Here is a 269,539-nt window from a genome sequence, read left to right as displayed (position 1 = left end):
CACGGGCAGACACCGAGGCGCGCGCGCCCGGGCGTTGGGTCCTGGCTGTCGCTGCTGCGTAATGTATATCGGGAAATGGTAGGCAGGCGCTCAATAAACGTTTGCAGAACAAATGAAAAAAAATGACCTTTCATATTGGTTGTAAGGGTCTATCCCAGTCACCAGGGAGAAAGCGATCACCCCTAAGGCTCTGTATCCAGCCAAGCCCGCGCCCACCTTCCAGCAACTACCCGGACACTCAAAGCAAAATTCATGGTGCTGGAGGCCCTAGCGCAACTAGCAGTGCTGAGCCTGGACTGCATTGCATTTGCAGCTCCCTCGGAGGATTCTAAGAACGCAGCGCTATTCCTATATCCAAGTTCAGCAAAGTAATGGCTCCATTGCTGTTGAAACCATGTGTCCTCCCTCCTCCTCCCCCCACCCCCAGGTGATGGCTGGGCTGTGCCCGGCATTGAGACCTGGGAAGTGCCCCCGGCTCCCGCGTTTTCTGCTCACCTAAATACTGGAAGCATCTCCTTAGCTTATGCTGCTTTATCACAGTCATTTTAACAGCGTTTCAGAAAAACACGTGTGATTTAACATGTAAAAATTAGAGTAGGACCTTCCCCCAAGGTCTTTACGTGAAGAATACGAGAAGAATACGAGATAAGGCTTGTTACAGAAACGTAAACATTTACGAAATGATATTATGATTGCTGTATTAAATTCTAAAGAAATTCTATTTCAGCTGATTTTGTAATAATAACTGACAAGTTTCCATGTTCCACAAGGTGTTTTTATACACATTTTCTTTGATATTCACGGAGGTTAGTAGGTGTATTGAATGATAGAACAGACATATCCACTTCAAATATTGGGTACATTTGTTTAATTTCTCTAAACCTCAGCTTCGTAGTCTCTGAGATGAAGATAAGGGCAGTTGTGCGGATTAAATAAAATAATGCTCATGTAAGTGCTTAGTTCAAACATTAGCTGGGTGATGTTAAATGAACTGCTCACTCTGCATAGATGGTAGGAGCAGAACAGATAAAATTTATGTTCAGAGTTGGGACCTTTGTGGTTGTGTTCCCTCTGAACCTATTTATTTCAATCCTGTCTATATTTTGTGTTCATATAGTGGGGATAACATATCATAGTGTTATGTTATCAAGCAATAAAACTGTTATTGCATTTAGCAGTGTATGGACATGACTAGCACTTAGTTATGGTTCACTGCCTGCTGCTGCTCCCCCTTCTCCCATACCGCATAATTGCATAGGTTTATATACTCTTTCTGCATATCTTTATTATCTGCCTATTATGTAAACAGCCTTATTGCATATAGCTAGGTGAAGTCTCCCCTGGATTTGATGAATCTGATTAAATTAAAACAGTTCAGAAGAGTTCTCAAGCACTAGAATGCATTTCTCAAGTGACAGGTTCCTGACATCTTGGTTTTGCATCTATTAACCTCCTTCTCATGTGTTTTATGCTCATGAAACATAAGGTCTTCCTGGACAAGTCTTGCTTCAGGAGGATCATGGGGATGAGTCTAAATTAAAGGGGCGACTCCACAGGAAGGAGGAGAGAGGGGTGAGGAACCACAAAGAAAGGGCTTGACCCCCGACCTGGCACCTTGCCGGGTCACCAGCATTAACCCAGCACTGTGCAGCATCCTTTAGCCATAAATAAATATTGTCTGACAGATAAGTGACAGCCTACAAGTTAATACCACAGAGAGGTATAAGGGAAACATTAAAAACATCTGCATAACCCTAACTGGTTTGGCTCAGTGGATAGAGCATTGGCCTGCGAACTGAAGGGTCCCGGGTTCGATTCCGGTCAAGGGCATGTACCTTGGTTGCGGGCACATCCCCAGTAGGGGGTGTGCAGGAGGCAGCTGATCGATGTTTCTCCCTCATCGATGTTTCTAACTATCTCTCTCCCTCCCTCTCTGTAAAAAATCAATAAAATATATTTAAAAAAAAACATCTGCATAACTGGATAAAAATAGTACCTACCTCATAGGGTTAACTCCATACATAGTTCTGAGTATTCATTTTGTCCCAGGCATATAGGTACTGTGGGTACAGCAGTGAATAAACATATAAATAAACCTGGGAGGCAGACAAGAAGCAAATAAATAATTTAAATGTATATTATGTCAAGTGATAAGTGCAATGGAGAAAAATATAGCAGGGGAAGGAAATAGGAAGACTGGAAATATGGGTGCGCAATTTGAAACAGAGCCATTTGAGAAGGTAGCATTTAAACAAAGACCTAAAGGAGGCTATGGGGCCAGTCAGGGGAAGATCGTGATGAGAGAAGCCCTCTAGGGGGAAAAGAACAGCAAACACAAAGGTCCTGTAGCAGAAGCATCCCTTTGTGTTGAAGAAACAGCAAAGACGCGTAGAAGCAAGGCATATCAAGAAGACACCTCCCCAGTGCCACTCAGCATCAACATAGATGGGACATGACAGTGTAACAGTTTTTGTTTTCTACTGCGATGCTATGTTTTTTGAAAATGAAATGCCCAACACACTCTAACAATGATTTTCCAGGGGTCCTCAAACTTTTTAAACAGTGGGCCAGTTCACTGTCCCTCAGACCGTTGGAGGGCTGGACTATAGTTTAAAAAAAAAAACTATGAACAAATTCCTATGTGCACTGCGGGCCCGGGACGAGGGGTACAGGGAGTAATGTTCTCCTGGGAGGGCCAGGATTCCAGTAGACCCCTGAGAGGAGTCCTTGTCAACCTTGGCTCTGCATAGTAATCACCCCGGGAGCTTTAAAGATGCTGGCCCTGGAGTCCCACCCTCAGAGATCCTGATTAATTGCTTTGGGGTGTGGCCCAAGTTATCAGCAGATATAACAGCTAGCTCCCCAGGTGATTTTATAGCAAGAAGGTGAAGGGATCTTTCTGGGACATTTGAGGTGTTGAGAGATATACATAAAATGATACCTTTAAGGTTAAAAATGGAACTCCCATTTGACCCAGTGATCCCACTTCTAGGACTATATCCCAAGAAACCAGAAACACCAATCAGAAAGGATATATGCACCCCTATGTTCATAGCAGTACAATTTACAATAGCTAAGATTTGGAAACAGCCTAAGTGCCCATCAGCAGATGCGTGGATTAAAAAATTGTGGTACATCTACACAATGGAATACTATGCTGCTATAAAAAAGAAGGAACTTTTACCATTTGCAACAGCATGGATGGAACTGGAGAGCATTATGCTAAGTGAAATAAGCCAGTTGGAGAAAGATAAATATCACATGATCTTACTCATATGTGGGATATAATGATCAACATAATTTGATGAACAAGAATAGATCCAGAGACAAATGGTAGGGGGGGCGCGTTAGAGAGCAACCAAAGGACTTGTATGCATGCATATTAGCATAACCAATGGACACAGACACTGGGGTAGTGGGGGCTTGCCCGGGGTGGGAATGGCTGGGTAGGAGGGTAAATTGGGGGAAAAGGAGACATGTAAAACTTTAGACAATAAAAATAAATAAATTTAAAAAATGATACCTTTAAGATATTAACACAATTTTGATGTATAGTCAGAGATTGTCTTCCTTCTTCAGACTCCAATGCTTAAATACTGGCCTAAGAAGGTGACATTTTTCTGCAGGATGGGATCTTGGGTGACATTTGTTCTATAGGATGGGATCAACATTAAATGGATAAGGACAGCTCAGCAGAATTCTTTATTGCATCAGATGATATCTTTACAGAAATCCTCCATCTTTCCATGGTCATTCCAAAGTTCTGTCTAGAAATTAGTCCTTCCTTATCTTCGTTCATGCTTTAAAAATGAGTCTATAGATGAGGGCAAAGTAAGTACAAGATTCATTCTCTCCTCATAATTAGTTTGAGAATCAAGTAGATTTGTCTGCATAACTAGCCAGCAAATTGGACCTATATTTCAGTTTTTTGGGGGGGATGAATAAGCAAAGCATGAACTTCAGCCAGTTAATTTATTAGGGGCTACTATATTTAAACTGTCGAATAATAAAAGTAACAGATAACCCTAAGTATTACAAGACTATCTTTATGATTAGGGAACAAGCTAATATATTTTCCTAAACTTCTCTTATCTGTTATTAATAGAAGTTATAGTCTCAATCTCCAGCTAAAAGAGAAACAATTCAACAAGAGTTCCAAGAAATTCATAGACTCATAGATCTTTTCAGAGCTAATATTTAAACCACTTAAGTAACTAGAAAAAGAAATGATCAGACAAATTATGTCATCAGCTTCTCATTATATGTCTTCAATATCATAATAAAACTGTTTATATTTCTAAACAGATCTTTTTGGAAAATTCTATATTGGCATACCTCAGCTATTGCACTTTGCTTTATTGTACTTCATAGATGTTGCTTTTTTTTCCTTTACAAATTGAAGGCAAGACCATTTACCCTATGACCCACTTTATTGCTACACTTTCTTTTTTGTGGTGGTCTAGAACTGAACCCACAATATCTCCAAGGTATGCCCATAATATATTTATTTTGAAAAAGTTATTTATAAAATTTTATTGTTTGCAAAATAGTGTTTAGAATAATTTAAATGAATACTCAAAGGGGAAATGTGCAAGTAAAAAATAAATTCTTTTAAAAAGTAGAGCAGTTAGGTATGCTCACATTTCTTATCCAAGGGAGCTATACATTTCAAATTTCCCATCCCAGGAAGGTATATATTGACAAATATGTTAGTCTGACCTCTGCAGAGGATACTAAAAGCCAGCACTAGAGCAGTGTTCCACACACACAAAAAAAATAAATAAAAAATAAATAAAAGGGTAACTATATTTGAAGTTTCCAACTATTTTTCAATAAACCTTTAATTTTGGAATAATTTTAGATTTATGGAAAAGTTGCAAAAATAGTGCACAGTGCTCCTGTGTACCCCTCCACCCGGTTTCCCCATGGTTAACATCTTGCATTACTGTGGTACATTTATCTACACTAAAAAACTGACATTGTGCATTACTATGAACTAAACTGCAGACTGTTTTTGGATTTCATCAGCTTTTCCATTACTGTTCTCTGCTCCAGGATCCAATGCAGGGTCCCACACTGCATTTAGTTGTCATGTCTCCCAGTCTCTTCTGGTCTGTGACAGCTTCTCAGCCTTCCCTTGGGTTCCATGACCTTGGCAATCGTGAGGCATATTGGCCTGGTATCCTGAAGAATATTTTTCCAACCTGGGTTTGTCTGATGTTTTTCTCATGATTACACTGGGGCTATGGGATTTTGGAAAGACGACCACAGAGAAGAAGTGCCTTTCTCGTCATATCATCTAACTATTTTAAAGTCATTAAATTTAAACTAGATAAACTCTAAAATCCTTTCCAGTTCTAAAGTGCAATGATCATATCTTTTATAGAGCCTGCTACTTTTCAAAGTGAAGATATATATTCCAGTTTTATAAATTTTGGTCTATAATTTCAGGCAGGAAAGACTGCATAACCAACACATCAGCTGCAGAAGATTCACTTTATACTTTTGTCACAAGCCATGTGCTCTGTATGGATCTCTAGCATTTATAGATTTATGACAGATTTGACCAGTCCACTAACTATCCCTATCATTAGCTAAACTTACCCATTGGAGGTAAAGATATCAGTAGGACAACCATATTTTTAAATAAAAGAAAACAAATAAAAAAACAAAATTTAGCCAAAACCGGTTTGGCTCAGTGGATAGAGCGTCAGCCTGCAGACTGAAAGGTCCCAGGTTCGATTCTGGTCAAGGGCATGTAACTTGGTTGCGGGCACATCCCCAGTAGGAGGTGTGCAGGAGGCAGCTGATCGATGTTTCTCTCTCATCGATGTTTCTGACTATCTATCACTCTTCCTTCCTCTCTGTAAAAAATCAATAAAATATATTTAAAAAAAAAATTTAAAAAGTAGGAGTGTATTCAATTATGGGGATAGCAAGAATAAGAAAGACACTTCTAGTTCTAGGCATCCATGATTCCTTGTGTGTGAGAACAGGAAGAAAATTTGAAGAAAGATGAATAAAGAGAAGAGAAGAGAAAGAAGAGGAAACTGCTGGTGAGCAGGCCAACCATTTTATTAAAGTGATTTGCTTTATTTTCTTTTATGATTCCTTAATATTATATTTATAGAGCAATTGGGACTTACCAGATTTGGAAATTAACATTAAAATGAGTTCATAGTGAATATAGTACTAAACACACCCAATGTTGACACTAAAAAACAACATTACATTTGCTTTGCATTTGTATGATGCTTATACATTCATTATTCTATTTGATCTTTGCAGTAGCCCTGTACATTTCCATTTGAGAAGGGAAGGAATAGAGGGCTAGGTAAATTGTTATAGGATTTGAAATACAGAAGCCCCTTTTTTATGGGCCTACACCCTCATTTGACAGATGAGAAGACAGATACCTTGAGATGTTAAAACTAGCACTCATAGTTAGTTGGTGGTAGAGCATGGTAATACTCTTTGCTCTTTGGAGTAGACAGCAAGTGCCTGCACAGTACTTTTCATGAATCAGGAATTGTTCTAAGCACTTCAGCTACATTAACTCATTTATCCTCACAACACCCTATGAGGTAGGTCTCCCCATTTACAAGTGAGGAAACTGGAGCACATAGACATTAAACAATTTCCCCAATGTCATACTGCTAGCAAATGGCAGGCTAAAGATTTGAACCCAGATTGTCTTGCTCCCATGTCTATTAACCACCACACCAACTGCCCTAACTCAAATGATGACTTCCTTGCCTCTTAATTTCATTTTCTTTTATGAATAGAACACTTTAGATTGTTGTTATTGTCTCAAGGACTCATAAGAGCCTCACACTGGTAGGTCGTAAAATCAACATGGAGGAGATTTTCCCAAGCTGAGGTGAAATAATATTGCTCTGGGGACAGTTTGTGCAGTTTCCTTACGCGGGTCCCTTCCACTTCTGCCTTCACAGGACATAGAAAAGGGGATCCTGCTTCAATCCAGTCACTCACTCCACAGTAAATACTGAGCCTCTACTATGCATAACAGATTGAGAATATAGTCATGAGCAAGACAGACACAATCCTGCTCTCAAGGAGATTATAATTTAGTATGGTGGGAGGTGGGGAATTTGGGATGATAGAGGTAAATTTTTCTCACAACCTCAGAGCAAAGGGATCAGTTGTTTAAAACAAAAGACATAGGAGATCATAACTATGAGTAGAGTCATCCCCAATAACTAATAAGCACACAATTAAATATTAGGTAGGGTCCTGGTAATGTTTTAGAAGAAAAGCAGTTGTACAGTAATAATGGCTAATATAATTCATGAAGGTTTACTAGTATAAGATCCACTTCATGTCCAACAGCAACATGACTTGTAATATTCCATTTTTAAAAACAGTTTCCAAGGTGTGTTTCATATTTTTTCAAAGGGAAAGGACTTTAGCATATCTGTATTTGACAGAAAGAAAATTACAAAATGTTTGAAATTAAATGAGGAGATACATTCTTTTCTAGCCCCAAACAATTCTATATCCCCCAAGTTTCAATGATAGAAGATACATAAATCCAAACAGAAATGGCGGCAGCCACGGAGCTGGAAAGAGCAGGAGGCTAGGGTTGCCCCCGGCGATGGAGGAAGCCAAGCTTCTGCAGCCCTGACCAGCCCAGGCCTCTGCTTAAGGCTACAAAGTTTCAATTATAGAAGATACATAAATCCCAACAGAAATGGCTGCTGCCTCGGAGCAAGCAGAAGGCTTGGCTCCGCTCCAGGCTACTAAGTTTCAATCGTAGAAGATAAATAAACCCCAGATACCAGGGCCTCCGCTTGGGGTCGCCAGGGGGCGTGGCTGGCCTGCAAACCACCACAGGCCCCTCGCCCAGGCCACCCCACGCCCCAAGGGAACCCCCACCCTGATCCAGGACACCCTTCAGGGCAAACCAGCTGGCCCCCACCTGTGCACCAGGCCTCTATCCTATCTAATAAAAGAGTAATATGCAGATTGACCATCACTCCAACACACAAGATGGCTGCCCCCATGTGGTCAAAGATCCTGCCCCCATGTGGACACAAAATGGCCACCACAAGATGGCCAGCAAGGGAAGGCAGTTGGGAGGGACCAGGCCTGCAAGGGAGGGCAGTTGTGGGTGATCAAGCCAGCAGGGGAGGGTAGTTGGGAGGGATCAGGCCTGCAGGGGAGAGCAGTTGGGGGGGACCAGGCCTGCAGGGGAGGGCAGTTAGGGGTGACCAGGCCTGCAGGGGAGGGCAGTTAGGGGTGACCAGGCCTGCAGGGGAGGGCAGTTGGGGGGGACCAGGCCTGCAGGGGAGGGCAGTTAGGGGTGACCAGGCCTGCAGGGGAGGGCAGTTAGGGGTGACCAGGCCTGCAGGGGAGGGCAGTTAGGCATCAATAAGGCTGGCAGGGGAGTGGTTAGGCATCAATCAGGCTGGCAGGCAGAAGCTGTTAGGGGCAATCAGGAAGGCAGGCAGGCGAGCGGTTAGGGGCAATCAGGAAGGCAGGCAGGCGAGCGGTTGGGAGCCAGCAGTCCTAGATTGTGATAGGGATGTCCGACTGCCCGTTTAGGCCCGATCCTACCGGGATCGGGCCTAAACGGGCAGTCGGACATCCCTCGAGGGGTCCCAGATTGGAGAGGGTGCAGGCTGGGCTGAGGGACAACCCCGCTCCCTGTGCATGAATTTTGTGCACTGGGCCTCTAGTATCTGATAACTGTCTTTAAAAATCTTCACATGGAATGCTAATTTTATATTGAACTTTAAATCCAGGTAATAGGCATGTATTCCTACTATTTAGGAAGCATTATTTATGGTTCTGCTATAACTTTAAGAGTAGGCAATTAGACAGCAAATAGAAGCAATTATTTAGTCTTCTAGTCAGCATTTTAAAAATTTATGCTGACTCATAAATTCCTTGATATGGTCACATCAAGCCAACTCTTCCTTAATTTGCATGTAAGTCAGAGGAAGGAATTATGACTCTGAAATCATAGCAGGAAATCTTGATTTTAGCTTTGGTGACCCCGCAGGGCATCCATTGATGGCTGGGTTGTCATTTGTTCATTTTTGCCTTTGCTATTATTTTCTCCCCACACAAATTGTTTGTCAAATGTTTCTGGAAGCAGCATGGTTGTTTTCACTTGAAATAACTCACTGTTGGATGCCTACAGTTCTTTTGCTGTCAAATTTAGTAACTTGGTCAGATCTGCTATAGCTCCAGTCACAAGTAAATCAGCGCTTCACGTGAAATTTCTTCATTTTTATTGTCAAGGTGTTAAGTGCAATCCACACTCATAACGTGATTTAGTCCTCTGCCAAGTGGAAAGGACAATAATCAAGGGCATCCAAAATCATTATAATCACCATAACAGCCAGATTGAACTAGAATTCAAATTATTTCTGGAATCCTTTATGCATCCCAAGTCCTTCTTTCTTTCACGCTTGCTAGTCTTAGACTAATAAAGTTGCCTTTAGTTGAGGCAGTCATGATTTTTTTATATAGTGCCATGAAATGAACATTCTCATACATATTTTACGTGGGTCCCCTACATGTACAAAGCACTGTCAGGTTGGGAGAGTCAATATTTCAAAAATGGAGAAACCAAGATTTGGAAGCTAAATGATTTATCCAGGATGATGCAGATAACACGTGGCCCTTCAGTTGCTCCAGACTTTATATTTCCTTCAAGGAACCAAATAAAATAAGGTTAGAAAATAGATGTGATATGCTTAACAATTCACAAAAGGATCTCATCACTGGTAGTTCATTTGTTTCTGTTTTTAAAAAACCTGTGATCTTTTATATTTTACTAGAGGCTTGATGCATGAATTTGTGTACCAGTGGGGTCCTTCAGCCTAGTCTGCGGGATCGGGCCAAAACCGGCTCTCTGACATCCCCCAAGGGGTCCCAGATTGCGAGAGGGCTTAGGCCAGGCCAAAGGACTCCACTGGTACGGGATGCGGGAAGTTGGCCAGCTGGGGAGGGACTGCAGGTGGGCTCCAGGGTGTGTCTGACCCATCTCGCTCAGTCCCAATTGGCCAGACCCCAGCAGCAAGCTAACCTACTGGCCGGAGGGTCTGCCCCCTGGTGGTCAGTGTACATCATAGTGACTGGTCGACCGGTTGACTGTCTGCCCCCTGGTGGTCAGTGCACGTCATAGCAAGTGGTTGAGCAGCCTTAGCATATCATTAGCATATTATGCTTTGATTGGTTGAATGGCCCACCAGATGACCAGACACTTAGCATATTAGGCTTTTATTATATAGGATTTAATGTTGGTAGTTCCTTAGGGTTTTCTCCAATCCTTTAACCAATTACATTTGATAAAGATGCCCTTTGGCCCAAAATCACATTTTTCTTTCAGATAATGAAAATAGTATGAGATATGTTATTTCCTTTATCCATAGAACGACCTGCTAGAACTATGAAAGACCTAACAATCAAAATTTTTTTCTCTTAGGTACTGGTATATTCCAACAATATGTACTATTCTACGGAGCAATAGTTTAGGAATGAATATGATTTGAACTTATTCGTGGTCAGAGGGTATCTGAAATTGAGAACCAGGCAGATCCATCTACTTTGACCCTAACCAGCCCTAAAGTAAATTGTTTAAAGAAATTGGGTCCCAATGATTATAGGGAGGAAATTTTTGAAGTATGTCCATATTCAAGTGGAGATAAAAAAAAGCCCAGCCAAAAGAATCATGGACTGATTGACATGATAACTGTGAATTGAACAAAAATTATTATTACTTTTTAGGCAATTAGGTGTAATTTATTTAAAACACTAATACTTCATATATAATTTTTAGCAGGTACTTTATAAAAGTCAAATATATCTAATTCAAATAAAACAGCAGATGTGCACCAATATCATATCTATCACAGACTTCTTTTTAATTCTTGCTTTAAAAAATATAATTTTCCATTCCCAGTAGTAAAACACGGCTTTTTAAAACTTTTTATTATTTTTTATGTATTTTATTAAATGTATTGGGAAATATGGCTTTAAAATAGGTTTTGTTGAGCAAAAAATATTTTTAAAAAAGATCAAGACTCAAACTCAGGAGGAACAAGGCAGTGGAAGGAATCATAATGTGAAATTCTTTAAAGAAAAATTTATTAAGTTTAAATAATTGTGCTTATGTTACACATAATTTAAAAAAACCACACCTTATGCTTAATAAAAAAGAAATAGTATGAGCTCAGCAAGTTTGTCAGCCTAGGTTTGTAGCTCAATTCTGTTACCATTTGTGTGACCAAAAGGCATGACCAAAAAATACTCTCCCAACCACCTCTTCCAATTGCGGTGAGGTTTTAAATGATAATTAAATCAGTATGTGCATAGTGCCTGGCACAATGAAGGTAATCCACAAATGTAAATTCATTTCCTTTGATATGATCATATTCTGTCTTCTGTGAGCATTTGAGTTACATATTTACAGTGCACTGCAATGATGGCCAAGGAAATAACAGGTACAAACAAGGTTAAGATGAATTCAATGCACGTCCTCTAAATATAATATTGATCTGGTACAACATCTGTATCAGCACGATGAATTTAGATTAAAGCATACAGAATCTCCTACTGGGGTAAAAAGAAATCTCTTAGTCATTTCTGCATATAATTAGCTTAAACCTTACATTTAGAAAATTGTGAAAAATACAGAGATTCTTTCAATTCATTGCTACAGGCTCACTCCAAAAGGATATGTGAACTTAAGTATAACTCGTTAGTCTTCATTCACTCACTTATTAATTAAACATTTATTGAGTTCTTATTATTCCTGGAGTCTGGTTAGTTTCCAGGTAGAGAAGCAACCAAAAGTTACAATGGGCATTCTTGCATTGGAAAGTGTCTCCAGGTGATGTGGAGGGAGGCTTCAAAGAAACCTGGGATCTATGTAATTTCAAATAGACCTGCAAATGCTTAGCTATTTCATGACAGGTGTCAGGAAGGAGGAAATGGCCTCTTTAGTTCAGTGTCCTGTGCAATTTCTCCAGACTTCAGGGCTTACATATCTATGGTACCCCTGGGAAAATGACATGCCCCCCCCCCCTTTTTAATAAAAATATTGCTTCATTACATCCATATTACATTTATGTGTTTTAAAAAGTCCTAACGAGCCGAAACCGGTTTGGCTCAGTGGATAGAGCGTCGGCCTGCGGACTGAAGGGTCCCGGGTTTGATTCCGGTCAGGGGCATGTACCTTGGTTGCGGGCACATCCCCAGTGGGAGGTGTGCAGGAGGCAGCTGATCGATGTTTCTCTCTCATCGATGTTTCTAGCTCTCTATCCCTCTCCCTTCCTCTCTGTAAAATATCAATAAAATATATTAAAAAAAAAAAAAAGTCCTAACGAGCCCAGGCTGGGTGGCTCAGTAGGTTGGAGCATTGTCTCTTAGGCCAAAAGGTTGTGGGTTTGATTTCTGGTCAGGGTATGTATGGGAGGCAACCAATCTCTCTCTCTTTCTCTCTCTCTCTCTCTCTCTCTCTCTCTCTCTCTCTCTCTCTCTATCTCTATCTCTCTCTCTCTATCTCTCTCCCTCTCTTCCTCCCTCCCTCTCTTTCTCTTTAAAATCCATAAAAATATATCCTCAGGTAAGGATTAAAAAAAAGGTATCATGTGTGTGTATATATATGTATATATGAATATACATATACATACATTTATTAGAGTATTTCAAGAACCATTATCTTCTTGGTACTGACTTGGTGCTAGTATCATAACCATATCGCAGGCAGAGTGAAAGACGGGAGAAGGGGTGGGGGACTCATGAAATTATTTTCCTAGACATGTAAGATCTGCAGTCCCCAGCAAACAGTCTTGAATAATCCAATTGTTTTAGGCGGCAGGAAAGGCACTGGGTGTCTGACCGGTGGGGTCAGACCAAAACTGGGTTCAACCACCTCAGTTCTTGAGTTCTGGCTGGGAAAGGATCCAGAGCTAAGACTCCAGGAAATCACAGAGGTGGAAAGCAAAGGAAGGGCCCTAGGAGCTTGGGAGTGAGGAAGGTAATGGTAACGCGCCTGGGGGTCGGGGGAAGAGCGTGGGAAGGGGAAGGGAAATAGAAAGAGAAAAGGAAAGGTGCAGGCATGCTCCAGGGAGGGAGAGCACACTGGGTCCACCGTCCTAAGGATTTTAAAGGTGGAGATTTTAGGGGAGGTCCCAGGGGAAGATCTCCATTCAGCAGTTTTCCATGTGTGTCCTTTCAGGGTCTAGGTCTGCACTAGGGCAGGGGTCATTATCCAATGCAGCTGGTCTTTGCTGGGCCTGGAGCTGAAATACAACTGCGGCCTAGATATTATCTCTAGGGAGGCAGGGTCAGGGGGTCCAAACTGCATGACAAGCGATATGCTCAGGGAGGAAAGGTCACTTCATCCCACCCCACAATTGTCCTTTGCTAGGCACCTGGGGCTTTCCACCCTGGTCACCTTCTGGACCTGGCCCATCATCCTTGCTCCGCTCATGTCTATCTAACTGCCTACCACAAAAGGACCCCCAGAGAGTTATTTAAAATGGGGTAGGGGAATAATCAGGGCTCCAGTAGAAAGCCACTGTCCCCCATACCCCACTCCCAGTCCCTAAGATACTACCCACAAACATTCAAGTTTGAGGAAAACACCACTATCTTCTATTCTGCTGCCAGATAACTTTACAACATCCTGACCTACCCCTCCCCACCAACCACCACTTGGAAGGAAAAAAAAAAGAAAGAAAGAAAACACGCAGGGGTTAAAGGTACTTGCTTCCACTCCAGAAATGTGAAACATAGCCAGAAGGGATGGGAGAAGGCTAGGAACTTTCCTTCATGCACATGTGTTAATACTAGTCAGGAATACATTTAGATTAAAGCGCTGTGTGCTGACTGGAAAGGAGAGCGTTCGTCCAAGGAGTATGAAAAGGCAATTAGACTTTGGTGAAATCCTAACAGTCCAGGGTTTTGTAGAGGATAAGTAGCACTCTGAGGGCCTAGGGCTTTTCCTTCAGAGCTGAGTCTCCGCTTCCCACGCTGCAGCTCCCCAGCCACGCTCCACAGGTCCTTACTCTGTGGAAACTGCTGCACCCACTCCCTTCCACCTGTGTAGCAGCCATGGGCCCACGGATAATCCCACATGAGCTCAGAGACAGGGGGGCAGGATGGGGAGGTGCTTGAGAAGTGTGTGCTGAGAAGGTACTTGCTTCCACTCCAGAAATGTGGAGTGGAACGCTGGTGGTGAAGGCTGTTCTTTGCAGAGTTACTCGGATACTGAAGCGGGTTGCCAGGATGAAATACAGGGCAGCCCTGTGGATTTGAATTTCCAAAAACAACGCATACATTTGTATGTAAAGCGTGCATTCGCATACTAGAAATCATTAATTATTTATCTGAAATGCAAATTTAATTGAGCATCCTGCATTTTTATTTGCTGAACTTGGTCACTAATTCTGAGTAAGGTGATGATGTCCAACAAAATAAAATGTTATTTCAATGTAAGCATTTAAGCACTGTTGTAAGTCCAATTCTTATTGTCATTTTCTTATTTTGGAGGTCTGTATTTTATAGCACTCCCAATTCATATTATTTAGGGATCTGTAACAGCAATGATAGTTTTTATTTGCTGGGATGGAGATGATGACTTTATAAATGAACTGAGGTCATTTATGTGACTGTAATTAAGTTTAAGTAACGTACTTGAAATACACATTCTCTATACTTAAGAATAATTCTAATTGGTAGCAGGTCCTTTTCCTTTTCAGGTTAGTCTGCTAACCGTTGAGAGAGACTGTGACTACATTCGATTTGGAAAAAGACCGAGTCAGAGGTACGATGATACATTTCAGTGTGTCGTCTGTTGAGAAGATGGTGATTGAAGTATCTGTCACAGCATCAGCCAGGAGCCAGTCCCTTGCTTTTTCATAAAGGCCATAATCCCAATGATAACTATTTCTTCTTATAACAAAGATGACAGTAAAATCAAAGGGGAAATATTCAAAGTAGGATGAAAGGAATTGACATTAGAAAAGACTACGTGGTGACTAGAGAAAAACTGGAGATGGTTTAAAAAGTTTTCCATCACGAGGCACACTATAATCACTCGCTTTGACTCATAAAGTTTTCTTTTCTATTGTACTAACCCTGTGTTTCCCGGATATCTGCTGAAAACCAGCAGAAAGAGAAAGGTTTCCAAATGCAGAAAGGTTAGCATGACTGCATGCAGCAACCAGTTACTTAATAAGGCTCAAAAGCAAGGTCAGAGGCAAAGCAAACTTGCCTTCTCCCAAATGCTCGATGACTCTTCTGATAATTTACCAAGGAAGTTAGTGCCTACGGGCAAGTACAGAGCAAAACCAGCCGGGACAGAAACACCTCAGTCAGTGCAGTGGCAAAGACATACGACCAGACGTTTTGAATTTTGGACACGACTCAGCCAGCAACTAGCTGTGACTTGGGATGAGTTCTTCCGTCGATACCTTTACAGAATGAAGAAGTTGAACAAGACCAAGCTTGTAAGCGCCCCGTCTGATGAAACTCCAAGGAAGCTTAATTCAATTATGTTTTCCCCTAAACCAGGGGTGGGGAACCTATTTTCTGCCAAGAGCCATTTGGATGTTTTTATTTTTTTATTTTTTTTTTATTGATTTTTACAGAGAGGAAGGGAGAGGGATAGAGAGCTAGAAACATCGATGAGAAAGAAACATCGATCAGCTGCCTCCTGCACATCTCCCACTGGGGATGTGCCCACAACCAAGGTACATGCCCTTGACCGGAATCGAACCCAGGACCCTTCAGTCCGCAGGCTGACGCTCTATCCACCGAGCCAAACCGGTTTCGGCGCCATTTGGATGTTTATAACATCGTTTGCGGCCATGCAAAATTATCAACTTAAAAATTAGCTGCTATATTTGGTCAAACATTTAATTAACTCACCCTGAATGCTTTGGTAGGACCAGACCAAATGATTTCTTGGGCCTATATGGCCTGAGGGCCGGATGTTCCCCACCCCTACCCTAACCCTTACTTCCTTTGCCCATCTTTCCCCCATAGCTACCTGGCAAAGCCCCAACCCTCAATCAACCCACCTGTTCTAATCTGTAAGTCATCCCCCCGCCCCTCAGGCACTTGAGAAGCACAGAGAAAGTGGCACAACTGAGAAGGTTCTTGCCACCCCAGACCCAGAGCCAGCAGCCATCACCGGCACTGAACAAAGGCCCTCCCTCAGTTTAGAGAAAATAGGAAACTCTCCCCAAAGCCTGCCTTCTGTCTGCTCTACAGACTCACTGCCATCGCACCCATTGCTTTCTTCTTCCTGTCTCAGTGGCAGCAGGATCTCGTCCTAGATAATGTTCCACTGATGATCTTTCTCTGGGAGATACCTTTCTTCCATTTTACCGGAGGATTTTCTCAGCATAAAATGTTTATATAATCTATTAAAAACAAAACCCGCCCTTGTCTGTCCAGATTGTTGTTTCCATTCTTAAGAATTAAGCTCTTCAAGCAGGTGGTCTGTAATTATCGAGGTCACTTTCTTATTCCAATCCCTTCTTTCACTCACTTCTCCCTGACTCCTGCTCCTGCCACCCCAGTGAACAACCCCCCAACGTTATCACCTTCCTCATTGCTAAAGCCAGAGGTCACCTTCCAGCCTTCAGGCCTGAGAGTATTTGCACTGAATGTCCTTTCCCTTGCCCCACTCTTATTCCCTCCCTCCCTTTCTTTCCCCCTCTTCCTGTCCCTCTCTCTCTTCCTCTGATTCTCTCCCCCAGTCCCTTCTCTCCACTCTTCCTTCTTTTTTTAAAAAAATTTTTTTTATTGATTTCAGAGAGGATAGGAGAGAGAGAGAGAGAGAGAGAGAGAGAGAGAGAGAGAGAGAGAGAGAAACATCAATAATGAGAGAGAAGCATTGATTGGCTGCCTCCGGAAGGCCCCCCTATTGGGGATCGAGCCTGCAACCCAGGTATGTGCCCTGACCAGGAATTAAACTGTGACCTTCTGGTTCATAGGTCGATGCTCAGCCACTGAGCCATACTGGCTGGGCTCCACTCTTCCTTCTTAATCTATCCCTTGGGTGTGGCTAATCCTAAGGTAGTATCTCAGGCTCTTCTTTCTCACTTGGATTCACTTACTAATTTACTAACGTGTTTAATTTCCAAAACTGAACTAGTGATCCTGCCCTGTAAACCCTCTACGTCCCTTTCAATTTGGGGGACCAGCAGTCACCTAATCACCAATATCAAAAACCTTAGCCCTATCCTTAAATTCATAATCTCTCTCACCTTAATTATAATTGGTCACTGAATCATATCAAGTCCATCTCTGCAGTGGGAGACAGTATTCATTATCAGGCAGGTCTGGTCTTGCTGTCACCGCCAGCCACCTCTGCGACACCACATTGCAAGTCCTTTGAGGTTCCAGAGCACCACTGACGGAAACACACAGCTCTTCTTTCAAAAGCCATCCCTTACATGCCTCCCTGATCTCGTCTTCAGCCATTCTCTTCCTGTACTCTGTAATTTAGTCAAAACAGATGCCTGTGGTTTCTAAAACGCGTCACGCGGGTACTGTTCCAGGGCCTTTGCATATGCTGTTCTGCTGCAATGCGCTCACTACTCCTCTGCTGCATGTCGGCGGACTTATTTCTACACTTGCTTCAAGGCTCAGTTTGGGTGTCTTCACCAGAAGTCTTTCTTGGTACCCCAGTTTAGGTTGGTCTAGTTCAGTATCTGGAATATAGCAAAAATTTAAAATGTTTTTGAAAGTTTATTGATTTGCTAAGATCAATTTCTCTTTTAACAATTAAATTGACCCTACCTCAAAAAACTGAAAATGGAACTCCCATTTGACCCAGTAATCCCACTCCTGGGAATATATCCTAAGAAACCAGAAACACCAATCAGAAAGGATATATGCACCCCTATGTTCATAGCAGCACAATTTACCATAGCTAAGATTTGGAAACAGCCTAAGTGCCCATCAGCAGATGACTGGATCAGAAAACTATGGTACATCTACACAATGGAATACTATGCTGCCATAAAAAAGAAGGTATTACTACCATTTGTAGGCACCTGGATGGAATTAGAGAACATTATGCTAAGTGAAATAAGCCAGTCAATGAAAGAAAAATACCACATGATCTCACTCATTTGGGGATAATGAAAAACATTATAAACTGATGAACAAAAAGATAGATACAGAGGCAGTAAAGCATCAAACAGACTGTCAAATTACAGCAGTAAGTTTAGGGAGAGGTGGGGGAAATAAGAGATCAACTGAAGGACTTATATGCATGTATATAAGAGTAACCAATGGATGCAAAACATTGGGGGGTGAGGCATGTATGGGAGTGGGGTGGGGGGGGGCAATGGTAAGATATGTACACATATAATACCTTAATAAAAAAAAATAAAAAAAAACACAATTAAATTGACCCTAATTTGAAATTCCTGATTCTTTCCACATATGGAAAAAGGTATGGAATAGATATACAAGGCTATTAATTCTGGGTCCCCAGAAATTCCACTTCTGGATATTTATCCAAATAAAATAAAAACACTAATTCAAAAAGACATATGCACCCCTATGTTCATTGTTTATAATAGCTAAGATACGGAAACAACCTAGCTGCCCATCAATAGATGAATGGATAAACAAGATGTGGTCCATATATACAATGGAATATTACTCAGCAATAAAAAAGAAAGAAATCTTGTTATTTGTGACAACCTGGATGGACCTAGAGGGTGTTATGCTACATGAAATGTCACACAGAAAAAGACAAGTGCCATATGGTTTCACTTACATGTGGAATATAAAAGAGACAAACAAGCAAAACAAAAATAGAAACAGAGACCAAAGGGATGGTTTCCAAAGCGAGAGGGCTGGTGAAAGAGGTGAGGAAGGATACCGTCAGGAGTATTGTGATAAGTTTGCATAGTGACAGATGAGCACTAGAATTAGGGGGGTGATCACATTGTAAGGTATACAAATACAGAATCACTATGTTGTACACCTGAAACTATTATAACCAATATAATATTGTGTATCAATTATACTTAAATAAAAAAAAATACAGGTCCCCCAGGGCAGGTGGGTGGGAAAAATGGGGGACAGAACTTACCAGAGTTTTCTTGTTTTTGCATTGTTTCACTGCCTGTAGAGGCACGTGTATTTTTGTATTTTTTGGAGTGAATTTACCAGGAAGATTAAAACTAAGTCATCAATTTAGTAAATTAGAAACTAAGATTCCAGGAATGGGGAAATTGCATAAAGCAGAGTGAGGATGAGAATAGAGTAGACAACATTTTCTCTTCTGCTCTTGCTTTCTCATTAGGAGAAGCACTACTTTAGCTGGTTGCCCCTTATGAGGTGCAGAGACAGATGGCCTGGCTCTTTCTAACTGCTTTTGTTCCTCAGGACGAGTTCTTAAGTAAAGTTTGAAGACAGGGCATAGCATCTTGGGAAGTAGAATGCTCAGCAGGATTCAATTTCTTTCTGTGACTTCAGTATTAAAATTGGTGGAGAAGGGGAAAGTGGGAAGTCAATTTTGCCTGGCCACACCCACCTGCCAGAGACTTCTGTTGAGTGGTGGAGGAAAGGCACCACCATTCTGAACAAAACAAGTGTCATTCTGAATGATGTGGTTCACAGATCTGTGGATCAGGAGCAGTCACATGATCCTTTACAATGAAGACTTTCCATTAGCTATTTCTCATAAGCACTTCATCTAATAAATGCGAATTAACATTGACACTACAGTGTCAAGTTCACCTGTGGGACTTTTCCTCACTTATTGAGAAAAGCCTTAACTTTTTCTCAGGTATGAAACAAATAGCAGTAAAAAAGGTAAATTGTTGTATCATTTATTTAATACTGAAGTACTCATTTTTTGCATTCCTTCTTGACTATGAATTTTATATTAGCAATTCAGAAAACAGCTATCAAAATCAAATTAAGGCATCATTTTGAACGGTTCCTATTTCCTAAGAATTTTAAAAAAAGAAATGCTACCAGAAATATTGGCTTTTGGTTTCTCAAATTAGAGTGAAGCTCTTTTTTAAGTGGGTAGGTAATACTGGCATGAACCCAATTAAGTTTGGGCTTCGGTTTAACTGTGATGATAAAAAATAGATTCTATATGTATTGTATATTGGTACAAAATAGCCAGAAGAAGAAGGACAACAACAAAAACAAGAGCACTAATAAAATGTGGCAGATGGAGGAGAGACTTAGAGGTCGTGAAAAATGAGCCATCCCTTTATTACCTAGCTGTCAGTCATCTGGGTGCATTTATTTAACCTCTCACCTCATATTGGCATTTAGGTTGTCCCCAACGCTTTTTTCTTTTAAACAATGGGGCAAAAAAAAAAATCATACATATGTAATTTTGAATATATGCAACCATATCTGTAGAGTTACCAAAAGTGAATGTTTTTACTTTTTAGTTTGATATAATAGTGTTTTCTATATTAACAAAGTATATACTTAACTATTATTTTTTTAAAAAAGTAAGATGAGAAGAAGCAGAAAATCATTCATCACACAGATGGCAAGCACTGTTTTACTCTATTTCTTTCTAATTTTTTTTTCCTTCTGTGGGCTTTGGAGTCGATAGTCCAAACTTTTGTTCTACTGATAATTAGCTGTGTGACCTTAGGCAAATTATTTATTATCTCTGAGCCTTAGTTTCTTCACCTGTAAGATATGGAGCATCTACTTATATTTGTTATTAGTGGACTAGAACATAGTAAAGTATAGATAGTAATCTCTTTTATAAACTCAGGCTTATTAAATATAATTTGCATTCTATAAAATTCACAATTTTTGGTACTGTGTTTTATAACTTTTGATAAACATATAAACAATGGAAACACTAATGTAACTAAGATATAGGGAAATTCTGGCACTAGGCAATAACTAATATAATTTTTATCTCCAGGAATTTTTCTAATACGGACTTTTTATATAAACAGCACTGTACAATTTGTGCTCTTTTGTGATACCTGTTTCATTTAGCATAATGTTTTCAAGGTTCATCCATGTTGTAACATGTAGCAGCACTTCCGTCTTCTTTATTGCTTAATAAAAAACTTCATCGTATAAATACACCATATTTTATCTGTCCATCAGTTGATGGACATTTGGATTGTTTCCACATTTTGGCTATTATGAATAATGCTTCTATGACCATTCATGTACAAGTTTCTGTGGGGATATATGAGTATAGCTAGGAGTAAAATTGCTGGGCCATATGGTAATTCTATGTTTATCATTTTAAGATACTGCCAAACTGTTTTCTAAGGCTGCTGAAACCATTTACATTCCCACCAGCAATATATTCTTTGTCCTCAGCAAACACCTCCGCTGCTTTTGGCTTTTTGCCTGATTGGGTGAACCAAGCCTTCATTCTGGAAGGGTCTATGCCATTAGTAGTCCTGATTGTGTTGGGTTGATGTATGCAGAGAGGCATCTATGCCAGTAAGAACATAATGCTGCCCTTTCCATGATGGAAATGGTCCAGTGTAATCAACCTGCCATCAGGTAGCTGGCTGATCACCCCTCGGAATGGTGCCACATGGGGGGCTCAGACTTGGTTTCTGCTGCTGGCCGACAGGGTACTCAGCAGTGGCTGGAGCCAAGTTGGCATTGGGAATGGAAGTCCATGTTGCTGACCCTGGGTCTACACTTTATACCTGCTGCATGGCCACTTTGTGAGTGAGCCCATCAGTGGGTAACAGGAGTGTCTGGGGAAAGAAACTGATGGTATCCACAGAATGTGTCTTCCTAGCTACTTGACTTTGAAAATCCTCTACTACTGAAGTCACCCTTTGGTAAACATTCACATGGGAAGCAAATATCTTCACATTTTTCACTCATTCAGAGAGGCCTATCTCCATACATCTCTCTTAAATCTCCTTGTCACCAATTTTTCTATCATGATTTTTCCATCTCTGATCATTCAGCCCAACAATTGGCCACAGTCCATGAATACGTAATATTCAGTACAGAATATACAGTTGTATATCTGGTCATGTCTCCTTTTAAGCAAAATGAACAACCTGGTACACCGTTCAAAGTTCTGCCTATGGGAGGATTTCTCTTCACCATTGTTCTTTAGGGATGTCCTAAAAGGGGGTTGCAGTATGCAGCTGTCCTCTTTTTGGTGGTTTCTGCATAGTGTATAGAACCATCTATAAACCAGGCTCAAGTTTGCTCTTTCTCTGTCAACTAATTGTAGGGAGCTCCTCATGTGGCCATAGGTACAGGCTGGGAGGAAGAAAGTAGTATAACAGGAGTAGAGACCATTTAGGCCACTGCTTCAGGTAACTTACTTCTGCCTTAGGGCCTACACGAAACCAATCTTGTATCTACCACTTCTGCTTGATGATAGAGTGCTGCTGTTCACACTCAGCTTCATGGCTGGGTGGGTCAGACAACACCCAGTTCATGATGGGTAGCACAGGTTGCACAATAACTGGGTGGTCCATGGTTAAACTCTTAAGCCTTTACTAAGGCCCAGCAGCAAGCCAAAAGGTGTTTCTCAAAATGACAGTAGTTATCTGCAGAAGATGCCAGGACTTTGCTACAAAATCCGAAGAGTCTCCACTGAGACTCATTTATTGGGGACTGCTGGAGGCTCTAAACAGCATCTCTATCTGCCAGGGTCACTACAAACACCGTTGGATCTGCTGGATCACATGGACCAAGTGGCAGAGCAGCTTGCACAGCAGCCTGGACCTGTTGCAGTGCCTTCTCTTGTTTTGGGTCTCACTCAAAACTAGCACTTTCAAGCTACTTGGTAAATGAACCAGAGTATCACACTTAAATGAGGACTATGTTGCCTTCAAAATCCAAAGAAGCCCACTAGGCATTGTGCCTCCTTTTTGTTGTAGGAGGAGCCAGATGCAACAACTTCTCCTTGACCTTAGGAGGGATATCTTGACATGCCACACATCACTGGACCCTTAGAAATTTCACTGAGGTAGAAGGCTCCTGACTTTTTGTTAGATTTACTTCCCAACCTCTAACAAACAACTGTATTATCAATAAGTCAAGAGTAGGTGGCTACTTATTGATCACTAAGTCCAACAGTATAATGTCATCAAAGTAATAAAGCAGTGCCATATCTTTTAAAGGAGAAGGCAATCAAGACCCCTGCAAAGTAAATTATGACCTAGGACTGGAGAACTGATTTACCCCTGAGGTAAGATAGTTAAGGTGTGTATCTGGCCTTGCCAGCTGAAAGCAAGTTTCTTTGATGGTATTTATGAAAGGTATGGAGAAAAAAACATTTGTCAGATAAATAGCTGAATACCAGGTTCTAGGGAATGCATTAATTTACTCAAACAATGAAACCACAACTGGTATAGCAGCTGTAATTGGAATCACCACCTGGTTAAGGTTATAATAATCCATTGTTCTTCTCCCAGATCCATCTGTTTCTTGCATAAGGCAGATAATAAATCCAATGGGGATGTGGTGGAATTATCATCCCTGCATCCTTCAAGTCCTTGATGGTGGCACTAGACTCTGCAATCTTTCCAGGAATTTTGCTTTGGGTTTACTATTTTCCTAGGTAGAGGCAGTTCTACAGGCTTCCATTTTGCTTTTTCCCCCATAATAGCCCATATTTCACAGTTCAAGGAACCAATATGGGGATTATGCAAGTTGCTGAGAATATCTACTGCAATTTTGCATTCTGGAACTAGGGAAATTACCACAGGATGGTGCACTTGGTGTGGCTCACATTTTATTTATCCACTCACTTGTTAAGGTGGCTATTGTCAACAGTGCAGCAATGAACATAGCTTATATCTCTTCAAGATAGTGAGTTTATTTCCTTCCGATATATAATCAGAAGCCACTGTCACATGTGACCTACAGAGAAGGGCACTTACAGAGCTCTTCAAAGATGCTGGGGCTCCTCTCACAAATTTACTTCTCACAGAATAAAGGTGTGTCTTCTGGGCCCTTCCTGGTAGGAGGGCAGGTACCAAACGATAAATCCACTTTCGCATTCCAACCTTTCTAAGCCTTTGGATTTTTTCCAAGTTAGTTCTGGAATTTCAACTTCATTTAGAGCAGACCAATTTTCAATTCTTGTTTCAGTAAACCAACCAGAGTCCTTTGTAAACCCCCCAAGCTGCAACATTAAATACAGGATTTCTGCTTGGTGGATCATATTAATAAATTTGGCCTGATCCAATGTTTCTGCCTCAATTATCCCACACTCTTAGCATTCATTACCACACATATTCCCCGGTTTTCTGTCTGTGTAAATTAGAAAAATCATGGAGTTCTTTTAGAGTGTAGTGCACCTCCTCATGGGTCATACTCTGCACCTCACCTTTTGGGGTCTGTTGGGACTTGTCTCTAGTTACAGGTCTAGAATTTGTAGTTCATAATCCCTTCAACTTTTTCACCCAGCCCCCAACCTCCCTTCCACCTGGAAACCATCAGTTTGTTCTCTGTATTTATGAGTTCGTTTCTGTTTTGATGGTACATTTATTTTGCTTTTTAGATTCTACACATATAAGTAAAGTCATATGGTATTTGTCTTTCTGTGTCTGACTTATTTCATTTAGCATATTATCTTCTAGGTCCATTCATGTTGTTGAAATGGTGAGATTTTATTTATTTATTTTTTATGGCTGAGAAATATTCCATTGTATATATGTACCACCTCTTTTTTGTCCACTTGTTTAGCAATGAACACATAGGTTGTTTCTATACTATACCTTGGCTATTATATATGAAATGTCCTTTTTTGTCTCTTGTTATAGCCTTTGTTTTAAAGTCTATTTTGTCTGGTATAAATAATGCTATTCCAGCTATTTTTTTTCCATTTCCATTTGCATGAAATATTTTTCCCCATTCTTATATTTTCAGTTTGTATGTGTTTTTTTATTTGAAGTGGGTCTTTTTTTCTTTTTTAAAAAATATATTTTATTGATTTTTTTACAGAGAGGAAGGGAGAAGTATAGAGCGTTAGAAACATCGATCAGCTGCCTCCTGCCCCCCCCCCCCCTTACTGGGGATGTGCCCGCAACCAAGGTACATGCCCTTGACCGGAATCGAACCCGGGACCCTTCAGTCCACAGGCCGACGCTCTATCCACTGAGTCAAACCGGTTAGGGCAGGGTGTTGTTTTCTTATCCATTAAACAAACTTATGTCTTTTGATTGAAGCATTTAATCCATTTACATTTAGAGTAATTTATTATTGTTATTTTTAATCATCACCTGAGGATACGTTTTTATTGATTTTTTTTTTTTTTTTTTAGAGAGAGAGGTGAACAGAGAGGGAGAGAGAGAGAAACATTGTAAAAGAAAAACATTGATCGGTTACCTATTGTACATGCTTCTGGGAAATAGCGAAAGCTGAAAGTAACAAAAACTGCTGTAGCACTAATGAGGCCAATTTAAGTAAAACTAAAATACAAGAATTATTTCAAAGTCACTTATATTTAACTCTTGTTCCATTTAATTATATTTTTCTGCTTTCTCTTACATCTGCTTTAGAAAAATTCTCAATTGGTACAATCTTATTTTTTTTATTGGTCACTACTTTAAGTAAATCATATTTTTAGTTGGTCTGGGTTGCTTTAAAACTTCCCCTATTACTTATTTTTATAGTTTAGTTTTGACATCTGAAAGCACAAAAGAAAAGAAATCTACACAAACATCCTCCTTTTGATGGTTAAATTCATGTTGACTAAATTGGTTCCAATACAAGTCACTAAAGACAGTTCTTAATAGACCAGCTTGTAGTAATTGTTCTTGCTAAAAAGTAATTTCCACTTAATTTGTATAGTACTGAATTTTTAAATGTGTTTTGAGGAATAATTTGTCAGAGTCTAATTTGATCATTTCTATAGAACAATTATTTTGAAGACAGTAACTTGCCTTATAAAATGATTGAAGTTATCACTTCTCTGTGGATTTCTTAAAATTGCACTTTTTTGAATGAACCAGGAACATCTTTATGTACATGGTTCACAAACTCCATATTTTTGTGCTTTTCTTTTCTGAGGGCAGATGAGGCTTGGGAAGAAGAGGGCAGGAAAACCACAAGCAAGCACCACTGAGGGTCAGGGGCCAGTTACCTGAGACCAGGCTTTTTCTCACCTAGTAGCCAAACTGGAGGGTCACTGGCCCACTGTGTCTAGCAACTGGGTTTTCCCCACTGCTGTGTGTGAGAACTAGAGATGTGGGGGTAGGGTCAAACTCTGATGATGCAAACAGGTGGCAATCAGCTTATTTACCTGGCCAAACTCCCCCCTTGTGTGGTGTAGGGCTCAGAGTGAGCTGTTATTTACCTGCCTGCAAGTTCACCTTCTCATTCCCTGGTTTCCTACATTCCGGTCTGATTCTGGCAAAGTCATGCTTCAAAGTCAAAGTTGTTATTTACTGAATTGCTTAGTAGCTCCCAAATGACTTTTGTTAGTCATACTCCTTTCCTGAGCAGTAACAATAAACTTTGACATAAAAGATGTTACTTCCTAAAGCCATGTGCTAGTCAGGAGCCCAAGAGCCCCTTTACCATGGCCATAGGACACAAAAGGCCTTGGGGACTGTGACACGTACAAAGACCAAGACCAGGGCCATCGGCAGATGTGGCCAAATCATCTCTCGAAGAAATATTGCTCCAGGACCTTGGAGTTTTCAAGTTTACTTTGGAGAATTCTCATTCAAGCTCTCAGAACTAATGACATGTGAGATTTGAGAAAACAAAGATAATGTAATGGAGATTTGCAAATCTATCTAAAGTAAGTTAAGCAAGTGTTTTATTACCTCAGAAAAAGGAATGACCATGTTCTTGGGAAATCTAATTTGTTCAATAAAAAATCATCTCAGAAAAATGACAGCTCATGCTCCACTGTCACAAGACTAGTTGTGCAATATTTCTGTATTGAATTATTTATTCAGTAACATTGACTATTACCAGGGGGTTATATCTAAAGGAAAATATTAAATTATACAACATTTTATCTATAGTACATATGCCAAGCTCCAAAGGAAATTATATTAAAGCAAAACAAAGAGTGTCTTTCTGGACCTTTGAAAATAGCAGACTGCTTCCTATATTCAGGTTAGCATCCCCAGATATCTTTGAGCTTAATATCAGACAGAATTCCACAGCTACTTCATTCCAAGACTTCTGTAGTTTTAAGCTGGAAAAACAATTGGTACTTTCCAATGACAGGTGTAAATGAAAAATGTCATATCATGTTAAAGTTTCCAGTTAAGTGGAAACTATACTCAGCTTGACCTCTGGCTTCCACCCAAAGAATAAGAACATTATTGATAGATAAAGGATCTAGCACAGAGAACAAAAATGATTTAGTAGAGCCCAAACCTATTTAAGAAATACTGTTGAATAGTCATTTTTATGTAGTCTAAGTATAAGGTAAAAAAGGCCTAGAAATGTATTTTTATGTCTTTGTCTTTCTTCCTTCCTCTCTTTCTTTCAATATTTTTATTTATTTCAGAGAGGAAGGGAGAGGGGGAGAGAGAGAGAGAAATAGAAACATCAATGATGAGAGATAATCTTTGATCGGCTGCCTCCTGCACACCTCCACTGGGGATCAAGCCCACAACCCAGGCATGTGCCCTGACAGGGAATCAAACTGTTGTCTTCTGGTTCATAGGTTGACACTCAACCACTGAGCCACGCCAGCTGAGCTGTCCTCATTTCTTTCAAAAGCATAAAAGAAAAACATGACTTGAAGTGGGGGTTGGTGAAAGGATACAGTCTGTAAAATATGACATGATTACATTAGAAACCACTTCATATTAAGGGCCTTTCCAACTATACGCTTTCTTTATGGCATAACATGTTAGGAGACATGGAAGAGAAAAAGGGAGAGGGTGAATTAACCTACTGAAGAGAAATCCTTTAAAAATTATGGGCAAATTGGTTGCATCTCTATACACTAAAATGAACAATCCCAAAAAGAAAAGTAAGAAAAACCCCAATAATTTTGATGCTATTTGCAATAGCATAAAAAAATAATAAAATACTTAGGAATAAACTTAACTAAGGAGGCAGAAGACTTTACTTGACCTAATATTTTAGCTATAAATCAAGAAACTGATGCCCTTATAGTGTGTGTAGCCCAACATCACATAGCTAGTGGCAGAGCCAGGACAAGTATTACTGAGAACAGAACCTGCTACACGCTACACACAGACAAATGCTTTTCCTGCAGTGTCTCCCTGATCCCTCACCTCAGACCTCCTTCTGTAACAAAAGGAATCTTAAGGTCCAGAGAGGTGAAGTGATTTTCCCAAGTAAAGTGAATTGTTTGTTAAATGGCAGACCCCAGGTCAGAGCTGGGTCTGGCTTCAAAGCCTTAGGTCCCTGCATTAATATAACATTCCACAGGTTTTAAAACTCTCCCACACTGCCTTACAACAATTTATAGAATATCAAATTAAAACCGTATCATTCCCTGTAATATGAATTAAAACTCATAGAATGAAATTAGAATTAAAAAAATTAATTGTGCCTTTAGGCCTCACATCCTTTTAGCCTCAACAGAAAGTACTATTCATAAATCATGTGAGTGATACAGGAATATTCATGTATTCATATAAATATTGAAATTAAGTTACTATTTCTATTGTCACTGCAATCATCACAGATATGGATAAGATTTATTTCTCTTTCAAATTTTAGGGGAAAAAAGTTAATAAAAATTATTATTGCACATTGATATGCAGAGTAGTTCTGATACTATTTATTCCCTTGAATATTTCCAAACAAATTTATTTCAAATACATATTGATGACCTTAGAATTCATAAATATGTACAATTTATATAGATCAAGAAGAACTCTAAATTTTTCCACCAAATATTGCCATCCAAGGGTGGGGTCATCTCTTGAAGTTTAAAGAAGCAAACTGAGGACAAATTAAAGCAATTCTACTTTACACAAGAACAGCAAATTTATGGATTCATTGTCTCAGGAAGTAAAAGTAGTTGACACTAAAATTTACATGCTGTCACCACATTCTGGGACTATTTATCCTGTGGTCCACCATCAGAAACAGGGCTGGATGTTTACCAAGGTCTTGTGAAAGCTATTGGGGAGCTAGAGAGAAATTTGACACTGAAATATCTGATTTAGTAAATCTTAGTAAATCCAGATTATGCATCTTTAGTTGGTGGCTTCCTCCAGACCTTCTTACGTCTATTAACTGAGCCCACCTTAGTTTCTACCAAACATGGCTCACTTCAAAGACATCTACACAATGGAATCTAAAGCCAACGGAAGAAAACCTCAAATAAATAAATAAATAAATAAATAGTTCCTTTTCTGATTTCCCTGAGGTCTACTACTTTTCTGAACTTCAGTTTCTGAAGAGTAACCTCTTTCCTGTCCTTGATTCTAGGAAAGAATCATACTTTCCAGGGCGAATTAAGACTTTCCCAAATGGCTAAGATTTTCTTCCAGGAGGCACCCATAGGCATTCATTATATTCTACAGGGATACAATGCAAAAATCCCACATTTACATAAAAAACCACACAGCAACTATGCCTGCGGTGGAGGAAGTGACTGCAATGAGGGTCAGATTTTCACAACTTTTAATTGTTCAACAGAATCAAGAACTGAGGAAAGTCAATATGGCTCTTCTAAGGCAGCCCTTAAGAGTTTCAGGTCATACAATTTGTCCCTAAATGTGTATTTTCTCTCATGGAAAATGTAAATAGTAGATATATTATTTGACTACAAAACACATAATAGAAAACAACTTCTTTAAGTTGTACCACATAAAGTGCAACCAGTTCTCTTATCTGAGTTATTAAGAAGGATTTTCCTAATCTACCATTCATCTAATGACTTTATGCTATCTCTTCTCAACAAAGTTTTTAAATTTTTTAAAGTTTTCTTTTATTTTTATTTATTATTATTATTTTTAAGTCTTTTTTAAAAAAATAGCTTCTGGGTTTCCAGCCTTGAATGTCTTCCTTGCTGCTGGATAGTATAGATCAAGTTTCATAGAATTTCTAGTGATATTTTAATTATTTATTAATTACTAGAGGCCCGTTGCATGATATGTGTGCAAGAATAGGCCTTCCTTCCCCTGGCTTCACTCCCAGCCACGCAGCAGCCCACAAGTCCCCACTCCCTGGCTGCCTGGGAGCCGGCACCTCCTCGCTCCCCGGCCGCCCGGAGCTGGCAAGTCCTCGCTTCTGTCTGAAGCTACCACTACAGTAGCTCCCTCCACCGTCCCCTTTCCCCTCATGGCAGGCTTCACTCCACGCCTGCATATGCAAATTAACCTCCATCTTTGTTGGATTAATTTGCATACTCACTCTGATTGGCTGTGGGCATAGCAGAGTAATGGTTAATTTGCATGTTTCTCTTTTATTAGGTAAGATAGCTAAGTCTCCACCCTGTCGATGTGTCTCTCTCACACCAATGTTTCTCTCTCTGTCTCTCCCCCTCTCTTCCTCTCTCTCTAAAAAGTCAATGGGAAAAATATACTCAGGTGAGGATTAACGAAAAATAAAATAAAATAACTGAGGACCCAAAGAGAGGTGTTTTATTTATTTTTATATTTTTATTTTTTTTTGTTGTTTCAGGTATTACATATGTCTCCTTTTATCCCCATGGACAACTCCCCAGCCACTCCCATCCACCAGGACAAGCCCTGAATTACCCCCCACTCCTCCACCCTCCCCTGCCTTCCTTCTGAGGTTTGATGGTCTGTTCAGTGTTTCTCTGTCTCTGGATCTTTTTTTGTTCATCAGTTTATGTTGTTTATTAAATTCCCAGGACCCTTCAATCCGCAGGCTGACACTCTATCCACTGAGCCAAACCGGCTAGGGCAATGAGCTCATTTTTAACAATGTTGTGCATAGGCATTACTGTTGTTCAACAGTACAGGGTTCTTCTCTATTTCCAGTGCACATAGGAGCACAGCTCCTAGCTCTCTTGCAGACAGGCAGGGTCATGTGACTAGAAAGTTGGTGATCATTCTGTTTTTTTTTAAAAAGCAACACTATCCCATTTCAATAAAGTTATTGTATAATATTTTAAGCATTCACCTCCATAGTTTAAATAAGATGTATATGGCAAATTTCCAAGTGTTGATATATATAATTTTATCCAAAAATTGTATCTATTTCTTGTCTTTGAATTACTAATCAACCTTATCCATTATGGCCCAAATAAACATGATAAAAATGAAATATGAATAATATTAAGCAATTGTGTAATGTATGATTTTTCATATTTTGATATCTTTGTTAACTTTTGGGGATTGTAATAGCCATCAACTCATATTTGCATGTGAGTGAATAGAATGATGTTAATGTGGAACATGTAAATATCTAAATATTGGCTTTTATGATAATTCTAGTATTGAAGCTTCAGCGCTACACAGTCTTTGGTGAAGAATGACCAAATATACTGCTGTCATTTCCTTTTGGATGTACTCTATATATCTTTATGGGTTTCTCTTTAGGCATTAGAAAGAACATGAACATAAAATGTTACATAATGGTTTTCACAATGAGATTTTGTATTTTTAAATCACATTTCTTTCAAAGAATCAAATCTAATATTAAATGTTTACTAAACAATTTTTATAATCATTCTCTGAAGCAGAGAAGCTAGTCAACTTCTCATTTAGTAGAGTGAAAACTGGAGTTCATTAAACAATCTATAAGTATTTCACATTTATAATACGTACTTATTAATGTGCTAGGTATATTGAATACATGATCCCAATCTGCAGAAAACTTAGATCTAGCTGAGTTGTAGATGAAAAACATAGAATTAAATAATAGAGACAAGTTACATTTTAAGTCATTTGGCTTTGATTAGAATCCAGACAAGGAAGAAATCAATTTGGACTATTTGAAATTATTAAATAAGCTTTGCAGACAAGCAATCCTGAGTTCTACAAATGTTTATTAAGTGTAGCAGGACATGGGAATTTAGAGGTAGACAGGATACCATTTTTGACCACTAAAACCTTAGAGTCTGGTAGGAAAGAAAGACACAAAACAATACCTTCGATATAATGTATGTTCAACAGCAGAGGACTGCAAAGGGGCACTTTGCCTGGAGTGTTTGCCATGGACAGCTGGTCATGATGCCTGGGTTGAGCCTAAAGAATGAGTAAAAGTAAGGTTAATTGCATGTAAATGGCTAATTATTTTGTATCTACAATCTGGTAATAGATTTATTTTGTATATTGCAAAGAAAAAAGAAAGAATGAGTGAAAGTTAACCCATTAAAAAAAAATGGGACTGAGGCTCCAGGCAAAGGGAGCAGCATGAATAAAGTCACAAAGATATGAGATTATAATTAGTATGTAGAGAACAATAAATTATTTCTTACAGAATAAATGCAGGCAAACTGTGGGGCTAGGTTTAAATCTTAATGCACAGATAGTTGGTCATGGGCAATGGGTCAATGAAGAGCTGGGGTCAATCTAGAGGTGAATCTGAGTCCGAGTTGGCGAACCAAACCTCCGGAGGCCGGGGGACTCTTAATGTCCTAATCGTACACACTGTGCTCACATGCACACAACGTTCTATTTCTTTCAGGATCTGGGTTGAGAAAAGCCCAGACTAAAGGATTTGTTGGTATGAGCAGGGAGGACCACACAGAGGAGGACCTAGGAGCAATTTCTTTAGGTGGGACATGTGCAAATGCAGGGAGGGCAGATAGAACTGCCTAAGTCTAGATTTCCCCAGGGATGAGGGCATAGCGGTGCCTCTATCAGAGCCTAATGCTGTCATTTGCATTTGAGAATAAGCAGATGAAATTGAGGTTATGACACAAGAAAATCACTGGATTTCAATAATGTTGAGGCTCAAGAATTCTGGTTTGGGATACATATACATTAAAGTCTAGAACTAAAACACACGTCTATGTACCTACTCTTGGCTCAGTCTCTGGGGGCTGCAGAGCAGAACTTCCGCGCTGATGCATTTTGGCACAAATGGGCCAAAGGGTGTGTTGTGAAATGTTCATTCTCCTAGTCCAGTGGTCGGCAAACTGTGGCTTGCGAGCCACATGCGGCTTGCGAGCCGCGATTTGCCGCTCTGTTGACTAATGATTTTGCCGACCACTGACCTAGACTCTCGATTCCAATATTACAGGCTGTTGTTGTTCCTTGTGATTAAGCCCCTATCTATTGCTTCAGCAATGAATTATTGCAAAGGCCTCCTAATTGTCCTCTCTATTTCAGTCCTTGTCCCTTTTGTACACAAAGTCTGGAATGGTTATTTTTATGTGTCAACTTGTGATGCCCAGTTAGCTGTTAAAACATTATTTCTGGGTGTGTTTTGGGGCCTGTTCTGGGAAGAGATTAGCATTTGATTCACTAAACTGAATAAGGAGCATTTGATTCAGTAAACTGAGTAAGGAGATCTGCCCTAACCAATGTGGGTGGACATCAACCAATCCACTGGTGACCTGATTGGAACAAAAGGCACATTATCTCCCTTCTTGAGCTGGGGCATCTATCTTCTGCCCTTAGACCTTGGAGCTCCTGGTTCCCAGGTCTTTAGACTCTGGAACTTATACCATCAGCCCTCCCAAGTTCTCAGACCGTTGGACTTTGACTTACAGCATTGGTTCTCAGGTCTTTGGACTCAGAAGGACTGCATCACCGATTTTCTTGAGTTTCCATCTTACAGATGGCAGATTGTGTGACTTCTTGGCCTCCATAGCTGCATGAGCCAATTCCTATAATAAATCTCCTGTTAGTTAGATCTCTATATATTCCATTATTTCTGTATCCATGGAGAACCCTGACAAATACGTAGTGTATTCTCAATATAGCAGAGAATGTCATCTTTTAAAATAAATGTTTTATCCTCCTCTGCTATCAACCCTGTATTGGCTTCCCATCTCACTTAGAAAGTCTTCACAGAGGTCTGTAGAGTTCTCCACCATCTGATCTCTATTATCTCTCTGGTTTCATACCATACTATTGCCTGCCATAGTAATTCTGCTCCATTTACAACAGCTGTCATCATTGTTACTTTAACTAGTTGGACACACTCTTGTCTAGGGCTTTGCATATGCTTCTTACTTGTGCCTGGAATGCTCTCCCATAGAGCCACTTGGCTCATTCCCTCATCTTTTCTAGGTCTTTGTCAAATATCACATTCTTGGTGAGGTCTTCCCTGACCACTGTATTCAAAACTGGCCATCACTGCTACTGCTAAATATCCCCCATTTTCCACTTTCATTTTCTCCATATGACTTATCACCACATAAGCATACTAAATATTTCATTTATTTATTTTTTTCATTGTTTGCCTCACCTGACTAGGTTGTAATCTCCATAAGGGCAGAGATTTTTCATTGTTGTTGTTGTTCACTGCTGAATCATGCTAGTAACTAGACTAGAACTTGACAATAATAAAATAAAATGTTAATAACTTTTTTTTATAAATGAATAAGTAATAAGTTTTGGCATGAATGATATAAAAATATTTATTGCTATTGATCTGTTCCCTAAGAGTATTATAAAAAAATTGTTCTTTAAAATATCTCATTAAAATATTCTAAAATAAATGTTCAGGACTTAAAAACCAATTAACATTATCATAAGAATTTAAAAAATGCCCTTTTCAATAAGGGAGCTGTTGTGGTATTTAAAACCAATTAACTTAAAAACCAATTGGACTTAAAAACCAATTAACATTATCATAAGAATTTAAAAAATGCATTTGTCAATAAGGGAGCTGTTGTGGTATTTAAATATATCAACTGCCTCATAAATTTTGAATTATTTAAAATCAATAGTTTATAAAGTTTTATTACCTATTGTTTAAGGAAAGTTTCTTAACAATGGAGACTTAGAATTTGAAAAAAATCATCATTACATATTTTTTTGCTCAGGGATAACATGGAAACATTTTAAGAATTATAAACAGATATTTAAGAAATACATTAATAGAAAGACTATGTAAAGTTTATCATTAACATTAAAGTATTTTATTTAAACATATTTAAAATTCAGAATTATTTCCCCTAATATACACTTTATATTTTATAATTACATAAAGAAAAAGTAAACTTTTAACAAAACTCCACAGATCTCACCAAATCCTTCCATTTTACCTGTTTGCTATGCAAAATTATTATATTTTATGTGTGCTATTAGGTAAATAAGGTTGGGAAGCACAAATAAAGAGGGCCTACCATCAGAAATTTCCCAAAGTGTGAACACAGGCTTGAGGGGTGGTGACTCAATGTGTCTGCACACTCCAGGGGTGGGGAACCGTTTTTCTGCCAAGGGCCATTTGGATATTTATCACATCATTCACAGGCCATATAAAATTATCAACTTAAAAATTAGCCTGCTATATTTGGTCAAACATTTAATTAACTCACCCCTAATGCCTTGGCAGGGCTAGATCAAATGATTTCTCCGGCCTTATATGGACTATGGGCCAGACGTTCCCCACCCCTGACTAGGCTAGGGGGTGAGCAGGGAGGTCTCCGGGGGTGAAGTTGATAAGATGGGTAGGTTCTGACTGTGAATGGCCTTGAATGCCACAATGAAGAGTTTGGGTTTTATTTTATGGGGATAGAGCAAATTTTAGCAGATGCTGTTCATAAAATATTAGACCACATCTACAGCATTTCAAAGGCCAAATGATATATCAACTTATTTATAGTGGTCATTATTTACATAGAGTATGACCTTCTCCTCTTTCATCTCACCTTTTCAGGCACAATTTCAAAGCCACTCCCTGCCCCATCAATGTGATAGAGATGGTTGTCTTAGAATTTTTCCAGTGGGCCTTGATCACAACCTGTTTAATTTGGAGGGCCAGAAATACAGAAAGCCAGAACTACTTTTTCTTTTTGATAACTGTGCAAAGATTCTATTTGCGGGGGAAAGATGCTCATGTAAGTTCTGCTGTGATTATCAAATTTTCTAGGATTTTGTTTCTGACATGGTTCAAATGACCACTTTATAGATTCACCCACTTTATAGATGTAAGAAAGACATAGATAATTTGCCCAAATGTCACAAAGCTAATGAATGGCTATACAGGTCAAATGATTTTGCAGGAACAAATGGTACTCAAAAGGGGATGATTTGCCCTAAGGGGTTTGGCTCAGTGGATAGAGCATCGACCTGCAGACTGAAGGGCCCTGGGTTCGATTCCGGTCAAGGGCACATGCCGGGGTTGTGGGCTTGATCCCCAGTGCGGGGCTTGCAGGAGGCAGCTGATCAATGGTACTCTCATCATTGATGTTTCTATCTCTCTCTCTCTCTCCCTTCCTCTCTAAAATCAATAAAAAATATATTTAAAAAAAAGGGGGGAATGATTTAAGACATTTAATGAAAGACAAGGTTAAGGGAAACCAACAAGGATGGAGAAGCTCCCTGAAAAGCCACCTTAGAGAGTGGTGGTGGGCATCTGGAGATGTTGGAGCTGTAAGTAAAGGGTTGAGTTGAGCAAAATAGCAAAAGTGTGCATGTGTGTACACACTGTAGTAGTAGGGCTAAAAGTTGAGCATGGCCTTATAAATGGTGTTAGCATTTTTCTTTTTCATATCTAAAAGGGCTGAAGTCAGGTGTTTATTCCTTTTAATATATAGTGTCAGTCAAAAACCTCTGAAAGAGTCATTCTGGGCATAAGTAGGAGCACTTCATGGACCATTGCAATGAAATGACGTTCTTAAATCACATGCATTTTTAAAAAATATATTTTCTAAAATGTATTTTTATTGATTTTAGAGGGGAAGGGAGAGGGAGAGATAGAAACATCAATGATGAGAGAGAATCATTGATCGGCTGCCTCCTGTATGCACCCCCACTGGGGATCGAGCCTGCAACCCAGGCATGTACCCTGACCATGAATCAAACCGTGACCTCCTGGTTCATAGCTCGATGCTCAACCATTGAGCCACACCAACTGGGCTTAAATCACATGCATTTATTGTCAACCCTTAATTAATGGCAATCCAACAGACTGACACACAACTAGACTTCTGTTTCCTTTTCATTTCCTGCTTTCTGCCAGCTCATGCTTAGGAGGAAAGGGGAATGAACAAGCAAATATGTCATAACAGGGTTTTAAAAAGCCTTCTGTTCCCAGAGAAGCAAGTCCTTAGTAAGTTTGTGGACTTTGCCAGTCAAGCCTGACTTTTTTCTCAATCCTGTCTTCATGCCTGTTTGTTGCCTACCCTTTGTGCTGTTCTGACCTGCAGTGTTTGTGTGCGACTGTCATTTGGCCCTGGGCTCTTTGCAGACTCTGTGGTTCCTGCCAGGTAACTCCAGGTGCAGACCCAGGCTGTGCTGAATGGTCCCTCCAGTTCCCGGTTGCTCCTGGATCCCAATGTGCCCAACTTCCTCCACCCACTCCCACTCCTGATACCGAGAGGTGGAAAACTGCCTTTCCCAGAAATGCCTAGAAGAAACCTGAGAAATGATTCATACAGAGGGAAGCCAGGCTGCCCTACCCTGAATATCCGAGGATGTCTTCAACCTTAAGGATAATTTCAATTTTAAAACCTGAGAGCATCCTAATCAGTATGGCAATACCCAAAGCCGGTCAGATTTCCCCAGATGCTCCTGACGATCTAGTACACTGCCAGCTTTCAATATGAGTGGCGAGGTCACGCTTCATGCTTAAAATGGATCATCTCTTTCTTTTTGTAGGAAACCCCTCTTCACCTTAAACCCAAGTTTTTAAAATTTCAAAGTACCTAATGCTTGCACATGAAGTACATTTTATATTACATTTCATGTTCCCAAGAACCACTCCACTTTATCTCATGGGCTCTCAAGACGTGGGGAGATAACAGTATTGCCTCGGGCTTGTACAGCATTAGAAACATTCTGTACACGACTTTCAAAATATTGTCTCCATCAATCTCTGCAATAAGTTGTATGTGAATGAGTTAATTTCCTTTTATAGAAGATGATCCACAGGTCAAGAATCTCACCAGTTCTTCTCAATCCTAAATTGCTGGTCTTTCCACCAGGCCAACAGTTCTTCTGACCAGCAGTGACAGAAGCACCTAAGAACTTGATGGAAGTGCTAACCTTGGGTCTCGCCCCAGACCTGCGGAATCAGAAACCCTGAGTGCGAGGCCCAGGGTTTCAACAAGCTCTCCATGTATTCTGATGCATTTCACGAGGCCAGGGACTGTTCACACTGGCTGTATATTGGACCGATCTGTAAAATTTTTAAAAAATAGTAATGCCTGTCCCCCAGGCCCAGACCAATTAGTTCAGAATCTCTGAAGGCTCAGACTTCAGTATCTTTAAAAAAAACCCCCAGCCCAGCCAGTGTGGCTTACTGGTTGAGCATTGACCCATGAACCAATTCGATTCCTGGTGAGGGCACATGCCTGGGTTGCAGGCTTTATCCCCAGTAGGGGGTGTGGTGGAGGCAGCCTATCAATGATGTTTCTCATGGATGCTTCTATCTCTCTATCCCTCTCCCTTCCTCTCTCTCCAAAATCAATAAAACCGTATTTAAAAAACAACAACAAAAAAAGATCCGCAGGTAATTCTAATAGTGCCTAGGCTTAAAAGACTGACTGCTCCGGAAGATGAAGAACCTGTATAGCCTGTGAATTCCTTCTGGTTTAGTCTTCAATAGGCATTCCCCCAAAAGGTAACTTATATGAACCTGATTAAGCACTCAAATGTTCTATGGAATCTTGGCATGCTATTTATTAATCGACTTTCTAGATGTATCCATATAAAATGTGTCCATGCAAATCTAAAACCCTTATAAGAAAATCATTATAGCTAAGCCCAAAATATGTGCATGACATACCTTACCCAGAAAGCAATGCAACAATCATAGGAGCTTGCACATGAGCTGCATTACTGCTAGGCATTGTGCTAGCTAGCTGCTTCATAGTCAATAGTCCTTGACAACATTAGCTCTAGAAAAGCATGGACCACATACATAAGAGTGATCATACTTATGCATTACTTTTTTGAAAGTGAAAGTTGACCCTTGAGCAGAAAACGATCCTAGCTATCTATGGACACTCGCATCACTTGAATCATACCATGAAAATGATTTTGCAGCTTCTGAACACTTCCCCCAAGCTGGGGCGGGGGGTAGGGGGGGGTAATTTTTCTCAAACAGGGACAATTAGCTGTTCCTGAGATTAAACCAGTTTGAGCTCTCATAAACAGAACAAGTGATGCACAGCGTTGAGGAGAGAAGGAAGGGGGGATATTAGGTCCCTACATTAAGCTGCCATTTCATATTTTACAAAGAATTTTCTACTATGATCCTATTTTGTCATATGCTTTCTTATAGAAGCAAAGGATTTTCACCAGCACCACCTGCAGCAGCTGGCTATCGTTATTTTTCTTTTATTTATTTTTTTAACTATGAATAAACGGAGGCCCCAAGTGTCTAAGTTACTGGCATAAGGTGACTAAACTTGTAAGTGGCATGGCCCAGGATGGCTGAGTTCATAATTTATGTTTGTATTTAATTAATTTATTTTTAGGCTATGCTTGCTTTAAAAAACAGGGCTAGTGACACAGTGACAGCTTCATGCAGAGGGAGGTAAGAGTTAAGCAATCCCAGAGAAGCACTGCCTTTCAGTTCTACAGTGGTAACACTAACACTTTACAGCCCACTAACTACCCCCCTGACCAAGCAATGCACTGCCTGAGCTGCTGATGCACATCCAAGGCACCGCTTACTCATCTGGAAGGTCTAGCATCAGGGCTCCTACAAATAACTTCACTGTCTGTAACGACACTCATCGATCACCATTCTAATTGGAATGTGACTAAGCAAGTCAGTCTTTAACAAGGCGTTTGTAATAATGGTGGTTATAATAATGGCTTTGAAAAGTCAGTTTTTCAAATTTATTCTCATTTACATTCCTCTTACTCTCCATTATTCTCAGTTGCCAGATAAAATTACTGGTATTATTCCCTATTGTTTTTAAAATATAATAATGGCGATAAACATGGAAAGAAACATTTTAAGACAGAACAGCACCAAGAAGAAAGAAGTCATATGCTCTTCTGTCAGAGAGAACATCACTGCTCCCACGTGGGTACACATCCTCCCAGGCATTTCCCCTGCCGATGAGCATTTCTCTAGTTTGTATCATAGTGGACATTTTCTCCAATTTTGCACCTGACATTTCAGGATTTCCTCCATTTTAACTTTCAGTGGTTGCATAGTATTCTATCTTACATACGTACCATAAATGACTTAAAAATTTCCCACTTTGCTGAATAATTACTGTTTAAACTTTTTGGTTTTCATGAGTAACATGGAGCAAAACATCCTTGTATATGAATTCCTTTTTAGGGAACAATTCCCATAAGTGGATTTGTTGAGTCAAAAGGATTATAGAAAAATTAAGAATATGTCTTTATCAATCTACTTACCTATTTATAAATTACCAATTTACACTCCCATCAGAAGTGTGTTTGAGTGGCTTCTACTTTGTATCCTCACCAAAGCTTTCAATTCAAATATTTTTGCCAATGATTGTTGGTAGCTCATGCTGCCTTAAATGTGCATTTCTTCATCATCGCTTGTCTTCAGGGACTGGATTTCATATTGAGAATGAGTAAGCCTGAAACTCAGCCAAAAAATATTCTGGTGCCTCCGCATTGCACATTATCTTAGCTGATAAGCTTTTTCTTAAGCTTGCAATACAAGAACCTGGCCAATCTCTAAATATTACATTTATCTGAAAGAATCACGCGAGGTGTGTGCGCATGTGTGTGTCTACATGTGTTGGTAACCACACTCAATGGGGTCCTTACTGCCTTCTGTCAGCTGTCCTAGGAATTGAACAGCTCTGATAAGAAACTGTCAAAATGAAATGTCATTTCTGAGAACACAATGGCCTGCCCCAAAAATATACTTTTAATAAAATGAAATAATCCAATTTTACTTAGTGAGTAAAATGCCTATTAAAACACAAGGCCACCTCTATGGCAATTGAAGGCCGACACTTCTTATATGGTAGCGAGAGAGGTAAAAAGGCATTTAAAAGGGAATACATAGCCTTTGTTTATAAGCAATTTTGGATCCATGTTCTAGACTCCATGTTGTTTTTTTTTTTTTAAATATATTTTATTGATATTTCACAGAGAGGAAGGGAGAGGGATAGAGAGCCAGAAACATCGATGAGAGAGAAACATCTATCAGCTGCCTCCTGCACACCTCCCACTGGGGATGTGCCCGCAACCAAGGTACATGCCCTTGACCGGAATCGAACCCGGGACCCTTCAGTCCGCAGGCCGACGCTCTATCCACTGAGCCAAACCGGTTTCGGCTCCATGTTGTTTTTTAAAAAAATATATTTTTATTGATTTCAGAGAGGAAGGGAGAGGGAGAGAGAGGTAGAAACATCAATGATGAGAATCATTAAATCGGCTGCCTCCTGAACGTCCCACACTGGGGATCGAGCCTGCAACCCGGGCCTGTGCCCTGACTGGGAATCAAACCATGATCTCCTGGTTCATAGGACGAGGCTCAAACCCCTGAGCCGTGCCAGCCAGGCCCCATGTTGATTTTTAAAAAATAACTAGGGTTGATGTTGACTTAAATTGTGTAGTAAATGTGCTAGAAAGTTGACATAATGAAGGAAATCGATTATAGCAGTTTTTAAAGAAAAATGGGCTGAGCAGTCCTCAAGGTGCACAGTCTCACGGTACCCAAGAAGGCTGTGACATTTCAAAGAAATAGAGAGTAGGTGCGGGGGAGGGAGGGGGAAGGCGCGGGGGAGAAGATTGTTCCAGGCAAGTGAAACTGTATGAAATTCCCACATTCTGTGTTGTCCTCATTTCTCTCTCTGGGTGATGGGTGTCTCAGCGTCACTGCGATTCTGCCCATTCATCCCAATTACAGAAGGAGCAGGATGTGACCACCTGGGCTGAGCTTAGTGCCTTCGAGCAGGCAGTCTTTACTGGGAGGAAGGCTAGATTTTTTTAAGGCTTGACAACACCACAGCTAATGATTTTCAGATCCCTATTAGTAGGAACTGCAGGTTACCAATAGGCCGGACCATATGCCTTTAGATTTGCAATTTGCTTTTCTGCTCATTGAGAGAAGCCTAAATTCTTGTTTTCTTATGGCCCTGGGCCTGAATCTCAGAGCAAATCAAGAAGCATTTCTTTACTATGAGGAAAATAGCTAAGAGAAGTGGAATTCTTTGGTTTCTTAAAGTGTAACATCCAGGCTCTTTTTTTTCACACTGGCCACAATGTTACATTTTTCTGTATCAGTAATGGCTAAAAAATGTTCAGTAGTAATGGCTAAAAAATGTTCTGAGATTACCTGAGTTTAGCAATAAGCATAAGCCAGTTTTATTTGAGTGGAATTCATCTTTAAAATTGTTGAATTAGGGAATGTTAGATAGGGCTGGACTACCCTCCAAATGTAACATTTAAATTTGTTGATGCTGTGAGCAGAACCCATGACTTGCTTCAATCAGCGGACAATGGCAAAGGTGGTAGGAAGCTGCTCCCCCGATTATGTTGTCAGAGACTGTCTGGCTGGGAGATCCCTCCTGTCTCCCTCTGTTGTTGGCTTTCAAGAAGCAAGCTGTCCAGGGTCTTATGACCATGAGAAAACGTATTCTGCGAACTGCTGGAAAAAGGCGTGGAAGCAAGATCTTCCCAGTTGCAACCCCACCTCAGCCTTGCAGAGGACCCAGAGAAACCACACCGCCACGTGACCTGCAGAAACCTAGATAATAAGTGTGTGTTGCTTTAAGCTGCTACTTTTGTAGTAATTTGTTACACAGGAATAGAAAGCAGCTGCAGGTTTTGATTAGATGTGGGGCTCTGCTGTCACAAATGCACAAACACGTGGGAGAGGCTTTCACAGCAGTGAGTGGAGGCTGGGAAATTTTGAAGAGCAATGACAGAGAAGGAAAGCTGAAAATGTATAACTTCCTTGATAATGTGTAAGTTTATAAAAATGAACACGTACAGCTGAGGACAGAAAAATATGAACACACTGGTTTTGTTTTAAAATAGTAAACACGGTACAACCTGAAGGACACAAACTAAGCAGACTGGGTGCAGGGTCCTTGGGATACCATTTCAAATCAATAAAGTGTTAATTTTTCTCAACACATTTTTGATTGGCTTCAAACACAATGGAAAGGATGTTTTGGTTCCTAAAATGAATACTCAGTGTTGACAGTAAGGACAAGCTGATAACACCTTCAGAGATAAATGATAAGAATTAGGTAACTTCAATAGGACGAAGTATGTGATCAAATCTAACAATTTCATGGAAAAGAAAATTTTAAGTTTAGAGTTAAAAAAATCAGAGAGTTAGGTAAAGCATGACATGGTAGGAAATGCCAGCAAGTACTAGGTTGGCAGTTGGTAACCAAAAGTCTTATTTTTAGTCCCTGACATGCGAGGAGTTTGATGCAGATGAGCTGCGGGAACACACTGCATGGGCCTCCGTGGAATGCACGTGGGTAACCTGTTCAGCCATGGAGCTGACATGAGCAAGAGGTGACTCTCCGGTAGGTTAAAGGCAGTCAGAAACCTGGTTATGTAACAGAGCTTCTTTTCTTATGAAAAAGTCAAAACTTGGAAATTGAGATTCTGTACTTTTTAAAAAGGCCTCCGTAGGCCACCATTTATATATGGTGCACGACATTCGTGCATGGGGTGGGGAGAGGGGTCCCTCAGCCTGGTCTGTGACCTGTCACAATCCAGGAGCCCCGTGATCGATCACCCCAAAAGGTAGGCCCTGACCACCAGGCTACCCGCTGTAGTGCTGCCAGACAGGTAGCCTGGGCCTCCCTCTTTGGGGGTGATAGATCAAGCCCCACAGAGGGAGGCCCCGCCCACCCACCACAGGCTGCAGGTCAGTGGCCTGGGCCTCCCTCTGCAGGGCGATCATGGAGCGATGGCTGGGCCCCCTACCAACCGCATTGCACCAGCCTTGGCTGGCCTGGCGCCAGTGCGTGTCATAGCGTGGTTGTTCGGAAGGTCATTCTGCTGTTCAGTTGGTTTGCATATTATGCTTTTATTATTATAGATTTTGTTCCCCATCTCCTATACCTGAAATAGTCCACACACTATGTCATCATATGTACACTTTTTATCATACAAAGACAGGCTAGCTGTACAATGCAGATGAGTAAGGCCTCTGATGTGCAAAAGTTATGTCTGGGCCAACCACATACAATACTGAAAGTACACAGAGAATGCATTTACCGTTTTTATTTCGCTATGCAGAAACATACATTCACCATGGGCTGAATGATGCAGTAGACAGTGTAATGGAGAATATATCTTTTTGAAGTCTATTTATAACTAAACAGTAAATAGCTTAATTACAGTGGAAATTCTGTACAGTTTAAGGCTTGGCTCTGAACTAGGTTGTAAATATGGACCAGATTTGGAAATAAAACAGTTTTTTAAATAAAAGAAGGAAAATCAATTAAAAAATATAAGAAAGAAGAAATGAAGATAGGAAAAAACAAAATAAAACACCCCAACAGTGAAATTTCAGAATATTGTGAACAAAAATACTTATTTTCCCCCCAAATAATGACAATTTACATATTTAGGATCTGATAGGGAACTCTGGAAATCTTTCAAGATTGAACGCAGACCAAAGTGGACGACAAGGAAGAAATCACATTAATATGCTAAAATCAGTACTACCTTATAATGAATTAAATTACACAAAGCAGGACTGGAAGCATTAAATATTTCCAGAGGATCAGAGAGTCATCACTGTTCATGGGTTAAGAGTAATAAAACCAGGTGAAACAAGTACAAGATTCAAGTGTTGACTAGTGGACTCGGTTGTTGGCACATCTAATCTGGGATAACCCTGACACAACGGACCTAGACAGCTTCTAGCATTTTAGGGTAATCTTCATTTATCTGTAAACAAAAGATCTGTCACCTAAGAAACTGCAATTTTGTTTAGACTTTAATGATAATAAACTATAAAAGGCATGGATTGGTTATGTGTTACATGAGATCACGGTTTATATTGTTGGTTATGAACGTGCAGGTATAGCTGAAAACTTAGACACTTTGTGAAAATTAAAAATGCTGCTCTTTTGTAATTTTATCGTTGCTTCATGCAATATCAGTTTAGTGCTGCTGATTCGGATTGCTTTATTATGGGAAGATTTCTCTGCCAGTGTCTTTAATTAACGGTCAAGGTTTGTTCTTCTGGATTGAAAGTTTCCACGGGCAGATACAAGTCAGTGGGGTGAGAAGAAAGAACTCCATATAGGCTCTGGTTTTCCTAATGGTTTGCATGACTGGATTCCTGTGCAGGCTAAGTTATTCCTGTAGAAAAGAGAGTTGGTCAGTTATGTATTTGAAAACACCCGAGATCAAGGTCAGAAGAAAAGTATCTTGCAGGTTATTCAATGCTCTTTTTCTTAAAAAAAGTATTTTTTATTGATCTTTAGAGAGAGAGGAAGAAAGACAGATAGAAATATTGATGAGAGAGAAACATCATTGATTGGCTGCCTCCTGCATGCCCCACACTGGGGATTGAGCCCGAAACACGGGCATGTGCCCTGATCATGAATTGAACAGGTGATCTCTTGGTTCCTGGGTTGATGTTCAACCACTGAGCCCCACCAGCCGGCTATTCAATGCTCTTTTTGACAAGATGCTGTAAAATACCAGTGTAAGTCACTGATACGCTTTGTCTTGAATAACTACAGCAATCACCCAAGTGGCTGAAGCTCTGTGGAGAATCTTTTTTTGCTTTCTATCTTCCAAATTACTATCTTTCAAGTTACTTAATAACTTGAATCTGAGTGGTTTTTATGTTTTTCTTTAAGAGAGGCCTCTTGTCAATCTATGTTTCTTAAACCAAAGTCAGAGAACTAACTTCTTTCATGTACACATGTAAAACATTTAAGAGATTTTTATCACATAGCCAAGTGTGCAAGTAGCTCATCAGTTGCATTCAGCATTCAAAGCCCCCTAGGGTGCTGAGAGCCCCACAAATGCTTGCATGGCAGGTTAGTATGCATGACAAGTCTGCGCACACACAGAGGATGCTGTCTGCTTGCGATGCCGGCCCAACAGCAGCTGGAAAGGCATGCATTTCCTGGAGGAAAGCAGGACCACAGGACTGAATTTTCCTCCTGCTGAGATGCGATGCTACACCAGGGGGGAAAATGAACCCAAAGAATACAGGAAATATAAGGCATCCAAAATGAAAGTCAGTGCTCAGGTTTCCAATGAAAAAAACAAAAAACAAAGAACAAAAACAAAAACAAAAACCCACCAAAGCAAACAAAAGCATACACAGGCTATCACCAAACACAGTTGAAGAAAAAGCTTACAATGGGATAATGCTGCCATCAAAAGGACTAAGGAGTATATTTTATTTCCCTAGTATTTGCAACACACATATTGCACCTTTCAGAACAAAACTACCTTAGTTCTGAGCAGGTCATATGGCAAGTAAAATCAAATTTGGCCTTGCAGATTGGCTAACGAAATGAGTATAGGACAAGGACTAAAAGCAAACGCTAGCAAGATCTCGCAAGCAAGGACTCTGCTTTTCCTTTATCCTCTAGCTGGCAGTGTCTGCAAAGTCCTCTGGATGGAACCTCCAAATCTGAAACAAGCACCTGCCAAGCAATTTTCCACCTTTTTGGTAACCAGCCAGCCCTGCAAATGCCAGTGAGAGAAAACAGGAAAGGGCGGAGTCAGGTGAAGGATGAGGGGAAAGTGCCTCATGCCACATGCCAGCCGAGGCCAAACCAAGTGAATCAGTGTCACCTCTTACCTGGGGTCAATCCTCTCCATCTTCCGGTGTGATCTCTGTCTCTTTATGGACCACTACTTTGGTCACTGACATGTCAGGGTGCTGCTCTTTGGCCTCTTTAATTGCCTGAGCCAGCGCCTATCCCCAGGAAATCACAGAAGGGCAAAGACAAAAAGGAGGTGGAACATGCATGATCAGTAGCAAGGTGGAGACTCATGAGCTAGATCTATATACACAATTTACAAATGAGGTACAATGATTGCAAAAGGAATCAGACATTGTATATGGAAAAGTTAATTCAGAAAACTGTTTAGATTACATGCTGGACTGGAAGAATAGCACTGGGAAGAACAGGGCCAACAAGTGTTTTTCTGCCCTTCTGACAGGGTATTGAACATCTCACACACACTACCTGGTCATGGTCGATGTCCGCATCGCCCGTGATGACTATTCGCTTCTCAATTCTTGTCTCTGAAATGCCTCCTTTCACAGTCTGGAAGGAAGAGACAAGTGTTATGAATTTTCCCACTTGGAGGAATAATCATTGTTCAATGGAGGAAATGGCAGAAGATGCTGACCCAGTTTTAAGTAACATCATTCTTTTTTTCCCCTAATTTTTCAATTACAGTTGACACAGGATGCTATGTCAGTTTCAGGTGCACAACATAGTGATTAGACATTTATATAGTTTATGAAGTTATGACCCCAGTATGTCTAGTACCCATGCATAGTTATTACAATATCATTCGTTAAGAATTGAAACAGAATTCTATGGCAGTTATTTTAAATTCTTAATTTCAGAAACAAGGGTGGACTGGAACCCTTTGGACTTGGCTGGCCAGTGTTTCTGGAGCACCTATCATGTGCCAAGCATTAGTGTCAGGTAAGCAAAGGTTATCAGACTGTGTGTTCCTGAACAGAACTAGCTCAGGAGGACAAATATACCATAAATATAGTAGTTGAGAAAGCTCCAATGCAGCTATCCTGGCATACTGAGAGTCACATAACTATCTGCATATGCGGCCAAACTCAGAAAACGTTCCTAGGGAAGGTCTTACTTTGGTGATGTGGGTGGTGGTCGTGGAACAGGTGGTTTCAGATGTGATCGTCTGTGCACTCATTAGCACACCGGGCTCCAAATCAGCACTAGGATCAACCTAAGCAAGCAAAGAGTAAGATATCACACTCAAATCTTTACATTACCTCTCCAGATGTTTGCGGTTAGTTTAGAGTATTATGGTGCTTAGTTGTCTCCCATAATCACTGTGCACCTCAATCAGCATCTGGCAGCTGCCACTATGGGTAAAGACTGACCCAGATGTGGCCAGAGTTAACCATCTACACTAATAAAAGGGAAAGATGCAAATTGACCGTACCTTAATGACGCCCATCAGCCAATCAGGAGTATGCAAATTAACCCAACAAAGATGACGGGTTAATTTGCATACACAGGCGCCGAGCAGCCGGGGGAAGGACGCTTGAGTCATTGCCCTGGCAACAACGCAGGCTTTCTGCACCGCCCCAGCTGCTCCGGGCCTCTGGGCAGTATGGGAAGGTGGAAAGGTGGCTCTGGGCTGGAGCAAAGGCGGTGCAGGCAGCCAGGGGAAGGAAGGCCCATTCTTGCACAAATCTTCGTGCATTGGGCCTCTAGTCATTAATAAAGCTGGGACTTCAGAAATGAGAGCAGTGGCTGCTTGGGTTAATATTTTCCTTATTGATGGCTATGGAAATAGATGTCTGGGCCTTTTTCTACCTTTTGAGATGTAGGAAGACTTGTTTAAGGTGCCTGCTACCCCACAATCAGTACTAAAACAACAAGTATTGCATCACTCTTGACAGAGACAGTCTGGCTGCTGGGTCCTCTGAGTCTCACAAATTGAAAATCATGCAGTTATACTATATAAACACACTCAGCCATGAAAGGGATAGAACAGAGTGCCAGGGCTCCGGTCTTCACAGACTCTTACCTCTGAGGATTCATATGTTATGGTTTTGGTTTCTGTGTGAACGACGGGCAGTTCCTTGGTAGAAATTTCAAGCTTTGCTCCTCCTGGTGACACACTGCCAAAACTGATGGTTTCTGTCTTCACAGTGGATGACTGCACCAATGGGAAGTAGAGGAGTGGCTATTAGTTTGTACAAACACAGTTTTGGTTTTTTCCTTCCCCACTTGGTGGATGTATACGAGCACAGGTTAGTGTGAAATAAATGTTTTCATATTCCATGAGGTTAGGGAAGTTGGGAAGTGAGGCACACCACAGACACATGTCCAACAGTCTCCCAGAATTCCACAGCATCTTTATGTGGAATGTTCCAGGTAAAGGAAAACATTTTGAAGGACATAAACTATTTTTCATCCCCCTTCCTTGATCTCATAAACTAATCTTAATAAAAAAATCATAAATTAGCCTTTTAAAACATATGAACTTCTTAGAAAGGAACAAGTAATAAGACATAACTCCCCTGCTCCCAATACTTTAAGAATTACAAGGAAACAGGAAAAAGAATCAAGTTCTGGTATTTGGCACCTGGGCAAGCATGGATTGTGGTCCTTCAGGATTACATTGATCAGAAATCAATTTATCAAATTTTCTAATATCCTGGCTGGACATGCACTTCCCAGGTTTATTGCCAATTATAATAATTGCAGTGAGAGCAGAAACCACTTCCTGGAACTATATATTATTAAGAATCGTTATATATGTTTGCATGAGACCCATAATTGCCATGCACGACAGAAATAAGAGGAGAAACAAAATGCACTTGAAAAAGATAGAAAATTAAACTTAGCTCCATCTTTATGCTTAACTAAATTTCAAGGACTCAAATCAGTTTACTTTAGTGCTAAAAGTAAATTAACTACTAGTTACCTCAAAATGAGGTTTTTGTTCCAAAGTTTCAGAAACGTGGATTGTTACACTCTGCTCCTCCTCTGGCTCGCGGGAAGCAGTGGCCATTTCTTCCTGTTCCAGGACAGCTTTATCGGCCACCTCCCCTTTCTCCTCTTTAGCCCCCTCCGTCAGAGCAGAGCCCTCCTTCCCTTTAACGCTAGAAGCACCAGCAGATGCTGCCTGTGCTGCAGCATCCGCGTCATCTCCAGCCGCGTAAGAAGCATCCCCGCTTGCATGCACATTCATCACACGTCTTTCCTCCACCACCACCGTTTCCTGAACAACCTTCTCCGTGCTAAGTGGCTGGGGGGGCTGGGTTGTTTCGGTCTCTGTTTCGCTGGACTCCGCCTTGGTTTCTGTTTTCTGTATGGGGAAAGACTGTGTCAGTACGACTTTCCATAAACCAAAGGTCAAAAAACCCACAAAAGACGCCACTCACCAGGATGCCTAAAGCCAGTGTAAAGTGCTTATAACCATAAACACTTTAGGAAATATAAATTAGCTTCATCCCTCCCACCGGAATCTTTGATGCCTGCCCTCTGCCATGTCATACACATTAGAATCTGTGCTGCTACTTTGGGATATCCGCAAAAGAAACAAAATGCAGTGCAAAACACAATTTAAAGAATAAACCACCACCATCACCACCAAAAACCAAACAAAATAAAAAAGCTTTGTAGCACATTCACATTGGTTTGGGTTGCTTTCTTAGACCTAATAGGTGACATAAAATGGTTTAAAAATTGAATGCCATTAAAATTTCTCATCACCATTGCCTTTTGAGTATCTGAAGTATGTTCTTGTAATGGAAATAAATGCATATGACAGGCATGCCATGCCCCTTGGGTGCCACACACACACACACACTCACACACACAGAGAGCAAACAGGCATAAAGAAAGCAAGCAAGGCAAACAGGCAGAGTCGGAAGCCAAGGATGGAAGCAAAAGGCCACCTGAACCCAGCTCTGAGAAGAGGAGGTAACCCCTCCTATGAATTCTGTCGGTTTTCTCGCGGACTCTAATAAACTGAAGATCTCAGAGCCATCCATGAGCTTTTCACCAGAAGACTGCTTAGTCTGAGTGAACAAAGAAACGGAGAGTCAAGCACAGAGACAAGTACCTATGCAGGCACACAGCGCATTCACAGCTGGTTAGACAAAACTGGAGGCGGAGGAGGGAGGAAGGACTGCACCAGAGACTTTGGGAACGGAAAAGAATGGGAACTAAAACAGCCAATCGAGGTGACCACGAGCTCTTGTTGGGTAAAGCAGAGAGTTATTAGGATCAGGGAGGCGCTGGTTTAAGCGGATCATTTTTTCCCTTCATTGCCAGCCACAGCAGCACTATCGCATCTCGGGAACGGGGAGCTGGAAATAAAACGAAAGGTGTTTTAATGCTCGCTGGACTGCGGTATCGACTGAACCATGAACAAAAGTAAAAAGCTTGGGTTGGCTGCTCTGAACGTAAAGCCAAGCAGCAAGATAAACGGAAAGGCTCAGGGTGGAAGGGCACTGCCTCACAAAGGTCATGCTGGCATCGGGGACGGCGGCCGAGCGAAAGGCACTGGTTACCACGACTCGGGAGGCAGCCGACTCGGTAAGGTAATGGGCAGTGGTGACGCTGAAGGCCGGCTCCTGGGAGTACCTCCACTCGGACAGGCTCTTCCTTCGGGGCCCAAAGAGCCCCACTTTCAAGGCCTCCCCCTCCGCGGCGTGCTCAGCGTGGCTCCACCGCACGCTGTCCAGGCCCCCGTGCAGAGCCGCGCCCCCGCCCAGCGCCGGGGCCTTGCTGCCGTCCTCCGCCTCCGGGCTCTGCCGCCGGGACTCGGCTTCCTGGATGGGAGCCAGGGACTCGGACAGCCTCCGCTTCGGGGTGTGGCCCTCGGGTCCCCGCTTGGATTTCTCATCAGCAACGGCTTCCAGGACCTCGTACTCTGTCATGACGGGGATGACCTTCCTTGGCTCCATTTTCTGAAACACTTCAAGACCCGAGGGCTGCACGCCCTTCTCTCCCTCCTTAGCCTTCTCCGTCATAGTCACGATTTTCCCGGATACGGTATCATAGGACTTTCCCAGGGCGTAGATCTTCTGTTTGCTTTCTTCTCTCACTTGTATTTCTTGGGCCAAGTCATCGAAGCTCTGCATTTCAATGGCACTAGAGCGTAACATGTCGGCGGGGATGTCACCAGTTCTACTGCTCATGGTCACCACCTTGTAAGTCACCATCTTTTTCGAATCACCATCAACTACCTCAGTGGGTATTTTGTCTACAAAAACCCAATCCTCTGTGCCCTATATTTGAAATATAAAAGCTAAATTAGAAACGCTGATGGCATCTCATTTCTGAAACAAGAATCCTTTAAGAAAATCGGGACAAGAGCTACACTCAGGTGACTGCACAGGCTGGTGCCATCTGATAATTACCGCTGCCATCTCTTCTCATCTGAAATGTGTAAGCTCTAACCTTCAATTCAGATTACAGTCTGCACGTGGAACTGCAGTGTCAGATTTCTTTAAGCAGAAACATACTTTGGTGGTAAACTTTGCAAGAGATATACCTGATCGTATGTTAAACATCTATTTTATCCTATATTTTAACATTAAATAATATAATCTTGAAGTGGTTGTTCAAGTTATTTAGCTTTACTTGTGTTGACACAAGAAGCCAGTTTTCCACATGAAACCTAACAGTGTATTCATATCTGTTCTCAAAACGAACTTGCCAGCATTCCACAAGTTTCTGGGAATATACTTGCATGTCTGTAAGTTATACTTCCTTATTTAGAAGGTCAAATCCATTATACCACTCATTATCCAATAACTATTGCTGTGCCTGTGTTCAAGGCATTAGAAGGAACTATTTCCCACTGTTGGGACATTGTTGGAGCCTCTTAAAAACAGGCCACAGTCGCCTGTACAGTGTTCCAATCTTATTTACAACTGATGTTCATCGTCTCAGTGTTCCCTTTGCCACTTTCCTACTGTCAGTGCCAGTAAGGCAGATAAATGAAAGTTAAGAAATGTTTGCATTTGGGAAGCCTCACAGGATGGGACCAGGCAGTTGACTAGTCTAAAATGTTCCAGAAGGTAGAGAAATCAAGGAGCAGATAAGCACCTTGGTTTACATTTTAAATTGGAATGTTTTCTACCTGCATATTTATCACTGCCTGCAAACTTGAATCTAGAAGTATGTGTGCCTTAGGAAAAAAAGAAGTACAGATTCATCAAGTTGTTGGTGCTAGATTAAATGAAATGAAGTGAAAAATAACCTCTAGGGTCGATGGGACAGTTTTCTGGAAAATGATTTGCTGAGAGGTAACCGCAGAGTCTCCTTCCCGCATTCTCTTTACCACACTCGGCTAGTGGGAAAACCAATAGAAATTCAGAACTTTCAAAGCCATTCAAAGCCATCCAGATTAGTATCACACTAAGGGTAAAACAAATAGTGAAGAGTTCCAATAATTAGAAATGCCCACACACAGACATAACCACCTAGGACCAAAAGCCATAAAGAAATGATGGCTAACTGGTAACTACTAGTACAAGGGTGAGAAAATTCCTTTTCCCCTCCCCAGAAGCGAAGCAAAAATGATACATACCTACCTTAGTTTTCAGCAAGGTGAATTTTAAGAAAGAAAACAAAACTAAAGACATTTTAATAACACTGCAGTCTCAAGAGCAATACCCTTTTGGAAAATTCTTTTATGCTTGTTTTTTACCTGAGACTCAAGGAATGAAGAGCTTCCCTGCCGCAAAAATATAACCTTTTCAGAAATCTCTCTTTCTTCTTTGGTCTGTTTGAATAAAGGGGGTTGGGTTGGAGAAGAGGAAGCAGACAGTTCCCAAAAAGGCAAGTTAGGAGAGAGTTCTTTTATTGTGCTATAATTTAACAGTCATTCTTTTATTTATTTTTTTTCTGAAAAAGCAAATCATTGTCTATTAATTTGAAAAATGGTCTGAAACCATCTCAGAGTTGAATAGTTATTTCCAAAAAGTAAGAGATGATTTTCCGAAATTCTCATGTTTGTATGACTCAAACACTCTTATTTGTACAAACACAGAACATGCAAGAGCAATAAAAAGAGTGCCCAGCCTCAAACAGTGTCTCTATGCCAGTCACCAGCACACCGTCAGTGAGTGGGTATTAAAAGAAAATGTTAAGACTTAAAAACATTAAGGTGAGAGTAAAGCCTCGCTTCTATTTCTAATACTTGATTGTATTCCCATGTAAGTGCTGCTACATAAAGAGTCAAGAAACACACATGGTCACTGCATTAGCTATTGATTCGAATAAACCCGGTTATATCTAGATCGACTTGTCTATTGTTCCACAAATAAACATAAAATATACTCAAGGTAGTAGCTTTATTTGAACTTTCATAACATGGTGAAGACTTCTAAAGAGTCAATTTGAAAATATTTTGGTGAACAATTAAGTATTTCAAATCATGCTTATCTTTATCATACCAAATTAAGAAACATTCAAGTAAATAAGTCATGTTAGAACTAGTTTTTTCCTTTTATCTTCTTGTTATTCCTTTCTCTAGTATTAAATAGGAATAATTTAAGTGGCTATTCATTGACTACTGACCCTATCTGTGCAACTCCATACAACAGTGACAGAAAGGAAGTTGAATTTAAAAATAACCAAGTTCAAAGTTTCTAGAAGAATGGAGCTTTCAAAATAAATTCTATTGTTGTAAACAATATAATTTTATGAGAGCTATTTAGTGAGGAACAAGTAAGACATTTTTGAAGGAAAAATAAAATCCCTGTCCTGCCCCACTTTGGAGAAAGGTATTGGAAGAGACAAAACATACCATGTGCAATCATTAAATGTGGATTTTTGTTTGGTTTACTTTCAATCATAGCCTCTTTTTCAAACAGGAATAAGAAACGGGAAAGAAAGGTCAAAATTATAGGTACTTTTCAGAATACCACTGCTAGGCCTCTAATTATAATCACTGAATTAAATATTATTTCCTAAAATGAAAGCTTAAAAAACAAAATCAGCAGGAAAACAGTGGTAGTCAGCATATCCTGTTATCTGACATCAATTAATTTCCAAAAGGTCTGTGTTTATAACTGAAAATGTCCACACTGTCTGCACTCAGAACTGGGTATGTCCAGTTGCAGAAAAGGGTAACAAAAGGGGATAGATATTAAAATTAAGCCCTATATAAGGCCAACCCCAATCCAGTTAGTTCAGCTAACAGAGAAGAGGTACTGACAAAGAAAAGTTGATAATGAGGACACTTACTAGTATAACAGTTTAGAACAGAATTAGACGTATCCATTTTGTTTAGTGACCTAAAAGTTCATCTCTGAAACGACTGGGAAACAAGGCCCGATGCTGGCATGCAAAATTCAGAGGTGCACTGGCTCTTGGGGGAATCAAGAGTTTCTACAGAGCTGTGACCCTCACTTCTGCCTGGGCCACGGGTTTTCAAACTGAGCTATGCATTAGAATTATGTGGCCAGCTTTTAAATAATAGTTGATGTGTGGGGTGCACATCAGTATTTAAAAATTTCCCATAGATAATTATAATATGTACCAAGGCCTGGATGGAAAAATCAAAGAAGTCGGATTCAGAAGATGGAGATAATTCTTCTTAATCATAAATAGATGATCCCTGGTGAATGGGTTTTTGTCCAATTTGAGGTCCATCTAAGACCTGAATAGCAAAAGGAGAGCTGGACCAGAAAGCAGACAAATGCACAAATAGAATCGATTCCAATTATTCATGGTAGTTACGTTCTATAAAGTCGCTATGAAAATGAACTGGTGAATGCTGAAACACTGCCCAATGGGGACATACAGGATTAGGCTCCTGTGAGCCTCTGGTCACTATCAATACATAACCCGTTTTATATGTATTTCTGTTTAAAGACCCTTATATTTAACATATATTGTTGATCCACATCAACATGGAACTCAGAGTCAACAACACTCTTATTCCTAAATGAGGCTCATCTAACACATGTAGCTTTCCATAAGGCACACTGCTGAATATAGACAGCACTTCAGTCCTATGCCTGGGGGCCATTTTAAACAGTAAAATCACCAGCAAAAACACAAAAAAGCAATAATGTGGCACTAAACAGGCCATGAAAAGGACACTTGTTTACAGTGTGAGAGCTGAACCAAGAAAGCAGAACCCTGCCTTTCAGCCTCAGCTGGGAACGTACACATTGAGCCACTCAAGGTTTTCACCACTCAGCCTGTCTGCCAATGACCATGGAACCACTGTTAATACTGACATTGGGGTTACAATAAATTTTAGTGAGGAAGCAAATGTGCAAATATGGAGTCTGTGAATGAGGAGGATTCACTGTACTAAGCCCACATACCTGTAAGCCCAGCCACATTAAGAAAGAGAATATTGGCACTGTGTAAGTGCGAATGGGGACTGCATGTTGGGTGGAATTTGGAAACTTTTAATATTCAAGTATCCATAAGGGAACATGCGTCTAATATGGACGAGGCCAAGGTGTATCATAGAAGACTGTCATGGAAAATATGTGTGAACAGAAGACATACCTGGAATTCTTCACATACCACACATCTACCCTTCCTATGTTCCATGAACCCTGTATGTGTTTCCAAACTTAATGAGGACTGATATTATCTGCTCTTTTGGGGCCTAATAACGCAAATATTTTAAACTTGAAACCAATGGCAATAAAATTCTCATTTTATAGTAAACATATGTAATATGCTTAGAGTATCATCACCATTACTAGCTTATTACTTGTATTTCTAACTCTGAATTTTCTTCTAATCATAAATTGGTAGCATCTTATAGAAATATATTTACTGCTCTGGCAAGGTAGCTCAGTTGTTGGAGTGTTGTCCCATACACCAAAAAGATTGTGGGTTCAATTTCCAGTCAGGGCACATACCTGGTCAGGGCACGTATGGGAGGCAACCGATCGATGTTTCTTTCTTTTTTCCTTCCTCTCTTAAAAAAAAAAATCAATGAAAACATCCTCAAAAAAAAAATAATTAGGTGACACACACACCATAGATAAAGAAAAAAGATGGTCACATTAAAAACCAGTCCTAATCAGATTCTTTTTTTTATATATATATATTTTTATTGATTTTTCACAGAGAGGAAGGGAGAGGGATAGAGAGTTAGAAACATCGATGAGAGAGAGACATCGATACATCGATCAGCTGCCTCCTGCACACTCCCCACTGGGGATGTGCCCGCAACCAAGGTACATGCCCTTGACCAGAATCGAACCTGGGACCCTCCAGTCCGCAGGCCGACGCTCTATCCACTGAGCCAAACCAGTCAGGGCCTAATCAGATTCTTTCCACAACATTTTATTACCAAGATTACAAAAAAAATCCAACTAAGCTTGGGGGTCATTGAATCAGAGTTTCTTCAACCTCTCACACAAACAGTATTTGGCCATTGTTTAAAATTAATTAAGTTATTTCATTTTAGGACTTCTTTCTAAACTGGTCAATTACTGTTTACTTAGATTTAAACAGGGACTCATGAGTCCTAGCCAGTTGGCTCAGCAGATAGAGCGTTAGCCTGCAGACCTAAGGGTTCGATTCCAGTCAAGGGCACATGCCTGGGTTGTGGGCTTGATCCCCAGTAGGAGGCGTGCAGGAGGCAGCCGATCAATGATTCCCTCATCATTGATGTTTCTATCTCTCTCTCCCTCCTGAAATCAATAATAAAAAAATATATATATTTAAAAAATAAAAAGGGATACATGAAATAATAGGATGACATAAAACTAGTAATTTACTTAGAAAAATACCTCCCTTCTAAAATGAAAATCTTTTGGGTATGTGTCTGTAAATGAATATGCTTTGCATGTAGCTCGCTGAGAGGAGGAAAGTTATCTTTTGCACTTTTCACAAACCATAACAAAAGCCAGGGCCCTAATTTGGACACTGTTAAGAATTTAGAGCATACTAACTTTTGGGATTGTTCTTACGGCCCTCAAATGGAATGTAAACTTGGATGCCATAAAGGGGCCTGGACAGCGTTAGAAGGGAGCCCCTAGGCTACTCTGCCCAGCCCCAAGGTCAAGGGAAATACGCAGAGCGCTGACCCACCCTGAAAGGACCCCTCTTCCTCTGGACTTGAAGCTCCTTAGGCTGCTCTTTGATAACCAGGGTTAATCAGCCTTGTTTTTAAGTCCTTTTTCAGGTCAAGCCAAGTCTTTCTATCATGTTCTTTTTGTGGTGGTGCTGGACCCTGGGGTAGAGCCTCTGCTTAACAGCTTAGGAGACCCTAAAAGCAGACCAGCCCATCGTCTTCTCCAGTCTAAATAACCAAACTGCTTCACTCCTCTGCAGAGGCCATGTTTCTATCCTTTAATCATAAAAAAGAAATCCTTTCTTGGGCTCACTGCAGCTTGTCTGTGCTATCACAGGGAAAGTTCACTATGTTCAAAGTATCACCTTTTCAAGTTATTAATGATTTTTGGTTCATCAATGTCATTCTCTCAGAATAAGAAGGTTTAGTAAGTGAAACACATTTTTTACTAGTCTGATGGCCTAGCTCTGTAAAGTCCCTTGTTTATTAGCACCAACCTTTAACTTCTCTACGCGTCCACCTAAGCTTCATTTGAAGTGGCTACCACCTACCATGTCCCTTACTTACAGCCTGTAAAGAGGCATGGGCTTTTTGGTTTCAGTTTTGGCGGCTACTTATTTTTTTTTTTTGTAACTTAATGCAGTGTCTGCCATCCTCAGAGCCAAAATGATCTTCCTCATTCCCAACAGAGATAGTAGATATACAGCAAGTCAAATCTGACCCATTACAATGAAATTTTATGCAATCATAATTAACAAGCGATATTCTTACTAATGCAGGGTCTACAACGTTTAAATCAATTGGAATGAGACATTTCGTCTCTTGACACTCAAGTAATCTGATGGAAATTGGTGTTTCATGGTAAAGGAATACTTTGGTAATAGTACTTGCCATTTATTCTGCATAAAAGGGCCCTTTTCAAAGTAATTCAAATAGAGATATGCCTCATCAGTGTTTAGCTGGATTTGGAATTGTCATGCAGATAGTATAGTGATTGTGGTCACTTTTGATAAATAGCTCTTAAAGGAAGTTTTAAAAATGACCAAAATGAGTGTAATTACTTTTTTTTTTTCACTGCGAAGACCTAAGCATTGACTACTGTTAAAGAAATTTTCTCCCATAAAGGCCTAAGTTTTAATTTTCTTCTGTTCTGTTTCAGCTTCATGGACAAATATCTCACAATAATGGAGTCTTGATAAGAAATTAATCAATACAATGCGAGAAAGGTGCAGTTTTAAAAAGCCACTTCTTTTGAAAGACAGATAAAGCAGGATGATGTCTAATAGTTGACAGATTAGCTATTGGCGGGTCCCACAATGGGAGCACCAGTTCACTCTCACCAGCTGTCTCCGCCCTGCACTCTGGCTGTAATTTATACAGAGCTTTCCTATATGGAAAGGTCTCACTTAAAAACAGATTCTGGCCTTACTTTCCTCATTAAAAATAAAATAAAAACTGGTTATACATCAGTTAATATAGCAGCCATATGTATAAAAATCAGTTATTAATAAAAATAAAATACTGCTCATACCTGTAAAAGGCTGGTACAGTATTCCCAGAATAAAGTATGTCCTGAAATTCTATCAACTTCAGGTCACCATTTAGTCAAACATTAGACAACCTCCATAAGCCTTATCTTGCAATTAATGAGAAGCATTCATGAGTTTTCAGGGCATTTCTTAATGCAGCAGAAGCAGCATATTCAGAAAGAGTGTCAGTTCTTTGACAGTACCTAATTTTCTCCCAGCTGTGAAATCTAGGTTTAACGGAATAGGAGGACATGCATTATAATTCCCCGTGGCTCCTTGTTTACTCTTAAGCACCATCTGATGTGACCGACTTGCTCCTTAGCCACCTCATCATTTTTTCAGCTTTTCTTTGGAGTACTGAATATGGCAGCTAGGGTTACACACAGACCAGTGGTGAGATTCTCTACTCAGAAGCTTGCCAAATCCTTTCCCCAGGTGCAGACCCTGTAGAGAAGTGAGTCTAGTAAACAGAAGACAATTGCAACCAATAGCCTGAATACCGACCTCTTCAGGTACAAGTGGTTCTATCATGGGTGCATCCTCCTGCCTGGCGGCTAGTCGCACTGGGGAGGTAGAAAGCCTCTTTTCCCATTCATTCATGATGGCAGTGTCTGTGGAGGTTTCTAAAAAGGTTCTTTTCAGCTCACTAATATTGGTCTGATGTTTCATCAGGTCATCTTGAGTTTTATCTAGCTCCTATATTCAGAACATAAAGAATCCAACAGTCAACATTTTACATTTATTTTCCTTTTTCTTCTCTCTCTCTCTTTTTTTTTTTTTTTAAAAAAGTAATGTCAATTTCATTAGTAGTCAAAACAAAAGTTTTGATCACAGCTCATGACACTATCACAAACACTCTGGTGAAAATGTGATATTGCCAAGGAAAAGAGAGGGAAAAATAATCTAGTTCACACAAGCATAAAAATTAAGAGTTTAAAATGGTAAATTTTAAAGCATATAATTCACATGTAACCAGAGAGAATTAAAATAAATACACACACAGGAAAAGAGAGGGGAAGGAAATCAGAGAAAGGTGAGAAGTCATCCCCACGTATTCACAGGTGAGGGCACACAGTGCATGCATCATGGTATGAGCCCACAGGCATACCACGGAAGAAATCAACACACACGAACATGCACTGGTATATACTCATACCAACCTCTAACATAAGATTACTATGTTTGACATACACATTTTCACCCTTTATTCGCTTAATCAGACTATTCTGAAAAAAGTGGAGAAGAAAGGGCAAGGTAAGGGACATGGCAGTCACTGGAACAAATGTCACCCTCCACACTGCATCAACTACATGGCAACCGGCTACGGAGCATGCGGGAAGACTGGAACACCGCCGATGGACAATGGCTTACACACACTGGGTTTTGCTATTGTTTTGTTTTTCATTTTCTACCTGTGCCTTGAGCTCTGCATCTTCCTCCTGGTCCGACTGCCAGCATCAGGAAAGAGCGGGAAACAAAGTCTTACCATGCAAGTGACTCTGAGGCCGAAGAACCACGGTCTATATAAACTTGCTAAAAGGAGGCACTAGTTTGCTCTTGCTTACGAATACTATTTCTTCTTTGCAAACCACAACATTCCCACACACAAATGACAAAGCTTAAAAGGAAAAGAGGAGTAAAAGGTTCCTTGCTCAGTGGGTTTTTGCCACTTTAACCTGCAGACTTCTAAGTGTAATGAGTGCACACCTGTGCTTGGGAGGTGACAGCAAGGGCTCGGCGGGCTGTCCTTAATGGACATTAGAAATAGTTCATGAAGTGTAGGGAGCCCCATTAAAATTAAAATTCATAAGAATGGCTATGATTTCCCAATAATAAGAGCTCCTTGCAGTGTATGAATCCTCATAATAATTCTAAGAGGTTAGCTATTATTATCCCCAATTTGTAGGCCAGAGAACTGAGGCTCAAAAAGTTTAACACAGAGGTTCTCACATTTAAAAACTTCTTGAACTCATGTACTTAAAAAACCAATTTGGGAGGGAAGAAGAAAGATATTGGACAAATAAGAAAATTTTTATAAAAATCAACTACCATCAACAGTTACCTTTAAAATCAACAATTACCTTTAAAGACACAATTTTTGAGTTTTTATAGTAAAAAATATATAAAAATTTACCTAAATGCAAGTCTGTTATCCTTCCTCCCTCACCCCTCCTCATTCCAAGGACGTGTCTAATCCTTGCACTGGTATCTGAGTACAAAAAACTAGGTAAGTAGGCCAAGCCACAGTCACCCAGGGCCTGTGCTACAGAGGAGCACAGAGTAAAACTACACGCGAGAAGTCAATGCCTGAGCAAGCGGCCATAAGCAAGTCAGTCTATCTGGGTCCAGGTTTCCTTATCTGCCAAAGGGGTCAAGACTGCCTACACAGCATGCCCCACCCTGCACTATTTTTATGCTGGTTCCTGAGAGTAGGAAAAGTGTTAGAGCGTGCACAGGTAACTCTAACACAGTGTGAGTGATGTGCTAATTCTGAAGTACGTGGTAGGCTCACAGCTCTTCACTTATTTTTAAGCCTCACAAGCTACCTGTTACATGTATTGATTTTTGTGCTTCAGATGTTATACAACAAAATGTTAACTGCTATATAAAAAAGTATTATTAAAATATTGTTCACTTGTAGCACTTAAGATTACAGTGAAATTTATTAAATATATTAATGTGCAGCTATATGTAACTACTAATTCTTATAAAATAACATGTACTTGGTTATATTTTGCCATAGAAAATTATTAACTTTTAATAAATTTACATGATTGCTTAAAAGGATATGAAAAATACTTTTACAATATTATTTTTAACTTAAAAAATTTTTTATTTCCAAGCTTTGAATTGAACCCTGGCATTTCCCAGAAGTAAGATACTTAAAAAAACTCCACTTGGAAATGTTTTTCTGAAGATATTTTCAATAAAATGATTTATAGATTCCACTTACAATATTTAGTTCTTCCTAAATACCCAACTAGGTATTATAATACTGAATGCTGTAAAAAGACAAACTAAAGTAAAAATTATTGCAAAATAAAAAATAAATTCTGCTAGCACTTTAGGAAACGAACATCTTTACTCCTATTACTATAGATACATACTGGTTTTACAGAAATTTTAGTTACTAGGAGAGAAGATTTGAAAAACAACATAAGCCACACACATACACACACACACATATTTAATGTACCCTAAAAATTTAATAAAGGACACATAATAGCATAGTATTGCTTCTATCATTGTTCTATCTGACCACATTTTTTTCAATAAAGTATGAACAGTTATTTGTTAAATTTCTCTTCCTAGACAATTCATTTATTTTGAGTGACCTGTGCTACATCCAGTCTACAAAAACGAGTTAAAAGAAGTATTATTATTTTAACAAGTATACTTGGCCATTTGGAACTTAAGTATATATCTGTATCCATCAACAAGCTAATTAAATTAAATGTGATGCTCCTCCCCACTCCTCATAGCTATGACAGATAAACAGCCTCTCATTTGGGATAGGGGAATATATGAAAAATAAGCATTATCAGTGTAGCCAAATGATTCTCAAAATGTGGTCCTAACTAAAATGGACAGAATCAACAACTTCTGGGGACTCCTTAGAAATGCAAATTCTCCATCTGGGCCCCAGACCTTCTGAATGAGAAACATGAAATGGGATTCTACAGAGTTTGGAACCACTAGTCTAGGCCATATAAAATATTTAACTCCTATTGCTATGGTTAGAATTCCTCTCCACTCTAAAAGCTAATACGCCAAGTTCCTAAATGCAGAGCCAGCACCTCGGTGATTATACCAACCTCAGTGGCAGTGGTTTCCCCATCAGCCGCGGTGTCCGTGCGCTCGCTGTCCGTCTATTGACCACAGAAGTGATCGGGTTCCAGGAGGAAGGCAGGAATAGAAAACAAACCCGTCTGGTTAAATGGGGCATGGCACAGGCCAAACCGTCCACTTTCTTTCTCTGTGATCTGAATCGTACTACCTTCCCACGAGAACGCATGGTCAAGCAAAAGCAAAAGAAAGGCCAGAGCCAGGTTTCACCAGCAGAGCCACTCAGAGGAAGACCAGAGGCACACAGCCTGCGGGCACCGCAGACACTACAGTAGCCAAGCTGACCTGTCTGGTTTTATGTCTTGGGAAAACCAATTTGTCATTCTTCCCCCCGCTTTAACTAAAACCCAAGAAAGATCTCCTAAAAATACTTAATGCAAAATACTTAATGCAAATTTGATGTTTATGTAGTTTTTTTTTTTTTAATTCTAGTAATATTTCAGACATTTGAAAGGTAAATTAAAATGGAAATTTAAATAAAAAGCTACTATAACAGTCACTGGACTTTCAGCCCCTCATTTATACCGTTTTGATAATTTACATCCATTTGTGACCACCAGGCCATCTGCATTACTTAGTAATTATAAAAAGCACATGTCAGTGACTCACAGGCACATGTTTTATATATGAAAAAATGTAACTTAATTTTCAATTAGCTTTGCTAACTAGATATTTTTAAAGACTATATCTTGTGTTTATTTTGCCTCACCCTCCAATATAAAGAGGGATATGTACTGAAACATCTTGTTCCAAAAATTCCCATTCAAATGAAGCAAATAATAATAATAATAATAATGATGATGATGATGTCTCTCTCACATCCATGTTTCTCTCTCTCTGCCCCTCCCTCCCTTCCTTCCACTCACTCTAAAGCAGGGTGGGGAACCTTTTTGCTGCCATGGGTCATCTGGATATTTATAACATCATTCACTGAATACAATTCACTTAATATAAATTTATGTTGCTATGAAAAAAGCTCCTAGATTTATTGAACTTCAAGTCCTGCCTGCAGTTGCCTTGGCAGGGCCACACCAAATGATTTCTTGAGCCCTTATGCAGCCCATGGGCTGGATGGTCCCCACCCCTGCTCTAAAGAAATCAATGGAAAGAATATGCTCAGGTGAGAATTAACAACAAAATAATAATAAATTCTAAAAATAACAGCGAGAAAAATCTACTTGGAAACAAATAAAACAAAGCACAGCATTGTCAAGGCCCAGGTTTTTAGGGGAGAATTACACTAGAAATTTCAGAACTGGTTTTTAATCTGTTTCAGAGGTTTATGATTTAAAACAAAAACTAGTTTCTCTGGTGGGAAGTATAGCCATTGAAACAGAAACATCTAAATGCCCTAATATTAACGGTCTTTTCTCCCATAAATACCAGCTAAGCATTATTAAATTCCTTCAAGCAAAGATGTGTGATTAATATTTTGAAAACAAAAATCAAAAATCAAAGCTCTATGGTTGTGACTCTGCCCCTTAAGATACTCCCAAGAGTGTCAGGAAGGGACGAGTGGGAGAGTTGTTTATGCTCACATAACTCTGGCTGGGTTGATTTCTTGGCACTAACCCCAACTTTCATTTTGTATATTCCTAAGAGAAAAGGAGTTGGAATTTGTGCAATGATACACCCGAGGTCGCCATTCTGGCCACTTGCTACCATGGTTAAGTGGAAAATAATTTTAGGTAGGTTGGTAAAGAAAGTGTGTTGAGCCGAAACCGGTTTGGCTCAGTGGACAGAGCGTCGGCCTGCGGACTGGAGGATCCCAGGTTCGATTCCGGTCAAGGGCATGTACCTTGGTTGCGGGCACATCCCCAGTGGGAGGTGTGCAGGAGGCAGCTGATCGATGTTTCTCTCTCGTCGATGTTTCTAGCTCTCTCTCCCTCTCCCTTCCTCTCTGTAAAAAATCAATAAAATATTAAAAAAAAAAAAGAAAGTGTGTTGATACCTTTTCATGACCTGACTATCTTGGCAACATGTGGGGTGGGGTGGCTGTTAATTTTCTTGGGTGATCATTGCTAAGATATTGCCATGCTTCACCCACTGAACAATCTAGGGAAAGGTCAGTCTGAATTAGGGAGAGAGAGACAGGGTATGAAATAATTCAAAATCTTAAAACTTTGAAGAACAAATAAGAATGACTTGTGCTCAGTGCGCTAACTAATTGTGTCAAAGATTTTTAAAATTCTTGAAAGTATTTCTCCTCCCACATATTATTTCCCTATGGCTTTAAAATTTATATCAGGGACTCTGCAAGCATCTTGGCTTTGGGTTACAGTCGTGGTGAAGTGTGAGGGGTCTGACGTCAGACTGACATGAGCTAAAATTCTCGCTAGTCAAATATGGGACACATTGGGCACATTTTATGTTTTAATCCGAATTTCCTTCTAGTAAAATGATGAAAATAACCCTAATCAGAACAATAAATGGATACTCAGTGCTTTATATGTCTGACATACACAGAACCCATGGTTGGCAAACCGTGGCTCGCGAGCCACATGCGGCTCTTTGGCCCCTTGAGTGTGGCTCTTCCACAAAATACCACGGCCTGGGCGAGTCTATTTTGAAGAAGTGGCATTAGAAGAAGTTTAAGCTTAAAAAATTTGGCTCTCAAAAGAAATTTCAATCGTTGTACTGTTGATATTTGGCTCTGCTGACTAATGAGTTTGCCGACCACTGCACAGAACTAAGAAAACCTATAATAATTGTAACATATTGATGTTAATATAATTATTACTATTAATTTAAAATGTTAAAATCAAGTGATCAATTTTTTCCCCCAGATTTGATTTTTATCTTTTTGCTTTTTGCATTATCAAAAAATTCCTCAGAAATTCGTATGTAACTACATTTTATGGTATGGTGAGCTAAATTCATCTTATGTTTCTTGACAGACAATTTGATATACCGCCCCTTCTTATTTGACCATTCTGAAAGGACAAAAGAAAGATATTATTGGCCAACAGCTTTATGTTTGAAATGATTAAAGCATTTCTACATTGGATTTCACTCTGGAGAAAGGCTGGAACTAATTAAGCCAGCACCACAGGTGAGAAATGAAAGCAGCGATGATAAAATATTTAAAAAGAATTATGACCATTAGTGATTTTGCAAAATGGAAGTCACAGAGCTGAACTGTATGCTACGAAGTCACCCAGCGTAGCTGCCAAAGTGCTTGAGGCCTGGAGAATGAGACAGGCCATGTAAACAAATGGCTATTTTTTTTAACTGAATGACCTACATATGAGTTCTCTAGCTCGGCTGGAACTAGAGAGCACAGCTCTGAACACTTGGTGTTAAGAGACGACACTGAGCAGATGGCCAAATACGAAGTGTCAGGAGAGCTGCCACGGCTGACCGAGGCTGCAGTGGGGGGTCGGGGGAATGCAGCGGCCAGGGCCGGTTCATGGTCTGATAGGTTTTCAATAACAAGGAGAGTCACGTACTGGGGAGCTCCAGTCCCGTGGTCACTAGCTTGCAACGAGTACTGCTGTGATTTGTTTTGTCGATGTAATGCAGACATGCCCAAGTTTGACATGAGTTCTCATGCATTGATGACAAGATGTATACCCTGGATTAGGCACAAGATCTGTGTGGTTTGCTACACGTAAGTTCAGTTATTTAGAATTCAGAAAGCATAAAATGGCAATCTTTTTGCTTTATGCTAGCCTGATGACTAACTCCATGTCCAGGTTGGAAGCAAGCTATATAGTCTTTGTAGATAAAATTATTGTCTTGACTGTTGTAGGTTCTAGTCTTATATTATTTGATAATATTGCCACTGTGAGAAAGGGTGCTATTAAAGCCTAAGATTTAAATTAGTTTTCTCTGAAAGAATTTTTCAAGTATGAAAATAGTTACATATATCTAACCTAAGTCATATATGACCCAGGATCCTTGAAAAGGGCTCTTAGGCAATATCAAATTGAAAAGCTTAAACTTTTATTTCAAACATCTGTGAAACCATTCCCACTTTTTCCCCTTCTGCTGCAAAGAAATGGTCATAATACCACTAAATATAGATACTTATACACCCTGGCGATACTATATACTCACAGGTGCAGCTCCCGTGATTTCTAGCTGAGCAAAAACTGAAAAGACTTTCTTTTCTTATTGTAATGTGGCTTTGACTTTGTAATTTTTTTAAATGCTAGGAGTCCTGGGCTTGTCTCCTGCCACAAAACCCTTCTTTTGTGGGAACAGAAGAGCTGGCGGGGCCCAGGGGAGCTGTGGGCAGGAGGGCAGGTGACAGCCAGGTACCTCTGCTGGCAGCTTCTATTCCTTTTCCCTGTTCTCTATGTGAAGCCTGTAGAAAGGGGAACTGCTGGGCTGTTCCTACAGCTATGGGGAAAGGAGAGCAATTAAGAGGGAAGACTGCTGGCTACGACGTCAGCTCACCCAATGGCTTGGATGAGGGACATGAAACAGGCGGCAAGGCTTCGTGGATGGAGGCTGAAGGCTCATGTCCTTTCCCCACTGAACAACTGCCTGGCTGGAAGCCACAGAGGCCCATCCAACGTCCCTGGCCTTTCCAGACTGTCTGACTGCGTGTGGGGTTTTTGGCTCATGTTGGATTTTAAAGAAATCATCCAGTGTATATGTTGGCATTGCTAGTGCTGATGAAATTTCAGCCCATTTTTACCATGTACAGAAGCCTCAAGTGAGTCTCTTCCTGACTGTGCTTGAAAACTTCTGGCCCTGCCAATGACTGATGTTATGTGGACATTTTAAACAGCTCAAAACTCCCTTCTGACCCCAAACACCCACAGAGCGTGGCTCACCTGTGTGAGTAACAATGACAGCCTCGCAATGACTACAGAAGACAGCAGAGGGGGCATTTCAGAACCCCCAGGATGTGAGGCATTTACAGTTTTGTAAAGCTGCCCAGATGAGGACGACACATCCCCTATGGTGGTGTTCTCTCCCACCTCACCTTGAGTAGCATTTATCTAGACCAGTGATTTTTCAACCGGTGTGCTGCAAGAATTTTTAAAACATGCAATACCTGACTATTTAGTCAGGGCTACTGACCCCTTTTCCCTTAGATCAGTGGTCGGCAAACCGCGGCTCATGAGCCACATGCAGCTCTTTGGCCCCTTGAGTGTGGCTCTTCCACAAAATACCACGGCCTGGGCGAGTCTATTTTGAAGAAGTGGCGTTAGAAGAAGTTTAAGTTTAAAAAATTTGGCTCTCAAAAGAAACTTCAATCATTGTACAGTTGATATTTGGCTCTGTTGACTAATGAGTTTGCCGACCACTGCCTTAGATGGTCAGACTGGCAAAAAATGTATTTTTAGTGTGCTGCAGAATTTTATTAATTATTTTATATGTGCCACGAGATGAAAAAGGTTGAAAATCACTGATCTAGATTATATCACTGCTATGTATCATGATACCAGGATACAGAAAGTCCTCACTCACGTTGTTGATAGGGTCTGTGACTTTAAGCGAAGTAATGTATAATGAAACCAATTTTACCACAGGCTAATGCAGTGGTTGGCAAACTGCGGCTCGCGAGCCACATGCGGCTCTTTGGCCCCTTGAGTGTGGCTCTTCCACAAAATACCACGGCCTGGGCGAGTCTATTTTGAAGAAGTGGCGTTAGAAGAAGTTTAAGTTTAAAAAATTTGGCTCTCAAAAGAAATTTCAATCATTGTACTCTTGATATTTGGCTCTGTTGACTAATGAGTTTGCTGAACACTGGGCTAATGGATGTAAACAAGAGTTAAATTCCTATGGCATCTCATCAATGTAATAATGAAAAGATGTTGAATGAAGCAATGTTATTTGAGAGGTGGCTGTACATTTTAGTAACACTCCATAAATTTTTTTAGTCAAAAGTTATGTATTTATCTTGTGTGTAACTTACTTTATTAAACGGTAACTGAACAAAACCTTTAACTTAACCCTGATTGGTACACAGCCACAGGGTTATTTAGAATTGACTCTGGCTGAGTCCTTCCCCACCTGTGTAACTCAGTGGGTAGCAGCATGATTCTGGGCTGGGCTCGGACTGCTACATCCACATGGTGTTGTGCCTAACCCTGGGGCCGGATTGCTTCCCCCAACACACAAAAATCGCTTCACAGATTGGCACAGACAGTAAATGAGGCTCTGAAAGTAGGACCACTATCGCAGCAGCCATCTAACACTGTTCTGGACCAAAGCCCCGACCACGACAGGGAAGTGTGTTCTATGCCGAGGTACACACCTCTTCCTCTGAACTGTCACTCGGGTCATTGTCTAGTGAGGCACTCAAGGAGGCCGCCTTGGGCTCCAGGTAGCAGAGGCACAGAGCCAGAGGGAAGGAGAGAGTGAGGGCATATGGCACTGAGAAGGAGGCTGAGAGCAGGAAGAAAAAGATGAAGAGGAAACAGGGCACGAGGGAGGGTGAGCGAATCGGGAGGTAATGCTGCAAGCTCTGGGGGAGGAGGTTGGTTTCGGACAGGTTGGGAAAAGAGAGGTACCCATCGTCATCTAGAAGAGAAGGGAATGACTCCGGGAGCTGCAAGGAGAAGGAGAACAGGGTGGCCCCTTTGCCAGTTTGCTGTTTGTAGCTAAAAGCCACATCTTGGTCCGCTAGGTACCCTTTGCCGTCAGAGTCCACGGAGGGCTCTCCGTGCGCAGGCACAGTGTCTTTAGAAGGTCTGCAACCCGGAGGTTGGCGGTCATTCTCCTTCCACCTCCTACGGAGCTCTGTGGGAGATGCAGGGCGACAGTGGGCTGATGGGGGGGACAGGGAACATGAGTCAGTGCCAAGCCCAGGTGACTGATGTGAAAGAGACAGAGAGAGACAGAAAGCAGCAAACAGAGGTGCAAAAGGACAAAAAGAAAACTGCAATTAGTTAATTTTCTTATGGGTATCAATATAAAATTGTAAAACAAGAATTTCAGCACTAGCTTGTTCGTGAATTTTAAAGTACTCAAGCTGCATGCCAACACTGCCACCAATGGCTACCGCTCTCCCACCCGCCCATCAAATCCAGGGCGGGCTTTTTAAAAAAGTCAGAACGAAGGTATCTGTGGGCAATCTCAAAGTCGACATGTTTCACACGATCAAATATTTCTGTTTAGATCAACAACTCTAGAAAGTTTAAGGGTTTTACAAGCAAATATTACTCTGATAACTTAAAAGCAAGACTTTCAATAACATCTCCTGACCATCAGCTAACAGATCTGTTACTGTGGTTCAGTTGAATTAGAAAGAAAAATGGATCAAAATTTTGATTATGTCAAAAGAAATCTCTAGCATTACCTTTCTTTGGTTAGTCAATTATATCCCAAACCGGTGGGTTTCCACATAAAAAAATTTCTGGCCCCACTTTTCTGTGCCAAGCAGTTCCAATCAGGGATTTCAGTAATTAGCCTTTTAGGAAATCTGACTCTCCACAAATAATTGAGGTTCCTTGGAAAATTCTTATTTTGGCTCCTTGATCTATGATGTAAATGGAACTTAAACTCCAAGTGGTTTCAATAAGCTAACAAGCAAAAACAACATGTTTTCTGGTACTATGGCTTATAAGTATTTACTTTGTATTATTTGTGGCCCATGTATAATAGAAAGATACAATTTCCCAGCCTTCTGGAGTTTTTTAGTAGATAAGTGGTAGGTTTAACTCGCCTGGTTTGAGCTCTTACAAGAATGACAGAGGCAGACATTGCCACAAATGTGCTCCGCAGTGAGCTCAGGCTCTGCGGCACGGGGAGGCCCCTCCCTTCCCTCCGGCCCTGGCAGTAGGAGGACCACAGCCAGGCTGCTCTGCTGGGGGCAGAGGGCTGCTGAGCAAGGCAGGCAGAGGAAAGCAAGGCCCCCAAAGGACCTGGGCACAGCGCTGAAGCTGCCACAGCCCAGGAGTTCAAGTCGAGGTCACACGGAGCCTGAAGATAATTAGACTTCTGTGTGTGTGTGTGTGTGTGTGTGTGTGTGTGTGTGTGTGTTGCCTAGTGACCTGATAGCATGGACATTACCCAACCTGTTTTGTGGTGGCTCTCTATTCCTAACTTGATAACTACAGAGACAAAGAGTAAGAAAAGGCACAAATAAAATTATATCATGGATACATTAGAATTTAGAAGTGCCTTTTTTAATATTAGACAAGTGTGTCTTTTCCTAACAAGACACTGCACAGATCTCACTCAACTGAGAATGATGCATTAGTTATAAGAGGACTTGCACATGCAGACAATTGTTCCTGCCGTGGCAGAAGGCCCCCCAGTCTCCTGAGGCGCTTAGAGCTGGAAAACAGGCCGCCTCTCAAAGGAAAGGGGACTAGTTGTTTAGTAACTATTTTAGTACTATATTTTCATTTTCTTTACAAAGTGAGTACCCTCTACATTACTTTTTGAAACTGGAGAGTAATAAAATTAAGAGGCAATCATTCATGTTGCTTATAAACGTGGCTTTTAAAAGACAGTTGCGCACTGTGGACAACGAGGGCAGACATCCGCCTGCATCAGCACTGGGTCTCGGCCACAGCCCTTCGAAAGCACTTCGGGTCAGGGCGCTGGCTTCTCAGAGACTCCGACTCTGAGAGCCCTGTTTCCCTCTGTCATTTTTATTTCCCACAGCGTGAATGGCACGAAGCGATGCCTGCTTCATGTTGCATTTCATGTAAACAAATTGCTGATATTTAAAATCAAAGTGAGATCGCCTGGATCTATTTTTTTTTGGATCAAACTAAGTCATTTACTTTTCTGTGCCACTTAATCCTATTTACACATCCACGAGAAGCATATGTTACCTGGGTGATTTCAACAAAGCATGCAACACATTTGCTGCGCAGGTATATTATCTTCTTTTAATGTCCTATTTAAAACCTGCCTCAACTTAACCGAAAAGTCTAAAAACAAAACTCAGAACAAAGTACATCTGAACAGCACAAGTGATCCTAACGTTTTTGCTATCATTTCCTATCCTGTTTTTATTTTTTCTGTTTGGCAAATAATTTTATCCTACAGAAAGGATGGACTGGGTCTTTGAATTTCCTAACACAACTACAACGACGCTAAGTTTTTATCAGTATACCCTCTTAACTGTCACTGTTACATTCTTGGCAAAAGAAGTTTTTTCTATAGAGTCCCAGATGGTGAGTCCCTGCAAATAAATCTGTATTTAAAGAGCCCATGTGCAAAAGAAGATTTCTGAATGAAACTCACACAGGTTTTAACACAGCTGTGAGTTATACAGCATTTTCATTCTGCTCTCTCGTTTCACTCTGTTCTGAGCCCATCGCAGGAGCCACTCCTTCCCGTTACCGAGATTATGTATAAACCTCCCAAAGTTCTCTGACTTTTAGGGAGTAACTCTGCTACATACAAAACCCATGAGCAGAAGTAGATGGTCTATATGGCTTTTGACTTTTATTTTTCTAAAAAGTTGCTGTATAGTGCTGGATCACCAAAAACAAAGATAATATTAAAAAAATAAATTGAATTTGGGTGAAATGAAGTTACAAAATTTAATGAGAAAAAAAAAAAACACACCTTGGAGAAGTTGCTGCCAAATTTACTTTCCAACTTCCCTTGCAACCTTCTGCCTTACTATCACTTTTTAAAACATGCCCACTCGTTACTCTAATGATTAGATTATGATCATAAGGCTAAGAGAGGAAACACTGTATAAACACACAAGCTATGGTCACTCAATTACTTGCAGTAAGAAGAATGGCAATGTCATTCCACTGCATATCTAGAAAAATATGCACTCCTTGGGTAGGAGAGTGGGGCCAGAAACAAACAGCTTTAGTGATAGCTCTGACATATGAGCCCAAAAAGAAAAGTGTAATTCACCACTAAATGTATTTTTTTTAAATACAGACAGGACAGCTATTGAAAGTCTTATGTAGCACATCAGTTGTGAGAATAAAAATGCTCAAAAAGTTGAAAAGGAATCTTCCAGAGGAAAAATGTCGACAGAGGAAATCATTTAAATTTGATAATAAGAATGTGACTAAGGCTGAAATATGAATTCGCCTAAGTCTTAACCCATTCCTGGTTTATATTCTCAGTATTACTTGGCAGTTCTCTGAAGTCTGAGCAAGCTCTAGGAGGCAGCCTGGGAGAAGTACCTTTCCCTCGGGCCGTGCGGCCGCGGCAGCAGTGGCTTCCTCGGCCTTTTTCCGTCTGTCCTCTTCCTCATCACGCTCCTCCTCGGCCTTTTTCTCCGGAGTCACAGTGGTGATCAAGTTGGTCTGAGAGATGCCCTTTGTTGTGGTGTACTGGCCAGTACCAACCTCTGCAGCAGACACAGAATCCTTCATGTATATTTCATGGTTTTCATTCACTGATGCTAAAAGCAAATACAATGGAAGAAATAAAGTCTGAAATAGTTAAGTCAGAAGACAGATGAATAGCACCAATTGTCCCATCACGAACAATATACCCCTATAAAAGTCCAGCTTTATCTTCAAAAGACAAGTCAGCACAGCAGGTACCTTCTTCTAAGCGCTAGCACAGACTCAACTTTCCATATCCTCTACACGAGTGTTTCAAAATGATTTCAGGGCTCATCTCTTGAAGCCACTAGAATGGTCTCATTCATTCTCAGGCTCCAGGGTGAGCATGTGTGTCGGGGTGGATGTGAGTGTAAGGCTGGGAGGCTGAGCTGCCACCGAGCTCGTTACCCCAGACACTTGGCAAGTTCCACAGCTAATAATATTTCCAGTAGACAACTGATCTAGTACACTTGACTTTGAACATATTTTTGGAAGTGGCACTCACCAAGGAGCACTGAAATTAAAAGAAAAGATACCTATTATTATTAATAATGGCTGAAAAGTTTCCTAGAGTATAAAAGCCACAAGGGTAATAATAAAAATGAACCAACTTGGCAGAAATTATAAAGTTCCAATGGCAACTCCATAACTGAAGCGCAGAAACGTTTTAATTTCTACTGCACTTTAAAAAGATATGCACACATATTTACCATGATATGCGTACATTCATTCATCTCTAGTATTTGGGGAAAACGACACAAACATTGTTAATGAAATTCATGCAAAGGCAAAGCATGCAGACATAAAAGATATAAGATACAGCCTTTCATCCCAGCTGAAATGTCTTAGTGAAAGAGATGCTTACAACAATTAAATTTTTATAATTTGATAGTCATTATTTTAGGTTTTAGATACCATATTTCAGAAACTTATAAATGCTGTTTTTCAATACACAGTAGCTAATCACAGGCAAAATATAATCTGGTTTCATATTTATATAAAAGTAAGAAAACATTATGAAATCCTCTTAATAGTAAATCATTTCACTACAATACGTTCACTAAGATATTTTATATCTTGTTGTCCTGATGAAAAAGCTCATATGATATAGTTCCCTAATGGGCCAGTTAGGCTCCATAGAAGATGCAATTTTGCAAAAAGCAGTTTTTATGCCCACGTGCAGCCCTGGCCCCCAGCTCAGCAGCCCAGTAAACCCACTAGAATTGACAGAACCCCAAAGAGCGAGAGACAACACATACTAACATCACTTTTGGGCAGAGAGGAAGAGACAGCATGATATTAGTACATTTATTGCACAACTGTCTTCTGTCTTCTTAGTAATCATCGTCATACAAAAGGTCATGAGGCAAACAACATTCATAACACATGTGTTCCCTTGGGTACACATCACTGAACAAAGTGGATGGTATTCGGGGGGAAAGGGGTGATTCTACAAAAGCTCCTCTAACACTGACTTATAAAATATAGAGTTTACAGAGATTCTCTAAAGGAGAAAGAAGAGTAAGTGAGACAATGTCGAAGAACAGCTTCAATGTTAACATGGATATATGAGTGTCTTAATCCAACTTGAAACAGTCCTGATCAACATTTTATTCTAAAAGTATGGCTCTAAGTTAGATATTCTGAAAAAAGCAAACTCTTAGAAGGTACAGAATGGTAATAACTTTCTAGGCCACCTCACAAAAGCCTATAGGATAATTATCAATATAATTATTGGGATAATTATAATTATATCCATAGCAACAGTGCTCTGATGTGTTTCTTATTCAGTCTTGCAACAACCCTGTCAGAGGTGGCCTGACTCCCATTTTATGGATGATGAGTAAAAACCAGACAGGGAGAGTTTAAGTCATTCACCAACTGCCGAGCAGGTAGAGGAACTGGACTTCAGTCTGGATTTACCTATGCCCGGTTAGGAACATACGTAATATTGCACGAACAGCACAATTTTTGCTTCTTCTATAAACTGTATATAACGTCATCCATTAGGAAAACACAGTCTTTTTCATCAGGGGATACAGGGCGTCTGTCACCCCACCAACCACACTGGGGTGTCATGAACTGTGGTGAGCAGAGGCAGGACAGTGGGGAAGAAGGTGATCCCAAGCACTTGTAACATTTATTTATTTTTTATTTATGTTTGTGCTTATTATTAAAACCGTACACACATGCCAGAAATGTCTACCTCTTTATGTGCACAGGCTAGGTCTTTCCTAAAACAACCAATCTCCAGGTGCTTGCAATGAGAAGAGGAGGCCTGGCCATGACTCAGTTCCTAAGTTAATTATTCCTCTAGCTGCCAAGTCTTGTAGCAGAAAGCACATCTGCGTGTAACTATAGATACAATACAAAACCATCCCACAAAACAAAACCTACTGAAAACTCATGATTATGCCATTCCTTAAACATGTTATTTAAGCAATTTTCTCCCTGTTTTACTTACACATTTGACTTAACAGTAGACAACATCTACAGACAGTGCTCTCCCAGTCTGTCAGGAGGATTTAATTTAGAGCCCTTTGCTCTGTTATCTGAATGTCATCCTTTCTATAAGCTATTATTTATCGACTGATGAGTCACATTTTATTCACAGTTTCTTTTTTAGAAACAGGGATAAATTTAACATACAGTTTTCTTTCTGAAACAAATCGTCTAAGACAAACCTGGCAATCATTTAAGATCTGTTGGCTAGGAAACCAGATTCCTTACAGAGTATGTGACCACCATATTTGGAATGAGAGAATCTTTCTCCAAACTCAGGGGACTAGCTTAAGTAAGTTATGCTCTTCATTCTCTATATAATCTTACATAAATCTAAAGTAACAGACATTATTCACAAGGGCACATTTTTTTGAGGATGGGTGGTTAAAACGTGCCAGTCAGCCACAGACCAAGAAGAAGGTGCTCTCCATTTCCTACTATCCAAGAGGATCGATGCTTACTGGAAGCTCAAGATGGCTTCACCGTGGCGGGCAGCCAGCAGAGAGCATTAAGGGCAGGGATGCCTACCTCCATCCAGGCTGCGCGACATGGTGTAACGTTTGCTGGAGGAGCGTTCAAAGTAAGGGGCTGGGCGATCTATCAGTGCGCTGGCTCTTCTGGTTTGGGCTTGCGTTCTGCCGCTGTAACGGAACTTGGAACCCAAGGTAAGGAATTTCTTTGGAGGTGCTTCTGGTAACAACAATCTAAAGATATTAAAAAAAACACACACACCAGAAAGAATGGTAAATCAAATATTGAGAATGCTAACCTTTTACTCAGTTCTGAAAGGTAAAGTGCTTTGCGTACTAAAGGATTAACACCCAAATGCAATGAAATAAGTCAGGTTTTATAAGAAAAAAAAAATTGACACAGTACATATCAACTAGGGATGTTATCGAGGCTATGAGCAAAGCGGGAGTTGGGTTGGACTAGTACAGTGGTCGGCAAACTCATTAGTCAACAGAGCCAAATATCAACAGTACAACGATTGAAATTTCTTTTGAGAGCCAAATTTTTTAAACTTAAACTTCTTCTAATGTCACTTCTTCAAAATAGACGCGCCCAGGCTGTGGTATTTTGTGGAAGAGCCACGCTCAAGGGGCCAAAGAGCCGCATGTGGCTTGCGAGCTGCGGTTTGCCGACCACTGGACTAGTAGACTTGAACATCCCACAAAACTGGATGTGGTTCTATAAACCCCAAGAGCAATTAAGTAGGTGATGGTAGGAAAGAACAGTGGTAGTTTGTTATTGTGCAGACACAAATCTAATGGCTCTAATTAGTCGGGTATTGAGAAATTACTGGAATAGTAAGAAACAGATTGAACACTTGAAGTAGACATCCTGCAAAAATAATGAAAAGGTACTAAAGATAATAAAGACAAGATGGAGCAGATCAATAAAGTACAGATGAAGGAAACCTATTCAAATTTAGTCAGAAGTTCTCTTAGGATTTCTTACTAAGAAATCTCATGACAACGAGCTTGAAGGAACTTTAGAAAGGATATGCCTCCACATTCTTCTTCCCAACAATCTTTTTCACTGTAAGTAATGCCAGGCACTCTATTTTTTCCCTTAGGAAAAAAGCAAATTGATCTCCACCTACCTGAAAAATGTATGGTGCTCAACACACACTTTCCATAAACGCTTGGCAGCTCGATGGTTTGGCAGTTTAAACCCAATGGTACTTTCGAATTGTTCAAACTACATTTAGAAAATATTGAAGAGTAGAATCAAGTTTAAAATAACAAATAACAGAAAAGCAAATCATCTTAAAAATAAAAATACCACTCACAACTGTTTTCTTTACTTACTAAATCAATTGCTATATGTGGAATTCATGCTACTAGTATACACGTGCATTTATTAAAAAGAAAAAAATCTCCTTATATCTAATATCTCCTTAAAATGCTGCAGGTATTTTATGCATATAGTAGATGTTTTATGTACCAGTATGGATCTTACGAAAACTAAATGCAAACAAGGATATTTGGATTCCTCCAGAGACCAACTTGTCCTGATCTCATATTTAAGCCTAATTTTCATTCTTTTTTCCATGACATCATGACTTCAAATGGAAGATACAGAAATGAACAAAAGGTTTAAAGTCTATACCATTCTCAGAGTTACATTTTCTCTTAATATCTGGTCTGGGAATATGCACATATACTAAGTATTTGATGACTTGGTATCAGGTATTGCTGATCTGTGCATTATAATATGGATTATCATGTTAAATGCTAACATCTCTTGATATTACATACTAGAGGCCCGGTGCACGAAAATCAGGTTGGCGGAGAGGGGGGGGGGTGTTCCTCAGCTCGGCCTGTACCCTCTCCAATCTGGGACCCCTCGAAGGATGTCCTACTGCTGGTTTACAGGGATCGGGCCTAAACTGGCAGTTGGACATCCCTCTCACAATCCGAGACTACTGGCTTCAGCCGCTCACCTGCCTGCCCGCCTGCCTGATTGCCCCTAACCACTCTGACTGTCGGCCTGCTTGTCCCCAACTGCCCCCCGCTGCCGGCCTGCTTGTCCCCAAATGCCCCCCCGCCAACCTGATCACCCCCAACTTCCCCCCCTGCTGGCCTGCTTGCCCCCAACTGCCCCCCCTGCTGGCCTGCTCGCCCTCACCTCCCCTCCCCACTGGCTTGCTCACCCCCAACTGGCCCCCTGCTGGCCTGCTCACTCCAAACTGCCCCCCCCCCCCGCTGTCCTGATCACCTCCAACTGACCCCCACTGACGGCCTGCTCACCCCCAACTGGCCCCCCTGCTGGTCTGCTTACCCCCAATGGCTGCTGCCATCCCATCCTGGCCTGATCACTCCCCAGCGACTCAAGGTCCCAGCCCCTCCTTTTTCTTTTTTCAGCGCCTCCTTGAGTGGAGGCCAGGGCCGGCTGGAAGCAAGTATCTAGGATTTATTTATCTTCTATAATTGAAACTTTGTAGCCTTGAGCGGAGGCCAGGGACAGCCAGGAAGCTTGGCTACTTCCATCACTGGGGGCAACCCAGACCTCCTGCTCACTCCAACTCTGTGGCTGCCGCCATTTTTGTTGGGATTTATTTATCTTCTATAATTGAAACTTTGTAGCTTTGAGCAGAGGCCAGGACCAGCCAGGATGGGTGGGAAGCTTGGCTTCCTCCACTGCTGGGGCAACCCAAGCCTCCTGCTTGCTCCAGCTCCATGGCTGGCCGCCATCTTGCTTGGGTTAATTTGCATACTCACTCCTGATTGGCTGGTGGGCGTGGCTTAGTGTAGCAGAGTGATGGATAATTTGCATGTTTCTCTTTTATTAGTGTAGATAAGAGATTTGGAGAACACATTTTCATATTACTCAGCATTTATAGTTCAGATGATACTCTATCAGTCATATGATTTTCCAAGGTGGGATATCTGATTTCCTGAATAATTATTTTAATATCATTGCAGATTCTCATTAACTTTTTATTCTCTGAGGATAGTATGCATCAGGCCACCAGAGGGCAATAATCTTAAACAATAAAGCCTTCCCCAAAGAGCACAAAACCTCCTGACTATTGACATAATCAATAGCAAAAGTAATTTATGTGGCAAAGAACCAAGGAGAGGGCTCCTCTGCATGGCATGTGAGATACCCTTATGCTTGACCTCTATTTCTTGTTTGTTGAGAGGGACTGGGCAGGGCAAAGACTGGGAAACACATCCAGGTTGCTTTAACTGCAGCTGCCTTTCCCAATTTCCTATTCCCTCTGGAAGTTCATGTGCAGTGGTGGTCATGAAAATCACCACTGTCCAATAGACCCAGTTGACGGACAAACCTGAGTACTGTGGATCGTAACTGAACCATCCCCCATTTACTCATCCTGCCTCTAATATGTACCATGCATTAGGCAAAGGTCAGGGGTTTTAAAAAAGCATCAACTTGCTCCTGTAAGAAGCTGGGGAGATTCTCTCAAGATAATAGAGGCGCTACACTTTTAAAATGTTTATCTAGCTCTCGGTGCTTTGTATTCTTTTTATTGCAACCTCTTCAGAGTCTTCGGGCTACCAATAATTTCTTCTCACTCATTCTTCTCAGTCTATAAATATGATTGTAAAAAACGGGAGGGAAACAACTTCCTTTGAGCCTGCTTCTGCTAAGCCAGAATCTTCTCACTCCTCACGCTACACGTCCTGATGGAGAAGCCTCAGCTCCTTCACTTCTTACCTCACTGCAACCTGCCAGGCACTCCTAACTCCTTCCTGAACTCTTAAATGTCACAATAGGACCTATCAACTGTGATGCACTTTTCTTAGTTCTTACCTGCACCTTTTCTGTAACATTTGGCACTGCCAGTTAGTCCCCTGAATCTCGTCTTACTGTCATCTGTGACCATTTTTGTCCCTTTTTCCCTTGCTCTGGCTGTTATTCTTAATCTCCCTGTGGTCCTCTTTGGCCTACCTCTCTCTCAAAAAGTGGTCTCACCCAGATTTTTTGTTATAGGGTCTCTCTCTCTCTCTCTCTTTCTCTTTAAGTTCTCTTGTTCGTTGGGTAATTTATTCCACATATAAGGCCCTGATTAAAACGTATACAGTTGATGTCTCTGTTCAAGTCCTATATTTATTACTGTGTAAGAATCACCCCCTAAAAATCTGTCCCAAAGGAATTTCAACCATTTTCCTTAAATTCACCCCCTTTTCCTCTCGTCTAATAATATCATCTCCATTGCCTTCTCTCGTGCAAACTGAAAGACTCTGATCATCTTGGACTCTCCTCTTTATCCTTCCCCCATCCTATTTCCAAAATCTGTTCTGCCTCTGAAAGCCATCTCAAATGTGCTCCTTCCATTCTATTCCCATAGCCTCTGCTCCAGTTTAGGTCTTATCACATCACATTACGAAGCAGCTTAATTCATTAAGAAACCCATCATTCTCAAGTGTTCATCTAGTTATGACAAGCCCTAATTTAAAACCTTCCATGGCTCACTACTGTCTACTGATGCACTTCTCCACTTCTCCCTGCTGGCCTCTCACAACCATGTTCACTCCATGTCCATGGGATATTATCTCATCTGTATCATGACATGGTTCCAAGTGTGCGAGTCTGTTTCTGTGCCAAATATAAAGTCCCTTAAGGACAGGGACAAATTCATATTTCTCTTTTCATTTCCAATGCCCAACATGGTACCTAGCAATAAACAGATGCTTGCTTATGTTTAATAAATCCAAATGAACATTTATCAGTTATAAGTTTAACATGCAATCTTTAAGAAATATTTTTAATATTACTGTAATTGCGGGTATTTACATGAAAAGCTTACAGATTATTTCAGTCTTCAGAGACAAGGATGACTTTATATTTACACTACACATTATTGCTTGCCTTGTAGTCTGATATTTTAATTGTACTTTCCACCAGTGGGTAGGCTGATTTTGAAGACAGGACTTAATTCTATATTACGCCAGAAAATGTTCAGAGACATAAGTGAACTGCAATCTTAGAGCTTTGCCTCCATTATATTAATCATATTGATCAGAAATGGAGATATTTGTCAATTATCTATTAACCAGATACAGCAGGTACTTACTACCTATTATGTACAAACCACTAAGGAGAATACAAATATGTCGATCATAGATGCTGTGGTCCAAGGAATAAGGATTAGTTAACAATTTTCACTCTTTCATTAGCTTCTCTGATTAAAAAAAAAAAAAAAAGGTGAAAATATATTAGGTTGTGGAACATTTACATAATTTACACCCTGTGTTGCTCATTCTAATCTTTCTTGTACCTGTTGCACATTATCTCTAAACTGTCCCCTTTAAGATGCTATCAGATTGCCTGCCAGGTGTGGCTCAGTGGTTGAGCATCGACTCCTGCACCGAGAGGTCATTGGCTCGATTCCGGTCAGGCCGCATGCCTGGGTTGCAGGCTCTATCCCTGGTGGGGGCATGCAGGAGGCAGCTGATGGATGATGTTTTCTTCTCATTGATGTTTCTATCTCTCTCCCAAATCGATAAAAATATAATTTAAAAAAAAGATGCTGTCAGATTTGGAAGACAGAGAGAGGGGGAGCATAGAGACAACAATAGAACTGGTAGGGAGAAATCTTTTATTCACAAAGAGGTCTAATGACTACAACTTTCATTTATACCACAGCTTGAAATATACAAAACATTATTCATGAATCTGGGTTTTACTTTAAAATATGTAAAAACAATCATTTAAATTAATGTATGCTATGGGAAAAACTGAAAATAAAAAAAAAAAGAACACTTCTTTCTACCTATTTGTTGGATAAACCTACAGTAAATTCTCTTAGGCATTTAGACATAACTCACCAACCATGTCCTGAGATGCTGAGAACTTGTGAGCAGGTAATTTACATGTTTATTTGCTATCAGGTTCCTTTTTTCTCAGTGTACATGCAAATTTGGGTCTACTTACCTCTCCCGGGCGGATCTTAATGTAGAAGTTGTTCCGTTTGTATGAGATTTTTAGAACCTTAGGCCAGGCAAATCTATTTATCCGCAGTCGGTCACGATATATCAACAGACCACTCGCACAAACGCCTAACATAATTTCTACTCCTTCAGAATCCTGGAAAATAGAAGCAAGAAACATAGGGTCAGTATCTCACTTGTTTCCACTTACGGCTGGGTACAATATTTAAGCCTCCATAACAGAACCTATAATTGACTACCTATAGGTCTAATGTAAATAAGAAAAATGCTGCAGCCATTTTTAAACATTACCATTAAATAATAGCCTTAAAATGAAGATATTTATCAGTATGGAGATTTGTTAAGAGTAAAACCTGCTCACCCAAGTATCTTAGATTTCCAGAAATACTGCACATAGAACAGGCCGACCAGATGAGGTGTGTTAATAACACAAATAACAGTCCCAGTTCTCGGTTACTGAGTGCCAAGCATTGCCCTAATACTTTACATATATTAACCCTTTTAATATTCACTAGGATATTTTGAGATAGTTGCTATTATTCTTCCCATTTTACAGATGAGGAAACTGAGCCACAGAGAGGTTACATATCTGTTCTAGTTGAATGCGAGCAGCCTGGTTACAGAGGCAGCACTTTTAACCAATATGTATACTAAGAGAGGGGCCCTATCCTTTCTTATGAGTGTTTTGGAGTTTATTCCTTTAAAAAGAGCCTCAATCTTTTTTATATACCATTATTGTCAGAGTAAAATTTAAATATAAAATAGTGTGGGTTTTTTTTTTTTTTAAGTATGAACTATACTTCCCCAACAGGCCCCAACACACGTACTGCCCAGTGGTAAGCACACTTAGCAATATGATTCACATAAACATGGATAGACTTTATACATGTGTATAGTCTTTTATAACAAAGGTGGGATCATGCTACGTTTGCAATTTGCTTTGCTATTTGTACGGTTCATATTTAGGTCATTTCCTAGGGGTATGTGATGCCCAGAGGTCCCAGAGATGTTATATATAGTAAAGTTCAAGAGACATACCATGCATAGCCTATGCCCCCTCAGTATTGTATTCAGGGGGAATCCGTGTAAAATGAACACCTGTGGTGACCCGAGTGGAGTAAAAACGAAGGACAGAGGCAGGACTGTGTGTGAGGTGCAGTCTCTACCCTGCCTCACTGGTTGTTGGAAGCAGGGGTACATGGGCGGGGGGAGCTGGGGTCTTTTGTCACCTTAATCAGCAGGGCTGCCCCCAACTTTGAGTCACTCTGCAGCCCCAGAGAGGAAAATGGCAGAACCTAAATAGGAGATTCTGACTCGTCCATATTGTGGGAATTTACTGCCTAAATCCTGTCAGTGCAAGGTCCAAGATGGACATTTCCAGAAGCAAAAAATAAATATTTCAGTCCATCCCTGGACATAGATGTTTATAATTGGTTTAAAATGAAACATTTTACCTTTGAAATCTATCACTCCATTAGGTAGGAAATGACAGGAGTGGAAATACCTGATGGCAGGACATAAAATCTGAGGAGGCCTCCAAGTCCAGAAACTGCCCGCCCCTTACCATGGGCTTTAATGTGAAAGAGCAATTTAAAGAGCTGTAACCTGATGCTGACAAGTCCCTGGCATTACTGAGCCTTCAGACCCAGCCCATCTGCTCACATACAGCTCAGAGGTGACCACCTCACACCATGAGCACAAATGCAGGTCTGAGTAACTGCTCTTCGATTCACTTTCTTTTTGGTAAAGAACATAAAAGTTTAGAAAAGACGCCTTTGCGCTAAAGAGGGAAAGGACATTTAAAACATTTTTCATTATTTTATCTATTTTTAAATCTCTCATCAGTGTCTTCCTTTCCTGGGGAAGATTGGGAAGCCTCCTTTGCTCCTTCACTGTTCTCCTGTACCCTCCGGCATGAACTTCTCTGTCCCCATTTCATCTGTTGTATCAGCATGCCCCCAGCAAAGGTACTGCAGTAAACTCGCCCCTATCTGCCTTCTCCTTAAGACCGTAGCTGGTTGAGAGCAAGAGCTCAATTTAATCTTTGCAGCCACATGGTCAAGACAGTGCCTGCCTAGCATGGGTTAAGCCATTACATGTTTGGCAAATGAAGAAAGACAGTATCAGGTAAGTGGAAGTTTAAATTGCATGGTGGTCTTCATTACGTTAATCATAAAGAAAAAAAAAAAAAAAGGATACTTTTTTTCTCAAGTTTTTGGTCACAGCCCAAGCTGTTAGTTTGATAAATTTTTTGTGTTGCAAGCTCTTTTGGCAGCCTATCTTGGGGACATATGTGTTTCCCTCCCAATGAACATACTTAATGCTCCTTTTAGCAGGAAGTACCAAAGGAAGACCTGGATAGCCTCAGTCAATTGTAATTAAAATAAATGTGCATGCTGTTCCCTTAATTTAAAATCACTGTTTAAACTTTGCCATCCTTCATTATCACTTGGTCCATGGGATATCTGATGTGGATTTATACCTACATTTTAGAATCTTCTATGAAATAAATGACTCTCGCAGAGCCTATTCAGAAAGACGTTAGATGACAAACAAGCAGAGAGAGTCTTCCTAAGAAGAAAACAAGCATTTAGACAGAACAGGTTTTCCCAAACCAGGGACCTTCAGCTAATACGGGTATTTTATTCTTTATACAGAGCTTTGAATTAGAGATCGCAATTCAGACTTTCTAAACAGGTCCTACAGCTCAGGGTCTTTTATGCCATCCGGTTATGACTGGAAATGAGCTCTAATTTAATTCAGTAAATTTCCTTCTTAAAATGATAGAGTGTGGCTGCATGAGAAAATGGAGTCCATAACCGAATTATTTGTTATACTTAATATTCAGATGAAATCCTTTTACGGGCTGGATTTGCACTTCCTTAATTCTTTCTTTTTTAATTGCCATAAATTCAAATCATATTATTGCAGCTATCCATTTTAATTCAGTAGCTAGAGCAACGTTAAGTGATTTTATTTTCACTGATGGGAACACGGATACATCCCGAGCTGCACTTCCCTAAAAGCATGCCCTAATCTGTCATTTATTTATTTTTCCTGGGCAGCAAGTGAATCATCATGTACAATGTAATTAAAAAATAGCTTTCGATCCACTCAAATTTTCAGGCAACCTTCATTTCCTTCTTGTTTCCTTATGTTTCAGTCACCTAAGGAAAAACTCTTAAGATAAAATCTTACTAGTGTGTGTGTTCTTATTTTCTTTTTAAATTATCATCCTGCCTTATACCTGGCATAAACTATAAAACATCTTTGTTCTCTGACTGCAAAATAGGTGAGAAAACACAGTAAACAGAGCCAGACCTGCTGTTGTAATTACACACAAATGTCAAAGAGCCTGGCACGATGCACCAACCCAGCCCTGGGATAACCCCGCCAGCCCTCGGAGACTGTGCTGGTTAGTGCTCAGGCCTTCGGCCCCTGGAAGGCCACATTCTCTCTGCGGGACACAAGGATCAGAGTCATAACCAGTCAAACCTGCATTCACGTGATGGCCACCATTTTCTGGTCCAAACGCCATCCAGGGAGCAGCCTACCTGTAGCATCAACAGAACCTACAGACCATAGATTTCCCTCCCACGGGACTCAGCGTTGTTGAGCTGTTTGCCTGAACAGAGGTAGCTGAAACGCTCTTCATGCCTTGGCCCTGAACTTGACTGTGTAAGATACTCCCTTGACTAGAAGCTTGTTAACTTCCTGTGAGTCCCAGATCATGAAATTGGTGGCTACTCTGTGCATTAGAAGTAAAGGCACATCCCATAACCGGAGCAATGTTACCTTGTCAGCCCAAATCAGAAGAAATGGCCCCTGAACTTCAAACAGTGATCTTTCAACACTGCTGAAGTACCAGAATCCATCCCTAAGATCCTAACAAATTGCTCATGTTTTGATGGTAACGGTTTTCATGAAAGCTTGTCTTTACTGCTACAGTTCTTTATTCACAGCTGTTCAAGTAACAGACTAATAGTCCATGCACTCATTCACTCACTGCTGAAAAACACAGATTCTAGAAAAAGAATGACATGGAGTAAAAGCCGCTTTGGGCATCCTTACAATCTCCCCCTCATACAGTCTAATCCCAACTTCCTTCTTCCCAAGAGTAAGTAGTCAAGGCACAACTTTAACATTTCACAATCGCCAAGCAAACAGGCAAGCCTTAGCCTGGGTTAATTCTAGTTGGACTTCAAAAATAACAATCTTATTTCAAAGGACTGCCTATTTGTCAGAATACCTCAACTTTAGAGATGGCGTTATTTGAACTTCACATGAATTTCTTGAGTGTCTGGTGGGTAATCAGAACAGGGCCACAGACAGTACTTCACACAAAGTAGATGTGACAACTGGGTCTTGGACAATCAGCCAAGTTTAGACAGACAGACAGACAGACAGAAAGGAGCAGGACAGTGCAGACAAAAATGATCGCATTCAGGGAAAGGGCAGAGTCAGGGCTTGGCAGGAGCCAAGGGCATGTGTCAGCACAAAGTGGGAGATACACCTGAGACAGGAAAGGCAGGGTGAGCTCAGAGCTTGTTATGTAAAGATAAAAAGTTCCAACTGAATCAACAGGCAATCAGAGGCTCAGACCATGTGAGTCCTGTGAGTCTGAGCCAACCCCTCAGTAAAATATCGGTGCAAAATGTGCTTTATCATTTGACAAGCCTTAAAGAGCAAACACAGATTTGAATGCCCAAAGTTTTGGTTTACATGCACTGAAGTAAAAATCAGGAGCTTATAGCAATAACAGCACTGAATTAAGTAAAACTAAATAAAAAGTTTGGGGGTTAAAAATGCATACCTTGGCATGATGTAAATCTACCCCATACATGGATAATTTTTTGGCATTTTCCAAGAAATGCATCTCGGCTTCTGCTGGCGTCATTCCTCTGATAAGAAAAGAAAGGGTTACAATGCTGCTCTGCTTTCACCTGGCGAGGCTGAAATGTTTCCTGTTTAGCTCCCCTGCTATCTAATATGCAAGCCCCCACAGAGGCCCCAGCAGATTTGTGTCTGAGGGAAGAAAAATAAGACGGCTTTTAAAGAAAACCTTACAAATAGACATTCTAAGCAAGAACCTAACTATCCTAGACCTGTACCAGCCAGTACAGACCCCTACTCTACTAAAGTCTCACCCACAAAACACCAACATCAGTTCTGGGCAAAGTGCGGAGTGAAAGGGACGCTCACTCATCAAGGTCCAACTTATTAAATGGACTGTTCTCAGGGCTTCTGCCACTAACCTGTGGCTCTTGTGCAGCTCGATCACTTTATCTTCCAGTTCTTTAGTGTGATTGGGTGCAAAGCGGAACTCACTAATGTAATCATTTCCACATTCATCAGGGTCATAGTCTCCAAGTTCTGACTGGACAGTGTAGGAGCCCAACAGGGCAAGCGTGACAAAGGAGCAGGGCAGCCTCCCGGACACGATGTCATCTCGCAATTGTAAGCAGAGGTAGTACCTTCCGGTAACCAAGAGGACAAAGCACAAAGCCAGCATTGGGATACAGGAAAAGGAGACCATTCAGTACATATTGTTGGGCAGGCAATTTCTCCCAATCAGATAATCAATCACACGAGGACAAATTTTCTAGCATCTTTATTTTGATGTGGATATAAGGGGAAAATACCTGGCCACAAAAATATAATATTTAAGGGCATCTAATGACAAGTCAATGTTCATAATAAAATAGGGTTTTATTAATAAAGTACAGAGTAAAAAAATAACCTAAAGACACACTCTTCTAACATCTTTTAAAATAACATTGAAAATCAAATGAATAGTCCCTAGCACATTCCCTGAAATCTTTGGTTGGAGGTATTATAATATAAAAATGGTGTTCTTAAATATAATTAAGTCCCAGCTAGACTTAAGAAAACCTTGTTTGGATATTTTGCCATATGACCGAGACAAATTTTAGGTAACTCAATAGCTATGCCACCATAAACTCTGCTCTCTATTTCCTACATTCCTGGTGAGGTAGTCTCTTGATATTAACTAATGATTTCGGTTTCAACTTCTTATTTTTTAAAGATAATTTCCTACGATCCAACTAATATAAAGACTAACTGAAGAATTACTACCTTAAAACCTCAGAATCTTGTCACTATAAGTAAACAGTTTTAGATTTGGGGACTATAAAACATTTTCCAAATAATTTTGTCAAGATAACATAAAAATATTTCCGTTAATAGCTGACCTATCTCCTTTGTTATTTTGCTTTTAAAGTTTACAGATATAATACTAATTGTGGAAGATTCCCAGGGAGGTGTTGACATTGATAAGTTTTAACACATTTCATGGCTCAGCATACAGGTATAATAATAAAATACACCTTGTACCTTTCATATGAGAAATAAATTGCTAATATGAAGCTGAGGACTATGAAAAAGTCTTAAGGTCCCTCTAAATATGACTTTAAGCTAATGATATAAGCAAGCTCCATGTAATTCAGATGTAAAAATGTCTAATTACTTTATGGGCTCTACACACATTACACCAGTAGATATAAGCCAACCATGCACTAAATTACAAACCCAGGTGTGTACAGGCTCCACAAACAAAAATTAGCCACAACTAAATAGTTCTCAAGATTATTCAAGAGTATTTTAAAATAAGAAATTATAAATTTTCCAATTTAATGCAATCATAGAATAAACTAGAGGCCTGGTGCATAAAAATTCATGCACTGAGGAGGGTCCCTCAGCCCGGCCTGCCCGCTCTCACAGTCTAGGAGCCCTTAGGGGTGGGAGGCGACCCTGTGTTCAGGAGTAGGCGACACCCCCATCACACCTCTGCTTGCTGCATTGCCGGCAGTGCAAGCCTCAGCTGGCCCTGGTTACCTGTGCCTCGGGCCGGCCCTGGGCGGCTGGGGGGCTGAGGGGACTGGGGGACTCCAGAATCAGGCTCACGGAATGGCAGGGCTAAGGGGACTGGGCGCCGCCATCTTGTGGCTCTGGGTGCCATCATCTTTGAAGGTGTGGCAGTTAATTAGCATATTCCCTCCTTATTGGCTGTGGGCACTGCCATCTTTGTGAGGGTGTGACGATCAATTAGCATATTCCCTCTTTATTAGATAGGATACTATGGAGTAGTTTCTCTCCTTTACCTAAGATGTCTCTTAAATTATTTTTAATCATAGCAAGAGATTGAAGCTTTCTGAGTCATTTCCCTATTCTGAAAAACCTTCCACAGATGTGAGGTTTACACAGAAGATTCAGCACACACTGCACAAAACCGCTCTGGCTGGCTCTAAAGTTACTACCAAACAGTGAGTCGGTTCCGAAGTGGGACGCAGAGAAGCCGAGAATGCGCATCACACCCGGGACCATTTCACAAAGGGACCTTCTCACACTCAGAGCCCAGTTACCACACCAGAATAGCTTTACTGGGTTCCTGTTCTAATGTCTTCTTTTGTGAAAAGGAATTAAGCATTTCCCTTGTAGGTCATGGAAAATAAACTCTTAAGTGTATATGTGTTTATGTTTATTTGCATATATGTACATGTGTGTAGGTATGCCTGATTTTTTTTAAGGGCTGTCAAGTACCAGGTTGGTTATATAAAAAGCATAAGCATCCAACGACACATTTTTTTTACTCTAAGTTTTGAAGCATGAGCACTAAGAATGGCTATATCATTTAAGGCTGAATCCCATCCAATTTGGCTATGGTGGGTGGATGTCAGAGTATCTCAGTTTTGCATGTCTTCCCACCAGGGTCAGGCAGAGGGAAGTATGGGCTTAGCACCAAAGATTCAATTACGAACAGTTATGATTTGGCAAATCTTTTCATCAGATGTTTGCTCTCACTCAGTTGCCTGTTGTTTGCCATTTGTGGATGATGATAAGGTCACCAAATGTAAGCATGCTCTTCTCTGGAGAATTTAAGAGAAGCACAACTCTCCCAAGAAGTCTGCCTTTTTACAGCCAACTTCCAAGTACCTGGTGATATCTTCAGATAGCTGGGCGGGGTCTGGTGGGTAAAATTTCACATTAAATGAAAACTGCCAAGCACCATCTGCAGAAATGAGAGAAACATTAGAATAAAACCTTAGAAAATCCCCTTATACCTATGATAGCGAGAGCTACCTTAATTCCAGGTTCTAACACCCAGGCAAATTTTGATCATCCATGGAAAACAGGAAAGTCTCCATTAAATGAAATCTACAAATAAGTCTGAAACTTCATCCTCAATCCAGTTTCTAATCTTCTCACCAATCAAAGCCTTTACAGGCACTTCTAACTAGGGAGGAAATTGACTGCACTTCCTTTCTCAGGAACAAAGCTAAGCCTTCGGAAGAGGAGGAAAAAGTGAACATGATAATCCTCAATCAGACAAGTCTGGAATTGAGTAGATCTATTGCCGTGAAGTTCTGGATAGCTCACCTACCAACATTATAAACATAATTTCACTTCCTTTGTCCCTTCTGCTTTGTTATTACAGGTCAAATACCATTATAGCACATGTCAAGGGATTATTCACGGTATTTTTATTTAATGGGGAAGGTTTGTTGTAATGAATATTTAAGAAGGGAGCTGCTCTATGTCTGCGGAAAAAATCTTTTCTTACTCAGGGAACTTTTTGATTGAAGAGATACTTGAGTGTATATACTATGCATCACCAATTTCCACACCTTCTTAGCCCATGACTTGAACACGCTGCGGTTCTTTATCCCGTGGTATCTGTGGACCGCCTCCCCATATGTCCCCTCACAGGTGCCTACTTTTCTGTACAGCCTCCACGTACATTCGAAACATTATTAAGCCTTCCTAAGCTCTCCATTTAGTAATAGTATCTCTAATATATGGTTTATCATTATAAGGGTGAAAACCCAACCTTTTCTTCTTTCTTATATTTTATCTTATGTGGTCACTCCTTTAACTTATATTCATCCTGTTCTTTTATTCTGGTCTTTGAATGCAGTGATTCACTGAGGTCTGGGTGCTCCTTCGCTGGGACACTGCATACATTTGTTCCCTCCACCCAGTAACCACGCTGGAAGTGCCACGGTGCAGGGCCTCTTGTATTCTCAATGCACTGCTGGAAAACTCCCTCCAGGCTCCTGGCTTTGGTACTGGAAGGCTTTCATCTATTCCTCACGTAGCCATAGTCTTCCTTTCACTGTCTGTGACCTCCCAATTCAACTCTTAAGTGTCAATACTCTCCTACGACTTCCAACTGCTCCCTCTGCCCATTAAGAAACTTCTGGAAAGTCCATTTTTTTCTATGGCCCTTCCCAAACATTCAGAAGGGACAGTATTGCACATCCTAGCTTCTTTCTTTGTATTAGTCTCTTGTGTATGTGACAAATACTTAGCTGCCTAGGTTACCTACATTGGGTTCATTTATTCTAGTTTATTTGACAGACTACCACTCATATTACACTTAAAGTTCCCCATGGCAGAGCACTACCATGAAATGTCTTATAAAAGACTTGGCATAAGACCAAGTATAATTGGGTGGTTAATATTATTTTTAAACCACTTAGAACATTACTGAAACATGGGCTATAAGAATTCTAAGCTATAAAATACCCGTCAATCAAATATACTTCTAGTGATTATTTTCCCACTGTTCTCAAAAGAAGACCTTTTGTTATTCTAAAAATAGTCTGACTTGGTTTTACCTTCCTATTGATTTCTATTCACTTTCTGCTCAAATAGGTCCCTTCCTTGCCTGCTACTGGTGAGGTTCATAGAGCTGGCTACCCCCCAACCCCACCACCACCCAAGCAAGTGAAATTAAAACTAATGAATTAGTTATGTGAAATAGATTTATTGCTCTTTTATAATTTTTAAAGTATGCATTGAATTCAATGACTAGTTTATCAATGTGTGTAATTAAATAATCTCATAATAAATTCAAGGTAAGCATTCTAAGTTGGAAACTAAAAAGTAATAAAAGTGTAAGAAAAATATTTAAATGCAAAAACCCTTAATCTAGGAACGCGAGTTTCAGATTATAGTGGACCTAAGAAGCATCTGAACTGCTTATTAAAAATAATTCCTGCCACCCTACCGGTTTGGCTCAGTGGATAGAGCGTCGGCCTGTGGACTGAAGGGTACCGGGTTCGATTCCGGTCAAGGGCATGTACCTTGGTTGCGGGCACATCCCCAGTAGGCAGTGTGCAGGAGGCAGCTGATCGATGTTCCTCTCTCATTGATGTTTCTAACTGTCTATCCCTCTCCCTTCCTCTCTGTAAAAAATCAATAAAAAATATTAAAAAAAACTTCCTGTCAAGGCCAGGTGGCTCAATAGGTTGGAGTGTCATCCCATACACCAAAAAGATGGCAGGTTGAACCCCCAGTCAGGGGGCATACGGGAAGGCAACCCATAGATGTTTCTCTTTCAATCAATGTTTCTCTCTCCCCCACCACAACATTTCCCTATCTCTAAAATCAATAACAAACATATTATCGAGTAAGGATTAAAAAAAAAAAGAAAAAAAAAAGTCAATTCCTAGGCTCCATCTAGAGAATTTTATTCCAGAGATTTGGAATATGGCCTAGGAACTTGTGGTTTTAATAAACCTATAAACCTCCTTGTGGTTCTAATACAGTGAGCATGGGGACCACACTGAAAATCACTAATTCTGAGGAATCCACTCTCCTAAGGTATAACCCAAATAACTACCAGGCTTTATAGGACATTATTTTGAATCAGTAAAAAAGTTTAAGAAAACTACCATTGACACTGGGAGGATATGACTGTGCAATGCTTACTGCCTGTATCTGCTCAGATGATGGCCCTGGTTAGACACAGAAAAGGGAACAGCTTAAGCGCGTTAAAATGATGCTCTTATATGCTGATATAGAATTTTAAATCACAAATTTATAATAAATATAAAACTGTGAAATTGAAGAGCTCATCTTTATGAAAAAATTAAATTTTAGTCTTCTAAGCCTGCCAAATCTTAAAATTTCTAAATATACTGCATTTATAGCATAAGTTACTATATATCATATACTCTATATCATGACATTATTATATCATAATCATATCACAAAATGCAGTATATTTAAATATTTTGAGATCAGGTATGAACAAAAGATAACTAGAATTAGAGTTTTTTCATACGAACTCTTTGTTTTCAGAATTTCCTATTTCTCATAAATTTGTCACTGAAAATCTGTACCAACTTGACTGCCATTCTCCTTTCTAGAGACATACTGTGGCCCACAGCACATAAAGGATGGAAACATCTTTTATCATTTGTGTTAGGAATAGGAGGTGATGATTCAATAAGTATAATGGTTTGATAAAAACTTCCCTGCCTTGGGTGAATGTAAATTTTGTGGAAAGAGAGCATTTTAGTGTATTAAAACAATGAGGAATATAGATAAAAATATAAAATTCTTTTTTAAAAAATTCCAATTTTTCTTTCTCTTCCTTTATCTGCAAGACTCAGTTCATGCTGCAGCTGCACCCACTGCCTGATCTGCACGATGAAAATACCCTTTAGATCCCATGTTCGACTGTCACTTTGGCTTTCTCCCCTTAGAAAGGAAGTGACAGAGTTAAGGGAAAAAATTCTAACAAAGAAAAGAAAATTGCCTGTTTATACAGCCTTTCTTATAACGGTACTATGACTTATTGTGGAACACTTAATATATTTTCAAAGTGCTTTGAAACTATAAATCACCCAAATACAAAACAGCATTTCATTAGTTAGGGGAATACAGAGGACTCTAGGCACATAAAATGTTAGGAGCTATGTTCAGCATATCTGCTTTGAAAAACTCTACAAACAGGTTCTTAGAATACAGTCATCATCTTAAATTTTTTATTCGGACTCTCTGGAACAAAAAGAGTGTTTTCACCTACTTATCATACTCATAGCTATCCCTGGTTTCAATCCCTACTTGTCAAACTACTCATGATTAAGTTTCTGGTTAATGAATACATCCAATTTCTCAAAAATGTGGTAAAGATGTTATCGTTCTAATAAATAATCAGCAGACTCTTTAATATCTAGAAGTTATAGTGACTTTTTTCTTCTTTTGTGATATTATCTAGTATTAAACCATTTCGAACTGCTCACTATTAATTACTTCTTATTAATAGTTGGTGTACTTTAATGTTTCACACATTCAAAGGCACTAAAATATCTCTTTTCTCTTCTAATAGTAAGCTGTGGAAAACTTAAATGTGAATGTTCTTATTAATAAACTGGTCTTACATTTATACACTAAAATTAGTTGTTCAGGAAAATTAATCTAGAGTTGACTGATAAAAATAATTGCTTTAAAAAACGAAGTAGTTATTTACAATTATAAAGATTATCCATGTTTATAGTAAAAGCAAGAGGGTTAAAAATAAAAAATAAAAATAGGTTAAAAATAAACATTTTAAAATTCCTCTTTCTCCACCCTCCAACACTGCAATGCCATTTCTGGAGGTATTTACTGTTAATATCTTTTGTGCTCTTCAGAAAATTTTCCACACCCCTTTATATACATAACTTTTTAAAAACAAATATGATCTGTCTCAAACAATAAAGAATTAAAAAAATAATAATAAAAGAGAATAGCGTATTTCCCAAAAAGAATTTAAATATATTAGTCAATGATTTCACACAAGATTAGTAAACTTTTATGTTATAATAAAAAATATGATTAGTTCATTAATGTCTCACTAATGAAAGCTAAGACATATTTATTCTGCTTCATTCTATGTAATAGCTGCTTAGTATTTAAAGGTATGGGTATTCCCTGAGTGACTTAATAATTTCTTCATAAATGGATAAATTATGTTGCTTCTAGTTTTCTGCTATTACAAATTATATTCTAATGAACTTTCATACAATAAATGCATTTTCTTCTCTTCTGCATATGCTGAATAAATTTCTGTAAGTAAAATTAGGGGGCTAAAGAGTAAGTGCATTTTAAATTTTATAAAGACTTTCAAAAAGTGCCTTCTGAAAGGGTTATACCAATTTATATTTCTACAAATTTGGTTACATATTGTCAGTGCAAGGTATTATTATTATTATTATTTTAAATATATTTGTATTGATGTCAGGGAGGAAGGAAGAGGAAGAGAGAGAACATCAATGATGAGAGAGGATCATTGATTGGCTGCCTCCTGCACGCCCCCTACTGGGGATCAAGCTTGCAACCCAGGCATATGCCCTTGGCCAGAATTGAATCTGGGACCCTTCAGTCTGTAGGCCAACACTCTATCCACTGAGCCAAATGGGTTAGGGCGCAAGGTATCATTAAACTTTAAAAATCACTTGTTACTCTGAATAGGTGAACTATGCCTCATTTTAATTTGCATTTAATTGTTAGTAAGATTTAGCACATGTTTAATATTTATTAGCTACTTGTATTTCAATTTCTTGAGTTGCTCATGCAATGGTTTTTATCCACTAAGTAAAATGCACATGATCTCAACTCATTTGTGGAATATAATGAACAACATAAACTGATGAACAAAAACAGTTCCAGAGACAGAGAAACATCGATCAGACCATCAAACCTCGGAGGGAAGGTAGGTGAGGGTGGGGGTAAGGGGGAGAGATCAACCAAAGCACTTGTATGCATGCATATGGGCCTAACCAATGAACACAGACAACAGGGGGGTGAGGGCATGAGTGGGGGGGAAGGGGGGGTAATGGGGGAAGAAGGACACATATGTAACACCTTAATCAATAAAGAAATTAAAAAAAAAGACAATAAAAAATAAAGAGGAAAAAAAAATAAAATGCATTTCTCAACTTGTCTTTAGGGACCAAGAAAAGAGATTGTCATCACACAGTAAACTTTAGTCTCACTTGTTATTCCATTTCTAAATCATTAAATGACTATTACTTTTAGCTTCACTTTTAATAATAGAGTTTGGAACAGTAATATTAAGTTTGGAACTTTTAAATGATTAAGTACCAATTGGAGCATCACTTGATTAAATCCCATTTCACATCTGTGTACAGGCAAGGGAATAAAAGTCATAGTTATTTTATTCCTGAGTTGTGATAATTAAAAATAAGATCTGAGCTAGACTAACCTGCCAAAGATAAAAATTTGAGATTTTATTCTGTTTTTCAAAACACTGTATTCACACCAGCCATGGAGTAGGCGCTACCAATTAAGACAACCCCACTCTGAAAATCTTCACATTTTCACATATAATAATCCAAAAGAACTTACTTCGAATCTGTTTTTTAATTTCCTTAGCAGGGTCCAACCAATTCTGAAAAGGAAACGATAGCTTGAATTTGAATCAGCGAAGAGTAAACATGACTCAGTGTTGACCCGGCAGGGACACCCACTCGGTGTATTTGAGAGTGAGTGGCTGCTGGAAGGCCCTCCAAGCTGGGCCCTTCCCCCATATCTGCTGCCCCTTTGCCAGGTCCTGCGAGGGTCCAGGCACTGGTGTAGTGGAAAAAAAATGTGGTGTCCACAATTCACTCTAACAAAATTCTTTTCTTTTACAATCAATGACTTCAGGGACTCAAGCTAGCAGAGAAACAGAGTAGATAAAAACCCAAAACAAAAAACAGTGGATTTTATCTGTTTTTAAACAAATAACTAGAATAAACTAAAGATACATGTAATTTGACACAATGTTATCCCAGCCATTCAGTCCCACAAAGTGACTTCTGGGATTACAAATTCTCAGGCACCTACTTAGAAAACTTTCCTAACAAATGAATGCTTGCTTGAGATTTAAGAGTTTCCTCATCAGAACACTCAGATGTTTAATAGTGAAGTTAGACATTGTCCACTAAATCCAGGAGATATGATTCACTGCACAACACCAAAACATGTAAACATCTCTGAACAAAATTTCTGTGACTCAGTTTCTACACCAATACAATGGAAACAATTTCTTTTCCCTTATTTTTCAGGTAGTTGTGGGGATTCATGAGGCAAATCTCTGAAGAGACTGCATTATTCAGGTATAAGAGAGTAGAGTCTACAGAGGTATTGCATCAAACATTAAATACCTACTAACTACATGAGACAAGTGTCAGGTCAGCCAACAACTCATCTCATATTCTGATTTGGCAAGAATATGAAAGCATAATAAGATGAATTAAGAATAGGAGAGCAGCCTCGAGCACGGCTTCTATATAAGTATCAATGTATTTGATATTCATTGGCTCATAGCCACTGAAATACATCATCACAAAAAAGCAACATATAAAATGCTTTCCTGGAACCATAAACAACTGAAGAGAAACATAGTCTTATGGTTTCTACAATATTCAAGATTAAAGGAAGCTGTTACTAATTTCCTTTATGAAGAAATAAAGTGATCAATAGCATTTAGGGACCCACAACAGAAAATGTGGGAGTTTGAGGAGAGGTGGAGGAGATTTACCAATTCAATTCTAGTTCACATTCTGGCAGTAATGCGCAGCAGCTCGAGCCCTAGTATTTTGTACTGCTTTTAGTTACTCACCTTCTGGTTTTCAGTATCTCGATATGTAAGCCCAAAGTAATCTTTTTCTAGCAAGTTCAGATGTTCACACACTTTATCAAACAGCACTTGGCCTCTGGAGCGTTTCTATGGAGAACAAAGGAGAGCAAAACATAAAGAGAAGTCAACACACTCAACAAAGTTCTCTCGATTGCCATGAATAAAAAGAGGCAAAATTTAAAATCCTGCTTGCCGTAACTATAAAGTGAGTGATGGATGGATGACCAGTGTGATCACACGTCACCATCGCCTTTTTCACTGGTACTAAGGCTCAATTAAGTGGACCTAAACCTGCAAGAGCCTGTCCCTGCGATAAACAAGGAGTCATTGGTGTCCCTGAGTAAGTACAGCCAACCTGCAGGTCGTCTCGAGCAGAAGGAGCTGGGAGTGATGTGGTGCTTGGAGGCCCCAAATATCTTGTGAAATATAAAAATCCCAACAGTACAAGAGAGTATTCAAGGACCAACAAAAGCCATGTTTCAACAAACCCAAACTTAATTCCCATATTACCAGATTCTGAGCCTGAGAAGAATGAACCCTATTCCTTGTCTTAGACCTCCCCTTAAAACTTCCTCTATCAATCCTTACTTAAAAATTATAGCCATGAATCACTTTCCAAAGCCCATTACACTAACTTCATTAGTTTATTTTTGTTCATTTTTTGCCACAAACCTGTTTTATATTACAGTATTCAACATTCTCCTAATTTGAGAAAAATTCTTCCTACTCAACATAACAAAAATGTCCATTAAATATAACGATTTTAGTTATCATTTATAAATGAAAGATATAAATGTATATGTTACATTTCTGGCCATTAAGCTGTCATTTGGAGAAAGGAAAAAAAGTAGTCATCTGGGGGAGGAAATCCATCAGTTTAATTTACTGTGATACACAATTATTATATTCATTTAATCCTTCAAAGGTCTTTCAACATGGCCTTGGATTCTAAAATGAATTGGCAACAATTAAGCTAAACTACTTTTTGTGTGTGTAGTACCAAGATTTCTCATCTAATACATTAAGCATATTTGTCTTTAAGATTTAATGTACCGACAATGACAAATATGAAAATTGATAAACAATGTACATGCCAAAATAATAAGTATTAAGAAGACCCCTAAATGGTGTGTATCACTATGTAACCATAATTATATTGGAAATTAATTACTCAGTCCCCTCAAACATGACTATTTGGGAAAAAGGATACATTTATGACAGAAAATTAAAGCTTTAATTGTAGCTTGCTAAATAATCAATGATGTATTTGAAGAAAGTTTAATCGTGTATGAAAATAAATTATATGTTAGCAAAACTATATAACTTTGTTCAATGGATAGAAATAAGTGGGATGATAATGAAATGCTGCTCACTGGTTTTAATCTTGTTTATAGATAATAGCATATTTTTTCTGAATAATGCTCAGCAATTTATAAAGTTTTTACAAAAAAATTGGTTCTTCCAATGCTTCTATTGGTATTATCTCCAGTTATCAGATAAGAACACAGAAGTTCAGAGAAGTTAGATGAGAGAGGCAGTTTTAAGCAGGTAACTCTGGGTTTGAGTGTTCATTATGTCTCTTGCAGGAATGTGAACTTCTCTGTTTTACCTTCTGTAAAATGTGTATGATACCGCCTACTTTTTTGAAATGATTGACATTAAAATAAAATGATGTACTCAAATTTGGTCCAGTGATAGCACATATTAAGCACTCCACAAACGTCAGCTATTATAGCCCAAGTGACTGACAAGATGGCAGAACATGCAATGTAGAACTAGGCATTTCTGCTATAGGAGCACATATACCACTTCTTATGGTGTCAGTGTGCTCTTTCTTTAGCTACCAGTTTCCTGCTTACTGCTTAATTTGCTTTAGCTAGACCACAATATTTATACATACAACACACACATACACACCAGTGTCTGGCCAAGTACTTTCTCAATGAGTAAAAACAAACAAAACAAACACAAATAAATACACATTTCTCCTATCTCCTCTGACCCAGCAGACCACAGCCAGGCCCTCACCGGAAGACTTTTTTTTTTTTTAATGTCATCAGCTGCCTTGAGCATTGTCTTCATTAGCTATCTTCTGGCTGCTGTTGTTCCTTTTGTCTAACAGGTGACATTGATTAGATCAAGCACAGACCACTATTCTATGTGGCTCTTAGGTTTCTGGCTTCTCACAATTTGATTTCTATTAATGACTCATAGTTACCTCCTGACTAGAATAGATTTTGTCTTACTGAATATTTTAAACACTTTTCCTGAATATGTACTTATTATTTTGGCATGTACAGTTTATCAATTTTCATATTTGTCATTGTTAATACATTAAATCTTAAGAAAAATTCTTAAGGCAATCTCTTAGTGGTGCATTCTTCATACCAAAGGTGTTTTTTTTAAAATATATTTTTATTGATTTTAGAGAGGAAGGGGGAGAGAGAGAGATAGAAACATCAATGACAAAAGAGAATCATTGATTGGCTGCCTCCCGCATGCCCCCTACTGGGGATCAAGCTCGTAACCCAGGCATGTGCCCTTGATCGGAATGGAACCTGGAACCCTTCAGTCTGCGGGCTGACACTCTATCCACTGAGCCAAACCGGCTAGGGCCCAAAGGTGTTTTTTGATGGTTATACGTAAACAATGAAATTCCTATCTGCTAAATATTACCACCACCATCAGCAGCTAGCTGGATGACATTAGAAAAGCCTTTTAACACATTTTGGGTGGATCAGGAGCATTCTTGTGTTTTCATATTACACAGTGTTTTACATAAATGTTAAAGCCACGCCTTAAAATTAAATACCCATTGCATTTTGAAGTTATTTATTACATATTCTTACCAGCCAATATCTTTTTAAAGTATGATACTTCGTAAAACATTTTTTGTATTCGTTCAATAGAAACTTATCTGGTCACTGGATAAAGTTAGCAATAAAACTACTGGTGCGCAATGTGTTAAGATAGTGGTCAGCAAACCCATTAGTCAACAGAGCGGCAAACGGTGGCTTGCGAGCCCCATGTGGCTCGTGAGCCACAGTTTGCCGACCACTGTGTTAAGGTATATGGGCCTTTATTTTCTCATTCTTGCGTGAGGATATAAGACTTGATGGAGCAAGACGATCATGGGCTTGAGGCTATACTGGCCCCCTTTGCTCATGGCAAACATTACCAGGGAGCCCAGGGGCAGCATCAGCATCCTTCTGCACACTGGGATGAGAAAGATGCTGCCAATGAATGGAAGACAGGGAACTGGGACTATTTTACAGCCCTGGACTGGATCCCTTCTGCAATCATTCCCTACTTCAAGTAATAACATCTAACATGTGACTAAAGCAAACAATCATACTGGTTCCCAAATAAATGATGCTCATTAAGTCATCAACTCTAGGAACCTATTGTCTTTATACACAGCCATAATGAGTAAAAAATTGAGTAGATTTTAAAATTGACAGAGGTATTCTAAATCAATGAATAATTTACCTAACCTAGAGTAGACTAACATTAAAAAAAAAAACACATATTTTTATTGATTCCAGAGAGAGGAAGGGAGAGGGAGAGAAACATCAATGATGAGAGAGAATCATTGATCCGCTGGCTCCTGCATGCCCCTCCCCGCCCCCCTGGGGAGTGCCTACACTGGGCCTACAACCCAGGCATGTGCCCTGACTGGGAATTGAACCTTGACCTCCTGGTTCATGGGTCAGTGCTCAACCACTGAGCCACACCAGCCTTGCTAGACCAACATTTTTAAGGCTTGTTTGTTGTTTCTTACTAGTTTTTAAGACATGCCTCTGACTCAAGGCATTCGCAGTTCATGGAACTATAGTCACTATGAACACTCAAACCAGAAAGGTTGTTTTTCCCTTTCCAAGATAACCAAATAATGGTGGACTGTCCTCTTTGTACCCTCTTCATTGAAAAACTGCATTTATGTTTCTGATAGAGTAAATGAGGATATTGCAGCCCAACAATCTGAAAGACCTTATATATCCTAAGAATAACAAACTTAGCAAATTTATTTATTTATTTATTTATTTTTAATATATTTTATTGATTTTTTACAGAGAGGAAGGAAGAGGGATAGAGAGTTAGAAACATCAATGAGAGAGAAACATCGATCAGCTGCCTCTTGCACACCCCCTACTGGGGATGTGCCCGCAGCCAAGTTACGTGCCCTTGACCGGAATCGAACCTGGGACCTTTCAGTCCACAGGCTGACGCTCTATCCACTGAGCCAAACCGGTTTTGGCAAAAACTTAGCAAATTTAAACAACTTTCATTTTTAATTATTTAAATTTGCTCTTTATTTTAAATGAAAAAATTTCCCAATTGACTTATGAAATTATTGGGTGTTAAAAGAAGTACATCAAAAGAGAAAAAGTTTAAGATAATAAAAAGACAAGCCGCAGACTAGGAGGAAATATTTGCAAATACATGTATGATAAAGGACTGGTATCCAAAATAGACAAAAAACTCTTAAACTTCAATAATAAGAAAACAACCAAATTTAAAAATGGGCAGAAGAACTGAATAGATGCCTCATCAAAGGAGATGTCAAATAAGCACATGAAAAGATATGTTCAACATCAGCGCTAGCCAGGTAGCTCAATTAGTTAGAGCATCATCCTGATACACCAAGGTTGCTGGTTCCGTCTCCAGTGAGGGCACATACAAGAAGCAACCAACAAATGCATAAAAAAATGGAACAACAAATCAATGTTTCTCTCTCTGTGTCTCTCTCTTTCCCCCTTCCTCTCTCTAAAATCAATAAATTAAAAAATTAAAAAAAAGATGTTCCAACATCGTATGTTATTAGAAAAATTGCAATTAAAACAAGATACCCTTACACACCTATTAAATGGCTAAAATTCAAAATACAAACAACACCAAATACTGACAAAGATGTGGAGGAACAGAAACTTTTATTCCTTGCTGGTGGAAATAAAAGTGGCTGGTGGTGCAGACACTTTGGAAGTCAGTTTAGGAGTTTCTTACAAAATTAAACGCACTCTTACTATATGATCTAACCATCAAGTTCTTTGATACTTATACAAAAGAGTTGAAAATTTATGTACATAGAAAAAACCTGTACACAAATGTTTATAGCAATTTTATTCAACATGTCAAAACCTGGAAGCAATTAAGATGTCCTTCATTAGGTGAATGGATAAATAAACTGAGGTACATCCAGACAGTGGAATATTACCTAGCACAAAAATGAAATGAGCTATCAAGCCATGAAAAGACATGGAGGGACCTCAAATGCATATTACTGAATGAAAGATGCCAATCGGAAGAGGCTACAAACTGTACGATTCCAACTATATGACATTCTGGAAAAGGCAGAACTATGGAGACAATAGAAAGATCAGTAGTTGTTAGGATTACGTGGGGAAGGAGGGATGAATAGACGAAGCACGGAGAATTTTTAGGGCAGCAGAACTACTTAGTATGATACTATAATGGTGGATACATGTCATTATATATTTGTCAAAATCCCCATAGAGTGAACCCTAATGTAAACTGTGGACTTCAGTTAATAACATGTGCCAATACTGGTTCATCAACTGTAACAAATATAGCACCCTAAAGCAAAATGTTAAAAATAGGGAAAAAGGGAAGAGAAAGGGGGCACACACAGCAGAAAGAATATCTTAGCCACTCCTTACACACACACACACACACACACACACACACACACACACACACACACACACACACACACACACACACAGGAACCTCACGTCTAAAATGCCTGCGAGCTAAGCCAAGAAGATTCCGTAAGGACAGGAGCAGGGCGACAGATCAAAGCGATTCCTCACGAGCTACACTGCCCAACCCAGTAATCCAAACTACAAACAATTGAAATGATGCATTCATTAGCTAAGGTTCAGAGGTTTTCTCTGGACTAAATTCAAGAGGACATGTCTATCATCGCCACTCAAATACAGCAGTTGAAATAAGCTTTTCTGCAGCATTAATGAAACTTCCTACAAGCCAAAGGTCATTCAAGATTTTTATAAAAATGTTTGTAAAACACTGGTTCTTAATATATGGGTCATTAACCAGCATCACCTGGAAAGTTTGTATTAACATGTTTATTTTTACTTGTCCAGTTAGAGGAGCAATTTTTAAAAATTAATTTTAACATACTTTCATATGGGGGATTTCAAACATACTAAAAATATCGGGTAATGAAACCCTGCAAAGTCACCACCCAGTTTCAACAAATGCCTTGAGGATCACAACCTTAGTTCATCTACAGTTCCACTCAACTCCCCCTCCCCCTTAATTGTGAAGCATCTCAGCCAATAATATTACATTTATATGTCTTAGTATGTAACTCTACTCTTTAAAAAAATGTCATCTCAATACCTTATCAAATCTAAACAAAATTAGCAATTAGTCCTTCATGTTATCAAATACCTAGCCAGTAATGTAACTTCCCCAATTATCTCCTTTCCATTTTTGTTTGTTTGATAAGTTCATACACTGCAAATTCCCCCTTTATATTGGTTTTCCCCTTGAAATTAATTTGTCTAAGAGACCAAACCATTTGCTTATAGAGTTCTCTCAGTCTACACTTTGCTGTTTGCATCTCCATGGTGTAATTTAACTCATTCTTCAGTCTCCTATATTTCCTGTAAATGGAAGTTAAATCTAGAAGCTTGATCAGATTCCGATTTAACTGATTTTTGTAAGTGATACTGTGTAATTTTATCAGCAGGCATAAAGCGAACCTTGCCTTTTTGGTGATATCAGCAATTACTGGTGAGGCTGCAAGATGGGAATATTCTAATATTAATCATTCTCCCTCTCTTTATTAGCTGGAGTGTGTCTATAAAGAGATATTTTCTTTGCCAGAATTTTGTATCCAGTGACACAATTTGATGACGGAATTCAGGATCAATGCTCACTCCTTTCCCTTTATCCAATTTCAAGATAAGTAATGAGTTGGCTTTTTAGCATCGTTCCAAAGTTGACAATTAGATTTTTTTTTTGGTACTATTGCTATGAACTCATGGGTTGAAATAGGTTTGACGTGTTTCAATCCCGCACAAGTATTACCCATCCTGATGATGCTCTAAATGTGCCCAAATGCTCTGCCTTGCCTACTGCCTGTCAAGTCTCTCTCATCCTTCTTCACAAAGCTTCTCAGAGCCACTTCTTTAGAGCGTTCCCCGTCCTCCCAGCCAACTATGATTTCTCTCTACTTTGGACATTACAGCACTTTATAGCACCAAGAGGGCACTTTCCACATTCAGCCTTTCATCACAGCTGTCTCTGCGCACTCACCTGATATCCCTACTAGCTATAAAGACATTCCCAGTGGCACCATGCCTCCTGTAATTAATCTTTTATGGACGCTCATTTTGGTCAAATACCATTAAGAGATGAAAAAGGTAACCTGATGAAACTTTACATAAGATTTTTCTTGCTAACATATCATAATCAATGTCATAGAAGAAATATTTTAAACTATTGGTTTTCAACTGTGACCCAGGAAGCATTTAAAAAATGGTGCCCAGGAACCCACCTCAGTTCCAATAAATGAGAATATCTGAAGTCGGGCCAAAGGCATCTGCATGTTTTTAAGATCCCAGAAGATTTATGCGAGTATGGTTGTAAGTTGTCAGGTACATTTTAGGTTAAATTATATTTATGACAAACATTCTTAAATGTGAGGTCTCTAAAGCAATGTTTTTGAGAAAATGTGTAACTTTTTCAGATTTAGTTGAGGCCCAACACACTCATAGCTGCATTATAAAATTTACACACACACACACACTTAAAATCTTAAGTTACCCATTTTAACAAATTTTTAAGTTCTCAAAAAATGATAATCAGCCAAATGCTGAAATAAAATGATACAAATGAGAGCGAACAACTGCAAACGTACTTTTGCTCCACACTGTATATGAAACAGAAGTGTTTTTAATGGTAAATTTTGTGTTTTTAAGACGGGCATTTTCCCTTTATGGAGCTAAAAGATAAACTTTTACTCAAGAACCTGCTACATGACTAAACAATGATCCAGGCAGATTAATTAATGTCTGGATTCCCGCTTTCGTAATAGAGCAGAAGCATTAGCCACTTCCCTAGCAGGGCAGAGAAGTGATTGGAGGAGCTAACGCAGGGCACTGAGCCTAGGGAGGGACCAGGTGTGGAGCTCTCAGGGTTACAGCTGACCTGGAGACAGCTACACCTGTCAGGCATTCTCCCAGGTGAGCATTGCCTCGATGCTCAAGTCCCTAGAAATCATTCCTGAATCCCTGCTGCAGACATTGAGTGCAGAAGCAGGAAGCACAAGGTGTACCAAGACTTAATAGAAAGTGTTTTTCTTCCGTCTCCCACAGCTGAATCAGCCTGTGAGGCTCTCCTCCAGCCAAGGCTAACCGCTGAAATCAGAGAAATTTGTAAAGGCAAGTATAACAATACAGCCTTAGAAGACGGTAACTGTCCTTATCTATCCAGAGCAGTACAATCATGAAGAAAATGAGGCACAGCAAGCCTTTGTGCCTGAGTATAGGCGCTAATCAGCAGTTCCTACAGCAGTTCCTACTTCTTGTGTGTATATGTGTGTTGGGGGGAGGACAGGACAAAACCTACATTGGGATGTGTGTATGTCTTTAAGGCCCCTCAGAATGTATGTGTGCATTTCTTTAAACTATCACCCTGAAAAATGAAAGAACAAAAAAGCCTCCTGTTATATTGCTTAGGCTTAAACCACTCATGTTAATACAGGGAAATACAGATGACACTGAGGACTTTCAGGAAAATCGACAGCACCTTCATACCCTTACTTCAGCTACTTTGTAATGTGAGGGAGTGTTACCACTATAGGTCCTTATTCTTTCCATCACATTATCTTCCTCAAATAGACCATGGATTTTTTTGGAAATAATATTTTTCCATGTATTCTGTATTTTGTGAACTCATATTTCTGCTTCCTGAGGACAGTAACTGTTCACCCTTTTTAATGTCTCTGATAGAGTGTCCTAAATACAGTAGGCATTTGACATATGTGCTAATTACATGCTTCTAGCATGAATGTAAAGAATTTCTCCTCACATCATCTTGGATGAATCTTGAAGTAAAAGGCCATCATTTTTCCCCCATGCTTCCTTCCCTAATTGCATTTTCCACACTGAATGATTTTCCATTTTCCTCACTTTTAAAGGTCAACTGGAATTCTCTTTATTTCTAAATGATTGCACCACAATTTATGTGGAGCTTAGGAGCATCTGAGGAGCTCAGCAAACTATCAAGGCCAGAGCTTGAGCCCAAATCAGACACCGGGCCTCTGTTTAAGTCATATTTTCCTTTTTCTTGGTCAGATTCTTGATAGAAAAACATTTTCACACAGTCCTCCCTAAAATTTAAGTGGAGAGTAAATTTTTTTAAAATCCACATTTGGAAAATACCAACAGGCTGTGGTCAACCCAGGAACAAAAGATGATGGTGCCTGATCCGTGACGACAGTGCATAAACCCTTTAGGGAGTTCTGAGGCGAGGAAGGTCTAAGACCGTACATGGCACCAGCTGCCTCACAGGCGTTTATTTCCTTCCTGTACTTTCTGGGTCAAGTGTACTTTCAATGTCAAGTGTAACAGGCACGGCAGAAAGTCCATTATCCACACCACTTCTGCCAGGATCCATGTCCACAGGGGCAGGGCTCCATGGGATCTTCCAGCCTATGATCTCATCCCAAATGTGGTCCAGGCAGCATATTCGTAGAGGGCTGACATGAGAGGCAGAAATCAAACTTCTTCAGTCCAGATGTTACATATATTGTCAGGCCTTTCTTTAAATTCATGAGGAATCAGCTTTTCAGAAAACCATGATGTTTTTTTCTTTCACACATTCGTAAGTAGATCAATAATTATTCTGCCACTTTTTAAAAAATTTTGTTTGTTTTGTTTTTCTTCTTTCCTGGTCTGGATAGGTTTTAAAACAAAACAGTGATTTCCATGTCTAAATTATCTAGAGATAATTCATCTAGCATTATTTAAACATCTTTGAAGTAGACTTCCCTACCGATTATACATTTGTTTTCCCACCATTCTGTTTTAAGTGAGATACATATCAGAAGCCCAGAGGGTGGGCCCCAGTTCTACAACTAGCTGGCTCTGTGAGGCTGGACAAGTTATTTAACCTTTCTCAGCTTCGCTGTCTTCATTACAAAGTGGAAACGATATTAGCAGTCACTCATAGGTTGTTGCACTCAGTAAGATAAAGCACAGAAGAGTGATACTGCCTAGCTCATGGGAAGCAATAACCACTAAATGTGATTATTAGTATGCCTTTCTGAGAAGGAGCCAAAGAAATTTAGGGTTTATAATGCTGAAATTTGGTACAGAAACTGACATGCTACTGAAAGCTTATTTCTTCTCTGTAGTGAAATCATAGAAAACAAATCATCCCATTTCTCTCATGAAAAACAAAAATTCACTAAATTGAGAAAATTGTTGAAAACAGTATCCTCAGAAATCAGAGTATATTCAATTATCTTTTACACACACACACACACACACACACACACACACACACACACACACACACAAACAACATGGTTTTTAATAGGTACTGGGTATATTGGCACATTTTGGTACATCCTATGCCAAAACGTAAGATCTATATATATAAAAGCCTAAGCGACTGAACGACCAAACGACCGAAGGACCAGTCGACCAGTCGCTATGATGCGCATTGACCACCAAGGGCAGACGCTCAACACAGGAGCTGCCCCCTGGTGGTCAGTACGCTCCCACAGCCAACCTCCCGCAGCCACTCCCCCCGGCCAGGCAGCCAACCACCAGTGGCCTCTCCCCATTTCCCTGGCTGGCCAACCTCCCATGGTCCCTCCCTCCGCCCCGGCCAACCTCCCGCCTCCCCGGTCGGCCCTGATCCCTGACCAGGCTGAGGGACCCCACCTGTGCATGAATTCATGCACCGGGCCTCTGGTAATTATATATATATTACCCTATATATTGCATACAATACTGCCAAAACAAGAATGCATTGTTCAAATGCAACGGAGTCGACCTATGTTTTGACTGAGATTCAGTGCACAAATAATTTTAGCACATATATGAGAAGAGTCCCTTTTTACACAGTAAGCCTTTCAAAAGAGGCCTTTTTCTTTCAGCCACAATCTGTTTCTGCCTTCATTTGTTGTAGCAATTTCAGCCTCTATTCAAAATTAGACTTTTGTGCTCACAGACATGCACTGTGGAAGATAATAGCTTCCCACTGAAGCATGCTTCTTCTTGGCCAACAAAAACATTGGGCCTGGTTTTTACAAAGAATTTCACATCACACATATGAGACGTTGGCAGCGAACTGTCAGACAACATTTCCTGCTGTTAATCTGCTAAGGATTCAGATCGCTAAGCCAATGTGTGCAAAATGAATACAGAAAAGGAAGCCAAAGAAAGAGGAATGTTTGAAAGAGAGACAAACTTAAACCTCCATCGTGGAAAATAATCATAGTACCTAATTCTCAATGACGTAAAGCTCTGAGAATTTTTTTCCTGTGAGAGGAAGCACTTAATATGTTTTCTAAGATAATTCTCAAAAAAAAAAAGACCCAATCCCCACCAAATTGTGATTTATAATTTGTTCAGATAAAGAGCTGTAGGCTTGCAAATATTGACAACAAAAACATGACTTTTAAAAAGTCAATTTACTAAGTATAGATTTGCAGCACTGTCACCATTCAAATCTATTTCACTGATGATCAAAAGAATGTAAGAATATATTATCATTGCTTAAAAAAAAAGATGCACTAAGTGAACCTGTGTCCTTTCCACCAACCCCTTTATTCTCTTCTTAGGGCAAGGCTGTGAGTGATCCTTGCCCTAAGGAGGGAAAGAACGTCAGGGTAATTATATAAGCTACTCACTTAATATAAAAATGTAATTACAGTTGACCCTTGAACGCATGGGTTAGAGGGTACCAATCTCCTCCCCTCCCCCTGCCCCTTGCGCAGTCCATAATTCACGTATAATTTTTGACATACCCAAAACTTAACTACTAACAGCCTATTGTTGACGGGAAGCCTTACCAATACCTTAAACTGTTGATGAACACATATTTTGTATGTTATATTATTATATAATGCATTATTACAATAAAGTAAGCTAGAGAAAGGTATTACAAAAATCATAAGGAAAATACCTTTACAGTGTTGATTGAAAAAAAAATGAGAATACATGGATATGTGTGGTATAAATTGGTATTGTTCAAAGGTCAACTATGTATCATTTCACCAGTTAAATATAAGCTTTTAACTTAAAATATTATAATCTATGAAAGATATATAGTGAAATATGAATAAATGCCTGGTAAAAAGTAAAATAGGTGATGACACTTTAAATGATACATTAGACTTGTCTTTGTCTGAGCATATCATAATTTGGATTAGAATTTAAAATCCAGTAGTCAGGGGAAAAGGCCTTTTTAATTATTAAATATTTTGATTCTATATACATTTTCTTCAACTTTTTCTTGCACATTTAATTCCCCAAAGAACCGTTCGGGGCTACAGCTGGATGTACACATCAATGATTGGTACTGTTTTCTGTCTCCATTTTATCAGGGGATCCCGATTTAATGCTGCCTGAGCTCACAGCCCTGACAAGCCAGCACTAATCCTTTTTGCCTGTCGGTCCCCACATCTAGGGGTAGGTGTGCGGTCGAGGCTGCTCACCCTGCTAAGAAGGGAGGCCTGGTCCTAATTCTAAAACCCGGTCATATAGCCCGCTCTCCTAAGGTCAGCAGCCTCCCTCCAGCCTCCCCAGAACTCATTTAGCTGAGTGCAAGATGGCTGTTTAAGTTTTGTTGTTAAAATTTTTTAAAGGCATGAATAGCATTTAGAAATGGTAGTAAATTACATTAAAAAATTGAAACGATAAGGCAAACTGAATTAAGAAGACAAATTGCTTTTAAAGTAGGTACAGCCATTTGACCTACTAAACAACGATAGCATTCTTTGATTTACAGGAAAACTTAAAACATTCTATTCAAGCAAAAAGAAAAATACCACACATTTATTCAGATTATTCTGCTTTTTCTTATGCTCGCAAGAGAGCCACTATCTTTCCTGGAGCTTACTTGTGCTCAGGGTTGAACCGGGAGATTCAGGACCCGGGAACTTTCCAACGTTCCTAGGGACTCAGGTGATGCTGATCCCCCTTCTTTTAATGTTGGTCCTAGAAACCAGTCCTGCCTGCTCTCACCTGGTTTAGCCAGCACTGTGAAGTGGAAGCAAAATGTCTAGATCTAGGATGCCTGGTAGGATGTGAAGTAAAATTCCAAGACAGTCACCCTCAAAAGTGTATCAAATTTACTTTACCTTTTGTTTTCATGTTAAAAGAAATTCTCAGCGTAAGTCCATGGGAAGACGAGTATGTGGCCATCAGATTTAGTAATGAGAGCCGCTCTGGGACAGAGATGGCCAGTGTGAATGTGGTAAGATCCCCTCAGGGCCTGGGAGGCCCTGCTTGCTTCTTCTTCAGTCTCCCCCACCACAGTACCCACCCTTGCTCTCTGCACTCCATCATTCAGCCTTACTGCTTCCTTCAGCCCCTCCCCCCCAGGCTTCCTCCTGTACCCGCGACTTTCACACCCTGGAAGAGTCCTCCTGCGAATCCTTTATTTTATGTTTAAAAAATATTTTAGAGAGAAAGGGAGAGGGAGAGAGAAAGAGAAAGAGAAAGAAAAGCATTGATGTGAGAGTAGAATATCGACCGGCTGCCTCCTGCCAGCCCCCTACTGGGGAAGGAGCCTGCAACCTTTTTGGTGCACGGGAAGGTGCTCAACCAACTGGCCAGGGAACCTACCCATCCTTTAGATCTCTACTCCAGCACCCCTTCCTCAGGATTCCACCCGTGACCTCTGGGACTCGGTCAAATCCCAGGGACCGTTTTTACAGCTCCTGCTCTGCACCTGTCATGGTGGCAATTTTATAAGGTCTGGTATGATGATTTGAGTAATGTTAATGTTAGCCTCTCAGGTAAGCAGTTTAAGCTCATCCTTAGATTCCCAGCATGTCCCACGGTACCTGGCATAGAGGAGGATTATTATTATTTTTTAAATAGGAAAGAAAATCAAACTAAAGTAAATGCATCTGAGGTTGATTTCCTGTTTCAAAACTCTTCAATAACTGCCCTGACCTTTGAAATTTGTTCATAACAAGTTTATATTTTTCTACCACATGAGTATAATCTGCTCTGGCCAGATCTAGAGTGCTGGACTCCCCCCATACCCCATTTCTGCAAGAAAACAATATTTTACTTCCACAAATAAAAGATCTATTCGTTTTTAAAATTCTACCTCCAATGTTGCAGATTAACTTGCTGAAAAATTTCGCAGGTTGTCCTCAAGGGTCAAGTGGTCTTGAACCATGGCTGTACTCCATTACTTTCATTTGATACCCACGGATACACCCGTCATATTGAAATGGCACTACATAAAGCGGATCATGGGGTTTAAGGACCTCCCTCTGCTAAACTGCATTAGAGCAGCCTGATCTCCAAGGTGTCACCAGACCTGCATCTTCACACCACCTGCTTAGTAGGTCTGTCTTTTTAAAATGGATTTTTAGAGAGAGAGAAAGGGTGAGGTGAGGGAGGGAGGAAGAGAAACATTGATGTGAGAGCCCAACATGATCGGCTGCCTCCTGCACATCCCCTACTGGGGATGAGCCCGAAACCCACTCATGTGCCCTGACTGGAAATCGAACCAGCAACCTCCTGGAGCACGGGATGACCCCCAACAACTGAGCCACACTGGCCAGGGTGGGGAGTCTGTCTTTTGATGAATGTCACCTGGATTCTCTTTATAAATTTTTATTTAAAACTCCTGGATAAGCAGGAAAAATATTCCCTCTTCCTTAACTACAGGAAATAGAAAGATAAACACGTAGATAGCAGACTAGAGAATTAATTATCAAGTGTGCAATTGGTTTTGCTACTTAAAAGCCTTTCTAAAACTGAATTAATATTTTTGTAGCAGTCACAATATTTAATGGGCTTACTTACAGTTAATAATCTCGTAAAGAAAATGAACTCATTTACATATCTAGGCATATTTTTATTATTATTATAATTTTTAATCCTTAACCAAGGACATGCTTTGATTGATTGAGAGAGAGAGAGAGAAATAGAAACAGATGTGAGAGAGAAACATTGTTCAGTTGTGTCCTGTACGAGCCCTGACCGGGGATTGAACCCACAACCTAGGTACATGCCCTGACTGGGAATACCTTTTGGTGTACAGGACAATGCTCCAACCAACTGAGCAACCCAGCCGGGGTTAGGCATATATTTTGCTTTGAGGTTATCTTGAGTACAGGAGGTGCATCTTAACGTCACCCTCAGGAACCTCGTGGAAGGTGGGAGATGATGTTCTCTTGGCGAACATGTTCTTGTCAAATCCTCACTTCTCCTGAGGTGCCAATATCATCACTACCTCTACTACTAAATGTCAATATCATCACGACTTCTACTACTACAATATAGCTCCCCATTAGAATGACAACATAAAAAGCTGTGCATCTAGAATACTTAACGAGGAACATAATCTCAATCTGACAAATCATTACTTAATGCTTATTAAAGGTCTGACGGAGAGAAATCTCAGTGACCGCGACTTTCCTGGTGACTGCTCATGATGCTCCTGGGATAAGCCAGAAGAAAGCTGCAATAGACCATTTCTCTCAAACGACTAGACACGGGATAAACGTGCTTCTTTTGAACAAGTGGGAGTTTTTATTGTGTGGACACTGAGTGAGGCTTCCTCCCAGGGCCTGCTACAGTGCTCGGAACACAAGCTTTGTGGTCTCAACTCGTTCCTGCTTCTTTCTTTGTTTTTCTTGGTCCTGCTTTCTACTTATTTTCTTCTCATTATACTAGAGGCTTGGTGCACAAATTCGGGCATGGGTGGGGTCCCTCAGCCTGGCTGGTGATCAGGGCTAAGGGGCTGATCGGGGCAGCTGGCCAGGGGGAAGGACCACGGGAGGTTGGCCGGCCGGCGGGGGACTGTAGGAGGTTGGCCGGCCGTGGGAGGTTGGCTGTGGGAGCGCACTGACCACCAGGGGCAGCTCCTGCATTGAGCGTCTGCCCCCTGGTGGTCAGTGCACATCATAGCTGTCATCTAGTCATAACGGTAGCTTAGGCTTTTATATATATAGATTAAATATATTTATGTAAAATACCTTCTATACCTGTTAGAACATGCTGGGGTATTAATAATAGAAGCCCCAAGATAAAATAAAATGTATTTTTGAAACAAATTATATTTATAATTTTGGTGTTTTGTGTTTTTTTCTTATGATGACAAATTCTTGACCGTTGTACTATCTGCAAGTCATGATGTTCTGCATAGTATTTTTTCTAAAGCAATAACTGAGACATAGCTGAAGCATTTTGCTTGGGGTAATCATCTAAAGCCATTCATGTGCTTTATAGGCTCAGGCTAATGGCATTTCCCTAAAGAATGCTGTGGCTCTTTAGTGACTTTATGTGCTGTCACCATGGCATTCCATAAGAAATAACAAGTCTCTTTATTCCTTCTAGTTTTCCAAACACCATCGTAAGAACCACTTCCTTGTGCTGGCTGTACATCTGCACACCATCACGCATTCCTATAGGAGCATTCCTGAGTGTAAACAGGACTTAGAGACAGGATTTTCTTCCGCCCTTATGAGAAAATGGACTCCAAGTGCACATACCAGTTAAACACAGCTGTCGGTCACATGGAACAAATACATTCCCACGCAGCAAAGATGCTTTATCTGTTGACAAAAAGAAACCTCCACTGATCCCAGCATTTCATGAATTAATATCTCATCTGGCCACTTTAATTTGCCATTTGCAGAGATATCCTGGACCTTGATTGCAGGAAACAGTCACTAAGCAACTAAGAAAATAGGGCAGTCTTGGCAGGAGAAGCACTAGGAAGAAGTAAATTCCATTTATCTAGGAACAAAATGCCCTTAATAGTTGTCTGACCAGGAAAAACCCCCCACAAGTTATAAGAAGTTAATGTTATTGATGGAAATGGTATGTGTTCCAACAAAAAGCTTCCACAACTTGAAATCCGTGACCTCTTCTAGAAGAAACAAATAAAAGCTTCAAGTGCATCAGCTGTCAACACAACCCACACAATCGAGGAGGGAAGGAATCCTTTGCTTCTCTGCTGTAGAGAAGGAACCCAATCAAGCGCTGAGCACTAGATGCCCTTCTGCCCTGAACCAGGAGGAAGGGGTACTACCTGAATGAAGAGCAGGGCATTACCACAGCCCCAAGTTGCAAAACCGCTGGAGACTATGCATAAGGGGTTTATTGTTTTCAAATTCAAGATAAAATTTTTAAGAAAATTTTCTAAGTAACACGTCCTTCACTGTTTAGAGTATAATCATAGTACCTTTAAAATCACAATTATACAGTATGTTAATGTATCACTACTCCTAACATTCTTAAGTTGTTCAAAGAAGTCAGGGATTAATCATTCTTTAATTGGTGCAGCTACTATGGAAAACAGTATGGAGGTTACTTAAAAATTAGGAACAACACTACCATATGATCTAGCAATCCTTCTTCTGGGTATTTATCTGAAGAACATGAAAACACATTTGAAAGGCATAGGTACCCCACGTTCATTGCAGCATCTATCTATACATGTAAAAGCCTAAGCGACCGAACGACTGTTTGGTCGTTATGATGTGCACTGACCACCAGGGGGTAGACGCTCAATGCAGGAGCTGCCCCCTGGTGGTCAGTGCATTCCCACAGCGGAAATGCCACTCAGCTGATTGATGGGTGCCAGATGCTGGGCTCATGGCTGGTGAGCCCAGCTGCGGCAGCGCAAGCCTCTCCCGCCTCTGCAGCAGCGTGCTACTGAGCCAAGGCAGCAGTCCAACATTCGCTGATATCCCCTGAGGTGTCCCAGATTGCGAGAGGGCACAGGCCAGGCTGAGGGACCCCACCAGGGCACGAATCTGTGCACCAGGCCTCTAGTTATTTATAACAGCTCAAGACTCGTTCCTGCTTCTTTATGGAAATAACATAAGTGTCCATAGACAGATGATTGGATAAAGATGTGGTACATATATATGATGGAACATTACTCAACCATAAAAAAAGATGATAGTAGAAGAATATCATGTAAGGAAAAATATCCTGTAAGTAAATTACATCTAGAAAATTTTTACTTTAGAAAATTAACTTTCATTGGTAATGCTAACAGCAAGACACCCATGAAAAACACACACGGTGTCAAAACAAGCCAAAGGAAAATCGTTTGGGCAAAAAATGAAAAAGGATCCCAAATAAAATTTATAGAAAAGATCCCTTTATTAACTTTTGGTCAAGAATATGTTTGTATATTTTCAGAAAACAACTCCAAGACCATGTGGATTCCTGCAACAGAGAGGAATTGACAGGACTGCTCCAGCCATGAAGACAGAAGAGAAACAGTCCAGAGATGGAAGATGCTGACAATGCCTTACCATACTAGCAGTCAGCAGCTGTGCGTCACTGCAGGTTGCCCAGGACCAAACCAGAGAGGGTCGGACCTGCATTACCACCATTTGTCCACCATCCAGAACTGAAATATCATTGCTGACATGTACACATAAGGAACTGTTTGACATTGAAATTGGGGCTCAAAAGAACTGTTGGCCCAGAAAGAAACTCACTACAGACTGATTCATTTGCCTCTCAGCATAACCAATATTGCTTGTCTCATTTTCTGTTCTTATAAGGGTATTTCTAGTATCACATGATCTCACTCATCTAGGGGAAGTAATGAACAACATAATGTGATGAACAAAAACAGACCCGGAGACAGGGAAGCATCGATCAGACTGTCAAACCTCAGAGGGAAGGTAGGGGAGGGTGGGGGTTAGGGGGAGAGACCAACCAAAGGGCTTGTATGCATGCATATAAGCCTAACCAGTGATCACGGACAACAGGGGGGTAGGGGCATGTGTGGGGAGGGGTCTGGGATGGGAATGGGGGGATGAGGACAAATATGTGATACCTTAATCAATAAAGAAATTAATAAAAAAAGATGAAATATTGCCATTTGTAACAACGTGGTTGGATCTTGAGGGTATTATACTAATAAGTCAGATAGAAAAGGAAAAAAAATTATTTCACTCATATGTGGAATATTAAACAAAAAATAACAAACTCAAAACTAAAAAAACAAACTTATAACACAGACCACAGAATGGCGGCTACCAGAGGGGAAGGTGGTAGGAGGGTGAAGGAGGTCAAATATATGGTAATGAGAAGGAGATGAGACTTTTGGTGGTGAGCGCACAATAGAGTACACGGATGTCATGTTACGATGTTGTACACCTGAAATTTATATAGTGTAATTAATCAATGTGACCTCAATAAAAAATGTAATATAATGTTATGGTTCTTATCACTTGGTGTAACTGGAATTCTAACGGACAAAAAGCCTGATTAAAGAAATAAAAGCAGAATTGGCAATGAACTGGAACACAAGAATCAATCACAATTAATGATAACATTTGATTATTTCTCAATGAATGGTACCTTATATAATCTCCAGCTCTCTATGCCACATAGTGTAATGTCTTAATGGCATTTGAAATGCTGGGTCCTGGCTGTGTGGCTCAATTGGTTGGAGCATTGTCCCACACACCAAAAGAGAGCAGGTTCGACTCCTGGTCAGGGCACATAACTAGGTTTCTGGTTCCATTCCCCGTCTGGGCGTGTAGAGGAGGCAACCGATTGATGTTTCTCACTCACATCAATGTTTCTCTCTCTTCTCTCTTTAAAATCAATAAAACTATATCCTCGGGTGAAGATTAAAAAAAGAAAAGAAAAGAAAATGATGCTGGGAATGTTTTTCTATGTAGACTCTCTCTTTGAATTGTTTGAAGGAGACTTACTCAACCATAATTAGTACTGTAATTTCCCTAAGGGGTCAGGCAAACCCAGTTCTTAAGCTGGGGATACTGTCAAAAAGGGTCAGGGGTTGGGTGTATTGAAAAACCTGAGGGTGGGGTGGGGGAGTTTGACAAAGCACTCCACACTCCCAACTTTAAATGTTAGTATTGCCCAGAACTCTACTATTAGTGTTCTTTTCTTCTCTCTCACTCATTAACTATCTACACAATTTCATTATTCCCATATTTGAATTACTATAAAAGATAATGGCTCCCACAAAGTCACCAGCCTGACCTTCCAAACATTGAGCAACTTATCCAATTGCATGGTAGATGGCTACTTTCATATTCCAGGCACTTCCATTTCAATTGGTTTGAATTAATTCATTATCTTCCCCCATAAACTTTTCTTCTTGTATTCTACATCTGCCCATACAGTCACTCAATCCAGAAATTTGGAAGTCATTATCACTTACTGTCTCTTATCACAACCTAGAACTATCCTCCCCACACACCCAATTAATCAAGTCCATTCAGCATCTCTTGCCTGGTTCATCACCAGAGAGCCAGTTAGTGTCCCAGTTTAGAGGCTCTTCCTCTTCAATTGCATAGAAGCATGTTTTAAAAACACAAATGGCCAAGCAACTCCCCCACGCAGAGCCCCTCAGCAGCACGCCTCACCTGTTGTGACAGGCAGAATCCTAAGATGCCCAAGATTTCCTGCCCCCCTGATGTACACAGCCTGCATAATCCCTGAAACTGCGGTCAGAGAGGCTCTTACTACTGTGATTAGGTTACTAGCTGGCACCACTGACCTTAACACAGGGACATGATCAGGGCCTGACCCAATCACGAGAGCTCCTTTAAAAAGCAGCTGGTAGGGGAAGTCAGAGAGATTAGAAGGAAGGCAGAGGGATCCAAGATGAGGGAGGGTCTTCGTTACCGAAACAGAGGGTGCCTCACCACAAGGACCCAACAGTGGTCCCCAGCCAGCAGCCAGCAAGACAGTGGCACCTCAGTCCCGCTACCAGGAGGAAATGAAATCTGCCTTGTGCCCCAAGGAGTATGAAGGTGGATCTTTCCCTAATCTAGACTCCAGAGGAGGTACAGCTGGTGAACTACTTGATTTCTGCTTTGAGACCCAGAGCAGAGGACCAGCTAAAAAAATGTGAGATGACAAATGTGTTTTAAGTCGCTAAGTTATGGTAATTTGTTCAACAGCCACAGAAAATCAATATATCCAAACAACTCCAAGCTTGCTAGCACGTCTAACCCATCCCTCCTAAGTCTTCCTTGCCTTCCTTTCCAGCTTCATCAGTCTCCTCTGCCCCAGATGTTTACACACGCCATGCTCGCTTTGCTCTGCTCCTTATCTGCCCAATATCTAAACAGAATTATGTAAATATCCTGAGTAGGATTAGAATTTTTCCATAATTTAAAAAATAAATAAAACACGTGAGTACCATTTGATTTGTTTCCCTTAAATACCACCACAGGAATAGTCAGCCAACGTTTCCCAATAATTAAAATCTACCTGCTAAATAGTGACCTGTGCTCACCATTTTTAACAACATGAACCATTGTTGAGGAATTTTTCCTCCTCAAGGAGGTTTTTACAACCACCTAAAGATCTGCTTTTTAGATATCAGCCCTGTGTCAAAGCCTAGATCCTCAAAGAGAAAAGAAGAATGCAGAACTGTGCTTCCAATGGCCACTCCCAATTTCTCCAGGCAAGAGAAATTCTCTACCATAGTAGAGGACCAGTCCCAACATGAAAAGGAAGTGGGCTGGGTAGTTTCCACCTCTCCTTCTTCCTCGCTGCTTCTGTTGTGTGCTTAGTTATGTTATTAAAACTTAGCATGCCACAGAGCCCCTAATATGATAAGAGGCAAAAGATTCCCATATCCTACAGTGCACGTAAGTGACCTGCATTTTTAGACACTGAAAGTAAAACTGAGCAGGAAAGAAGCCTCTTCAAATAAACTACTTAGCCGTGGCTGGTTTGGCTCAGTGGATAGAGGATTGACGTGTGAACTGAAGGGTCCAGGGTTCGATTCTGGTCAAGGGCATATGCCTGGGTTGCAGGCTCCATCCCCAGTGGGGGGCGTGCAGAGGGCAGCCAAACGATGGTTGTCTCTTATTGATGTTTCTATCTCTCTCCCTCTCCTCTCCCTTCCTCTCTGAAATAAAAACAACAACAACAACTAGAGTTACTAGGTAAGAATTCACAAAATACAGAAAGTTGAGACTAAGTGGAACTAGAAACATGCTTTGTGCTGACTTCCAATGGGACTAAAGAAGGGAAAAGCAGGGTGACTTCACCAGCCCCCTCCTCTAATAAGACTTCCCTACAGAACTTGAGGGAGTTCCCTACTGAAGGCAAGGAACACCGACTCCTTATTTGCCATAAAAGGTGAACCAGTTCAGGATAACAGAATAGCACTAAGGGCCCGAAATGGAGTGTGTATCATATTTTTCAGAACATACTCAGGCTTGTTAAACACCTACTGGTTTCTGACATAAAAGCAATAGTACATTAGCTGCATCTTCTGTCTAATCTCTGCAGGCTGAAGCCAGGCAGTGAGAGATAAAAGGCAAATTCCTATTTTCCAAGTCTGTTGCTCAATCCTAAAAAGCTTCTAGGTAAAATTGGGGCTTAAATCTTAAATACAAGCACAGTTACTTCCTGTTTGTATTTTTAAAAAATCATTTAGCATTTTCCAAAGTGCCAAATTAATGACTACCTGATGTGAAAACACGGATACTATTCTTAGCCGTGTACACACACATACACCCTAGAAATGCAGAGTTAAGATGAAATTCATTTTCTCAGAATTAAGAAATACTTTCCAGTGTCTAATTTATCATTAGGTGATAAAAGCAAATCTTTAAATAGTGTGGAGTCTATGATCCCATGGTTTGTTATTATTTAAAACAGTATTTTTAGAGCAGTTTTAGGTTTGCAGTAAATTTGAGGGGAAGGTACGGAAATTTCCCATATGCCCCCCCTCCGTCACACACACAGCTTCTGCAATGTAAGCAGGCCCCACCAGAGTGGTACACTTGTTACACTGAGGGACCTACACACACTGTCACACCATAATCACCCAAAGTGTACAGTTTACATTAGGGCTCACTCTTGGTGGTGTACATTCTATGGGTTTGGAGAAATGTATGGTATACATCGACCATTATGGTATCCCATAGAGTAGTTTCTCTGCCCTAAAAATCCTCTGTGCTCCACTTATTCTTCCTCCCCTCTCCCTAAACCTGGGAACCACGGATCTTTTTCCTGTCTCTATAGAGTTGCCTTTTCCCAAATATCATCTAGTTGGAATTATAAGGTAGGTAGCCCTTCAGAGTGGCTTCTTTCACTAGTGACGTGCATTTAAGATTCCTCTATGTCTTTCTAACACTGAATAATAACCCACTGTCAAGACTGTTTACACAGTTTATTTATACTTTTACCTACTGAAGGATAAAAGCAAATCTCTAAGCAATTGAAGGTTATGATGTTTTATGTTAAAGAAAACCACCACTTTATAAAATATTTTATATTTATATTCTTCCAGACAAGGCCTAGAAAACTATACTTCATGCTTTATGGGATGGAAGTTCCGCAAAGTTAGGGAACCTTTCAAATTTGCTAGCCACTGTCAGCCAATAGGTCCTGGCACAAGTAAACATTTACATTCACTCTGTACCACTGTCAACAACCAGTTGACAGATGAGGAAACTGAGGACTTCAGGGAATGGCAAAGCCAAGATGCCACCCAGGCTAGTGCTAATGTGACACACTGCCTCCCAACATTCAAGATTCTTAAGCTCAAAATTCAATTCTTTATAGAGACAACTGGGAAAACCTACTTCCTATACAACAACCCTCCATTCTGACTGGATTAATGATATTTCCATAGATGTTCAGATATTCAACTGTTAGGGTAGCTATACATTATAAGTTTCATAAACACATTTTTAAAAGTCTCGATGTGAGTGATCCTTTTTTTAAAAATCCTCACTCGAAGATATGTTTTTATTGATTTTTTTTTAGAGAGAGAAAAGGGGGAGAGGGGGAGAAAGAAAGAGAGAGGGAGCGAGAGAAATTTATGTGAGAGAGAAACATCCATCTGTTGCTTCCAGCATGCGCCCCAACCAGGGATTGAACCTGCCACCTTTCAGTGGACAGGATGATGCTCTAGCCAACTGACTCACCCGGTCAGGGTGTGAGTTAACCTTTTAATGGAAAACCTTAATGCTGGTTCCACTACTGGTGAATGGATTCATGGTAAAATTGAGTTCAACAGTTCCATCATTTTCTCTTAAAGAACCTTAATATTGTGAGTAGCACAGTACAGGAGCTGACAGGACAAATTTCTTAGCAGAAGTGCCCAGCTATTTAAGAAAGTTAAAATTTGTCAGAGCTGAATCTAATTTTTAAATTAATTTAGTTTCAAAATGGCCCTCTGTTTATTGACACTCTGAGAATGTCTGTCTGATATTAAAACTTAAAGAGAAAATATTTAAAAAAACAAAACCTTGGCAAGAATGATTAACAATACCCTTTTCATGTAGCGATAGCCTTAGATGAAGCTTGCATTGAAAGCTAACTACATTAGCCTTGAAATAAGTGCCCAAACTGGCTGCTGTAATTTATTAATTTATTGCCATTTCATATTAGCCATGGCATACGTGTTACCAACAAAAAAAAGGCAGCTATTCAATTTCACTGTATAACCTTTTAGCAGAGTTTTCCCTTCTGTATACTTCATCATCAATTTTTCCATCTCCTACGGAATTATTTAATTGCCATAATCCAAATAGCAGAGAAAACTGGATGGAAATAGCGCTGTGACAGATTTCCCCTTCTTCCTCTGCTATAAAAGATAACATGGTCATAGGAACAGTGAAACCACCAAAGGCATTCCTAAATGCAGTTTTACGTCTCCTTTTACCTTAAAAATGTTTTTCAAATTAAGAGCACATATTCACCTCTCTTCAAGTGCCAGTTGGACACTGGGCCATGAGGCAGATGTGCCAGCCAAATCCTAAGACTAATCACTGCCTGTCTATGTGCACTTCCTCTCTAGACAGATCAGCCGATGTGTGCTTGCCAGTAGTCGTATGAAAGCGAGTTTCTGTAAATATTTTACCATGTCCCTATAATAAGGCCTTCAATTTCATACTGTACCCCAGTCTTCCCTGAGCCTACTACTGTATTTTACTAGAGGCATGTGTGCCCCCCGCCCCCGCCCACACCACACACATTTTGGGGGAACTAAACTAGAGCTCATGTTCTCCTCTAATTCTAACAACATGTCATTTACCAGATTTCATCTCTAGTTAAAAAGAGGTCACAGGTGCTCTCATAGGCCTCGGAATTGGGAGCCAAGGTAAAAAAAAAAACACAACAACCCTCCAGCCTCTGAAATTGAAGGTAACAAAAAAAATTATATGAAATTCAAGAGACTATCCACCATTTGGAAATCTTCCCAGCTTATTACCTATCTATGAGAAGATTTTCTAATCTTGTGGCTCATACCAGTAGACTGCTTCCCAAACTTCCAGAAGGGCCAAGAGTACTTCTATGAAAAGAAAGGCATTAATTTAAATGCTAACTAAGGGGAGATGAACTATAATCTTGAAAATTATAACCTGTCTTTCCTGGGGGGAAATGCTGCAATTACAAATTGAACTTGCAATTGATCAGGAAAATTGGGGGTGGGGGGGGGTGAAGGGGATCAGTACATGAAAACTGTTTTTCTCCAGGAGGGATGGCCAGGATCTCCAGTTTATGTTATTAGCCTTTCTGCAGTGAGCTGGACTAGGTTATAACTTCAGAACTTGCTTAAAATCATTCCATATTAAGGTAAGAGCTGAGCCACGCTTTGAACACTGTTACATACACCACTTGGAAGAGCTTCCGTGTTATATCTCCAGCTACTTTCCTCTTCCTACTCAAAATAAAAAGCATTGTTTCCAAGTTCTACGCTCAGAGCTAACTATGTAAGGTAAATGAGAAGGTGCATGTTAACAGTCCTTGGATGTAACTGTTCCTATGGCTGCACCAGTCATTACACAAAGAAACCAAGTTAATTAAAGCTGTTCCCTCCTTGGGAGTCCCCAGGGGCTTCGATGTTTAAGCAGAAAAGCTGCTGCCGCTGCTAGATGGGGCCACTCGGCTATAGCACGACAGACAGTATGATGTAATACTTTAAACTTGAAAATTGACTTCAGCTAAGCAGAGACCCATTGAGAGATTAAATCAGAATTTACATTATGACAGAACCAAAAACTCTGACACTTATGTAGTTGTTGAGTGAATAATACTTGCACTGGTTTGAAAAAAAATCCGTATTTTTTTACAATTAATTATTATTAGTTAATTAATTTTAATCTCCTCCTGAGGACATACTTAGAGAGGGGAAGGAAGAGAAACACAGAGAGAAACAATGATGTGAGAGAGAAAAATTGATGGGTTGACTTCCATACCCACTCCAACTGGGATCGAACCCCAAACCAGGTATGTGCTGACTGGGAATCTAACGGGCAACCTTTTGGTGCACAGGATGATGCTCAACTAACTAAGCCATTCTGTCCAGGCAATTATTATTTCTTATCCTATATAATAAAAGCCTAATATGCAAAACGACCAAACTGCGGAACGACTGGTCGGCGGGGGGCCGGGGCCGGCGAGTGAAGCGGTGCCAGGCCAGCTAAGGCAGATGCCAGCGGGCAGAGGGAGGGGACGGCAATCAGGAGGCGGCAGTGGCAACCGGCGGCGGTGGTGAAGGGGTGATTGGGGGGGGGCGGCAGCGGCAACTGGCGGCAGCAAAGGGGTGGTAGGGGGGCGGGGCTGGCCGCTCACCAGCTGATCAGCCTGCCAGTCGCCTCCCGCAGAGGGAGGCCTGACTGTGGCTTAGGACCCTGAGGGCTCCCGGACTGCAAGAGGGTGCAGGCCAGGCTGAGGGACACCCCCACCCCCTGCTGAGTGCATGAAAAAAATTCGTGCACCGGGCCTCTAGTAATCTATGAAAGGCAACAAGTGCTCTAAACAACTTTATGGATTATGGCCATTCTCTTTGCTGTCCAGTCAAGAACTTCCAAAGGGATTGTAAGGCATTTTAATCATGTAACATCTATAGAAGTTGGAAAATTCAGACACTGAATTTGTTTTCCCAACTGAATCCCAGTAAGTGGAATATGTAAAATGGTACAATAGATTTAGACAGTTAGTTGAATTATGGGCAAGACAAAGCATTTGGAAATGTTTTCAATAATCCCTTCCTGGCCAGTAGTTAGAAGGTGACCAAAGCACATTTAGGACCTAACGCCATAAATCCCGTACCCTCCCTGATTCCTCAGAAGCATCTCTGGATGGTTATCAAGAAATGCTTCTGGGAGTGACCTCCACAGTTTCTGGCTAACTCCAGATTCTGGGATATTCTGGAGGACCCTAAATGGTCTCAGGCCTGGAGCTCATTCAACCAGCTAGCCTCTGCACAGGGCCAAACCTGGGGGGAAGGCTTTTACGACAGGAATGCTTCAAATCCATCAGACTCTGGACTTAAGTAGTTTTTGAATTGCCCCAATCTGGATATAAATCTCTCTCTGAATCTAGCTGATTCATTGGCGTCTTTCCCTTGGGTGCTACTCCGTGTGGATTTACCTGGGTCTCTAGCACTAGGTCTCCCTCATTACTGAATCACACATCAGAAGAGTAAACAGAGGTCACATGCATGGAGACACAAGGCTGGGAGAGCCCTTGTGGGGAACACCTGCACGATGAGCCATTTGCCACTTTTCCCATCATGCTCTGGACTCCTCCACCAATCCTGTTCTTTGTGGAGAACAAACCAAACCACACCAAAAATGGCTTGAACATTTTCTATATGCAGTAGCAAACCTATATTATAAAATATAAACTCAAATTTCAGATCATATTTGACTTATTTTCCTAAAACCAAATCAGACTAGAGTGGTCCCCAAATAATTTCTAATTGGATGGTCATTAGCAAATATGATGTTTGCTAATTAGTTAGACTCAAATTAGTCCATTGAACACAGAAGCAATGGGACTAAAACAAATGTGATGAGCACTATTTCCTCTATTGTGTGTGACTGGGGTATTTTTTCTTTATTTTCTCTTTTAAAATTTATGTCCAAGAAATATATAGCAACAATGAAAAACCTGGCTATAAAAAGTTGCTTGTGTTCTTTAATGGCCAATAAAAATAATAAGGGTGGGGGGAGAGATTAACTGAGGAACTTATATGCATATATGCATAGTCCATGGACACAGACAATAGTGTGGTGAAGGCCTGGGAGGGGTGTGTGTGGGGTGTAGGGGTCCAATTTGGAAAAAAAGGGGGGGGGCATCTGTAATACTTTCAACAATAAAGATAAATTTAAAATGATAATAATAATAATAAGGGAATGACAGTAATAGTGATTTTGTTGGCATACATGAAAATCTGGTAGCATGCAAATACTTCTCAAACGTATGTATCAAATTACTTACAAGATCTTTCCTTATATTTTACTCATAATAAGATCTTTTATATTTTAGATAATCAAGACTAAGAATTTAAAAAATTATTTGGGAAAAGGTCTCTCAAATGGACAAATAATGAATACTACAATGATCTCGGCCTACTGTTAGAAGGAAATTTGAAAAAATTCCTTAGTAGCATCTTTGGATGGTATAAAGAAATGCTTGTTGGAGTGAACTCCACCGTTTCTACTTACTCCAGAATCTGGGCCATCTGGAGATCCCTCACCATCCTATAATTCTCTGCTGAATACTCTCAAATCAGAATTCACTGTTTTTTTTTTTTTTTTTTTTAAATATATTTTATTGATTTTTTACAGAGAGGAAGGGAGAGGAATAGAGAGTTAGAAACATCGATGAGAGAGAAACATAGATCAGCTGCCTCCTGCACACCCCCCACTGGGGATGTGCCCGCAACCAAGGTACATGCCCTTGACTGGAATCGAACCTGGGACCCTTGAGTCCCCAGGCCGACGCTCTATCCACTGAGCCAAACCGGTTAGGGCAGAATTCACTGTTTTTATTATCGTGAATTAAAGGCTACCATTTATCAAGAATATGCTACATCTCACACAGTGTTCAAGTAAAGTACCAGCTTTAATCTTCTCAATAATGCCTTTTTGAGGCAAATACTTTCACCCCTCCTTTTCTTTAAAAAGAAAAAAAATATATATGTAAATATATTTAATATATTTTATAAATATAAATTATTTAATATATTTATACTAGTAGCCCTGCACACGAATCCATGCTCCAGTGGCTCTCGGCAGGGCCTGGTCGCTCCGCGCCCGCTGCCCAGAGGCTCTCCGCAGCCCAGAGGCCCATCCGTGGCTGGGTGCGGAACTCTTGCCTTGTTGCCGCAGTGACGAAGCAAGCATTCCGCCAGGCTGCTCACGCTGCCTGCTCTCAGCGGCCACTCCCCACCCCGGGACTGGGGGACTCCGGCAGGGCTGAGAGGACTGGGTGCCACCATCTTTGTGACGGAGTGACAGTTAATTTGCATATTACCCTTTTATTAGATAGGATATTAAAAATATATTTTTTTCTTTTTAGAGAGAGAGATAAAGGGAGAAGGAGAGACAGAAACATCCATAAGAGAGAAACATCAACATGGATTGGCTGCCTCCTGCATGCCCCCTGCTGGGGACAGAATCTGAACCTGCGCACGTGCCCTGACTGAGAATGGAACCAACGACGCCTTGGTACACGGCTCAAAGCTCAAGCACTGAGCCACACGGACTGGGCTCGCTCCCACTTCTCTGGTGAGGAAACCTAGGTTCAGAAAGTTTAAGGAATTGTGGGTTACTAGTGAACGATTCCATTTTTGCACCCCAATGTGGTGGATTTGGAGAATCCCTATCACGTGTGAATGAAGCAAGACACCACGATGGGGCCTCTGCAGCACAGGGAGCCAGGGACCCACCGCCGTCAGTAAACCAAACGCTACACTTCCAGAAGCGGTCTGGGATCGCACGATCATGTCTGACAGCTGGTTTGTGTCACTTAAACAGTTTTTCTTTTGGTGCCTTCATCCAAGACTTTGATAAAATACTTATTTTAATGGAGACCGAAGACTGAAGGACATATTTCCCAGGATAAAGTTTTTTAACGTCTGTGTACCTATCATACCCTGTGCACCTTCCCAGCCAAGGTTTTACGTTCCCAGTTTGTATCTAAAGACAAGAGGTATTTGAATATGTTTTTCAAGTGGTGCCTTATTCCCACCTTGAGAACCAGGCCACTGGTTCACAGCCATTTTTCTTATTCAACTGGTTAGCTACAAATAAATCAGTTTCGCTTTACCATGTCCAAACTTCTCCGTCTCCAGCAGTGAGCACGTCTTTTTCCTACTACTGAAGTCTGTTGTAAAACTGAAACATTCTGCTGCCAAAGGTTTCTATGACAGAAAAGTGTTACTTTTAAGAATGTCAAATTCATAAAAATAATTTTTTTAATATATTTTATTGATATTTTACAGAGAGGAAGGTAGAGGGATAGAGAGCTAGAAACATCGATGAGAGAGAAACATCGATCAGCTGCCTCCTGCACACCTCCCACTGGGGATGTGCCCGCAACCAAGGTACATGCCCTTGACCGGAATCGAACCCGGGACCCCTCAGTCCGCAGGCTGACGCTCTATCCACTGAGCCAAACCGGTTTAGGCTCATAAAAATAATTTTTTATAAAGGAAAGTAACTGATCAATATTGCCCTGCCACTCCAAACACTCACAGTGACAGTAAAAGCAATACTGAATAGTGTCCCAAGTTAATTACAAAATGAAAATTCTGTACTCGAAAACACAAATGACCTATAATGAATTTGGATATAAATTAAATTTAGCAGAATGATCAACATTACGTATACCTTGGTCAGTCCTGAGGCATTTATTCTCCCCACACAAAACACTACAAACTCTTCTTTAGAAAACTCTTGTAGCTATGACTAGAGGGTTGCCAAGTAACCCTATTCATTCCATTATACTATATAATGGAATCAATAGAAAGACTCTCCTTGAAATTAACAACAAAAAAAACTTCTCTTGACTTGGATCAATTTTTCCAGAAAGTGAATCCACAATGGAAAAATACAACCTCTTTCAAGGTGACCAAAGTCCATTAAGCTTCATAGCAAAACACAGGTAGAAGTATATCATTGTATCTCCCCATTTCCAGAATAAACATCCAAATCAATAAATGAACACATTGGACTAAGATTTTAGCCAAAATCAAAGCCAGAAAAATGCAAGAAACGAATCTGAGCATGGCAATCTTAGGTAGGGTACTTAAAACATATATTTTACTCCCCATAGCAACCCACCAATATTTGTCAAGTTATACAATGACAAAAATTCTATAAATATATGATAGACTAAATAACTTTAGATCTAATAATTTATTTTCAAAATATACATACATTTCCTATGTTCCTGCAATTTGTAATAATTTAGTAACCCAACTCCATTCACACCCTTACTGACAATATCAACATGAAATGGATTTCAATTTTCTGATCCAAGAAAACCATTGAGTCCATGAGTGACTTATGCAAAATCTAACAGGAATGATACGGGGGCTATAGACAGAGAAAGCAGAGATAAGTGAATGTGGGACATGGGAAGTCAGGTGAGCTCGGTGCTGTTTGTGTCATGAGGAGAGAGGAACAGAAATGTGGAACCCACAGGGTGCACTGCCCATGAGCCAGGAGCAGCTCTCCCACACCCAGCTGAAGAGAGGAACTGTGTGAGCACGTGGTGGGAGGGGCTGGTGTAGAGAGGTGGGTAATATCCCTGTGTGACAAAGCGCAGGGGCCTGAAGGCAGGAGGAATGAGCTCTGTGAATGAAAACATTAACGTTGAAATGGAATCACCTTGCTAAAAGAGCAAACTGCTCCCTCCCGGCAGAAGATGCCACAGAGACTTGCTCTTACACCTTGAAGTCATGCCCTCCATGTACTCTCCATGTTTTTTGGAGAATTCAGCGATCACCCGTCTCCACAGCTATGGACAGGCTTTCTTGTTGTCCGTTAACTTGGCCTCGCTAAACATCTCAGACAAATGTCATTCAACTGGCTATTCTCTGAGAGGAATCTGTTTTCTTGACCAAAAGAACACTCAAGCTGCAATGCCCACCACAATGTACGTTTTAAAGATTACTCGTTCTCTCAGCAAGAAAAAGACATCCACGGTTCAAATCACCCCACCGCTCCTCGGTACAGACATCTCCAAATTTCTACCATTAAACAACTGACGTGGCCATAAAATATTCAAATAGAAAAGGCCAAATTCATTTAAATGATAGCTCATAGCTAGGATATAAAAGAAAACTTGATTTTCAAGGCCTCCAATTTGTTTTCCCTATCATGGAAAGTGTTGGTGATTTTTTTTAAAGACCACATTTTTCTTTTGATTGTAACATTTGGGGGACATTATAAAAGTATTTTTAGTAATCTGATCCCTGCTAGAAACTTTGGAAACAATTTTGTATTTAGAAACTAGGTCTGAGTGTTTTTCCAGAGTTTTGAAAAAATAAAGAGGCATCATGTGTGTATTATGCCAACATTCCCCAGCTCTCAGTATCTGGGGCAAGAAAGTTTAAAAATAGACACTTACCTCCACATCACAGGTATACTCTGAGCCGTCTAGAAGTATCACTTTGCACTGCATGCTTTTCGGCTTTTTGACAATCTTTAGTGGAGATCGGGAGAGTTTACTGCTATATGATTTCTGAGAGAGTTTATCGTCTTCCAGTTGCTGATATTCGAGCTGTTTTGCAGCCCCAGCAGCAAATTCCCGTTCCCTGTCAGTGACCTGTGAAGAACAATGAATAGTTTTCATTGCAAGACAGGGAATAAATACTGCATTGCTCAGGCAGTACCAGAACACTTTATAGAGTAAGGCATTCCTATTTCTAAGGGATGAGAGACACCTGAATTAGGATACCAAAAAAGGATATAAATATAGACATTTATAATGCTAACAATTTTAACGAAATAACTTTTTGCTGTTAAGATGCACCAGTGGGGCCTTATTTCAGCTCGACTCAAGGCTGTACTTTGAAGACTGAGCAAATGCCATTGAGACTTCATTGAACAAAGAAGGAAAGCAAGCAGAATCCTGGGTTTTTAAAATGCATTGGATAGTACTGGTCTTAAAAAAAATCATCTAGATTTTACCTATTGTATTTAGTTTTATTCATTCACTGGACCACTCTATATTCTAAGACCCATAACTACCAAATATACATACAAGCTATCTTATAACTTTAAGACCTACAGAACTTCAGGCATTCATTGTCTCAGTAAGTCTACAACTGTTAAAAATATTTGATTTAGCTCTAAATCAATTCGATGGAGCCAGCAGCACTGGGATTCATCACAAAGTAATCCCTCAAATCCACTTCCCTTCACTGTAATGAGCCAGCATAAGAACAGAGAAAAGCTCCCCAAAGCATTAACCTTTCAAATCACAACAGTCTAGTCCAGGCCAGACTCAGAACTGCAGAGGATGTCTTCGGTTAACAATAAAATTCTCCCTGGAATCTCTCTCCTTCTACACCCCTTATCTATCAATTAAACGACCACCAATGGTCTTAGTGCAAATTCAGCTCATGGGCCAGACTACTGCTCCACTGGCCTCCAAATATACACTGACAGTCCAAAGAAAAGTACCTTCCAAAATTCAGTTCAGGCCCCTCGAGTAAGCGTGACAGTTCCTCTCTCACGAACATACCATCGTTCCAGTAGCTCAGAGTACATGGGCTGAGAGTGAAGACAGTACTGACTCTATCATTTCAACGTTTCTTCTTTATTAGCCTCTACAATTTTACAACACTCTAATATAATCACAAAGTTATTTTTCCCCATCTTTACTTCAGATTTTAGGTATAGATTCCTGCTTTTGCGATGGCATCTTGTTTTACATTCAGAAGATTACAAATACAGCCCTTTCCTCCAGTACTTTGCCCAGGAATTCAAGGCAAAGTCTTGAGAAGTTCTAAAGAATAAACAAACAAACAAACAAACAAACAAACACCATTTGCTGAGCAAAGGAACTGCAACAGGCTAGTAAGCCAGACAAGCGGAATAGGGAAACTGAGACAGACAGTTAAACAAGCAGTTTGCAACCATCTAGTAAATCCTATCTTCCCTAAGCCAAGGACACTTAAGAGTAAATGGTTTGCCTTTCTCCTCCCCAACCAGAGGGTAGATAGCTTAAATCACCCTCTTCAGGGAGATAGATGGCAGAAATCCAATTAGTGCCATTTGTGTCAATCATACCCAAGGACAGATGAAGTTAAGGGAATCTAATTTTGGCACATCAGCATAAAACTGATGAATATTCTATTGAGATCCTCCCCTAAGATCTCCCCTAAACTCCTAGCCTTTAAAACCCCTCAAAACAAAGGTCCCAGGGGCACTCCAGCTCCCAGGAGCACTCCTGAGCCTTCCCCCACCTCTCTTCTTTCCCTATAGGTAGGCATCTCCTAAACTCTAAGGAACCCCGCGAGGCTTGCAACCTGGGCAGCGATGGGCAGCGATGGGCAGCGGCAACTCACGCCAGGCTTAAGGTTCCCTTTTCTCTGGCTTCTTAGATTTTGTTTAACAAGCTGGAAGAATAAACTTTATCACAAAACATTTTGGATCAGAGAGAGCGTCTATGTATAGAACATGAAAATAAATGTTATTCTCAATATTATTTAAAAGCAAAACTTAAAAAAGATGGGAAAAGAAATAATCAGGTTGTAAACATATACTTTCGCTTAATGTTATAAAAATGTGTTGTGCCTTCCAAAGAATTTCACTAACATGCTGATTTCTTCTCTCACATGGTCTAGAATGTCTAGCTTGACACATATACATCTATCTATGAAAAGTAAATCATTTGCAGGGGACTCTAGATTTCCTTAGCACATGTGAGCCAACACTCTAAAACATGTGGATTCCAGGTCTGATGCTTTAAGCCAAATAAATTTAAACATGGATGCATTCAAATCCAAGGTGTAAACCATGCTTTATATTTTATATGGAAACTTTTAAAAGAAATAGTCACATTACACGTGACAACCAAAATGTCTAGTATGTCAGAATTAAAAATATAGATGTATATAGGGGAGGGAAAGAGACTGACCTGAACATCCACTCAGAGTAGCTGGTAACATTAGGGTTAGAGTGACTCCTGAGAAAAACCAAAATAGCTCTAACCACTCAGCTTGAATAAAAATCAAGAGCATCTATCTATAATAATTAAAGCATAATATGCTAATTAGACCAGACAGCCGAATGTCCTTCTGGACAAAGCTGCCACGGCTGCGAGGGCTGAGGGCAGGCAGCTGTGGTGGCCAGCAGCGGCAGCAGCGGGGTGATGGGGGCGGCGCCTTCTCCTCACCGGCCCGGTCACCTCCCACAGAGGGAGGCCAGACTGTGGCTTAGGCTTGCTCCCCCTGGGACATCCCCCGAGGGCTCCCAGACTGTGAGAGGGGACAGGCTGGGCTGAGGGACCTCTAGTATGTATATAAAAGGCTAATATGCAAAGTGTCCCCTTGGGAGTTTGACAGGGAGACTGGGATCTCGATCGCTTGCTATGATGTGCGCTGACCACCAGGGAGCAGCGCAGAATGAAGGAAGGCCCTGGCTGGCAGCTGGGGTAGGGAGCCCCCAGTCAGCAGCTGGAAGGAAGGCCCCGGCCAGCAGCTGGAAGGCCCCAATTGGCCCTGATCACTGGCCAGGCCTAGGGACCCTACCTGTGCATGAATTTTATGCACCAGGCCTCTAGTATGCTATAAAAAAGAAAGAACTCTTACCATTCGCAACAGCATGGATGGACCTGGAGAGAATTATGCTAAGCAAAATTAGCCAGTCAGAGAAAGATAAATATCACATGATCTCACTCATTTGTGGAATATAATGAACAACATAAACTGATGAACAAAAACAGATCCAGAGACAGAGAAGCATCAAACACACCATCAAACTTCAGAGGGAAGGCAGGGGAGTGGAGGAGGGGTAAGAGATCAACCAAAGAACTTGTATGCATGCGTATAAGCATAACCAATGGACACAGACACTAGGGGGGTGAGGGCAATTGCTGGGGGGTGGGAGTGGCCAGGGAGAGATCAATGGGGCAAAAAGGAGACCTATGTAATACTATATGTAATACTTTAAACAATAAAGAATTTAAAATTAAAATTAAAATAAAAAAAATCAAGAGCATAATTAAAGCTGGCAGTGTGGTGTCTAGCCTTTCTGTAAACCCAGATAAAACCAATAACCTGCTGTCCAGCTTTCAGTGTGAGCTTGAGAGCTTTAATCAAATGGAGGAGTTACCAAGCAAGGTTGTGGAATGTCATTCACTGAAAGCCTTAAAATAGAGTAAATTTTCATTTGCCTAGGACCAGAAGGGCCGAAGCAGATGACCCCTCATAGTTCCTGCTAGTGCTAAGAGACCAAGGTCAGACCAGACCCTGAAAATGCTCAGTAAATATTCTTTAATTGGTTTCCTGGCTGCTGCAGGGGTGCGGGGCCCCATGGGTGCCTTGGGCTCACCTCCTTCCTCACGGGGGTGCTGTGCGCTGCAGCGGCTGCGAACTGCTCTAAGGCCTGGTGCTGCTCCTCTGGCCCCGGCTGTGCCCTCTCGGGACCCTGCGGACCCGCTGCCTCCTGGGGCTCGGCCTCCTGCTCGGGCTTGGATTCTGAGTCTGAGCCAGATTCGGTCGTCATGGTTGATTGTTCTGCAAGCAGAAGAAGGGAAAGTCCCATCACTGGGGTGCAATTACCTTCCCTAAACAAGAAAACCAGGATGCTACACAGGATGGCTGCAGAGAACCACAGTACAAAGATGGAGAAATGCTAACAACCAAAGCATGATCCTACTGCACACAATTAACCAACAACTTGTCAAACTTAGCATGAAGATGGGTGCCCATGAATGGTTCAAAATTAACGTTTAACTAAAGTAAAAGTTGATTTGTAATGGTCACCGGTTTTATTCCTATCACATTTTTGATGATCTAATTATGGAAGTGCATATTTTTTTCTCATCCCCTTTCTCCTTCCTATCTCTAAGGATCATGTTCTCTCCCTCTCCCACCCCCTGAATCTCTCCACGCTTGCATGAACAAATGGCTTTCTCTTTGATTTCTCGTTGAAGCAACTACAACAGAGGCTTCTCCAGTGACATGGAATCTGTCCCACATTGGACAAGCACTGGCCACAGCTGGAGGGAAGCTGGACAGCATCACCTCTTCCTCCCTCACAAGTTCATTCTCTTAGGCTTCTTCCTGGCTTCCTTCTATTTCCCTTGAATGCTGAAAGGGAAATATCTCACACATTCAAACAATAGATCTTAATTTATAATAATCTGCTCTTACAGCCTAAAAGAGACTTTATAATATAACCACCATCTTCTAAGCATTTGCTGGTCAAGACACTTAAGTATGTTGTGCCCCAATTTCTACATCTGCTAAATGAGGGAACTGGACATGATCGTCTCTAAAGAACTTATTTTCTGGTGCTACTTTCCCCTCTACGAATAGACATGCCATTTCATTAAAGCAGCTTTTTGCTCTAAGCAGCCTGTTATGCCTGTGGTTAACACATGTCATTGTAAGTCATTTCTTATCTTGGGTATGTGGGAACCACCTCAAAAACAAATATCTCAGATTGTCATAATTTTTTCATTCCTGATTCTAATTTTATGGTAAAAATATCATGAGCAAAGGGCTAGTTTAATCCTTTAAGTACATGATATACATAATAGTGTAATGTAAAATTATGCAAAATAAAACTCTGTAGTAAAACTATTTAGTTCCTACCTTCAAAAAAAACACTGGAATATGTTTAATAATTGGAAGGGGAAACATAAAAATTAAATACCAATCTAGGTAATAAACTAAATGCTTTATCAGTGCTTCTATGTAGGGTTACTTTCTACCATCACCAGGTATTCTTTCTGTTGAATAAGAGACATATCAACTTGACATGTATTCAGCTGCCCAAAGTGTATGTAAACATCAAGTCCAAGTTCAGAGCAAGATGATAATCCAAATAAAACTAACACATTTTTTTCCTCTTACATTTTAGATTTTCAAGCAAATCTTGAAAGTAAATATTACACTCTCTTCTGTATATTTATACTGAGAAGTGGTATGAGTCTACAGAAAAAAACCAGTGGAGCCTACAACTGAATTCCTCCTTTCAGAAGCGGGGAGATTAGTGTTAATAGTTCAATTCATCAAACGATTATTAAGTACCAAATATAAGTCAAGCACTTCTTACAGTTTAGAAACAGAGATGAATATGTCATAAAGCCCCTCTCCCACCCCATAATGTGTGGCAGTAATAGATACTCCCTAGAGTCCATTTTCTTTATTTTTCCTTTTAGTAACTAAACTTTCAGTTTTTGCTGTACTCCTCCATCCAGCTTGAGTTGTTGGCCATTTGATCAAGTCTGACCAATGAGATAACAGAGAAAATGTATTCAATGTTTAGGTCATCATCATAAAGACAAAGCCACTTGATTTCCCTTTCCCATTAGCTGGAAATTAATAACTTACATGGTCCCCATAGACCCTGTCATGGAGGCCCCAAGTTTGGGAGGATGCCGGAACTGCCTCTTTCGGGCTGGGTCCCTGGATGACCTCATGGAGTACAACTCACCTGCTCCGGATTGTTACATGAGGTAGAAATCAACTTCTGTTTTATCGGAACCTCACCCAAACTAAAATAATCTACATACTAAAAATCTACTAGGCATACTCTAGTGGAGCCCATCTTACTAAAACAAAGTAGCCTTCCCTTGATCTTACTCCCTCCATCAGCTACTACCATATTTCTCTGCTTTCCACTCATAATTTCTCAAAAAATTTCTGTTGACTTTTTACCATCTTATACTTCCTTCCTCTTTGCAACCACTCCTGTCTGACTCCACTGGGGTGGCTCTTGTGGTTAATGCAATGGACCATGCGCTCTAGTCTATCTGGACTCATCTGAGCCTTTAGCAGCTCCAACCTGGCGATGAGGCTTTTCTTGTCAACAGGTCTCTGTCTCTTCGGATTCAGTACTCACCACTTCTCCTAGCTCTCTGGCTACTCCCTTTCATTCTCTTTCACAGGCTTACTCCTTATTCAACCTCTAAATATGGGATTGTCCCAGAAAATGCCATTCTAGACCCTCTTTTTTTCTCTCTCTACATTCCCTCCCCAGCTTGTGATATCCTTTTTCAGGGCTTTAAATACTTTCTATAAGCCATCAGTTCCCACATTCATATCTCTAGTCCCAACCTCTTTTTGAACATTTAAAACTCCAACTCCCCACTTGACATTCCTCACAGGTATCTATTGATATTTTTCTCCCAAATCTGTGCCTCTCCTTACCTTCCTCACCTTTATAAATGGCAATGCCATTCCTTCAAGCCAGAATTCCTTAAGTTACCTCTGACATTTTCTTTTCCCCCACCTTCCTTATCTAATACTAGAGGCCCAGTGCACAAAATTTGTGCATGGGTATGGTCCCTAGGCCTGGCCAGTAATCAGGGCTGATCAGGTTTCCCGCCTCCCCGCCTACTCCTTCCCTCGCTCCCTCACTGCCCCGCCGCTGCCGCTGGTCACCTGCCATGTTCCATGCTTCCCCTGGTGGTCAGTGCATGTCATAGCAAGCGATCAAACTCCCAGTCTCCCAGTAGAACTCCCAAGGGGAAATTTGCATATCAGCCTTTTATTATATATAATAATAATAATATATATAGGATAGGAAAGTTCTGCAAAATATATAATGTTGTAAATATATATTAAAAATACATTCTTCCAAAATACAACTGACCATTGAATAATGCAAGGGTCAAGGGCACCAAACACCTGACATGGTAACTTTTGACTTCACACAAAAGCTTAACTACTAATAGCCTATTGTTGACTAGAGGCCTTACAAATAACATGGTTGATTAACACATATTTTGTATGTGACATTTATTTTATACTGTATTCTTACAATAAAGTAAGCCAGAGAAAAGAAAATGTAATTAAGAAAATCATGAGAAAATAAATTTACAGTACAGTACTGCATTTATCAATACTGTGTTTACATCATCTATTTACAAGATGAATAACCTCAGTACCGATTGTCAACATTGTCTTTATGATATAAAATATTGTAGATATTATAACACTGGATATCAAAAAAGAAAAGATTATAAAAAAGAAATCCATATTTATTTACAGATATAACAATTTGTGCATTGATAACAAAGAAGCAACAATATAAATGCTTTATGGTAGACTATTGTAATTGATACCAAATCTCAAAAAAAAAAGTTATCCACTATACTTACTGAAATTAATCTACATATAAGTGGATATTTGCAATTCAAACCTGTGTTATTCAAAGATAAACTGTATATCTTGAGTTGGTTTCCTGCTACTAAGCAAGCCATCATTTCTCTTCTGGATTCTTTCAATAATCTCCTCTTCCCTGCCTCTATTCCTGCCCACCTCTATTCTGTCTGATCTTCATAAATCATAAATCATATCTAGTCATATCATGTACTACTGAAAACCTTTTAATAGTTTCCCAATGAGCTTGAAGTTAAATCTTAATCCTTTTAAAAAAAATGTTTTTACTGATTTTTGATAGAGAGGATGGGAGAGGGAGAAATAGAAACATAGATGAGAGAGAAACGTTGATCAGCTGCCTCCTGCACATGCCCTACTGGGGATGGAGCCCAAAATCTGGGCATGTGCCCTGATCGGGAATGGAACTGGGACCTTTTGGCCCATGGGATGACACTCAACCCACTGAGCCACACCAACCAGGACCTGGATGACTAACTTAATTTTTTAGTCTCCTACTTCCTCTTCCATAAAATGAGAGGTTCAGATCTGAAATTAGTGATGTAGGTGAGGGGTGTGTGTGTGTGGTGGGGAGGTGGGGATAGAGAAAGGCAAGAAACTCCAAAGCCAACAAGTCTGTCACCTCTTTCATTATCTTCCAACTTCCTTACTACTTTTTAAAACTAAGGAGTTTTTACACAAAACATATCAGTGCACTCTAAACTTTAAAAAGCTGTCAAATATATGTTAAAATAGAAGCCTTTCTAAACCCATGACATTAGCCTTTGAGCTCACTATACATGAAATAGAAGGGCAAGTTTAGTAAAAAAAATACTCTAATAGCGAGTTTCAATGTTTTTATTCTGGTCATGAAACCATTTTGCACCTGCTTTTGTCTTTAATTCCATGATTCCCTAAGGCTAAGAGCCAGCTATACAAACGCTGAATAAAAATGCAAAATGCATAGAGCCCAGCAAGCACCCACCAACTATTTAAATAATGAAATAACCTACCATTATTTTCTACCTATGGATACACTGTGTAACACCTTACCTGTTATACATTACATAAATCACAAAACCTCAAATAAACATCTATGCCCTTGTCAAATATTTCTTAGGTATATTATTTTTCCAGCCATATGCATAATATAATAAATGAAAAAATCATTGCTGTTTTTTTACTAATTTTAATACAATAAATCTTCCATTGCTGTAGAGAGAAAGTAAAGTAATAAACCTTAATAACGTAAGGCTTTTAAATTCTGGAACCTCCCTAGAATCAATATTTAATTCCACATATCTGAAAGGCCATCAGTTCATATTATACCTACGAGTAAATGATATCGATGGCCCAGATCAGTAAATTCAATTTCAAAACTTTTAAAAATAGTCTTCTTCCGCACCCACATGCCAATATAAGCAAGTATAAACTGATTTTTAAATGCCAAACAAAATCATAAGCATCTAAATACAGTACTTCTAACTTTAGCTCATTATTTTAATAACTTTACAGTGTGTACCTCCAATCTTGTACCCGAATGCCAAAATATTTTTAAACATTAGGTTTTCATGATATTGACATTTTTTTTTTCTTATTCCCATTCCTTGCTTTCCTGATGATCCCTAATACCTAAAGTTGCACATTTCCTTTCCAAACTCATTAAAGATGTTCCCTTCTCTTCTCCTGATATTTTCACTTGGATGAAACACAGCTGTTGATGATTCAGTGACTCAAAGTAGACACCGACACTTACAATCTCAAACAGAAAACGAAACAAATGCTTGTGCGCAGCTTTGGCTTAAACTGGGCCCTTTTTTAAACACGAAATTTGCCTTATTATGTTTTGTGTAAGCTAACAAGGTTTGAATGCCTAGAAACTCCAAATCTTAAAAGTTGGGGTAAGGACATGCATTAAGTATGCTGGGGTGATGGCAAGAGTAGTGCTTTACTTTGTAAGAAACAAGCTGTTTCATTATGCCTCTCTCGGGCATATGTTCATTAAGCGAATGCCAGAGGAAATGGTAATGAGTTTCAAAGGCAGCATCATGCAGGTGTAAATGAAATCATATTCACAATTCATTTCGGCTATAAGAAATGGCCATTGTCATGCATCCCAGGCTTTGTTCCTTTTCAGCTCTAATTTTTTGTTCCATAGAAGCAAAAAAAAAAAAAAAAAGCCAGATTATCCTCATCTTTTCCACTTTTAGAAGTAGCATCTCTAAAATCCCCATCTCCTCACTAAATGACTGCTAAATTAGCTTCTCTGTTCAAATTTATCTACCTCTCCTGCTGATATGAAAATTCTGTGTTATTTTATTAAAAGACAAACCTAAGACAGTGGAGAAAAATGCTTAATATAAATCCCATATAAAACAGGATTCCCACGGAATACCGTTTACCTGCCTACAGGAGGACTACAAAGGACGATTTTTTAAAAAAAACAAGCTTTTTCCTTTTTATAATTCAAACATAAATTTATAGGAAATAAGAGACTAGTAGATGAATACATACTCACTAAAATATATTTATAACTATTGACTCCTATCCATTAGTCCACGAAAAACCACCAATTGCAAGCAAACTAAAAGATAGTAATATTCCCTGATCTCTCTACTAGATTCTTCTTAACTGCACTAAAAGAAAAAAAAAAGCCCTAGTATTATTCATCTTTAAAAAACCATAAGAAACTGTATCAACCTGCTCTTGGTCTCACATTCTTCCTTCTACAACCCCCATCTTTATCTCTCCTACATGGTACCACTTATATACTGTTTTCTCAACTGAGCTGCGCAGTTCAAACCCGTGTTGTTCAAGGGTCAACTGTACGCCCCCTTATTCTAGTAAACCTTATTAATGTTACTAACGACTTCCCTACAAGCCAATAAATCCTATGTGACATCTTTCATTTTAAAATTCTGTTTCTGACACTCTCTTGATTTTCCTTCTACCTTTTCTGGCTACTCTTTTCTCATTTCCATTTGCTCCTTCATAGTCTTTTTCTCATATTCCATTTCTAAACTTTGTGGTTCTTTAGTAATCAGTCATACTCTTCAAATTCTCTTTCTTGGAGAGTTCCTTTGTTTCAAATATAGTGACAATTCCAAAATACAGGTTCTTCAGTTTGTGACCTCTCTGAGGCTTAGGTCCACATACAGACATACATTCTACTTATCACCTCTCTTATCTGGGTATCTGAGAGGCACCTAAAATTAAAGTGCCCATCTGTACGGTGCCCTTGATCCCCCACCCACCCAGCCCCCCAATCTGCTCTACTGCAGTCTTCCCATTTCAGTAGGTGAGCTCCCATCTGCCCAGCTGCTCATGCTAAAATTGGGACACCACCTCTCCTTACTCCCAACTCAATCCACTTCACGTCTGTCAATTTCACTTCTGGAGTTGTGTTTAAAGAAAGAAGACAAAAGGTAATTCTAGACAGCAGTTCCCAATAAGTTAACAGCAGAACAGTGTGCAAAATCACATGTACTTCCTTATGCGAGGGCATGTAGTCTGCTGTGGCAGGAAGGTAAGGGAGTGATGAGAGGTGATGAGACCCTCCAGGCAGAAGTCAGGTCCTGCAAGGTGGTCTCATCTTCATTAAGAGACTTCATCTCACTGTACAGAGACCACTCTGGCAGGGTGACTAACATCAGAAAGGATCAGCTGGACTTTTCCATTGTTTTGGCTCAAAATAAGAATAAACTAATGTACCAAGCAGGCCTTGATGGGGCAGCAATGTACCAGTTACTCCTTGAAGCACAAAACAGTGAAATTCAGGGCTTTAAAAACTTGAGAATAGTTGAGACACTAAATGTTTGTGACTAATGGCAGGGACAATTCTGGTTGTTCTTTTTGTTTGTTTGTTTAATAAGCTTTATGGTCATACGAAGTTCAAATCCCATTAAGCCAATATACTTACCTCTATGGAGCTAACTTTTCAAGATTATAGAAGAAACAGAAAGCTGGATTTTTTATGATGACACCAATTTAAAAAAATACTTTCCTAATAACCACTGTAAACCTGCAGAGGATTACCCAGATCCATCAAGCATGGGGACAATGATTTCATTAATAGCAACGCACATCTACAGTTCAGTGTTGGGCATTTTAAACACTCAACAGGCAAAAAAATAATAGCAAGGCTACAGTGCCCTATTTCAAGGAATGTGCATTCTGACAGATTACCCTGAGAAGCAAATCAACCATAGTGGCCAGGGTGCGAGAACTAAGCCCACAGAAGGGGGCTTTCAACAAATCTGTGGGGGCAGGGAGGGCTTCCCTGGGAAATAATCCCTGTTTGATGGAAAACTAATCACTCACCTTAATCCCAAGTTCAATGACACTAGCTTTAAACTTTAGATGCAACTAAAAAATCACAGGCTACTTCCGAAGATTAAAGGAAAATTAGGAATAAATAAAAGCACAGGAGAGGCACCATGATGGGGCAGAGCCCTGATGGGGCAGAGCCCTGATGGGGCAGGAGGGTGAGAACCAGCCTGGAGAGACTGCATTCTGGCCTCAAGGTGGCCACATGCTCTGTGACCTCAACGGAATTTGACTTCCCTTTCTGTTCTAAGATTCTGAAATTCTGGGATTCCTGAGAACCAGAAACTCTGTTGTAGTAACAGCATGAAACCTAAGGAAATTTTGTCCTCTAAGAAAAGTGAAGACAGATATTAAGTGATCTTACCGACCAGCTCCAAGGGCATCAGCAACTAGGGCAGGCAATCACCAGTATGCTAGCGAGAAAGACAACCTCCCATTGCATAGGTAGCTGATGGCTTCTTTAATGAACTGAGTCTATTACGTTCTTATTTCATTCTCTGAAATAATACTTTTTACCCAGATAATCTGAGAAAGCTGAAGGAAACACTCTTAGTTTACTCAATACACTGGAAAAACCTGGTTTATTTTCAGTAAGTTTTTTAACTTTCAAGTTAAAAAATGTTTACCTCTGTGTTTAAGCAATTAACAGATGTAGTTAGATGTACAGAAAGGTAGATAGATAGACAGATATAGTGATTATGATTATGGAATATGATTATGGAAGCATCCACCTTACTAACATGTATTTGTTTTTCAAATCAAATTGGTGCCAAGTACCAGGGTATAAAATTCTATATACCTCTGAAATACCAAGAGTATTTCAAAAAAGCAAGAGTTGTCCCCACAGCTCTCTAGATACATTTCAATAAACAAAGGAAGCCGCTGGCTCCCTCTCTGGGGGATGGGGGACTTGTGTTAGTGAAGGACGTTAATAGCGGCCAGTGACAGCACTAATAGTAGGGGAGGAAGGGTTCCCGAGGAGACAAAACTACAGGCAAATTAAGTCTCTAGAAAGAGTGGCAGAACAACAGTTTAGGTTCTTATCGGGATGTTTGCATTATCATTCTGCTAAAAATAAGGAAATTCCCAGACTGGGGTTCCTGAACTCCAGAGACTGGGGAAGGAGCCTACAGATCTGAGTTTATTTGAGATTTTAAAGGAGAGTACACAGTTAGCAAAGGCACAGCTGCACGAATCAAGTTTCTTTGCTTTTGGCTGAATATTTCTTGGTTAAGGCTAGAACTACTGGCTATATCACCCTTTCATTCGTGAAGATGTTCCTTCAACAAACATTCCCTGAACAGCTGTTCTGAAACCTGGGGTTACATCAGATGAAGACGGGCCTCTGCTCTAGTGGAGCTTCCGTTCTAATTGAAGGAGAAAAGGGAATAAAACATGTCAGCTACACATCGATGCTATTAGATAATTCAATCTAAGTAGATGGGTGGTTGCTTACACTGGGTGGTTAGGGAGCGTTTCTCAAAGGAGGGGATGTGTAAGCAGATGTTCAAAAATGAGAAGAATCTGCCATGTGATGATATAAGGATATTGCCCTCCAGGAAGACAAGAGGCCAAGCCCTGAGGGGGAAATGAGCTGGTGTGCCCAGTGGATTTTATCTGAAATGCAATGGAGCATTTTAAATGATAGGGTCCTATTGACACTTTTAAAAGACACCTCTGGCCGAAACCAGTTTGGCTCAGTGGATGGAGCGTCGGCCTGCAGACTGAAGGGTCCCAGGTTCGGTTCCGGTCGAGGGCATGTGCCTTGGTTGCAGGCACATCCCCGGTGGGAGGTGTGCAGGAGGCAGCTGATCGATGTTTCTCTCTCATCGATGTCTCGAACTCTCTATCTCTCTCCCTTCCTCTCTGTAAAAAAATCAATAAAATATATTTTAAAAAAATTTAAAAAAAAGACACCTCTGACTCCCCAGGAGAGGAGCTGGTGGGAGCAGGGAGAGCAGTTAGCAGGCCATGGCAGAAGTCCAGGTGAGAGAAAATGCTGGAGCAGGGCAGCAGGAGAGAAAATAAGTGATGCCCTTCTAGAGCCATCAGCACCGCTGATTAGAGCTCAGCAAAGACAGGGAGATGGATCAAGCTGGTAAGGTGAAATCTCTTATAAGTGTTAGATGCCTTATAAACACAGGGCTCCCTAGAGGTGAGAAGACTGCAAGTACTGCCTTCTCCAATAGGCAGAGGGCACACCCACAAACAAGTGTCAAGTTTCAACGGTTATTCTAGGCAGTGCTCCATCACCTTGAACACAGGAAGTCATCATTGACCCCTACGTTGTCAGCAATCATTTAAAAAAACAACAACATCTAATTCAGATGAGAAACATGTTTGGTTATCGATAAGGAATGTATTCTTGTGGTCTAAGCGACAGCTCCAGACTTCCAAAAACCCCACTAAACCCAGATTAACATGAAAAGCTTTGGCCTTTTCTTCTACAGTAAGTTTCTAGAGTTCATCTGAGAACCGAACTCATGGCTAAGTGGCCCCTGTACTCATATGTTCCTTTCCCACATAACCTGGCAAAAAAATTTAGTTTCCCTGAGATTTTAACATGATTATCACCAAGAGGCTGTCATTGACTAGGTAAGACTCCTGCTGGTGCTATTAAAGGTTTAATTTACATGTCTACACTGTCCACAGGTGAATCTTATCTTGCCCTGGGGTGGACTTAGAGAGAACCACTTCACAAAACACAAGGCAGTGCTTCTCCACACATATTTGCATTTTTCCACCTTGACAAGCATTTTAATGTATCATTCAATATACAGCCGAAATACTTTTAAAGAGCTGCTCCTGGGAGAGGAAACTGATACACACACACACACACACCACACACACACACACACCACACACACACACACACACACTGATTGGCCAGATTATTATGATCTCTGAACGAATAATAATCTGGCCACTCAGTGTACTTATGTATAAGGGAAAGCTTGCAAATTTTGATATGTCAAGAGACCAGGAGATAGTGGCCCCCAGCCTCTGGCTGGTAAGTCCTCTGCTTCTTTCTAACTACCCACAATGCAGTTCTTATACATGGAAAAACCTTATTTTAAAATCCCAACTCTGTGGTAAGTTTACACTGAGCGGCCAGATTATTATGCATTCAGAGATCATAATAATCTGGCCACTCAGTGTGTGTGTGTGTGTGTGTGTGTGTGTGTGTGTGTGTGTGTATTTTCAATAGTTAACATAAATACTTGAATTCAGTTTCCTGATGGCTATGTTTATAGCAGTACATCTGTGTTCCCTATCATTGAAACAGAGTTCAGAATTGACTATGACTTCATTTCCCTTAGCCAAAGGCACTCCCACAGTATACTTGAGTTTTTAAGTAACAAATTAAATCAAAGTGCTAATTTCAGAGGGCCAATGAAATACATAAGAGCAGAGTGTTCAATACTTATGTCAAATTGTATTCTGGAAAGTGTAAGAAAACAAGCTAAAAACAGCAACTCTTTTTTTTCCATTTTCTGTTAACCATTAATCACTCTTTCTAAGGAAGAAACTGTTGTATGGCCTCAATGTTAGATCATTTTCCAAACATAGTATATTTGCTTCTTAACTAAGTTCTCCACAAATATTATAAAACTAGAGGCCTGGTGCATGAAATTCGTGCAAGGGGCTCGGCCCCCGCCGCCATGGTGACCGCCTTGGCCCTCGCAGCTCTGGCTTCGTCCAGATACTGCCTTATGGTTTCCTAAAAGGAAAATTCAATTTCTAAAATGCAATGGATTTTCATGAGTTGGACCATTGAGATAATTTCTCATAAACCTTTTAAGCTTTATTTTTTTTAATTAATAGTATGGTGCTTGCAAAAGTAAAGGAAGTTGTTCACAGGGAACACTCAAATGTGTGGTGCTAAGAACCCTCCCTCACATCCTCTCACACAAGCTCACACCACCATCCTGAAGTGGATGTTACCCCCACAGGACAGATGGGGACAGTAAGGTTAGTGCATAACTTGCCTAAGGTTATATAAACCAGAGCCAAGAATGAAATCTGAGTTGCTGCCTTCAATAACAAAGCTCTTTGTTCCACACAAGTTCTGCAATTTAGTGCATCAATAAAATCTACTCTTAACCTCCTATTCCTATTTCAGAATCGGACAACTAAATAATAACTTTTTAAAGTTATTGTTTTATATGATCATCTATAATTCCACATTGCTAAAATGCTACCTTACTGTTCGACTTAATGTATGTCAAACATTATTCAATTCAAGGTTCTATAAACTTACATTTTATTTTAAAGACTATTTTCCCTCCTACTTACTTAACTTTAAAAATACAGATATAAAACATCACAATACTAGTTTCTTCCTTTATTAAAAAGAGGTTTCTAATCTATTGTGAGCCTTCAGGATTCTGTCCCAGGTTGCCATTTTATTCCTGGAAAACAAAAAAATAAATAAATGATCGTTGTTGCTTCTAGAGAAATATGAATGGTACTGACTCTGCTTCTAGATTCTCAACAAGTTATAACTTTCCATTGAGTGGCTTTAAGCCTCAAATGGACAAGCCTAAATTTTAATTAGTTCCAACTTTGAAAGTAGTGTTAGCGGAGGGCCTCAAATTGACAAGAGCTAGTAAAATGTTTCTAGTTATAAATGCCAACTCCACAGTTTAAAATGTTCCAAGAATTCCATGGCTAAAGTCAAAAGAGGAGAGAAAAGGAGATAGTGTATTTCCTCTGTACTGTTGGCCAATTCTATCTCTGGGAAGAACTTATTAGCAAAATATATCTTTGGCACCTTAATGCAGGAGCATATTTTTCTATTACCCAACACCTGACTCTGCATCTGTGAGAAGTGAGGTGTGAACCGCAGAGAGTGAATAAATTAAAACAGAGTCAGACTCTGTACAGTCATCTACCACCAAATAAGAGCTCTCGACTCGTTCTGAAATGTGTCTCTCTCCCACAGAACCATTCATTATAAAAATAAGGGAAAGGTTATGGCTACGACTTCCAAACTTTGCCCCTTAGTGAGGGTCAGTACCCTAGGATACCTGGGGGTAGCTGGCTGAGAATCCACAATCGGGTTTCTCTTTATAGGTGTCAGTATCTCAGGGTTGAGGACAGCTAGAATTACAAGGATGGCTGTCTAAAAAAGACCTAACAGCAAATACCTGTTCTCTAACTCACTGTCTGTCCAGGAATATGTTACATAAAACAGCCAGTGGACAAATAATGAATGAAGGAACAGTCTGTGTTTCGGAGTCTCACAAATACAAGACAGAACAGCAGGTCCCACGCGTATGGAGGAGCCCTACAAATTGAGATGATCAGCAAAACACAGATCTGGCCTGTCCATTTTCATGACTCCAGGCTTTTATCTCTGTGGTTAGCTCCTAATAGCGGGCTTCATGCAGGCACCTGAAACTAGTCACAGAAGGACATGTGGTGAGAAGGAAAAAGAAAGCAAAGGGGCAAATGACCTTCCAAGGACCAGGGGGCTGAGCTGCCTGTAAATATTTGTATCTTGTCTTATAAAGGAATTCTAGGTGGTGAGTCATGAAGACTCACACAGCAGGAATCCCGTTGGATCAAATCAATAAAGAAATATTTTAAAAGGCTCTTCTATTGCTAAGAAAAAGAAATTAAACATATGGGAAAATTCCAGGTATTCTAGTATTGTTTTCATTCAATACTTACAAAATCATACCATTATGGACAGCCTAGTGGTCATTAAATAAATAAATGAATGAATAATAGAATATACCAGCTTCATTGAACATAAATATGCCCCAAGTCACATGTCTACAAATGATGTCTTGGGAAATCAGATCCAATTCGGCCTGACCCCTACACCACTGTCTGCTGTGTGGTACACAGCACTGAGCAGAAAGGAACACCAGTGAATACCTCTCAACTCTTCCCCGCATTGAATATGCTAACTTTGGTCAGTTTTCCTTTTTAATCCTGATGTTTTCTAGGACACTTCTATCTTCCAAAGCCCAATTAATAAATTTGGTTTCCCCCACATTTCCACACATTTAATTACTAAGTGTTCACAGCTCCTATCACAACTCTTACAGAGAGAAGAAATGGGAGCTCCCCTGGCCTCTGGACCTTTTGCACTTCGGGGTTTTGACAGGCTGTTGAATTTTTTCATCCTTCGATACAAATATGCGGCGAAGTAATAATGCTGTTTTACTGTAATGCATCAGCTTCCATCTAGCTGCTAGTAATGGATGAAGACTAGAAAGAATGTTCTTAAAAGATCTCACTGGCACACGGAGTGGCTTGAGCATAGGTCCTCCTCCAGTTCTCTGAGGTGCTGATAAGAGGACTCTTTACTCCAGGGATGTCCACGGGGCACTTGGAACACTGACAACGTTTCCCATTTGCGCCCCAAATCCTCTGCAATTAAAGCTTTAAGGAACCCACTCAGCCTCGTGACTCAGTAGATAAAAACGCAGCTGGAGGTTAGAGCTGCCTTGAGGGGTTGAATTTCCCACACAATGTACTAAAAATGACTGAACAGCTACAGGTGTGATGTATCATTTATACAATTTTTCTCTAACGGGCAACTAAGTCAATAAACAGCTCTTTCAATTTTTAAATGCACATATTTCCAGCTCAATGGGGATTAACTTAAAGCCCTACAGACAAAAATAAATTTGAAGAAAAACGGAAAGACTGAAAAGCAGTTCATCTCAAGATGTTTTTATAGGTTCTTTATGGTCTAGGTTTTTAAGAAAGGTTTAATTACAACAAAACCTGCTTCACTTCCTACATTGATAATTTTTATAATTACTACACTTTTCACGATGAAATTCGTTTTTAAAATTTTAACTGTCTAGCTGGAAGCTTTTTATGTAGTTAAGGAAGCCACACTAACTTTACTTTAAAACTCTTATGTTTGGGGGGGGGTCCTCAAATAGGCAGGGAAAAGGGCATTTGCGCCCCCAAAATAGCCATGGGCAGAGTCATGCTGGAAAGATGAGAACAACTGCAATGCAAGGACACAAAAGCGAAACTGGGATGGATGAGAACAGAGGATGATGTTGGTCCTGTCACTAGGGCAACTCTGTCTTTCCTGGAAAGAGTCCCACAGATTTAGCGCAGAATGAGAGCTTCCTGGACTCCCACTGGTGTTTCTGATCTAGAATAGGAAAAATGAAGGGACAGGGGAAGACATTAAACTATTCCCCAAGAGCAGGGATGGAAGAGATGGGCTCGTAACAGAGGCCCTAGAGGTGGAGAGGATAACGACTAACCCTACACAGGCTAGCCCTTGACAGGCTGCGGATGAAGCCCGGGGTTTTCAACATCCAAACTCACCATGAGGCGATACAGTTAAATGATAAACCAAAATGTTAAGAGTGATCATCTCCGGAGGGCCAACTGTCTTTCTTTTTCAGATTTTCTACAAAAGGACTATTTTTGTCATCGGAAGAAAAGAAATCAACAAAATATTTCTTCTTAAAGATGTATTTATCACTTCTTTAAAATACTCTTAGCTAGGTCACTTTCCTAATTTTTAACTTAGTTTTTTTATTTAAAAGGATTAATTCTAACATAATTTGTTTTAGCACATCTGAAATGCGCCTATTCATTCTCCACTAATATAACCAGGTGCCACAGTTCACTGGGTGGAGGTTTAAGAGTGGCAGAGGATGATACTCAAGCCACTTCGTAGACCCACCAGGGGCTCTGGTAAAACTGCACATTCCCCAGACTCACCTGCAGGTGGAGAGAATTTCTGGAGTAATTCACTAAGTAAAACACTAAGATGCCTGGGTTGCACCCTTAACGACTGAACCAGAATTTCTGGAGGCCGTTCCTAGGCACAGGTGATTTTTAAAAGCTCCCCTGGGATTCTAAAATGCAGGCTGGATTGAGAACAGTGCGATAGCATTTCCCACTTTAATAAGCACCCAGGTAATTCTTGGACTAAAGTTTGCTAACCATTGGCCTACAAGGAAATTATCAGTCGTAGAACTATTGAGTGACTGCATTTGGAGACAGACATACAAGTAGATAACAGTAGATCTTTGGCCCTGATCAAGGCCATCAATTTGTGTTTGATTACTGCTACAAAATTAGCCTCGCAATCTTACTGCTTTTTGCATTTCATAAATTTATATATGCCATTCTGTTTATGCTGGTATAAGCAAAAGGCATATGCAGACTAGACGTTTTTGAATTTTAGATAGATCTTCACTTCAATAATATATAGTACTCATTACAAGCTATATTTCACAACAGATATGTTCTTCCATATCAGTCATGCCCAGTCTTCTTCACAATAGAATGTTAAGCAATAACTGGTGGAAAGAATACTATAGTATTCACCTATATGAGTATGATTATAACTGAACAAGGTTGAGAATATCTTACTTCCTTAAAGTTGAGAAAATCTCATCTCCTCTTCTTTCCAAAGAAGTACCTCCTTTAAATTGATATGGGCTTCCATTGAGAACAGGACACTTGGAGAGGAAGGGAAAGAGGAGTGAACAGGAAAGGGGGAAAAATAAAACCCTGTTAATTATAATTCACAGGCTACCTTCAGTTCTTGCTTTAGTGACAACTCCAATCTGGTCACCCAACTTGCCTATACCCAATGCTTTCAATTCAATTCAAAAAGGGCTGAGCACTTCCCCTGAGTCAGGCTCTTGGACACCTACTAGAAAAGGTAATAGATATGCCAAAACCTTTTTTTTTAAAGGTTCTCATGACCAAACCTCTTATTTACCCAATTCCAAATGTCAAGAAAACCTGCCAAATCCTTTCTAATAACATCTTTACTATATTCTTTTCACCCTGGCAGCCCTGCTGAACTCTCGGCTAAGTAGGATGGGAGTCGGGCCAGCAGTGGGGTCAATGGATTTCAAGCGCCTTCCACCAAATTCAGTCCATGATCTACAGTGTCAAAACTAAGAACTAGGAACACAGCACTATTATAGCCTGGGAAACACTGGTTATGAAAAGAACAAAATATAGTTACTAAATAAGGGCACAGATTACTACCCACTCTCTATTGTTTTCTCCAGCTGGATATTGGCACATTTGGCATAGAGAGGCTGTTTCCTTAAGCACTAAAATATTTTCAGTAGTCCCCCGTCCTTCCTTCTCCCTGGTAGAACACTAAGGGCAGCCACTTCCTATGCCTTCCTGACTCTCAAGCCTCACTTTTATCCTCACCACACAAGCTTCAGCAATCAAGGCCTACTGAGCAGTGTGTGGTTCTCCAAAAGCTCCACGCCCTCGAAGGTGCTGCTCCTGGGTCCAGAAGCTTCCAATCCCACTTTCCCCAAGCCCCATTAAATCATATGCTTCCAAACTCAGCTCTGACACCACCCCCACTCCAATGAGTTTTCCCTCCCCACCCAGACAGTCTCTGGGGGCAACCACTGCACTTGTGCACATGTACATCTCACTGTATTTGTAGGAACATTTGCTTCTCAGAGTCTCTGCTACCAGACGCAAGATTCTTAAAGACAAGAGCAGGTCTTTACTCTCACTCTATATGAGAAGTCTATCTCAAACCTAAGGCATCGAAAAGTGAACTCCTGAGCTTTCTTCCCCAAACCAGGTCATCCTTGAGTCTTCCCCCAATGGCCAACCCATCTTTCCAGGGTCTTAGGCCAAAGAAAATACAAAAAAAGACTAACAAAAATTTCCATTAAGTCCCTTCATAAACCCTGTGGCTCTACCTTCAAAACACATCAGGATTATGACCACGCCATTCCTCCACCCCTTCACGACCATCACTGCCACCATGTCCATCATGGCCATCCCTCCAGCCCATCATCTTTGTTTGCCCAGTTACTCTAGTATCTTCCTAACTGGTCTCCCTCCTTCCACCCTTGCACTCTCTGTACTGTTTTCCATAAACAGCCAGGTTGATCCTGTTGGAACATAAATCAAATTGTGTCACCTTTCCACTCAAAATCTTCAAATGACTCCCCATTTCATGAAGAGGAAGTTATCGAGTTATTATACCTGCCCAGCAAAATGTTGCACAAATGCTCCCCTGCCTTCTTCTCTCTCACTTACCCATTCTGGCGGCCTCCCAAGGTCTCCACTGTAGCTCTGACACAGCAGGACACTCCCAGCCAGGGCCTGCTATCCCCACCCGGAATGCCCCCACCATGATAAGTTCTCCAGCCTCATTCACGTCTTTGCTCAAGTTCACCTTCTCCGTGAGGCCTTCCCTGTCAACCCCCTCCACTCCCTATCCTCCTTTCCTTCTCTGTTTTTCTTCATAACACTTATCACCAATCTGATATTTGAAATATTTCACTTATTTACTTTGCTTTTTATCTGTCTCCTCCCATTGGAGGCTCCGAGCACACGAGGGCAGAGATCTTCATCTGTAACAGTCACTGTTGTTTCCCCATCGTCTAAAAGAGTATCTGGCACAGAGCAGGTGCTCAATGAATATTTGCTATTGAATGTATGGACTCAGCTTTGAGTCTTCAGGCCCTTGAACAGTGAGTGCCGGGCACTTAATAGGTGCTCATTAGATTACGTTTGCCGACTTAGAACCCATCTGCTAAATTCCTGAAATGTTATTTGAAATTGTGCTGCCCGTTACAGTTAATTTTTATGCAAAATGGCACTATAATGGCTTGCTTATTACAATTCCTAGAATAATTTATCACAAAAGACAGCCCAATCTAGTGAAAGGGCTTGGGCACTGATGTCAGATAGACATGGGCTGAATTCCTACTCTACCAGTGTGACCTCACAAACCTCAGTTTCCTCACCTTTAAATGAGCTACCCATATAGATGATGTGTAGAAAATATCTGGCACGTAGCAGATCCCCTATAAATTATAGCTATTATTGTTTTTCTTATTAGTTTCTCAGAATGGTCTTAAGAAGTTGCCAATGTGGACTATTCTTTAACAGATCAGGAGGTGAGACAAAAGTCCAGCTTTAAAAGAAGGCGTGGTCCACCACGGGAGGAAGGGATATCCTGGTGTGTGACCAGAAAAAGCACAGTCACTGTTGTCTCTAGTGCTGATACCTTTGGAAACCAGAGGAAGGACTGAGGCCTGTTCCTCCTGCTGTACCACAGAGACACCGATGTGTCTTCAACTGGGATATATTCTCTTATGGCCTCTCTAGACATGACTAGGAGACAGCACGAGGGTCTCCATGTCCGGAGCCTAGGACTGCTGGGACTCACGCTCCTCAAGTCCACTTCTAAGGATGGTCCTCACATGCATGGCACCTCCAGGGTGGTTTGGATACTGGGGTGAATAAAGCCCACCCACAGCACACCCTGGGCATGACCGGAATGAAAAGTACATTCATTAATTAATACACTGCCCCCTCTCATACAGAACACACCCGCTCCACACTTACCTAAAAGAGGAGCACTACATTTGGTGTGAAATCAAAATGACAAAAGTGTCTGTTATCCAGAAAAGCACTTCAAAGAATGACCCATCTATCCCACGTCGCAACCCTAATGTCCCTTGTGATGTCTCCGGTATGAGGCGGTTCAGCCACAGGGGATTACTGCTTATCCAAACTCGCAACGAGCACACACCCAGAGCAACCAAGGGACACAGCAAATAGTGTGAGATCCAAGGGGTGTCACATAACCCGCCAGCTTCTACTTAGCACTAACAATTTGGTGTGTGCCTTGTCTCTTTCAAAAGGAGATTAACAATAAAAGCCAAAAGGACATTATTATTTAAAATATGAAAGACATTGATAAGTACTGCTAATCACTTTTGGTACCAGTCAATAATCTCCTACAAAGTGTTAAAATCTAACAGATTATGTTAAAATTTTAGCTCTGCCACTTACCAGCTTTGTGAACTAAAGTTACTTAAACTCTCTGCAGATGAATTTTTATCACTTGTAAAGTGCACATAAAATACCTCTAATGACTGTGGAGAATTAAGTAAAATAATGCACATAGAGCAGTATTTAATATAGTACAACATATAGTACAACAGATACAGGAGGCACTCAATGAATAGGCTATCGTTAGTTTTAGACCAGTGGAGCAATTCCACTCAGTACTATCTCTTGGCTACAATTTATTCCAATATTAGTGAGGGGAAAAACATGATCATTGAGTTAAAATCCAATGATGATTTGGGCAAAGTTCCTTAAATATTATCTCCTCCTTTGGAGCTTAATAGACCTTAAGGATTGCTAGTACTAATTTATAATAATAAAAGCGTAATATGCTAATTAGACCGGACAGCCAAACGACCTTCTGGACATCCTTCCGGACAACCTTCTGGACGAAGCCAGGGCTGCTAAGGCCAAGGCAGCCGCTGCGGCTGTGAGAACTGAGCCCCTTGCACGAATTTTGTGCATCAGGCCTCTAGTATAATCATAATTAATAACAAAGTAAGGGACAGGCTGAACTAGCCCCTTGCCACTGTGTCAGAAAAAATCACAGCAGCATCCATCACTGCTGTGCACTCGTCATTTCCAGTGCTTATTACATGAACTCTGTTGAAAATCTGAGCCTGGGAGATAATTATCTTAGCCCAGGACTCTCTCAGGAGGAAGATAAGGAAAAAGAGTTTAGGCAGAGGTTACATGGGACAATGATGCCCTTGGTTAGCCATGAAGACAATGCAATGGGTATCCAGGAACCACGACTATGAAATCATAATTACTAGATCCTAATTCTTATCTGATCCTATAAATAACTGGTATTCACTTAGCTTCCAGAAGGCATGGTAAAAAACAAACAAAAACCAAACCAAACCATATTCCACTTCCCAAGCTATGTTCTCCCCGTGAGGGTGAAAAAGAGCACAATTAACACTTTATATTAACACTGTCCAATACAGCAAAAGATATACCTCCCACTGAAATAATTTTCCTCAAATTGGTGCAAAGTATTTCTGTTTCCATCTTTCTATTTTCTCCACATATTCGCCATCACCCTGTAAGAATTTTTAGTAAGTCTGATAAGCAACACACAGATGAGTTAAACAGAGACTATATAAAAACATAAAAAAGCAGGCTGTGCTTAACAGTGAGAACAAAGATGATATTTAGCGGATTGTCCTCATGAGCCTTGAAGTGCTCACCAGTCTCTCATGTCACAAAGACCAACCTAGAAGAGGCTAGACTTCAGAGTCCAGTCACACAGATGCACTTAAAGGTAATGAAAGAGACAATGTTCATGATCGGAAACCAGCAATGCTGAGAAATTCTTTACAAACATGCCAACTGGTTGGCTTCTGCCTGAGAGGATGCTTCAACTCTGAGAAGAGAAAATAAGCCAGAGGATATTTCAGGAGGCCAGCCCCAGTGGTAGAGGAGGGCTCAGGTCCTCACCTGGCCCAAACAATACCTCTCCTGACCTCCCAAAGTGAGCATCCATTCCCTTGAGTTGAGTACTGAATCTTAAAGGACCACACCAAGGTGTCCATTCCTGGTGACTCAGTTAATCCGTCAGAGTCATGGCAGCTGATAGCAGGGATCTGAAGGAGAGTTAAATGTAGCAAGAGGAAAAATGGTTGGAAACATTAATCTTCCTATTTCACGGTTTGCTATTTAGAATCACACTAACTAAAAGAAATTGAAGGAGATCAGAAAGTATACCTTACAAGAGTGCACTCTACAGAGAGGGATCCACAGAATATGGTGGGCCGGGGACAAGGCATTGAGGAGGGTGCCTGGGCATTGGTGAATGGTGTATGCAGTTCTCTTGGTTAAGGAACACAACTATAACAGTTAACAGTGCGCTCCTCCAAGAATTTCTGGGTCTCCTCTTTCTAGGCACATAGTAACATTGCACATCCTTGTCAGTATGGGTCCCTCAGTTATCACCATGAGTAAAGACCCCTTGCCAAACCACAATGCATATATAGCTTGAGCAAGAAGTGAATCTTTGCTGTTTTAAGCCTCAGAGACTTGGGGTTATTATAGCAGCATAACCTCGCCCATCCTAACTGAGCTGGAGAAAGCCACAGGTCTAGTGTAATGAGAGAAGAGAAAGTGAGGTTTTTGTGCTGTGTTTAAAAGACATAGAAAATACCAAAGATGGGACATTTTAATACAGGGTGGGGCCAAGTAGGTTTACACTTGTAAGTACATGAAACACAGAGTTTATTCTTGTCTGATTGTTTATTAATTATTGCATTATTTTCCATGCAAACACATGTGAGCCTACTTTGCCCCACCCCATATATATGGAGCACCTCCTCTGTGATTATGTCCGGAAACTGCTCACACCATTCATAGTATCCCTCTGTTATGGAGAAACAATACCATAGAGAGGACAAGAATGACAACCCTACAGTCAGAATGCCTGGGTTCAACTGGCTCCACGTTAATCAGCTATGTAACTTTGGTAAGTTACTTAATGTCTCTGAGTCTTAGTTTAATAAATAGAGATATTAACCATATCTGCATATCTTACCTGCTTATAAGGATTAAATGAGATAATTCATAATATCTCTGGCACATGTAAGTACATATTAAGTACTCAAACGTTAGCCATCATCATATATATTTCAAATTCCTAAATCCAGTATGTACTAAATATATCTTATAGTAATAATGGCTTATCCAAAGAAGAAAATAAAGATAATCTTAATGTATGTTCTAAACAGAAACCTGATGATAAAAATGGTACAGCAAAGCTAAAGCTGCATTACACATGTGAAATTCACGTCAATAAAAAAAGTAGTAATGACTTTGGTTTGGTTAATACAGAGGCAAAAATATAATTATAAGATTACAGAAGTGGAAGAAAATGAGCATTTTCCTCAATATGTCTTGTGTATTAAATTACAACTCTTTTTTTTTTTTTTTAAATCCTCACCCGAGGATATTTTTCCATTGACTTTTTAGAGAGAGGGAAAGACAGAGAGAAATATCGATGTGAGAGAAACACATCGATTGGTTGCCTCCTGCATGAGCCCTGACCAGGGCCAGGGCCAGGGCCAGGGAGGAGCTTGCAACCGAGGTATGTGCCCTTGACGGGAATAGAACCTGGGACCCTTCGGTACATAGGTCGATGCCCTATCCACTGAGCCATGCCAGCTAGGGCTAAATTATAACTCACAACAGATTGAAAGAGAATGCCAGGCAGCTGTTAGCACAGTGCCACCCTCACCACTGATTATGGTGCAAGGCTCATTTCCCCTTTACAGGAACAAGAAAAGTTAGGTTGATATATATCTGATGCCAGTCACAAATTACATACATGTTTTTGCACTTGTCATAGAAATAATTTGAACACATAACCAAAATAAGACGTCACAATATGTATATGGTAAAAATACAGATTATATGATTCAAGATTACTCTTGAGACACACTGTCTTCCTTCCATAAGCATTACAGTCCACCTGCAAATATGTATTTTTTTTATTTTCAAAGTCGCTTTCTCCTCTGTAAAAAACAGGTACACAAACTGAGCTTTAGTCCCCTCAGATATTATTAATGTATGCATCCATTTTAGTTTTATTAAGGAATATCAAAATACTAATGAAAGTTACAAAGAAACAATATATTTTTCAAGTGAAACTCTTGTGAATAATGCGAAGTTGGAGAAATATATTTATTCAGAGTAATTATTAGCATTTTCTTGGTATTACTTTGGCGCTCAAGATTTTGTGTTTTGTTTTTTTTAACCGAAGGAATATTTCCCACGCCATATGTTTCTGACAAGAAGGTGAGATTTCCTTGGTCCTAGAATCTATTAGTGGAGACAGGCACAGTTGTGCCCATAATATTCTGATATTCCGAATTACAGCTATATGACATTTATTTCCTATGCCATCTTTAAGTCAACATGCATTGAATGGTCAAATGTTTCAAATACATGATTCTGAACTGCAAAAAAAATGTATGTCCTCTCTCCCTCACAGCGCTTTTGGAGCCAAGCCTATTACAGCGATTGACCATCAATTTATTATTGCCAGCACTAAGTGGGGTGATTTTCACAAGGGTCTAGAGCCAACATATGTTGGGCAGGACAGTTTATTTTATTCTATATGCACTTTGGCTCCCTGGAGCCCAACGCAGACAGCTGTCACTTACGGGCAGGCCTTCTGCTAACACTTTCTGTAATTCCTAAGGGGCTTCCCTGCCTATAATTAGACTTTCCAGCTGCTGGGTGGAACCGAGAGTCTTCTGCTTTCCAGCATCCCCTAAAAAGTCCTCTTAAAGATGGTACTGCTGCAATAACACTGTTTGGAATTCAGCTTGGAGAGCAAATATGAATTCATTAACCACTTGCTCTGAACAGGTCTGTTCTACAAGGAGGGAGCTTTTCTTTAAATGAACTCTGAGCCAACCACATGAGTAGGGAATTGAGACTAAGCACAAAAAATGGGGAAGTGCAAAACAATACCAGAAACTTCCTAATTCAAAGGTGCTGAGAACATCCATACTGAACCAGTTACAACTCTCTCAGCCTTTTACGTAATTCTCTTTTCCAGGCAGAATCACCAAGATAAATGAAATGGCACAGCTAGAAGGAACTAACAGAGAGCAGGCAAAAATCTGACCATTTCAAAATCAAGGTCAATAGTGCCAGAAAAAAGCGTGCAAGTCAAAGACAGCAGAGTAAGTCAAAAAGCAAAAGAGGAAGCAAGCGTTAAATTCGACTAAGTCTTTAAAACAAAGAGAAGTCTGCTTTTTAAGAAAATGAAACATTTTTCAAATGCAGAGCCCCATCCACCACCTCTCTGATTCTGGTCCAAGGATTCCTGGAAACAAGGGCACAGAGCAGATCCTCTCAACAGAGAAGGACCTGCTGCAATGGCAGAGTGAGCCTGCACATGGGATCACCCTCAGCCTCAGGAAGTCGTTTTTCCCTGACAAGAAAGATGACTATTATAGTGAACGGAAACTCCATCTGCCCATAAACTCAGCTCCGCCAAGAGCTGATAACTGATACAGGTCCCTCAGAGGGACAAGATGCTTTTACTAAAATAGTCCCAGGTGCTACAGATGCTTCTGGTCTGCAGACCACACTCGCCCAGTCCAGGGGTGCACAGTCACTCAGTCTGTGGGTGTGCTCCTCCTGGGCAATGCCAGCTGCCACGACCGGAAATCACTGTTCCTCAACTTGAAAGAACAAGACAACAACTAAGACGAGGGACTCATGTATTTTGTGGGTTTTGGAAATGGCAAAGTTAAGACAAACTTAAGATATTTGAAGACAATATTTAAGGAATGGATGTAAGGACCAGCTCTCCCACCAAACTGAGGAACTCCCCACTAATTATTTATCTCTTTTATTTTAAGAAAACATTGAGGAATTCCTGTTCCTCTTACTCTTCTATTGACCGGTGAGAGGATTTCTCAAGCCATAAATCACAGGTCAAGTAGAGACGAGGGTGTCCATGCTGCAGGCTGGTACCTGACATTATCATTTGTTTTCCACATGACTTCATCAATAAACTAATGTTTATTCCTTCCAGTACCACACACAAACAAGCAAAAATATTTTGATGGAAATAACTGTCAGGGTTCCATATATTGCCACAATTCCTTAAACCCAAAATACATCCCCTTTTTCACAGCCCATGATTACATTATTGTCACAGGTAGCAGTTGGTATAAATTTGAGAAATGTAAACTCATTTTAATATTAGCCAAAGCAAAACAATAAAACAAATCTGATTTTTTTAACTCAGCAAAGTTTACATATTGATACTACTACACATATTTCTGTTAACAGAGATAACCAAAAGTTAATTATTACATAAAATCTGCAGATGAGAATAGTTAAAACTGGATTATGGGAAGCTGCCAGTTGCCAATTAATTATACTCCAAAGAGCTACTTGCAAAATGGTTACTGAGAGCCAAAAACCCTGTTTTCCACAGAAATAATGTCCTAAGTTATAGTTAGGCTTCAAGGGCTGGTCATAAAAGTCTTAAACCGGAATGCATAAGAACCATATTTTAGTAGAATCCCTAAAGCCCATGCGACTCCTTGCACCAAGCAGGGATTAGCTATGGGAGAGCAGGGCTGGGTACTGCTCTAAAAACAAGCATATCAGTTTGTCCAGTGGTCGGCAAACCGAGCCTCGTGAGCCACGCGCGGCTCTTTGGCCCCTTGAGTGTGGCTCTTCCACAAAATACCACGGCCTGGGCGAGTCTATTTTGAAGAAGTGGCATTAGAAGAAGTTTAAGTTTAAAAAATTTGGCTCTCTAAAGAAATTTCAATCGTTGTACTGTTGATATTTGGCTCTGTTGACTAATGAGTTTGCCGACCACTGAGTTTGTCTATTTAGTTCATGGCTCCACCACCAAACATTTCAAACAATGCTCGGCACAATTAGGCACTCAGTATTTGTAAGTAAGTGAATGAATGAATGAATGAGAGGATGCACTGATTGCAATCTGAGAGTCTGATAGGGTGAGGGTTTTGCACAAAACCACAGGAAGAAATACTCAAAGCAGGGCAAGGAAAGAAAAGAGGCGAGAGGGACAGCTAGAGTTGCTCCATCAAATGTTCTTGGAATGGCTTAAATGTACTTAAAAAGAAGCAGGCATTGAAATGAAAAGATATAAGCTTTTTCTTTTGATACAAATAGCTCAAAAGTTAACAAGAATAAGCAGAAGCTCACTAAAAAGTGTCTGAACCCATTTGTTAAGCAAACTAGCAGGCAATCTGTTTGGCAAAGACATTAGCCTGGATGTGTGTCAAATGACATCCCACAGTGAATTATTACAATAAAATTATAGGGTTGATAAAAGAGAAAAATTGCAGGGAAAATGACTCGCATAAAGCTTTGAAGACAGGAAAACATGGCTAAAACAACAACAAATTCTCAACAGTTGTTTTTTCGGTGAAAGCATCACGTTCCCAGCAAAAACCGTCCTTGTGGCACAGCGATGTGCAAGGCCCATTCCTGGTTACAGAGGCAGACATGCACGCGAATGTCTTCCCGAAGACTGTAAAACAGCTCAGAGCTTCAGTACAGCAAGAGGAAATGGGCTCTGAAGAGACTCTTTCCTCTTCAGTCCTGTTCTCCTACCCACCCTCCGGCTCAAGTTACTCCTTCGATGTCCATGTCATTTCCCATTTTTCTCCATTTCAAAAATAATGAGGAAAATAGTCAGCTATCACCTGTAACTGAGAATTGCTATACCTCAATAAATCAAGTGCCCCATATGTTAAAAGAGCAGAGGTTGGTTCCTTTAAACTTGTTGAACTCTTTCCAAAAGAAGCCACTCTAGCCACTAGCTCCAGCTAACCCCAACCTTGGTCCCTCAGGGGGCTCTGAAGAGCAATGCTGGGACCACGTATGTCAGTGTCTCCTGCCGAGTTACTGAGGACCTCTACCAGAAGTGATGCTGGCATTGTCTCACATTCAGCTGTGAGGTCGGTGCAAACACAGGCCAGTCTTTGTTTTTCCTTTGAAAGGATTTGCCTTCTTTTTCCTACATTAGGAGTAGATTGAGCTCAGTTATCACTGATCAATTTTCCTCCAGTAGTTACCCAAAACTACACTCTGTTCAGTTTTCAAGGAAATACTCGAATGATGAGTATCGTGATCTGTCATGTAGAGTTCTACACAAATGTTGGTAGGTACCAACCAATCCAAACCTCAAACGTCTGCACAGAGAAAAGCAGTAAATGATGTTTAGGAGACTGTTCTTTATTTTTATAGAAGTTTTAATTGATTTTAGAGAGAGAAAGGGAGAGAGAGAGAGACACAGAGAGAGATTGATTGATTTGTTGATTTGTTGTTCCACTTATTTATGTATTCACTGGTTGATTCTTATATGTGCCCTGACCAGGGATCGAACCCGAAACCTTGGCATATAAAGACAATGCTCTAATCAACTGAGCTACCCAGCCAGGGTGGGACTGTTCTGTATTTTGAATCAAGTCCAGGATACGCTACTGTATTTCCTGTTTCATAATATATTGACTAATAACAATTCATAGTAATCCACAATGTTTCAAAGGTGTCAAATGAAACATGCCCCCAAAAGAAATATGATTCAAATTAAGGAGAAAATAAGGCCAAGTAAACGAGGTCAGTGGAGTTATTTCTGAGTTGCATAAAGTGGATGTGTGTCAGAGTCATAGAGGATTAGTCTGGAAGAGACGACCAAGCTGCCAGCCACATAATAAAAGAAGTGAGCCAGATCAAGGTGGTGAAAGCGCCTTCCTGCGAATTAAAATGTTCCGATTAGAAAATGCCAAAGTATAACAACAGATTTTCCATATGAATACTATTTTATTAGTGAGGTTACTGCCAATAAAAAAAGATAAATATAAAACTGTTCTCCCATTTAAAATATCTTCCAAGAATTTAAACCCAATGTTTCCATGATCAAAATGCTAAACAAATATCTAAAAATTTATATGTGAGATCAGATTAATAATAAAACAGGTTATTATTTTTTTAATTTAAATTGATTTTAGAAAGAGGAAGGGAGGGAGAGAGGAAGGGGGGGAGAGAGAGAGAGACAGATATACCAATGTGGGAGAGAAACATGGCTTGGTTGCCTCCTGCACACTCCCTGACCAGGGATCCAAACTGCAAACTAGATATGTGCCGAGATGGAATCCAACCTGCCACCTTCTGGTGTAAGCGACGATGCTCCAACAAACAGCCACCCGGCCACCGCAGTAGCACTTTAAATCAGCCTTTCCCCAACTATGTTACACAGAATAACATTCTTATTGACCTCCATCATTCGGCGGAACAAAATAAGAGAATGCTGCACTAATTACCTTTTGTTTTATTTCTCTTCCAGGTCACATCACTCATGCACCCCTTCCTCACCTCCCAAGGAAAAAGCATGTAAAGCGGAAACTTCCACTCAGGATTTATAGACTGGGGGTAATATCTACCAAACAAAGGCTCCGAGGTAACAGATCACGCAGGGGTGGGCAAACTTTTTGACTCAAGGGCCACAATGGGTTCTTAAACTGGACCGGAGGGCCGGAACAAAAGCATGGATGGAGTGTTTGTGTGAACTAATATAAATTCAAAGTAAAGGAGCGGAGGGGAGAGCAAGAGAACCCTCCGCTCTTTCGGCTCCGCAGGCCAGATAGAACAGCTGCACGGGCCGGATCCGGCCTGCGGGCCGTAGTTTGTCCACGGCTGGAGAGTATAAGATCCACATGGGCAGAAATTTTTCTGTGTTTTGTTCTCTGCTGTGTAGAAAAGTATCTGGCACATAACAGGCAGTCAGAAAATATTTGGTGAATAAGTGAATGAATGTAAATGACTAAGTCAGCTGGCACCAAAATATTATGTTGGTCATAAAATAATGAAATACTGACAACTAGTCTCAATATTAGCCATAAAAAACCTTAATCATAATATTTATTAACAGTTGAAATTTTAACTTTTAGTAAGAATGCAATTAAATGTTACCAAACTATGAGCCTTGGGAGGTTGTTTACAAGTTAAAGAGTTATCTTTGTAGAACAGAAACATTTAATGCCAAATAGATGTTTAGTTACAGAATAATAATAAAAACGTCTATTAGGAGATATGATGGTGATCCAGATGAAATAAGGTATTTGTCATGCACATTATACTCAACAGACTATCTTTTAGAAACTGTATATACTTCATCGTTTTGTACTCACTTTCAAAAATACTCAAGTGCAGTCATCAGTCTTTCAACATAAAATCTCATTAGAGTTCAAACCTTCAGAGCACACACCTATTCCCTTAATTTTTGACCATGTCCAATTTCAATGAGATGATAAAATGAATAACTAAAATTGGTCTTAAAAGTCATCCTAATTGAAGCCAGATCTTAAACAATGAATTCATAACAAAGCAAACCAACAAATACAAAATAACAGACACATTTTCCATTTTACTACAATGCACCATAAATCACATTATATAAACTATAACTTAATTACTGAAAGAGAAGTAATATCAAGGACCTAGCATCAAAAAAAACCATTGGGTTTAGCAAACAGGAATATACAGAATGAGTATTCCCATTAAAATGTTTCACAAGGACAGACATTTGTATATCCTCAATGCACTATACAAGGGCCACGAGTGCCCTGAAAAGCCATGGTTTCTGCACTTTTAGATTTCACAAACTGGTAACCTGACATTATTGAACATGAGGGTGCTAGATTTGACTTGGGAAGCAAAAATTATCCATAATGGCTTCCAAGTAGAAGCTACTCAGATACAGATTCCTGCAAGTTCTCCCATTTTACTCCTTTGATTCCAGGCCATCACAGTCTCCTCCTTATAAATTCTCCATTTCTTCCTCAGATTATTTAAATTGGGGTTTTGGCAACTGAAACACTCCAAATTGAAAAAGGAATGATACTATAAATTACATTATATAAGTATGTATAATATTGTTGCAAAATAAATGTAATTTTTCTCCACTTTAATTTTTAAAATATATCTAACTTTAAAATGTTTTCATACGTGCTGGTATAGCTTGTTAATTGACCTTTTTGAGAAGAATTGTCTAAGATCATGTCCTTACCATGTTTTTTAGTTTAAAAAAAAAACCTTTTCTTTAAAATAAAAGATTTAATATTGTATAAGGAAGATCTGCATATCTCAATGAACACATACTGGTATTTCCCAAATGACCAAAACACTTGATGCTACAAAATCATGCATGGGTACAGTATTCATTCCAAATGTAAAATAAATCAATAAATTTTAATGTAAGAGAGTAAGAAAAGTTCATTATTATGGTTTCAAATCTTATAATACATCTTTTCTTTAAGAAACTTATCCTGCCCTAGGCAGTTTGGCTCAGAGGATAGTGTCAGCCTGCGAACTGAAGGGTCCCAGGTTCAATTCCCGTCAGGGGCACATGCCCGGATTGCAGACTCAATCCCCAGTGGGGGGCATGCAGGAGGTGGCCGATCGATAATTCTTTGTCATCACTGATGTTTCTATATCTCTCTCCCTCTCCCTTCCTCTCTGAAATCAATAAAAATGTATTTTTTAAAAAAGAAACTTGTCTCAATTTGGCATAGTACCAAACAAGAATATCCACAACTATCTGAAAAAGCTATTAATGACTCCTTCCATTTCCAACTACATATCTATGTAAGGCAGGGTTTTCTTAATATTTTTCAACCAAAACAGTGTTTCACAATATATTGAATACAGAAACAAATGTGAAAATCCAGCTGCAGACATTAGGGACTGTAAAATATATGCCAATGCTGTTCTTCTCAATAACTGTATTTTTTATTTTAGAAAACAGTTATTTCAAAACAATGTGTTATGTTAACATATACAATGTTTATTGTTATTTTTAATGAATTAATAAATAAGTATTTAAGTTTAAAAAAATAAAATAAATGAAAGATTTAGCTTGGCTGGTGTGGCTCAGTGGTTCAGTGTCAACCCATGAACCTGGAGGTCATGGTTGGATTCCAAGTTAGGGTACATGCCAGAGTTGCAGGCTCAATCCCCAGTGTAGGGCATGCATGCAGGAGCCAGCCAATCAGTGATTCTCTCTCATCATTGATGTTTCTCACACTCTATCCTTCTCCCTTCCTCTCTGAAATCAATAAAAATATATTTTAAAAAAAGATTTAAAATAGGTTACATCTTTATAACGCCCTACAAATAGATATTTAAGTATGTATATTAAATATATGATTTATATGAATATATGTATATTTAACTCATTTAAATATACATATATTCTCACAACAAACCTATGAAGCAGGTACTATTATTATTATTCCCAATTGAAGAAACTGAACATAAAGAGGTTACTTAACTTTTCTCTCATATAGTGATTGGCTGGGCTCTCTACTACTATATTATACTGCTAACAGCTACTTTTCTACTATCCTTAATTAACAAAAGATATTTTTGGCCATTTCTAAAATATAAACAAAAATATTTTGGCCATTTCTATTGGTCATTTGCAGGAAACAAAACAGTTCCAGAAACCTCAGGGATTCTACTTTGCAAAAACATAACCTCATCTCCCTTGTTGATATCATGCTCTCTGGGACAAGCAAGAAGTCCACATTCTTTTACGCACACCACTCAGAAATTTAAGGCCACCTTCCCACTATCCACATGAAAGGGTCTTGGGGAGGACATGTTCAACCGCCCAGGAAAGGTCTGGACCACCTGCCTATCATTTTATCCCGGGAGCAGGCAACCTACACTGACAGTCCCAAGTAATCACAAGAAAGCAGTGAGGCGCAATGGAGAGGAGTTCTGTGAGATCACCTGCCCAGTGGATTTCAGTTCTTCCCTTTTAACCATTCATGGTAGGAAACCCTGTTTAACAGACATGCCCTACTTCATTTCATTCAATTTAAAATGATATGCGAGAGCAGCCCAGTAACAAAATTCCCCTATTCCATGCCCTTTCTTCCATTCGCTCCCTGCTGGGCCCAAGAGCAGAGCCTGACAGCCCAGGGGGCGGCCTGCCTGGATGTTCTGCCTAAGACCCAGACAACCAAAGCAACGAGGAGTTGAACCCAGAGGGATACCATGGCCTAGGAAAACTTTCACAGGGACCTGACACCGCTCTATGGACTGCCATTTTGCAATCAACTCTATAAAGTATTTGTAAAATTAATAATCATCCTTACAGTAACATAATGAGGTCAACTTTACTACAATTCCCATTTTGGATATAGTCATGCACATAAACTTCCCATAAACCCAGTTAGGCTAGTATTACCAGCCATATTATACAGGTAAAGAAGTGCACGTTAAGAAACACTAGATAACTTGCCTGTGACTGCACTTCTAGTAGAAAGTGATAGATCTGCGATTAAATGTGGAGATTATATAATACAGAAATTATGTATGTAATAATAATACAAAACATATAAAATATATATCTTCTTAGAACTTAAAGGTTTTAGAGAGCACAGGCCTTCTAAATCTTCTGTTATTATGCCCTAGCTGGTTTGGCTAGGTGGATGGAGTGTCGGCCTGCGGACTGAGGGGTCCCCGGTTCGATTCTGGTCAAGGGCACATGCCTGGGATGCGGCCTCAGTCCCCAGTGTAGGGCGTGCAGGAGGCAATCAATGATAATGATTCTCTCTTATCATTGATGTTTCTATCTCTCTCTTCCTCTCTGAAATCAATAAAAAATATATTAAAAATAAATAAATCTTCTGTTATTAGAGAAATCTAAATTGATATCTTCTCAAGTCAACGTCCCTTTATCAGGCGGATGCATTAAAATCATTGCAGCGTCCTCAGTACCCCTTCCAAGGAAACACCTTCTTTAGGAGAAACAGTCAATGCATATTTAATGCTTACGAGGGTTGTAATGATGCTGGTGTTTCTCCTGAATCGTTTTTCAACCCTATACCCTTTTCGGTATCAGATAAAAGAACGCCAAGAAACAGGACAGCTCTATCAGGCAATTCCGTTCCACCAGAAAACCATAAAAACCATTATCTATGTCTTTACAGACTCTTTAAAAGGAGCTTCCAAACATCGAATTTGCTGATCCGGGCCGAAGACAGAATCCTGACTGCTCATGCTAAAGAATACAATCGCTTCAAATTGAGTAATGGTTGTTATCCTAAAGTCAGTGATCCAAACACAGACGGATCCCAAGAGGTGGACACCTGCGTGTCTCCTAAACCTATTCAGGTGGGTCATCAATATAAGTGGTTCACAAGGGATGATTATGGAGGGTGCAGATCCCCGACCTTCAGTTAATAGAACATTTTCAAGCTGTCTTGTTTGTTGGCGTTCTTTATCTGATATCTTCTTTACCAACTCAATCAACTCTCCTTTACTAATCAGACACATTTAATGCATCACACTGATTTTAGAGCCTTTTCCATGTATAAGTCACTATTAGCACAAGATGAAAAGCATATACAGGAAGTAAAATCAAATTTAATATGAAAAGAGACCATTTAATTTCTCCAAGGCTTTCCGAGCACCGTGAGCTAGATAAAAACAACTTCTGGATCTCTACCCTCCAAAAGTCTAGACATGATACTCAGACTTAGTGAAAAATTTTAATTTCCTATAAAACTGCTTTTGGAGTAAGAAAGTCTTCAAAACTAAGTTATAAATGATGTTTCCAGTAAGAAAACACAAATCTCTATCTTTATACCTATAATTTCCTACAGTAGTCCCAATGAAAAATTATCATTTGTTTTCCTTTGATTAGAATGCATGCCTAATCAAAACCTCACTTATCTACTTGTTAATTCTGCAGAGCTCAGAATTAAAAACCAACTGCACTTTGATATTCCCAGTACTAAATACAAAGATCGAAAATGAGAGGTGTGCAAATTATTTCCCAAATTACAAGACAATGGAATATTCATTGGTAAGAAAAAAATCCTGTTTACCTTAGACTGCTGAAATTAGAAAGGAACAAAGAGGGGGGGGCGGGGGGCAGGCCCGAGAGTATGTCTGGGAAAGTATTAACAATGTATAAGCATTAATTCTGGGGGAGGGGGACAATTACTATAATGAGCATAAAGTGTCCCAAGTCCCAGTTAATTGAAAATGACCAGAACCCAACTGTCACCCTGCAATGCATGGCTGAACCTCTTACTCAGGGAAGTAAGATTTTGGTCCCTCATACAAATTCTTTTCTGTCCCAAGCAGATCCTGTGGGCCATTTGGGCAAGATCATGTCTTCTCATCAGGAGTCTCTCTGTTCAAGGTCATTTTTACAGTTGAAAGTTAAGTCACATTTAAAAAAACCATATCCACTAAATAAAATGTTAAAGATTTAGCCACAGTTTTTGTTCATAAGTTCATGGGATTGTTTCACATTATATTTAAACTAGAGGCCCAGTGCACGAAATTCGTGCATGGGAGGGGGGTGTCCTTCAGCCCAGCCTGCACCCTTTCTGATCTGGAACCCCTCAAGGGATGTCCGTCTGCCCGTTTAGGCCTGATCCCACTGGGTAGTCAGGCACATCCCTCTCACAATCCAGGACTGCTGGCTCCCAACCGCTCACCTGCCTGCCTGCCTGCCTGATTGCCCCTAACCGCTTCTGCCTGCCAGCCTGATCACCCCTAACCACTCCCTTGCCAGCCTGGTCGCCCCTAACTGCCCTCCCCTGCTGGCCCGATTGCCCCTAACTGTCTTCCTCTGAAGGCCTGGTCACCCCCAACTGCCCTCCCCTGCAGGCCTAGTCCCCCCCAACTGCCCTCCCCTGCAGGTCTGGTCCCCGCCAACTGCCCTCCCCTGCAGGCCTGGTCACCCCCAACTGCCCTCCCCTGCAGGTCTGGTCCCCGCCAACTGCCCTCCTCTGCAGGCCTGGGTCCCCCCCAACTGCCCTCCCCTGCAGGCCTGGGTCCCCCCCAACTTCCCTCCCCTGCAGGTCTGGTCCCCGCCAACTGCCCTCCCCTGCAGGCCTAGTCCCCGCCAACTGCCCTCCCCTGCAGGCCTAGTCCCCCCAACTGCCCTCCTCTGCAGGCCTGGGTCCCCCCCAACTGCCCTCCCCTGCCAGCCATCTTGTGGTGGCCATCTTGTGTCCACATGGGGGCAGCCATCTTTGACCACATGGGGGCAGCCATATTGTGTGCTGAAGTGATGGTCAATTTGCATATTACTCTTTTATTAGATAGGAGTATTATACAGGATACTTACTGAGCACCTATTATGTGCCTAGCACTGTTCTAAGAGCTGGAGTCTATGGCAGTGAACAAAATAGATATAAGCCCTGTCCTCACAAAGCTGATATTCTGGCTGAGGGAGACATGCAACAAACATAAGTAAAATATGTAGTAATATAAAGAAATGTAAACCAGGAAGGGAAACAGGTAGTGTTAAACAGGGTGAGAGGTGGTGGGGTGGATCAGCAAGGAGCAAGCTGTGGAAATCTTCACTGGGGGAGAATGTTTCAGGCTGGGGGACAGTACCGCATCTCAGAGGTGGAAGCATGACCCTGAGCAAGGATGGGTATAGAAGTCATGAACCTGAGTTAAAGCACCCAGTCCTCCCTAGTAAGAAATATACTATGGAATACAACAGATACAGATATGACAGAGACCAACATAATGCTGAATGAAAAAAAGCAAGCCACAGAAGGATATATACAGCATACCATTTAAAGATTCTTAAACATTAAAAACAGTACCACAAACGTAGCAATATATAAGTAGTGATTTGGAAAGGGATAAAGAAATTTTATGGTTATGATAAACACAAATTCAGAAGAAGAGCTACTTCTGGGGGGTAGATACAGTTGTGAAGGACTTGGGGGAGATTAAGCAATTTGGGGTAATGTTTTATTTAAGTTGACTAGAGGCCCGGTGCGTGAAATTCATGCATGTGGGCGGGGGCTGGGGGTCCTTCAGCCCGGCCTGCACCCTCTCACAATCTGGGACCCTTTGGGGGATGTCTGACTGCCGGTTTAGGTCCGATCCTGTAAACTAGCAGTTGGACATCCCTCTCACAACCCAAGACTGCGGGCTCCTAACCACTCACCTGCCTGCCTGCCTGATCACCCCTAACCACTCTGCCTGCCTACTTGGTCACCCCTAACCACTCGCCTGCCTGCCTGATCACCACTAACCGCTCGCCTGCCTGCCTGATCGCCCCCTAACCGCTCGCCTGCCTGCCTGATTGCCACTAACCACTTCTGCCTGCCTGCATCATCGCCCATAACCGCTCGCCTGCCTGCCTCATCGCCCCTATTGCTTGCCTGCCTGCCTGATCACCCCTAAATGCCTCTGCCTCAGCCCCCACCACGGCGGCTTCATCTGGAAGGATGTCCGGAATGACATCCAGAAGGTTGTTCGGCTGTCCGGTCTAATTAGCATATTACACTTTTATTATTATAGATGTTGGGTATACAGCTGGTCATTATACTATTATTCTACCTTTTCCTATATCAGAAATACTTTGCACTATTGTTTAAAAAAGAATTATCAACCCTATCTCAGTATCCTCTGGTTTATTACTTAACCATCCATGGGTCATTCTGGTGTATATCTTTGAGTAAAAGACAAGACAGCACCGATATTTCTGCTCTACTTCAAGAATATTTTACCACTGGTAGCATTACTTCTGCTATCATGAGGAGAAAGGGAGCATATTAAAAGAATAAAAAAGCTGTCAGCCTTTCTCTGGCACTCTGAAACTACACATTAGAGCCTTCTATGGTTTGCACAAAAGAAAATATGGCAAATCTATGCTTAGCATTTTAAATTAAGCTGCCTGTCACAATTTTAAATACAGGCCCTTTTCTACACAGGAAGTGGGTATTTTTAGGAATGTCACCTTTGTTTCTCACTGTACTTCTTTAGAAAAAGAGAACACCATGGATAAAATATTTGTTTCATACCTCACCTGTGCTTCCAGTTTCCCCATGAGCATCCAGGCATCCCAGCTGTGCACGCCAGCTCTCCCACTTCCTTACTTTTCTCTTACTCCTCCACCCGCAGCGTCTGCTCCATCCTCAGGATGAACTGGGTCAACGGGTGAAAGGAAAGCTCGGAAGCAGAAGAACTTGAGCACCAAAGGGGAACTTGGTACTATTCTCTGGGCTCCTCACTGGGAGGTCACCAACATCATCGCATTTAAATGCAGAGTTGCATGCCAAGCACAGTACCGCCTGGATGCCCAGTCACCCTGGCCACTGCTCCTTCCTGAAACACATTCTATCTCCCCTTTTCTTTTCTACTTTCCTCCTTGGCAGGTTCCCTTCACTCCCCCTCTCTCTAGGAACTAATCTTCCATGGCTTTAAGGACCATCTTATTTTAATGATTGTCTTGATGTTGAAGCTGAACTTCTCTGGCTTGCAGACTCTTGCATGAAGGCTCCTGGACACCTCTCTTCAGATATCCACACAGGACCCTCAGGCTTAGCTCTGACCTCTACACCACCATCAGCAACCCCCATCACCCTGGGCCTCTTCGGGGATGCAAGCCCAGAGACAGTAAATGGGGCCATACCCCTCTCCCTCACCTCCCAAACCCAACAGCCTCCAACTGCCATGTCTAAACATTTTTCAAATGATTAATTCCCACCCATCTCTAGAATCACTTCTTTAGTTCAGGCCACCCTTAATTCTTTTGTAATACTGCTACTGGCTACTGACTACTTACTATGTGCAAAGGACTTCCGTACAGGTTTGCCGAAAGAATTGGGTATATTGTAAAGTGTGATTACTTTTATTTTATAGAAAAAGTAAAGTTTTAAGGTTAAGTATTTCCTACAAAATACCCCTAATAACAAAGCTAGATTGCCTTGGAGTCAGAATTTATTAATGAGTTTACTGATTCATTCATTCACTCAAAAAATGACTCAGTAACAGTAATTTTAACTACAATTGATATATTGTCTCTTAAAAAAGTAAATTCCTTGAATTACTATAAGAGCCATAGTAACTTTCCTAAAAATCACACTTGACCCTGTCATCCAACAAGGCAAAACTCTTCACTGGCCCCACATCACCCTCAGGATGACAGGTTCTCGAGGCTCTGAACTCTGACTTCACCTCCTCGAAGGCGCATCTCATCATCCTCAAAGCTCCTTTCCCTGTGGCCTTTGTACATGCGCTCAATCACCTCCAACACCTCCTCACTCACCTCCTCTAGACCCTATCAGGCCCTCCACCTTCTCCATCATACGCTGACTCGAGGTCATCTTTCAGGTCTTAGGTTGGACCTCTCCTCCCATGACCATATGCCAGGGTGTGGTAGGTGAGCTTCCCTTTTGCTCATTTAGTGCCCCAAGTCCCCTATCACAGCATATGTCACTGTGGACTGCAACTGCCAAGCAGGCAATTACTTATCTCTGTGCCCTGGGTGACAGGGAGCCCCATGAGAGTAGGCACTGCTGTTCATTTTGTCCCCTGAGCTATCACCAACATCTGCACAGTGCTGGCACTTAGTAAGTACTCAGGATATACTCCCTTATTACGAGAACGAATGAAGACACAGTGCTTTCACATCACAGTAATTCTGCAGCAAGTAGAAGGGGTTGTTCCGCACATTTATATATGAATTTATGTCTCCGAGAGGTTCAGTGACTTCTTTTAGTCAAGTCACAAGTAAATTCATGCCTTTGTATATGTCTCTTCTGTGCGCCCATCAGATACTTAAAAAAAAAAAAAAAGATGAGTTGGGACACCAAGTTCTGGATCCTGGTTAACTAGACTTGCAGTTGAATGTGGGCTGGGATCAGAGGCCGCTGCAGGTTTTGTAAGCACTGAAGCTTTTACTGTTTGGGAATATGCTCTAAGAAAAATATTATGAAGTTACAAATTCAAATTTAAGTACAAGCTTCATTAGTTTCATCTACGTGAGATAGTACAAGAAATTAAACAAGAAAGAGGAGGATGTATATCCTAAGTAAAAATAATATCACAAGAAAGATAAGGTGCAAGAAAGGGGAGGCAAGAGTAAAAGCTATTTACTAAGCAGTCAACATGGGTCCATTGTAAGGCATCGTACTAGGCCAAAGACGCAAAGATGATTCAAGATGTGGTCCCTGCCCATTACTGCTTTCCATCGAGAACAGATATCACACTTGCAGAGAAAGGACGCAGACAAGAAGGACTTAATAAAATATTAAACATCCCCAAATGACAGTATCTAAAATAGCCCTCTATACGCATAGTCACTGTGACCTGGTCCTGCTCCAGAGCATTCAGCCCTATCGGAAATCGTATTTGTTTATATGTTAAAAATACAGGGTCCAGGAGAGCAGAGGCCTGGTTTGTCTTGTTCATTGCTGTAATCCCAGCACCAAGCAAGGTGCCAGGGTCATAAGCATTCCACAAACATTTGTGGAATGAACTAGTAAGAGGAGAAAGGAATGAACAAAGAAACAGAACTTTACAAAAGTGCAAAGTAGCATGTTTAGCACACTGTCATCAGTTGTCTGAGGATGGTTAAATAACTCCTGAGTCTTGCTGGCTCTCTCTACCAAGACGGGGCACCCTGACGGAAAAGCTTCCTCAGAACCTGTATTGCAACTGTAGCACCAAGGACTAGAAGCTCCCTCTGGACTCATCTTAGAATCCTAAGAAATTTAATTTCCAACTACAAGTGACTTTGGTTTTGTCTTGTAGCCCTTATATAGGGCTTATGTGATATGTGTAACCTTCTTGAATATGAGTGTGGGGGAAAATGCTAACAGATTTTTATAATGTAATCTGACCATTTATCCTTTATCATCACTAAAAATAATAACATCTATAAAGAAAACAATGCTTCTAATCATTTTAAGTTTCATGAATATAAGTTAAGAACTTCCTAATATCTTGAGAACATCTATAAGATCTGAATGGCTCAGTCTGATCCGATCAGCAGAATAACATTACTCACAGAGCAGCCTTTCTTGATTTTCCCCATTTTTCTATCATCAGTCATAAGAAAACTAACTCCAACTGAAGATGTATGAAGAACATGTGTTTTTACTCAGATTCTCATTTAATACTCCTGACCTTTCTGCTACATAATTACTATCATTCCTATTTAAAAGGTAATAAAGCTATCCCTTAATCCTACTTCCTTTACCTTTTAAATTTTACAAAATTTCCTAGGACCACAAAAGTGGTAAGTAGTGAACCAGCCAGATTGAAACCAGGTTTTCTCAATCTAAGGTCAGGACTCGTTCCTACATCAAGACTAATTCCTATATGCTAAACATTCTCTCAAAAATTAGTACTCCTTACTCACAGATTATCTTTCCAGAATAGATGTATATCAGACAATAGCCAGTAAGCTGAAAAGTCATTAAGATAAGATCCCTTAAGACAGCACATCTCAAAATTTGGTCCAGGGACCACTTGTATCAAAATGTCTTGACCCAACTCCAGGCCTATTAAATGAGAACTGTAGATGGATCCCTAGAAATTGCTTATTAATAATTCCCCAGGTGATTCTGTTGCATATGGAAATTTGAAAACCACTGTGGTTAATTCTTTACAAACCTCTACTATTGTTATTTAGAGATTCAAAATCTGTATTCTCATTAAGTAAGGATCACCTTTTGGATTATGGAGCTTGTGACAGAATGTCATAAGTGAGAATTTATCTTTGGAGTTTCACAATTCCTTCGAATAGGTCCCAAGGTACAAGCAAAGTAGGTAAACAACATTACCGGCTGAAATGAGAAAACATTCACTATGGGCGTACTCTCATTACACACTGCTCCAGATGTCTTTGAATATATAGGTCTCATTTCAACCTTGAGGTTGGCATCATCATTACCACTTCACAGCTGGGGGACCTTGTCCTAGCTGAAGGTTAGCAGATGTTTCCATCTATATCTTCTCTAACTCACATTTTCTTTATCCTACAAAACAGCTCCTTCCCATGAATTACTGCTATCCAGACTTCAAAAATCAAGGAGGAAAACTTTCTAAATGTCCTGAGCAGACAAATTAGCCAATCTCTAATTTTCCAACCCTACACTTAGTCCACTAAGTATTCCTCTTACAGTTAATAAAAGTCATCACCTAACAGTACAAAATAGACAAAAATCAAGAATTCTCTATAACGTAATTCCAAAAACTCTCTATTATCTCTGTATTGTGAGCAACTGTAGATACAAGTTACATAAAAGCAAGCAATTCACAGGCCCAGCCTTAAGCACATAGACTCCCTACCAGAAGTCTAGGAGCACCATTCCAGTTAGCACCACCTCAGGATTACAAAGTTATTTTCCTCAGCTGCATAAATATAAGGAAAACAAGACTGGATTCAAGTAAGCCTAAGAGCAGTCGAAACCATGTGCTTATCAGTAACATAACCGAGCGGCCCACGTGCCCAGAGAATCTGCATGAAATCTGTGAACTGACTGGTTAGCTCTCTATTGCTGAGGACAAAGGAAGGCTTCAGAATTCAGAACATGGCCAAGAGAAACTTAACTTCTATCTCTGGGAGCCCTATACCCCCACACCTCCCAAACTATCCCAGACTCTGGAATGTCTTGACTCTGAATCCAGAGTTTAGCTCAGTCACAGGCTGTGGTGCCTGCTGCCCTTTGGGGCATGCTGGGACACATGTGTGAAGCAGTGGGCAGCTGGAACCTCGAGGTCAGACTGTGCTCAGGGAGGTCAGCCCACTGTGAAGGGATTCTGCATTAAAGTTTAAATTAGGAAATATATGACTCCAGGCTGTTTTAGTTCATTAAAACTAAGTATTCACACACAGCAGTGAGATGTACACACTATCATTAGAGACTTTAATTTTGCTCAGCTGTCCTGTTTCACCACAGCCCTCGGATGTGTGTGCGAGAAGACAATGATGAAAAGTGCAGGCAGTAAGCATGGGGAGGAGGAGGCGCTGGATGACAAGGCTTCAAATAACCATCATCACTAAGGTCATGATCCTTCGCCAGTGCTGTGCAGGACTGAAAGAAAAGACTCCCCATTAAAAACAATAGAGCTGATATATAGCTGCGTACATGAAAAGGCTTTCCCAGGACATACTGTCACATAAAAAAGAAAATGGTTACATGTTAATATTTCAACTAGAGGTCAGTTCATGTAAAATATTATGTTCCTATCTATGAATCTATACATATACAAAATAAAGCTACTGCTATTTATAGGCACTTATACTCAGTGTTTTGCATGGTTCATAATCATTTTGTCCTCAAAGCCTTCAGATTTAAGCATTATGGCCATTTTATAAATAAGCAAACAGACTCAAGGAAGTTAGGAGCATTGACCCATGTCACATAGCTATTAAATAGTGAGACTGGGAGCCCCACTTGGGTCTGATTCCAAGATTCACAACAATACATTATACATTCAAAGAGGTAGTTTTATAAGGATATTTGCCAAAAATATTAACAGTAGCTATCTCTAGATGATGAGATTTCTTTTTGTTTTATAGTATTATTAGACTATATTTGAGAACAGGCATGCATTATTTTTAATATCTGAAATAATGAGAATGTTTTAATTGGAAGGATAAATAAGAATAAGGATGAAAATCTCTCTAGCTTCTGTATATCTTATCTCCTACTCCAAACAATCAAAAGTAATATGCAATCTTCAACCAAATATGACCACAAAATAATATATGTGATGAGTTGCCAAATATCAATCACTGAAAGGAAAACCATAACATTCAATATCTGAAAATTTTTGGATATCCATTAACAAAAAACATCTGTCTCCAGACTCCTATTCTTTTAATATATCCTACCTTCTCATCAGATAAATATTTTTCTTCCCTACTCAACTACTTTCAATGGCTTTCCACTATAGAGGAAATGTCAAAATATTCTTTAGTCTCATATACCACAGTAGAAAAACCTTCCACAATCAGATTCCCTCCTTAGTCTCATCTGCTACTCCCCATGGTAAAGGCTGCAATCCAGCTAAATTTAGGCCTCTTGACTTCTGGAATGACTAATCTCTATCAAAGTCTAACCATCTTCCAAGGAACACAATGGAAAATCAAGATGGAAAATGAAGATCACTCAATAGATTTTTCCTATAAAGGGATGCACATAAGAAATATAATTAGTAATACATGGACTGGGCCATGTAAATAAGCAATGAACATTATAAAGCATTTCTGAAAAAATGTGCAGAGCCAAATGACAAGTCATATTTCATAAAATGCATGAAACCATTAATTGCAAGTGCTAACATGTTATGTAGCACTCTGCCAATTAAGCTATGCCTTATACATTGGAGTTTTTATTTTCTAACTAGAGGCCTGGTAGGATCGGGCCTAAACGGGCAGTCGGACATTCCTCTCACAATCCAGGGCTGCTGGCTCGCAACTGCTCACCTGCCTGCTTTCCTGATTGCCCCTAACCGCTTCTGCCTGCCAGCCTGATCACCCCCTAACCACTCCCCTACCAGCCTGATTGATGCCTATCTGCTCCCCTGCCAGCCCAATTGCCCCTAACCGACCTCCCCTGCAGGCCTGGTCCCCCCCAACTTCTCTCCCCTGCAGGCCTGGGTCCCCCCAAACTGCCCTTCCCTGCAGGCCCGGTCGCCCCCAACTTCCCTCCTCTGCCGGCCTGGTCACCCCTAACTGCCCTCCCCTGCAGGCTTGATCGCCCCAACTGCCCTCCCTTGCAGGCCTGGTCCCTCCCAACTGCCCTCCCCTGCTGGCCATCTTGTGTTGGTCATCTTGTGTTGGAGTGATGGTCAATTTGCATATCACTCTTTTATTAGATAGGATAAAGGCCTGCTGCATAGGTGGGGACCAGCTCGTTTGCCCCGAAGGGTGTCCCAGATCAGGGTAGAGGTTCCCTTGGGGCATGGGGTGGCCCGGGCGAGGGGCCTGTGGTGGTTTGCAGGCTGGCCACGCCCCCCGGCGACCCAAGCGGAGGCCCTGGTATCTGGGATTTATTTATCTTCTATAATTGAAACTTTGTAGCCTTGAGCGGAGCCAAGCCTCCTGCTTGCTCCGTGGCCACAGCCATTTTTGTTGGGATTTATTTATCTTCTATAATTGAAACTTTGTAGCCTTGAGTGGAGGCCTGGGCCCGCCAGGGTGTGCGGAAAGCTTGGCTTCCTCCATTGCCGGGGAAACCCAAGCCTCCTGCTCACTCCATGGCCGCAGCCATCTTGGTTGGGGTTAATTTGCATACTCGCTCCTGATTGGCTGGTGGGCATGGCTTGTGCGTGTAGCGGAGTGATGATTAATTTGCATATTACTCTTTTATTAGATAGGATTCTTTAAAGAATTCTTTTAGATTTATTTAGGTTTATTCTCTTTTTGTTGTTGTTAATCCTCACCTGAGGATATGTTTTCCATTGCTTTTCAGAGAGAGTAAAAGGAAAGGCAGGTGAGGGAGAGAGACAGAAAAACACTGACGTGAGAGAAACACTTGGATTGGTTGCCTCCTGCACATACCCCAACTGGGGTGGGTAGCAAACCTGCAACCCAGGTATGTGCCCTGATCAGGAATTGAACAATGACCTGTTAGTTCATAGGTCAACACTCAACCACTGAGCCACACCAACCCAGCCAATTCTCTAATTTTTGATGCACATTCCTAATCAATGAATTAAGTTGGCAGCTTTCTCTCTGCCACATGGCTGTGAGCAACTGTAAGACATATCCCAATTTCAGAGATGTGAAAAAAAGGTTATTTTAAAAATAATGAAAGTTGTTAAAATAATTTTTAAAACACACACACAAAATAAAACTATTTGACAATGTAAACACTATATATCCTATATAATAAAAGGCTATATAATAAAAGGCTAATATGCAAATTGAGCAAACAGTGGAACGATCGGTCGCTATGACGCGCACTGACCACCAGGGGGCAGATGCTCCACACAGGAGTTGCCCCCTGGTGGTCAGTGAGCTCCCACAGGGGGAGCACCACTCAGCCAGAGAAGCCCTGAGCTGGGCTCACTGCTGGTGAGCACAGCAGTGGTGGCGGGAGCCTCTCCCGCCTCCGAGATAGTGCTAAGGATGTCCCACTGCCCACTTAGGCCCGAAGAGGGCTCATGAACTGCAAGAGGGCGCAGGCCAGGCTGAAGGACTCCTCCCTACCCCCAGTGCATGAATCTCGTGCACGGGGGCCTCTAGTATAAAAATAACAAAAAAAGAGAAATCTACAAAAAAAAATATTTTTTTATCTTTTTAGTTCAACATCAAGATCATCACCTAGCTCTAATCTATTTTCAGCTTTTGTCACACTCCAGTCTGATCCCTCCTCTTCTGAGTAGTCTCTCTACACTGATGTCCTCCATGGCACCAATTACAGCTGTCAGGAAAAGAAGCAGGCAGCCTGCAGAGCTCCCTTCAAAAAAGCCATTCTTTTTTCCTCTCGGTACCTGAAGCATTCTCTTCTCTGATTTGGCAAAACCTGCAGAACCTACCTAATTTGAGCTATGGACCAAGTAGCAAGCTTGTAAGGGAGAGGATGGTGCCATTAAAAATAATGACTACATTCATCAGTCCAGTAATTCTCATTTTTAAAATAAAGCAGCAGTGCTTTTAAAGCCTTTTCAAATATTTTGTTTGTTTGTTTGTTTTTTTGGTGTGTGTGGTTTTCCTTTTTTTTTTTTTCTGTAGTGAAGGGTAAGCCACTTAAAGGCCTCATTTCTTATTCATTTCCTTAAATATTTACTCAACATTGTGTTTAGACGTGTACTTGGTTTGGGGATGAAACTCCAAGAGAAATAAGTTCCTACTCACATCAAGCAATCACTCTGTGTAACTGAGAGAAAAACAGACACATGAGACAGGTTAAATATCGTGTTTTGTTTTCTAGATCTAATATAGACCTTTTTGCTTCTTTTGCCTTTTTTTTTAAGTTTGTAAGAAAGGGCTATAAGAACAATTTATCAAAATGTCAGCAATCTAAAAATTAAGTTGTCAGCTTTTTCTCTGTATTGCAAATTACAAAAGGATTAGGGGTTTGGTGCTAATAGAAGCTTACAATTCTAAAGTGTGCAATTTAACCAATCATTGCCAGCCAGGTCTAAAAATGCAGTTAGAGAAGACATTTCAACTGAGTGTTCTGCAGTTCTGGTACCTAATTTCAACTTCTCATTTTATGCCATTCTTCCCATTTTTTCCCTTCCCTTTGCTTTGGAAATGTGTTCTGGAAAAGCTACACAGCTAAATAAGAACTGCCAAAGCTCCACACATAAGACACTTACATGAAAAAATGACAGTCATCTTACCAAGGAGGCACAGAAAAGCCAATGAAAGCTGCAGCTGTTCTGTGGTTCTTCCTTTATGCTTCCATCACATTAAGTTCAGAAACCAAAGCATAACATGTACTTCATAGTTTCAGAACTTCAGACTTCCTCTTATAATTTATTCATCACTAATCTGGACAAAAAGTGTCTGTGATCATCTCTGCACTCGAATTCTAAGTTAGGAATAAAATGCTAAATTGTAAAACATTTTGCAAATAAAACAAAAAAGTAAGTAGAAATAAATTACCCCAAATCATTGCAGGTATCTTTTAAACTTGTGAAATCCGTAGCTTTTTCCACTTTTACACAATTGCCAACTGCAATCATATCACTTAAAAAGAAATCAGAAAGAACACTGCCTACCCACAAAATAAACTATCATGACAAGCACTTAAAGAAGACACCACCAATAACCTAAACCAAGAATTTAGCAAGAATGCTATTTTGGTTCAAAGACTTATAAGAAATATATTGCCCCTATGTATAAAAACAGATATAGATGCATTCTTGTTTGCTAAGAAAATTTTTAAATAGCCTTTAAAAAAAATACAGCATTTTCATCAAAAAAGGAATAGTTAAGTATTTCTACTATTGCACAAAAAAAAAAACCCCTCTTCTTCCTGTATCTATGAAACACATTTTCCCATTCATTCATGTCTAACTTCCAATTCTCTAAACAATACCTTATAGTGTGGTCAACTTGAGAAAGGAGAGTCTCATTCATTTATCAGGCAAAGTTAAAAGCCAGCAAGAAGCTTCAGACCATCTGGTTTTGCCTGCCCCACCCTAGTTTCCTTTGAGCCATAGTGATGTCACAACACTGGGCAGGGCGATGACTTCACTGCTCCAGTCTTTGCTTGTGAGTACATAATTCTTTGCAGCCAAGGCAAATCAAATGACAGCAGAACCCTCCAGGAGCATCTGATGTATTCCCAACAAATTAGCACGTAGCTAGCCTTTTGAAAGAAATCCATGCAGCAATGGCACCATTAAAAATCTCTCCAAATGAAGTGGTACTAAATAAATTGACTCATGGTTTTCAATGTAAGTCTATAATTTCTATAGTAAGTCATAACAAAGCTGACATTCAGAGGAAAACTGTGGTTGGATACTTGGAAGAGACTATGGAAACTAAAAATGACCTAGGTAGAATATTTAAGGAACCTCTCTCCGCAGTGGAGTCAAATTTTCACAGAAAAGAAAGATGTAATTATTTTCCAGCCCATTCTTAGAGTTCTATTTTACTGGCAAGGATATGAATTCTAATTTGTGAATGTTAAAACTTTTTTAAAGCACTAACTGAAAAGATAAATATTTATTTTACAGCATGTAGGAAAATCTCTTGGACAGCATGTTCTGACATATTTAACCCAACATACTTAACCCAATCCTGAAGGATTCCCAAAATAACGACAATACCATCTCTCTCAGTACATGAAGGGTTGCCTCTTCTACCTGGGTGGCCCCTCAATACATCTGACCAAACAATTTCAACAAGCCAATGCACATATAAAATAGCATCTAATCAAGTTAAAAAAAAAAAAATCCCTGATCTCCTATTGCAAAACAATTTAAAGTTGGCCAAAGTCCAAACACTGTACAAGAATCGACAAAAAAGGGCTTTTAACCTAAATTGCTTTTATGTAAATCACTTGAACATAAAGATAAATATTTCCGAGACACTGACCTTTGACCTGTACCTTCACCTAAAAGGGATTTACAAATTAAAGTGGTACTCTTCTTGCTATTGATACATCATTCAAAAAAACATGTCCCATTTTGAAAATAAATTTATTTGCCTGAAGTATAAACTTTATGCAGTGACGTGTGCATTTTATATTTCCCTTTTCTAAAACATCAGAATATGATAATGCAAATGAGATGGTATTTAGTATTCTGCTGTTTTATTTTTATCAATGCCTTCTGAAATTAAGTCACACTTCTCAATTTAGAATTTATTTCTTCTCACAATAACTTTGTTACTCCAACTACAGTTTTAAAAGTTTGATGCCAAAATTAACATGCATTTTTTAAAAAACCTTGTCTCAGCCAAAACGTAAATCACCACCTCCCATTCCCCAGAGCTCACTCAATCTTGATGTGCTCTCTTTTCTTAATAGGGCATTGCTGCTTAATTTGCTGTAATTGATGTTACGACCAGGGTTTCCAGATATAAGTGGAGTCTAATCTTTTTAGTTTCCTTAAGACTTTAAAAGAAATCAGTGTAAAATTTAAAAAGAGTGTTTTTAACACTTGGTGTGATGACTCTTCCACTGGGAAAGTTAACACTAGCAAGGAAAACTCCAACGCACCTGATCGCCTCAGGGAGCCTAGAAATGGGCCCCCAAAAAGGACAGGCAGGAAATCTGCAAAAGCAATTCCACAAGGCTAACGTAAAAAAAAAAAAAAAAAAAAAAAAAGCTGAAACACCAACTTAAACACGTAATGGAAGCACTGCATGAGCGGGACTGCCTGGCCCTCTCAGGATTTGTCAGCCCAGCCTCCAGGAGTAATGAATAACACATGTTTTCTTTATCATTCTATTCTGCAATAATCTCTTCCCAACTTTAACCCAGGACTTCAGCTGGAGGAGAAAACCCTAGAAAACTTTAGATCCGTAAATATAAAAACCGGAAAGGAAAGAACGCTCCCACTGCAAAGGACCACAGTTACAATTTACTAGGTAACCACACCCACCGCATTGCAGAAGCCATGAACTTGATGGGGGGGAGGGGGAGGCAGGAAGAGGGAGGGGAAGAAGTAGAGCGAGATTAGAGGGGAAATCCGAGAAAGCAAGCCCCCGCCGTAGGAGCCGGGAAACCCCCAGGAATTGGCTGAGTCCACGACTCCAGCAGACCTAAACCCGGTCTCCCCACCCCCACCGGCCGCGCTCCTAGACATCTCCCCCGGCAGCTCGCAGTCCCGCGGGCGCCAGGTGAGCGTCCCGCTCCCGGCCCCCGGCCACAGCAGGCCAGCCTCGGCCTCCCCGTGCAGGGGGGCCCCGCAGGTGCCCGGGTCAAGAGCTACGTCTTTAGGACGCTCCATCCTCACCCCACGTCGGCCGGGCTCCGTCTGGGGGACGCTGCCCCAGTTCGAGGAAGGAGACAAGTTACATAAAAGCGCCGGCTGCTCCCGAGCGGGGATGCTTTGTGCGGAGCGCACCTTTCCCCAAAGCCTGCACCCAGGACCAGCCCGCAGCCGAGCCCCTCCGGCCGGCCACCCACCCAGGGCGGCGCCGCAGTGTCGCACCCCCAGTCCCCCGCCGGCCCTGCGCAGCCCGCCTGGCCCTCGCCCCCACCCCCAAGGGGTAACTTAAAACATGGCGCCCCGAACGGGGGATTTAGGCAAATGAATCGAGAAACGGCGCGGGAACCGAGTCGCCCTTTCCGGCGAGGGTTCCCAGGGGGAGCCCCCCGGGCCGGAGGCGGGTGCTCAGGCTCCGAGCGCCGGCCCAGCAAATGCTGCAGCGCGGCGGCGGGCGGAGCGGCGCGTCCCCGGGAGCGGGGCTGGGCGCACAGGCTGGGCCCGGCGGGGGTCCCGGAGGCGGGCGGGCGAGGTCCCGGGTCGGGCTCCGTGGGATCTGGGCTCCGGCGATTCAGGCGAGCGGGCAGCGCGGGGGCCACGCGTCAGGGGCGCAGCTGCGCGCGCGTCGCCCCCGGCCTCCAGCTCACCCTCCGCACCTCGCCAACGGGAGACCCCCTCGGATAGCCCGGCTCCGGCAGGCAGAAAAGTTACCTTGGCTGGGCAGGGAGCCGGGCGCGCGGCGGCGTGGGGACGGCTCGGCGCACGTCCTCCGGGCGGTGCGCAGGAGGCGCGGGCGTGGGGAGGAAGCCGCAGACGCGGGCTGCTCGCGCGGCTCCCCGCCCCCCTTTGCAGGGGACTCGGAGGCTCGGCGGAGCTGCGGCGGGGGCACACGCCCAGCGAGCGCGCAGAGAAAACCGGCCTCCTCCCGACTCGGATTCCGGCTGCGGGGGAGGAGGCACGAGGCCACCGCAATACTTCAGGACAGTTACTTGCTATCAGCCTCCTCCGTCCTGACGGTGGGACAACGCCTCGATACAGTTGCCAATAGCGTTAGCCTTTGGATGTCCACTTAGATTGTCGCCAGGGCCCTCTATCCGCTTCTCAGCCCTCCCACACACCGGCTTTGAGAGTGGGGGAGGGTGTTCCTGACCTCAGGTGAGTTATTCATTAACTTAGGGACTGCAGTAATATTCTTTTTTCTTTTTGAATGTAAAAAAAAAATATTCAAATTGTTGGTATCTTGCACATGTGGGCCCTCAAGAAATATTAATAGAGAAGACCTGAATTAAAGGCGACGGAAGAGGGTTTTTCTGAGGCCGCCTCCCTCCCAACTCCCCACTTCCCACCATAAATGTTCACAGTTACAGGTGTTCTCCTAAGCTTCCCAGACTAACAGGAAGTCATTATTGATAAGCTTTACACTGAAATGGAGAGGAGGGGGCTCACACTCTGATTTGTAGGCGAAAAATTATTCCTGGTTATCTCACATCTAAGTTCTAACCAAGTGACCCAGGCGTATTTATTATAATGTTTAAGGCCCTCTCCATGTATTCCTTCCTAATCACCCTTCCAAGAGCTCACCAATCATGCAGAAAGGGAAAATGGACTCACAAAAAGATTGCATTTACTGTTGGGTGCCAAAGGTGCGATGCAGATCATGATGCCTGTGGCAGAGATCAGCGGGTCTGTTCTGTCCCTGAAACTTGGCCTGGGTTTCTAGGACAGGGAATACAGCAATAGAAAAGGAGAGGAGGCATTTTTCAGATTGTATGCAAGAGAAGGTTGGAAAATTATGGTGTTACTCTGTTGCTATGGAGTTTATGGACCTGTTTTCTGTAGATGTGCTCGCTTTGAGAAAAATTTTAGCAAGAAAATGTGACTTACGTTATTGGAAAAATAATCTGTTGACACAGCAAAGACTAGAATGGATGGGCAAATACCAGAAGCTGATAGGAAGTGACTAGGGCATTGTTCCAACTAACAGGTAACAAGGGCCTGCAATGCCTTTTAAGTGACAGATAAAGGTGATAGTTCAAATACTGGGTGATATATTTGGGGATCAGTGTATTAATTTCCTATCAGGGTCACATGAGTGTTAGAGGCTTACATGCACATATCACATTTGTACTTTCATGGCTGCCTATGTTCATATTAAGATCTGGAATGAAAAAGGGATTTATTTTCATTTTTGTGTGCACACTATGGCATACTCCTTTAAAAGTGGACTTTAACAAATTGTATTGTTTACAACAAACACAGTTGGCATTGTCATTCGAGACACAGATGGTTTCATATTTTCATTCATTTTATTGCCGTATTTTTGCTATTTTTTTAAATTGAGAGAAAACTGTTTCTAATTCATGAACCAATCTTTCTCATGATGGAGAAAATTTTAGCAATAGTGTAGCAATGTATTGTTTCCTTGGGAGAAAATGTTAGAATCCTAAATATTATTTTTTAAAAGCTAGGAGTACCTAGCTAATTATCCTAGTATTCCATGAATTCAAAATTTGAAGTAAAATAAACATACTTCTTCCTAGTTTAGTAGTAAATCTGGGAAGCAATGACTATGAAACCCTTTGGGCTTGACCAGCACTTTCCACTATTCTTTTTTGTGTTTCCCAGCACAGATATGGAGAAAAAGAAATCTCAAACAAACTCAAGAGCAGCACATAGCTCTGTCAGTCAGTAACTTGCTTGCATCTCTGTAATAAACGCTCTTCCTTCCATCTGGTTAATAGCATGGTGGAGCCCACTTAGGCATCTCTGTCTCCCCACAGTGCCTCACTGGGTACATTGCAAGCCAAGCACTGAACATTTTCATGAATGGATAGTGAATAATGAACTAAGTTTTCACTTTACCTTGAGTGTTCAGTTTCTCATGTATAAAATAAGTTACTATTTCCAAAATCCTTTATGTTTAAAAAATACTAGGGTTCCATTCTGCACAGCAATAGAAATCATCAACGAAGCAAAAAGGCAATCAACCAAAAGGGAGAAGATATTTACAAACAATACCTCCATTTAGGTGCTTATATCCAAATATATAAAGAACTCATACAACTCAACAACAAAATATAATCCAATTAAAAATGGGCAGAGTATCTGCACCAACACTTTTCCCAAGAAGATATATAAATGGCCAACAGGGATATAAAAAGACATTCAACTTCACTAGCTACTAGGGAAATGCAAATCAAAACGGCAACAAGATACCACCTTACACCTGTTAAAATGGCTATTATCAATAGGACAAAAATAAGTGTTGGAGAGGTTGTGAAGAAAAAGGAACCCTCAAACTCTGCTCGTGGGAATGTAAACTGGTACAGTCACCTTGAAAAACAATATGGAGGTCCTCAAAAAGTTGAGAATAGAGCTACCATTATGACCTAGCAACCCCTCTTCTGGGTATCTACCTGAAATATTTGAAAACATTTATTAGTAAAGATATATGTACCCTCTGTTCATTGCAGCATTATTCACTGTAGCCAAGACATGGAAACAACCTAAGTGTCCTTTGATGAATGATTGGTAAAGAAGATGTGGTACATATATACAAAGGAATATTACTCAGCCATAAGAATGGATGAAATTCACCATTTGCAACAGCATGGATGGACCTTGAGAGTATCATGCTAAGCAAAATAAGTCAGATGGAAAAGGACAAGAACCATATGATTTCACTTGTGGGATATAAAACAGAAAACAACAAACAAACAAAAACAAATTCATAGACAGATAACAGTATGGTGGTTACCAGAAGGGACAGGCAGTGGGGGGAAGGATGAAGAGGATAAAGGGGGACAAATATATGGTGAAGGAAGGAGACTAGACTTTGGGTGGTGGAGCATTCAATGCCTTATACAGATGATACAGCATTGTACACTTGAAACTTATATAATGTCATTAACCAATATAACCCCAATAAATTTAATAAAAATACTAGGGTTCTACAAAATAAAAAGACATGGTCACATCTTAATACCTGCTGAGTAAAAGCAATAATGAAAAACCTAGTTACTCTCATCAGGAAAGAAAATTATGAGCTCTTCCACATGGAAAAGAGAAGGAAAGTAACAAAATAGAAAGCAATGTAGTGATGCCATTACAGTTGAATTTGCTTCCTTTCATGAAAATCTAACTTCTCCCTTAATCCCTCTCACTTCCAAAGAATTCTTTAGCCCTAGCCTAGCTGGTTTGGCTCAGTGGATAGAGCATCGGCCTGTGGATTGAAGTGTCCCGGGTTAGATTCCGATCACTGGTCCTGGGCCGCGTGCGGGAGGCAACCAATTGATGTGTCTCTCTCATATCGATGTTTCTCTCTCTGTCTCTCCTTCTCCCTTCCACTCTCTCTAAAAATCAATGAAAAAATATCCTCAGGTGAAGATTAACAACAACAAAAAAGAACTTTTTATTCTTGTCAGTATATAACCCCTCATGGTGCTTTTCCAATAAGTTACAGAAAAGTAGATTTTAAGTCCAAAAACCACCTTTCACATAGTACCAGAGTTAATGCAGACGTGGCATGAGAACTCAGATTTCTAGTTTAATATGTCCACATGGCAAACCCTGAAATAATCCATGAACCATGGGAAAACATCCCATGACTCCAGCCTAGTGTCAATATGCTCGTTGTAGTCTCTTCCGCCATGCTAAAGCTTACCTTACAACACTAATCTTACCTACGGATTTCTTGAAATTGCTCTAGTACATATAAGATACATCACTGAAGACCAACAAGAATTCTAGTCATGGTACAGAGAACGGAGCACAGCTAACTTCAAGTTAGTTACCTATGTAACTTCATCCCAAGCTGTAGCGGCAGCATTTCCCATGAACCTCAGTCCAACCACAAGCATCAGAATCATACATACTCATTGGTAATCACTGCTACTCTGCCACCTGAAGAGCAAAGATAACTCCAAGGCAAGGGCAGAGTTTTCAGGTTGTATTACAGCCCCAGTGACAGTCTCATCAATGAGACTCCAGAAAAAAAAGGATAGAGAACCTGTCCATTGGAACTTTGCCTTCAAACACAAGGATTGATAGTATATTGAAGCTTGACCAAACCCTACAAACACTAATAAGACATGCAACACTCATTTTTTCTTCTCTGACAATCTCAGACCACCCTTATGTAGAGAATTGTGATATTTAAAAGTATCTCCATATTCTTTAGTCCTTTAAGTTAACTCATTCAACCTACGCTGCCTTGGTAAAATGCCAACACTTGCAGTAACTAGTTGAGACTTATTGTATGCTCAGTATAATGTCGGAACCTGAATTGCATATCAAGTCCTTGAAATCAGGACATAAAGTATTCAGCCACAGTATTACCAGGACCATAAATAAGAGAAATACAGGGATGAATGCACACTTCAAAAGCAACAAGCTAATTCTTGTGAAAAATTTGGCTAAGAGTTTCTAGGTTCTAAGAAGAATGTCAACTTTACAGCTCATTAAGGCTTCTAGATGTTCTCTTTATTCTGGGTCCCTATAAATCATTTCAGACATATGTATACATAGAGAGCACAGATGCAAAATGAAATTTAAAAAATACCAACAAGTACAAATGCAGCACAAAATGTACAGAATATGTACATATGAGAGGGCGAAAGCTTAGACATATTACATCATTAAAAAATAATTCCTATTCATCAAAATTTCATTATTTGCCTCCTTTCTTTGTACTCTTGTAAAAATATAAAGAGTATAAAGGCAGGATCAATACATATTATGTAAATTCCAATGTATTAAAATATTACAAAATTATTAAATTATTTTGTTTTCTCCACTTCTAGTAAATTTTAGAAGTATATTCTATCACTTTTAAACAGAATAATTTCTAACAAAGTTTTAAGGTTTATTCTAATCCTCAAATCTTTACAAGGTTGAAATGCTGATTAATTTTATTCTCTCATTAAGTAAAAATAAAAATCCATTAAGGATATTTTATATTTGGGCATTTTATATATAATGGCAAAATAGAAAGAAAGTAGGTAATCTGTAATATTACTAAATTCAACTCCCAAGCTACTCACTATCTGAGACAACATTGATATCCTAAAGAGATGGTCAGATTTGGGTTATGCCAAGACATTTAACATTTTAATCACTTTCCCCTCAAAAGACATAAAATGCCAGCAAGCCTCTCAGTTTCCTGTAAAGTTATAAATCATCTTAGCCAGCTATTATATTTCATTCTAACAGCAATCAACAAGAATTAACCGAAAGAAAAAAACAGGTAATAAGTAAGACATTCAGATGTCTTGTTTATTAACTTGTTGACTCTTAAGTTTATGTTCCTCTCTTTAGGCAAACATGTTATAGATAACTTTATAAACTAAGACATTTACAGCTATAACTACATAAAAAAAAATGTCATCTTTTTGCTGCTTAATTTGATTCCTGTTTTCCAGGATTTTTTCCCCCCATTATCAGTTACCTAACTCAGTGATTTTCAACCTTTTCATCTCATGGCACACAGAAACTAATTTCTAAAATTCAGCCAGACACCAAAAAATATATTACATTTTTGCCAGTCTGCCAAAAAAAACAACACACACACACACACAAAAAAAAAAAACAGGTTTAATTTTGATTCATTCAAACCGGAGAGCTACTGTTGTGTTAGCTGTTGTCGTTTTTAAAATTTGACAATCTAAGAGAAAAGAGGTCAGTGCCCTATCTGAGTAGTTAGGCACTGCATGTTTTAAAAATTCTTGCGGCACATCAGTAGAAAATCGCTAGCCTAACTGTATGCATGCTTTAGCAGTGTGGGTACAATCTGAAAATGTGATTCTACTCTCGCCCACAGCTTCCAAAACATTCTGGGAATCAATGAAAACGTCATCTAGAATATCCGTATCCCTGAAATAAATCTGGTGTTTAATAGGTCAAAGCCATTTTAAAGGAAGCCTCTGCTATTGACACTTTCCTGTTCAAGATGTTTATCAGGGACTTGTCAGAACATACAAGGTGGGCTTATTTGCAGATGATACAAATCTGAGGATGCCAGAATTTATCAATTCAGGCTGTTTGCGAAGAGTTTACCTTTTATATTTCCATGCCAACAATAATCTTGGAAAGTGATAAAAGTTCTTACACCATCTATAATAATAAAAGTGTAATATGCTAATTAGACTGGACGACCTTCCAGATGAAGGCGGGGCTGCGAGGGAAGAGGGAAGCCGGTGCTGGCAGCCTTGGGAAGGCCTACTCTTGCACGAATTTTGTGCATCGGGCCTCTAGCTTCTATTGGAATCACTTGGGGAGTTTGGTAATAATGTAGATTCTTGGGTCTAGCCCCAGCTCCACAGGTGATTCAAAATCACGCTCAATTTTGAGAACCACTGATCTAGGTCAGTCGGCAAACTCATTAGTCAACAGAGCCAAATATCAACAGTACAACGATTGAAATTTCTTTTGAGAGCCAAATTTTTTCAACTTAAACTTCTTCTAATGCCACTTCTTCAAAATAGACTCGCCCAGGCCGTGGTATTTTGTGGAAGAGCCACACTTAAGGGGCCAAAAAGCCTCATGTGACTCGCGAGCCGAAGTTTGCCGGCCAAGGATCTAGGTGACCAGTGTACAACACTAATCACACAGGTGAGGAAGATGGTATATTATTCAGATAGATATTTAATAGAAGTTGAAGCAGATAACAGTGTGGAGGGCAAGCCTCATTCGCCATATAAGTGATCTGAACTAAAGGGAGCCTATAGTACAATAGTCAGCACACATTTTGCAAGATTTATTGCTTGGATCCTGTTGTTGTATGCATCAATTTGCAAGAGCAGTTCATTAACAGTAAGAATAGTAATAAATAACAATGAAAGATTGTTCTGTACCCAATTCCAATAATAATTGGATTAGATGCACATTTATTGAAGATTGCAATAACACTACAACTCTGACCTTAATTTCCAAGTGCACAAAACAACTTTACAAAGTTGCCAAGTGATGTCTCATTAAAATGGGAAATGGAGAACTAATTGCTGGCAGTTTTGGTTGAGTTTGAGACTTGACTATCCCTAACCCAGCAAGAAAATAGAGACTTTAAATTATTAACACTCTTTGATATAACATACATATGCTAACAAGAATCCCCTGTGCTGATTAGTGAAAACCAGTGAACCCCATTAAAGAAATTGGCCAGAGGCTACATCTTTCTACCCTTAAGCACAACATGAGGAATTTTGTTTCAGAAAAAAATATATCCTTAGTCTCATTAAATTAATACATTATTAATTTTATAGGCCTTTTATTTTTATATCAATTTAGAAGGTTATTTTGATTATATAGTTGATGAAACCTATAGCATGATAAACTTAAATCTCATTTTACATATATCTAGATAGATAGATAGATAGATATACTTAAATAACAAAAATAATTTAGGACAACATGTGGGGCATTTAAAATATTTTCTTTCATTAGAGGGGTGTTAAGGAATGAGATTTCATCTCAAAGAAGACTGCTGTTCTCATATGGAACCAGATTGTCTTATGAGCAGTGGGATCTTCAGCAAGAATGTCCAGGGATAGATACCAGGTAACATCTACCAATAATGCCCCAGAAGTGATTCCTCTATCATGTAGGTACTTGGGCAAGATCGTATGTAGCATCCACCCAACTCAGATCCAGTTGTTTTCCACCCAGGCACCAGGACACAAGTCTTTACTGTTGAGGTAGCAACTCAGATGTTGACTTCATTAAGATATACTGACTATATGTCCAGGGTGTCCCAAAAAATGTATATACACTTTAATAGCTGGTAGCTCAATTTTGAAAATGAATTGTATTTTAATAAACACTGCCTTTATAATTATTCAAAGTGTGTGTATACATTTTTGCAGGACACCCTATATATTTACGTTGTTATTGAATAGCCTACAAAATGTCTCTGTTTTGAGATTAGTCTTTCATTGATGTGATGCTTTTCTCCAAGGTCTCAAGACAATTTCCACTACCTTTTTCCCTCTCACACGTCTTCTCTGATCCATCAACTCTAATCCATTTGTTCTGCCCTTATTCATCAGACCTTTCTTTATCTCTCAGCCAGGTTTGATTGAGTTGCCTTACGTCAGTGGTCTGCAAACCGCGGCTTGCGAGCCACATGCGGCTCTTTGACCCCTTGAGTGTGGCCCTTCCACAAAATACCATGTGCAGGCACGCACGTGCGATTGAAACTTCGTGGCCCATGCGCAGAAGTCGGTTTTCGGCCTGGGTGAGTCTATTTTGAAGAAGTGGCATTAGAACACTCAAGGGGCCAAAGAGCCACATGTGGCTCGAGAGCCGCGGTTTGCCAACTGCTGCCTTAGGTGGATGTGTATGATGTTGAGTCAAGGTATAAAGATTCTAAATGGGAAACCATTATATTTCTAAGTCTTCCTGAATTTTCCTCAGGTGTTCCTGTGCCCATTCCCCAATTATTTCACTGTCTAAAAAAATCAAGCAGGCATGCAATTATCATATTTTGCTCATGAATGCCATTATGGCTTGATGAACAGAGTACTAGATGATATCTTAAAATTGTTTTCTGTCCTTGAGCAAATTTCAGCTTCTCTTGATACCCACTGAAATATTCCTTCCATTTTCTGTTTTATTAGAATAGAGTGGTGGTTCTATGACTGTATATTAGAAGAATCACTTGGGGGGATTTTTTATAAATAGCAACTGATGTTAATTATCATGGCTGAGTGATAGATACATGTGGGCTTCTTATAGTTCTCTCTACTTTGTACCCATTTGAAATATTTCATAGTGAAAATTTAAATTAAAAAATAACTTCGAAATACAGATGCTTGAGCTCTACACCAAACCAATTAGATCAGAACATCTGGGGAGTGAAGCCCAGGCATCAGTATATTTAATATTCCCTGAGTGATTTTTATGTGTAGGCACATTGAGAAACAGGAAGAGTAAAATGAAACTAATTATTAAATTGAATGTTAAGAATTCCTCAAAAGAAGGATGTCGTAAAAATAACCGTTAATAGCGACCCCCTATTTACATCTTTAAACAATTACCTAAAGTAGTTGGTAGAAGCCACTGGGTTAAACATGAATGTACCCATTATATTCTCTGAAGCTAGTTGTTTTTTGAACACATGTCTGGTTTCCTTGGCAGTGCCTGCCATCAGATTTGTTGATATTTACACTCTTTGGGGGGAACCTATTACTGTAGCTGGCGCCTGTTTCACTGTAATGTGTCAATAAAATGGGGGCATATTTAACAACCGGCATATAGAACTCGTAACCCACTGAATGTCATTACTAGAATTTCAACACCTCTTCACCATAAAGAAAAAGATATCATTTATGGTTTTATTCCAAGTTAAGAAAATGCACTGGAGCATTCATGATGATCTTAGGTGATGAATGATATAAAGTTCTAGCATGTAATTAGAGGGATCTAATAGGAATCATGTCTAAATAAATATAATCCTAATGTCTTATGAATTGGAGTTAGTGATTTTTCCCCCCAGGGGTGTTCAGGCATTTGGACTCTACATCATGGTGTCCAGTCCAGGGATCACTATTTTACTAAGAACCAAATTTATTGAACATTTATCTTGTGCAAGGAATGGGTTTAAGAGCTACTCTATGAGAATACCTCATTCTACCATCACAGAGATAGATTCTGTCATTACCCCTATTGTACAGAAGGGGTAAATGAGGCAGAAATAGATTCAACAATGTGTCCAAGGTTACACAGGTATGAACAATAGAACCAGAATACAAACCTGGGTGTTATGATTCCTGAGCTACACCCATAAGAACTATATGGTCAAATATAGATACATACATGCACATGCACATGCACATATTTAGTTAAATCTCTTGAAATTGCCAACATTCAACTGGTTTTCAGCTATCAAAAACAGCAATTTTATAGTACAATAAAGTTGTGCAATGACAAAGCATTGAATTAACTATGAATGCAGAGAAGCACTGAATTAAGGAATGATTATTTCTACTACCATGGACATGTTTGAGAACAGAAAAGGTCCTCTGAAAAGTCTCTAAGAACACTAATATAGGAAGAATACTCGGGTTTTTAATAATCTAAGAAGCTATTAGAACTTAAGGCAAATACTAATAAAATTTTAGTAATTATTAACTTTTATTTAACATCTGCTACATGCCACACACTATCTTAAGTGCTTTATATGTATATTACCTCTTTTTCCCTCATAGGTCTATGAGGTAGGAATTCTTAGGACCCACAATTTACAGTAGCTAAAGCAGGCCACTGAGCAGCTAAATAACTTGTTCCTGGTCGCACATTTGTGAAGTAATGGGACCAGGCAATTTTATTTTGCAAACTGTGCTCTTAACCACAATGCTAAGTTGTTCCAGCCTACAGAATTCCATATGTCCAGTTGAAGTTCCTCTACAGAAAGGGGGATATTAAATTTTTAAAAACTGTATTACAAATGGAATTTGTGTATAGTATATATCTATTATACTAAGAAGAACATTCTACTACAATTTTTAAGTTTGAGAAAAGTTCAAAGGAGAATGCTCTAATCCAGCGGTCGCCAACCTTTGGGACCTCACGGACCACCAGTGATCCGTGGACCACTGGTTGGCAACCACTGCTAATCCATTGATTATGCCTAGGGGCTCTCTCTGTCTTCAAAATATATCCAGAATCCAACCACTTCTCAGCACTCCCACTCTGGTGCAAGCCATCATCATTCTTCCCCCTTGGTTCCCACAACAGCTTCATCACATTCCTCTCTCCTGCCACCCTGGGACCTTTACAGTCCTCCAAGCAAAGGGGATTGTGATCCTTATAAAACAAGGCAGATCACATCACTCACGTTCAAAGTCTCCCATGGCCCTCAAACCTCCTGCTTCATTGCCCTTGCACAATCCAACCCCACTGTCTGACCACATCTACAGACACACTCCATGCCTTGCTCACTCTGGCCTCCTTGCAGGTCCTCAGACAAGCCAGGCATCTTCCACCTTTGTGTTCTCTCTGCAATATGCAAACACCTTCACCTCCTTCAAGTCTGTTCACATGTCTCCTCTCACAGAGTCCTACCCTGATAACTTCATTAAAAACAGTGACTGGGCTACCCAACAAGCCTACATCCTCATCCTACACTACTTTTCTTATCACCTATCATACCATCATTTCCTTGTTTAATGTCTGTCTCCTGCTGGTCTCTATGTAAGTCACACAAAGACAGGGGTTCTGGGCTCCTATTGGCTGGGTGTCCTGGCCACCTGGAATAGTGCCTGGCATAGGGAAGACATTCAATACATGTCTGTTGAATGAGAGAAGGAGAAAGCAGCAGGGATTATAAAACAAGAGATTCTTGGAAGAAGAATGACTAGAGGGATAGATAGTACAGAATTGAAGAGTTAGGTTGCCCAAAATTGAGATTAGACACCAGAAAGAAGAGATTCCTAAGGAATAACTATAAGAAAGAACAGTGGATATGTGATAAAAATGTGTACATAGTTATACCTCCTCCAGATCCACTGGTGGAACTGAGTTGGGCAAAATCTTCCAACCAACCATGCTGAAAGGCTCCCCATCCTCAACCTGAACCAACACGACGACACCAGCAGGGTGCATCTCCCAGCACATCCTCAGATAAGAAAGGAAAGAATGGTAAAGCCACCCCATTTCAAATGCCACTGGATGGTTTCTTAATGTCAGGGTAGACTGAACAAGCATTGTCTTTTCAGGACAATAGAAAATATGACAAGATCCACATAGGACCATCTTCACTTATCTGCACAAACAATGGGAATGACCACTGCAGTGGAAAATGTCAGGTCAACTGATGCAGAAGTATCCAGGCTAATATTATTTTTCATATCAATGGTTGCCATGGTGACATTTATAAAGATTTGGCAATGACCACACAGTGAATACTTTTAAGAGGCTGTTGGAGGAAAAGAAGTCGCAATCCACCCTCTGCCTTCACAAATCACTCTCATCCCACTTGCTCCCATTAAATGGCTCACTTCTTTTTGATTGCACTTGACATGCCCAGGAAAGATGAGTTTTAGATTCTGTGATTTCAAGCTTGAAGCCTGCAGTGTTTTTCCATTTGGTCTGCGTTAAGGTTATATTCGGTGATTCACAGTGCCTTTTCAAAGGTCACCAGGTCATTCATTCATCTGCCAAAAATGTCTCTTAATCCACAGGGCATCCAAGTTCTAAGGCTTCCTGCCCCCTAGTTACCCCCCGGGAAAGAGTGTCTATTTGGATTCCCATTGCCAAATTTATGCAACAGTCATACTTTAAACACATTTCAGCAGAAAGAATATCTTAGCCACTCCTTACACACACACACACACACACACACACACGCACATGCACACGCACACACACACACACACACACACACACACACCGTATCCCCAACACACACGAGACTGCAAGCTCTGTAAGGGCAGCAGATATCTCTTATTTATATTTGTATTGCGAGTATGAGGAGCATGGCACATTAACCGTGGGCGAGAGAGGAACCCTGAAAAATCTCCCAGCTCTAGGTCCTAGAGAGCTTAGTGAATAACACCACCAATTCCCAGTCATGCAAGTTAGAAATCCCAATGTCTTCCTGCCATCCTACTCTCCCTTAACCCTTTTAGCAGATCTATTACCCAGTCCTTTGCATTTTACCTTAAACTCCTGGATCTGTTCACATCTCCCTGTCCCCACCCTCCATCCTGTAATAGTCTCTTCTCAGATCGCTAATCCAGTTTCCCCAACATAAGTGAGCTCTCAGAGACATAAGGGTGATGTTGTGGCCCTCTGCTTAGAACACTGCCAGCCCAATATTCTCAGGGTGTGGATAACACTCTCTAACCCAGCCTCAATGCCCCGAATTTTCTCTGGGCTCCTGAAACACCCCTTCCTCCACTCTCATCAGACTGACCCGTTCCTCCACTCTCATCAACAGCATCTTAAAAGTATTCCTGTTATCAGGTTCCTTAACTTAGGGCACATATCCTCATGAAGGGCTCCCTTTGCTTTCCAGCATTGCCACCATTTCGTGTGTGATCATTGGATGAACCACTATCTCCCTTCATTAGATGCAAGTCCCAATGAAGGACAAGGATTGCTTCTGATCACCACTGTGCCCCCAACTGGCACACTACCCAGCGCGTATGAGACACTCAGTGAACATTTATGATAAACAACTGTCCGTGGACTGTCATTATTGGAAACAATACAATTCATAATTGTTACGTGTCTTCCTGCACAGTTGGTAGCGAGAGGCTTGCTGCTTCTGCTGAATACAAAGGAAAAAGCAAACACAGGAATGCAACTCTATAAGGCATTTTGGATCTTGGACACTTAAGTAAGGCCCACAGTGGGCACGCAAATATTTGTCCATATCATTGCAAGCAGAACTGAGGAGGAACCAGACTTGCCATTTTTCCTGGGGGTATGGCTGCAGTAGGGACATTTGGCACCTGAAATGCCACCTCTAAAGGAGGGAGAGTGATGCAGCTATTCCTCAGGCCAGAGCATCAATCTCTGTACTTCACTACTGATGCACTTGTGCTCAGTGATGAGTCCTGCTAGAGAAATTAAAGAGCAGAAAAAGAAAAGACATTTGTATGGTGATCTGGGATGGATGGAGGGAAAGCCGGGCAGACAAGGAGTCTCTATCCCTGGTCCCTTGTGGTAGACAGAGCATGAGGCTTGGAGTCAGCCATCTGGCTCCTCCACACCAGCACCCTTAACCTTGGCGTGGCCCATCTTGCTTCCTGGCCTTTTATCTGCTTTTACATTTCTAAACTAAGTGACTACAAACCTGCTTCAAGGACCATTGAGAGGATTACATGAAATAATTGATGTAAAAAGCACTTAGTGAGCTCTGTCATATAATGGTGTGTTGCAGTTATGACCGTGGCTCACAATAATACCACTTGGCCACTCTCCCTCGGCCAGTGCAGCCCAGAAGTCCCTGAGGCCCTCCTTCCATCTCACTTCAGAGACCTTCAAGATGCAGAAGCTGAGCAGGGGTGTCCTTGGAGAACAGCCCCTAAAAAGGAAGGCTCTCAACCTCTGGTAGGTGGGTTGAACCTCAAAATGCACTTCAAAGAGAGCTGGGGAGCAGCAGCAAGGAGCTCTTAAAAGCTAACCTGCTGGTACTGCTCACTTGGGGTAAGTGCAGGAATCCACATCTGCGAGGAGCTAGCAGGTCTATTTTAATACAGTGTAAGTGCAAGAACTTACACTATGTTAGCATGTCTGTTGGTCTTACTCATTTTTTTTTTTCTCCCAGCCGTGCAGCCATGGCTGAAAACATTTTTAAGGTCCTTACTTGAGAAGTTTTCTCAAGAGCACATGTCTCCTTATTTGGGAATCACTTCAAAAACTGCAAATACTCATGTGTTGAAGATGGATAGTTGTGTTTTTCTTTCCCTAAGGAGACAAAATGATTTAGCACCAGGCTAATGAAGAAGGCGGTCAACGACTAGGGTCAGAGCCACTGGACATTAAAAAACAACAACAAAACCCCTCCGAGATGGGAATATAACAACATTCAACTGAATTCTTGGAATAGTTTAATGTTCTAGTTTGGAAGAAAGTTCAAAAACTAGTTCCAAAAAGATTTTGAGCCACCAAACCATCTCCACTCACAAAAATAACTCTCCTTTACTGGGTGCTTACTGTCTGCCAGGCCCTCTGCACGTACTTTCATCCACTGTATCACTTCAGATTCAGAAAACCCCTGAAGTTTGCTATACCTATCGCACAGATGAGGGTTAGGTAATTGCCTTAGGTCAAAACCAAGTAAATAGTAGAACTGCACTTATCTGCGTAGAAGAATTTACTTGAATAGCTCATCTACAAGAAGACAGCATTCCTTTGATTGTACTCTGATGATTAAAATTTTTTTTTTATCATATAATGATCAAGCGATGCAGAAACAGAACACTGCAACAAGTATGCAGGATTAATGGAACCTGGGGTCTACACCACCGGAACGGGGCTTTGCAAACGCAGAGAAATCCCCAAAGCGCAGGGGAACGTGATGCAACCCTTCCATATGGGATGCAGAAATGAGCCTAATAAAAACCTGGACATGGGTAACAATAATGGCATCTGTGTCCAGATACCACTCTGCTTACGTGGAGAATTTAAGCTGGTAAATATAGAATTTAATTGTGCATCATACTTAATTATACATGAGCTGTGCAGCCTCGGTATTAAGAGCTGAGTTTAAACCTGGCCCTGGAATCTGCTGGCCTTGTGGTAAGTTAACTTTCAAGGCCTCAGTTTGTGTCTTAGTTACAAAGCAGGAATGACCAAGTCACCCTCTTCCTGGGGCTGCTAGAGAATCCAGTATGTTAAGCTCTTCTGATTGTGCCTGGCACAGAGTAAGCACATTGTAAATGTTAGCTATTATTATTCATATTTATGCAAAAATACATGACTTTACTTTTCCCTAAGGTTCCTTATCTGAGGGAGGGCACAGCAGGGCAAGCATTCTCATTCTACAAGTGTGCTTGGTCTCTGACAGTGGTGCTGTAATTCCATTAGGCCACATCAAGTATAAGGCTTTTGAACTTTAGAAGTATTTTCTTTGCCAACATTACACAGTGTCTGCAATTAATTAAATGATAGTTGCTAAATTGAAACGTTTCCAGGATCACTTCTGTATAATCTTTCAAAAAATACTTTTTTTTTTGCACTCCTTATGAAGATGAATAAACATTTTTTCCCCTGTTGAGAACTTTGTGCTCTTCAAAATATTTGGCTGCAGTTTTATTTTTATGAAGTTGAGACATGCAAGTTATTCCAAAGTTGCAGATCAAGAGAATGGATGACAATGTTTTCTAAAATGGAATGTCCCCCTATCATTAAAGTCTGGACTTATTAACAGGCCTTTTTACAAATTAACGGGAAAGGTAATTTTCCCTGGTTTTATAACTTTTAACACCCATTTTATGCAAAGAGAGAGAAAGTCATGGGTCCCCTGGAGTGTCTACCTTAACTGTGTCTGCCTTACCTTGCTTCTGCCCTCAGATCCCTGCTACTTCCCCATATCTTACAACACCAGAGAATGGTATAGTGGGGCCATCTGCAAACTCATAGCTAACTCAACAGCCACCAGCAATAGGACCCTGACGGCAAGGTTTCATAATAGCAATGCAAAATATGTCAATTCAGTGTAAGTGAAATACTGCAGTTTATCCATACTTCAAATGTATCATGGAGGAAATAGGCCTTTCTCCAATTATCTGGGAAGCCAATCCACTAAAACAGTCTTCTTTATGGGAAAATATCTTGAGAGTTTCAAATAATCAATCTACAAATGAACTTTTGGATGTAAATGTTTATAAATTCACGGTTATTTGATTTAATTTGAAACCCTCTTGCAGTTCATATCAATCATGTAACATTTACTTTGTTACCTCTCTAGAAAAATCTATGGAGACTAAACAAAATTATTGACAGCTTCATTATTATCTCAGATTCTTGGTATGTGACTTAAATAAAACATTTTTCATCTACCACATAATTGATAGTTTTTCTAATAAGACCCGAGGAAATTCATTATACCTTACCCGTTATAACCTTAGTTATTATATTTTAAAATTTATCTTTGTACATTCTAAGGCAGGAATATGTTAGTTCACCTACCTTTATACTGCCTGTTTACAGCAGGCAGTTAGACATGAGGAGAGCAAGGACGATGGGCCAGGTATAGAAGGTTACCAACGCAGAAAGCCCCAGGTGCCTAGCAATGGGCAAAACTGGAAAAACAGGGACCTCACCCACAGGGTAACCTTTCCTCCCCTAGCATACACTGGTCAGGGGGTTTAAACCCCCTGACCTTTCATATCGCTGATCATGAGGTTTGGACTCTTTCCTCCCCTGGCTAGTCATGCCAGTTAGACCTCCTTAGAGGGCTAACAAACTAAGGGGACAGAGAACAGCCCTTAAGCAGTAAGCCCCTAGGACATTGAGGTTCGGATCTGCCTCAAATACATCTAGGCCTCAGCAATGTTTCAGCTCCAGGCCCAGAAAAGCAGCAAAACCAGATAAGCAACACCATGGCTGACCTCAGGACCAGCTGCATTGGCTAATGACCCCTGCCTTGGTGCAGAGCAATCAGTGGAGACCATGACCCTGAAAAGAAAAAAACCTGAAAGCTGATGAATATTCTACAGGGATCTTCCCCTTAGATCTCCAGATAAATAACCTCAAGACTTAGGACCCAGCTCACTCTCCCTCAAGCACCAGCCCCTGCCTTTCCCCACTCCCTTTCTGCCCCCCCCTCCCCCCACCTCCAGGTGTGTTTTCCTTGCCTCTCTCTTTCTCCTAAGCTCCAAGGGCCTTCTTTGCCTCTGTAACTTGTTTCCTAAGCCCTTTCCTCCCCGTCTCACTTCTACCTCTGGGACTTTCTAAATAAACTTTCTCTTACAGTTTGAGTCTTGGCTCTTAATTCTTTCTTAGCCAGAACTCAAGTACTGAGGTTGCTGAACCCAGGTCCGGTCTGATTCCACTGGTCTAACACCTGGTGCCATTTTCCCGCCAACATGTCAATTTTTCTTTTCATCTTATTTTTTTCTTTGGCTCAAACACTATGGTCTCATCCAAATGCAAACAGTATATGTACCTCCAGTGACTTTCCCCAATATGCTCCCTTTCCGATGAGTCTGTGCTGGATTTGGTTTTTCTGCAACTCTGAGTTACAGAAGTGCTGAAAGTAAACCAAAGTGTTTGTATAAAAGAGTGATATAAAAATGGAAATAGCACAAGAGCTGATTAAAGCTAAACCTAAAATTAGATGGTTTCGTTGATTAATTGCATAGCAACAGTCTGATGAGGGATGGGTGGGGAACCACCACAATCCACACTAATCTAGATTCAGCGACTTCCAGAGTGAAGACTCTCATTCCTTCCTTAAAATTAGTTTGTTTTTAAGAAAACGCTCCTTTGAAGAGACATGTAGAAAGACTAAACAATTTGGCAGCACAATCTTCCTGATAAGAGTAACTTTTTCATTTTAACATTTTAAAATTTAACGTACTCTGTAGGGAGAGACAACCGGTTACTGAACAAAGGCAAAGCCTCAGGTAAAGCACAAGTTCACCTAAATAGGGGAATTAAGCCTGCAGATCCTAAAAGTTCCAGAGAACACTGCTGGATGCCCGCTGCATCGTTCGGAAAAATCTACATTTGTTCAGGTACATTGATCAGGAAGGGGAACATTTGCACATTTATTGGAAGGAAATTAAATGGCAATGGCAGGCGTTGTTATGTGACTTGAATGTTATATTCCATATTTTACATAGTAATTCCAAGACTTTATATTGGGGGTGGGGGAGAAGAAGAACAAAGAACTTAATATCTTCTATGGTTTTTATGGCTATACAAGGCAAACTTTTCCTAAGAAGTACCAAGCTTCTAAAAGGTTAGTATGGACTGAATGAGATGTCCAATGAGAAACTTTAATTTTTAAGTATAATACATAGTTGTTATACTTAATCATTTAGTTTAATTTTTTAAAAATTGCTTCATTGGCTGAACCTGCATCTGGTAGTGCCATAAAGTAAGGAAGAACTTCTTTTAAAAAAAGAAAGGGCACCCTGCCAGTGTGGCTCAGTGTTGAGCATTGACCCATGAAACAGGAAGCCATGGTTTGATTCCTGGTCAAGGCACATGCCCAGGTTGTGGGCTTGATCCCCAGTAAGGGGCGTGCAGGAGGCAGCTGATGGATGATTCTCTCTCATCATTAATGTTTCTTCTCTCTCTCCCTCTTCCTTCCTGTCTCTAAAGTCAATTAAAAAATCAAAACAAAATAAAAAGAAAGGGGCATATAGAAAAAACACAGTGTGGACAAAAAGGGGCCACATGCTAACCTGACAAGCTCAGGGAAGGCCTGCGTGGCCGCCTTGCAAACTCAGAGGCTTAAAGAAACCTCAAAGGATGATCTGAAATTAAAACTTTTTAACTAAAAGCAGTTTATGGTTGGTAGTCATGTTCTAGGTTGGTATCTTCACTGACGAAGGTCAATCTTTACGTTAACTGAGCCTGTCTATTGTCTTTTTGCATCTAGAATAACATATTTTTGGAATGTCAGAGTAATTCTCATTTTTCTGGACCCCTCAAAGCTCAGACACTGCTCTGCGGAGACCACAAATCCCCTCATTGTTACTGAGTTAATTGTTGACTGTTAACTATCCTGTACCACCTATGTAAAAGATGAATATGTCTATCATTTCACTTTTTATACAACCGCAGAGGTCTCCCTGTTTTGCTTTCTCCCTCCTTCCTAATCTATCACCAATGGATTTCATGTAACCCATTTACATCTCCTCTTTTGATTGTAATGTATAAAATAACGTGCAAAGATGCCATTATTTGGAGCATTATCTCAATCCATTGGGATTTTGCTTCTCAGCAATTGTTGACAGTTTTGGCTCAAATAAACTCACAGAAATTCTTCACAGATTTGAATGTTTCTTATGCTGACAACAGGAACCCTGGCTGGGTAGCTCAGTTGATTAGAGCATCGTCCCCATATGCCAACGTTTCAGGTTTGATCCTGGGTCAGGGCACATACAAAAATCATCCAATGAATGCATGGATAAGTGGGAACAACAAATCAATCTCTCTCTCTCTCTCTCTCTCTCTCTCTCTCTCTCTCTCTTTCTCTCAAATCGATAAATTTTAAAAAACTTAACAACAACAACAACAACAAAAACACAGGAGCCAATCTGAAAGAGCTCCTAATGGCCAAGTTTGAAACAATTTGAGCAAAAAAATAAATATGAATGGTATTAGATTATAGCCCCAAGAATAAAAATCCATGAGTCCATATTGCTATAAGTAAGTGGCTGAATAAATAAATAAATAAGAGGAGAAAGAACAACTCTTCCTTATAGAAAAATTCCAACTAATAATTGTAGGATGAATGAAGGAAATAGAAAAATCACTATTAGAAAATCACAGGAATAATTGCTGCTGGTATGATCCCATTAGTGGGTGCAAGTTTAAGTTTCTAAGTATCTCTCCCCAAATATTTCTTAATTATAAAATGATACATGTTAACCCTACAGTAGAGAAACCCAGCAGAACCACCTTAACGAAGTGATAAAAGTATCATCAGTAATAAGTCACATAGATGTCAAGGGCTCCTGGACATGATGCACTGAGAGTCTAATCATGGGAAAACATGAGACAAAACCAAACTGAGGGACACTCTACCAAATACCTCCATGCATTACTATTTGAAAGTGTCACGATTAGAGGAGACTAGATTAGAGGAGACTAAAGTGGTCCCAGTAAGTCAGCTAATGTGCAGTGTGGGATCCCAGACTGGATCCCAGACAGAAAAAGGACATTAGTGAAAAAAATTGCAAAATCTGATGAAGTCTGTAGGTCAGTGAATAGTGTTATACCAAAGCCTGTTGCTTAGTTTTGATCATTGCACTATCCTATGTAAATTGTCAACATTAGGGATAGCGGAGTGTGGGCTATATGAGAGCTCTCTATTACATTTACAGCTCCTCTGTTAAGTCTAAAATTATTACAAAATAAAAAGTTAATAAATGATGTAAAAAATTTGCTTAGCTGCTCTGTATCCAGACTGAGTTGTAATTTGAAGGATGAACAGAAGTTAAGCAATGAAAACAGGGACTACAACCAGTTTAGATAAAAGAAAAATTAGTCATATGACCTTGCTCCATTCCTCACTCAACCAAAGTGTGTGACCTTAATCTCACTAAAGCTCATTTTCTTTATCAATAAACTAGAGGCCTGGTGCATGAAATTCATGCATGGGGCAGGGGGGAGAGGGAGGAGGGGGTTGTCCTTCAGCCCAGCCTGTACCCTCTCCAATCTGGGATCCCTCTCACAATCCAGGACTGCTGGCTCCCAACCGCTCGCCTGCCTGCTTGCTCCTAACTGCTTCTGCCTGCCAGCCTGATCACCCCCTAACCACTCCCCTGCCAGCCTGATTGATGCCTAACTGCTCCCCTGCTGGCCTGATTGCCCCTAATTGCCCTCCCCTGCTGGCCCGGTCACCCCTAACTGCTTTCCCCTGCAGGCCTGGGTCCCCCCCCCCCCCAACTGTCCTCCCCTGCAGGCCTGGTCGCACCCAACTGCCCTCCTTTGCTGGCCTGATCGCCCACAACTGCCCTCCCCTGCCGGCCATCTTGTGGCAGCCATCTCGTGTCCACATGAGGGCAGCCATCTTTGACCACATGGGGGTGGCCATCTTGTGTGTTGGAGTGATGGCCAATTTGCATATTACTCTTTTATTAGATAGGATAGGGAGTGAGCCAGGGTACCTATCTCATAGAGCTAGAAGTGATGATTTCATGTAATACATCATATAAAGAGAGTAACATGCCTGATATATTGTAGAGACCCAATCAATGTTAACCATGGCGATGGTGATGATGGACACAATAGTGACAACAGTGACAATGAATGGCCAGCCTGTCTGTGACTGGCCACCAGCACCAATCATCTTCCTCCATGAAGCCCTAAGGATATCCCATCCCACACCTCAACCACCGAAGACGACAAAGCTCTACTCTACACACCATGGCTTCCGCTCCTATAAAAGCTCCCCTGATACCTTCCTTGCCCCTTCCCACCAGTTTTGTTCAGATGTTTATTGAGCACTTGCTGTGTGACTAGTACTAACTGCATTAGGTTAGCAAGAACAAAGACAAAATAGAGTTAGTCTTTGCTTTAGAGGGAGAAAATATGGTTGGCTCTTGAACAACATGGGTTTGAACTGTACAGGTCCACTTATAAGTGGAGTTTTTTCAATAAATATATTGGAAAATCTTTTGGAGACTTGTGACAATTTGGAAAAACTTTCAAAAAAATGTATGATTTTTCTTAATAACATATTCTTTCTTCTAGCTAACTTTATTATAAGAATACAGTATATATAAAACACATTTAACTTACAAAATATGTGCTATTGGTAAGTCTTCAAGGCAATAGTAACCTACTAGTAATTAAGTTTTGGAAGAGTGGAAAGTTATACATGGATTTTAGACTGTTTGGTTGGGGGGGGGGGCGGTCAGCACCCCTAACCCCTGTGTTGTTCAAGGGTCAACAGTAGACATGTTACTTGTTTAGTGGGAGAATTCTACCCAGAGTTCATCATAACTCTACCTAATAGAGTGTTTTGCTTTTTCAAATAATGCTAACATCTGTAGGGCAACTAAATTCATAATCAGAAATTTTGCCTTAAACAATCACATAGTAAAATATTATCATCTACCCTAAGGGTCTTTAAACTGGAGTATGGATACCTCTGGGGGCACACAAATTGTTTCAAAGGAGTAAGCTGTCACTTACCTAGTTTTAAGGGACTCAGTTTGTCTAGTTTTAAGATTCTCAACTTGGAGATCCTATAACTGATGTACCTGAGAAAGTGACTGCCATCTGAGGTTCTCCTTCCTTATCTCCTATTTCAAAACCCCTTCCTCCCACTACACAATACAAAGGCAAACCAGCCCCCATGCTTAATCTATTCAGCACATTGTTCTGGGATAGTAAACCTCTAGTGGGCAAAAAGGGACTATCTAAAACAGCAGTGGGCAAACTACGGCCTGCGGGCCAGATCCGGCCCGTTCGGCTGTTCTATCCAGCCCGCAGAGCCAAAAGACCATACCCTTGTATGTAATGATGTTTACTTTGAATTTATATTAGTTCACACAAACACTCCATCCATGCTTTTGTTCCGGCCCTCCAGTCCAGTTTAAGAACCCATTGTGGCCCTCGAGTCAAAAAGTTTGCCCACCTTTGATCTAAAAGATCGACAAAGTAAATTTCTTCAGTGATTGGAAGCACTTCACTGACTAACAAACTCTTTGCAACTCAGGTAAGTTCTAATGTTTTCCTTTCTGCTAAATTGAAGAACAAATGAAGTAGCTACTAGATTAATTTCAAGACTTGGGGATATTTGCTATAATATGGTAATCCTTCCATTTACATCTACTTTTGTATTTCAACCATTTTGTTTGTACTTCTATAAGAAATGGAGAAAGAGAGGAGGGAGGGAGGGAAAGAGGGAGGGAGGAAAAATGTTGCTGACCCATGTGTCATTTTAGCAACATAATACCCAAAGATACATGAGAAATGTAAAAGATGCTCTGCCCATCTTATTAAAAGAATGATTTCCAATAACATTTTCTTTTTATGTTTAATAATCATCATAGTTCGTAATATGGTTGTGTTGTTTAGATCAAAGTGTCTACTGCTAACAAGTACAATGATCAGTTAATGCAGAAAATAATTTTTAAAATCAGAATGTTATGGTTACATAAAATAAAAATGGTTACACACACACAAAAAATGAAGTTCACATTTCAATTTCTATACCCATTTTGTTACAGAGAATTATGATAGTAATCAATAAAATACTTTCAAGCATAAAAATATTCCATTAGGGTAATATTCTGTGGCGAAGTGGAATGAAAATACAAGTTTGAGAAAAAGAAATGATGCAAAATATCTGTAAAAGGAAAGTTTGTTCCTGTATCTGTTTAATAGATGATGACAGACAGCAAATTGCTACAATATTTAAGATACAGATAAAAGAATGATGTACTTGTTTGATTGTAAAAAGTATAACATATACATGATATCTAAAATTACATGTTGTATAACCATTTAAATTCAAGGTAAAGATTTTAGATGTGAACTTTAAAATGTTCACGGGGTATGTAGTTTTTCAAAGGTGTTTTAGGTAGGTACATAAGCAAAAAAGTGTGAAGACCACTGATCCTCTGTGAAATACCATCCCCTCCATACCCAAGTGCTTTCCTTCTCTCTCCACTATAGGATTTCTACCAATTCCTCTGAATCGTTTTTCAAAAAGTCAAGTATGAGAGAAAGCAAAGGCTTTGTTGATATACTGAAGAATGTTTTTGAAACATTAAGTGTGAAATATGGATCTAGATTTCCCAGAGGTATAGCCACATTTGCTGGGGGGGCCCCTCCAGGGTATACTCAAGCCCTAATTTAAATGCAAACCATCTGTGAGTATTACTGATTATTTGTCAACAGGAGGAGAGACTACGGAAGGTGCAGTAACTTTCCCCAGGTATCTTCCTACCGGTATATATTCAAAACATCCATAGACTCTCTCATGCAGGAAGCATATTAAATATTTTGCTCTTAAAGAGTCCATATTTTCATATTCCTGAACTTCCAAAGTAAGTAGCTGTTATTGAATATGTTGTTGTGTGTGAACCACTTCTTATCAGTTACTTCACAGAGTCCTGGCATACCCCTAACATGCTTTAAATTTAAGGAATTCTACAAGAAAGTCAAGCTGAAACATTAGGAAAGGAAAACCAAGACTTTTAATCATTAAAACTTGAGGAACTATTTAAAGATCAAATTTAGTGCTTGTTACAGAATCTCCCAAGGAACGTTTCCATAAAGACAATTTTACAAAATGTTTCTTAATTGTAATCTGTATTTGATTGGGCAACGTTTCCTTTCAACAGGACTGCATAGCATTTTAGAACAATTTTTAGTTATCTGAAGTAAGAATACTCAAAATTATGCCTGTAGATATAGGAGACAATGCAAAGGAAGAAATAATGAAGCAATACAACAGCAGGCCCTGCTTTGGTAATCAGAAAATTTTTAGTTAGATGGTGGTCCATTGCCTCTATATATTTTTAGCAAGTATTGGGTCCTACTGTATGAAGTTATCCAATGCTTAATATCAACCAGTCACCTTTTAATTAAGACTTACTGCTGTGTACATGATCAATAAAGCAATTAAGAGTCAGCAGGGCTCATGCACAATTAGGTTAAAATGTTTTTGAAGTGTAATATATAAAACTAGAGGCCCAGTGCACGAATTAGTGCTCATTGAAAGGAAATTAATTAGAAGAAATATTTTAGAGGCTGGGGAGGGACATGGGAGGTTGGTTCCAGGGTGGGAGGGCTCCAGGGAGTGTACGGATCGGTAGATCCAGCAGCAAGCTAACATACTGGTCTGAGTGTCTGCCCCCGGTGGTCAGTGCGTGTCATAATGACTGGTTGAGTGGTCGACGGATAGGTCTGACACTTAGCATATTAGGCTTTTATATATATAGATAGTCCTCAAATTAGGGATGCCTGCCTTGTGAGTGAGCAGCCCACTTGAGGGATGAGCGGCAGGGATGAGAAGGAGAAGCCAATTCTTGGCCTCCATAGGGGCAAATGCATTTGCCTACACAGTTCATAATGCCCTGATGACTAACCTAAAGACGTCTATGTCCCTTACATAGAGGTGCAAACATTTCCTCCTCTTCTCTATAAGCTTTCCAAGAACTGACAGCTTTCTGTAGCTAACTTTCAATGCCTCAAAGAATGGTGGACATTTATCTGGTGTCTCTTGTTGGAATTCATAACATATTTCCTCATGGCAACACCCTACAAATCATAGTTATAATTATGGTATTTTTTTCAGTCAAGTTCAGCTATACAGAACTCTCAAGTTTTTGTTACTCTAACTAGACGAACTTTGCTTAGAGCTGAGACATAGCCCTTCAACACTTGTAGTCAGTGCCATTTTCTTTTACATAGTCATCATTTATGATTCAAGCTTTCTAAAATGCACGCTAATGGGTCTTTAAAAGGAGCATAATTTTGTTGGTTGTTGGATAGTTATTACCATTTTTATAAGGAGGCATAATATACTAGTAGTGCAGGCTGTCTAGTGGTGGATGGGGCTAACTACCGTATTGTAAAAGGCAATAGATGGCTGTGCTTTAAATTGTCTCAGATTTTCCATATCCTCCTCTGCCTTCAGATTGTCAGTGATCACTTCTTAATTGTGTCTGTGTGCCTCCTTATATGGTCCTTTCTCACCCTTCAAATCAAATAGTGAAATGTTATCATTGTATGTAAAGCAAGACCACATGGGCCGTGGCTTCATCTAACTGTTCCTATGACTAAGAAAACCGTGTTCTACCTTCAAGGGCTTTGTAACATTTATTTTTGCAGTGCATTTCCTAAAATTTGGCATTTTGGAGAAGAGAATCATCAAAAATTATTTAATCTAGACAGGAAAGGTGCTGTTTTTCTATATTTCAAGAAGACTTTGAGTTAAATAGGCTTCTAGTGTCTAGCTTGGGTACTGACCTACCATTTATTTATCATATTTGTAACATGAAAAATATGCATTTAAAATTCTAAATAAGCAGCTCACCAGCTTCTAGAAATACAAGCCACTTTTATGTAGAGAACTGTCTTTACTCACACAGGTTTTATTTCTCTGCTGTTGCCTAGCAACTGAGATGTGGCAAGAGATGTCAGAGGTTAAGGAGCAGACTAAAGTCATTATGGAAAGCAAGCCGTATCAGCATTTTCCATCTAACTTTGTACTCCTTGAAATAAAATGGGTTTCATTGTATTGAATAGTCTGTATTTTTTCTCCTCAAATGCCAAATTTTTAGAAACTTTTTTCTTTTCTGAATATAAGTCCAGTACACATGGAGAATTTTAATTATGTACATTGCTGTGAGATGGACTTTTCTATTACGCGAGCACACTTTAAAGGTTAAACTGAGAAAATGGCATTCTGAAGTCATATACTGTGTGAAAGTGGTTGTGAACATATTTGAAAGCATTCCAAGAGTTATCAGAAATGCACATTGGCTCTAAATGTCCTCTCTTTGAACCATTAGTTCATGTTGAATACAATTCCATTTTCAAATACACTGGCCTGCTTATTCAAAAATTATCCTTTTAGAGACAGGAATGCAAAATGTTCTATAAGTTTGCTTGTCTCTGTTCTGAAAGGAGAAGGAATATTATCAAAACTTTAGCATCTCCTCTGGAGTTTATTTTTTTCAGCCTATTCTGTACCACATGCTAGGTCCCTAAGGATTCATAACTCACGGATAACTAATTGCATTTCAGCATGATGCATTGTAAGACTTCTTTTCCAGTGAGCATAACACAATATGTTTCAATGCCATTTCATTTCTAGGCAGTGTAAAGGTTCCATGACTCCTAGACCGAATTTTTAAGTTTTCCAAATGAAAGGTTTAAAGGTAAGGCCACCAGAGTTAGAATCATGTTCCATGTTGGTTTGAAGTGGATCCAGAATTATTTTTGGAGGAACATTTTTATCCCTGCTTGTAGGTCCTGCCTCATTTCATCTCTGAGCGAAGCCACTGTTGTCATCCATTCAGAGTTGTGTCCTTAAATTTCATTAGAGAAAATTAACTCTATCCTCCCTGTATTAACTCCCAAACACCAAACTCCCAGGTGTAGTCAGAGATTATAAACCAGGACTCTGTGCTAAATAATTCTTATCCAAAGCCCAGTTGGGAGAAATATATTCATGAATATAGTTGCCTGAAGAATATGGGGACTGCCTATTCCCCTAAATGTCCTGAATTTTACTTTTGGACAGACTGTGTATTTGGAATCATTGGCCTTTTAGAACTGCTTCAATTAGGACTCTGCAGTATGTAAATGAGCACATCCAGGCGTCCTCAAACTACGGCCCGCGGGCCACATGCGGCCCGCTGAGGACATTTACCCGGCCCGCTGGGTGCCACTTCCTGTCCTGCTTAGCAGCCAACTCGTCCCGGGCCCGCAGTGCGCATAGGAATTTGTTCATAGTTTTTTTTTAAACTATAGTCCGGCCCTCCAACGGTCTGAGGGACAGTGAACTGGCCCCTGTTTGAAAAGTTTGAGGACCCCTGGAACCAATAGCCATATGAGTCTCACTATTTCTCTCATAGGGTACAGGTGAAGTTATTGTCCTTTACATTACCCTTTAAGAGCATCCTCGGAAGAAACTCGTTTTAGGTTTTAGTATTAGAAAAACTTGGGTCTTTATCTTACAGGTATTTCAAATCTGTCACTGACCATGCTTTCCTCTTCTTTCCACTCCTAGGAACTGCAGAACCAAGTTTGTAACCTACATCTGTCAACTGCATAGGCATTAAGGTATGCACCTAGCACACTCATCTTGCCCTTGTTTGACTGTTTCCTTTCCATTTATTCTTTAAAATATTTTTTCACCTAGAGAGAGAAGGAGAGAGAAAGAGAGAAACATTGATGTGAGAGCGAAACATTGATTGGCTGCCTCTTGCACAGCTCCCACCAGGGATTGAGCCCACAACCTGGGCATGTGCCCTGATTGGGAACCGAACTGGCAACCCCTGGTGCACAGGACAACGCCCAACCAACTGAGCCACATTGGCCTGTATATTCTTTTAACCTTGGCTTCTTCAACCATTAATTCTATTTGGCCAATGTGCTTTAGAGCAATGCAGGATATAAGTTTTAAAAATTAACAACAAAAAGATAGTTGCATGGAAGATATACAAGATAATCCTCTTATTCTTGTTTTTAGCCCTCCACTTTTCGAATGAAGGGCACCCCATGCCGTCCCCCCACTTATTGCTGCTGTGTGTTCTGACATCCAGAGATGGTGAAAGTTCAGAGTAACAGGAGTTGGTGGGAATTGGGAGGGCACAAGAGAAGGAAGGATAGAAATCTCTCTTTGGCAGCAAGGAGTTAAAAGTAAGTTTCTTGGCTACAGGGTCACTTCTAAGGAAACTCAAGAAAATGCCAGTCAGGAACTTCTTGCACTAAATCCAAAGGTGACATTTAAAATCCTGACACATCCAATTTGTATAACACAAGAATGTCATCTCCACAATACATATTGATGAAGTAGTTTTGGTCATATTACTGCACAATTACTATATCACCATTTGTCCCCCACACAGATGCAATTCTAAACACCCCAAATCTGTTACTATATTTTTTAACCCACAAGTAAGAGAGAATCTTCATTAAAAAACAAAACAAAACAAAACAAAAAAAAACACATGCGGAATGTAGAAAAGTTATATTGGCTAAATAAATGTTTCTAAAGTTATATATCTCCAATAAATAGGATTTGAATATTTAATTTTAATAACTATAGAGAGGAAATACAACTATGGATTTTTAGAAGCCCCCAAGGCTAGGGATATGGCATGGATATTCTAAGTAGCTGATATTTGCCCATATTGTATACAAAATCGGTGAAAAAGAAATTTTATGTTAGAGTGCTTAGAACAGTGGTCGGCAAACTCATTAGTCAACAGAGCCAAAGATCAACAGTACAACGATTGAAATTTATTTTGAGAGCCAAATTTTTTAAACTTAAACTTCTTCTAATGCCACTTCTTCAAAATAGACTCGCTCAGGCCGTGGTATTTTGTGGCAGAGCCACACTCAAGGGGCCAAAGAGCCGCCTGTGGCTTGCGAGCCGCAGTTTGCCAACCACTGGCTTAGAAACTTGTATCCAGACATTGTTTTACTGGTTTGGTGCAAAGACTAGTAACCACCTCAATATTTCACATTACCCTAGCCATTTCCTATGTTCCTTTTCTGATTCTGCACCCACCAGGACCCTTTTCCCATGTAGGAAACAAACCTCGAGGGAATTCTTATTATAATTATTATTCATATAATACTTACAATAAAAATAGCTACTTGTGCTTTTTAAAAATCAAGATGCTGTTAGACAACTCAGGTAAAGAATTATCTAATTTCAATAAGTGGCAAGTGGAATACAAAGCTAATTCAGGTCCTTTGAAACTATTGCCTGTTATATCTACTTTTTAATGACACTAATAATATTTTCATGTTAAAATTATGTCTGTTAACAGGGTATCCTTCACAACTAATACAAAGTCAAAATTTCCTCTCACTACTTATTCTTTAATTATGTGATTTACTCGAATTCTCTAACCATGACACAAGAATGTACCATGGACATGAACTTCATATGAGAATCAGTTTAAAAAAAAATGTAATCTACCAATATGTTGAATGTATTACACTTATAGTTAAAAATATCCTAATATGACCCCTCTGTCATTTCAGAGTCAATATATCCAGAATTCAGAACGCTTACCCTTCCCACCCAGCTGCTCCTCATAACTAATCCTCTTCTGCCCAAACAAACCCAAACCAAAAACTACTATGTATTTCATCTCTCAGACTTGAAAACGTCTTGCGATTTCTTCACTCCTTACCTCTCACCTGTTTATTCTTCCTGCTGACTGTCTGTTACATCTGTCACTTCCTTTTTCATTCTCACACTGATATCTGAGATTTGGGCTAGATCATCTCTAGTCTCCTAGGCTCCAGTCTCTCCCCAACTACTCCACTCTGTGCTCCACTCTGCTGAAATCTTTTCAACCACTGTTTGCAATGTCACTGTAATTGTTCAATAGCCTACAATAGCTCTTTTGCAGAAAAGAGTCACCGTAGCCAGCCTGGGACACTGCCCTTTGAAAGCCCTGCTGGCAAAGCTGGCTCTTGGCTCACATTGGGGAACTTAGATTTCAGGAGAGTTCCCAACGCTCCCCAACTGATAAGGGTGGCTACTGTGCCCAAACGGTTGTACAAACAACACATTGCTGAACACCTGCTTTCCTTCTGGGAGTCTAGAATTTTGATACCAGGCAGATGATGTCTGTGTGACCAGCCACCAATAAAATTCCTGAGCTCTGAATCTCTAATAAGCTTCCCAGGTAGACAGCATGTTACATGTGTCATCATAGTTTATTGCTGGAAGAAATAAGCACATCCTGTGTGATAATACTGGGAAAAGACCCTTGAAAGTTGCGCCTAGTTTTCCCAAGACTTTGCCTCATGTGCCTTTGCCCTTTGCTGATTTTGCTTTGTATCGTTTTGCTGTAATAAATCTTAGCCCTGAGTACAACTGTATGCTGAATCCTGTGAGTCCTCCTAAAAAGCCACAACATTTGGGACCCCTGACACAACTCCCATGGCCTATATGACTTCATTTTTACCCTCTCTTGTCCAACTTGTAAAGCCCGTCATAATCTGCCCTTACTATGACCTCACCAGGTATTTCTACTGGACTCAAATGTGTGCCCACTACTTGTTAGCCCGCCACGGGTGCAGCAGGGATGGCAATTTGAAGGAGAAGTTCTCAGCCTGGGTGGAGGGACCTGGTTTCTGTTCTCTGTTCCCTCTGTTCTGCTATTTCCCATTCATTTCTGAGTAATGCACAGCCTCTCCAGGTCTTTATATCCTTACGTATAAAATGTGAATAAAACTACAGGTACAAATAATGTCCAGGTTCAAGGTTTTGGTGTTCTGTACATATAATTTCTTTCTAATTTCCAACTAATAGGTATATTCTATCAGAGTTCATTGTAAAGCAAAACAACTCTGCTAAGGGAGGCCTATTTTCTCTATAACTGCCATTATGAAAAGTCATTTTTGTATACTTCCGCAAAAATTTCTGGATTCACTGAAAAAAAATTGTGAGAAATATTTCAGAATTAGGTATTTAAAGGGAAATACAATATACTATAAAAATAGGAATAGGAATAATACTCAAAATAGCACATGAGAATCTCCCCTATTATAGTATTGTTTTTGAAAGTTACTGTCATAAAAGAAAATAATTAAGAGAAATGAGCAACCCAGTAGTGGGCAGCAAAGGGGTTGGATTTCTGTTCAGCCAGAGCCCCGTATCTCTCAGGATGAGGCAGGCGATGCAGGAAACTGCCCTTTCTGAAACATGAAGGAGCCCTTTGTCAAAAACATAACAGGACCAAAAGGTTCAACAGGAGCCCACAGAAAATCCTCTGAGTTACAGCGTCTGTATACAGCCCTTGCTAATTAGTCATCTGAAATTCATTTTCCCAATGATCAGTAAAGGCCTACAAAAGCCACCGAAGGAGCCATCCAGAAGATTCTCCTGCTAAAATAGGTTCCCAGGCTTGGTTTATGGGTAACTCCAACCCTTTGAGGTCTCGATATTACCTGGGTTTTAATGAAGTTGTTTTTACAATTACTTACAAAATAAATTTAAATTATATTTCACCGTTCTTCTGTGTGATTCTTAGCACAATGGAAAACAAATTACAATTTGTGAATTACAAAGCCTAAGCATAAGTACGTGACATTTTTGTCTTTGGAGAGCATTCAAACATTTCTCTTAACTACTTCTTACATTGAAATTGCCATCACCACTAAAAGCTGCTTCCAAAGTCTATGCATGTGTCCTTAGAGCAAAGGCTTTCTGACAGATTGATCTGACTGGTGTGTACTGAGAAGGACACAGGGAAAGGTGAGGTGACATTGAAGCTAAACTCCATCTGTTCTCAATTCCAGATTTCCCCCATAAAAACGGAAACGCAGAGCTTTTAAACCAGAGAAAAACTAGAGAACAATTAGCATAGCATGAATGAACAAACATTTTAAGAGATATCATGCACGAAAGAATAATTTGCACATTTCCCTGGCTGAATTTACATGTGGCCTTGCTTGAATATTTATCAAAATCAGAGCCATAATCACTAAAAACGTCCCCTTTCCTAAGTATACATTCCTGTTAGGAATAGAAAAATTTTACCTCCAAATCCTAAGAGGGACTTTGAGCACAGATAGAGACAGATGAAGGATGGCATGCTGCAGTGCAGCAGGCTCACAGAGCAGGGAGCACGGCCATTCCAGCTTCCATTCCTCCAGGAATATGCTCAGTGCAACACAACAAGATCCAGGGTGGCAAAAGCAATCGTCTTTACTATTGCATCCAGACAGTCTTCTTGAATCCAACACTCAAAAACAAACCAGGAACAGGAAGTAATAGCTGCACAGCATTTTACAGTGTCCTTCAGCTTCTTCTCCTAATATTTTCCCTGGTTCCCAGGGTAGCTCTTCTGCATGACTGTGCAAAACTCTCAAAAATGCTGTGGAAGTAGCTTCCAGCAGCAAGCAAACGGAAAGCCTCAAGTGTCACAGGTATTGAAATTTGTATGGAATTTTCAGTTTAATCATTTATATGGATTTTTTTTAATTCTCAGTTTTTCCAATTGCCATATTTTTAAAAAATATGTTTTTATTGATTTCATAGAGGAAAGGAGGGGAAGAGAGAAATAGAAACATCAATGATGAAAGAGAATCATTGATCGGCTGCCTCCTGCATGCCCCCTATTGGGGATTGAGCCACAACCCAGGCAGGTGCCCTGATTGGAAATCAAACCCCGTGACCTCCTAGCTCCCAAGTTGATGCTCAACCATGGAGCCACATTGGTCGGGCCCAATTGCCATATTAATACACACTTCAAATATCTTCAGAAAGGGCTATTGGGATCAATGTAATAATTATACTGATTCCCCTCCCTTCATTTGCCAAGGACTCCACTGAAGCTCTTGCCTTCCACTTTCTTTTTCTACATTTCCTCCAAGGGAGCCTGAGTTCATTTGACTTGCTATAAGACCACACTGGCTACACCAATAAGCAGAGAGTCTTCACTGAGTGAATGGGGTAAGTTCTACCAAAGCCAGTCCACGAAAGGAAGCTCCGGAGGGAGCGGGTCGACTCTGTTAATAGGGAGCTAGAACTAACATTTTCTGATGGTCTATTATGCAATTTGCCAATATTTACAGTATCGTATGTAAACATTCATTTAATCCTAGAATCAACCCTATGAACATTGTATTATCATCCCCATTTTTACAGATGCAGAAATGATCTCAAAATGATGAAGTACGTTGCCAAACATCCATTGCCCAACATCTCCTAGAAACCACTAAGAAAATCACAAATAACAGAAAAGTTATCAAAAGACATGAATATACATTTCATGGCAGAACAAACATAATGCCAATCAGAACGAGAAGAGGTGTTTAGCATCATTAATAGTCAGAGAAATGTAAATTAAAATCCCAATGAGATAATCATTTTATGCTCATTCAATGAGCAAAAAATGAAAAAGCCTAACAATCCCAAATGTTGAAAGACTGTGGATACACAATCCAATGAGAGTGAAAATGGGGGCAATCAACTGTGGAAAACAATTTGGTACTGTCTCCTAAAGCTGAACATTCTCACATCCTACAATCCAGCAATTCCATTCCTGCCCAGGGGAAATTCTTGCACATGTGCCTGAAGAATTATGTTTAACAATGCCGAAACAACTCTCCCCATAACAGTAAAACCCTGAAAACATGCAAATGGCCATGAACAAGAGAGTGTATAAATAAACTACAGTAAATTTTACACATTAGAATATTAAACAATATGAAAAAATAAATGTAATACAGCATATCACAATATAGATGAACCTTCCCAATAAAAAATTAGTTTCAAATAATTATATGCGACATTATGTCCTTTTTAGATAGTTAAAAACAATTTTAATGAAAAGTTTCCTTTTAAGAATACTTATGAATGCAATAAGTTTGCATATAAAGGAATGTAAAGGAATAACAAACAGGGGACTCAGGATGGAGGTCATTGTTAGTGGAGACTGGATGAAATGAGGGACTAGTCAAATGGTTAGATTAAGTTTACTGTCAATATGCTAGCTTTTGTTTGAGAGTTGGTCTCATATGTGCATACTGCATTATTTAAAATGTCTAACTAATAACCAAATAAATAAAGAAAAAGATAACATTGATGGGAGTTATCCTTAACCAAAGATTAAGTAGCCCAGTTTTGTGTATGTGAGGTCCTAAAAATACACAAAAAGGCAAGAAAAACAACAACAAATAAACAAAATCTGGGCCCAAATCAGGTCCATCAGGCCCTGAAGCTCATACTGTCACCAGGGTGGGTCACACTTCTGTTCTCAGTTAGAAATGAACAAAAAAGGCAAGTTACTCCCATTCATTCACAATGATGACTTGAGCTTGTGTGTGGGTCATAACCAGAACTGATCAACTTGTTTTTTCCAAGTAGTGTAGAAAGGCACGAAAGATATTACCAGCCTCATAGATACCCCTGGGCAACACACTGACTGACCTAGGCTAGAATCCTGGACCCATTGCACCATTGGCGAGGAATGCCCCGCTCTCACCGCTTCAGTTTCCTCAGGATACGGGATTAGTGATGATGATAAAGGTGATGATGATCATGACTAACACCTTTAGTTGCTTAGAAGGCAGAGCATCACCAGCATTTTTCATATGCACCTCTCTACAATCTCTGAGGCATGAATTATTATTATTTCCAATAAGATTAAGTGATTAAAAGAAAAAGAGGTTAAGAAATTTCACATCCAAAGTCACACAATTATGATGGAAGAATCTTTTTTTTTCTTTCACTGCAGCTCGACAGCTCCTGCATTGAGCGTCTGCCCCTTGGTGGTCAGTGCACGTCATATGTACCGGCTGGTTGGATGGTCAGATGGTCACTTAGCCTTTTATATATAGAGATTTGTCAAAAAACTTCCTGCTCCCTCTCCCTTCTACACATATCACATAGAATTGGCCATGTGAGGAACAACTCATCCTGGGCTCCTTGTCATAACCACTGTGTGTGTTTTTGGCACATGCTTGTCTGCATGGCCTGCCTCCACACTAGTAGGCACCTGAGCCTCTGGTTGTACCTTACTCTCTGCTCCTCTGGAGGGTGAGGCCCAAATCTGTGACTGGCCTCACAGAGTGAACTGAGTGGAAGCTAATTAGTCAATATTTGTAACCAGGTCTCTTTAAATTTGGAAAAATCCATCAAGCCTTTTTGGTGTGACACAACTGCCTGGACAAAAATTTAATTTTATTTATATTGATATATAGCAGATGGAGTCTGGAGTGTAACCAGTGCATAATGAATGGCAGCAATTATTATTCTAAAAATAAGACTCACTATTATCATTCCTTATGTAGAATTTAGTTTTCCTACATTTGGTTCCTCTATCTTATTTTGGGAGCTTTTTAGTTTTGGGGGTTTACTCTTACAGTGTCTAAATATGAAGTTCTCCCATGAATTCAGTTACAAGTGCATTCTCTCCCATTGAATTTTAAGAGGCTACCAACTCCAGAGAATAATGAAAGAATAAACAGGGCCTGACTGGTGTTGACTCAATAGTTGAGCATCAACTTATGCACCAGGAGTTCACAGGTTTGATTCCCAGTTGGTGCGCAAGCAAGGGGGCATGTGGGAGACTGCCAATCGATGTTGATGTTTCTCTCTCATCAATGTTTCTATCTCTCCTTCTCCTTTCCCTTCTCTCTAAAATCAATAAAAACATAAATAAGAGTAAATAGTTACTACAATTTTCAGTATTTTCTGTTGATATAAATAAATGATGTCATATAAGAGTTGGCAGTGGGATATAGAAATGCAAAAATTCCCCCCAAAACAACAACAAACAAACAAACAACCTTTACAGGCGCTCTTCCCCAGGGAGCACACCTGAGTCATTCCCTTTCCCCTTCTTCTTTCTCCACAGGTTCCTATCCCTAACCTCTATGAGACCCCATGAGACTTGCAAACAGGGGAGCAATGGGCAGGGCCAGCTCATCCTGGGGTAATCCCCTGAACCTGTCTTCAAGGCCCCTTTTTTCTTACTTCCCAGTGATTCAAGGCAGCCCAGCCTAGGCTCTTCTGTTGCTTTTATGCCCTTCCTTGTTTCATCGTCCTTAATATATTGACTGAGGTCAATAAGTTCTTGCTACATATATATATATATATATATTAGAGAGGAAAGGAGAGGGAGAGATAGAAACATTAATGATGAAAGAGAATCATTGATTGGCTGCCTTCTGCACACCCCCTGTTGGGGATCAAGCCCAAAACCCTTGACCAGAATCGACCCCGGGACCCTTCAGTCTGCAGGCTGATACTCTATCCACTGAGCCAAATCAGCTAGGGGAAATTCTTTAAAAAAAACACACCAAAAAACAACAACCATAAATAAATAAATAAAAAACCTGTACAAACTCTGAATCTCTTAAATACATGAGAACCAGATATATTTACCACTAGCAGAAAAATAAATGGCACCCTCCATTCCTCCCCACCCCCCGCCAACACTCCATGATTTAGCTCTGTGACATTTATCAAATGTCACTCAAGTCTTCAAAACACAAAAATGTAACTTTTTACAAGACTAAGATGTGGTTTCACCTATGGCTTTTATATGACAGAAAAGAAAAAGAACACTTGGAATGAGTTTTACATCAAACCAGAAAATGTTGTTTTATGATGTCTTCCTAGAAAGTCTCCCTCAGCAATTTCACATCCAAAGGGTTGGCTCTCAGATCAAATGCCTAAGGTAGTGGGGCTCCATAGTCACTACAAGATGCTCACACATCAGAGGAAATGCAACGGAGGCTGTAATATAAAACCATGCTGCAAACAGTGCTCAGTGCGGAAGAGACAGAGACCAAGGTTGCTAGAATAACTTCACAGACGCTTCATCCCACAAAGAGTTGAAAACAGGTAAGGAAAACAGGGCGGGGAGGACAGAAATCTGGCAGCTGCCTCAGGCTGGTTAGAGATCTGTGATTTCAATATGTATTTCCACAGAAGCACATCTGCAGCCTATGATTTAATTTCTCCCAACATTAAACAGACGCTTACTTTTAAAATGCTAAACAGTGTATGTTTAAGTATATTCTAAAGCTAATGTTGTCTAAATACAACAAGTGGGACTTGGTGTTTTTCGCAAGGACCCGAATGGTTTCAACACAGAGACTGTTAGTGCCAGAAAGGACCGAAGGAATGAGCTCTTGCAGCCCCATTGCAGGAGGGAAGACACGAGAGTCCAAGGTAGCAAGCTGAGGGGCTTATGGATTCTGCACAAATAGTTTGTGACTGAGCTGCATGTACGACCTAAGTGGTCGTTTCCTCTTTAAATATTTTAACCTCATAACAATGTATACGTCCCAGGGAATGACAGGAGCTATCATGAAAGTGTATGTGCAGACTGCAAGCACTTTCCAGGGCCCTGGCTGGGTGGTTCCCCGAAAGGTTGCCGTTCAATTCCCGGTCTGGGCACATACCTGGGTTTCGGGTTCCATCCCTGGTTGGGGTGTCTACAGGAGGCAACCGAGGGATGTTTCTCTCTCTCATCTATTCTCTCTCTCTCTCTCTCTCTCTCTCTCTCTCTCTCTCTCTCTCTCTCTCAAATCAATACTAAATAAAACAAAAGCGCTTTCCGGGGATCCCTAAGGGATGAGATTGTCAGCATTCCCGCCACCCTCTCCGGAACAGGAGCGGAGCAGTAGGAAGGAAGGTGGCAGATATCATCGGGTCACTAAGAACACCATGCCAGTGACACACCCTCCCGACTCCAGAAAAAGGCTGGTGAGCAGAGAAGAGAAAAACCTGGAAAGGATTCTGGAATTCCTGAGATTAGGCAGGGATATAATATTTTTTTAATATGCTTTTATTGATTTCAGAGAGGAAGGCAGAGAGAGAGACACACACATTAACGATGAAAGAGAATCATTGATCGGCTGCCTCCGGCACGCCCCCTTATTGGGGATTGAGCCTCAACCCAGGCATGTGCCCTGACTGGAAATCAAATCGTGACTTCTTGGTTCCTGGGTCAACACTCAACCACTCAACACGGGCTGGGCAGGGATATAATATTTGTTACTTTTAGTATACACTGTTTAACTCCCAGGCAGGGTGGCTGAGACCAACAGGTCATATGTCCATTGTAGAAAACACACAGTCACAGTTCTGACCATGTGCCCGGCAAGGTACCCCACACACATTAGCTCTTCTCAACCTCCACCAGCCTCACAAGACAGGCCTTTGTCTGCCCGTTGCATTAAGGAAGCCAGTGACATTGTGGCAGAATCATCATATATTTTTTTTATTTTTAAAATTTTATTGTTGAAAGTATTACATATGTCCCCATTTTCCCCCCATTGACCTCTCCCAGCCCACTCCTGACCCCCAGCCCAGGCCTTCATCTCCCCATTATCTTTGTCCACTGGTTATGCTTGTATGCATACAAGTTCTTTGATTGATCTCTTACCAACCCCTCCCCGCTCCCTGCCTTCCCTCTGAGGTTTGACCGTCTGGTTCGATGCTTCTGTGTCAGCGTCATCATTTTACTCCAGGTCTGCAAAGCATCCAAGGAGAGCCCCTAGGCCCCGGCATGACCCAGTCACCATGTAAACAGGTCATCAAAAACCAACAGACACTTCCCTTCCTTTGCATTTTCACAATATTATCTGGATACAGTTGACTGCAAGGGGGAAAAAGTTTACTTCAAGAAAATCATGTCACAAGCAATTCCTTATTTCCTCATTTCTAACATGTACTTTTCTCTGAACATTTCAACATTTCTGAAATCAGGATGTGAAACTGATTCATATATTTAATGTGATAGGGTTTTCTCCCTGAAAAGCTGTTATTAAATTGATGGGATAATCATACAGCTTCTGAGAATTGAAGTGCTGTGCTATTTTTTACAGATGATAAATGCCTTTGAAATTTCAGATTAACACTTTAAGGGATATGATTCTAGAAAAGAATTCTTAAATGCTTCCCCAACATGTTTCTGACCTGAACCATACCTTTGGGCTCTCTCTCCATAATGCCACTGGATATGGGGGTACAGCACACACTGGCAAAGAGCAGGGCCCCTTACTTCCTGGATTCAGTCTCTGAGGATCATCTGCTATCTGTCATACCCGCAGTTCCTGGAATGGCTCGGCTGCAATAGAACGTCACCCCACTCGACAGGTGTAATCTGAAAGCACGCACTATGTGGTGTGAGGTGTATTTTGTTGTTGTCATGGTGTTGAGTTTAACATTAGCAGATCATATAATATTTACTGGGGAGACTTCAACTTAAATATTTGGTTCATTTCGTACTTAAGCTACTGAAGGTCTCCGGGTCCTCTTTTCCTCAGCTGTAAAGTGAAATTAATAGCACCTACAGCATATAGCCAATGTAAGGATTGTTACCTGTGAACAGAAGTTACTGCAGGCTTCTTTGTGAAATAAAAGGAAGCATAAAGGACAGAGAGAAACATAAAAAGAGTATGGCACATACTAGGTGTCCAGTAAACATTAGTTACCTTCTCTGAGTAAATAGTTTATGCTTCTTCCTATCACAAAGGAATTTCACCTCTCTGATCGATAAACAGATATCAAAGTATTTCATTAGCTTCAAAGTGAAAGCTGTAGCAAATTAAAACCAAAGGCACACAGCTTCAAAGAGAAGGCTGACTGGAATTGAAAAAGGAATATAGTACTAAGTCCAGCATGAGACGATGACTCAGAAACCTGGCCTGCAGGACTGGGTGACTCTCACTGTCCCAGTCAATGGGCGCCTTGTGTAGAGGAGAGTGCAGTTTCCCCAAAATTAATAGAATGACCCTTGTATCCCTTCAGGAATTATGCGATACTTTTCAAGAAAGAAGACCCACAAACTGAAATTAAAAAGAAAAGGAGAAATAAATAAATATGCTAGGTCAATGGTCGGCAAACCGCGGCTCGCGAGCCACATGCGACCGACACCCCCACTTCTTCTAACACCACTTCTTCAAAATAGACTCGCCCAGGCTGAAAACCGACTTCTGCGCATGGACCACGAAGTTTCAATTGCATTGTACGTGCGTGCCCGCACGTGGTATTTTGTGGAAGAGCCACACTCAAGGGGCCAAAGAGCCGCATGTAGCTCACGAGCCGTGGTTTGCCAACCACTGTGCAAGGTGAAGTGGATATGTTTAAGTTTTTGTTCTTTTTGAGTTCTTATCATGTTGCCTGATTGCAATCTGCAGTTGTAAATTACAAGAAGTGGATGCTGGGCGTTAGCTGTGCTGAAACTATTGCCAATAAGAGATCCTGTCTATGTGTTTCTGCTACTCAAATAATATAAAAAGATCTTAAATATGTGTCTTGAAACAAGTAATGCAAGTATAGATCAATTTAAAACACACATGATTATAGAAGAAAAGAAAATAAAGGTAAATGATTCTATTGTACACTGCCCTACTGAATGTGTTTACCAACATTGATTTCCTCAAAGGGAACACCAGCATTCGATCTTGCTAATTTACTCCCCATGAGGTACCCAGATCCATTTTCTACCTTACTGTGCTCAGGAGTAGGAACTTGGGGGAGCGTCTACCCCTGTGAACCACATCACTCAGGCTGCCTGACCCTCTGACTTGGGTTGGCTTTGGTCATCGGGACTGAAGACGTGCAGGAGAGAGGAGAGGGTATTTCCCCAAGCTCCTTCCTGCCTAGAGGCCATGCCTCTGCAGGTGGCCACTTGTGCTCCCAGGACAGTTCTTGCTATATGGTCTCTGCCCTGTATGTCAGCTTGCAGGGGGCTCTGTTAACACTGTTTGCTTCCCTCACCATTTCAGACTAAGGGTGGTAAAGGCTTCCCACCATTCTGGTCCTCAACACCCCTGTTGGCTTCTGTAAATTCCCCTGCATTACATTCTCCAGAACTCACAGCCCAGTGTGCGGATCCTGACTGATACACCCACAAATCAAGCTAATGGACTGATACACCCACAAATCAAGCTAACGGATGCTAAAACTTGTTCCTTACTTCAGTAATTCAGGTAAAGCAAAAGTCTATATTTTGGCATGTGCCATTGTTAAAGTCATTTATTTGACCAAGCCACACTAGACAGAGAAGTTGAAAGATTCGTGCATCATATATGATAAATAAGTAGGCTACATATTTTTAAAGTATCAATGGATTGAGTTTTTCTGTGTGTGGTACTGTTTAAGATAAATAGGATTTTCTGAAGGGTAATTTAAGTTATTTTCAAAAATAAGTATTTGGCAGCTTGGTTATTCAATGTGCTCCATGAAGCATGACAACATGACACATTTACAGGCAGGTACTAAAAAAGCAGTCAGTATTCGAAGTCTTCATGTCCCAGGTTATTCAGGAATCAGTTTTTAATCTGTTCAGAACCCTCACGATTCTTTAGCCCTTTACCTGCACAAAAAGCAGCAGCAAGGCCTTCACTCATTAAAATAACCTGAGTAAAGATGAATAAATTACATATTTTGGCTTAGAACATTTTAAAAATTCATTAAAATAGGTTTTACAATATCTCTTGGAAATAATAATTTTACTTATATAAGTCATTATCCCTGTCTTAAATTGATTAGCAAGGAGAATAACGTGCAACTCTGAGAACTAGAAATAATCAGGAAGAAGCAGGGAAAGGTAGAAATTAATCAAATGACTTTGGGCTTTCTAATTTGAAAAGGACTGTCTTGGGAAAATGCACTAGCAGCAGAGATCAGGAACACCCACATTATTCCTTCTTTCTCTTCTGCTCTGTTCCCTAACAGACATCCGAAGAAATGTCCATGTGATGTGAAAGCAACCATCTAAAGCTTAAAAGGACCATGGAGACAGGGAAAGTGGGAGAGGAGGGGGAGGGTGGAGGGAGAGAGGGAAGGAGGGGAGGAGAGAGAGAGAGAGAGAGAAAAAGAGAGAGAGAGAAAGAGAGGAGAGAGAGAATTTTAATTCTGGAGAGAAGCTAGAGTTTGTTTGATTCTTATAATCTATTAATGGCTTTAATTTAATGCAATAAAATAATTCTGTATGACAATGAAAATGAGAACTAAGATGAAAATCAAACAGCTACAATTATCACAATAAAATTTCCCCCATATGAAGAATATAAGCCGATTAGAAATATCTGCTTCCATCCCTTAAGATAATACCTGACTTCAACTTGACAAGGGTAAAATGCAGTTCACACAAAAGAACACTAAAATAACACACTTTACAAGAATAGTCAGCCTCACAGACAATGAAGGCCACAAACACGGAGACACATATAAAGTGCCATCTCACACTTACTGAACGAGGAAACACCAGTTAAAATAATAAATCTGTTGGCAGGAGTTGCAAGGAGTCCTGTAAATTCCTGTAAATGGCTGCAATAAACTTAGAGAACAGCCATGCAGTAGCCAATAAGAGTCAGAACATTGATCACAGCCTGGGACCCAGTAATTCCAAGTTTAGAATCAGTACCCTCAAGATGCAACTCAAAAGGAAAAAAACATTATGTGTACAAAGAGGTTGCTTAATATGCCTTCAAAAATGTGGAAATGGCCTCTTTCCAACCATAAGTGAGTAAGCTAAAAATTATCATAATGCAATATTTTATAATGAAATAAAATAATTTGAAATAAATTTGAAATACATAAGCTATATACATCTGGAAAAAAGTATCTATGAAGCAATCTTGAATGAAAAAAAAATGAATAAAATAGGAGGTCCATTCATTTATTCAATAGATATTTGTTAAATGCTTACTACTCTCTCACACCCCTAAGTTTGCAGTACTGGACCTTTGTTTTTGTGTAATGAACATTTCCGTGTTAAGTACATTGGTCAAGGTCGCAAAGGTTTTAGTAGTGAACAAACATCAGGAGTCTGTTACTGACACCAAGACTCTAAAAGCTGAAGAGTCTCTCTCCACTATAACTAAAGCAATAGGTTCCTATTTCTATAGGCTTTGTGGTGAGTTGGGAAAAACAATGCTATCTAATAAAAGAGTAATATGCAAATTAACCATCACTCCATTACACTCACAAAGCCACGCCCACCAGCCAATCAGGAGTGAGTATGCAAATTAACCCAACCAAGATGGCTGCGGCCACAGAGAGAGCAGGAGGGAGGCTAGGGTTTCCCCGGCGATGGAGGAAGCCAAGCTTTCTGCACACCCTGGCAGGCCCAGGCCTCCACTCAAGGCTACAAAGTTTCAATGATAGAAGATAAATAAATCCCAACAGAAATGACTGCCGCCACAGAGTGAGTACAAGGCTTGACTCTGCTCAAGGCTACAAAGTTTCAATTGTAGAAGATAAATAAATCCCAGATACCAGGGCCTCCGCTTGGGTCGCCAGGGGGCGTGGCCAGCCTGCAAACCACCACAGGCCCCTCGCCCAGGCCGCCCCATGCCCCAAGGGAACCCCCACCCTGATCCGGGACACCCTTCAGGGCAAACCAGCCAGCCCCCACCCGTACACCAGGCCTCTATCCTATCTAATCCTATCTAATAAAAGAATAATATGCAAATTGACCATCACTCCAACACACAAGATGGCTGCCCCATGTGGTCAAAGATCCTGCCCCCATGTGGACACAAGATGGCCACCACAAGATGGCCAGCAGGGGAGGGCAGTTGGGAGGGACCAGGCCTGCAGGGGAGAGCAGTTGTGGGTGATCAGGCCAGCAGGGGAGGGCAGTTGGGAGGGACCAGGCCTGCAAGGGAGGGAAGTTGGGGGCGATCAAGCCTGCAGGGGAGGGCAGTTAGGGGTGACTAGGCTGGCAGAGGAGGGAAGTTGGGGGTGACTGGGCCTGCAGGGAAGGGCAGTTGGAGGGAACCCAGGCCTGCAGGGGAGAGCAGTTAGGGGTGACCAGGCCTACAGGGGAGGGCAGTTAGGGGTGACCAGGCCTACAAGGGAGGGCAGTTAGGGGCAAACAGGCTGGCAGGGGAGCAGTTAGGCATCAATCAGGTTGGCAGGGGAGTGGTTAGGGGGTGATCAGGCTGGCAGGCAGAAGCGGTTAGGCGCAATCAGGCAGAGGCAGGAGAGTAGTTGGGAGACAACAGTCCTGGATTGTGAGAGGGATGTCCGACTGCCCATTTAGGCCCGATCCTACCAGAATCGGGCCTAAATGGGCAGTCGGACATCCCTCAAGGGGTCCCAGGTTGGAGAGGGTGCAGGCTGGGCTGAGGGACACCCGCCTCCATGCACGAATTTTGTGCACCAGGCCTCTAGTATCTAAATAAAATCTTGAGACTTACAAAGTGGAATTCATTAATAAATATAATAACTTTATTTTTCAAGAAAATAAAGGGTAGTGCAAATTATGACAAGATATACTTCCAGGCACCCAAATATTTATGACTTCTTAATTCAGTAAAAAATTTATTACTCTGTAGACAAGAAAGTGCATTTAATTTGAGAGATGGATACTTGTGCTGTATTGCACTTAGAGAGATATAGGCACACTATGTCCCCATAAATAATTAAATGAGTAGGCAGAGGATGCTAAGGGGTTTATTATGGCTAAACACATTTTAAGAAGTTGATCATAATTTTTTCTTTCCATTGAGGAAAATTCAAAGTTAATTTTATGGTGTCAACTCATTCATTACACAGTATGCTCTTATAAATGCTAATGATGATAGGAAACCATTAAAATACTTGGCAGTCCATGTCAAATTTCTTTTCCTTGCATAACCTTCCAGCCCAACTCCCTGTCCCTCCCCCAAAGCAATTTATGATAGACTTACTTGAGTCTGTTGTAAAAGGTTAATAAGGAAGGTGTTTCATTTACAATAATATATATTGTTATTTATCTGTTACTCAGTGTGACAATGACAATACAAAACATAGCTATCAAGCAAGTAATTTATCTTTTTTCATCAAATAGCTGTAAAAGTATGAAGAGATGTAGCTCCATTAGGCACATTTAATTACATTTAAATTATTCTTTAGCTCTGTGTTGTTTCATCCAAACTTGTTACAAAAAGGTATGAAAACAACAAAAATCTTGCTATCGTTTGTATACTCCCCAGCTTTCTCATAAATGTCTTTAAATGATCAATTTCCCAAATCTTACATTTTGCCAGTATTTTCTCCCAATGTTTTGAAAAAGAAAAGGTAACCCCTCCACCTAATTTCACACACACTTTTTCTGGTTTGGGGGAGGTTTTGGCTGCTGCTGTAGTAAATGAGGGCTCCTGCCAGGAGAGTGACTCTGATGCTTCAAGGACATTAATCAGATTCACAGCTGGTGGCAGAGAGATCTGGATAAAAACACAGAGATCCCGTGATTATTTCAGCTTCTTTTTGCTAGCATTTTCCTCTTCCACCGCTGCTTAATGAAGTAAAATGTGTTTTGTCTTCCTCAGGGTAGACATCAATTTGAATTAAGAGGAGCAAATCGCAACCCCTATTTATTTTCCACTGAGGCGAAAGGAGGAAGGGAATGTGGGAGAAAGAAGGCAAGAGTAGAGAGAAAGTGATGATGCAAACTGCTCCCTTCCTTTGAAGCTGCTTCTCTTTCTGTCCTTCTCTCTCCCTTCCCATTCTTCTTCAGATAATAAAGCTGGGCCAGAAGGAGACCAGGGCAGGCACCCGAGCTGCCTAGATGGGGCTAGGGGCAAGCTGTTCCCAAGGACATTGTTTGAGGTCCCCACCACCTCTGACTCTGCAGCGTGAGCAATGAGCTCAGAGGGCAGGAAGGCCCACTCCTTTGCCCCTGTGAAATCCCCACTTGGGCCACTATACATCTATTGGAATGGCTAAATAAAAAGCATGGACCATACCAAGTGCTGAAAAGAATGTGGAACAACTGGAAGTCTCCTTCATCGCTGGTGGGAATGCACAATGGCATAGCTGCTCGGGAACTTTCATACCTGCTTATCAAATTCCTTCCGTGTGACCCAGCAACCCTATACTTCTGAGCATTTACCCTAGAGAAGATAAAACTTCTGTTCATAGAAAAAGACTGTACATGAATGTTGATAGCAGCTCTATTCATAATCTCCAAAAGCTGAAATACAATCTAAATATCCTTCAGTCGGAGAAGGAATAAACACGGTTCGGTCTATGCAGACAATGAAATACTACTCAGCAACGAAAAGGAACAAATAATTGGTAAAGGCAACAAAGGCATTATGCTGAGTGAAAGAAGCCAGTCTCAGAAGGTTATATGACTCCATTTATATGACATTCTAGAAAACACAAAACTACAGTGATGGAGAGGAGATCTGTGGTTGTGGGGGCTCAGGGTGAGGGATGGGTGTGACTACAAAGGGACTGCATGAGGGAGTTCTTTGTAGTGATGGACTAGTCTGTATCCTGATTGTGATGGTGGTTACACAAATCTATACATATAAAAAAGTATATACAAAAAGGTAAAGTTTATTGTATGATAATTTAAAAAATATAATTAAAATTTTTAATAAGTTTTAATGAGTGAAAGAAAAAAAAAAACCACACCAAACCTATAATCAATAAAAACCCCAAAATGAAAACACCATATAGCCATCATTTTCTCTCTCCTTTCCATTTCACAAACAGTAATGGAATCTATACATTCAAATGCCTCACTTTTCAGGCTTAGGAGATGTGATATGATTTGCTTGAGGGGAAAATGTAGAACAAACATTAGGGAAAGAAATTTCAAGTGGCATTGTAGTGATCGCTACTTTGACTATGTCAGTTTCTTTTATAAAACTTATGTGAGAATTTCACCTTTATTCTGACCCTGAAGTATAGAGTATAATAAGAATTGTCAGGAGTGAAAGAAGAGAGAGGACAAACAAAAACTTTCAAACGATTTCAATATGTCGTTTTTAGGAAAGGCAGAACAAAATAGATGTATGGTGTAATCGTTTACGGCCAGTCCCCTTCCCAGAAAAATGAAATAATTGCCAAATAACCACCAGGCCAACCATTGTCTGAGTGGCACTCCAGATTTCTTTCCTATGAGAGAATACTAAGCTGAGCATGGTCTGACTTACACCAAAATGGGCTTAGACAATGGTGAATTTCCTCAGTGACTCTCACATTTGAAAACAGAGAAAAACAACAAGCTAATCAACTATGGTGATAAATAGTTTATCTAAAAAGTTATGCTACAGAAAAAAAAACACTAATTACAGAATAATTCCAATCTTAACACATAAATTAGATAAACTGTTAACTGGAATTGCAGGGATGGCCCTTAGAATCTTGGGGATCCTGGCTGGGCTGGCTGAGGGATGCCCTCGGGGGTTCCTCCCTGAAATCTTGCAGTACAAGCTCATGAATGTGTGGGAGGAGGGGAGGTTGTACCAGTTACTTTACTTGGGAACAGCAAACACAGTATCCAGAACAGAGGCAAAGAGGGAGGGGCAGAGGATGGGGACACAGGAGGAGACAGAATGTGGGTTAGAGTGGCTGGTGAGGCTACCTGCCTCTGAGAGACCACCCTGCCACACAGGTGTTATCACCACAGCTGTACATCACTAAAGGGAACTTTGGAGGCCTGAAAAGTCATGCCTCTGGGAACCTTCCATGTTAGCTCCTGCTTTACATAATAGTCTCTGGATGTTTTCAAATCAATTACCTTGAAAAACACACATGTCTTCTAGCTGTATCTATTGGCATCTTTCCAACAATCACATCACAGCCCAAATGTGACAGACATGCAGGTATCATGAAGGCCAGTGCATCGCAACTGTAACTGCATTTGAGAATCACTTGGGAGCCTTAAAAGTCCAAATATGTGGACTTGATTGATGGGGCCCAGCAGCAATATTTCTAACTCCCCTCTTGACTGTAATGATGAGAACCACTGTCAACTCCATACCATAGACCTTGGACTATCTGACTGGTTTTTTTGTTTTTTTTAAAATATATTTTATTGATTTTTTACAGAGAGGAAGGGAGAGGATAGAGAGTTAGAAACATCGATCAGCTGCCTCCTGCACACCCCCCACTGGGGATGTGCCTGCAACCAAGGTACATGCCCTTGACTGGAATCGAACCTGGGACTCCCCAGTCCAAAGGCCGACGCTCTATCCACTGAGCCAAACCAGTCAGGGCTGTCTGACTGGTTCTTTAGCATTGTGTAGGCATGGTTCCAATGCATAGTTTACCCCACTAAATTATAAATATCTGTTACCCACTTTTCCTATGCTGGTGCTAATTCTTCATTAAGACCTTTTGATTACTCTTAATGTACACAAAGTAAGGTTATAGGACTTCCCGCTCTGTTTGACCTCATACTGAGAGGCAGAGAGGAAAAAATACATTTTCTCTTTAGGCCTTGAGTTGTAATAAAGTGTAGAAAAAGATAATACTTGTATTTCACATAAAAGGTCATTTAATTGGTGATTTTAACAGGGGCTATTTAACTTTAATTATGTCACCTGAATTCTGATCATGGATTATACATCCTCCACCTTCAGACAAGACAATCACATCATTTCCCCCCAATCAACTTTTTAGATGGTAGCCTCAAAGCCAGTTCTTTCCCTTTTTTCCCTTTACAGTGCATGTAAACAACCTCTGTGAGTAATGAAGCTCTGATATAGTCTAGCAGTGAATACCAAGGATGAAGATTCAGTCGAATCAGACAACACTTTCACATTGTCCTATTTTTCTCTGAAATTATATAACTGAAGAAATGATGTTGGGCTACATGAGGTCATCAAGACACAACTATTGTAATTATAATTGGAAAGGTCTAGAAAATGAGTAGAAAATTATCTTTCTTACAAGAATTAATTAAAATCTTGTTAAAAGACTAACAGGCCATGTCTTATGAGCAATTCTGAAGTACACAGAATTAAACAATTCACACTAGGCACACTGAGAGTAACCTACTTAGTTACTAGTTCTCTCAAATAAGCCATCTTTGGCTTCTTTAAAGTTGACGTAAAAATATAAATGAAAATTCTAAAAAATGTCTTGTGGGCAAATGGTTACCACTTGTTCTGTAAGGAGCGCAGTCTAGTTATTTAAGAACAGTATGCTCAGTTGGAAGGAAGTCTTTGTCTTCAAGAGAATCCCTGGAGCTAAAGCAGAGAATTGACAACTGTGCACACTAACCTAAGTGTGGGAAGGAAAGGATTCCACTTCATCTCCTTCTAGAGATTTCTATGCAGCCCTTGAAGAAAGCTGAGAAGGAACTATGGGTAGGGCCTTCATCAGTTGGGCCTTTCACCTCCAGCCTTTCCTCATACCATCCTGTCAGCTTGTACACGCCCCTCCAGCTCATCCCAATGACCAACTCATGTGCTATCTCTTTTGAGAATCCCCCCAAACATTTTCTGGCAGAAGGAATTTGTGGCTCATTTAGTACTTTTATTGTCCACTTTTGCAGATAATTGTGTGAAAGCTCCCAGAATAAGATATATCCCACCCCCAACCTAAATCAATATCTTTCCCATCAATAAGTGTTTGATACATATTTAACAACTGAAAACTGGAGGGAATGTATCTGATGAGTCTCTCCTTTAGAACCCCTAGAAATGTGCTTATTTTCCTTAACAATTTACTGAAAATTTTCTAAGTCAGTTCTTCTTAACCAAATCCATGAGGACCATGGATGGGTGTTAGGGAATCTGTGAACCTCTTGAAATTGTATATAAATTTAATATGTACTTAATATGTAGCTCCCTTCCTGGCCTCACACATACCCTGGAGCATCTTTATTGAGTCTTTAAAAAGATTGTAATCCAAAAATCAATTAAAAAAATCTTTGCTCTACATATATTTTTGTATAAGAGCTTCCTGAAATGGCTAAGCAAAGAAATGAGTTAGCTAAGGCAGTCTATCCTCTGGATGTTTACAAAAGAATAATTTGCTGTTCTGACTGCCCCCACATGACTTGTAGAATCTTATATATAGCATTCAAACTAGAAGGGCCTGAGAGCTCATCTAGTCCAGTGGCTCTCAGATTGTAGATGCACAGAGTCATGTGAAGGGCATGTCAGAACACTGAGAGGTGGGTCCCACTGCTACCGTTTATGGTTCAGTAGGTCTGAGATAGAGTCCAGAAATATATTTCTAACCAGTTCCAGGTGTTGTTGATACTACTGGTCCATGGACCACACTTTGAGAACCACTGATCTAATCTTATTTTTTTCATGGTATAAATCAGTAGATTGAGACATTCAGAAGCTGAATGTGATCTACTTAAAGTAATACTGCTGAGTTGACGACCTGGGATCTAACCATATTCTCACTAGCAGGGTCCTCTTAGGCAGGTCACATATGGGTCTCTGAGACTTGTAGGTGACCACCACAGACACAAAAATGTGCCTCAGCCAGAAATATTCAAACTAGCTTTACCAGATACCACTGAGGATCTGAGAGAAAGGAATCCTTTACTCACACAGAGAGTTGAGAATTTTGGTTTTTTCTACTTCCTTTAAATGATAAATCTCATATGGCAGTTTTATTGCTGTGGCTAAAATGTTCTTTTGAAACAAAAACATTATGTCATCTTTCTGACAATGCAATAAGAAGATTAATTTTATGGGGTCACTTTCATAGTGTCCCAATAATTACACATTTTCCCAAAAACATTTTGAATGAGTTTTAAAAAAATATTTTTAAGGCATATATTTCCCAGCATGTTGAAATATTTTCTCCCAGCTCTTCCTACAACTAAGCAAGACCACAGATAAACATCCAAAAGATTTGGCTTCACCAAAGTCTTCCACATTCTTGCCTTATCCCATCCCATACTGCTAGGGGTTCTAGCTTCATTCTATTGTTTGTTCCTAACCTCACCCCACCCCAGATACCACCAGACTCTCCCTAAGCCCCCTTTGGTTTTCACACTTTGGTCCTTCTGCTTCTTGGATCTCTCCTGTCTCATACCTCCTTTCTGGCTCAGAAAATGCAACATCATGTCCCTATAATATGACTTGGCTTCAGGGCACTCTCTTAGGATTGGTGTCTATTGTCCTGTTTCATCCTCACTATCCCCTTTAGTGTCTGTCATATGTCAGACTGGCAGTACTGGTTCCAATGTGTTGTAGAAAAAGTAACCATAGCATGTTATAGATGAAACGTGCTTTACTCAACATCACAATATATTAACCACTGAAAAGCATCTGTAAAGCCTTCCTAGAATTTTTGTTTTCTTACTTTTTCCAAGCCCACAGGACCCACTTTCTATTGTTTATTTTATGTAAAACTTCAACTATTCATTACACTTTAAACAATGAATTTTACATTAACTATAAATATAAAACCTCATCTCTATTACATTTCTTCCAATAATAACCACCATAACTGGTTCTTTAGTGTAGTGTATTCAAAATCTGGGAAGGTTGAGAAAACCCTGCAAATCAGCCTCATTCTGTGGGGCTGGGAAGGACAGAAGACTGAATGGACTAAGCCATATAACCTAGGAGTGAGATCAGTCATGCCTTCTCATTAGTATCGTCTTCCACATGGTTTTATCCCTAGATACCTCTGAGCTGGGCCTGACTCCATTTTCTGAATACGGGCTCCACACCACCCAAGACCAGGGCATTTTATCATGGACATCACATCAGCATTACAACCATTTATTTGAGTGCCTTCTATGTACCAGATTCTGCACGTACATGGTTTCTAATATTTCTAACAGTTGTGCCAAAAGTTAAGTAACTTACCAGCACTTTACATCTGAAAAATGAAAGAACTAAGATTTGAAACTAAGACTCATCTTACTTAACCAGCAGTTCTCAAAGTGAGGCCTAGGAACACCTGGGGGTTCCTTAAAACTCTTATAGGCCAGCAAGGCCAAATAACTGTCTGAAAGGGCTATTAAAATATGACTCTCCTTTCTGTTGATATTTCTGTCTGAGCTGGATTTTCTTAGTATACTTCAGCCAAAACAACACATAGTAACAGACTGAATGCAGAAGCAAATGAGAATCCAGTTGTCTTCTGGTAAGTCAGGTATTAAGGAGGCTGGAAAAGAAATATAAAACAATGCTACTCTTTTCACTAAATTGTTTTGTTTTGGAAAATATGATTATTTTTAAAAATATGTAATGTATTTCTAAATGAATGAATACATATTTTAAAATATTATTAGCTTTGATTTCTAAACTGGTGAATGTCACTAGATACAGCTTACCCAAACAAAAGCCCTTTGTGAATCCTCAATAATTTTTTTAGTGCAAAGGGGTATCAACCCCCAAAAGTTTAAGAACTCCTGCTTTTAGGTAATAATCCTGTGATTCATTGTATCACCTCCATTCCAGAAGGAAAGTTCTCATTGCTGGAGAAGGGGTGTGGAAAAGAAGACCCTATGTTTTTAGAAATCCGAACTCCTATGGTGCCTATTATCTCTAGCATACACGCAGCCCTGAACTAAATGTACAAGAAAATGTATGATCCTAGCAAATATGACTGAAGTGCTCCATCTCTTCAGTTACATTGAAAGTTCCTTGAGAACATGAATAACATCAACTCCTTTGGAATCTAGCACACATTGAGTTTTGAATGAAAATAGTGATTAACTGAAAATGTAAAGAAGAGCTGATGTCACAGAAGACTTTATAAGTTTGATATAAGTCAGTAATTTGATGCAGAGGAAAAGCACATTATCATGGAGAGACACAGACCTAAGTTCCAGTCCTGACACAACCTAGATAAGTCATTTAATGTCCCTGAGCCTCAGTTACTTCTTCTTTGAAACAGATCTTGAGAGTCCCTAATTCACAGAGTGTGAGGAGAAGTAAATGTATCAAATCTGTATTATTCCCATTGGAACAACAGTGTGCTAGTTGTAGGGCAAATGCTGCCTGTTGGATAATCCAAATGCATGAGGGGATGCTTTTTTCAAGAGAATTTCTCAACGTTGCACTCTTGGCGGTTAAGATCATCATTAAGTTAGGTCATTTTCCTGTGTGTGTCACTTCAGTTTAGTATTTAGTCCTTCGGAGGCATATATACCTTCTGTTTTTAGAACTCGGTGGCAATAGCTATAAGCACTGGAAATTCCCCTCTATTAGGAAAAAATATAAAGAAGTTGAATACCACACAGTGATATCAAAGTTGTAAAAAATTATATTATCAACAGTAGTACAACCTCATTTAGTGGTTGCTAAGTAAAAAATATGAATCTTAAAGCTGGATGCAAACATTTCCAAAATGCAATTATATGACATTTTGAAAATTATTAAATACAAATGTCAACCCCCTATTTACAAAAAAAAAAAAAGAAGAAGAAGAAGAAGAAGAAGAAGAAGAAGAAGAAGAAGAAGAAGAAGAAACAATTTCAGGCACTAACTCTAGGTTTACTCACTGTTAAGACATCCCAAAATGTTTCATTTAACATTCCTGTCTTGTTACACCACCAGAAAATTGGATCTAAATCCAATTAGCACGAAGAAAATGTTTACAACTAAAACTGCATTTATACACATAAGTTATGCAATTTTGCCTTTTAAAAAAGGCATAAAGGTAAGACTTTGTGGAAAACGAGGGAATGAGAATATTTCTATGTCCACACATTATATGAGTCACCTGAATCATAAAAGCATTTTATGAAATTTCACTGTCTTTTGTTTTGCATTCTTATCATAAAGGAGCACATTCAGCTAATTTTTGCCTCCCCTGATAGCCATCCTATTTTTTCTAACCCAGAACTTACACTAGGTGGAGCCCCTTGTCCAAGATTTGGAGTGATTAAGAAAAAGAAAGGAAAAACATTTGAAAGCAAAACCAGAAAGACACTTACAGTCTTTCATTTAAAAAAAATGTATCCTAAAAATCTACAGTACCACCAGAAAATAATTTTTCTTCCTAATAGTAAGAAACCACGGCAGTGGATAGGACCATTAACATTTACAACTACAAGAAGCACTAATGGCAAAGCTGTTGCTACAGTAACCTGCAAGGTTCTGAATTCAATGGGAACATTACATGTCCTTTGGGGTGGAGGTATTGAGCCCATGGGGGATAAAACCTTTTCTTGCAAAGATATTTTAACAATATTAATGATCTCATGTGGCTAAAGTGGGCATGCTACGCAGATACTTCATGACATTTCAGTTATGATATACTGGTATTATAAACAAACAAAAGACTCTTTCAAAGACCAGAGCCCTAACAAAAGGCAAAACACCCAACATACAGGCAAACCTGGAGGTTTTCCATGACGCAGAAATATAGAAAGCCCTAATTATGCATTTCTGGATATCTGAGGAGGAGGGACCACATGTTCAATTATGGGTCCATAGGACTTGCGGTTAAAAATAGGCCCTGACTGTACTCTTGAGCCTCCTGGTGGACTCTAGCTGGAGGAGATAAGACTTCGGAGATAACCGCCAAACTTGGTGATTGCTCATTGCTGCAGGATAAAAGCACCACTATCTCCTCCACGGTTGCTAGGTCAGCTTCCCCTGTGCTATCTCAGGGCTGGCTTTCCAACCCTACGTGCGCAAAATGCAAAGTTCAGACTAGCAAGCAGCAAGGCGAACCCTTGCCCATGCTGAACTGCTTGTGCTGAGATAGCCGACACGGATCTGCCAGTTTACTGGGCAATAAAATGTGCTGGAGTCGTTCTTTTTTTTTTTTTTTTTTTCCTCTCCAGATTTATATGAAATCTCGGACCAGGCAAAACCTACTTCCGCTGACAGCTGAATTATGTGGCAGAGTAACCTTTGAACAAGTACAAATCATTGACCTCACATGAATTCTTCCCAAGAAACTGGCTGACTCAGGGTCAGTTAGGCAGGAAGGCAGCCTATCCTAAGAATCCAGTTCCAATCTTAACTGGGGGATTATACCTGTTAGATCAAAACAATTATAAAAAACAAATGCTCTTTGATGTTTACTTTATATTTTCCATATGCAAACTGATTTCTGTTTTGCAGGCTATTTACTAAATACAAATTATCACATACTCTACTACCATAAGAGATATACAGACTACTAGGAGTAAAGAATAACATTTAGGAATTTAGGAATGGTTATTCTTTACTAAGAGTAAAGAATAACATTTAGGAGTGGATAGTCTTTAATTACAGGTGATTTGTTAAAGAGAAACTGAAATTTGGGTTGTCAAGCCATTTATTGGCTAAAATAAAGGCTGGATGAATTGGGCAAACTATATTAAAAAGATAGCCTTTTTAAATACCTTTAAAACAGACAGAAGTTTTCATGTAAAATTAGTCATTAAACTTTGTATATTTTCATACCCAGTTCTCATGTTGATGGTAAAGTGGGTTTTCCTTCTGCTACAGTTTAATACAGTTTTTCAATTAGTTTTCAAATGGGGAGAGGGGGGCTAGTGACATGTCCTGTAGTATAAAAAATACTAACACACTTTCCCTCCTAAACACTGCACTTTCTCCACCCCTCCTGCTAGTCTGTAGCCAGCATTAATAATAAGGTAATAGATTCTTACAAAGTAAAGCTTAGATTCAAATTGTCCCCTAAAAGATAAAGGTGAGCCAGCTACCTCACATCTACTTCCAGCATGACTCAAAGAAGTAGATGTTAAGGATCAACTCAGACTCGACAGATTTACACAGTCTTCTGTCCTCCTCTCTTTCTCTCTAGGATAACAACTTCAGAATAGTCAGAAGAGGAGAATGGGTAACTGATGTTTTAAAATTTTAAATATAGAATTTTAGCACTGACGGGGAAATGGTTGATAAAGAAAGCTACAGGCTAAAATAGACTTTAGAATAACTTTCTCCAGCTAATAGTCTCATTCTCCATATGCCAGGGAGGAAAGAACCTGATGAATCAATTGTTTTTTTATTTCACTGACACTCAGTATTGGTCCTGAGAAAAATTTCTTTCAAAGTCAAGTAATGTTTAACTACTTCCTTATCATCAACGCTGCCTCATAAGCATATTATAGAACTTTGCTATTGTAATTTAGTAAGCTTAATTTTTTTCCTTTTTTTTTTTAAACTAAACCTTTGAGAGAGAGAGAGAGAGAGAGAGAGAGAGAGAGAGAGAGAGAGAGAGATGTCTTAGTCATCAGCACTCTCATTACCTTAGAATTAAAGATAAGGTAGGGAAAACAAAGGAACTACATATACAGAAGTCATTTAAAAAAAAAAGAGGGGGCCCTCTTTCAAGGAAAGGAAGGTGAACAGAGGCACTTTCTTTCAGACACCGTAGAAATGGGTTGAGGTCCACCTCTAACCGGTACAGGGCTCAGACTCATGGAGAGCGGTTGAGGGCCCACAGGGGCCTTGAGGGTGAAGGCAAGACCTGTGGAAGGTAAGCCCAGCCTGGAATTCCAAGACAGTCCTATGTTTGGGGACTTTGCTCCCCTACAGGCATCCAACCTGAGAGGCACGAGGGTCATTCATTTTTAGAGCCTGGGAGTGGACTAGGGAAGGGAGAGTTATGGTTCTGATTTCAATGGCAGCTGTACATTTTGATAAGAGTGCCCCTCCTGCCAATACAGAGGTCAGTGGTTACAGAAGCTATAAAAGCTGAATGAGGATTATTTCAGGCAGAAAAGTAAAAGCTAACAATTCCTGGAAGAGTCAAACTCAAGTCTCTGGAGGTTCAAAGCTTAGCTCATAAGACATCTCATTCCAAAGAGTCCTTCTGCTTTGTATTAGGATCAATTATTTAAATGTCCTCATCTACCAATGGTTTGAAATCTCCTTGATATATGACTTCATCTTTTATCTTTGTCCCACACCAGCTAGTATAGTGCTGTGTATCTTTTGGGCATTTGATAAACAGTTATAGCATGAGTAGCAGAAGTTTAAGTATTTGGAATAGTTACAAACAATGCATTTGCTGCTTTTAGGGTTGGAAGGCTTAACGCTTATGGGATCTTTCAGCATCATATCTCCTTTCTCAGACAGAAATTCATTTTATTAAAACCATTTCTATTAATAGAGCAGATAGAAATTGTCCATGTGTTTCATTTCCTCCTCTTATCCCCAATTTCCTAAATTCATGGGCATTTGCTCTTCTGCAGTTAATTTCACACACAAAAAATGTATGTGCCTATAAGGTGGGCATGATGATATATTGCCCAGACACCATAACAAAATGAAGGATTTATAATCCTCCAGCTGCTAGAAGTGCTGCCAGCAGACTCCCCTCAGCCGTAAGCCCTCTTAGAGGACTGCCTCCGCTGGAGAAAGCTGCCTTGCCCGGGTCCGACCTCTTTCCAGGCTACCCCCATCCCAAATGATTCATGTATGTGTCAGAGCCCTTGCTCTAATTAGAAACAACCTTAAAATCATCCCAGCTCCAGGGCTCCTGATAGGGTGAGCTGAGGCCTTTGTGGGGACCACAATCCAGCCCAACTTCTCCCTCTGCCTCGTCCTGCTTTCTTCCTTGGGGTGGTCAGACCTCCAACACTTGCTTACAAACACCTTGGCCAATATCCATTTCACAGTCAAGACACAAACTGTGTTAGCCTACCAAATGTTTGGCGTTAATCATAAAGAAATTATTAAAGGATGAAGTTCCAGTTCTTTGCAATTTGAAAAGAAGAACAGCAGGGTGGGGCGTATACAGGAAAACCCACCATTCCCTTACAGTATGCAAAGGTGTGTGCGGGAGAGACACACGCAGGGTGCTGTAGGAGCCCAGCAGACTCTTATATCCACAAGGGTGGGGAGAGGAAGGTTGTCAAGACAGGCTTCTTGGAGGAGCTGTACGTAAAAGACAAGCAGTTGTTAGTAGATAGAGACAAGTTAAGGAGTTGGAGGTAGAAGCAAGAAGATGAGAAAAATCACGGGTACATGAGAGTTCCTGAGATGCTAAAGGCAGGCCACAGCAATGAGCGGAGCCCAAGTGACACAGGAGAAAAGGGCGGGGCCAAAAGCGAAATAGGCAGTGATAGGCTGAAGGAAAAACTTACGGGTCATCCTAGTAAGCTTTGCTCTTGACCTTTTTTTAGACAGAGACACAAAACAGATGACTTTTCCATGCAGTATACTTCCAGATTTTTCCAACTCCTCACCTCTACCAAAACTCTTAGGAAAAATAAAGCAAAAAGTGGCACAGATATTTTGGGAGGGTGAGCATGGTATGAACAATACCTTTATATAAACATGTAAATACATGGAATATGTCATTTTAATAAGAAAAATCCCCAGTGCATAATATTTTTCAAAATATATTTTTTGAAAAAGAATCTTGTGGGGTTTTTTTAAATCAGACTTCCATCACACAGGTAATATTAAAAAAGTAAATAAACATGGACTATTGAAGAGTAAATATGTTATTTGCTGTTATTGAAATAAGTGAAGTGTTCAGATTTAACCTTTATTAATATGACATATCTTCTTGCAAGTTTTGTTTTTGTCATCATTTTGCTGTTCATCTGGTAATCATAAATATTTGTCATTAGGGGTAAGAATGTTCATAACACCATTATATACAATATAAATGTTGGAGCTTTCTTCCTCTAGCCTTGCCTTCCTTCTTGCCTAAAAATTATCTGTGAGTAAAATTACATAAGTAAAGTTAATTACTAAAACCACCACTCACAAACACTACAGGAACGGTTGATAAGCAGAATTATTAGCTGTGTACTAAGAACCAGGAGGCAATGGGACAGATAAGCAAGGTTGATGATTTTAAACAATCCCTGGTCCCTACCTAGTCACAGCATCACCTCTCTCTCTCTCTCTCTCTCTCTCTCTGTCCCTCTCTCTCTCTCTCTCTCTCTCTCTCTCTCTCACACACACACACACACACACACACACACACACACACACACACGAGATAATACGGAATAAAAGTGAAGGTAAACAGTATTTCCATAGAAGTAAACTTGAATCCAGTCTATATTACTTTAAAAACATAAGTAATTTTAAAACTTCAATACCTGATTTATTATTAGTAACACTTTGCTTGTGACAACCACACAAATGACTAGTACTCGCCAGGCTAATGCAGTACTATGGTGGAGAAGCACTACTAGAAGTAACATGGAGCCACTCGGTGTTTAAAGCAAGAGAGAGGCATGTTCAGATTTATAGATGGAGGATGGAATGAAGATAAAAAGGTTTAGCTGTAACAAACTCAAATAAGATATGATGGGGTCTGAATATCTTTGGCGATTGGAAATATCAGCATTCTGGCCAAACACTTCTGGAGACTGGCTCCAGTAATCTCCACACTTGTCAATGGAGTACCTTGAAAGAGTTGAGGAAGGCTGGCTAGCTGATCAAGATAACCTTCTGCTTTTTATGTCCCTCTGATTTGGGGAAGGGCCTATTACCTTGACTAATAAAGCAGAAAATTAGCTATTAGAGGAGTACTTGTGATCAGATTTAGGGGCTTAATAACACTCAGAAACAAGAGTTGAAAATCCAGATGGAATTTGTAGGTACAAGGGTTTATCTAAATTTGGAAAAAAGTCAACTTCTTGATTTTTTTCTTCCAAAACTACTACTATAGTTCTATTCAAATATGACCATACTGCCAGATAAAAAATATCAACTTCTCTAAAAATATCAACTTCTCTAAAATATCAACTTCTCTAAAAACAGAAATATTTTCACAAGGCAAACCACCCTACTAACATGTCTTCTGCTATCATCTCTCTCATCCCTTTCACTCCTTGTTAGGATTGGCACTTTTAATTCATGAAAGAGTTTTACAAAACTGCCAGATAAAGACAAATTTAGTTGTACAAGACAAAGTACTATCTGAGAGGCACCAAAATTCCATGTTTGGAGGTGCAGAAGAGTCAAAAAAGTACATTAAACTGGTTAAAGGGAAATGTGTCTAGTGGAAATATTTTATGTAAATGACCCTAGGCAGATTAAGCTGTACTTTACTTTGCTCATTCATAAAATCTAATCTAATAAAAGGGTAATATGCAAATTAACCATCACTCAGACACAAAGATGGCAGCACCCATAGTGTCCCACGCCCCAGCCGCGGAGGGAGGCAGGGCTGCTGGGCCAGGGGTGTGCTCCGAGCCACCGCTGTGCAGCTCAGGGCATGCCCCTGGCCTAGTGGACACAACTCGGGGCTCCTGGGCTGGGGGCGTGCTCCCAGCAGCCGCCACTTGGCTCAGGACATGCCCCCGGCCCAGCGGACACAATGCAGGGGGTCCTCTGTGCATGAGCTGCAGAGGAAACACTTTTTCTGACCGCTCATTGGCTAAGCTCCCTGTATGCCGCCACTTACAGTATTCTTGGTAACTTGGGTAATAAGAATCCAAGAAGGTGATCTAGGGTTTTTCCACCACACTCCTGGAGGAAAAAACTAAGGTCCACTGCTGGAGGGGCTAAGAAATGTCATATCCTGCCCTAGCCGGTTTGGCTCAGTGGATAGAGCCTCGGCCTGCTGACTGTAGGGTCCGGGTTCAATTCTGATCAAGGGCATGTACCTAGGTTGCAGGCTCCTCCCTGGCTGCGGCCCAGGTCAGGCAGGGCTCATGCAGGAGGCAACCAATCGAAGTGTCCCTCTCACATTGATGTTTCTCTCTGTCTCTCCCTCTCTCTTCCAAGCTCTCTAAAAATCAAGGGAAACATATCCTCAGGTGAGGATAAAAAAAAAAAAAAGAAAGAAAGAAATGTCATATCCTATGAAAGAGACATCTTGAAAATGCCTAAAGAAAGTTGTCATTTTTTCGTGGTGAAGGGACTGGAGTCTGTGTTGATGAAAACACCTTGGCGGCTGTGGCTGCAGCAGTGGCAGCAGCAGCAGGGTGATGGGGCTGGCGCCTTCCCCTGATCAGCCCAGTCACCTCCTGCAGTGGGAGGCCAGACTGCAGCTTAGGCTAAGCTGTCAGTAGGACATCCCCTGAGGGCTCCCAGTCTGTGAGAGGCGGCAGGCTGGGCTGAAAGACACCCCCCCACCACCCGGCAAGTGCACGAATTTTGTGCACTGGGCTTCTAGTTAGATAATAAGAAGTTCCTGTAACATGAGGGTGCTATGAAAATTAAGTGAGACTCACATAAAGCCCATAACTCAGGGCTTGGGAGAGAGGAATCACCTGAGGGTGATGCTGAGTGTGAGGGTGATAATCTGTGATCATGCACATTACAGAAATGAATGTCAGTGTGACAAATCCACCACTATTTTTTTTCTTTTGAAGAAAATGATACCTATTGGCCAAACCAGTGACTCTTTAGGCTGCAAAGCCAGCCTATCATCCTTCTTATAAATGAAGCAAAAAAACAAGAAAACCAAATGACCCCCACGTTAAAAGATTCTTCAGTAGATGAAGACCTTAGGAAGAGAAGGAGAGTGAGCGGCTGAAGAGGACACACACAAGCTTGGTTGAAAAATAACAGTAAAACACCTTGCTTGCTCTTGGCTACTGTTAGGATCAGAGATTTCTGAAGTTTTCTGAGCATCTCACAAATAAAGTGTTCTCTTTGGAAGGCTTCCAAAGTCCCAGACAAAAGGAGAATTCACAAGATTTGGCTCATGACCAATTGAAAAGAAGTAGATTCTGGCTACTGATTATTACTGGAAGGGAAAATGAGGTGCTAAGGATGATTGTTCAGCTGGTTATCGTTTATGGCAGGAGGGAGATGAAAAGACCTGAAGAGATACACAGAGGAAAACACTCAATGTGAATCCTGAAAGGAGATTTTACTTGTGGAACTGAAGAATTATACCATAACCCAATAAGCAAAACAGCTGATTAGTTGGTAATTGTATCAAATCAATAACTCATAGCTCAACAGATTACACTCAAATGACACATATTCCTAAGGATATTTAAGGATAAGTAAATCATAAGATAAAGATTCCAAAGATTTTCTATTCTATTACACCAGAATAGAAAATCTTACAAACATCAATGCCAAATTTCATGCTAACTTTCAATATAATTTTAGAAATTTCAGAAATAACAGATTGCAACAACAAATGTATTTGCTCCCAGCAAGTGAAATCCTGCCACTCAGCTGGCTAAGACAGTGACATGGCAGTTTGAAATTTATTTAGACAAGAGTGACTCAGGATGGAAGTGGAACTGATAATTGAGACAAAGACTTTCCTTCAGAGGGATACCTCAACAGATTTCTTTTTTTTTTTTCTGGTAATCAGCCCTGCAAAATGCTTTAAGAAATGCAGATATGATACAGAACCAGCCTCTTCTATAATACCATGCTAATCAAAGGCTTTTCTTAGAATGCTGCTTCCCACATGCTTGAGAACTAGAAAAAAGTATTTAAAAATCTAATTTTGGTATTCAAAACCTCCATGCTTTCTAGTCCCCATTCCATAGCAAGAAACCCCCAGCAGACATCACCTGTCTCCCAGCCCTGGTCCTGCTGTACGCAACCCAGCTGAGTGCCCTGGAACATCACTATTGCTCAGCTTTGGGAGAGCAGAGTTAGAGTTTGAGATTTGATAGTTTGCTACATTGAGTTTTGAAAACATCTACTAAGGACCAATTGAAATGGGAAGCTCTCATGTCAGGATTCATGACTAATTTAATACAAATCCATCAGCAATGCACCATTTCCAATGGATTTACATTAGAATCATTGCCAACATCACAAAAATAAATACATTTTATCTGCCACAAATGCAGCTATGAATATTTGTGGCATGTGATTTATAGAAACAACCAAACAAGAGCCTTGGAAAATTCAGTTTCAAGCTATGCAGGATATTTTCTAATTACTTTGTTATATAGAACTAGAGATCATATAAATTCAAAAGAGGAAAAGAAAACCAACAGCAACAGTTTAAATATAATTTTGTCATTCACTCTGATTCATCTTCGTTTCATTGGTGGCTGGGTGCTGCTAACAGTACAGCTCAGGGCTTTCTCTCTAACACAGGAGGACCAACTGCAACCAAAGGCACATGAGGGGTGTGCACACAGGCACTGGGATGCCCAAGAGACTTTCCCATCAACCAATGTCACTGGGTAATTTTCTTCTTTCATAAACAAAGAGAGAAATCAGCAGCTTAAACATTAAGTTGAGGACTCACCCACATTATCCATGTCCCAACGCCCAGAGATAACATTTTTCCAGATGATGGGCAGGTCCATGTTCCATGTTCCAAGAGGCAGTGAGACATAGAGGGTGTGCAAAAAGAGAGAAAAAAGTAGTTTAGAAACAATTCAACAACTGGTGGAAACGTACCCCCATACAAAACATGATAATAATAGTTGCCCCCTTTCTAGAATTTGCCCCTCTGCCTAGACACCTTGGGTTAAGGAGACAGTTGCTGTAGAAGGTAGATAATTCATGGAGATCCAAAGAAATCTTTCATTAACGTTTTCATTTAGCTGTTGCAAATTAAAGAAAACACAGGTAAGCCACATATAGTGCCTTATATCTGTACACTACTAATTTGTTCCATCAAAAGCTACTGTCAAGAGAATTGAAAGCAGGAAGGGTCTCAGCAAGATATTTGTTCATAGCAACATCGTACACAATAGCCAAAAAGTGGTAGCAACCCAAATGTCCATTGGTAGATAAAAAGAAAAAAAATGTGGTCTATACACACAATGTAATATTATTCAACCTTCAAAAGGAATGAAGTTCTGACACATGGAATTTGAATTCTTCCGAGGAAGGACCAAATGAACCTCAAAGACGTTATGCTAAGTAGGCAAATCACAAAAGGACAAATGCTGTATGATTCCACTTATATGAGGTACCTAGAGTAATTAAATTCACAGAGATAGAGTGGTGGATTGCTAGGAGTTTGTGGGGAGAAGGGAATTGGGAGTTGTTATTCAATGGGAAGATGAAGAGAGTTCTGGATGTTGGTTGCATGATGTGAATGTAGATAAAACACTACTGAACTGCACACTTAAAAAATGGTTAAGATGGTAAATTTCATGTGTATTTTACTACAATTAAAAACAAAAAAGCTACTATCAGAATGGTTCTAGGAACTATCTGGCAACTTGTATAGATCCAGTCTTCAAAGGAAAGAATGAGTGAGAGGGTAAGTCAATACTCAAGAGGAAGTGTCAAAAGACTTTAATTTGTAATAGAATAGAAAGCAGCCTAGAAGAAATTCAAGAAGTTTGGTACAATGAGAGCCATTGCTTAAAAGGCATTGGAAGAAATGACAGCTATGCCTACAAAGACCAGAGATGAGCCAGGCTGTCTATACTCAGTCTATGCCTCAAAGAGTGCAGGGTCACTGCCCTCTCCTGTTCTATCCAAGTCCATGGACCCCTTGGAAAGTGCCCATGCAAGTTCTTCTTATTGTCAATTTGGGTATTTTAAAAGTTTATCTATCCTCTCAAGTCCTGCTAATTAATGGTAAATTGTCTTCCCATTGTAGACATGCAAAGAATACAGTTAACTATTTTTATTTGCTAAAGATCAGAAAAGGAAATTCATCGGTGATTGTATGAGTCACTATAATGGAAGTAACTTTAAATATCTGCTTTCAATCACCTTCTCCTCACTATTTCTCTGACGGGAACTCTATGCACATGGGTTGACTGCCCAATGAGGGCAGACAACTTACATAGGGGAAGGACTTAGGGAAAAGAAGGTGTGGGTTCAGTGGTCTTAAGGAACTGGATAACCTTGAGTAAGCCACTAAACATCTGTTTCCCTGAGAGAAAAGATAGTATAATAGATATACTGGTTTTCTCATTAGACTTATGTTAAATATCAAATGAAATGACACTTAAAAACAGAGTAAATACAAAGCAGTGTAAATTCAGGGTGGGCTTTGAAATGTCCCTAATTGTTGTCTGCCTCTGGCAGGAATGCTCAATTAATGTCCAAATAAGATAGGATATGCTGCAGCCGCAAGTTCACTTCCACCCTATCTCCCACTATCCCTGCCATTCACCTTATTGACTGACTTATTCCAACCAAATGAAGGCTCATGAGTCTAAAGTAGGTGGTTCTTTAAAAAAAAAATTCTTTATTCTTGAAAGTATTACATATGTCCCCTTTTTATCCACATTGACCTCTTCTGCTCCCCTCCATCCCCCTACCCCAGGTCCTTACCACCCCATTGTCTGTGTCCATGGGCCATACATATATGCATACAAGGTCCTTGGTTAATTACCTCTCACCCACCCATCCTCCCCCACCTTCCCTCCCAGATTCCCCTCTCTGTTCCATTCTTCCATGTCTCTAGATCCCCTCTGTTCATCAGTTTATTTTGCTACTTAGATTTCACATATGAGTGAGATCATGTGATACTTGTTCTTAAAGTGCAATCCAGGACCGTATGAGGTCCCTGAAACTCTTCTAGGAGGCCTGTGAGGTTAAAACATTTCTTAGTTATACTAGCACATTATTTGCTTTTTCACTGTCAATCTCTTACGAGTGTACAGCGGAAGTTTCTATAAGCTACATGATGTATGATGTATTACCCTCAGTTTCTAACGCAGAAGCAGATGTAAGAATCCACTCTCTTCTATTAAAGCAGGCATTAAATAGATTTGTGATGCCACTTATTCCCCTAAATTATTTTTGTTTTGAAAAACATAGTTAACTTTCATAAAAATATGTTAACATGGAATGGACTTTTATTGTTATTTTTAAGTAAACCAAAATATGCATTAAGAAATTCTCAGTTGTAATTTCTGATGCATTAAATATCAGTAGATATAACACATAAACCAAAGTACTTTGCCGTCTTCAATCGTTTTTAAGAATGTATAGAGGTCCCGAGACTGGAATGTTTGAGGACTGCTGTGTCCAGAGGGTAAATGACACAAGATGAGGCTGCAGAGGAAGCAGGAGACCAGGAAGCAGGAGCAGACCCTGTGGCCATGTGAAGGTTTCTGGTGTTTATCTAGGAGCAACATGAGGCTGTTCCCCACGCGCAGGAGGCTGCAGTTACGGTCCCTTTCTCGGTATGTGACAGTTATACAGAATCATTCATTGCCCAGCTTCCTTTTGCACCTTATAATGATTCATTATACAAAAAAAATGAACTCATAAATCTCCATCCTAAAGCTCCATCACACTATAATGAATCTCAAGGTTGTTTTCAAAAAGAGTAATTTCTCCTTCATGGACAGATACAGTGTCTGTACTGAGTTTACCTTTAAAGGCCAACTTGATGGCTAATTTGGAAGTGGGAAATGTTTATAGATGAGCTTCCTTTTATCTCCCAATACCGGTGCCCACATTCCAATGAAGCCAGATTAGGGTCTGGGCTCATGCAGCTCTTACTCTGGGGATGCTGCTGCGTGGGGTGGGAGGAAATGAAGCTCCTAGTAAAAATGGCCTTTTCTAAGCTCAGTGAGGCCCTCCTGTGTGCTGGCAAACCCTCTCTGCTCTTCTTGTGGGCTCTCTTGTACCTCTCCCCTCAGAAGCTGTTGCAAACTATTCATTCTCAAGTCCCCTCTGTACTCTCCTCCCTCCTAGGAAAAAAAACTATTTCTCTCTTCACCCAGAAGCTAAAGGCGGGAAGTGATAGAGTTAACATTCATGCACCATGATGATAAAATTTAGGAGTTGTAACTTTATTTTTTAATTTATCTTTACTGTTGAAAGTATTACAGATGTCTCCCCTTTTTCCCCATTTACCCCCTCCACCCTGGCCCCTCCCAGGCCTTCACCACACTTTTTTTAAAAATATATTTTTTATTGATTTCAGAGATGAAGGGAGAGGGAGAGAGAGATAGAAACATCTGTGATGGGAGAGTATCATTGATTGGCTGCCTCCTGCATACCCCCTACTGGGGATCAAGCCCACAACCGAGTATGTGCCCCTGACTGGAATCGAACCTGGGACCTTCCAGTCCGCATTCCAATGCTCTATCCACTGAGCCAAACCAGCAGGGGCTTCACCACACTTTTGACTGTATCTATGGGTTATGCTTATAAATTCTTTGGTTAATCTCTCCCTGCCCACCCACCTTCAGTTTCCAGGAATAAGTAACATTGAAAGGGTGATTATGATTTTAATAACAAGAAAATGATTTTATGTTAGTAACATCAGTGAGAAAAGACAGGTCTAAGACATGTCAAAGCACAGGAATGTGTGTGAAGAGGGGCTATGGAATTTAGCCAGGGGACAAGGCTAGTCACAGCAAAAACTTTATCAAAGTACATTCTCCAGGGACAGCACCACTGAAGGGACTGATAAGGCGTTAGAACCTTCCATCAAGACTGAGAAGATGAAACATCAAGTCCCTGGCTTATCATTTAAAAATGCTAATGACATCTGAGGGAGGGAAAAAAGTCATGGAATTAAACTTCTCAGTGTATCTAATTGAAGCATTGTAAAAAGGTGCTTGTTCTTGTGTGTTTGTTTCTGAGGGGTGTGGAACAAGGAGAGGAACTGTGATTACACAGAGACAGTCTGTCTTTGGGGAACCTGCTTTGGCTTGGATGAGTCACTGGCCTGCCCTGTGTGCCTTGATCTTGTTATTTCTTAGCCTTACCTATTACAGAGATGTGGTCAAGGAGAAAAAAAGCTTTCTCCAGCCCTCGGATAAGAATGCTTCATGAATAGAACCCCTCAGTAGGTGGCAGCCCTTTTTCTCCTTTCTTCCCCTTTTCTTCCTCTTACAATAGGCCATTCAAAAGCTGCTCAACTTTCAGGTAACTCGGATGTATATACATACAAAAAGAGATTTTGAGAGAGGGGTGGGGGGAATAGCAAGAGAGGAAATGCATTTACAGTGAAGATGGATGTTGGTAATTCATGAATATATTAAAAGCAGAATCTTCTATCCATTGATGACTGGGTTGAAACCCCCTCCCTGACATTGGACTTGGTAACTCGAAAGATGTGGCATCTGTAAACCCCTCGTCTTTAAGGTTTGTCTAGAATCACTGGCCCCTTCCTCTCCCTGGCATCATGCTCTCCCAACAGGGGCTGTCTTTCTGCACTGGCAGCTAGAAGTCAGCTCATGGTTGGAAAAGCCATCTCTCCCAAGAAGCCACACTCATATAAAAAGGAACACCTCTGTTAAATTTGGACTTTAATCTTCCTATCTCCCCTTGCCTGGAACAATAGTGTGATTAATCTGTCATTTGTTATTTCTTTATTGGCTTATTAAGAGATAATATCCTACATGCTATTGGCTTGTGAAATTGTAATTCCCACAGCAAACCTGTGCCAAATAAATTGCTGGCAGACAGAACCAGCCTCTGAGTACAACTTTGCTGAAAACCCTTCTGCCTGGGAGGTCCTAGTTCTGTGCCCTCTCCTCTCACTTCCTCCTTCAAGTGGTTTTCTTTACCTGGGTTTCCTCCCTGCCCCCCACGCCCCCTCCCCACTCTCATCCCCTACACACTTCCATCTGTGGCTTCTTCTCTTTCTATCCCAGATGTTGTCTCTTGGTAATCTAGTGGGTTCTAAAGGGGGGTTATTGGCATCACAGTCTCCTGGTTGCCTGGCATAGAAATACTATGACACATGCCTTCCCTCACCTCTCCCACTTAAGCTTTACATCTTCAGCTCCCACCCAGCCCACCCAAGTGACTCTGTCTCAAGCCCACTATCCTCTCCCTCTTTTTTCCCCCCTCTCTCCCTCTCCACTTTCCATCATTCAACATCGGTCTGACCTCCAAAGCCCTACTTTTCCTTCAAGTCTAGGAGAACCCAGGGTAAGCCATCCCAGTCAGAACTAACTGTTCCCTCTTTCGTGTTTCCTCAAAACTGAGATGATCACTTAAAAATGTGCATAACATGTTTTTAGTATGCAATAATTTCATACATATAAAGGTGCATGTGTAAGCTGGGAAGCAGAGTCATAAATTGAACACTTGTAAACCTATCACCTGACAATGAAAATATTGCCGATATTGTTGTACCTGCCATTCAGTCCACCACATAGGTATTCCTTAAAAGTTTTGCATGGTTTTTAGCCTTATGAAAATGGTATTACATCATTCAATCTTCCGGAACTTTCTTTTTTGATCAACAATATTAAGATTCATCCATGTAATTGGTTTAAAGCTATCATTGATTCATTTTTGTGGCTGTATTATCTTACTTTGTGAATATGTCATAATTTATCCATTCTCCTGTCCATAGATATTTGTGTTGTTTCCAATTTCTTGCTATTTTGGATATTTTTGAACATTTCTTGGTGCATATGTGTGACAGTTTCTCAATATATAATTATATGCAGAATTACTATGATGGACAATGTGCAATCTTTAGATGATAATGCATAATTTTTTTTTAATATTGTTATCAATTTGCCTGCCTCTCTCCAGTAATGTGTAAGATTTGATGTTTCATAAAATCCTCTTTTGAAATTCATTATTATGACCCTTTATATCGTGTTTATTGGTGTTAAATACTGTTTCCCTGTATGATGATATGCATCATTATTTTTTTACACTTTTATTCCTATGGCCTATATCAGTACAATTACTTGTAAAAATGTTAAATGAAAATAAAACGGAAGTACATACAACAACCTGCATTTGATCTGAGTTACAAGATAGTTTACTTTCAATGCAAACAGCATGAAAGGATTTGGGGTTATTAATCCTTTGCACCAAAAATACAATTAATTCAATCAGATTGCTTTCTACTATTACCAAGTTAGATGAGCAAAATTAAGAAAATGGTGACTTTATCTGAGAGAAGATAATAAGTTTAGAGCAAGGAATACATTTTGGGAAGTCAGAAAGTCTAATTATAAGCATAAAAGTATGACTTAGCATAGCCTGTGGACACTAGCACCCAGAGAAATATGCAGGGCAAGACAGATGAGGGACTCAGGAAGGAAGTACAAAGCACTATATACTCATCCAAAGATTTGTACCTTAGCCTATCCATGTGGCTTCCTGTTCTCGAGTCTCACAACTATAATAGTTAGTAATAGTTATGAATTTGTTTTTATAATATAGATTGAATATAGTTGCTGGACTAGCCTGGAAACCTAACCATAATTTTTAACAGATTCTTCCATGGCAAAGAACCCAAAATTCCCAACAACCACTGACAAACGCACTTTTGGAAAAATGACTCATCGGTAACATGGGGAATGCCTATATTCAGAAAGTAGGTCTCTGCCTTTTATCACTGTAATCTTTTCATCCTTGGGGCAAAAGAACCAGTGGCTGAAGAAAAGGAGTATTTCCATGCTCTTAAAAACAAAATGCACAGCATCTATTAAACTACTCTTTGATCCGCTGCTTATCTTCTGCTTTGAAAAAAATAACTCGGAAAAGAAATGCCAAAACCTCCCAGTATGAGGTATGTACTAGTAGGCATTCCTTTTGGGAGAGATATAAAAAGTTTTTTAAAAACCAAGGGCCCAAAAAGAGAGGAAGACCATGTCAGCATCGCTCAATGTGGCCCTAAAGGGCAGGGGACACCACTGCAACCACGTTTCTCCTCCTTGTGGATGCAGCTGGAAAAGAAAGGGCTTCAAACCACTCAGAGGTCATCGACCTTGTCTTGCCCGCATCTTAGATGCTGACTCTCACCTCATGTGCAAACTGCTACTTTAGTAGGTGAATGCCGGAAAGCAAATTCCTTAATTCAGTATGTCTCTTTGTGAGCAGAGAAGAGTCAACAGAAAGTGGGTAAGAACTACGCCATAAATCGCTAGCAAGCAACCTCATACAAATGCATTCAGCTTGTCTCTGCAACAACAAAACCACCCAACCAGCAAGAAGAGGAAGCCTTTGGAACAGAACTCCGTGTTTTCAGCTCTGGTAGAATGCACGTGCTCAGGGCACTCCGACTGTTTGGCGTTAAAGGGATCATCGATGCTTGCTGAAGTTAGAGGGAGAGCTTCAATAGAGATCTTTAAAATGTTACTCTGGTTAACTCAGCCACTTAAACGTTTTTGAAAATACATGAACAGATGCACTCTGATTTCTATCCTAGTTCAGAATGCTAAATCAAGGCATAATTATTTTTATCTACTATTTAGCTATAATTATTTGTATTTATTGAACACCTACTATGTGCTACATGTAAAAACACAGCATTACAAAAATATGGCTCTTGGCTATTAAGAGAGGTTGTTTTCGGTAGGGGTAGGAGGCTAGGCTGATGTTCAGGGGCAATGGGCAGAAAAAGAGGAAGAACAGGTGAAATTGACTTTGATTAATTTTCTGGGACCACAATGCAATTTGCTCTATGGAGTCCATGGTGTGCAGCAGTCACTTCCACCCACACCCAGCACAGCAAAGTGTAAGGCGAAGAAATGGTTCTTCCCCCTTTTTTTTCTTTGAAATTTTTTTTCTATTCTCAACTCTTATCCTCAGACTTGCTAAAGTTATATTTTTGGCTCGAGCAATGATTTTATGGGTCAGACACTTTTACCCAAATCAGCTCATTACCAGGCAGTACAGTAACTACATTGCCTTAGAAAGCTCTGGCGGTTCAGTCCAGCTGTTCTTTGAAGCATCATGTAAGTGGCTCACAGTTAAAGCTACATCCAGCCCTGCCTACTGATCTTGCATCTTGCACTAGACTAACAGCTAGTCAGATATAACCAGCAACTCCCTTTCCTTGTGCCAAGTGGAGGTCAGGAGAAAGCGCTGTGCTTTAGCCAGCATCTATCATTTCAATAGATTTTAATGGGAACCACATAGATAAATCATTTTACTACGTTTTGTAAAGATTACCCAGAATATCTTTGAAATAACCCAAATCTATGCAGAAAGGTGAAAGGAGACAAAAGTAAAATGAAATTCCAGTTAACATGGTTAAACAGTGAAAGTGTTAAACCAATTCAGAAAAACAATAAACTGTTATCAGGTTAATGTGATCAATTATCCAGAGAACAAAACTATATGAGCTGTGCTACTTATCATCATCATAATGTTACTGTTGTTATTATTTAGTACTTTTATAACAGACCCTGTGCAAAGTTATATTTTTATTTTCTCATGGCAAAATTATGTTTCAGTAACACTGATCTATAGAAACTATCATGAAGTTTATGCTGTTATAGGTTTAAAGTTTTTTTCATTTATGATGATGCTTTAGGATTGTAGCTTTGAAAGCTGAAGCAGCTGTAACTCTATCATAAAGACAAATAAACTGTCATCCAGGGAAATTAAGTGGTGATGAACCCACAATCTGGAAAATTACATCTCTGCTTCTTTTTCCTGAAACACTTTTAGATATCTTCTAACCATTTCATAGGGAGAAAAAAGCTACACTGAAGACAAAGTACTACATGAAGTAAGCTGAAAAGTAAACCTATATTAAAAGTATGAGGCATAAAACAAAACACTCAGTGAAAAGGTTTGACAAGTGGGTTACATGTACACTTAAGCAGCATTACTCATTGTTGCATTACCTAATTCATTTTGAACTTCAATATATTTTTCAAAGGAATCAAATAGCTAAGAATAGCATAAATTGCTCATCCTTTAGAGGTAAAACGTAGATGATTTTGTAACATGATAATCTTCCCCAGACTTCATAAATTTTGTGAAAGTATCTAAGTGATCCAGCCTCTTAAAAATAAGATCTCTACATTTTTAGCTTTTGTTATTCCAATATCAACCACAAAGAGAAAAAAATAAGGAGTCTCCTAGGAAAGAACCCAGGTCAAGGGAGAAGAGAATCAAGGGACCTTTGGTCCAATGTCAGTGTGGGATTCTGTGCTAGGTGCCAAAGCTTCCTGCCTACCCATCTAACTGCCCATCCTCTTATGCCATCAAACTTTCTCCACCCATAGCCAGAGTAATCTTTCCACATCGAACCTTCTGTGTTACTCTTCTGCATGCAATCCTTTCATAGTTCCCTTTTGTATATTTATAAATTCCAAAATTTTCTAAGTTTACAAGTTGGGTAAAATGCTCAAGCATTTATTATTCACCAGGCATTATATATGAAAACATGGAAGCCATAACAGACTTGGAGTGACACTTGGCTTGGACCACAGTGGGTTTAACCGCATCCATTGGTGCCTGTGGAATCTGAGTATGGTTAGGATCACCATTGCTGAAAGTCAAAGAAATACAGTTGTATTACAGGTACTAAGCTCTTTGGCCTGGGAAACATGGGTTGCCCTTGTAACCACTATAAACTGAAGTCCTTTAAAAAAAAAAACAAACAAACACCACAACAGATCTGTCCATTTGGAAAAAAAAAAAAAAAGTAGTGTAGCAGTTTTACCTAATTATCTTGGTAATTAAGTGATCAATGTAGACCCAGCAAGATCAAGCAATCTAAATGAATTTGTCACAGGTTATTTTAGTGCAGACAGAAATAGATGTCTATGATACTCATTATTTTTCCAACATGAAAGATGCAGATATAGAGGGGGCAGACCAACAAAATAATAATTTCTATTCTATTTTGAAAGGCAGAAACATTTTGCAGTAGGGTTATCAGGTCTGTCTTTTTAATTGCATTTGGATTTGGATATTATTTTAAAAGTGGCAAAGAGAAAGTTACATTTAAGTATATTCAGGATTAAAGTTTATTTTTTAATGATTAAAAATAAATGTAGGCAGGACAGAAAGTTTGAAACATAAAGATCGAAAAAGTAGAAGTTGATTTGCTAAATATGAATTTCACACTGAATTAAATGTTAATAAAATATACGTCACATGTCAAACAAATGGGTGCACTGGTTTGAGCACTATGTGCCAGTTATTTTATAAGTATTATTTCTAGTTCTCACAACTCTCTTAGGGAGGTATTATGAAACTAGTTTTGCAGAAAAAGAAACTAAGACTCAGGAAACAGGGTGATTTGTCCCCAGACATTCAACTAGAACCTACTGGTACTGGGGTGCCGCTTAGGTGAGTGTGTCGCTTATGTCCTATTTGTCAAATCCTTATCTCAAGGTGTGTTTCCAAGGGAATCCAGACTAACACTGATTATGCATATGGGTGATATGTGTGTCTGGGTGGGGGACAGCAGCTTAGTTCCTAAGAGAGTGGAAGGTAGTGAAGTAGAGAGAACGTTTTCCAAAAGTGACATATCATTTAAACAATATTTAAAGAGCCATACTGAAAGTCATTCTTAAGACCATGATGAAAGTATGTTTGAGGAAGTGGCATGAAAGTACAACACTACAAAGCAGAGGAAGACAGACAACGGTGGCACCTTTTAAACGTCCCCATGCCAGCATGTGTGTCCTGCACATACTAGCAAGGCTATCTGGCTCATTTTGTATTTTATCATCATGTTTATTCTGCTTTTTAGGGCTTGCAGGGTATCTGTTTTTAAATATTCTCAGTTTGAACAGATACTTTCTTATTCATAATGCAAACTAAAAAGGGCATTCACCATTAAAAACAACACCAACTATTTCAGGTGGAATGCAAATGTATCTTAATCTGTTTTAAATCATCAGACCTCTCTAGCTTGTCCAAATAATCTTTGCCCTCCACGGACTCCTGCTTTGATGATTTAGCTCTGCAGAATTTTGAGGCTGTTGGGGAAAAAAAAATTCTATTTAAAGGTGAAGCTGAGTCTCTGATGAAACATTTGATTGTATTTGAATTAATTCTGGTGAATCTTTCATGCAGCACATTAACATTGAAGGGGTTACAAAGAAGGAGAGATTTGTATGGCATAATGCTGATTTTTTTTAAACTATCAGGAAAATAGTGAAAATATCATGAGTGTATCACTTTATGATGTCATTTAGTGTTTTTTCATCCTCTGTGTGATGTAGAAAATACTATTGTTTCTATTTGTCCCTGAAGAAGCTGTGGCTGACAGTGGCTAAGTAAGCTGTCAGATGAACTGGGTTTGGAACAAGGTCCTGACAGGAATCACACATGTGTGGCCAGATGTTTTCACATAGTGGATGACCAGCATCTTTCCAGTTTGAGACATATTTACGTAAGTTTTATAAACACCATGTGTCAAAAATCTAGAAAACATGGACACGACAGATTTTGATCACTTAGATCCATGCAATTTCTCATATTCCAGAAAAGGTGTGAGTATATGATTCTAACATTCTAATAAAGTATCTAATTCTTAACTCTTCCAGTCTTTAGTACACGGTGATGCCCTGTTTTGTTTCCAACTTGTTCATTCCTCATGTGCAATGGGCTGTGTGTAACCATTTGATGAGGATGGGTTTGTCCTCTCATGTTTTATTACTGTTTGGAAGCATTTCTGTTCTTGGAATATGAAGCTGGCAAGCTCTTTATAACAATTTGTTTCTCCACCTGTCTTCAAACATATCACGTATACACGAGGAATGGCCTAGTCTTTTCATTCTTCTGGATCAGAAACATTTGAACAACCACCCATGCTAATTAACACATGCATGATTGCATTTTGTAAATCACGGAGCTCTTAGAGGAATCAGATGAAAAGCTTCCTAAAAGAGATTCTAGATCAAACAAATGTATCAGCTCCAAACCACTAATTCTCGTACATATTTCTGAATGCATATAGCATGTAATGGGCATCGTGCCCAGCATCTCTCTTTTCTCTTTCAGCTCAATCACTATCAGCTTGGCTCTCCACATGCTAGTCTGTTTTTGAAAGCTCTGTCCAGCTCACATGACTATAAGCTCATTTCTACAATGAAGAATGTTAATAATTATACAGATTCTTTCAACTGCCAAAGCTTCAATTATTCATGTAATTAGACCAAAATGAGGTAGAGGTGGTTTGTAAAAGTTTCCAGATAATTGCTTCTTTTCCACTTTGCCTGTAAAGATGCAATCAAGGGCTGACAACTCTCTCATATTGGCATGACTTGGGTTGTAAGATCTTTCTCCTTCTGTCATCGCCCTTCTCAGGCATCCCTACACAATCACATTCACTCAGTGAAGAGTTATTGAGCTCCCACTCCGGGCACCACTTAATGGAGACTACAAAAATGAATAACTTCTCAATCAATAGTATAAAGAATAAAGACAAGGTACGTGCCCTGTGAGAGCAGAAAGTAGAGCTGTTTAAGGAAAGAGGAAGGACAGAGACCTTCTAACGATTACCCAGAAAAGCTTCATAAGGCCTTTGAGAAACTGGTAGAATTTCAAGATGAAGATAGGATGAGGAGGGGCAATTCGGGTGAAGAAATGGATGAGCAAAGAACATAGAGATAAAACCTAAGGTATGCCTCAGAAATGCTGACAGGTGAAGTGCGTTTCCTGTTGGAGCCAGTGGGAAACAACCCTGGAGGTGAAGATAGAGGGTAGGGTTTTGAATACAAATCTAAAGGATTTAGACCTTATCCTTTATGAAATAGGAGAGACTTGAGGTTTAGAGCCAGGAGTGATATAATCGAAGCTGTTCTGTAAAAACGATTGAACTGGGTGCCGAAGTGAGGGGAGGGGGTGGGATGAGAGTGGGCTAGGATGATTACTACATGGTCTGAGAAGGGTGGGACAGAGCCTGAGGTAGGACTGGTAGCAATGAGATAGAAAGGAGGTGACAATGGGAGTCACCACAACTTGACTGCTGACACTTCTGCGGTGTGTGACTGCAGGAGAGCAATGTGAGAAGATGACATAAAAAATGGAGACCAGGGTTCCCGCCGGGGGACTCAGGACATTCTGTACTGGGTAAGGGAAGAGAGCAGGAAATTGATGAAAGACATTAGTAGACATACTCAGTCTGAGGTGACTGGAACAGCTGGGTAAAAATACCTACTTAGCAGTTGGAAATGTGAGACTAGATTTCTAATGGAGGCTGATGATAAAGATGGTATAATAATTCATCCAGGCAACCTACACTCCTGATTATAGAAAACCAGAGGCTTGTTGCCAGGGCAGCTAGGTGTTTCACATGTTATTGACTCCTCCTCAGGGAGCCTTCTTATCCCTGTTTTACTGATGGGGACCCTGTGGCTCAGAGCCATTACCTAACGTGCTGGAGTCAGCGGTGAGATGGCTGAGTTCTGATTTATGTCCTTGTTTTTCCACCACTCTAAGAAAGGATAGCTCTCTCCTGCCTCTTAGTTCAGAGTCTCGATGTTAAGTATTACCATGCATTCCTTTACCCACTCATCTTTTTTCTCCAGTTCTAATCTCCATTCATTCTACTTGACTGAAGTATTTTCTAATCGGCCCCAATTACACTCAGTGTCATTCCATGTCTCATCATTGCTTTTAACCTAGCTAGCTGCTCACTCTTTCATTATAGAGGATTCCAGGGCAGTGTACTTTTAGCTCCCATGCCTTACAGAATGTCCACAGTCCCACAAGGATCTGATCACTTGTATTAGCTTTGGGCTGTGTGACCTACAGCACTTCAGAACACATGCTGGACATCTATCTATCAGACCTGCTATTTTTACAGGCCATTTCATCATGACACCAAATACTCCCAGACAAAAGCCACATGTGCTCAACTAGCATGAAAACAAAATAGAGCATTTTCTTCTCAGCAATTCGGTGGCTACTTTGATTCCTATATTGCAGTTTCATTGATTCCCTGGCAATACCACAAATCATAAACTTTCTACCAGCTATTTATATTTCTCCATCTTTACTGAGAAGGGCATGGTTCAACATGTCTAGCCTTTTAAAATGTCTATAGCCTCTTCAGCAGCTCTCCACAGAAATTCCTCTTTTCTAATTAATTGTGTATCTTGCTATTCTTGGTTAACTGGTTCTGAATCGGCAAATTCTATGTGCCATGTGCTAGGTCTCACACTTCCCAGTGCCTCTGTAACGGAATCACAAATGAGTCCTCACAGTGTAGCAGGTGAAAGTTATTATTCTCCTTACAGATGAGGAAGTGGCCCAGAGTGAACTGTGACTCATCAGGCTCCCTGGATCTTTTTAGTGAACTATTCACAGCCAAGTGCCCTGACAAGCTTTTGATTAATCATCTCCTTGCCATCCAAACCACGGGACCCATCCATAGTGAAGTCTCCCTTGCTGCTGCCACTCAAAGTGTGGGATCACTTTGCTGAGATCCCTTAAGGTTTCACGTTTCTGTACAGTAGCATCAAAACCATGTTTCCATTTTGGCTCGCCAACTAGAATGGGTGGGCAGAGGCCATGTCATGTTTCCCCCTGTGTTCCTAACATTTGAATGATTTATATAAAATGCATAGAATACTTGTAAAAGTAGTGACCTCTCTGTTTCTAGATATATTTAATCAGAGGCTGTTATAGAGGGACTTCGACCATGCAACTGTCATTCTGTTATTTCTAAATTTCCCAATCGCTTAAGTATATTATTATTTAAGGTGATTTCACCAATCCCAAATAGTCTAAAAATACATGTAACTACACAGTGCACATTACTCCTCAAAATGACCATTATAGTTAATTTACTATTCTGATTTAAATAATGATTGATCCTAGAAATTATTAAATGCCTTTTCAGGCCAATGTTTTTAATTATAAGCCCCAGCCTATACTTGTTTGTTTAACACCTACTATATACCAGACCCTGGGGATAAGAGGATGAGAAAGACAGTCTGCCCTCAATAACTTACATTCTAATAAGGATATCTACTAAGCCTTAACTAAGGGATTGAGAGGTAATAATCAGAGGTCTATACCTCTGCTTCTCAGAGCAGAGAATGCTTTCCTGAAGTCACTACATAGTCTAAGAAGCCTACTTTAAAGTCCTCTTTGGAAACTAATGTTACAGGAGAGGATCTTTAACCCCTTGGTGACACTTGAGTCTGAATGGGAATTGATCCAGCTGGGAAATGCCTATGGCAGACAAGGAAAGGGGAAGAAGGCCTGAAAGATCATTTCAAAACCAACCTGAACTTGACTCCTTTCCTGCTGTAAATTAAATGTACACATATAAGTAAGGACCCTCCCTCCTCCCTCTCCCCCCCTCCTCCATATGCCACACAATTCCAGCTTGGGAAGGGAAAACCTTACAGGGCGCTTCAGGAACTGTCATTAGGAGAAATGCAATATAGGAGCCACCACCCAGACGCCGCTCTACCAGATTCGTCTGTTTCTAATCAAATGGAATTTAGATTTAAACCAGAATTAGATTCGGGATTTACAGTCCTTTCTACTTTCATTCATTTCATGGATTCCAGCCCTCTCCTGGCCCAGTCTTAATCCAATGCACTTCGGAGGGCATTAGGAGTTGTCGATGAGCCTGGGGTGGGGGTGGTGAGGGCTCTAACGCCTGGTCCGCGGCACCCAGGGCCGGAGCTGGACCTCCGAGTGGGTCAGCCGAACTCCGTCTCGGGATTGTTGGCGCTCACAGCCGCCCTATCTTCACTGCGCCACCCGGATGCGGGTGCGTTTTCTTTGCTCGCCTTTTGGACACGCCCCTCGCTCCGCAGAGGATCCAGTCGCCAGCACCCCAGTCTTTCCTGGCGCAGGGGCTTCACTTCTGCTTAACAAAAAGCGAAAGCTGCGGCGGGCGGGCTAGGGGGCGGCGGGACGCGCCGCGTGGCTGCTGCGCCGAATCCGCAGCCGCCGGAGGGCTGTCACCACGCGGTGCGGACCCCGACCTCAACTTCCAGGGAACTCGGTGCCGGCGAGCCCGCAGCAGCCCCGACGCACCCTCCCACGCCGGCCCAGGGCCCTCCGGCTCCCACGGCTCGGAGGCGAATTCCCGCAGCTGGTCCCCAACCACCCCACCTCCCGAGCAGCATGCCCCCCGCTGGCCCGCGGGCCCGCCGACCCTGGCTACTCGGCCCGAGAAGGACGCGCTAAAGGTAGTTCGATGCTTTGCGGCCCCAACTCGGACTTAGGAGTGACAGGACGCTCTCCCTGGAGCGCAGAACCGCCTCCGCAGCCTCTACCCCAGGTCCTGACTGCCGCGCTGCGGGAAGGGGAAATGCCCGGCGAGGGGCGCTCTCTTGGATTTTGAAACACGGCCTCATTCGCCTCAGGAGCGCCCCGAATCCCCACCCGCACCCTCTGGCCAGATGACTTTCACCCTGGGATACCCCTAGGTGGAGGCCTGTAGGTGGAGCGGGAGGAGAGGAGCCAGAGGCGCTGAGTTGCTGGGATGCAGCTGCGCGCCCCTCGCGGTGAAAGCCGGGGGACCCTTCGGCTCGGCCCGGCTCGGCTGGGGGAGCGGGATGCTGCGCCTCTGCCTCGCGGAGGATCTCACACACACACACACACACACACACACACACACACACACACACACAATCTGCTACCAGGACCACATTCACTCCCCACCCCCCACGCCGCGAGCGGGACGCGGAGGTCAGAGAGCCACTGTTCACTTTAAGACTGGAGCTGAAACGCCCAGACGGAGGGGGAGGCTCTCTCCTCTTCTCAAGGCTCCCACATCCTAGGAGGCCTCCCAGTTTCCCAGAGCCAGCAACGTTCGGCTTCTGAGATTCCGCTCATTGGACGAGGGGTTCAAACTGCAGTGGGCGAAGATGGCTGGAGGAGCACTAGACAGCGAGCCCGCGCTCACCTCCGTTCTCAGCCAGAGAACTGGGCAGCACCACTGCCTCCAGTGCACAACTAGGCGGCCGGGGTGGGAGCCGGACCCGGGCGCTCCAGCGTTGCCGAGGGCAGGGAGGGGAGTGACAGCAGCCGCCACTGCGCGCGCTGGCAAAGGCACGGAGTCTCCGAACCGCCTGAGCCGCGGGCGCGGGGCGAGGGGGGTGGGGGTGGGGGTGACGCCGGAGGGACGGAGGAGGAGTTGCCGAAGCGAAGAGGGATGACGTCCTCCGGCGCCTGGGGATCGCAGGGACTGAAGATTCGTGCGCTCGCCTGCTAGGCGCGCTCACTAGGGGGTTGGCAGAGGCGCTGCGCCCGGCTCCCCCAGCGGCTCCCGCTCCGGGCGATCCCGCCCGCTTAAACCAGGTGCAAGCCCTCCGGCCACCTTAAAGCTCCTGCTGCGGGTCTCTCACCTCAGGGTGCCCTCCCAGGGTGCGATTCCCGGCGGGTCCCAGTAGGCAGTCCCCAGCGGGTCAGCCTCGCCCCTTCCTCTCCTTTTCCCTAATCGACCTCGAACCAAGGGCAGGCGCCCGCGCCCCGGCCCCTGCCCACTGGGCGAGCCGGCGTCCTCGCCTGCGCCGGGCTGCGAAGAGAGGAGGGGCAATGGACAGGAAAGGTGCTCACCTGAGTCGCCGGAGACTTCCACCCTAGCCTCCGGGCGCGTCTTCGCAGGCCCCAGGTACTACCTTCCTCGAAGAAAAAAAGTAGCGCAAGGGCAGCGAGAGGCAGGGCTGCTCACAGGTACCTGCGCAGCGGCTTTTCTCTTCGGATTCTCCCGGGTCCAGTCTCGGGCTCGGTGGCGGGAAAGGGCTCCCGGAGGCTGAAAGGGGCCGACAGACCCGGGATCCTCCCGTAGCGGTTTCCCTGGCACCTCCAAGTTGCCACCTGCAGCGCGCGCCGGGTGCCTGTGACAGCCCGCGCCGCTCCGCCGGGGCCGGCCCGCCCTCCCCGCCCTTCCCGCCTGCTCGTTGGCTGCGCCCGGCGCCCGGGCGGTCCCAGCGCTCCGGCCCGCCCTGCTCCCGCCTCCGAGCCCGCAGCTCTCGGAGTGCGGGTGCCCTAACAGGCCTCTCTGGGCTTTATAGCAGCGAATTTGGGGAGCTGCTCAGGCTTTTGCAAGCAGAGGAGGAATCACACACACACACACACACACACACACACACACACACACACACACACACACACACACTTTGGTGTACGTTAGGGTTTGGAGGAAAGAGCAAGGATATGAGAAATGCTCTTCGAGTGCCTTAAGGGGACCCGGTAACTTGGTTTCTTTCGCTGGTATTACATTTGTTCAGTCTCTGAAAAGAGTTAACCTCACAGCGCCAAACAGTGCAGACGTGTGAGCCGGAAAGTGGCTTGGAGCTAGTTCTCATAAAAGTACACACGAAGCACTGAAATATGAAAGTCCAGGAGTCTCTGTCTTTTCTCACTTACCCTGCACCATTGCGATGGAGGATCCTCCGGTTCCAGCACCCGAAAAGCCACTCCCACCCCCACTGGTGTACCGCGAGTGGGTCAAGTGCTTGCTTGATTCTGAGGCTGCACATCCAGGCCAGGAGGACGTATGCTGGTGCATGTAAGAGCCCTGTGTTTTGCACAACTCTTGGCCTTTTAAGTGAACATTATCTTTCGTTATCTTCCAACTCTCACTGCCCAGTCTCCCAGGGCATACAAGCACATTCTCCACTCTGCCTGTTAAAACATTCTGAAGCCATGCTTTCTGGAAAACTGACTTGGTAAAATCTTTTGGAGGAGAAAAACTAAAAATATGAAAAATACCAGTCTGGAAAGCCATCCAATCAACCAGAAACATCTCACTCCTGGGTGTATCTATGCGAAAGAGGTACATTGCCAAGTAAACCCATTAGGTTAATAACATTTCAAAATGAACTTCCCAAATAGTACATTTTGTAGCCCATTAGGGAACCGTCTATGTTTTGAGAGTGCAGGTGAGTCACTGCTAAGGGTGACAGTGTGCACTCGCAAACTCACATCCAGCTGTGCTTTGCAGAATCCTCAGCAAGAGGAAAAGGGCTTTCCTCAAGGAAGTCAGAAAGTGGCTCTTTACAGGGCATATTGGGGACAGTTGGCATCAGTGAAGAAACCACTCCCTGTCAACTGTTGCTAAGTAACTTGGATGGCTGCTTCATAGAACCAGGTCCTTGCATTTTAAGGTAGATTTGTTTTATGAGATCCTAACATCTTAGGTCCACCTTATGAACCAATAGCAAATGTTTTCTCCCCATGTGGCCAAGTGCTTCTGGAACCTAGGAAGATTTGGCTAGTATAGTTCAGAGGCAAAACATTCACAAGGAGATACTTCAATATCTTAGCTTGGTCAAGTGCTTGCTTAATGAACTGCACTTTGACCTGAAATGGATGACACCATGAGTAGAATGAAGGTATGAATGGCTCAGGTTCAAGTGCACTTTCAATAACTGGAGGAGTAATTGATCAAAATTGGGGGTTAGAATGGGGATAGTGATTTAACCCCAGATATATATCTGATCGGTTGACAGGCAGTCAAGGCACAAACACAAAAGGACAAGATGTGTTTCCTTAATAGTAGGAAATGAGCTTAAAGACTCAAGCAATGAGAAAGCATTATCTAGGAAAGAGGAGAGGAATGAGACAGAACTAAAAGAGAAGATGAGAGAAGCTATTGACAGTGAGATACGTTAGTGGACAGTATTTGGTCCATTGGTCATGCAATGGACACTGTATGGCTCAATATTCTGAAGGAGGAGAGATGGGAGAATTACTGGGATGTAGATGTGAGTGTAGAAGCTAAGAGTCTTGGAGTGGCTTATGGCATCAGCAGACATAGGGCTGAATCCTGGCTCCAACACTTCTGTGTGTGATTTGTTTGATATGCATGTAGGGCCATGGTTTAAGCTTCACTTTCTTCATCTGTGACGAGGGCATGAGGGTGCTTACCTGATAGAGCTGTGGTAGGGATTAACTGAGAATGCATCTGCAATGCTTGGCACAATGTTGTGTATAATAAGCAGTCAGTAAATGGTAGCTATTATTATAAACATGTTTAAAAGAGGCTTAAAAGTCACCTAATACTTTGGATATTTGTTTCTGATAGATTATTTTTGTCAAGTGCTCATCCCTCCTGTGCATTTCCTGTGATGAGAATCTCACCAACCCTGAGTACATTCCTTCTTCCTTACTTGAAAATGAAATGCTTATTAACACTACGTGTTTTTTTTTTTGTTTTGTTTTGTTTTTTCTTTTTCCTTTTTTTTTTTTTTTACTGGTTGGTATTTTACCTATAGTGGTCATACAAATGTCTAAACTTTATTTCACAAGAAAGCCCTCCAAATTGTTTAAGACAAATAACAGACCCCCCTGTGTGACTTCTTTTGTCCAGACTATAACGTCCTGCTCCTTCAGCTTCTCCTCAGATGGTCTGGTCTCACAATCTTTCACTATCTCTTACCTCCAAATCGCCTCGACCTCTTTAAAATAAGAATGCAGTGCTCCAACCCACTCCTTCCATATACACTTTTTTTTGTTTTCCATATGCTGTTTATGCAGCCTGCACTTTTGTATACATTTTGAGTGGGAGATCAACTCTTGATACCTACTGAGTTGCGTATTACCTAAAACTCATAAATCTTCATGTTACTGTTTGTTTGTGTTTTTTTTTTTCAGAACTTTGGGGGTCCTAGTGTTGTCATTCAATGTTTATTTTCTGTAAAAGTAGGATTAGACTCAATGACCAATGAAATTCTTTTTAATCACTTATTTTGAAATAATTTCAAACATACAAAAACATGGGAAAATGGTACAGAAAACTCCTAGGTTTTTCTCTCCTAGTTTTCCCAATTGTTATCATTTTACATCTGATTACTCTTTCTGTCTTTGTCAGATAGATAGATAGATAGATAGATAGATAGATAGATTTAATAGATAATAGATACTCATGATCAATATTCTCCTTCTGAACCTTTAGGAGCAAGTTTAGATATGATGCCCCTTCATCCTTAGATACAGCAGTGTATGTATTTTCCCTTAACCAGGATTCTCTCCTTCATCAGCTCAATACAACCAACTTTAGAACCTGTTCAAATTTCACTAACTTTCCCCAACATATCTCTCTTTTATTTTTGGCCCAGGACCCAATCCAGGATCACACATTATATTGAGTTGCTATTCCTCTTTATTCTCCTTTTATCTGCTACAGTTCTTTAGTCTTTCCATCTCTCATGCCCCTGGCAGCTTTAAAAACCATATGCATTTTATTCTATAGATTTCATAGTTTCCTCTGATGTTTCTTCATCTCTGACGCAAGTCATGCATCCTTGTAGGAAATATCAAAGAAATGATGTGCTCTTTACAGTGCATCCACATTGTTGAA

General features: G+C 40.6%; 1 protein-coding gene across 48 annotated transcripts; it reads right to left on the bottom strand.

Annotated features, from left to right (window-relative positions):
• Positions 1 to 44,162: 44,162 nt before the first annotated feature.
• Positions 44,163 to 266,130, bottom strand: EPB41L3 (erythrocyte membrane protein band 4.1 like 3). 48 transcript variants are annotated; one of them, XM_080683544.1, is made up of 26 exons: positions 265,792 to 266,097; positions 134,150 to 134,301; positions 130,218 to 130,415; positions 97,603 to 97,707; positions 96,345 to 96,387; positions 90,138 to 90,213; positions 87,440 to 87,658; positions 86,998 to 87,085; positions 82,168 to 82,320; positions 77,366 to 77,463; positions 76,291 to 76,466; positions 73,114 to 73,334; positions 69,258 to 69,815; positions 63,013 to 63,066; positions 60,610 to 60,645; positions 59,702 to 59,893; positions 53,322 to 53,396; positions 52,872 to 52,961; positions 51,175 to 51,894; positions 50,557 to 50,679; positions 49,581 to 49,964; positions 48,678 to 48,809; positions 47,769 to 47,867; positions 47,123 to 47,203; positions 46,732 to 46,848; positions 44,163 to 45,266 (listed from the first exon to the last, which is right to left on the bottom strand). In XM_080683544.1, the coding sequence occupies exons 3-25, from the start codon at positions 130,269 to 130,271 to the stop codon at positions 46,738 to 46,740; spliced, it is 3,888 nt and encodes a 1,295-aa protein (XP_080539670.1). In that variant the 5' UTR covers positions 130,272 to 130,415; positions 134,150 to 134,301; positions 265,792 to 266,097; the 3' UTR covers positions 44,163 to 45,266; positions 46,732 to 46,737. The 48 variants fall into 48 exon arrangements, with proteins under 48 accessions (XP_080539670.1, XP_080539669.1, XP_080539716.1 ...); XM_080683543.1 differs by lacking the exon at positions 265,792 to 266,097 and adding an exon at positions 217,166 to 217,504 and having other exon boundaries at positions 134,150 to 134,334; XM_080683590.1 differs by lacking the exon at positions 265,792 to 266,097 and adding an exon at positions 217,166 to 217,504 and having other exon boundaries at positions 49,887 to 49,964; positions 134,150 to 134,334.
• Between the last annotated feature and the right edge of the window lie 3,409 nt (positions 266,131 to 269,539).

Source organism: Plecotus auritus (genome assembly GCF_963455305.1).
Source record: "Plecotus auritus genome assembly, chromosome: 8".
Classification (NCBI taxonomy): Eukaryota; Metazoa; Chordata; class Mammalia; order Chiroptera; family Vespertilionidae; genus Plecotus; species Plecotus auritus.
Note: the sequence above shows the minus strand (reverse complement) of the source record. Positions and strands in the feature narration are given on the sequence as shown.

Excerpts from the sequence above, each read along its gene's own strand:
- EPB41L3 (XM_080683543.1), bottom strand. The coding sequence starts at position 217,220 with ATGCCATCCTTCATCTGTCTCTATCTGTGCTCAAAGTCCCTCTTAGGA. Across the intron at positions 134,335-217,165 it reads GTCCCTCTTAGGATTTGGAG|AACAATCAACCATGACGACC; the intron begins GTAAAATTTTTC and ends TTCTGCTTGCAG. Across the intron at positions 63,067-69,257 it reads GTGACAGTTCAGAGGAAGAG|ACGGACAGCGAGCGCACGGA; the intron begins GTGTGTACCTCG and ends TGTGGTCAATAG.